This window comes from Dendropsophus ebraccatus, chromosome 5, assembly GCF_027789765.1.
Source record: "Dendropsophus ebraccatus isolate aDenEbr1 chromosome 5, aDenEbr1.pat, whole genome shotgun sequence".
NCBI classification, from domain to species: Eukaryota; Metazoa; Chordata; class Amphibia; order Anura; family Hylidae; genus Dendropsophus; species Dendropsophus ebraccatus.
The window spans coordinates 16,073,962-16,303,067 of NC_091458.1; the positions used below are offsets into that span (position 1 = coordinate 16,073,962).

Below are 229,106 nucleotides of genomic sequence, written 5' to 3' on the forward strand. Positions count from 1 at the left end.
ATTCATCATGTTCTGAGTTCAGAGGCAAAAGTAAGTGAACCCCATATTAACACTAACAGTCATCTAGAATCATGTAACCAATACCAATATATTAATTGTAGATGACTGGTCTATAACATGGAAAAAGACCTGTAACAGAAGCCCCTACTATGTGCCATGTATAATACTGAAATAATGAGGTGACTGCTGACCCCGCCCTCTAATGATAATGAGATGACTCTGCTGACCCCGCCTTCTAATGATAATGAGATGACTCTGCTGACCCAGCCCTCTAATGATAATGAGATGACTCTGCTGACCCAGCCCTCTAATGATAATGAGATGACTCTGCTGACCCCGCCTTCTAATGATAATGAGATGACTCTAGTGATCCCGCCTTCTAATGATGAGATTACTCTGCTAACCCCTCCAACTAATGATGAGATGACTCTGCACAGCCAGTCCCAGGTTACACAGTAAAGCTGACAAGTGAGCTGCAGTAACCAGGAAGCACAACCCTCCTGTCTGTGCTCTAGTAGCAGTGTAATGGATAGCTAGATTTGCATTTCCAGGGAAATACATAGTGCTTGAAAAGAGCGCCCCTTTACCAGTGACTTCCATTTAACTTTAATCCTGGGTGCCGTCCCTTTAAGAGCGACTTGGGTCCCATCCCTTTAAGAGCAACTTGGCTCCCGTCCCTTTAAGAGCGACATGGGTCCCTTTAGGAGCGACCTGGGTCACTTTAAGAGCGACGTGGGTCCCTTCGCTCTTGAAGGGACCCAGGTTACTCTTAACGGAACCCAGGTCGCTCTTAAAGGTACCTAGGTCACTCTTAAAGGGTCCCAGGTCGCTCTTAATGGAACCCATTTCGCTCTTAAAGGGACCCAGATCACTCTTAAAAGGACCAATTTCACTCTAAAAGGGCCCCAGGTCGCTCTTAAAGGGCCCCCGTTGCACTTAAAGGGACCCAAATGGCTTTTAAAGGGACCCAGGTCGCTCTTAAAGGGACCCATTTCGCTCTTAAAGGGACCCAGATCGCTCTTAAAGGGACCAATTTCACGCTTAAAGGGACCCATTTCACTCTTAAAGGGACCAATTTCACTCTTAAAGGGACATATTTTGCTCTAAAAGGGACATATTTCGCTCTTAAAGGGACCCAGGTCGCTCTTAAAGCGACATATTTCGCTCTTAAAGGGACCCAGGTTGCTCTTAAAGGGACATATTTCGCTCTTAAAGGGACATATTTCACTCTTAAAGGGACCCAGATCGCTCTTAAAGGGACCAATTTCACGCTTAAAGGGACCCATTTCACTCTTAAAGGGACCCATTTTGCTCTTAAAGGGACATATTTCGCTCTTGAAGGGACATATTTCGCTCTTGAAGGGACATATTTCGCTCTTAAAGGGACCCAGGTCGCTCTTAAAGGGACCAATTTCGCTCTTAAAGGGACCAATTTTGCTCTTAAAGGGACATATTTCGCTCTTAAAGGGACATATTTCTCTCTTAAAGGGACATATTTCGCTCTTAAAGGGACATATTTCGCTCTTAAAGGGACATATTTTGCTCTTAAAGGGACCCAGGTCGCTCTTAGAGGGACATATTTTGCTCTAGAAGGGACCCAGGTTGCTCTTAAAGGGACCAATTTCGCTCCTAAAGGGACCTTGGTCGCTCTTGAAGGGACATATTTCGCTCTTAAAAGGACCCAGGTCGCTCTTAAAAGGGACCCGGGCCGCTCTTAAAGGGACCTTGGTCGCTCTTGAAGGGACATATTTCGCTCTTAAAGGACCCGGGCCGCTCTTAAAGGGACCCAAGTCGCTCTAGCGACATGGGTCTCTTTAAGAGCGACATGGGTCCCATACCTTTTGGAGTGTCCCGTCCGTTTAAGAGCAACTTGGGTCCCGTCCCTTTAAGAGCGACTTGGATCTCTTTAAGAGCTACATGGGACCCTTTAAGAGCGACTTGGGTCCCGTCCCTTTAAAAGCGACTTGGGTACCTTAAACATAGAAACATAGAAACATAGAAGATTGTCGGCAGAAAAAGACCACTGGGTCCATCTAGTCCGCCCTTTTAGTATTTTCTTCCTTATTATCTTAGGATAGATATATGTCTATCCCAGGCGTGTTTAAATTCTGTTATTGTAGATTTACCAACCACCTCTGCTGGAAGTTTGTTCCAGGTATCTACCACTCTTTCAGTAAAATAATATTTTCTTACATTGCTTCTGATCTTTCCCCCAACTAACCTCTCACTGTGTCCTCTTGTTCTTGAGCTCAGTTTTTTACTAAAAACACTCCCCTCTTGAACCTTATTTAGTCCCTTAACATACTTAAAGGTTTCAATCATGTCCCCCCTTTCCCGTCTTTCCTCCAGACCTTTAAGAACGACTTGGGTCCCTTTAAGAGCGACATTGCTCCCGTCCCTTTAAGAGCAACTTGGGTCCCTTTAAGAGCAACATGGCTCCAGTCCCTTTAAGAGCGACTTGCGTTCCTTTAAGGGTGACCTGGGTCCCTTTAAGAGCGATCTGAGTACTTATAATGGTAAAGATCATTGCTCGGTTACCATGACAATCTTACTCATGTTGGGGAGACAAAATCGTTAAGGACCTTCCATATATTACATCTTCTATTGGCCAATAGTGGACATGTGACTGTGGATGGTGTGATACATTGCATGACGAGACCTTAGAGTTCCTATTGGCTGCTATATTTCAGCTATTTGCATATGTGCTGTGATTGGCTGTCAGCGGTTAGAGTGTGGCCATTATTTGCAATGGGCCATTATTTTCTATGGGAAATTTGGGGTTGTTTAACGTAAATTTCTTAAAAACGACAAATCCGATCGAAACGAAAAATAGATAGCACACCACACACCGCCGAGGGCTTCGAAACGCAGTTTGAACGGAGTGTGTGCACAAAGCGGTTCGGGCTGTATTACGCGCAGAAAAATGGGTGGAAGAAGAAACGGAAGAAGAAGAAGAATACGGATTACAATATAGTGCTTTTCAAGCACTATAATAACAGGATACCCCAAATAACCGTCTGACCCGTCGTCTCCGGTTATGCTACAACCAGGTGCGTAGCTAGGATTCATGGGGCCCCATAGCAAAAAAACTGTACGGGGCCTCATGAATCCTGTTCACACTACACTACAGTAAGGGGGCTGAACAGTGCAGTGGCGGGTCCCTCTTCCTCTCTGGACCCCTGGGGGAGCGGGGTACAGTGGTCGGCTGTCAGTGGTATACAGTACCTACCATGAAGGCAGGGCAGGCTTCCTCGGGCCCCCTTCCTGCAGGGGCCCCATAGCAGTCGCCTTCGCTGCCTTCATGGTAGCTACGCCACTGGCTACAACCAAGTAGATGATTCCTCAAAATCTTTATTTGCTCATTTTCTAAAACCTCAGCTAAATTTCATTACTTTTTGTTGTAAATATAACATGTAAAATGAACCGTAATAACACCGCCATAAAGCGAGATGTTGTTCAGCTGTGGAGCGCCGGCACCAGGAGAAGATGCAGAGATGCGGGCCGGGGGGGGGGGGGGGGGGGCGGTGACGTCCTCCTCTGTTTACATGGCTGTCCCCACCACCTCCTCTACACGTCTTGGCTTCTAGTAAAGCTGGAAACTTGGAGCAGTAGTAAATCTCTCATCTTCTGGTCCTGGCCCGGGCTCTATGGACGCCATCTGGTTTGGAGTACGTGTTCTTATCGTTGTATACAAGATGTTTACAAGCCGGAATCACGGAGCAAAACCACGAGCGAGTGGGGATCCACACCAAGCCTGGAAAAAGCATCGGCTGATGACCGCAGACGACCTCACGGGAGAAGACGTATGAATTACATGGGATTTACGGGGCTGGTGCTGGATCCTTTCCATCTTCATTACACACAATGCTAAAGTATACTCAAATGTTATGGAAATAATCTGGTGTGGAGCTAAAACCCCAACTGTAAGAATGAGGGAGGGTCCAGGGGCACAAATAGGGGGAGTAGCTAGTACCCATCTGAGAAAATAAGTGCCGCCACTCCTTCTCCCACCTCTATTTCTAAGGGTAGCTTCACAGGTACCGGATTCGCAGCGGATTTCATGCTGCAAGTTTGCAGCAAAATCCGCTAAGGATCCTGGAAGTGTGAAGGTCTATGGGGTTACATATCCACAGCGGAATTTTCATTCCACTGCAGATATGTAAGCCGGCCCCTTTAACCCCCCGCAGCCCACAGCCTCCGGCCCGGAGCATTAATTACCTCCTTGGCGCCGCGCCTGTGTGTGAGGCTCCCGGCTCCCCTCGCTCCCCATCCGCCAATCAGTGCTGCCGTGCTGCTCTTCTAACCTATTATCTTTCTCCTGCGCACACTCATCCCCACCACTCACAGGTAGGTATACAGAGGCCCCTGTAGGAGAAAATACACGGTGGAGGAACTGCAGTCCAGTTCTTACCAGATTCTTAGCGAGGGAAGATGCAAAAACAGCTGTTCCTGCAGTAGTTAAGCCGGGGCCTGGCTGATGCCAGGACCCCTATCAGGAACAAGCAAGTCAGTCTAGTCTAGACAGCAGAGTACATAGATGCAGCAAGAGACAACCAGTTCTTTCACAACTTCTACTATGTCTACTATGCAGTTCTAAGCACTTTAAAGGGTGAGGTCATTAAGGAACACCCTAACCAATGCCGAAAACATGTCTAAAAAGGAGCAAAGCAGTATCCTTAGTACAAGGGGAACTAGCTTCAATAGGACAAAGCAGCCAGTACTGAAGGTCTACATATCCTATCTTGCAGTGCAGGTAACTGGGACACCCCCGGACACTTAGCTACACCCAGATAACCATGATTGGGGCTTGTAGTACCCCGACAGGACAGGTAGGTCGACACTGTAGGGCAGAAGGTGGTCAGACCAAAGGCTAAACACAACTAGAAGTATACACTTCACTACAAAGTTTATCTCCAGGTTCCGTCAGAGTACACAGCTACATTGGGTTGGGGCCCCTCTGAAAAACTCCTCTCCTCTTCTCAATTCTCCAAGCACTGCTACAACTACCTCTTCTTTAGCACCTCCCTAAGCACAACGAATTCAAGCACTAAAATCTGTGTCAAATATTTATCTATTCTGCAAAAGTGTATTGTTATATTAAAGAACTTGACAGCAACCCTGTTCTATTTTTATATCACTGGGACTCAGTCATGCTTTCCTCCGCACCAGCACCTATACACACACAAGCAGCACACCTTGGGTTATTTTTTCTCCTTTCTGTGGGTGGTGGTACCGCTTGTCCAGGTGGGTCAGTTGCCACTTAGGACCACCATGACAAGAGCCCAAGGGACCCATTACAATTGTCAGGTTACTGACTATTTGGGGAACACAGCCAGCCTCTATACAAAGCAGGTACCAACATCACACCTGTGTGCTGGACAAGCACTGGCATCATGACACTAACACCTTTGGCTGAGCTGACGCATCCACCATTACTAACATCATCCGGTGGATCACCACATATACACCTAGGCAAATGTGTCTTTGTCAGGTGTCCTACTCCAACCACTAGGTGTCACACTCCCCCAGAGCACAGCTACAGTCACAAAGAAAGGTTTAGCTACACACACACACACACACACACCTCTCTGTTCTACACGCCACTTCCTCTGGTTAGGGAGTTGGTGCCTGGCTTTAGGCCAGGCAGGACGTGTGGAAACTGTCTCCAGAGCTAGTAACACCAATAGTTATGCGTTGCTAGACTCAACCACAGGGTAACCGGAGATAAGGGAGCAACCCCCTTGCCTACACTGTGACAGTCACCCCCTAAAGCAGGAGAGGAAAGTTAGACTGGTCCCCAGTAGAGAACAGTGCAATATAGCCGCTCTCTACTGAACTTCGCTCGGCTGAATAGAAAGGAAACTACTAGCTAGCTCCACCCAGAGACAGAGACCTGGGACTCGTTCTACAGGACAGAAACCCAACACTGAGAGGCAGAAGGCGGTTAGCGAGATAACAGACTCATCTATACATGAGTACAAGGACTTTCTTCAAGTCACCATACACACTTCACCTTCATGGTTGTTACCACTCCTGGCTACCATGACAAGTAGCCCACAAAACACCAGAGCCCACCAGCAGGTTCATTATCAGTCCCAGTGACCCGGGCCTCGGCAAAAGTTACTGCTAGTAACTTGTAAAGAAAGTCTTAGCAGGTGTGGGCACCTGGTCACGAAGGCCAGGCCGTGAGGTAAGCTCTTTCTAGAACAGCAGTAATTGAGTGAGCAGGAACTAACCCTCCACCCCCCCAGAACTGAACACTACCTGTACTTAAGGGCTAGGCTGGACCAATCCCCTATTAGCCGGAAGAAGTGAGGTAACCCCATTGGATAGAACTTTCTAGAAAGGGTCCCTGATGGGCTAAGGCAGTGGGACTTGGCTGGCTATTAATTCCTGGCAGCATAATAATATACAGCATATGAATAATATTAACCCCCATAGACTTCAATGTGCTGAAAATAATACTAGATGATAAACAGTGGCAGCATCTTGTGGCCAAAAAGTAATAGTGCAGTTTAGACTGAGGAGAACATAGGAACCCTTTGTAAAGTCACTTTAGTACCGACCGGACTAAGAGAAGAACCCATCAGTGGTAAATGGGTTGTGGGACACTACAGTTAGTAAGGAGTAAGACATCAATGTGTAAGTTATAGAAAAGCCCTTTAAGGTAATATTATAAGCCTATCTTGGCCTCTGGTATTGCTAGAGCTTTATGTAAAGTAAGGTGGGAGAAGAAGATTTGGCTTCCCAGGCTACCCCTACCCCTTCGACCTGTTCTGATGTGACTGCCATGGGCAGAACATAAACTGAGTTTCATGACTTTCCTCCTTTGTTGTGGGAACTGGTTTGGCCTCATTAGTTCCAGCACATTTGCAGGGAACGCCAGGTATGCATACACTAGCCGGCGGTATCGTGGCGCTCTGTAATCAGACTCAGTTTCTGCTGATTAGTAAGAAACCGTACACCAGGAATGAGGAGAGAAGGAATTTCAGACTTACAGGTGGAGAATCACAAGCGGCAGCATGAGACATGACAAAGCAAAAATACCAAAACACAGCTCGCAGGCAGAACACTGACATTGGGCGTTTACAGGAGTCATGGTCATAGCGTCCAACAGTGCAGATTGTGGCCTAACAAAAGAGGGCTTTCCAACCTTCCTTCATGTGATGTCTATAGGATTCCAAACATATTTGTACTTCACATCATTAATAGTAATGAGCGAGTACTAAAATGCTTGGGTGATCGTTACTCGAGAAGAGTATTTCCCGATACTCGAGTGCTCGTTTCGCTTAACGAACCCAATTGAAGTCAATGGGAAACTCAAGCTTTTTTTCAGAAAACTCAAATTCGGCAGAGAGAAGGTCGTGTGAAAACTTGTCAACCTCAGAAATTGATGGAAACACAATGGAAATGGGCAGGAAACAGCAGAAGCAGCACGTATGCATGCCTCTGAGGATGCCTAATGGCACCATTATGCCTAATTCTGTGCAACAGCCTGGTTAAAACAGAGGCACAGGGACCACCCAAAAACTCAGCCTGACACAGCATGGCAGTGAGAACACAGGGAACCATTAAAACAGAGGTAGCATATGAAGAAACACCCCAAAATTTAGCCTGACACAGCATGTAGGTAAGGACAGAGTAAACAAGGTAGAAGCGGTAGCCAGTGAGCCTTCCAAAAATTATACCAGACACAGCATGGCATTGAGCACACAGAGAACCATTAAAAGTGAGTGAGGTAGCAAGTGAGCCTCCCAAAAATTAGGCCAGACACAGCATGGCATTGAGCACACAGAGAACCATTAAAAGTGAGTGAGGAAGCAAGTGAGCCTCCCAAAAATTAGGCCAGACACAGCATGGCATTGAGCACAGAGAACCATTAAAAGTGAGTGAGGAAGCTAGTGAGCCTCCCAAAAATTAGGCCAGACACTGCATGGCATAGAGCACACATAGAACCATTAAAAGTAAATGAGGAAACAAGTGAGCCTCCCAAAAATTAGGCCAGACAGCATGGAATTGAGCACACATAGAACCATTAAAAGTGAGTGAGGAAGCAAGTGAGCCCACCTAAAAATTGGAGTGAGTCCAGGGGCTGGGATATTTAGTAGACATGAACCCGGGTGCTGACAGCTAACTGGCTAGGCCAGCTGTCAGTCACCAATCAAGGGTACACCTGATGCCTCTCGACCGGGAGTGGTGAGGCCACGGCCATGGCTAGACCAAAAAAAAATAAATAAATAAAACAGCTGGCTGGTTGGCGGGGGCGCAATCAGCGGGCCCCCGGCAACCAGTGCCGCTCCTTCGCAGACATAGTGTGACGTCACAGCATGGCAGTGAGGACACAGAGAACCATTAGAAGTGAGTGAGGAAACAATTGAGCCTCCCAATAATTAGGCCAGACACAGCATGGTGGAAGAGGACTTGGCAGTTGGCTAAGAATTGAAGGAAGAGAAGGAACAGGAGGAGGAGAGGAGATACAAAGAATCTTTATGTTCAGCTGCTTTCCCCGGGTGGACAGTTGAATTCAGGTGAAATCCAGGCTTTGTTCATTTTTATAAACGTCAGCCTGTCAGCGCTGTCAGTTGACAGGCGGGTGTGCTTATCAGTGATGATGGCACCAGCTGCACTGAAGACCCGCTCTGACAACACGCTAGCAGCAGGGCAGGCCAGCACCTCCAAGGCGTAAAGCGCCAGTTCGGGCCACGTATCCAGCTTTGAAACCCAGTAGTTGTAGGTAGCAGAGTGATCGGGAAGGACGCTGGTATGGTCAGCAAGGTACTCCCTCACCATCTTCCTGAAGGCTTCCCCCCTTACTCTGTCTAGACTGGGGACGGTTGACAGTCTTGCTGGGGTGCCATGAAACTGTCAAAGGCCTTGGAGAGTGTTCCTCTGCCCCTTGACAAGCTGCCTGCTCCACTGCTCCTCTTCCCCGCTCTTTGGCCCACAGAACTACCTCCTCTGGCGCTAGTGATGTCAGATGGGAAGTACATTTTCAGCTTCTGCACCAGGGCCTGTTGATATTGATTCACTCTCATACTGCGTTCCTCGGCAGGAATGAGAGTGGACAAGTTCTGTTTGTACCGAGGGTCCAGGAGGGTGAACACCCAGTAATCTGTGGTGTCAAAAAAAAAAAATTTAACCCGAGGGTCACGGAAAAGACAGCCTAACAAAGTCAGCCATGTGCGCCAGGGTCCTAACACGCAAGAACTCCCTCCCCTGACTAGCCTCAATTTCCTCCTCCTCCTCCTCCTCCTCCTCCACCAATTCATCCTCTTCAGGCCATACACGCTCAACAACCAAGGATTGAGCATGGGTACCCTCTTTAGTGGCGGCACCAGTCTGCTCCTCTTCCTCCTCTTCTTCATCCTCCTCATCCTCTACTCCGTGGTGAGAAACTGACGTCAGGGTGGTCTGGCTATCTAGCGGCGGCTGTTCTTCACCCCGTCTCCTGAGACGAAGGCAAAGTCTCAGACTTCAGGCTGAGCAGGGAGGTTTGAAGCAGACACAGCAGCGGGATGGTGATGCTGATGATGGCAGCATCTCCGCTGACCATCTGTGTTGACTCCTCAAAGAGACCCAGTACCTGACAGATAGCAGACATCCACTCCTCATTGTAGATTTGAGGTAGCTGACTGACCTGACTACCGCTTCGCATTACACAGTGGCTCTGCGTTGCTGGTAAACCCTGGCTACCATCTGGAAGGTGGAATTCCACCTTGTGGGCACGTCACACAGCAGTCTGTGAGCCGGCAGTTGCAAGCGCCTTTGCACTGCCCTAAGGGTGGCAGCATCCGTGGTTGACTTGCGGAAATGTGCACAGATGCGCCGCACCTTGGTGAGCAAGTCAGCCAAATTGGGGTAGGTCTTAAGAAACCGCTGCACCACTAGGTTGAACACGTGGGCCACGGCGGCCGAGTTGCAGAGCCGCCACCAGGTTTCGCCCATTGTCACACACAACCATGCCTAGTTTGAGGCTCCGTCGCGCAAGCCAAAAATCTCACTGCGCCGTGATGCCCTGCAACAGCTCCTGTCGCCTAAGCTCAGCAGTTTCAACACCGCCTGTTGGCGCCTACCCACCGCACTGCTGATGCTACGAGATGAGGGGACGTGCTCGTGGAGGGTAATAGAGAGGAGGAGGAAGAAGAGGAGGAGAAAGGTGTACAACTCATGAGAGACCGCAACCGAGGTAGGCCCCGCAATCCTCGGGGTGGGAGACTCTGTCCCTGCCTCCACCAAGTTGACCCAAGGTTTGGCCATGAGGTTCCTAAAAGCCTCTGTCTCTACCATCCAATAGCGCAGCATCTCCAAGCTCAGCAGTTTGCCTATGTGCACATTTAGGGCTTGTGCATGTAGGTGAGTGGCAATGTATTTGCGTTTCCGTTCAAAGGTCTGCTGCAGCGACAGTTGAACGCTGCACTTGGACACCTTGCTGGAGGGTGTGGAGCAGAGTGGAGGTGAAGGGGTGCGTGTAGGGTGGGAGGCACTTGTGCCTGGGGCCTGGGCGGGGGGACTGACAGATCTAGCACGTGACACAGGGGAAGGAACAGGGGTGCGACTTGCACTCACTAAACGGCCTTGGTTCCGCTGAGTGGGGTGTTTAGCACTCATATGTCTGCGCATGCTGGTAGTGGTTAGGCTGGTAGTGGTGGCTCCCCTGCTGATCCTGGCATGGCACACGTTACACACTACAGTCCGTAGGTCATCCGCAGTTTCTTTAAAAAACCTCCAGACTTGGGAACATCTAGGCCTAGCCATGGGAGTTTGACTCCTTGAAACAGTTGCTGCTTGAAATCTACTCGCTCTGCCCCTGCCTCTCCCTCTGCCCACCCCTCTTCCTCTTCCAACCGGTCTTGCGGGTGAACTTGCCTCCCCCTCAGAAGCACGGTCTTCACTAGGCTTATCCACCCCGCGCGGGTTAGTCACCTCATCCTCATCCACCAGCTCCTCACTCTCCTCCTCACTTTGAGTTACATCCATGACAACAACCTGACTGTCTGACAACCGGGTCTCATCGTCATCATCAGACACCTCTTCCAACCCCGCTTGCAAGTCCCCACTCTCATCACCCACTGACCGCATGAGCTGCATAGTTTGGGCATCAGGACAGATCGACTGCTCCGGTTGCTCTGACTCATGGAAGGGTCCAGAAAAGAGTTCCTGGAAGCATGGTGGTGGATCTGAATCCCTTCTTTCCCTGGAGGGGCCAGGCTGTGGGGAAGGAGGCTGAGCTAATGGAGCAAGAGTTCCACTCCCTTGGGTAGCGTGGGCGGACTGCGTTGAAGACTGGGTGGTGGAGAAGTTACATTATCCGCTATCCACGTCATCACCTGTTCACACTGCTGCGGTTTTAATAACGGTCTACCTTGAGACCCCGTAAGTTGGTCAAAGAAGCTAGGGAGCGGACGTCTGCGGTGTGCCACTGCTACCTCCTCAACAGGTGCTGCTGTGTCACCCTGCCCTGAACCACGGCCTCTGGCAACCACATGACTTGGAAACCCACGGCCACGACCCTTACCCCTGGGGTTCACCATTTTATGGACACTGCACAGTATGGAACTGAGATAGGACTTGCGTATGAAATACAGAAATCTGGAAAAATACTTGCAGTTCCCACTGGTTTGGTGGGGCTGTACAGTACAATCTGGTACTGGCTGGACCTAGATACACACTGTGATACCCCCTTACAATGAGCAGTGAAGTTCTATGCAGGATGCACTACAAATCCCAGCAATACAGTGTAGTACACCAGGACCACCAGCCCCAAAATCGAAAAGGAGTACACTGAGCACTTCTGTACTTCTTAGGGGTCAGTATGCAACACCTAATGCCCCCTTTCTGCCAGCAGCCGGTCACCACAGTGTGCTGGTTAAATCGCGGTAGCAGCACTGCAACTCCCAGCCAGCAGTCTGTAGTAATAGTATTAATAAAAGCTTTGAAGCCCTGAAAAGGTCTGTTTGTTTATATTGCTAATATATACCCTGCCTACTGGAACGCTAAATCCTACACTGACACTCTCCCTGACCAGCAGCAGCTCTGCCCCTGATCTCTCACAGCATGCGTCTGAAGCGAGTACTGCCGGCGCCGAGTTTTATATGGCAGGGTCATCTGATCTGGCCAACCAATCGCTGCTATCTACATGTATGGGTCCCACATGATCTCAAGATGTACCAAAGAGTCTCCTGCATGTTTATTGGCTAAGAAATAGCGCCCAAACTTACAGGAAACGGATGATGAGATTTCCTCGAGTATCGTGAGATGCTCGTCCGAGTAACGAGTACCATCGAGTACCCTAATACTCAATCGAGTACCAAGCTCGGACGAGCATGCTCGCTCATCACTAATCATTAACCATACAATGTCTCCCATGCCAAGAAATACAGCTTTACCATATTGGCCACTAGGTGTCTCCCTTTCCAGAATCTGTTGTCCACTGCTTGGTGTCAGGTGAAATCTGTCTCTAGTAATAGCTAGATCAAGACAAATTGTGTAAATGAGAGAGTACGTACTGCTGTATGTCTACAGTGCTGCAGTGTAATCTCTGTACCCTTTAGCGCATCAGTAGTAACAGTAGCAGCTCAGTGCTTAGTGTAATCCCTTCCTTACTGTGCTGCTGCTATTTCTTTCCTTACTGCTAACATCTTGTAAACAGTGCATCAATTCTCCTTCCCCCTCCACATGCTATCTAGTATTTTACTGTGTGAATCAGCAGCCCTGCAAAGTTTCATCTTGTTTAGTACAGTCACACTTTATGACATGGCACAGCAGAGCAGAGTATGTGCTGTGCTGTGATTGGCCAGAGAAGTAAGGGGAAGGAAGTACCTGTGTGTACTGCTGGCAAACAGCCCAGTTATGGTCCTGAAATGAAGAGAATAAGGGATAGCTGTGCATCATCGAGGGGATCTCGAGTTGGGATTCAGTCAGAATGTGAGAGTTTTGAGTTTGCTGTCACTGTGATCAGGGCCGTTTCTAGCACCGTGCAGGCCAAGCCACAGCAGGGGGCGCTGACAGCTAGGGGGCGCCCTCCCTACCTCACTCAGCAGCAGTGACGTTCTGCACAGGGCAGCGCAGGCTGGGACTTCAGAGCGCCCCCACACACAGCACCTGGCTCCTGAGGGCTCCTTTGTGGCCTGTGTAAAGGGAAGAGGAGGATAGAGGAGGCAGCAGGGACTTCCCTAGGTTCCCTCTCGGCTCTCAGTAAGTGCTGCTGCTGTCTGCAGGGGGAGGGGGGGGGGTTGGAGAGGGGGGTCACTGTGGGGGATCAGCAGTGTAGTGTTGGGGTTGTTTGTGATTGCGGGGTGGGGGGTGATGGGAAGCTTCATATCCCACAATCTGTACTATATTAACTTCCCATCATCCTTTCCCCTTAGCTCACAAGGCTCTGCAGCTTCAGGGAGGAAGAGGTTGGAAGAGGGTTAATAGCATAGGACCTCTGCCTGATAATTTAACCCTTCCTGAACCCAGCTACAAAAAGTTACTCCACTATATTTGTGTGGAAAGAGTTCAATGTGAAAGGTGTGTGTGATGTCCTATGGTATGTATAGTGTGCTGCTATGCTCTATGTATGTGTGATGTCCTATGGTATGTATAGTGTGCTGCTATGCTCTATGTATGTGTGATGTGTTGCTATGCTCTATGTATGTGTGATGTCCTATGGTATGTATAGTGTGCTGCTATGCTCTATGTATGTGCGATGTCCTATGGTATGTATAGTGTGCTGCTATGTTCTATGTATGTGTGATGTGCTGCTATGCTCTATGTATGTGTGATGTCCTATGGTATGTATAGTGTGCTGCTATGCTCTATGTATGTGTGATGTCCTATGGTATGTATAGTGTGCAGTTTGTGTTCTATGCATGTGTGATGCCCATACTGCCCGCAGCATACATTACCTTGGTCAGTCCCGCTCAGCCAATCAGTGCACGGCCCCACTGCAGTCATTGATTGGCTGAGCAGGACCGATGGGAACCTCCAATGCAGCCGCTGCACTGAGCAGGTAATGTATGCTGCGGGGGGTTAAAGGGGCCGGATTACATACTTGCAGCGGGATGTAAATTCTGCTGTGGGTATGTAACCCCATTGAAAATCATGCTACCAGGATTCGCCGCAGATTTCGCTGCAAACTCACAGTGTGAAATCCACTGTGAATGCGGTAAGTGTGAAGCTACTGTTACAGTAAGTTCCAGAACCAGACCCGGATGGTTCAGCTGCTGATAACGCAGCCTGGTGAAAAAAAAAGATACAGCTACAAGTTACAACATCCGGCTCTGGTTCAAACTTACCATGGGTTTATAAGGGTACATACACACACACACCACATGTGCAGTAGATTTCACACTGCAAGTTTCACAGTGAAATATGCTGCAATACTGATTTCTAGAGATGAGCCAACCGGGTTCGGGTTTGAGTCCATCCGAACCCGAACGTTCGGCATTTGATTAGCTGGGGCTGCTGAACTTGGATAAAGCTCTAAGGTTGTCTGGAAAACATGTATACAGCCAATGACTATATCCATGTTTTCCACATAGCCTTAGGGCTTTATCCAACTTCAGCAGCCACCGCTAATCAAATGCCGAAAGTTCGGGTGCGGATGGACTCGGGCATGCTCCAGGTTCGCTCATCTCTACTGATTTCTAGTACAGTGTATGGCGCTCCATTCTTGAGGCGGATTTTCATTCTGCTGGAAGAATGTATAGTGCCATAGACTTGTAAAAGATAAAGCAAACCACTAACTTAGATTGTCCCGGTAGCGCTACTAGCGGTGCCCGGAAGATGCCAAAACGCTTCCTTACCATGTGTTCTGTGTCGTCTGCAGATTGTTTAGCTGCTGAAATGAAGTCTATTATTTTGGCGCATGAAACAAGCAGAGAGCCTGGAACTAGTCATCTGGGCTGTGACTAGTCATCTGGGCTGTGACTAGTCATCTGGGCTGTGACTAGTCATCTGGGCTGTGACTAGTCCATCTGGGCTGTGACTAGTCATCTGGGCTGTGACTAGTCATCTGGGCTGTGACTAGTCACTGCTCTCTGCCTGTCAGGGAGCTCTGCAGGATGACTGACAGAAAAAGAGGTCACTTAGAAGCCTCTTTTCCTGTCAATCATCTCAGAACACATCCTTTTTTTTTTAACGTACACAAAAATTCAGTCTACCACGTTTTTGTGTACGTTAAAAAAGCAGAAAAATGAATCAAAATGAATGCACATAAGTGCATCTGTTTTTCCATACATTTTTTTATTTGGAAAAATAGATTGCAAAAATGTAGCGTGAACCCGACCTTAGTAAATTCAGTGGGACCTGCGTCTGCAATGGCTAGGCAGGCGAGGTGAGAACTTCATTCATTGCAGGATCAAAGTGTCCCTATCCTTGGAAACGGCCGGGACCTAGTATTCCTTCAAAAAAAAAAAAAAAAAAAAAAAAGTTTATCAGTTTTTCCTGTATCCCCTCCAGACCTACTAAAGGCCTTTGATCAGTATAGAGCGCAGGCATTCTCATGTGCCACTAGATGGCAGTGCTTTCCTATAGATATGTGAATACAGGCTGTGCAGTCTATACTGTATCTACATTATCCACACTCTGTATCCTCTGTACATGATTATGGGGATAGCTATCTTACCTATCTCATCTTACCAGGGGCTGTGAACAGATGTTACAGGGAGTTCATTGACTTTTACAGTACACACCTGGACTCTTCAGAAATCTTACTCAGAAAATGACTCATTGTCCCCCATGGGAGTGAGTATGCTCTGCGTACAGTGAGAGGGGGAAGGGGCTGACATGTCTCCATCATGTACTATCAAGGTCATCACTGAGCTACAAATCCCAGCATGCAGCATGCTTACCAGGTAATTCAATAGAAAACATACATCAGTGACATAATATATTATATGTGGGGAGGTTTTACATCAGTTATATTCTTTTACATAGGAAGCAGTACTATAGTAGTTATATTCTTGTATATAGGAGCAGTATTATAGTAGTTATATTCTTGTATATAGGGAGCAGTATTATAGTAGTTATATTCTTGTATATAGGAGGCAGTATTATAGTAGTTATATCCCTGTATATATGAGCAGTATTATAGTAGTTATATTCTTGTATATAGGAGGCAGTATTATAGTAGTTATATTCTTGTATATAGGAGCAGTATTATAGTGGAATTTTATACTCACCGTAAATTCTCTTTCCTGTAGTCCGAAGCAGCAGCACATAATGGGGAAGATTCTATCTTCCTGCAATGATAGGACAGATGGTAACAAGCAATAAAGAGTTAATTGGCCCGCCTATAAGGCCCTATGCTGACCCAGCCTCCTTGTGTACTTCTAACGATCTAGGAAAACATAACCCAAAACACTCAAGGTATGATGCATAAACTTTTATAGGAAGGGTTAGTTTGTGCTGCTGCTTCGGACTACAGGAAAAAGAATTTACGGTGAGTATAAAATTCCACTTTCCCTTACGTCCTAAGCAGCAGCACATAATGGGGATATAGCAAGATCACATAAAGGGTGGGAGAATCATACAGCAGTCATGAGAACCGGTTTACCAAGATTGGTTGCCCAGAGGTTCTAATGTCCAAAAGTATAAGAAGACCACAATGCAGTTCTGTATATCTGATCAATGAGAATGTACATCTCCTCCACCCAGGATGTAGACATTGCCCTTGTGGTAAGGGCCTTAATGGATTCAGGTACTTGGGCTCTCACCTCTTGGTAACACACAGAGTCTGCCGTATCCATCTGGATAAAGTGGCTTTTGAGGACTTCCAATCACTGTTCCTTCCTGAAAAAGATACAGATAAAATCTTCTGACTTCTCTGGTTCTCACTAAATAAACTCTAAAGGCTCCGCCCACAACCAGAGAGTGCAGGCCCAAGGCTCCGCCCACAACCAGAGAGTGCGGTTGTAACGCTTCCTTATTGGAGGAATTTAGGCAAAAACAGGTAACTCAATCTGCGGAGTAATGTTGGATAAGGAAGGAACCTTAAGGGTAAAAGACAAAGTCCTGAAGGATAACAAGATATGGTTCAGTGTCTCCTAATATCTGAACATACTCTTGCGTTTAGCAGATGTAATAGCTACTAGGAAGCACCTTGAGGGTCAGGTATTTTAACTCAAATAAAGATAAGAACTCAAAACGGAGCCGTGCAAGGTGATGAAGGACGAGTCCCGGATCCCACCTGGGAGTTGGATCCATTACAGTTGCTTTAATCCTTTGCGTAGCTTTAATAAATCTCTGTATTAGGGATTTATGGGACAGTCAGCTGTCTGGAAGAGCATAAAGAGCAGAGACATGCACTTTGACGGTCGCAGCTTCAGCCCATTCTCAAACCCATCCTGGAGAAATCGAAGGATCGCCTTGATAGACAGTGATATGGGAGAAGTCCGATTCTTCACACCAGGATAGACAATGTCCTTCACCCTCAGGGAGGTTCTCTTTGTGGGTTCTGCTCTTAATAGCAGAATCATGTTTACCACCAATTCTAAAAGCCTCAGCTCATCAGACCTGTCAATCTTCAGGCCGTCAATCATAGGTGATCCAGACCCAGACACAATCTGCCCTTCTGTGACAGTAAGTGAGGATTCTGGGAAAGTCTCCAAAATGTCCTTTTGGACACATGCATCAGGAGAGAACAACCATGCCTTCCTGAGCTATTAGGAGTATTGAGGCATGATTCAGTCTTGTCCTGTCTTGTCCTTACAAGACTACTACGGGTTGTCGTCCCTAGCAGTTTTAGGGAGTAAAAACCACGTATTCTGGCGTTATCCGAAATGGCCATTAGGTCCACGTAAGGGTCGCCATAATATCTGGTGATTGGCCAGACATAATCCGTCCTCATGGGGCAGTAGGTGAGGAATCTGGGGAAGTCTCCAAAATGTCCTTTTGGACATATTCATCAGGAGAGAACAACAATTACCACAATGACCTCTTGGGCCAATCTGTGGCTATCAGGATTAAAGAGACTGATCCTGTATTGTTTTTTACAAGACTTCTACTGATTGTAGTCCACAGTAGTTTTTAGGGAGTTAAAACCATGCATCCTGGTTTTACCCGAAATGGCCATGGGACCAATGGGTCGCTGTAATATCTGGCGATTCACTAGAACATCTCCTGGTCCAGAGACCATTCTTCTGTCAGGGTAATATAATGGCTTTAGCCTTTTACATTAAGGCATTGTGACTTCCCTTGTTGCTGGATAGATCTCTTGGTCCATGCAAAAACAGCTTCGGCTTTTAACAGTAATGCTACTGATCACATGCAGCTCTGAAAATCGATATGCACCACTGTAGATGTGTTCTCGATCTTACTCCGATAGTTTCCCCATAGATTGATGTGCTGAAGTGGACTGGAGCTCACTTACCGCACTCATCTCTCACATGTTGGATGACAGCCACTTCTGTTAGGAACAAAGTCTTCTTCGCCTGTCTCACCCTTTGTTAGATGGATCGGTGGTTTCCTCCACCCACTTTAAGGGCGAGATTGGTCTGCCACTGACTGAAGAAAATGTTGAGGCCCTTTTATCTGTGGGTGTAAACCATAACCCAATGTAGGCTGTTTATTCTTTGGTCCCATACTGACAGCATCTGCTGCAAGGGGATACATATGCCAACCTTCCTATTCAATTCATTGCTTGCAGACGTCATGAGACCTGACAATCATCATTGGGTGAAGGGACACCAATTGGGGAGTTCTAGGAATCCTGACCCAGGAATGGTTACGGGTAGGTGAAAATATAGTACTGTAAGTTTTTGACAATTAACAATCACTCGTGCAGGAAGGAGACAATGGTGATCTTGGATTCTCTCCAGATGGTTACTACAGCCGACATAACATAGAAGAGTGTCCCATCTACTTCCCTTCTTATCTTAGGATAGATATATGTCATCCCAGGCCCGGCAGGTAACCTTAGTGAATGTAAAGGGAGCGGAGGTGATTTCAGAAAGATGCAAAAGGAATATGCAGTCTTCTCTGTAGCCAGGTACATGTAGATATGGGTCTCTCACAACTAGCATGGTTAGTCTCCTTTAGGAGGGGGAGCACAGAGCATATGTTCTCCATATAGAACCTTCTTTGCTTAGAACTGTAGATGGACGTTCACCAACAACTTACCTTCTTTGGATCGGAAACTGTCGAGAATATGGCATCATAAGGTAAACCCACGGTTGCTGCCAGAGGAGCTTTAGTCACAAGCTTCTTTGTCCCCATCCACAAGACCTCTGAGATGGATGATCCCTTTTAGTGACAGATCCATCATTTTTTCCAGTACCTTCCATGCTGGAAACTTCTATAGAATGGGGAACAAGGGAGGATTTCCTTCTCCTTCTTCAGACTGGGGCAGAGATTGTACCTTTCTGTAAGGAAGAGTCCTTCCTCAGAGTGTCCCCAATCCATTCAGGCGGATTCTCATGGTACATAAGAGTTTTATTAGAAAGAACATCCATCTCTGGCAAAGTCTAATGCTCCTCTCCAAACGTGGAGGGGCCACGGACCAGGCAGCCAACTGTGGAGGGGCCATGGATGGGGAAGCCAAATGTGGAGTGACAAGCATACTCAGAAGTAAGCACTATAGCATCTTCTGTAATGGGTTACAATGAAGATACAATCTACAAACAAAAATAAATTCCACTGCCATCTGGATGTAGAATCTTGCAGGATACACATAAGTGACTGAGCTTTCCCAAAGGTTTCCTCACCCTGAAACTTTGGACATTAGATTCCTGCATTAATTGAGATAAAATGATAATAAACCTGTACCAGGTAAAGAGGCAACAGACTGCTGTGTAGTGCAAGAAAACCAGATACCTCAGAGCAGCTGATACACAACTAGCACTTCTAAGGCTGTGTTCACACAATGCAGCCTCCTTGCTTCAATGGATCATTGTTTCAATAGCAGAACTAATGTAAGACAGCCACCAGGTATACTCGGTACACAACTAGAAACTCTAAAGTTGTGATCATACCCTGCAATATCTTCCTTTTACTATTTTAAAAATAGCAGTACTATACAACTCTAGGCGTGTGTACACACAATGCTGTTTCATGGCTTCAATGCAACATTAAATATCAGTAACCGTGCTAGAAAAGACCCCAGATGCACTCAATACACAACCAGGAACTTTAGGGTTGTGTTCATACAATGCAGTCTCATAACTGCACTGCATCAAACAAAAAGCAGAGCTATAGCTGACATGTAAGGTGCAATCAATACACCACTAGCAATCCTAGGGTTGTGTTCACACAACGAAGTTTCATAACTTTACTGCCTCTTTCAATAGCAGTACTGAATAAAAGATTAGGTGTAATAGAAAAATCTAGGCTTGTGTTCACACAATGCATCTTTCCACAGCAGAGCTAGAGCAAGGAATCAGACATTAGGTGCAATAAATAGCAACTCTAGGCTTGTGTTCACACAATGCATCTTTCCACAGCAGTGTTAGAGCAAGGAATCAGAGGTCAGGTGCAATAACAGCAACTCTAGGTTTGTGTTCACACAATGCATCCTTCCACAGCAGAACTGGAGCAAGGAATCAATATTCATCTAGCAACTCTGGGCTTGTGTTCACACACTGCAGTCTCACAGCTTCACTGCATCCTTCAATCGCAGTACTAGAGCCAGGAATCACACTCAGGTGTAATGAATCACGCATCAGGTGTCACCAATACACACCTAGCAAATCTAGGGTTGTGTACACACAATGCAGTTTCAGAGCTTCAATGCAACAAGAAAAAGCAGTGCCAGTGTAAGAAAGATACCAGGTGCAATCAATACACAACCAGCAACTAGTGCAAGAAATCAGCAACCAGGTGCACAAACAGCTCAGTGACCGCACAACTAACAGCTCTTATCTAAGGCAGCATTCACATATAGCAGATCCATAGTTTTTACTGTATTATTACATAGCAGGACCCATACCGCATGATCACATAGCGGAACTGTCTCACAGAGCTCGCATAGGCAAAAAAAAATAAAAATGATAAACTATTATAAATCTCATGAAATTTATATCCATTAGCCTGCACACAGGCCTCCTGCAATACAGGTCAGGCTTCCAGGCAGAGAGCCTGCACAGGCACCATACAATTCCTCACGAAAAAGGCCGTCTGACTATGACTTACCTCTCTGAAGAGTGAGGACAGACACCAGGTGAGCAGCGTCTTGTCTGAGCAGCGCCATGGTTAGCAGCCACGTGCAGCCCGGCAGCGGATGGCGCCATAATACTTACTGACCAGAGCATAGAAGCTGAGCGATCACTGAGATGGCGGCTGCTTCCATAAGAAAAATATAATCTTTGCTCTGTACACAACAAAGCAGGATAAAAAACAAAATACATATACAAAAAAACTCTCCCTCTCCACACGACCATGTGGAAAAGAATAATTATTGGAAGGAGAGCAGAGAAACACACATAGGCCTGCTTCCTGCTCTCCTCCTACCACCTGTCCCACAGAAGGACAGAAAAAAACACAAGGAGGCTGGGTCAGCATAGGGCCTTATAAGGCGGGGCAATTAACTCTTTATTGCTTGTTACCATCTGTCCTATCATTGCAGGAAGATAGAATCTTCCCCATTATGTGCTGCTGCTTAGGACGTAAGGGAAAGTAGTTATATTCTTGTATATAGGGGCAGTATTATAGTAGTTATATTCCTGTATATAGGAGCAGTATTATAGTAGTTATATTCTTGTATATAGGGAGCAGTATTATAGTAGTTATATCCCCGTATATAGGAGCAGTATTATAGTAGTTATATTCCTGTATATAGGGGGCAGTATTAGAGTAGTTATATTCTTGTATATAGGAGCAGTATTATAGTAGTTATATTCTTGTATATAGGGGGCAGTATTATAGTAGTTATATTCTTGTATATAGGGGCAGTATTATAGTAGTTATATTCTTGTATATAGGGGCAGTATTATAGTAGTTATATTCCTGTATATAGGGGCAGTATTATAGTAGTTATATTCTTGTATATAGGGGCAGTATTATAGTAGTTATATTCCTGTATATAGGGGCAGTATTATAGTAGTTATATTCCTGTATATAGGAGCAGTATTATAGTAGTTATACGAACTGGAGAGAGTGGAACGGCTGCACATCCCATCTATGGCTGACACTATTGCCGCTAGGCCTATATTAAAAATCAACACCAGAGTGTCTGTATATGAATTGATCAAGCCATATTGCCCCGTGTACCACCGCGCAGGTCCTCTGGTCCACACGGGTCCCTACGCTAACTCCACACCGTGTCGGTCAGCGACCGCCAACCCCGCAAAGCGTGCACGTGCAGGGAAGGGAGGCCATGGAACGGCCCTGCAACCCCAATGTCACAGGACCAGACCCAAAAAGCCCCACCAAAACCCAGCCAGCACCACCGGCGGGGAAGGCTGCCCCCAAACGACACAAGTATGGATATGGTATTACACTTACCATTGCTGCTCTCACAGAATGGGGAAGACATAGGGTCCAGACATGTGAGCACAGACATATCCTGCTAATTTTGGTCATGTGGGTCTTATAAAGGAGTGCTAGCTGTTCAGAGAGGGAGAATTGTGAAACACGAACTGGAGAGAGTGGAACGGCTGCACATCCCATCTATGGCTGACACTATTGCCGCTAGGCCTATATTAAAAATCAACACCAGAGTGTCTGTATATGAATTGATCAAGCCATATTGCCCCGTGTACCACCGCGCAGGTCCTCTGGTCCACACGGGTCCCTACGCTAACTCCACACCGTGTCGGTCAGCGACCGCCAACCCCGCAAAGCGTGCACGTGCAGGGAAGGGAGGCCATGGAACGGCCCTGCAACCCCAATGTCACAGGACCAGACCCAAAAAGCCCCACCAAAACCCAGCCAGCACCACCGGCGGGGAAGGCTGCCCCCAAACGACACAAGTATGGATATGGTATTACACTTACCATTGCTGCTCTCACAGAATGGGGAAGACATAGGGTCCAGACATGTGAGCACAGACATATCCTGCTAATTTTGGTCATGTGGGTCTTATAAAGGAGTGCTAGCTGTTCAGAGAGGGAGAATTGTGAAACACGAACTGGAGAGAGTGGAACGGCTGCACATCCCATCTATGGCTGACACTATTGCCGCTAGGCCTATATTAAAAATCAACACCAGAGTGTCTGTATATGAATTGATCAAGCCATATTGCCCCGTGTACCACCGCGCAGGTCCTCTGGTCCACACGGGTCCCTACGCTAACTCCACACCGTGTCGGTCAGCGACCGCCAACCCCGCAAAGCGTGCACGTGCAGGGAAGGGAGGCCATGGAACGGCCCTGCAACCCCAATGTCACAGGACCAGACCCAAAAAGCCCCACCAAAACCCAGCCAGCACCACCGGCGGGGAAGGCTGCCCCCAAACGACACAAGTATGGATATGGTATTACACTTACCATTGCTGCTCTCACAGAATGGGGAAGACATAGGGTCCAGACATGTGAGCACAGACATATCCTGCTAATTTTGGTCATGTGGGTCTTATAAAGGAGTGCTAGCTGTTCAGAGAGGGAGAATTGTGAAACACGAACTGGAGAGAGTGGAACGGCTGCACATCCCATCTATGGCTGACACTATTGCCGCTAGGCCTATATTAAAAATCAACACCAGAGTGTCTGTATATGAATTGATCAAGCCATATTGCCCCGTGTACCACCGCGCAGGTCCTCTGGTCCACACGGGTCCCTACGCTAACTCCACACCGTGTCGGTCAGCCATAGGTGTGAGGTGCAGCACTCTTTTTCTTCCCTGAACCGTATTTTGTTTCTCTCTTTTCTCCGTGTTTTGCACTCCTCCTGGTGAGACCCACATGACCGCAATTAGCAGGAGACACCTGAGTGCTCATGGTTTTAATCCCTCCTGTCTGTCCCATTCTATCTTTGATAGCTATGGTGAGTGCAATACCTTATCCAGACTTGTGCTGTTTGGGGGCAGCTTCCTCCGCCGGTGGTGCTGGCTGGGTTTTGGTGTGGCATTTTTGGGTCTGGTCCTGTGGCATGGGGGTTGCAGGGCCGTTCCATGGCCTCCCTTCCCTGACTGTGCACGCCTGCGGGGGTGGTGGTCGCTGACCGGCACAGTGTGGACTTAGTGTAGGGACCCATGTGTATCAGATACCTGCACGCGGTACATGGGGCAGTGTGGCTTGATCAATTCACATACAGAATTCTGATGTTGTTAATGCAGCCGAGAGGTACAAGTATCAGCCATAGGTGTGAGGTGCAGCACTCTTTTTCTTCCCTGAACCGTATTTTGTTTCTCTCTTTTCTCCGTGTTTTGCACTCCTCCTGGTGAGACCCACATGACCGCAATTAGCAGGAGACACCTGAGTGCTCATGGTTTTAATCCCTCCTGTCTGTCCCATTCTATCTTTGATAGCTATGGTGAGTGCAATACCTTATCCAGACTTGTGCTGTTTGGGGGCAGCTTCCTCCGCCGGTGGTGCTGGCTGGGTTTTGGTGTGGCATTTTTGGGTCTGGTCCTGTGGCATGGGGGTTGCAGGGCCGTTCCATGGCCTCCCTTCCCTGACTGTGCACGCCTGCGGGGGTGGTGGTCGCTGACCGGCACAGTGTGGACTTAGTGTAGGGACCCATGTGTATCAGATACCTGCACGCGGTACATGGGGCAGTGTGGCTTGATCAATTCACATACAGAATTCTGATGTTGTTAATGCAGCCGAGAGGTACAAGTATCAGCCATAGGTGTGAGGTGCAGCACTCTTTTTCTTCCCTGAACCGTATTTTGTTTCTCTCTTTTCTCCGTGTTTTGCACTCCTCCTGGTGAGACCCACATGACCGCAATTAGCAGGAGACACCTGAGTGCTCATGGTTTTAATCCCTCCTGTCTGTCCCATTCTATCTTTGATAGCTATGGTGAGTGCAATACCTTATCCAGACTTGTGCTGTTTGGGGGCAGCTTCCTCCGCCGGTGGTGCTGGCTGGGTTTTGGTGTGGCATTTTTGGGTCTGGTCCTGTGGCATGGGGGTTGCAGGGCCGTTCCATGGCCTCCCTTCCCTGACTGTGCACGCCTGCGGGGGTGGTGGTCGCTGACCGGCACAGTGTGGACTTAGTGTAGGGACCCATGTGTATCAGATACCTGCACGCGGTACATGGGGCAGTGTGGCTTGATCAATTCACATACAGAATTCTGATGTTGTTAATGCAGCCGAGAGGTACAAGTATCAGCCATAGGTGTGAGGTGCAGCACTCTTTTTCTTCCCTGAACCGTATTTTGTTTCTCTCTTTTCTCCGTGTTTTGCACTCCTCCTGGTGAGACCCACATGACCGCAATTAGCAGGAGACACCTGAGTGCTCATGGTTTTAATCCCTCCTGTCTGTCCCATTCTATCTTTGATAGCTATGGTGAGTGCAATACCTTATCCAGACTTGTGCTGTTTGGGGGCAGCTTCCTCCGCCGGTGGTGCTGGCTGGGTTTTGGTGTGGCATTTTTGGGTCTGGTCCTGTGGCATGGGGGTTGCAGGGCCGTTCCATGGCCTCCCTTCCCTGACTGTGCACGCCTGCGGGGGTGGTGGTCGCTGACCGGCACAGTGTGGACTTAGTGTAGGGACCCATGTGTATCAGATACCTGCACGCGGTACATGGGGCAGTGTGGCTTGATCAATTCACATACAGAATTCTGATGTTGTTAATGCAGCCGAGAGGTACAAGTATCAGCCATAGGTGTGAGGTGCAGCACTCTTTTTCTTCCCTGAACCGTATTATAGTAGTTATATTCTTGTATATAGGGGGCAGTATTATAGTAGTTATATTCTTGTATATAGAAGCAGTATTATAGTAGTTATATTCTTGTATATAGGAGCAGTATTATAGTAGTTATATTCCTGTATATAGGGGCAGTATTATAGTAGTTATATTCCTGTATATAGGAGCAGTATTATAGTAGTTATATTCTTGTACATAGGAGCAGTATTGTAGTAGTTATATCCCTGTATATAGGGGCAGTATTATAGTAGTTATATTCTTGTATATAGGGGGCAGTATTATAGAAATAGAAGCTTGCCTAGATGTAATGATTTTCTAATATGTACAACCAGGCATTATGGAAGGAATTTTAGAGTAAACATGTGGATTATAAACCTACTTTATTATGTCTCTTCACCCTATAGCTTTGAGTGATTACTGTACCAGTGATGAAGATTCATTGCTCGGTCTTACAGTCCTCAGACCCACTCACATTCCATCCTATAACTATGTCTTTCATATTTCTCAGGGAGACAGATATTTTTGCTTTGGACAGAGGTTGTGATGGAATGAAGACTATTTTAATGGTCATATTTTCATTTTATTTTATTTTTTTTATTTTTTTTTTACACGTTACACAACTTTCTAGGTTTCTTCATTTCCAAGTTTTATCCATTAGATTTAAATCCGTATATATATAGGTGGTGAGTTGTGAAGCGTCATCGGGAGGATCCTTTCCATCCTCCATCCTCTGTAGTCATCATCCACGTCTGCTCCTTGCAGGTTAACACAGATAACTGGACTTAATTATCTCCCGGCCATTTGTCGCTGTGAGATCCGGATGTCGCAACAGGCATATTTCTTTTACAAGGTCATAATTCAGAGTCCTGCTCAATGGTAACAAGCTGCTTTCCGGGAAGTGCCGGGCTGGAGATCATCATAGATTTAGAGAGAGAGAAATTCCTGCTAAATTTTGTTCCTTTTTCATGTTTCTTTTTTATGGTTGTGTTTTTCCCAAACTTCCCATGGACCGCTGTCATAGGCAGGGCAGGCTTCACATTGGCAGAGTTTCAGTGGTCTACCCTCTGTCAGCACTGCTATTATAGCTATACTATGCATTGCCTATATTACCGCCATACAGTATGTTCTCCAACATAACAGTAAAAAAATGAAAGAGCATCAAAGTGGAATCCAAATGAAACGAAAGACTTCACTGAGTCACGTGACAAGCCGGCCGCGTTCTTTGTATGTTAATTTGGAGACAATAAAGTCTGAAGTTTTATTTGGATTCCTCTTTGATGCTAGGCCTTTTTCTTCTTTTTTATGCTAGTGGAACTTTACCTCCGGACTTGTCTGTGTCTATGTGGGAATGATTCAGCCAAAACTAAGCAACTTGCTGACTATATAACAATGATATATAATGCTGTAGTTTAGTGCCACACAATGGCGTTGTAACTACCACCATAGAGTGTTTAGATAATATCACCGTATAGGGATGAAATAAAACCACCAGACATTGTTTAAATGTTATCACTCAACAATGATCAAATTACACCATTATACAGTGTTCAAATAATACCATCAGGCAGTGCTGAAATAGTACCGCCACTATGTAGTGTTCAAATAAAACCAACATAATGATCAAATGATGCTGTCATATAGTGCTCAGATAATACCAACAGTCTCAATGCATACAGTACATAGAGTTGTCAAATAATAAAAGATAAAATCACCATACAGAGCTAAAGTAATAGAACTATGCAGTGCCGAAATATTACCAACATGCAAAAATCAAATAATGCCACCATACAGTGTTCAAATAATACCACCATACACAGAAGAAATAATACCACAATACATGGTAGAAATCATATAACCATACAGAGCAGAAATAATACCACTATACAGGTTAGATATAATGCCATCATACAGAGCAGAAATAATACCACTATAAAGGTTAGAAATAATACCACCATACAGAGCAGAAATAATACCACTATATACGTTAGAAATATTACCACCATACAGAGCAGAAATAATACCACCATACAGCAGAAATAATGCCACTATACAGGGTATAAATCATACCACCATACAGAGCAGAAATAATACCATTATACCCACTATACAGAGCAGAAATAATACCACTATACAGGGTAGAAAAATTACCACCTTACAGAGCAGAAAAATTACCTCTATACAGGGTATAAATAATACCACCATACAGACAGGGGCGGTCTTGGCATTTCTGGGGCCCCAAGCAAAGTTATGTCTGGGGCCCCCCCTCGACACGCGTTCCTAAACAATAGACCACTCTGTGTTGCCCCCAGTAGTATATACCGCTTGTGCGCTACCGCCAGTAATATATACTCCTTCTGTGCTGCCCCCAATAGTATATAACCCTTGTGTCCTGCCCCCAGTAGTATATACCCCTTGTTTGCTTCCCCCAGTAGTATATAGACCCCTGTGTGTTCCCCCAGTTATATATAGCCCCTCGTGTGCTCCCCCAGAAGTATATAGACCTCCTGTGTGCTGCCCCAGTTGTATATAGACCCCCTGTGTGCTGCCCCCAGTTGTATATAGACCCCCTGTGTGCTGCCCCAGTTGTATATAGACCCCCTGTGTGCTGCCCCCAGTTGTATATAGACCCCCTGTGTGCTGCCCCAGTTGTATATACCCCTTGTTTGCTCCCCAACTAGTATATAGCCCCCCTGTGTGCTCCCTCAGTGGTATTTGGCCCCCCTGTGTGCTCCCCCACTTGGATAAAGACCTCCTGTGTGCTCCCCCACTTGGATATAGACCCCTGTGTGCTCCTCCAGTAGTATATAAACCCCCTGTGTGGTTCCCCCAGTAGTATATAGACCCCCTGTGTGCCCCACCAGTATTATATAGACCCCTTGTGTGCTGCCCCAGTAGTATACAGACCCCTGTGTGCTCCCCCAGTTATATATAGACCACCTGTGTGCCTCACAAGTAGTATATAGACCCCCTGTATGTTCCCCCAGTAGTATATAGACCCCCTGTGTGCCCCACCAGTAGTATATAGACCCCTGTGTGCTCCCCCAGTAGTATATAGACCCCCTGTGTGCTCCCCCATTTGGATATAGACCTCCTGTGTGCTCTCCAAGTTGTATATAGACCCCATTCTGCTGCCCCAAGTAGTATATAGGCCCCCTGTGTGCTGCCCCCAGTAGTATATAGACCCCTCTGTGAAGCCCCAGTAGTCTATAGCCCCCCTGTGTGCTCCCCCTGTTATATAGCCCCCCTATGTGCTCGCCCATTTATATAGACCCCCGATGTGCGCTCCCCCAGTTTAACAGACCCCTGTGTGCTCCCCCTCCCATATAGCATATAACACAATAAAACAAACACTTATACTCACCTGGGTCCGGGCGTCTCCTCTTCTCTTCACTCTTGTGGCCGCAGGAAGGGTTTTCCCTGTGATAACAACAGGAGGCCGCACTCCCCTTGTCCTGGCGCCGATGCTGCAGTGATGTCACTGGAGCGCCAACACCACAAGGACAAAGCTGCCACTTGTGACCGCAGGGTCACCCTTCCTGCGACCACAAGAGTGACTGACAGGAAGGGAGCCAATATCTCCCGCCCTGTCAGTGCTGCTACATGTAACTATGAGCGCTCATTACGAGTGCTCATAGTTACAGTTCAGATGGCAGCAGCGAGCTGGAGCCTGTCCAGCGGTCTTGAGCACGAGAGCGGGGCGTGGGGGCCCCCCTGGATGTTGGGGGCCCCAAGCGATCGCTTGGGGTGCTTGGTGCCAAAGACCGCCACTGCATACAGAGCAGAAATAATACCACTATACAGGGTATAAATAATACCACTATACAGAGCAGAAATAATGCCACTATATAAGGTAGAAATAATACCACTATACAGAGCAGAAATAATACCACTATACAGGGTAGAACTAATACCATACAGAGCAGAAATAATACCAGTATACAAGGTAGAAATAATACCACCATACAGAGCAGAAATAAGAGTAGTAGAGTAGAAATACCACCAAACTGTTTAAATAATACAACCAGAAAATAGTAGAAATAATACTACCATACAGTTCTAAAGTAAAACCATCATATAGAGCAGAAATAATGCCACTATATGGTGTTCAAATAATACCAACATACAGTGCTGAAATAAACCAACATATAGAGGAGAAATAATACCACCATACAGGGCATAAGTAGCAACATCCAGGGGCAGCTGCATCAAGCTCTGTGCTCACCTTGTGCAAAAATTGTACATTTTGCCAGTTTGAAACCTGTTCACCATATGGGCAGGGAAGGGGGTATGGCATTGCAAAATATATTAACATTTGTACCTTTATTAGGAAATACAGTATTTGGCTAAAAATCTACAGTAGAATTTTAGCCAGCTGCGCAGCAGCCTCCGATGTACTAGATTTATCAAGCAGTATGTGTCTCTTGATAAATCCAGCGGCACGAACCTGTGGAAGTTTAAAAGAAGGGGGGCACCAAAAAATGTGCATATTGATGCATCAGCCATTCAATATACAAATTATACCAATAGTGATGTGATAATACCGCCATACAGTTTTCTAATAATACCATCATACACGACTGAAATGATACCACCATACACTGTTAAAATGATACCACCATACAGTGATTAAATAATATAGCACCATACAGTTTTCTAATAATACAGCCATACAGTTTTCTAATAATACCACTATACAGTTTTCTAATTATACCGCCATACAGTTTTCTAATACCACCATACAGTTTCTAATAATACCATCATACACTGCTGAAATGGCTGAAATGATACCACCATAAAGTTTTCTAAAAATACCGCCATACAGTTCTCTGATAATACCACCATACAGTTTTCTAATAATACCACTATACACTGCTGAAATGATACCAAAATAAAGTTTTCTAAAAATACACCATACAGTTTTCTAATACCACCATACGTTTTTCTAATAATACCACCATACAGTTTTCTAATAATACCACCATACAGTTTTCTAATAATACATCCATACAGTTTTCTAATAATACCACTATACAGTTTTCTAATAATGCCTCATACAGTTTTCTACCACCATACGTTTTTCTAATATTACCACCATACAGTTTTCTAATAATACCTCCATACAGTTATCTAATAATACCACTATACAGTTTTCTAATAATACCTCCATACAGTTTTCTAATAATACCTCCATACAGTTTTCTAATAATACCACCATACAGTTTTTAGATAAGACCAAATCACACAGCAGAAATAATAATATAATTAAGTAAAGAAAAGAATCACCACCAGACATTGATGAAATAATACCAACATACAGTGATGAACACCACAATATAGTGACAAAATTGTGCTCTCATATAAGTGCTATACGATGGCCACAGTCACCTCTGTACCGGACCTATATTGGACCTGTCTTTATTTGTATCGGCAAATTTGACAAAACAAGACAAACCTTTTGTGTCCTCCAGGTCACACACATACTGAACAATGCCTGCATTTAAAGGGACAGGCACACTTTCAGCTCTCACACAATTGCCTTTATTTTGTAGTATTGGGCCGGTCAGTGCTGACCCCATAGACAATGGAGGCTCCGGGACACAGGATTGTCAGCAATGTCTTTCTCTTGTACTTTCAGACACAAAAGATTTTCATTTGGATTAACCCTTCAATAAACATGGCCGTGACAATAGCCCGGGACATAAAGGAGGCATTGTAAAGTCTGGCCTCAACCTCATAAACAAGCGGAGGGATGTAGTCCTTTACGCCCTGAACAATTCCTTACTGTCCGCAGCCGCTGACCGGAGGCCTCGGGCCTTTCATCGGGAATTTTATTTGTGGATTTTTTTACTTGACTTTTGAACTTTTCTTTACCACTTTTTTTTTTTAGATGTGAAAGTTCTGCGTATCATGTGACCAGTCTGGTCAGGTGGTGCAGTGTTGTCATGGAGACCGTGCGTGTGTGAATCCAAATCATTATCCACTATATCGATATCCTAATACATATACATTGCACTGTAGGTTATATGTAGATAATGATGGGAATTGGGTTCCACAAAAGATCTCCATGGCAACAAGACTCAGGCTCAGGCTTTGGGCCTATTACGTCTATAGATATTGGCAGAGATGTAAGGGGCTGAAAGCAACCACAGAAATGCCAATACTGACTCATAAGCCTATTCTCAGAGTGGCTTCCTTAATATGTGGTTGGGTTACCGTACTAAGGTTGCAAAATGGTATGAAGGTGCCCAAGACGCGACTGTGAGCTCATGTACTCTATCACACAAGGAAATGTGTGCTGAGCGCCTGCCAATACCCTGCCGAACAATCCACTGTGTGTACTCTGCCAATGAGATATGGCTGTGTATATTAAAGCCACAGCATTCCTTATATACACTATATACACTATACACACTGCAACCTGTACCTGTAATCAAATGCCACACGCAGGTCAGATGAACCACGCACATGCTCAGGGTTCGCTAATCTCTAGTAGTCAGGTTATATACTGTCTACATACAATACTGATCCTGTATTATACTCCAGAGCTGCACTCACTATTCTGCTGGTGGGGTCACTGTGTACATACATTACATTACTGATCCTGAGTTACATCCTGTATTATACAGTCTCGAAAAAAGGTGCAGACACCGGCACTACTACCTCTATGCGGTTGGGACTCAATACTGGATGGGGGGAGTATTCCACTGCACGATCATACGTGGTACTCACTTGCTGAAATTGTAGATATACAGGGGGAGATTTATGAAAGGGTGTAAATATACACCTGGTGTAAACTGCCCACAGCAACCAATCACAGCTCCTCTTTTATCCTACCAGAGCTGAAAGCTGAACTGTGATTGGTTGCTGTGGGCAGTATATTTACACCCTTTCATAAATCTCCTCCACAGTCTTTAAATCACCAGCATGAAGAAAAATGCAAGGTCACTCACCGATCTTTGCTTGTACTTTATTGTTTCATCTTCATAAGCAGCCAGCGAGAACACCGAACACCCTCAGCAGACAGCTGTTTCGCGTTTCCACGCTTCGTCTGATGAAGCATGGAAACGCAAAACAGCTGTCTGCTAAGGGTGTTCGGCGTCCTCGCTGGCTGCTAATCTATGTTTTAACAAGAGTAAACAATAAGGTACAAGCACGGATCGGTGAGTGCCCTTGCATTTTTCTTCATGCTGATGATCCTGTATTATACTGCAGAGCTGCACTCACTATTCTACTGACTTTTGAACTTAAATCGTGGCTGCTTGTTCAGTTTTTGCTCTGATATCTGCATCCAGTCATCTCTACAGCAGGTTTTGTACAGTCCTCTGATGTAATACATATTGCCCCCTGCAGTATAAGAGCTCAGTTGTTGGGGGTGTTTGATAACAAGCTTGCTGACTTTTTCCAATAACAACCCGCAGACTACTGAGCGCAGATCAGGTTCAGGTCCTGCCCCCACTGGGCCATTTCTCAGGAAGATATATTCCTATCTATTCTTATGGAGCACACAAGGAAGTAACCTGCTACGGTTCATAGAAGCCATAGAAGAGACCTGTGCACTTCAGGTCTTTGTCTGTTCTCTGTCTCTAAAACAGTGCACCATAAACAGCAAGTCTGTAATATTCTCTCAATGTGGTGGTACATGTCTTAGAGTCCTGCACAGTCCTGGATCTGACATTAAAATCTCAGTTCTAATATTAATATAGGGGTCTGATCTGGGTTGTAATATAGGAGATCCTAATAAGGTTGTCTGGGAATTTTTCACTAACAGCTCCTTGGGCTTCTGGGAACATGTGACTTATGTATACTTACCTGTCCCGTTCCCCTGCAGTTGTCGGATCTCCGGCCACCCGTTCCCCACTGCCGACTGTCCTATACTGTCTATTCTGACCAGCGTTTTCTAGATGGTGCTGGACATCACCAGATCCTTACAAAACACTGTCATTCTCAGGGTATGGGTGGCCCAAGATCCAGCAACTGCAGGGAATGGGACAGGTAAGTATACATTACACACGTGTAAGAGTTATACGAAAAAGTTCCTGGACAACCTCTTTAATATACTTAAGGAGTCTGATCTGGGATCTGGTGTAAGGTCTGATATTAATGTAGGTGTTTGGGCTTAATCTATTTTAGGGGTCTGGTCATAGACATAAAATAATATAGGGGACCGATCTGGAGTCTGCGGCTAGATTTTAATATAGAAGTCTGGTCTAGTGTCTGATATTATTAAAGTAGTCTGCTCTCTGAACGGGCTGGGGTCTGACATTGATTTAGGGATCTGGTCTAAGGTCTGAGGTCCAGTATAGGATATCTCAATATGTTTAGGGGGCGGGTGTAAAGTTAATTTAGAGATCTGGTCTGAGGTCAGATATTACTATAAAGGCCTAACATATAAGATCAGAATAGATCTAAAGGATTTGGGATCTGAAGTTAATTTAGGTCGGTGGTTGGATGTTATTATAGGTCTGGTCTGGTGTCCTGTAATAATGAAGTGGTCTGGTCTGAATATTGGTAAGGAGTCTGGTCTGGGGTCTGAAATTGTTTTAGGTGAAATGGTCTGAGGTAGGATACGGAATATATTTAAGGAGTCTGGAGTCTGATAGAATTATAAGGATCTGGTCTGGGTTGGATGTTAATATGGGGGTCTGGTCTGGTGTCTCATAGTAATAAAGTGGTCTGCTCTCTTTAAGGAGTCTGGCCTGGGGTCTGAAAATCTTTTAGGGATCTGGTGTGTGGTTGGACATTATTATAGGGGTCTAGTCTGGGCGCGTTGGATATAACTAATGGGTCTGGTGTCTAATATTATTTCAGGTTTTCAATATATTTAAGAGTCTGGGGTCTGAAATTTATTTAGGGGTCTGAAATTTATTTAGGGGTCTGGTCTAAGGTCTGATGCAGTAGATACAGGGGTCCAAATATTTTTAGGTCAATAATATAGTAATCTGGTCTGGGGTCTCATATTGATGGGGGAGGGGGGGGTTAGTATACATAGCCATCTCCTTTTGTAGAAGCCACACCCCCTAACTAGGCCACTCCCATTTTTGGAGGGTTCTCTGAGGTTGGCCTTCCTAACAACACCATAGGGGGCATTTATGATTATTTTTGTGGTGTTTTTGTTCTGATTTTTGTGCTATGATTAATTTTTACAGTCATTTTTGCATCTGGAGGGGCGTGGCTTACTATCATTCTATCTATAATAGTATTTTACACTCTCTAGGTGGCATAGGATGTGTGAAGTTTGTTGCTCATTATTATGTTGTGTTTTTACGTTAGACACAGAAACCCTGCAGTTAAAAAAGGCGCAAACGACAATAAAAATTGTTAAAAATTTATATGCAAAAGAGAATAAATCACTCACACTGGCTCCAAAGATCCTAACTCCAGGCGGACGGTAATTCTGAGCCTCATCTCCTGGAAGTAACGTGATCCGCAGAACATTGCGGCCTGGGCTGTAACAATAGAGCAGAGTTACTCTTAGCTCCAGGCGCACCACAGGAGAACCGAGCTCGGGGTCTATGGATGCACTGGAGGCAGTGAAAGGGTTACAGCTATTCAACTGTGCTGTGTAGGAGAAGAGACTGGCACATTCCATTGGAGTGCACAAATAGGGGAGGAGGGGCACTTCCTGTATCCAAGCCGCACAGGAGTCTCCACAACTAGTGTACCTGGCACTAGCCTGCGATACACTGCATCCCGAGGACCCAGGAGGGGTGTAAGCGCACCCCAGGGCTGACTTTATTAAGGGGAGCTGGAAGTTTTGCAATGCATTGACCCCCCCTGAGCGCAGAGAATGGTGCATACAAATTCCTGGACTCTCTGTAGCCTCTGAAATTTAGACTGGAGGAAAGATTTGAAGGGTAAGGAGCAGGGCGCTCTCTCCTCTGTTCTTTGTATTTTCTTCACAGGGGACAATGCAAACTTTGAACCTGAGCAGGAGAAGTCGAGTCGTGGCTGCTTTTTGCTTTTACACTTTACGTTTTTGAACTGAATTTGCACACAAAAAAAACCATTAGAGGATTTGTGTCGATTTCGATCAATTTTGTAAAAAATGTTTGTTTTGTTCGGGAAACCCGGATTTTAATCTGCCTTATGGAGCCGATCATCAAGTCTCGACCTATTGACCCCCTTTACAGTAAGGAGAACGTTTTTGGTTCTTTTTCAGGAGTTTATCGGTCTTTTATTTTTTTAAGAGATGGGAACGTAAAAGAAAGAGGCCCTTTTAATTCATTCTTCTACGACCCCCCCCCCCCCCCTCCTCCTCTTCCCCTCTTTGCCTTATGTCAGGAGTTTGAGGCAGGCTCCAGGTTGCTTAATATTTTGCAATCTGCAGTCTCCCACAGTGATGCAGGTCGCCCTCGGATGGGAGGTGGTTGTGACATCATGGGGTTATCTGCATGGGAAAGTTTTTGAAACTTGCAATTTGGACCAATATTAAGGTACAAATCACTGTAATTTTTTTTTCTAGAAATTATTTTCATTAGGAATGCAAATTTGCAATTGTAAATTTTTGCATAAAAAAATGATTTTCCCCATACTTTAATAGTTAATGACCTGGAGGTAAACGGAGAGATGATCCGTGAGCAGTTTATTTTGACAGTTGTGGTGATGTCATCGCCTACAGTACTATGACATCAACAGCCCCGGGGGTGCTATACAATGAGGTAGACCATTATCTAAGCAAACAACTCTAGACTTTGGAGCTTACAATCTGTTCAATCACAGATCAGGGAAGTAATGTAAATCCATATGCTATATTGTGTACATTTCACATATATGCATAAAGGTATCTCTTGATGATATCACAAATCTCTATTACTTATAGCCCATTGAACACATGGCCATTAGGATAAGTGTTAACTGATCTTTCATGTATCAAAGTTGTTCAAACTAATTTTTAAGAATTTTCCTTAAACATTTTTTCAAAATACTTTTCCATTCGGATGAAAAATTGAGCACGGATTACAAGGAGGAAATAGCAAAGCAGCTCTATTCCAATAGGGGGAGCTAAAACGCAACTTTTTCTAAAAAAGAAAAAAAAATGGATTGTGTAAATTCTGTTTTTTTTTCTGCAAAAATTAAAAGTTAGCCTCATACCGTTCCGATCCGATCAGAGAAGGTTTGCTTTGCTTATAAGGGGGGTGGCCACATAGCACTATATGGGGAAGGGGGGGTTGACAATTTCCATGTATTATTTGTAACACAATTCTATCTTTTTTTTTTCCAGGGACACATTAGAAAGAAAAATGTTCCCATACTCTCCCCTCCAACCTCGCCTCTTTTAACCTACGCTGAGCTGGCTGCAACGGGTTTTTTCTCCCACGTGAAATCAACACACAAGAGACTGGAAAGACCCAAGGATTATTTTACAATTACAAATTTTTTTTCTTTTTTTCTTTTGGAGATGTGCATGTCTGGGATACAACAACAACAGGGGCATGTCACAACAATGCAACGCCACACGGAATGTACATTATTCTAGCTGAACAGCGGGTGATGGCTACATCTGAAAGCTGGGGCTGAGCCAATCGTGGGTTAAACAGTTGTCAAGGAAACTTTACGTAAACTTTTTTCTTTCCCCTCCCTCTTGTGATTTTTATCTTACTGCTGGAAAGCCAACAGGAACTAAAGTGGGAATAATTGCTGCAATTGCTAAAAGATGAAGATTTATCACGGGTCTGCTGAGGGCTTTTCGGCTCAATCTTTTCCAAACTTACATGGGATTCTATAGGCGTGGAGACGCTGGATTCCCTCTCTATGGATTACACATTTGAATGTATTTTAATTTATTTCTTGAAGACTTTTTGAATTTCTTGGTGGAAATTTATACTAAAAGAGAACCCCCACCTTCCGCGTGTTTGTTGTAAACAATGGCTGAGAGAGATGCCGAGAGAAAAGTTCGGATATACAGGAGCGTGTCTTTTAAAAAAATAGGAAACTGGAATGCAAAAGCTTTTAGTGAAGAGGGAGGCACAGAACTGCCCGGGAAAGGAGATGTCACCCAACCCACATGTCAAAAAACACATCGTCCCCCTGCCAGATCCCTCAGCTTAACTAGGAAGGTGTCCAAGATCTCTTCAGCCGGCAAAGACCAGAATATCCCTTCAGTCCGGCAGCTTTCTCAACGGTTTTCACCCCACCAGAAGGACGATGGGGCTGTGAGCGACGATGAAAACTTAAGACGTGTGGATCATCGCCTTCAGGCCGGATCTTGGGAGGGCAACAGTATAGCGGAGCCTTCTCAAGGCAGTCAACAAGACTTTATAAACCCGACCGGGAGCGATGGCCTCTCCCTGGCGCTGCCAGGTAAGTCGCATGATTTCCATAGTCCAAGCCCAAGGGAATCTCCGAGCTCAGGGATCTCAGTAGATGAAGTTAACACCTTCTGTAGTTTCCTGCAACAGCCAGATAACCGGGAACTGTTGGTGACGGAAGGGACTAACTGGCCTAGTGTTACTGAAATGAGAAAACTTTTTGGTGATAGCACTAGGAAAGCACCATCTAGGGCATCTTCCTTGCCCGACTGTGAAGATCAAAAGCTCTCGGGCCAATCAGGGTCACATGTAAGGGAGTCAGGGATGGAGCCACAAAGACATTGCCCTGTAGAAACTGCCAAAAGCTTTAACCAGTACACCAAAGAGCAGCCATCGGGCCCTGCACACTGGCCCAAAAACCCATCATCAAAGGTGGAAAGCAACTATTGCCAAGTACTGTCAGAGAGTAAAATAGAACATTATGCATGTTTGGATACAAGAGAAAACCGAATTAGTAACACTGGTCCCAAACCCCAGCCTCCTCCCCCTCCTCCGAGAAGCTGTATCCCGTTTGGCCTGAAAGCGCACACACTTTCATCTGGTCTACCTAAACAAGAGGCAAGGCAGCAATCACTTAGTTTACATTCCTGGCATAGTTCAGGCAAACCACAGACAGCCCCTAATAATGTCAGACTCAAAGACAGCTACAGCACGGATGAGCTGGAGAGGAACACCTTAGAGTCCACCTTGGCTAATAAGAACAGTTCTAAGAACAGGTCCCAGGAAACCTCCTCAGGAAGTGAAGAGGAAAGTGAACTTGATGTCCTCAGGGAAAGTCTCAGGAAACACTCTACTAGGAAGGAAAAGGACTCTTTCGTATGTGATAATAAAGACTCTGATGGGGACAGTCACAGTATAATAGTTAATGCAGCAAGTGATTTAGGCCAAGGTACGGACTTGTCGGTACAAAAACATGATGCAAATTCTATATCATTGCCGAGCGGCCTAGTTCATTCAGTCAGGTCCGATGCTTCTTCCCGAGAACCAAGTCCTTCTGCTAATGTCTCAACCACTACTCCTAATGAAATGCCCAAGCAACACTCCCGAAACACTTCCGAAGCGGTAACTGCAGGCCAGCTGGCCTCCATGTCTCCTATGCCCACTGTGTCTCGAGTTGCAAAAGTTAACATTCCACCCTTTATGCCAAGTCCCTGTGGCTCTAGAAGCAGCAGCAGATATTCAAGCACTGAAACCCTTAAAGATGATGACCACTTCAATGCTTATTGCGCTGGACAGGCCCGCACCTTCCCGGGTGGCTTTAATGTTCACAGATCCCCAAGTTTCGGCCAACATGAAAGCATGTTACGATCAATAGCCCGTCCTAGGTCAAAAACACCATCTGCTGCAGTCAAGCTGAAAAATGAAAGTGATAGTGTACATTGTGACATTGAAAGTGATGACTCTAAACAAATTAAATCCATGTCAAACCCAGATATAACATCGGATACCCTTAGCTTACTGACTTACTTAAAATCAGACATTTCAGACTTAAAACTAAAAAACAGAGGGCAAGGGACCAGTGATAAGGAAGGAGCCTGCTCCAGACTTGAGACCTGCCAGGAATCTTCTAGGCAGCAAAGCCGGGGTAGGCCTACAGGGCAGAACCAAATGCAACAAGGGATCCGTCCAACATTAAAAGATTTAACTGCTACATTACGACGCACAAAATCCTTCACGTATTCAGACAAACTGGGATCCCGACGCGTCAGCACATACAGTTCCATGAAGCAGAGTTCATCGGAACTAATGCTTGCCACCTCATCCAATAGTGATGGAATATTTTCATATACAGAAGCTGCTAATACTGTAGAGGAAAACTATAATGAACCAGGGACAATGCATGACCAATACATCCAAGAAGCCAGACAAGTATTTGAGAAAATTAAACAGATAGGGTCTCAGGATGACTATAATTTCGATCAGGAAGTCATGGAACATCTCAAAAGTGAAAAAAGACCCTCCATGTCTCACGTAAGTGTCCAGGAAGATGGGGATAGCAAATGTGTGAATGAGGGTGCATCCAATGAAACTGTGTCCAATAGAAAAATCTCTGACGTATCTGGGCATGAATCTAGCATGACTGATGAAGGCATTGTTACCGAGGTAGACCCTACACCTTGCACTTCATATCGAGACCTCGGTCAGAAACTTAAAGTGTGGAAATCAACAGGAACTTCCAAGGAAGAAACTGAATTTTTGCATTCCCATAATGGAAACTATAACACAGTTCAGTCCCATGCTGGTAGTTCAGAAAGTACTCTGTGCTCTGACAGTGCTCATACGGCAAATACTTCAGGACCTATGGATGCTCCACCAACACCTGGAACAGTTAGACGCAGACGGAAATTTCCTTCTCTTGGTAACAGTGGGACAGATTCTAGTAGTGGCAGCAATGGTGAGTCGGGGAGCGAGGCCTATAGGTCCCTGAGTGATCCAATGCCTCACCGGAGATACTCTATCACTGAAGATGCTAAAAAGTTCTCTATGGATAGTAACCTCCTGGGGTCTTTGAATTCGAAGTCTGGAATCTCGGATTCTTCAGCCATGGCCCTATCTGAATGTACTGGTAGTGCTGCAAGTGTACTTTCTTTCAGTAGTGATGGCGTTAAGGATTACAACACAGTCATCCAGAATATAGTTAGTCAACCTGGAGCTTTGGATAAGGTCATTGATGAAAAGGGCAATGGGAAAACAATTAAGAAAAAGTCATTTAGCGATCCAAGTCGTCGTGGAGAATTGTCTCCTGCCGGCCTAGAAGACTCCAATGAGCCTTCCAAAGAGTTAGAACAATCTATCCTGGCATCTACCAGTGAACCTATACTATCGGATCAAAGAGATGAGCTGGAAGAACTGGACGAGATAGAAGAGGAGGCAAAGTTTCACACTCAACCAGAGCAAGTGGATTTAGAAGAAAATGGTTTGGAAGGAAATCAAAATTTAAGTTTTGACCCAAACCTTGTAAATGTGTTATCACCCAGAGTGGTTAGACGCAGTTTTAAAAAACGGTCAAATAGGATCGGTAGCCATGATGGCAACAAAGATGGTGAGGAACCTAAGGATGCATTGGTAAAAATCAGGCAAGGAAGTAAACACGTACGACACACAAGTGAACCGGCAACATTTATTCCAATCTCCCCTCCTGAATGCAAAGTGTTAGGCCACGGTGGTGCCCATTTGACCAATGTGGAGTCTACAAGGCCTCTTGTCAAGCAGTATCCAGTTTTAAGCCCCTTAGTGGATGTTTCTAAGCAAGTTTCCGCTAATTCTAGTAACTCCAATACCTTTAACCCCATGGATTTGCCTAGAACAGCACCAAGTACTCCAACCACAGCCGAGCCGAAACTGTTGAGAGTGTCCAAGCCTGTCGAAGAGACTGGTAACAGGAACAAGCCCTATGTGGTGAGTACAAGAAATTGTTAACTTTTACTCAAAAGTACTGTTTATTGTAGCGTTTTGTTGCTCTCCCCTATTGGGAACAGTTGGGAGGCCCCTATACACACTAGATGGTTGGCAGATCCCACAAAAATCAGCAGGTTTGGTCAACGCATATGTAATGTGTATGGAGGCCTGAAGGCCCAGACATTTTGGCTGTTAATGTAGGTGCAGATAACAGACTGTCTTAAAGACTTTGAAAAACATTTGCGTGTAGCAGTGTATAAAGGTCCTGGGTTTCTTTCCAAGTATTGCTTTACGAGTCTGTACTAGAAGAACAGGGTGTATTCATGTAATGGGTACCAAGTTATACATTTGGAAAAGTCTTGTGGGTTTTTTTTTCCCCTTTTTTGCATAAATTTTTGTAAGATGTTTTTGCATGTAGTATTCATTAGTGTTTAGTTACATCTATGTTGACTTGTTGTTTTGGTTGTTTTGGTGCTTTCCCGTGAAAGAAGGGAAATTGGAAATTTGGTGCATTTGGTAAAACTTTTTTTTTTAAGCCAAGGTATTGTTTATGCAGATGTTTCAAAGCAACAAACTTAATTTATTGATAGTGCCTATACCATGAAGTTTACACCTCATAACTTACTTGGTTACTGCCGATCATTCATCTAAATGATTGTCAAAATGTCAGTATAACACTGTCAAGGTCATATAACGTAAAACCAAAAAATCGAGTGAGCGTGTCTAAAGTATTAGCGGTTTTTCTTTTTCTTTTCTTTTTTTTTTTATAGAACTTTTGAGTATTTTAAGGACTAGTAGACAATGAACCTTGAAATATTTTCTTCTTTAATGACCTTGTTTGGGGAGGGAAGTCTTTCACTTTTCGAGATAAGTGCTTGTTTCCTGCTGAGAGGAGTTGGCAGATTAATAAGTGAACGTTGAGTCTTTGCGGGGGACATTTCTGAGTGTGTTGTTGAATAACTTGTGTCATTTATTGATAGTTTTTTTTTTCTTTTCTATTTTTTTCTTGTTTAATGTTCGTTCCACAAGTCGTATTATTTTTTGCTGAGCAATAGCTCTACGAATCCCAGGAGTTCACAGCCGTATAAACAATTTCTATGTCCTAACAATGGGCCATGTTCTGTATGGAACAGTAGAGTTCCTAAATGCAAAATACATAAAAGGAATAGGAAAAGCTGGGTTGATAGATGCAGTTAGAGCCACCATTTAACATACTTAGACATTTGAAGCATTACCCACTTGGGTCTAGAGGCCATACTAAAAACAAATAGTAGATCACGTTGGCAGAGGTTTGTTTTGGCGTGTTGTCCAACTTTTTTCACCCATATTTGTCAAGGTTCGTGACAATCGCTTATCGCTCAAAAGGTGTCTGTCATCTTTCTAGGGCCTACAACCATGAATGAGGCAGATAATATAAGCTTCTAGTGGTTGAGGCCCCCAGGTTCTCCAAAATTTTGGATAATTTTAATATATCATCTCCACCGGTCCTAGTTTCTAAGTCAGAGAAAGTTGGCCAATGGTGTACATATCACATTTTTATACCTGGTTGGGCATATAATCGGCCCATGTAATAAGGTCTTTAGAAGTGGGTCAGATAGATGTTATTTCACTCTAGCTTCGATCTAGTGATGATCTCCCACTTGTGACCATGGTTTCCTTGTCCCCCTGACCTGTTTTCATATAACATCCCGATTGTCCTCCTCGTGATCTCTGGCTTAGTTCCTGACTAGGGATGGTCTGAATCTGCCGAGGTTCGGGTTCGTACGAACCTGAACTCTCGGCAATGATTCACGCTGCCTGCCCGCTCCGTGCAGCGGGTGGATACAGCCGGAGGACCGCCTGGAAAACTGGGATACAGCCATAGCCATAGGCTGTATCCCAGTTGTCCAGGTGGCCCCCCGGCTGTATCCACCCTTTCCATGGAGGTGGAAGACAGCGGGAATCATTGACGAGAGTTCTGGTTCGTACGAACCCGAACCTCGGCAGGTTCGGACCATCCCTATTCCTGACCATGACCACTGGGAATGTCCACATTTCTTTGTAGGTGTTGAGAGTAAAGAACTTTCCATCAGTGTTGAATCAATGGTGGCTCAAGGTCATAAGTCTTCGGTGTCTTTGTGCCCATCGCTGTGGGTGAGATATCTTACACTTCAGGCATATGACATATAAGTGAAAAATAAAAATCACAATAGAAGGTTTCCTTGTTTGCTCCCTTTGCATTTCTCCACATTTACTAGACTTTTATTGTTGAACTCTGTTCTATCCATTATGCGGTAAATATATTTTCTCTGTTCCTAGCTTGTGCAACCTTGTTTGTTTCCATGGTTACATTCATTGGGGGGCGTCAAATACCAGATGGTACTAGCAGCCATGGCCAAGCCTTCCTACTGCTTATTTTGGATTGTTATCAAGCTCCGTCAAGTTGATGAGACTTCCCATAGGACCAATGTTTCCCAGAAGGTCCTGAGTTGTGTTTGGTCTTCAGGCTTCTCAGCATTTCTGTGATGGCTTCCACCTGTCTTGTTGCTGCTCATCCTCCTCGTCTACCTTTTTTATTCTATGCCTTGGGAGAGATGGGTCTGATCTTTTTAAGAACAGCAATTAATGTCCCTAAACGTAGCTTTTTGGTACTAATTGAATTTAAAGTGAACTACCCCTTTAAAGCATTCCTATCGTCATCCTTGTATTGCACAACTATCCTTGTATTGCTCATGAGGCCATGGAAAATGCCAGCACATAAATATATAAAGGAGTGCATACATACCTTCTGCGCTGCTGTGTGATCCGGCATCCGCTCAACTGCTCATTTTCTTTGGCAGCTATTAGCGCCATTTCTCTACTCACCCTTTCTGCATTTCTCCTAAAGTCTGTGGGTGTGTTCAGGAAGTGATGTCATCTGCCCTCACAGCCTGCCAAGTAAGGGCAGTACAAGTGGAAGTGATGTAATCTGCCCTCACAGCCTGCCAAGTAAGGGCAGTATAGGAGGAAGTGATGTCATCTGCCCTCACAGCCTGCCAAGTAAGGGCAGTATAGGAAGAAGTGATGTAATCTGCCCTCACAGCCTGCCAAGTATGGGCAGTACAGGAGGAAGTGATGTCATCTGCCCTCACAGCCTGCCTAGTAGGGGCATTATAGGAGGAAGTGATGTCATCTGCCCTCACAGCCTGCCAAGTAAGGGCAGTATAGGAGGAAGTGATGTCATCTGCCCTCACAGCCTGCCAAGTAAGGGCAGTATAGGAGGAAGTGATGTAATCTGCCCTCACAGCCTGCCAAGTATGGGCAGTACAGGAGGAAGTGATGTCATCTGCCCTCACAGCCTGCCTAGTAGGGGCATTATAGGAGGAAGTGATGTCATCTGCCCTCACAGCCTGCCAAGTAAGGGCATTATAGGAGGAAGTGATGTCATCTGCCCTCACAGCCTGCAAAGTAAGGGCATTATAGAAGGAAGTGATGTCATCTGCCCTCACAGCCTGACAAGTAAGGGCAGGAGTGCAGCAAGGAAAGCTCCATAGAGACTGCAGCTCACATGGTACAGTTTTATGTCAATCCCATATCATTTTATAAGCATATAATTATATATTCACTGTATATATTAGTTGCCTAATCATCCTTAATGATCTAGTTCTAACTCAGTAAAGCAAATTACCATCTAAAACAATAAAACAGCAGCCCTATCGCCAGGGATGTACCATAACCACCGATGTAATGCTTAGCATGACTACTACTCCTGTAATGATAAACATATCAGGGCATGATAGGCGTTGCAGTTGTTAAATAGCTATAACCTGCAATACGCTAATGTACATATAACCATTGTGCATTTTCTTGTTTTTTCAAACTACTACTTTATGTGGTCACTGGAGTACCCCTTTAAGTCCTAAGGGCCCTATTACATGGAGGGATAATCAGCCGAATCAGGGCTAATAGAGACAGCAATCAGCGGTTTATTTAGGTCCAGACCTAAAATCATCGGGTGTCAGGCACATGTAATAGCGATGCACAGCTGACGGCTGATGATTGTAGTATAAAATAATAAAATATTTACCTTACCACGTTTCCCAGTGTCCTTGGGCCTTCTCCGGTGTCCTCCGGCCTTCCCCGGTCTTAGCTCTGCCTTCTGCTCCCTTCTGTTCAGGTCTCTGCACTGACAGACCGCTCAGCCAATCACTGGCCAAGTTAGGACCGCAGCCAGTGATTGGCTGAGCGGCCTGTCAGTGCAGAGATGGGAACAGAAGGCTGCAGCTGCAGATACCGGGGAAGACCCGAGGACACCGGGGGAGGCCCAAGGACACTGGGGAAGGCCCGAGGACACGGGGAACGTGGTAAGGTAAGTAAATACTTTATTATTTTACAGTAAAGACAAGGGCTGCATAGACATCGCTAATGATCGTTCAAGTGATTGTTCTGAGCTGAGCGAACCTCGAGCGCGCTTGTATTGGTCTGAACTCGAGCGTGCAGCATTTGATTACCATTGACTGAAGTTGGATACAGCCCTAATGAATCATGGAAAACATGGATACAGACTTCCCCCGTTTTCCCCGTACTGTTGGTAACATTAGCGATCAGGAGGAGTTGCTTATCGTCTCCTAGTTCTCGTGTTCGGCTTCTCAGCACTATGAGTAGCATATTAAAAAACTGTAAAAACATGAAAAAAGATTTCAGGTTAATAATCGTCTGCTTGCTTGTTTTTGGCTCGTTGAGGGCTCTCGAGATGAAAGCGGCGTGGAGGTTTTGGTCTGCAACATAATCCCTTCACTTATTTTTGTCTGGACTCTTTCCACAGAGTCGTCAGTAAAGAAGTCTAGAATTTTGGTAACGAACGGTCTCCTCAGTCTGGGGGGGGGGGAGGGACTGAGGGTAGGCGGCCTATATATCTTTTTTCAGGTTGACCAGACAAGGTTTTCGGCCTTCTCTCTTGGTAAACCACTGCTCCTTAGGGTCCCATAATTTAGACAGGACTGAGAAATGTTGGATGGTTATGGAGCCATAGAAGAGTAAGAACTGTAAGGAGCTTTACCCTGTAACTTGACACTAGGACCTGTGTGTGTTTGTTGTTGTTTTTTTTGGGGGGAGGGGGGTGTTGAATTTGCTCTGTAATTTACAGGCCTTCTCCTGGGTTTTGGGACTTGCAGCCTGAGGATTAAAGCACATAGCAGAATTTGCCCTTTTGCAACTTGAACTTGTATAAAACTCTTTACAGAAGACGGACACATACTTTCAATAACTGTAGGCCAAAAGATATCCCTCCCGTTCTCCCTATACTCACAAATGGTCGGCATAGCCAAGCGTTCATGTGTTCTCTAGGGAGAGAGGAGGAGTAACTGCTGCCAGACAGTTCTGGTGGTGGCTTATCTCCCTGAGAATAAAAGGATCAGTAGAAATCCAAGAAGGATGACACATCACCAGTTGGGAGGCTGCTTTATATTTTTCGCCTCCAGTTAGTTATATTAGGACCTTTACTTTTGTAAGGGATAGGAATGGTTAATCATTGAATGCTTGGACTCTCCTAATGTTGTACACAATGATATCCTCAACTGCATTCAGGCTACAAATCTAGAAAATGGTGTGCTGACACACCTTCCACTTCCTGCTGTGCTGACAGACACTCCTCCTTCCTCCTGCAGTACTGACAGGCACACCTCACTCCTGCGGTCCTGGCAGCAGGGGCGTAACTAGAAATGGCAGGGCCCCATAGCAAACTTTCACATTTCCACCCCCCGCCCCCCCATCATCATCATTCCCCCCCAACATCATCATCATTCCCCCCCTGCCCCCCCATCATCATCATCATTCCAACCCCCGCCCCCCATCATCATCATCATTCCAACCCCCGCCCCCCATCATCATCATCATTCCAACCCCCGCCCCCCCCATCATCATCATCATTCCCCCCGCCCCATCATCATCATCATTCCAACCCCCACCCCATCATCATCATCATCATTTCCCCCCCGCCCCATCATCATCATCATTCCAACCCCCACCCCCCCATCATCATCATCATTCCCCCCCCCCCCCCGCTGCCCCATCATCATCATCATTCCAACCCCCACCTCCCCCCATCATCATCATCATCTTTCCACCCCCCCCCCCCCCCGCCCCCCCTCCAGCCCCCAGTGACAGGCAGCTATTTAGCAGCTGCAGCAGCAGGGATACCTCTGGGGCGCACAAGTCACTTGCTCTCCGTCAGTCCGCCTCCTCCTCAATAATGGCGCCTGTGACTGTGACTCCGCCCCCCTCCCCACGGTACGGCACAGCAGAGAGGACCTGCGTGCGTGCGTGCACTTACATGGGGGAGGAGACGGCTCAGCAGTGACTTCGGAGGCGGCCCGCCCAGGAACTAAGCAACGTGAAAGGCCGCCGCAGGGACAGAGGCGGGGACAGATGCCGGGGCGGGCCCCGTACGTACGGGTAGGTGCGGGCCTGTTCAAATACAGAGTCCAGACAGTTTCTCCCCGGGTGGCCTAACCGGGGAGAAACTGAACTCACACACACTCAGGACACAAGGACTAGCTGGCCGGGCCCCTTGATGCGGTGGGCCCTGTAGCAACCGCTACCGCTGCTACGGCGGTAGTTCCGCCACTGCCTGGCAGGTATACCTTACTTCTCCTGCTGTGCTGACAGACAAACTGCCCTTTTCCTGCAGTACTGACAGGCCTACCTTCTCCTGCTGCACGGACAGGCCTACCTTCTCCTGCTGCACGGACAGGCCTACCTTCTCCTCCTGTACTGAAAGTCCTACCTTCTCCTGCTATGCTGACAGGTCTACCTTCTCCTGCTGTACTGACAGGCATACCTTCTCCTGCTGTACTGACAGGCATACCTTCTCCTGCTGTACTGCCAGGCATTCCTTCTCCTGCTGTACTGACAGGACTACCTTCTCCTGCTGTACTGACAGGCATACCTTCTCCTGCTGTACTGACAGACAAACCTCCCTTCTCCTCCTGTACTGACAGGCCTACCTTCTCCTGCTGTGCTGACAGGCCTACCCTCTCCTGCTGTATTGACAGGCCTACCTTCTCCTGCTGTGCTGACAGACAAACCTCCCTTTTCCGGCAATACTGACAGGCCTACCTTCTCCTGCTGTGCTGACAGGCCTACCTTCTCCTGCTGCACTGACAGGCATACCTTCCCCTGCTGTACTGACAGACAAACCTCCCTTCTCCTCCTGTACTGACAGGCCTACCTTCTCCTGCTGTGCTGACAGGCCTACCTTCTCCTGCTGTACTGATAGGCCTACCATCTCCTGCTGCACTGCCAGGCATTCCTTCTCCTCCTGTACTGACAGGCCTACCTTCTCCTGCTGTACTGACAGGCCTACCTTCTCCTGCTGTACTGACAGGCCTACCTTCTCCTCCTGTACTGACAGGCCTACCTTCTCCTGCTGTACTGACAGGCCTACCTTCTCCTGCTGTACTGACAGGCCTACCATCTCCTGCTGCACTGCCAGGCATTCCTTCTCCTGCTGTACTGACAGGCCTACCTTCTCCTGCTGTACTTACAGGCATACCTTCTCCTGCTGTACTGACAGGCCTACCTTTTTCTGCTGTACTGACAGGCATTCTTTCTCCTGCTGTGCTGACAGGCCTACCTTCTCCTGCTGTGCTGACAGACATACCTTCTCCTGCTGTGCTGAGAGACACTCCTCCCTCCTCCTACAGTACTGACAGTCACACCTCACTCCTGTGGTCCTGGCAGGTATACCTTACTTCTCCTGCTGTGCTGACAGACAAACCTCCCGTCTCCTGTTGTACTGACAGGCCTACCTTCTGCTGTACTGACAGGCCTACCTTCTCCTGCTGTACTGACAGGCATACCTTCTCCTGCTGTACTGACAGGCCTACCTTCCCCTGCTGTACTGACAGGCATACCTTCTCCTGCTGTACTGACAGACAAACCTCCCTTATCCTGCTGTATTGACAGGAATACCTTCTCCTGCTGTACTGACAGACAAACCTCCCTTATCCTGCTGTACTGACAGGCCTATCTTCTCCTGCTGTACTGACAGGCCTACCTTCTCCTGCTGTACTGACAGGCCTACCTTCTCCTGCTGTGCTGACAGGCATACCTTCTCCTGCTGTGCTGACAGGCCTTCCCTCTCCTCCTGCTGTACTGACAGGCATACCTTCTCCTGCTGTACTGACAGGCCTACCTTCTCCTGCTGTACTTACAGGCCTACCTTCTCCTGCTGTACTGACAGGCATACCTTCTCCTGCTGTACTTACAGGCCTACCTTCTCCTGCTGTACTGACAGGCATACCTTCTCCTGCTGTGCTGACAGGCCTTCCCTCTCCTCCTTCTGTACTGACAGGCACACATACATCCTCCTGCTGTGCTGACAGGCCTACCTCCCCCATCCCCTGCTGTGCTGCCAAGCATGCTCCCTTTCTCCTGTGGTGCCTTGCAAACCATCTTCTTGCTCTTCCACCCGCCATTCACCCTTCCTGCAGCAATGCTGTATGCTGTCTTCCACTGAGCCACATATCAGGAGTGGCTCCCCTCCATTGTGATTACAGGATTGCCTTTTACTGTACTTGTGAGCATGCCCACTACTCTGCTGACAGTCACTCCCCAAACTACTAACAGAACTGGCTTCAAAATGCTTTTCTTCCTTTTATTTATTTATTTATTTATTTTTGTAACAAACCACTCTACCCTGCTCCAGAACCTTAGAGTTTCCAAGTTCCAAGAATTAACAGGAAGCCAGCAGAATTGTGATTGCAGCTCTGGAGCAGGCTGGAGTTTCAAATATTATGTAACTGGAGAGCATTGCAAAACATGAAGAACCAAGTTATGTCGACTCCTTAGTGTGAACAATAACCGCGCTAGGTGCCACCGATACGTGTCCTGTCCACATCTGCTACAAATTCGTAAGATGAGCACAAAAAAATATATTTTTTTTCAGCCAAATTTCCTTACTGGTTCTTAAAAATAAAAAAATTCCTGTGTGATTGTTTTTAGTTTGGGGGAATAGTCCAGCTGGCAGCTGTCACGTTGCTGCCAAGTGTCTAAGCGTCTTATAAAGACCAGATCTCTGCAATCAGAACCAATTAAATAAAGTATAACAAAAAAAAAATTAAAAAAAATCAACCTTGGAGCTGTAACACGTCCGGGCCTCCCGCGTGATATCAATCCCCTGCTGGCGTCTCCTGGGGAATCAATGTGAAAAACTAGTTATGGCGTCTATAAATAGTCGCTTTCCCGTAAGCTCAGTGTATAGCCAGTCAGCGGCCCCCACACTCCGGGAATATGCAGGTTATTACAGTACAGTCTTGCCAGATAAACCCCAAATCTAAAACAATTTTAAACCACACCCCCTTTGCAAGAAATCTGCATAAAGCCCACCCCTTTCGACTTGATTTGGGCTCATAGCAACTGTCTGTTCCATTGGTTATAATGGGACTGGGCACTATATGGCGGTATATCATCAGAATACTATATGGTGGTATTATTTAGGTAATACATTTATAGTTTTTGTTATAATAGACTTATTTTGCACCATATGGCAGTAAGTAATGGAAGTAAGGAAAATTATGTGAAAATCAAAACTCGCATGTAAAAATCGCACCAAACACGCAGCGATAAAAACGCAGCGTTAAATACGCAGCGATACGGTACGTGTGAAGGCACCCTAACACTGTATGACATAGTCCTTTTACTACTTTTTGATTGGATTATGGGGACACTGTAGACATGTGTTGTTATGTGTAGACATGTTTTGTTATAATGGGCTTAGTATGCACTATATGGTGGTATAATATTGGCATGGTATGGCACAGCTATTTAACCCTTATATGATGGTAGGTAACCTTAGCACTGACATATTGTGCGCTATATGGTGGTATAATATTTACACTGCTATTCGACTACTATAAGGTGGTATAATTTAGGGCGGTATTATTTTGGTATTATACCATACGATTTCTCCACTTACAATAAACCGCTCCCATTGTGCCACCATAAGGGTGGGAAGGGGGTTTACCCTTTTCTCTTGGCCACAACCACTGACTATCGCTGAGGATACTGGGATAATGAGGGTCTTTCCTAGTGGAATAATCCATAGAATTTATTGTCTTGCGTGCGGGGTTGGATGGGGCCACAGGAGTAGCTGGGTATTCTCAGTATAATGGGGTCCTGCAGAGGACAAACCAATATGGCGGCTGGTGACTTTGCAACCAATGACGTGGGGCTCAGGCCCGTTTTTCAATGTGTCTAGTGTATGAGCGGGATGATTCCCTCACCTAAGGGGTTAAGCTGAACTTTTGTCCAGGTAAAGTTCTGAACGGAGGGGCCAATTATGGGCTGCACCTGGTGAGAGACGGCACATTCCTGGCAGGCACAGAATAATTCTAGAAGGAGGGTTAGGGACTCCTGGATGGGCGGCTCTCCTGGGCACGCACGTGCAGGTGAAAACTGTGCATTACCTGGCGCCACGCCATCAGTGTCATAGAGACTGCGGAGCACGGAGGAGTCACTCATGTTACCCAGTCATAGCCGACACAGTCCAGGATAACGGCACTGTATCTACTGAAAACTAAGCAGATGGGACACTGTATCTAATCCTACCATGTGTGATACCATGCTCCTGAGCCATGTGTCTAGGCCTACCTGTGTGATACTGTGCTCCTCAACCATGTATCTAATCCTACCTGTGTGATACTGTGCTCCTCAACCATGTATCTAATCCTACCATGTGTGATACTGTGCTTCTGAGCTATGTATCTAATCCTACCATGTGTGATTCTGTGCTACTGAACCATGTATCTAATCCTACCATGTGTGATATCATGCTCCTGAGCCATGTGTCTAGGCCTACCTGTGTAAAACTGTGCTCCTGAACCATGTATCTAAGCCTACCATGTCAAATACTGTGCACTTGATACATGTATCTAATACTACTGTCTGCCAAGATGCTGTATCTAAGCCTTTGATTTGTCTCAATGTCTGCTGAGCCACTGTATCTAAGCCTACCATGTGTGATCCGGTTCGATCAGCTTTGGCTGTCTTTGGCTGATGAGCTGCTGTAGCCAGTCCTGTCATATGTGATACTATATGCCGAGCTGCTGTATCTAAGCTTATCATCAGTGATACTTTCTGATCGTTGTCATGTATAATACTGTCTGCTGAGCTGCTGTATCTAAGTCTGTTACTGTCTATGTGGTCAGTGTTTCTAACCCTGTCATGTGTGATACTGCCTCTTGAGGTTCTGTATCTAAGCCTCCCATGTGGGATACGGTCTCAGAGTCCCTCCCATCACATACAGCTGATAATCATGGCATCGTTCCCGTGTATTAACCTTTCGTTGCCCCTCCGTCGTTCAGCTCCACATCAATCGCATTCCTGGCAGATTATATAATGGTTTACATTTCTTTATAACTTGTTTATCGTCGTCTTATGAAGTCATTTTTCCCGCAGACAAAGGGCTTAAGACGCTTCGTATTCTTCATGTTATTCTAAAATTTTTCTTTCTTTCCAAATCAGGTATTTCCAAAAACAAACATGTTGTTAGACTGGAGAAGCCGGAGATTACAGTGTACCGGGGAGATGTGCTCCAAGTGCTCAGGGTTGTGAGGAGGATTTAAAGGGGAACTCCACCTGGATGGGGTCTAGGAGGTGGAGGCTTTTAGGGGGTGTGGCTAAAGGCTCATGGGCCCTGCTGCAAAAGTTTAACCTGTCGCCTATCCAGGTGACTACTGTGTCACTGGTTACTTCTATACCTTTATATATAGAGTACACAGCCACACAGTTCTCTCCATGATCATAGAGATCACAGAGTTCACGGAGGGGATAGAGAGGACTGTGCAGCTGTTTATATATAGTCACACAGCTCTCTCTATGATTAAAGAGATGAGTGCAGGAATGGGATACAGAGGATTGTGCAGCTGTAACTGTATGACTGAACAGTTCTCTCTATGATCATAGAGGTAAGTGCAGGGAGGGGATAGAGAGGACTGTGCAGCTATATATATATATATATATAGAGAGAGAGAGAGAGAGAGAGAGATTCAAACAGTTCTCTATGATCATAGTGATGAGTGCAGGGAGGAAATAGAGAGGACTGTGCAGCTGTAACTGTATGGCCACACAGCTCTCTCTATGATCAGACATACTACTATAGATCTTGTGTAACAGTATTAAGAACAATGATGGTAAATCACCACATGCCCTTTGAGGATTTTCTTTCCAGGATAAAACATATACAGTGGTACCTTGGTTTAAGAGCGTTTTGCAAGAAGAGCTCACAGTTTTTCAAAATTGTGACTTGGTTTAAGAGCATTGCTTTGGTTTAAGAGCTCCTGGTATTGGGTGGGAGCGTGAGTGGGGGAGGGGCATGGCCTGCATAGCGGGGTCTGCAGCACAGTACTCTGACCCAGGAAGTCTCTCTCACCTTCCAATTTATAGCAGATCCACTTCAGACTGGGGCTTGCATCAGGGGACAGGACTGTGGGGGTAATCTCTTTATAGCTTTAACCCCTCTCTCCCCGGACAGAGAGTGCTGCTATACTGTGCCCACATCTGCCCTGCTCATTCCTTCATGCTCCCTGCAGTCTCTATCAGTCCTTGTGTTTCCCATCCTCTCCATTCCTGCTATAATGTGCTTGCACTCACACTCAGCTATACACACTGCTGCTATAATGTGCTTGCACTCACACTCAGCTATACACACTGCTGCTATAATGTGCTTGCACTCACACTCAGCTATACACACTGCTGCTATAATGTGCTTGCACTCACACTCAGCTATACACACTGCTGCTATAATGATTATAAAATGATTTTTGGGGTGTGGAACCAATTGTCTACATTTCAATGATTTCTTATGGGAAAATTTGCTTTGGATTACAAGCACGGTCCCGGACGAATTATGCTTGTAATCCAAGGCACCACTGTATTTGGATTTGAGCCATTTACTATGAGGCCATGTTCACATTTAGTATAATACTGGCTGTTCTGTGACCCAGTCGGATCACAAAACGGCCGTTGTTACTGTAGATCATCCCGGCCAGTATTGCAGATGAGCTTAACTTCTGCTGAATTCAGATGCAGGCGCACCTGTGTGCACCCGCATCCCAATACACCGCTGCACACAATGGAGCATGCGTCCGGAGCCACACGCTCCATTGTTCTCTGCAGCCACTAATGAATAGCGGACACAGAAAACTGACACGTCAGTTTTTTGCGTGGCCGCCCGTGATTCCATAGACGGCAGCACAATGTAAGTTTCATATTAATCATGGCCGTTGTTGCAAATCGGCAACAACGACCGTGATTAATATGAAACTTACATAGAGTGAACATAGCCTCAGGCAGTATTATAGAAACTATATGGCGGTAACATGGTTGTGTAACTTTTTGGCAGTATTGGTAGATTATTATATCATGAGTAATATGATATATATGGTGATGTGGCACTGTATGGCGGTGCGTTTTTCAATCACTCCACAGCAATGTTTGGCCATTTCTTTTTGGGGCTAACAGATATATGGGGCAGGGATCTAATAAGGCATCTATCCCAGTATTGGTATCGTCCTAGTGGGTTACAGTTTGTAGAATAATCCAGTGCACAAAGTTTCTGTATAAAATATAATAGTGTTTTTTCAGCTCCTTCTGAACACAGAACAGCTGTGTCATTCTATTTTAGGCTCACGGCCTCCTCTGTTTTCTCTAGATTGTAACATTATTCCAAAGCAGTGAGCAGGGAAAGCTGAATATTATTCTTGTTACTGAGGTGCTGTGATAGTTATGTAAACCCCATGGAAGATAGATGCCCAATTCTCAGCAAGATCAGGATTAGATTACAAAGTGAAGGTTACAAAGACAAATAATCCCTTCATGGGCCTAGTATATACAGGAATGGCTGCTTCACTGATGCCGTATACCACCGGGATACAGCAGAGACAAGCCCAAGTGATAAAGGCAAGAAGAAGATAAGTTTGCAAAGAATATACTCACTATAATACTGCCCACTATATAGAGGAAAATAACTACTATAATACTGATCCTATATACAAAAATCTAACTACTATAATACTGCTCTGATATACAAGAATATAACTACTATAATACTGCTCCTATATACAAGAATATAACTACTATAATACTGCCTCCTATATACAGGAATATAACTACTATAATACTGCTCCTATATACAGGAATATAACTACTATAATACTGCTCCTATATACAGGAATATAACTACTATAATACTGCCCCTATATACAGGAATATAACTACTATAATACTGCTCCCTATATACAGGAATATAACTACTATAATACTGCCCCTATATACAGGAATATAACTACTATAATACTACTCCTATATACAAGAATATAACTACTATAATACTGTTCCTATACACAGGGATATAACTACTATAATACTACTCCTATATACAAGAATGTAACTACTATAATACTGCTCCCTATATACAGGAATATAACTACTATAATACTGCCCCTATATACAGGAATATAACTACTATAATACTACTCCTATATACAAGAATGTAACTACTATAATACTGCCCCCTATATACAGGGATATAACTACTATAATACTGCTCCTATATACAAGAATATAACTACTATAATACTGCTCCTATATACAAGAATATAACTACTATAATACTGCCCCTATATACAGGAATATACCTACTATAATACTGCTCCTATATATAACAATATAATTGTTATGGTGCACATCTTGGTACGTGCAGAGGTCTCCTCTTTGTTTGCAGTGGTCTCACTGTCTTCCCCTCGGTAGATGTAGGGGCCGTGTGCCTCCCCTGCCTCGCTCCCCTGGCCTCCGGATGAGCAGCGCTGGATCGGTGCCCTGTTTACCATGCCATATAAAGGCACCCGGCTGCCATAGACAGAACAAGGGAAGAATTTCAGAAAAACAGCTATATTAAGACTCTGCTCTAATATTAAAAATAAACTTTTCAGTGAATCACTTCTGGGTGTTTTTAAGCAGTTGAAACGCGTCCTAAATCTTTAAGATCCAATGGAATATACCAGCAACACTCAGTGCCAGGCGGCTGCTGCTAAAGCAAAGGCTATTTTAGTATTCAGAAAATGATCCAAATCTACTATTTCCCTTCAATTCCTTCTATGGTCTCCTCTTTAAAGGGGTACTCTGGCAAAAATAGTTTTCTTTCAGATTTACTTCTATTTTAAAATCTCCAGTCTTCAAGTACTTATCAGCTGCTGTATATCCTGCAGGAAGTGGTGTATTCTTTCCAGTCTGACACAGTGCTCTCTGCTGCCACCTCTGTCCATGTCAGGAACTGTCCAGAGCAGGAGAGTTTTTCTAGGATTTGCTGCTGGACAGTTCCTGACATGGTCAGAGGTGGCAGCAGAGAGCACTGTGTCAGACTGGAAAGAATACACCACTTCCTGCAGAACATACAGCAGCTGATAAGTAGATACAAGTAGATTTAGATACAGAAGTTTCAAAACACAATTGGCTTAGATACAGTAGTTCAGCTGAAAGAATTATGCATGAAAGGCTTAATAAATATGGAATCGTATCGTATCACAAATGACAGGCTTAGATACTCTGACTTTTCAGATAGTATCACAAATGACAGGTTTAAAGACTCTGGTTCAATAAAAAGTATTACATTAGGCGTAGTAGATAGTATCACATGTGATAGGCTTAGATACAATGGTTTGATAGGCAGGATCACACATAATGGGTACAGTGGCTCAGCTGATGGTACCCCACATGATAGGCTTGGATACAGTGTTTTAACTGACAGCATCACACTTGATAGGCTTGGATACAATTGCTCTATAGATGGAATCACATAATAGGCTTAGATACAGTGGCTGAACAAACTGTTACACATAATATGCTTGAATACAATGGCTCAACAGATGGTATCACACATGAAAGGCTTAGATACAGTGACACCCCACACATTATCAGTTTAGATACAGCAGCTCGGCAGACAGCATTGTACATATGATGCTTAGATACATATACTCACATAGCATCAAACATGGTAGGCTTAGATACAGCAGACACTAGGCCAAGAGTCAGCAGATAGTATTGCACACAAAAGGCTTAGATACACTCTTGGGCTACCTAGCATAAGCATATCATGTGAGATGTTTCCTTGCTATATATAAGCTTCGGGGGATTGTTGGGCAGTGTGTTGGGGCGTCCGGAGGTGACCCTGCGTCACATGACTTTCCATTTCTCTTTTTTTAGCGGTTGTTGCTAAAAATGTCCATTACTGCGTCTCCTCTAAGAACAAGTTTCTGCCTTATCTTGAGTCTAATTTTATTCCCTGGCATTCCTTCCTGCGTTTGGTATGGCCGCTCGGCTGACACTTCATACATGCCAGGCATCTTCTATACAATGTGAAGTGCTGGCGGAACTTCTGCCTGTGAACCTTCGCTATAAATGGACATTATTACAGGAAAACAATGTATACCATTACCCCCCATAAGTTCCAGCATTACATCTCCATGCCGTCTCCTATGTGTGCGTGCCCGTCTTCACCGCCGCTCTGGCACTATATATTTAAAGGGGATGTGTCACCTAGATTTTCTGTTACTGATTAGAGTCAGATACTAAAACTTGTTCTTTTACTCTAATCTGTTTCTATTTTCTGACTGTAATTTTTTTTATTTCACTTTTTGTACATTGTTATGGGGGCGGCCATCTTGCCTGGGTTGTTCTTAACAGCATTTAGTAACATGCTTTACAGCAAGACCCATAGACATAGATGACAATAGACAGTCTCTGTCCCCTTGAGATGAATGTGAGACATTACTGAGCGCACTCTGTGACCTGTGAAGAGGTCATTCCACAGGGAGCTGCTATTGTCTCCTCTATCTACTGGTGTCACATGACGCTGCAATGCTGTACAGATCACTTTACAGCAGCCTCCTCTTATCACCACAAACACAACCGGAAGTCTCAGCTTAGTTTTACCCCCAGTGGTGAAAATGAAAACTGCAAGATTTCAGGTTTATTTGATAATATAGATATAAAAATTGTTTCTTTAAATATGTTTAACATTAAATCTTTATTTAAACAGTAAGTCATTTTTGATGACACATTCCCTTTAAGCTGGGAATGTGATCCAGTTTGCTCTGTTGTCTAATATCTACGCGGCTCTAACTAGTGCTATTCTAATGGGGTCATACAGTCTTGTGTAATTACTGTCTGCAATAAAAGATAGTCGCCAGTGCCACTCTGGTCCTCAGGTTGTATGCGGTACTGCAACTCGATTGCATTGAAGTTAATAAAGCAGAGTTGTAATACCACACTCAACCTGAGGACAGGTGTGGCGCTGGAAGGAAGTAGCCATGTTTTTCTGTTCCTGAATAACCCCTTCAAAACGCTTGTATTGTTTTTCTACACATTTCCTTAAGCTATATACACGCCAAGACCCCGCAAAGCGATCCCCCATAGATGCTGCAGTGCTAGGGGAGGCTTTCCCGACAGAATCTCACGCTTTCTTGGGTGGAATATTTTGGCCGAAAATAGACTGAAAAACAGATTTTGAGTTGCAATTTCCAGGAACAGTGTCAGTAAAGGACAATGTCATCACGGGAGGAGAATTAGTGGGAGTTGCTGCTTCATTGACTCGTTCCTCACTGCCAAGTACTGAGACCTCTACGGCCATAAGCAATGGATAATGGCTGGATGAGGGCGGGAAGGAGGCAGAGAGTTTAGGGACTAGCATGTCGTCTATTGACCCTGGGATTATGTAATCTGCTGACGGCCTACCGGGGCCCATCAGTGCCAATTCAGATAAGGAAAGTAGCAGCCTATATTCTTAGGCACTTTGCTGATATTTCCTCAATGGAGACATTGTGTGTTGTAGGTAGATGGGTTGTCACCTTATTCCAGGTGGCTATATGGTGAAAATATATGAGTAGTAACCCCCTTCAGGAAGTTGCCCACTAACCCAAAAAAAATCCTTAATGGTGGAGAGTCCTCAGTGGTGATTAACTGTAAATTCACTATATAGATAGTCCTTAGGTTACCAAGGAATCTCCACCAGGGAAGACTCACCACCGCTAAGAACCCAGGAGTTACATCCACTGAGGACTTTCCACCTTTTAGAATTCTCTCCCACTGAGAATTTTCCACCAATGAGGACTCTCCGTTATTAAAGAATAACCTACAGCATGGGTCCCCAAACTGTGACCCTCCAGCTGTTGCGAAACCACAACTCCCATCATGCCTGGACAGCTAAAGTTTTGGATTTGGCTGTCCAGGCATGATGGGAAATGTAGTTTTGCAACAGCTGGAGGGCCGCAGTTCGGAGACCCATGACCTACAATGAAGACCCACAACCTCTAAGAACCTACGCCTAGTGAGGACTTTCCGCTAGTGAAGAATTACCACTAGAGATAAGTAAACTTTTCAAAAGTTTGTTTCAGCAGGTTTGCCGAACTTTGATATAAAGTCTGTTTTTTTTCCAACTGAACCTTAAACAAAGGGCACTAAACCAGCTAAACAATTGCAGGCTCATCTATACTTACCTGTCCACGCTCCCCCGTGTCTTCCTTCTCTGGTCTCCAGTGTCCATATATCCCCTGCAGCCATCAAAGTCTCCCTTAGCCAATCACTGGACCACTGTCATGTCTGGAGGTAGCTGGAGACGCTAGAGACCTGGAGGAGGACACTGGGGAAAGAGCAACCAGTTAAGCACATCATCGTTACAATCTAAACTTGTACTGAACCAAACTTTTTGCAAAGTTCGGAACAAATCTAATTTCGGAGAGTTTTACTGATGACTTAGAAGATTGTCGACAGAAAAAATGCACTGGGTTCATCTAGTCTGCCCTATTAGTATTTCCCTTCTTATTATCTTAGGATAGATATATGGGTATCTCAGGCAGGTTTATGACTCTTTACCACTGAGGATTCTCCACCACTGAGGAATTTTCATCATTGAAAACTTTCCTTCTCTGAGGGTTCTGTACCGCTGAGGACTCTACACCATTGAGGACCCAGGTACACTGAACACTCACCAACACTAAGAACCTAAGACCAATGAGGACTTTCCACCAGTAAGGACTCACCACTACCAAGGAGTTAGGGGAATATTCCACGGGAGCGATAATCGGCCCGATTCGGCCGATTATTGCTCGGTGGAATAGAGAAAACGATCAGCCGATGATTAGGGCCAGACCTAAAATCATCGGTCCTCTGACCCGCATCGCTACGGTGAAATAGCGGTGCACGGCGGGCGACCGACTATTTGAGAAGCACCATACATTACCTGGCAGGACTTCTCCTCCGCTCCGTCTTCCTCCCCGTGTCCCGCGGAACAGCATCAGCAGCTCCGGAGCGGCCTGACTGAGCTGTCAGACCGCTCAGCCAATCACAGGCCAGGACTGCTGCGGAGTCAGGCCGCACCGGAGTTGATGCTGCTCAGCGGGACCCCGGGAGGAAGACGGAGCGGAGGAGAAGTCCTGCCAGGTAATGTATGCTGCAAGGGCATCGGTAACGATGTCCCTGCAGCCCTCGCTCAACAATCATCGGGCCATGAAATAGGCCCAGTAAACGAGCGCTGATCTAGCAGATTGGCGCTCGTTTACATAGTTGATCGAGACCCTTACATTCATGAAGGACTCTCCACCAATGAAGATGATCTACCATTGAGGACCTGGACTCTTCATCCCCAATGACTCTCCACCACTAAAGACTTACTATTGCTCCTTACCTTAGGTCCCAAAATCTGAAACCCACCACAAATCCTCAAACTTGTCGGCAAGACCTTTGCTTACAAAGTGGACTATCCTTTAAAGAAACTGATCTATATCTGTGATCTCCACCTTGTGGCTCTTGAGCAATGACGTCTCTGCAGCTCGTATCCTCCAGCTCCACATTGGAGAACACTGTTCTAGATTATACTATTGGTGTTGAAGACCTCCAGGTCTCCTCCATCCAGTGTTTTTATAGGTCCCATGACAACTTGAGAAGTTGCTCTTCCACATAGGTCCGAAACAGTTTTGGAAATGCCAAAGTCAAGTTCTTTTGGACTGTTCCATGTTCACTGTTGAATTGAAAGATTACAAAAGCCCAATGCAATTTTGATCTTGATGGTGGAGTTCTCCTTTAAGTGCTGGTGAACTGCTTCTCATGACAGAAGATCTTCTCTCAGGTTTTTGGCATGGAAGGCGTTAAGTGTCCCTTTTCCTAGCAGATGTCCAGACCCCCCAGTTGTTCCTCCTCCTTCTAATTATAATTCTCTTGGCAGAGTCGGTGTCTCAGACATTCAGCGATAGCGCGTTATCTAATGAAACTTCCGCAGGATTATAAACTTCCTCGGCTCATGTTTATTACACCAGCAGTCGGTGTATACTGGAGAGCGGAGTGCTCATACTGCTGAGCTGTGCGGTGACTACAGGCCCAACCAGGTCCCCGTGCATGGGCCTCAGACAGCTTTAAATAGTGTCCACTAGACGGGCAAAGGTCAAATAATCCTCATAGACTTGACACATATATATATATATATATATATATATATATATATATATATATATATATATATATATAAAGTTAAAAGTTTTCTTTAATCTTGCAAGAAGAGATTCCATCACTCCTCCATTTGATAGCAAACCTGATTCCTAACATATTTTAAATTACTTCATTAACCAAAAATGATCCCTTACCCCAGATTATAAAAAAATACCTCTAACCCATCTTGCCCTCTAAATGTCTCACTTTTCTGCAATCTGCTGTCCACTCCCTGTTGTCAGGGGAGATCTGTCTCTGTCAATAGCTAGATCAGGACAAATTACAGGAAGTGGGGGTGGGGTTTAGCATGTGCTCTGTTCAGAGGAAATGAATAGACTGAACTGAGTACCTGCAAACTAAGCCAGTCTGTGATCTACCGGTGTCCTCAAAGGTAAATAAAGGCTTCTCTCTCGTCTCTCACCACCAATACTGCTCAGGGGAGCTGTCTGTTTGGTAACTACCAATGTACCTACTGGTCTTTGTCCACTGAGCTGCAGTGTGACACCCCCTACACCTTACTTTAAACTTTTCTTGCTGTGATCCTTGTCCTGTTTCTTTCCATTGTGCTCACATAACTTGCAACCTAGTGCGTCAGTAACCCCTTCTCATTCCATCTGTAGTAGAGTACAATGTATATCACCAAACCAGCACAGTGCCAGCCTGTTTATTCCAGCTCTCCAGGATTTGATATAGTAAATCAAAAATGGCTGACACTAGCTCTTCTCCCCAGGCAAAGCAGCTCCGGAGCACAAACTGGTGCTCTAACAAAGGAGAGAGAACGTGGGTAGAAGGGCATTTATCTATGTATCGATACTCTTATTTTTACATCTTTTACGTGGGCCTGACTGCAGCAGCTGCAGATATCCGACTTCCGTTCCTCTGTTTTTAATGGTGTTTATAGAGTAAGAAATCTATGACCCAGATTTCCTCTAAATCCTTCCTTCAGGGCAGAGGATTACAGGAGCGCCGTTCAGAACATCAACCGGGGATTTTTAAAAATTTCCCAAAAATTTGTATAACACTTAATAGCCTGTGTTTCTTTACATACAGGATGAGGGGGTGCTCTTTTTCCTGCCATATAATACTGCCCAAATCTTAAACTGACCCTACACAGCAACTGGTCCTTACTGCTGAATATAAGTAGTTGTATGGAAAAAGATTTGTCATAACTAGTAACTTATTCATTTATACCTCTGCTAATTATAGACCTAGTAGTCCAGTGGGCGGGTCTACATGAGCAAAGCTGAAGTAGGACCGCCCACTGGACATCTAAGCCCAGGATAAGCAGACGTTTAAATGAATAAATTACTAAACTCAACTGAATATTTTCAGCGACATTGTATATCAATCCACTTTCCAACATGACGGGTGCCCTGTAAGGCAAAATCTGTTTCCCAAATCAAATCCTATTAGACTCTGTGTGGAATATTTTAATAAATCTTTACTCTGGAAGTCGCCAACATCTAATAGGTGTTTTTAGGACCTTATATTTCTCTTTCATTGAAAGTGATGACAGTGTTATCATAAAATACTTCAGCGAAGCCCAGGGCTGAGACAACAATCTCACTTCCTCTCTCCTATCAGATGAACGCAGGAATGTCGGGATCAGGGTGACGTAACTAATCTACAGAGTTAGAAGGTCCAGAGGAGACACAATGTACTAATGGCTGCAATGTTCCCACAATATCATAGAAGATCATGAGATAGCAGTATAACCGATATATACTGTATGTCTATTCCATTGCATAATTGTATGTGATTGCCTACTATATACTGTCCTTATATACAAGAATATAACTACTATAATACTGCCCCTAGTTACAAGAATATAACTTCTATAATACTGCTCCTATATACAGGAATATAACTACTATAATACTGCTCCTATATACAAGAATATAACTACTATAATACTGCTCCTATATACAAGAATATAACTACTATAATACTGACTCCTATATACAGGAATATAACTACTATAATACTGCTCCTATATACAGGAATATAACTACTATAATACTGCTCCTATATACAGGAATATAACTACTATAATACTGCTCCCTATATACAAGAATATAACTACTATAATACTGCTCCCTATATACAAGAATATAACTACTATAATACTGCTCATATATACAGGAATATAACTACTATAATACTGCTCCTATATACAAGAATATAACTACTATAATACTGCTCATATATACAAGAATAGAACTACTATAATACTGCTTCCTATATACAAGAATATAACTACTATAATACGGTTCAGGGAAGAAAAAGAGTGCTGCACCTCACACCTATGGCTGATACTAGTACCTCTCGGCTGCATAAAAAACATCAGAATTCTGTATGTGAATTGATCAAGCCACACTGCCCCATGTACTGCGTGCAGGTATCTGATACACATGGGTCCCTACACTAAGTCCACACTGTGCCAGTCAGCGACCACCACCCCCGCAGGCGTGCACAGTCAGGGAAGGGAGGCCATGGAACGGCCCTGCAACCCCCATGCCACAGGACCAGACCCAAAAATGCCACACCAAAACCCAACCACCGGCGGAGGAAGCTTCCCCGAAACAGCACAAGTCTGGATAAGGTATTGCACTCACCATAACTATCAAAGAAAGAATGGGACAGACAGGAGGGATTAAAACCATGTGCACTCAGGTGTCTCCTGCTAATTGCGGTCATGTGGGTCTCACCAGGAGGAGTGCAAAACACGGAGAAAAGAGAGAAACAAAATACGGTTCAGGGAAGAAAAAGAGTGCTGCACCTCACACCTATGGCTGATACTAGTACCTCTCGGCTGCATAAAAAACATCAGAATTCTGTATGTGAATTGATCAAGCCACACTGCCCCATGTACCTCGTGCAGGTATCTGATACACATGGGTCCCTACACTAAGTCCACACTGTGCCAGTCAGCGACCACTTTTTGGGTCTGGTCCTGTGACATTGGGGTTGCAGGGCCGTTCCATGGCCTCCCTTCCCTGCACGTGCACGCTTTGCGGGGTTGGCGGTCGCTGACCGACACGATGTGGAGTTAGGGTAGGGACCCGTGTGGACCAGAGGACCTGTGCAGTGGTACACGGGGCAATATGGCTTGATCAATTCATATACAGACACTCTGGTGTTGATTTTTAATATAGGCCTAGCGGCATTAGTATCAGCCATAGATGGGATGTGCAGCCGTTCCATTCTCTCCAGTTCGTATAGCTACTATAATACTGCTCCTATATACAAGAATATAACTACTATAATACTGCCCTCTATATACAAGAATATAACTACTATAATACTGCCCCTATATACAGGAATATAACTACTATAATACTGCTCCTATATACAGGAATATAACTACCATAATACTGCTCCTATATACAAGAATATAACTACTATAATACTGCTCCTATATACAGGAATATAACTACTATAATACTGCTCCTATATACAGGAATATAACTACTATAATTCTGCTCCCTATATACAAGAATATAACTACTATAATACTGCTCCTATATACAAGAATATAACTACTATAATACTGCTCCTATATACAAGAATATAACTACTATAATACTGCCCCCTATATACAGGAATATAACTACTATAATACTGCCCCCTATGTATAATATGTAGTGAAGTAGCAGAGCTTCCACACGGTTAGTACAGAGCGGTTTGTGTGATCTCTGGCTCATCACCTCAGGTACTATTGGGGGTATGGAGGGGGGGTCTCTTCCTCTCTACCACTGTACTGAGAGCTTGTGAGTTGATCTATACTCGCAGGAAGGCATGAGCGGGATTTATTAGTGCCTGGAAGTAGCAGGGAGGGGGGTGTAAGACACAGGGTTTGTTACTCTTGTGACCTAACCATCTGGAAAGCAGAGACTGTTGGGCTGAATCCTGCAGGCAGAAAACTGAAGAGAAAACCATCCATATTTGGTGAAAGAGCTCTTGGCCTGGTTCAGTGCTCCCAGCCCAGTCCTATCTCGCCTCTGTCAGCCTCTTAACCCCCGCCATGCTGCACAGCCCGGCATCAAACTAGTTAACACCTAGTACTACAATCTATAACAGGTTTATGTATTTAGAGCTCTGATCCCTGAAAAGTGGAATAGACTTTCGTCTCAAGAGCTTACAATCAGTATTGATGAGATTACATAGAATTGGTGCACACAAAATGTCAACATTCTGAATTAGTTTATATTACTGTCCTCAATAATACTGTCAAGACCATAGTGCCTCAATAATAATACTGACACCACAGAACCTCAATAATAATACTGACACCACAGAACCTCAATAATAATACTGATACTACAGTGCCTCTATTATAATAATACTGATACTACAGTGCCTCAATAATAATACTGACACCACAGAACCTCAATAATAATACTGACACCACAGAACCTCAATAATAATACTGATACTACAGTGCCTCTATTATAATAATACTGATACTACAGTGCCTCAATAATAATACTGATACTACAGTGCCTCAATAATAATACTGTCAAGACCATAGTGCCTCAATAATAATACTGACACCACAGAACCTCAATAATAATACTGATACTACATTGCCTCAATAATAATACTGATACTACAGTGCCTCAATAATAATACTGATACTACAGTGCCTCAATAATAACACTGACACCACAGAACCTCAATAATAATACTGATACTACAGTGCCTCTATTATAATAATACTGATACTACAGTGCCTCAATAATAATACTGATACTACAGTGCCTCAATAATAATACTGTCAAGACCATAGTGCCTCAATAATAATACTGACACCACAGAACCTCAATAATAATACTGATACTACATTGCCTCAATAATAATACTGATACTACCGTGCCCCAATAATAATACTGACACTACAGTGCCTCAATAATAATACTGATACTACAGTGCCCCAATAATAATACTGATACTACAGTGCCCCAATAATAATACTGATACTACAGTGCCTCTATTATAATAATACTGATACTACAGAACCTCAATAATAATACTGATACTACAGTGCCTCTATTATAATAATACTGACACCACAGAACCTCAATAATAATACTGATACTACAGTGCCTCTATTATAATAATACTGATACTACAGTGCCTCAATAATAATACTGATACTACAGTGCCTCTATTATAATAATACTGATACTACAGTGCCCCAATAATAATACTGATACTACAGTGCCCCAATAATAATACTGATACTACCGTGCCCCAATAATAATACTGATACTACAGTGCCCCAATAATAATACTGATACTACAGTGCCCCAATAATAATACTGATACTACAGTGCCTCAATAATAATACTGATACTACAGTGCCCCAATAATAATACTGATACTACAGTGCCCCAATAATAATACTGATACTACAGTGCCTCAATAATAATACTGATACTACAGTGCCCCAATAATAATACTGATACTACAGTGCCCCAATAATAATACTGATACTACAGTGCCCCAATAATAATACTGATACTACAGTGCCCCAATAATAATACTAATACTACAGTGCCTCTATTATAATAATACTGACACCACAGAGCCCCAATAATAATACTGATACTATAGTGCCTCAATAATAATACTGACACTACAGTGCCCCAATAATAATACTGATACTACAGTGCCCCAATAATAATACTGACACTACAGTGCCCCAATAATAATACTGACACTACAGTGCCCCAATAATAATACTGACACCACAGTGCCCCAATAATAATACTGTACTGATACTACAGTGCCTCTATAATAATACTGATACTACAGTGCCTTAATAATAATACTGATACTACAGTGCCCCAATAATAATACTGACACTGCAGTGCCCCAATAATAATACTGACACCATAGTGCCCCAATAATAATACTGACACTACAGTGCCCCAATAATAATACTGACACTACAGTGCCCCAATAATAATACTGATACTACAGTGCCTCAATAATAATACTGACACTATAGTGCCTCAATAATAATACTGATACTACAGTGCCTCAATAATAATACTGACACCACAGTGCCTCTATTATAATAATACTGACACCACAGTGCCCCAATAATAATACTGACACCACAGTGCCTCAATAATAATACTGATACTATAGTGCCTCATTAATAATACTGACACTACAGGGCCTCTATTATAATAATACTGACACCACAGTGCCCCAATAAGAATACTGACACTACAGTGCCTCAATAATAATACTGACACCACAGAGCCTCGATAATAATACTGACACTATAGTGCCTCCATAATAATACTGATACTACAGTGCCTCAATAATAATACTGACACCACAGTGCCCCAATAACAATACTGACACTACAGTGCCTCAATAATAAGACTGACACCACAGAGCCTCGATAATAATACTGACACTACAGGGCCTCTATTATAATAATACTGACACCTCAGAGCCTCGATAATAATACTGACACCACAGTGCCCCAATAATAATACTGACACCACAGTGCCCCAATAATAATACTGACACTACAGTGCCCCAATAATAATACTGACACTACAGTGCCTCAATAATAATACTGATACTAGAGTGCCTCAATAATAATACTGACACCACAGGGCCTCTATTATAATAATACTGACACCACAGTGCCCCAATAATAATACTGACACCACAGTGCCCCAATAATAATACTGACACCACAGTGCCCCAATAATAATACTGACACCACAGTGCCCCAATAATAATACTGACACTACAGTGCCCCAATAATAATACTGACACCACAGAGCCTTGATAATTATACTGACACCACAGTGCCCCAATAATAATACTGACACCACAGTGCCCCAATAATAATACTGACACCACAGTGCCCCAATAATAATAGTGACACTACAGTGCCCCAATAATACTACTGGAACTACAGTGCCTCCATTTTAATACTGACACAACAGCTTCAATAATAATACTGACACTACAGTGCCCCAATAATAATACTGACACCACAGTGCCTCAATAATAATACTGACACTACACAGCCTTGATAATAATACTGACACCACAGTGCCCCAATAATAATACTGACACCACAGTGCCTCAATAATAATACTGACACCACAGTGCTTCAATAATATTACTAACACCACAGTGCCCCAATGATAATACAGATACCATGGTGTCTACATAGTAATACTGACACCACAGTGCCCCAATAATAATACTGACACCACAGTGCTGCTATAATAATACTGATAGCCATAGTCCCTCTATAATTACACTAACACCTGCAGTGCCTGTATGAGAATAGTGACCACCCACTGTGCCTCAGTAATAATACCAATCCCCCAGTGCCTTTATTATAATACCGCCTTTCACAAGCCCTCCCTGATAATACTTCTTAGTGTCTTCCTCAGGGCCTCTATAATAATACTGCCTGCCTGCGCCACACTGTTACCTAAACTTGCAGGACGAAAAGCTCCACCCCGTTCCGGATGAAGTATAAAACAAGCAACAAAGATGCCTAACCCCAACGCGTTTTGGGGGGATACTGCTCTTACTCATGTCAGCACTCTGTTTAGTCATGGTGGGCCCAACACAAGGAGATCCCCCGATATCAATAGAAGATGAAAGGGTCCGGCACTCACTTTTCTTGCAACAATGGAGCAGCTTATTTAGCACATATCTAAACAGATATGATGTGTTTCGGACAGCTGGGGAGTGGCCGAAACGCGTCACATCATCTTTTACTGTCTTTAGTCCTGGCATACTGATAGAGAAAGCTTAGGGGTTCACCATGGGATATACCTGCGCTCCCTTATAGGCCATTCCGAGCTTGTATCAGTCTATCAATAGTCTTCTGAATGACTGTGTATGGACTCTGCTGAATGACTCCTTCCAAGGCTGGTATGTTTTCTTGTCCCCTCCCCCCTCCTCAGTCCCCCAGCGCCCCTCCCCGGCCATCTGAAAGACTCGGGAAGTATGGGTTAAGACGTAGAGCCAGAAGTGCAGAGGGGACGATGAAAAAACAGTTTACTGCCCGAGAGCCTGGGAAAAAATTAGGGAGTATCTGTAGACAACTGGAAAATAAACACACGGCTCTGGGGCCGCGCATAAACACTCGGGTATTATTAGCAACTTAAATAGATTCAGAGATTTGGAGAATTTTTTTTTCTTTAAAAAAAAAGAGAGAAAAAAAATGTGCCTCTGCTCCATCCCTTTTACCCGTGGGAGAAAAGCTTTATCGATGAACATCTACAGATTTCCGGAGGAGGCGAGGCCAAGTGCCATCTAGAATGGGAAAGGAACACTGGGATTTAAAAATAAATAAATAAAAAAAGTAGTTTTTGACTTTTTTAAAAATTCCCTATAGAGTAAAATTCCTCTAGTGCAGATGTTTAGTGCGTCCATAGTGTCGCTGTTCCTGGAAGAAAGCGGCTGTGATCCTCTAATCCTGGAGAGAGGGGAGATCCTATAGGGGTTCCTCCATGCCCTTGTAGGATTCCCCACTTTTTGGCACAATGTAGAAAGGATCTGGCTACAAAATCAGTTTTTTTTTATGTTGTTTTTATGCAGTGTAATAACCTAACGGCGATGGTCGTGTGACTATTTACATCACGTGGCCATTTATTATAGGGGTAAAACCAGCGTTGTATGTCTCTGCTTGCTGACCGCTCCCCAGTGACCCGTCTTGACATTTCATGGGAAAATACAGTTCAGTAATTGAGATGTAACTTTGGCCTAGCACCATCCAACAGTTTTAACCTAGTGGTGTCTGCCAACTTTGTCCTTCTGGTCAGATTTGTCATTGTACACTCTGTTCACTTTGGCCCTGGAGCTTCTTCACTATCTGCCCCCTTAGCCCTGTAGCATCTGTCTACTTTGGTCCTATTGCTTCAGACCACTTTGGCCCCACATTATCTGACCTCTTTGGCTTTGCACTCTACAGGGATTCTCTTGGGCCCTGTGTCATCTGTCCACTTTGACCCTGCGTCGTCTGTCCACTTTGACCCTGCGTTGTCTGTCCACTTTGACCCTGCTGCATCTTTCCTCATGGGCCCTGTGACATTTGTCCACTTTGACCCTACGGCGTCTGTCGACTTTGACCCTGCATCGTCTGTCCACTTTGACCCTGCTGCATCTTTCCTCTTGGGCCCTGTGAAATTTGTTCACTTTGACCCTGTGTCATCTGTACACTTTGACCCTGCGGCATCTGTACACTTTGACCCTGTGTCATCTGTACACTTTGATCCTGCTTATCTGTACACTTTGATCCTGCTTATCTGTCCACTTTTACCCTGTGTCGTCTGTCCACTTTGACTCTGCTGCATCTTTCCTCTTGGGCCCTGTGACATTTGTCCACTTTAAGGCCATGTTCCCACTGCGTAAATTTCGTAATAATCATGGCCGTTGTAACAATGGTCGTGATTACTGCGGAACTTACGTAGTGCTGCCTTCTAAAGGAATCCCGGACGGAGTGTACACACAAAGTATACGCTCCGGCCGGGATCCCTAGCTGCGTCACAAGGACCTGACATGTCAGTTTTCTGCAGCCGATACTCATTGAATAGGGGCCGGAGAAGATCCTGTCAGTTCGTACAATTGTAAGCAGCGGGGAATTCGTTCCGGCATCTGTCCACTTTCACCCTGCGTCGTCTCTCCACTTGAGCTCTGCAACATCTTACAGTTGTGACCCTGACTCTTTGACCACATGGTGTCTCCATCTTGAAGAATCCTCTCGCAGGTGCATGAAACACAATGAGCTACCTGTCCGTGTCATTTATCACTGTCAGCAACTTTACAGCTTTTTACCGGCTGGAATCCAGTGTCAGACGCTCAAGTGGCCTGAAGGCACAAACATCTGCATCCTTCCTGAGGGGACACGTGATGATGTATAAAACCCCCGACTGCAACCACAACTGTGTGTATAGAGTCATCAGGCTGCATCAGCACCAGTTACTGTATCAGTCCATGTATCTGCCTCAGGACACCAGACTCTGGCCTGACTTGATGGTTTGTTACAATGTATCAGTCTGGAGTCCATGTTGATGTCTCCAGCTATGTAGCCATATATCTGCTTTAGTATCCATTGTAGCTGAGAGTTCAAGGACCTGTAACATACAAATCCGCTTTACAGACTGTATAATCTTTGAGTAATATGATGCACCAAATGCGCCATCTGACAACTTTAACCATGCAACATCTGACATCTTTGGCCATTTAGCATAGTACAACCGTAACAATTCATTTTAACTATGCTGCGTATAACACCTTTGACCCTGTGCCGTCTGTCTGCTCTGGCCCTCCGGCATCTGACAACTTTAATAGTTCACCACCTGAGCGCTTTTACTATGCGGCAACTTACAACTTTGACCATTCAGTATCTTTTTTTCAAATTCTAGGCAGATCCCTCGAGGTCATCAACCTGCTTTCTGAGAAACCTGTAGGGCACATACTTTGCAGTGCCTAGCAGCTATATAGAAGGTATAAGGGTATTTCCCAGTATAAAGACACTGTTTAACCATTTCCAACCCTTGGACAGCTGGGTGATCACCTTTTCAGGAGAAGTGGTGGCCATATTGGTTGTTACCCAACTTTCCCATGATAAGCGGACTGTACTATATATTTGCTGCTGGAGGTATTACACTCATATGGGTTATCCAGTCATATGGGTTATCCAGGATTAGAAACAGCGCCCCCCTGTTCTTTAAGGGGTACTCCGGCGAAAATCTTTTCTTTCAAATCAACTGGTGTTAGAAAGTTATATAGATTTGTAATTTACTTCTATTAAAAAATCTCCAGTCTTTCAGTACTTATCAGCTGCTGTATGCCCAGCAAATCCTCTTAGAAAACCTCTCCTGCTCTGGACAGTTCCTGACATGGACACAGGTGGCAGCAGAGAGCACTGTGTCAGACTAGACCAGGGGTAGGCAACTTTGTCTCTCCAGGTGTTACAAAACTAAAACTCTCATCATGCCTGGACAGCCAAAGCTTTAGCTGACCAGGCATGATGGGAGTTGTAGTTTTGCAACAGCTGGAGAAACAAGGTTTCCTACCCCTGGACTAGAAGGAATACACCACTTCCTGCAGGACATACAGCAGCCAATAAGTCCTGTAAGGCTTGAGGTTTTTATAAATAGAACTAAATTAAAAATCCACATAAGTCTCTGAAACCAGTTGATTTTAAAGAAAAAGATTTTCACTGGAGTACCCCTTGTAAGTTGTGTGTGATGTTACAACTTGGCTCCATTCACTTCAATGGAGCTGGGCTGCAATACCACACAAAACCTGAGGAAAAGAGTGGTGCTGTTTTTAGAATGCAGCTTAAGTTTTTTTTTCCCCCGGATAATCCCTTTTTAATGTCACTGTGCACCCTGCGCGACACCTGATACGTGTGCGGTCCTGTCTTCAGAGTCTCTTCTAGTCCTGGGGTCTGCAGCTTACAATTTCCTTTAGAAAGTTATCCGTAAACTCTTACCATTTCCTCTGTAAATAACGCCATTGTCGGAGCATGGGGGGGGGTATTTACCAAGCGCCTGCCGTGTTTGCCATTGATCGTGGATTCGACTCTGTTTACTTAGTAATTACAGAAAGAAATCCACTGCAAACAGTCCTTGAGACGTCCTCTATTGTAGTCTACCTGATCCTGGAAAGCTGGGGGATCGTAAATTATATGATTAGCAATATGGGATTATGGAATGTATGCATCCATTCTGGACTCTGGGAAAGCTGGGAAGTGGCGTCCATATTAGTTCTCACCAGGTTGGGTTAAATGTCTGTATATCAGAGCAAGACAAGAAGCTTTGCTGGATTCCTAAGTGGCAAATAAGTCTGGTGGTGATACGTCCCAGTTATCCTATTTCAGGATCTTGAAAAAGATTGGTGGTAAACATTACCTCCCACAGCTTCCTTCAAATCAACTGGTGTCAGAAAGTTATATAGATTTGTAATTTACTTCAATTTAAAAAATAATCTCCAGTCTCCCCATACTTATCAGCTGCTGTATGTCCTGCAGGAAGTGGTGTATTCTTTCCAGTCTGACACACTGCTCTCTGCTGCCTCCTCTGTCCATGTCAGGAACTGTCCAGAGCAGGAGAGGTTTTCTATGAGGATTTGCTAGTACTCAGGACAGTTCCTGACATGGACAGAGGTGGCAGCAGAGAGTACTGTGTCGGAGTGGAAAGAATACACCACTTCCTGCAGGACATACAGCAGCTGATAAGTACTGGAAGACTGGAGATTTTTAAATAAAAGTAAATTACAAATCTTTATAACTTTCCAGTTGATTGGAAATATTTTTATTGCCGGAGTACCCCTTTAAATGGGAGCTTACACGCCTCTCACATGAATCATCACCCAGCTTTCCCAGTCTCCTGAATCGTAAATCTGCTTAGATGGTAGAGGATATAACACTACATAGATCGGGGCAACAACACATATATAATAACCCAGCTTTCCCAGACACAGACTAATATAAGTTTTAGGGTGCAAACATCAAACTTGCAGTAATGTTATTATGGCTCTTGGGAAAGCTGGGAGACAACCAGCTGGGCGACTGTTATATTTCTAATGAGGGTTGTTGTCACCCAGCTTTCCCAGGAGCCGATATAGCAGCTCTAAAATGTCGCCGTTTCCCCCCTAAACGTTATCAGTTTAATGAGGTCGTGAAATTAGCGGCAGATTATTAATCTCTGTGAATATCCGTCACATAAAGATATAATTAATGATTTCATTATATCGTATTCCGCCGATCTTCCAAGTACTCCTAATCTCCAGGACGGCTGCCAGGCCGCACAGCTCCGTTCCCAGAAACCTCCCTATTTACCAAGACGTCTGCAAACCTTCGAGTATACCAGGATCACCCGCTTCTTGCCACTTTCAAGACCTCTGCTTGCTGCTAGTGGGTTGTAAACCTGTTGTGCTGCAGAGCTTGTTACGGTGTGTCAGCGCTCTCCTAATCCCTGGATGATAATAACAATGTTTACATTCACTTACAGCAGGAGGAGGTCTTGAAGGGGAAGATTAAAGGGAAAAACATTACAAGCTACTTTAAAAAAAAAAAAAAAAAAAAAAACAGTGCCACTCCTGTCTTCGGGTTGTGTGTGGTATTACAATTCAGCTCCATTCACTTTAATGGAACTGAGCTGCAAAACCTACACCCAAACTGAGGACAGGAGGGGTGCTGTTTCTGGATGTAAGCGGCCATGTTTTTCTAAGCCTGTTACCATACTGCGGTCACTGCATGCGGACAAAGCCACGTCCCCATGTAGTCATCAATAGCTGCGTGTTGTTGCCGAAATTGAGTCTGGCCACACACGGTGACCGCAAGGTAGAAATGCAACCTAAGGGGCCTATTCTACGTAGCGATAATTGGCCAAATCGGCCCGTTTATCGCTCCATGGAATAAAGAGAACGATCAGCCGATGATCGTGTCACCCGCTGATCGTTCAGTTAGGTTCAAACATAAAATCATCGGTCGCCACCCGCACATCGCTATGCTGAATAGCGGGCGCGGTGGGCGACCGACGCTCTCACAAGCACCATACATTACCTGTCCAGGCGCAGGTCTTCTCCTTCTCCTGGTCCCGCGCCGCAGCAGCTTCGGAGTGGCCTGTCTGAGCTGACAGACTGCTCAGCCAATCACTGGCCGGGACCGCCGCAGCCAGTGATTGGCTGAGCAGTCTGTCAGTTCAGACAGGCCGATCCGAAGCTAGTGCGGCGCGGGACCAGGAGAAGGAGAAGACCTGCAGCCCGGACAGGTAATTTATGAAACAAGGGCTGCAAGGACCTCTGTAACGATGTCCATGCAGCCCTCTCTAACGATTGTCGGGCCGTGGAATAGGCCCAGTAAACAAGCACCGATCAGTGCTCGTTTACATCGTTGATCGGGCCCTGCTCGGCCCGTGGAATAGGACCCAAACTGTGTACTAAGTACCGATAGCAACCAATCAGATTTCACCTTTCATTTTTCAGAGGCTTTTCTAAAAATGAAAGCTGGAATCTGATTGGTTGCTATGGGCAGCTGCTCCACTGTTCCACTGCACAAGGTTTCATAAATCCCCCATGTTGCCTATAGCAACCAATCAGAGCTCTGCTTTCATTTTCTACACTGCTCTGGTAAAAATAAAAGCTGCGCTGTGATTGGTTGCTATAGGCAACACAACCGTCCAAAAGAAATATGGACTTTGTTGCCCAGGGCAACGAGTCCTAAAATTTGCACTTGTCGGACATACTTTTGATTTTGAGGTAGGATTTTTGGAAAAGCCGTCATTGTTGCCCATAGCAACCAGTCATGCTCTGTTAAAATGAAAGCTGCGCTGTGATTGGTTGTTATGGGCGACAGGATTTTTTAAACCTTTAAATTTTCACCCCCCCCCCCCCCCCCCCCCCAAGTTTCAAAATGTATTCAGGCTGAAGCTTCACCACAGAGGGGGGGGGGCAGGTAATTATCCATTCTGTGGACACCATTTTGAATAGTTACAATAGGACATTCCATTTTTATGGAGCTTCCCTTTAAAAGGGTTAGCTATGATTTGAAAAATATAGCAGTTTTCTTCCAAAAACAGCACTACCCCTGTCCTCAGATTATATGTGGTGTTACTATAATAAAACGGAGCTGCAATAGCACATACAGACCAAGGTCTGAAGTGTGGCGCTGTTCCCGAAAGAAAGCAGTCGTTTCTCTGACAATGGATTAACCTATAAAGTGACTGTACCACCAGGCCCAGGCAGAAGCACTGGAGGTGGGCCGACCCACCCTTAGTGGGAGGAAACCCCCGCCCCTCTATGATAGGGTTCTATTGATTCTAATGGAGTCACGTCATGGAGGGGCTGGGGTTTCTTCCCACTGGGGGTGGGTCGGCCCGCCTCCAGTGCTTCTGCCTGGGCCTGGTGGTACAGTCACTTTAAAGGGCATCTGTCATGTCGCCCCGATTACAGATTTGGTTTCTCATACTAGCCCCCTGTTTCTCCACAATTGATCCTATTACTTTTGCTAAATGAATATATATATGCAAATATATTTACGTTGACTTAACCTACAAGTTGGAGTGGGAATACCCCTTTTAAACTATCCAGGTGGACATGCCCTTTAAATCTAGGCCCCACCTTCTGACCATACCCAACATTTTTACAGAATGTCACTCTATTCTTTACAAACCTAACTTCTCCATTCTTTAGACCAGGGATGGGGAACGTGCACCCTGGGATGGCGTCAGCACAGGGCTTACATGGGCAAGTGCCGGGGCCTACAGCGCCTCTAGGGGCCCCGAGAGGGATAGGGGCCCAGTGTTCTAATGTTCAGCCCGCTCACTGTAGTGCAGGGTGACGGTGAACATCAGAGAGAGAAAGCGTGAAGGACCTGATCACATGACCTAAAGCTCCTCAACCTTACAGTGTGCAGAGCAGCCTGACAGAGAGGAAGAAGACTGAGCTGTATGTGCTGTGGGTCAGTGTCAAAGTGTGTCAGTGTCAGTCAGTCAGTGTCATTTAGTGTCAATCCGTCAGTGTCAGTCCGTGTCAGTCAGTCAGTGTCAATAATGTGTGTTTGTGTATGTTAGTGGTGATTATGCATAGTGTGTGGATGAGGGGCCCACTGAGGCTCTGCAAAAACCTGAAACCAGCCCTGCATGTGCCCCCCAGCTGTTGCAAAACTACAATTCCCATCATGCCTGGACAGCCAAAGCTTTGATAAGGCATGATGGGAATTGTAGTTTTGCAACAGCTGGAGGGCTCCCGATCCTTGCTATAGGCACCGTAACTAATGGAAGTAACCGGACATCGGATGGTGCTAAGCTCGCGCTGCCGTCAGAGACGTGTGTCCAGTTGCAGATTCTGCACAAAGTTTCGCGTTACGTCTCCGATGGTGGACTGGCCCTTTAGGGGCAGAGTTTTTGGGCGCCTGTGTTTTTTCAGTTTAAAAATAATCACGTTGCTAGGAAATATTTTTCATGTTATCCATCAAACCTTTGACGGGAGGATGACAGCATCAGTTTGGCGCAGCGAAACGCGGGGAGTGTGCTGGATCACTGCAACAATTCCATGACTTTTTTTTTTTTGTGCATATTTTGAGCGTCTCCAATCACTCGCTTTATTTTTGGCCTTCAGTCTATTTTCTAATATTTTTTTTTTTTCCTCGTGAAATCTGCCTTGTCGGAGATGCTGTTTATAGCAGCAGAGCGTGAAAGGGCAGCGTTTATCCTGGCTTTGTGTGTTCAACCATGTTGCTAAGATACTAATAACAACGCATAATGATTCCGCAGACAATCAGCCATTAATTCACATGGAGAAAGAGGCGAGCTGGGGGCATCTATACCCACATGCTGACAAAAACTTGGTTATATAAAGATTTAAAAAAAAAAAATTGCAAAAGAAAAAAAATTATAAAAAAATTAGCTTTTCTGTTTTTTTTTTGTTTTGTTTTTTTTGCAGTATAGTTATTAGATGGTCTATTATGCTGCAATTATTACATAACCCTCAGAATAGACACAGATGTCAGGAAACATAGAGCCTCAGCTGTGTTCCCTTGCAGCACCAGAATTTTTTTTTAATATATATATATTTTTTTTATTTCCCTGTTAGACATAGCCCATCATTTGACACCTATAAGGGTCATATCAAAACCTCACCCTTCGGGCCAAAACAAGACAATAGAGATCCTTACAATCAGCCAACTTTTTGAAAAGTTTTGAAACTTTTACATAGTTTACATGACTTTTAGGTGATTTTTAGACTTTTTTTGTTGTTGTTGTTGTTATGTAGACAACGCAAAACCTAGGAGATAGTAATGTCTGCCCAAACCTAGCACCAGCATGTCTGCTTTCTTCCAAAAACAGCACCACTCTTCTTATTTTGGTTGTAGTTTTAAAGCGACTCTGTACCCACAATCTGACCCCCCCAAACCGCTTGTACCATCTGATAGCTGCTTTTATTCCAAGATCTGTCCTGGGGTCCGACCGGCAGGTGAGGCAGTTATTGTCCTAAAAAACAACCCTTAAACTTGCAGCCCCGTTCCCAACGGCCGTGGCTTAGAATACCTGTGCCCTAACTTTGCACCGCCCCTCCGTCCCTCCTCCCCACCTTCTTCATCATTAGGAATGCCACTAAAACATTTTTTGTTGTCTGAACATTGCACAGGTGTCTTAACGATCCAGCCCATGTGCCGTGCTGACACAGGTGGGGAATAGGAAACAATTTGCCTGGGGCATTCCTAATGATGAAGAGGGTGGGGAGGAGGGACAGAGAGGGCGTGCCAGCCTAATGCATAGTCACTCTAGGCCACGGCCGTTGGGCACGGGACTGCAAGTTTAAAAGTTGTTTTTTAGGACAATAACTGCATCACCTGCCGAACGGACCCCAGGACAGATCTTGGATTAAAAAGCAGCTATCCGAAGGTACAAGCGGTTTGGGGGGGTCAGATTGTGGGTACAGAGTCGCTTTAAAGCTGTTCTATTATAGTGAATAGAACTGAATTGTAATACCACAGACAACCTAAGGACAGGGGTGGCGCTGTTTTTACAAGGAAGTAGCTTTGCTTTTTTTTAAAAAAAATCCTAGGTAAACCCTTTAAAGGAGTACTCCAGCAGAAAAAAAGATGCCAGGAAGTGACACAGATTTGTAAATTACTTTATTTAACAATCTACAGTCTTCCTGTACTTATCAGCTGCTGTATGTCCTGCAGGAAGTGGTGTATTCTCTCCAATCTGACACAGTGCTCTCTGCTACCGCTGTCCATGTCAGGAACTGTCCAGAGCAGATGAGGTTTTCTAAGGGGACTTGCTGCTGGTCTGGACAGTTCCTGACATGGACAGAGGGGGCAGCAGAGAGCACTGCGTCAGACTGGAGAGAATACACCACTTCCTGCAGGACATACAGCAGCTAATAAGTACTGGAAGACTGGAGATATTTAAATCTGTGTAACTGTTTGACACCAGTTGATATAAAAATATTTTATAAACCCCTTTAAACCTTAGCTAATGATAACTTTCTGGTGGGCCACTAATATAACAGACCCACAACAACTAGGAACCAAGTACAGGTCCTCTCCACTTGTACTTTACCCAAAGTATCATAAATGAGTATGGGAAGAAGACATATTGAGGGCTTAATCAACAGGAATGAGGCACAAAGGGTTAAAACACAGATTCTCCACATTACATGCACAGCACATGTAGACAACTTAATGAAATCCATGTATTCTCTATGTAACACTGTTCAGGAGATGAGAGTTCCGGTCCAGGCATGTAATAACATTATATTACGGCACATCTGCTGCACACCGGCCCGTGATTTACATGGTAGAGCTGTCTTCTCTTCATCATCATTCCTGTCCTCAAGCCTCCTTCTGATTATGGATCACAGCAGGCTGTAAATGGAGATGCTGGAGTCTAATCTGTTGTACTGACCTCTAGAGGCCAATAGGACAACTGCAACATCCATATCAATGTCAACACCCATACAAAAATACCACCCTAGTTATTAATGCAAACCGTGACAAGTTATTACCAGTCAAGATCCCTATGACAACTTACGACTATGACTACAAGCAGGAAGTGTTGTCATAAGGACAACACTTCTTGTAATAGCCAATATTAAATAATTATTTTCTGAGACCTTTAATGGGGTACTGCGGTGAAATGTTTTTTTGTTGTTTTTTTTTTTTTTCAAATCAGAATGTTGTACACGTTTATAATTGACTTCCATTAAAAAAAAATCCCCAGTCTTCCAGTACTTATCATCTGCTGTATGTTCATCAGGAAGTGGTGTATTCTTTCCAGTCTGGCACAGTGCTCTCTGCTGCCACCTCTGTCCATGTCAGGAACTGTCCAGAACAGTAGCAAATCCCCATAGAAAACCGCTCCTGCCCTAGACAGTTCCTGACATGGACAGAGGTGGCAGCACAGAGCACTGTCAAAAAATGTATTAATACGGTGCAAATAGGCACTGTGCCAGAATGTAAAGAATACACCACTTCCTGCAGGACATAAAGTAGCTGATAAGTACTGGAAAGATTTTTTTAAATAGAAGTAAATTACAAATCTGTACAACTTTCTGACACCAGTTGATTTAAAAGGAAAAAACACTGGAGTTCCCCTTTAAGTCTAAGTATTTTATAGCAACTCACAGCAGGATTTTGTTTTATTTTGCAGAGACTCCACAGTTGAATGTTACTCTTAAAGGAAAAAATCTAAAATATACGAGATTTCCCAGTATAAAACTCATAAAGCTGAAGTCACCCCAAGGTGTCTGGGATTATACTTTATAACTGTCTTCCCCCCACACACACCTGGTGCCTCATCACAAACTATCATATATATATATATACAGGCCAACCTTTTTGCTCCCCAGGTGCTAGGGCCCTGGTACAGTATGTCTGCTACCCCTGCACCCCCTATAGTTACACCCCTAGCTGTGGTCCCTATGTCCTCAGGACTGTTGAGTCATGCTCTCATCCCACACTGCTGCCCCCTACAGGGCATTAAGGGGTGTGATTACTTTTGAAAGCACTTCCAGCCTGATCTGTCCATATAGTGTAGTCTGCGGGATGCTGTCAGTAAGGTTCCTGCGTGTCTCCGCTGCAGACATAATCCAGACCTCAAGCAGTGCATGCAGCACACCAGGCCAGAACGCATGGCTCCATTAAGTCATTTTCTTGTTAGGAGCAGTAATCGTATTAATACACGACTGTTCTGGAACCTGATGTCTGGCCCGGCCCCCGCTCATTTCATTACCCCACATAATAACATTCCCGCTAACACAATGAAATGTCCGACTTCCTACAGAAAACCCTGCAAGTTATTTCTAATGTATTGTATGGACTATTAATACAGCAGCAATTTATCATCATAGATAGACGGATGTAGAGGAAAGCCACCAGCAGAATAGTGAGTGCAGCTCTGGAGCATAATACAGGATTTACCCCAGGATAAGTAATGTAATGTATGTACACAGTGACCTCCCCAGCAGAATAGTGAGTGCAGCTCTGGAGTGTAATACAGCACATTACATGCCACTAATCATCATTTAGGGGTGGTATATTTTTTGGTGTTGCACATTATATAGTCTCTGTAATATTCTCTGATGGCCTCACTGCAACACCCAGCATGTGTGATGTCCTACCACTGGTGTTGTTATATGCACCCCAGTAAGTCGTGCACTCAGTTAACAGTGGATGAAGGTGGATGAAGTACCTTAGTTTCTCCACTAGGTGTCACTATTATTTATTTGTATTTCTATACACAGCTGAGGTAATGGGTTAAGTGTTTATGTCATGTGTTTCTATGCTGACCAATCACAGGTGCTTCTTCTAGCTATCCTATCCTCTTCTTCATCTCTCTTATGCATAATAGCCCCACCACTCACAGGAGGGTCTAGATATTACCCCTGTAGGAGGAGTTAAACTGGTGGAGGAAGTGAGTTCAATCATAGGGTGTTATTACATATATTTCGTTTAACAAGGGCTGCAGGGACATCGTTACCAATGTCCTTGCAGCCCTTGCTTAAACTTTAAGCCCAGTAGGACAAAGCTACCGGATTTAAAAGGTTTACGTATCTTACTGAGCAGTGCAGGGCAACTAGGAAGTCTCAGGAACCTGCTACACACAGATAACCGACAACTGGGGCTCATGCTACCCACCTAGGACGGGTTCTACAATACTAGGGGGCAGAAGGCGGTCAGACTTGGTCTAGTACACGTATCACTTATCTACCTATATATCTACAGTACAGTTCCGGCAGAGTACAGTATCTACATTGGGCAAGGGCTCCTCTAACACAATGAAATGTCCGACTTCCTACAGAAAACCCTGCAAGTTATTTCTAATGTATTGTATGGACTATTAATACAGCAGCAATTTATCATCATAGATAGACGGATGTAGAGGAAAGCCACCAGCAGAATAGTGAGTGCAGCTCTGGAGCATAATACAGGATTTACCCCAGGATAAGTAATGTAATGTATGTACACAGTGACCTCCCCAGCAGAATAGTGAGTGCAGCTCTGGAGTGTAATACAGCACATTACATGCCACTAATCATCATTTAGGGGTGGTATATTTTTTGGTGTTGCACATTATATAGTCTCTGTAATATTCTCTGATGGCCTCACTGCAACACCCAGCATGTGTGATGTCCTACCACTGGTGTTGTTATATGCACCCCAGTAAGTCGTGCACTCAGTTAACAGTGGATGAAGGTGGATGAAGTACCTTAGTTTCTCCACTAGGTGTCACTATTATTTATTTGTATTTCTATACACAGCTGAGGTAATGGGTTAAGTGTTTATGTCATGTGTTTCTATGCTGACCAATCACAGGTGCTTCTTCTAGCTATCCTATCCTCTTCTTCATCTCTCTTATGCATAATAGCCCCACCACTCACAGGAGGGTCTAGATATTACCCCTGTAGGAGGAGTTAAACTGGTGGAGGAAGTGAGTTCAATCATAGGGTGTTATTACATATATTTCGTTTAACAAGGGCTGCAGGGACATCGTTACCAATGTCCTTGCAGCCCTTGCTTAAACTTTAAGCCCAGTAGGACAAAGCTACCGGATTTAAAAGGTTTACGTATCTTACTGAGCAGTGCAGGGCAACTAGGAAGTCTCAGGAACCTGCTACACACAGATAACCGACAACTGGGGCTCATGCTACCCACCTAGGACGGGTTCTACAATACTAGGGGGCAGAAGGCGGTCAGACTTGGTCTAGTACACGTATCACTTATCTACCTATATATCTACAGTACAGTTCCGGCAGAGTACAGTATCTACATTGGGCAAGGGCTCCTCTAACACAATGAAATGTCCGACTTCCTACAGAAAACCCTGCAAGTTATTTCTAATGTATTGTATGGACTATTAATACAGCAGCAATTTATCATCATAGATAGACGGATGTAGAGGAAAGCCACCAGCAGAATAGTGAGTGCAGCTCTGGAGCATAATACAGGATTTACCCCAGGATAAGTAATGTAATGTATGTACACAGTGACCTCCCCAGCAGAATAGTGAGTGCAGCTCTGGAGTGTAATACAGCACATTACATGCCACTAATCATCATTTAGGGGTGGTATATTTTTTGGTGTTGCACATTATATAGTCTCTGTAATATTCTCTGATGGCCTCACTGCAACACCCAGCATGTGTGATGTCCTACCACTGGTGTTGTTATATGCACCCCAGTAAGTCGTGCACTCAGTTAACAGTGGATGAAGGTGGATGAAGTACCTTAGTTTCTCCACTAGGTGTCACTATTATTTATTTGTATTTCTATACACAGCTGAGGTAATGGGTTAAGTGTTTATGTCATGTGTTTCTATGCTGACCAATCACAGGTGCTTCTTCTAGCTATCCTATCCTCTTCTTCATCTCTCTTATGCATAATAGCCCCACCACTCACAGGAGGGTCTAGATATTACCCCTGTAGGAGGAGTTAAACTGGTGGAGGAAGTGAGTTCAATCATAGGGTGTTATTACATATATTTCGTTTAACAAGGGCTGCAGGGACATCGTTACCAATGTCCTTGCAGCCCTTGCTTAAACTTTAAGCCCAGTAGGACAAAGCTACCGGATTTAAAAGGTTTACGTATCTTACTGAGCAGTGCAGGGCAACTAGGAAGTCTCAGGAACCTGCTACACACAGATAACCGACAACTGGGGCTCATGCTACCCACCTAGGACGGGTTCTACAATACTAGGGGGCAGAAGGCGGTCAGACTTGGTCTAGTACACGTATCACTTATCTACCTATATATCTACAGTACAGTTCCGGCAGAGTACAGTATCTACATTGGGCAAGGGCTCCTCTGGCAACTCCTCTCCTCTTCTCTCTACCTCTACAAAGCACTACTACTTCTACCAAAGTTCTTCCAGCACCTATTCCTAAAAGACAGCACTCAAGTTTGTGTCAAGATCTGCATGGTGTGTCTGCATGCTCTGTCTTCCTCTCTCTGCACCTATACACACACCACTGTACACCTTGGGTTATTTTACCCCTATTCTGTGGGTGGCAGTACCGACATCCCGGGTGGGTCAACTACCACTTCTGGTTGGTGTGACAGGAGCCCAAGGGACCCACAACAAGCCCGGAGGTTACCAATCATTTGGGGATATAAACCGGCCATACAAAGCAGGTATCTGCTGGCGTGACAACACCAATCAGTAACATTAACACTACTGGCCGAGTACCACACATGCATTTAAATTGGGAGTAGTAGTTCATCGCATCTGGAGAAGCCACACAATGCAGCCCATCACCTCTCATAATAAATTGCTAAGTGTATTATGAAAGCGCCTCATGTGTCTCACAAGTCGATGAGCTCATTCCCCCCTCCTCCGCCCCACATCTTGTGTTTATACAAGGTAAAGCCTTCTACAATGAGCTGACATTGAGCTGTCACTGAGGTGGGGAGCAGCGCAGCTTATCCTCCCGCTGATCTCAGCACTGCTGTACTCAATGGCTGAATTAGTGGATCGGGCCTGAGGTGCCCTGACAGGGACTCATCTAGTCATCGCGTCTAGGAATGGCGCCTGTTGGTCGAGAGGGTTAAGGGGACAGTCCAGGAATTTTTAGGCCCCTGGGTGCTCATATATGGTCATGTCAGATCATCGGGCCCCCACCGGGATTGTATTAACAAGTGTGGCAGCTAAGAAAAGGCTCCTACTATAGATGGAGCGCCAAACATCAGATATCGACCTCGAAAACAAAGTGCGGTCACCCCAGGAGTCCTGCTGCACATATACTGCTCTGTGACTTTTTTCCATGATGCCCCCTAGCTGGTTGAAAATTCAAAGAACTGCTTTACAGGGATGTTTTGGGGGTCTGGGTTGTATATTTATATTAGTCCGTTTTTATGTTGATGTTGTGGAAGCAGGAAAAATGGGCAAGCAGGATTTGAGCGACTGTGATGAGAGACAAATAGTGATATGTATACGCCGCGGTCAGATTATCTCTAGAGTGGCTGGTCCTGTAGGGGTTATGTAGTGTTTAGTACCAACCAACACTGTCAAAGGAAGAACGGCCATGGACGTGGGAAACGATCAGAGCTGCCGTAAAGTAAACTGCTGAAAAACTTCCTTCTTTCTATGATAGAAAGGAGTCAGAACACACAGGATATGTAGGGGCCCTGCAGACCAGTCATGTGACCCCTGTCTACCTCTGAAAGTGTCTACAATGGTCATCAGAACTGGAGCATGGAGCGATGAAAGATGGCTCCTGGCCATCATGCGAACGGCTGGGTGCGAGTGCGTCACTTACCTAGGGAAGAGATGATACCAGAATGCACTATGGGAAGAAGACAAGATAGCAAGGGCAGTGTGATGGGCAATGTACTGCTGGAGACCTTGTTTCCTGACATCATGTGGATGATCCTGTGACACCGACCACCTACCTGACCATTGTACCACACCAAAAAGGCAGCGGATAGAACCCCGAGGGCCGCACTGCAGACATTATACAGCACAAAGAGGTTAAGGTGGTGACTCCACATACCCCAGTTCTCAATCCCATCAATCATCTGTAGGATGTGCTGGAGAAACATGGAGGCCGCACGGCACACATTACAGGATCTTCTGTGGTCCGGGCCTAGGGGGTCAAGGGTTCCGGACTTCTTACTAGTAAAGTTGACCACTCACCCCCTGACCAGACCCAGCAGTCACAGTAAATGTGGCCGTATATGGTGGAGTTTTACTGGAAAATCTACATTCTATACATATTTGTATATGAGAAGGGTCGTCCAGAAGGTCTGGGGTGGTGGGGTGGTCTCATGGTGGTGGGACCTCCTCACAGTCCTCCTGGTAACAGATTTTGGAGGAGGTCACTGTCACAGATGGGAAAGTTTATATCTCCGGGCAGTGGATTTCTTATGTCTCTCTCACAGACTTGTAGCGGTATGTGAGCGGAGTTCTCCATGTTTATGGGGGCGGTGGGTTTCCAGGCAACTATTATTTGTACAGTTATTTATGCGTCTCTATGTGCTGTAAATTGTGAGGTTGGTTCATTTATCCACAAAGCCGCCATGTACTCTTCCATATAAGAGAGACCACCAGGGGCAGGGTACTGCAATGTATCTAAGCCTAACGTGTGTGATACTGTCTGCTGAGCTGCTGAACTTATGTCTATCACTTGTGATACTGTCTGTTAGGCTGGTGTATCCAATCCAATCCGTTGTGATACTGTCTGCCGAGCCACTGTATCTAAGCAAATCATGTGTGATACAGTGTTCAACCACTGTATCTAATCTTATCTTGTGATATGCTATCTCAATGGCCACTCTGTCCAAGCCTATAATGTCTGTGGAGCCATTGTGTCTAAGGGCCCTATTCCACCAGACGATTATCGTTCAGATTGTCGTTAAATCGTTCGAATCTAAACGATAATCGTTCGGTTGAAATGCAGTTAACGATTAACAACCGAACGAGAAATCGTTGACCGCTTTATAAGACCTGGACCTATTTTTATCGTTGCTCCTTCGCAAAACGTTCGGTCGTTCGCAGTAGATGCAAACGCAATAGCGAAGAAAAAGCTATTGCAAATACAATCATAAGTAATGATTATCGTTCCATGGAAATCAGTGAACGTTTTAAGGTCTTTCGCAATAGCGGTCGTTTGAAATCGTTAATCGTTAACGATTATGCGAACGATAATCGTCCGGTGGAATAGGGCCCTAAGTGTCCATTTACACAGAAAGATTATCTGACAGAAGAAAAGAAAAGAAATCTTAGGCTTTCCTTTATGACCTGATCTTTGTTTATAGTCTGTTTCTGGCTTTGGCTTCAAATCTTTGGCAGATAATCTGTCAGATAGTCTGTCTTGTGTCATAATGTCTTCTCAGCCAGAGTATCTAAGCCAATTATGTGCGATACTATCTGCAGTGCTGTTTTATCTACACTTGCTATGTGTGATACTGACCACTAGGCTGCAGTATCTAAATTTATCATGTGTGATATCGATTGCTAAGCTACTGCATACAGTAAAAGCTTTTCATGTGTAATACTATCAGCTTGAATCTAAACTACTCAGCCAGTGTATCTAACCTTATGGGTAATACTGTCTGCATAGCCACAGTATCTAGGCCTATTATATATCATACTGTCTGCGGTGTCTAAGTTTTTATGTGTGAGAACCCAATGTATCTAAGCTCCCCATGCGTGATACAGTCTGCTACAACAGTATCTAAGCTTATCAAGTGTCCGCTGAGCTGCTGCATCTAGATCTGAGATCTATCAGTTCTATAGCTGAAATGTTTTTCATGGATGATATGGGGGGGATCTATATATCACGCCTGGTAACTGAAGGGTTAAGGGGCTGTACATATTGAGAACAATGTAGGAGCGGGCTACATGTGCTGTTTACATGTGGTGGGGCCCACTCTGGCGCTGGAGGAATAAGATTATCAAAAATATAATATATGACCATGTAAAGTCATAGAGCGTCTTCTTCAGGGCCTCCCTCCATGAGACCGCCGCTGCCGCTGTCCCCAGGGTGTAGCTGCCCGCTAAGAATGGGATTCTCACAGATCAAAGTCTTCAAGAGCGTTTCCTCCAAGGCTCGGAAAATTCTTACTATATATATAAATCCTACTCGGTTATATCTGACACCAGGAAAGCTGTGTAATAAACACGAAGGACCAGAGGCCTAGCTAACAGTGTACGGGCCCCGGTACAAGAGCCTGGGCCCCTCCCTCATCTTATAGATATGTGGTCTATATACCGCGTTTCTCGGAAAATAACAAAGGGTCATATTTTTTTTTTTTCTCCGAATAAAAGGATTAGGTGTTACTCTTTTACACATTATGCTGGATTCCTTTTTTGTACGCCATGAAGTAGTTTTTTCTTTTTAGAGTAGAGCTTATATTTAAGGCCTACTCCAAAACCCTGTAGCCCCACCCTATACGATAGATAGCCGCCATACTGTATATCCCACTGTTGTTAGGCTCCTATATTTTAAGTTCCTTTGTAGTTAGGTCTCCATACATCATCCCTCTGTATTGTTCCCCCATACTGAACACATACCCCCTGCAGTAAGGCCCCCCATACTGTATTCCTCTCCCCTACATTGTTGTTCCCCCATACTTTATACATCCTGCTTTTCAGCATACCCCCCATACTGTACATGGCCCCCTGCAGTAAGCCCCCCCTATACGTTATACATCCCCCTCTGCCGTATACCCCCCATACTGTATACCTCCCTCTCCTCTCTTTAGTTCTTCCCCTATATATCCTCCCTCTGCAGGTAGTGCCCATACTATATACATTCCCCCTTTGTACTGTAGTTGTCCCCCCATACTGTATACATTCCCCCTCTGCAGGTAGCCCCCATACTGTATACATCTCCCCTCTGCAGGTAGTCCCCATACGGTATACATTCCCCCTCTGTAGGTAGTTCCAGTACTGTATACATTCTCCCTCTGGAGGTAGTCCCCATACTGCATACATTCCCCCTGCAGGTAGTCCCCATACTGTATACATTCCTTCTGCAGGTAGTCCCCATACTGTACACCTCCCCCCCTGCAGGTAGTCCCCATACTGTATACATTCCTTCTGCAGGTAGTCCCCATACTGTATGCATTCCCCCTGCAGGTAGTCCCCATACTGTATACATTACCCCTCTGCAGGTAGTCTTCATACTGTATACATTCCCCCTCTTCAGGTAGCCCCCATACTGTATATATTTCCCCTCTGCAGGTAGTCTTCATATGGTATATATTTCCCCTCTACAGGTAGTCCCATACTGTATACCTCCCCCCTGCAGGTAGTGCCCATACTGTGTACATTCCCCCTGCAGGTAGTCCCCATACTGTATACATTCCCCCTGCAGGTAGTCCCCACACTGTATACATCCCCCTCTGCAGGTAGTCCCCATACTATATACATTCCCCCTCTGCAGGTAGTCCCCATACTGTATACATCCCCCGTCTGCAGGTAGCCTCAATTCTGTATACATCCCCCCTCTGCAGGTAGCCATAATTCTGTATACATCCCTCGTCTGCAGCAGGTAGTCTCCATACTGTATACAGCTCCCGTCTGCAGGTAGCCCCATACTATGAACACCCCCCCCCCCCCTCTGCAGGTAGTCCCCATACTGTATACCCCCCCCCCTTGCAGGTAGCCCCCATACTGTATATACCCCCCCCCCCCGCCCTCTGAAGGTAGTCCCCATACTATATACATTCCCCCTCTGCAGGTAGTCCCCATACTATATACATTCCCCCGTCTGCAGGTAGCCCCCATTCTGTATACATCCCCTCTCTGCAGGTAGCCCCAATTCTGTATGCATCCCCCATCTGCAGGTAGTCTCCATACTGTATACACCCCCCCCTGCAGGTAGCCCCCATACTGTATACCCCCTACCTGCAGGTAGCCCCCATACTGTATACACCCCCCCCCTCTGCAGGTAGTCCCCATACTGTATACACTCCCCTCTGCAGGTAGTCCCCATACTGTATACACCCCCCTCTGCAGGTAGTCCCCACACTGTATACACCCCCCTCCTGCAGGTAGCCCCCATACTGTATACACCCCCCCCCCCCCCCCGCCCTCTGCAGGTAGTCCCTATACTGTATACACCCCCCTCTGCTGGTAGCCACCATACATTCCTCCCTCCACATACTCTCCATCCCACCATATTCAGTGCCCCCTACTGTGCCTCCCCTGCAGCTTGTGTTGAGCAGGTGGGGGCGGAGCATAACAAGTTTGGGCCTGATTGGCTGATGCTCATCACCCAATGTCAGGGATCTGGTCAGCTGACTATAACTAGGGTTTATTTATGGGGTAGGGCTTATATTTCACACCTACTCCAAAAAGCCTGAAAAATTATGCTAGGTCCTATATTTTGGAGTAGGTCTTATCTATGGAGAACCAGCGTGTGTGTGTGTGTATATATCACAGTATATATCCTTTTGTTCTACCAGCTGTTCTCCTAATTTATAACAGCTATTTCCCTAATTTATAGGCCCGGTCACAACTTCTGCCACTGCGACCTCTATAGCCTCTAATAAGGCCCCAGTCTCGAATGTCATCCAGCTTTCTTGGAATCCTGAATAAAAATCTATAATACAAACACGAATTTATATTCTTTTCTCCCGCTGATCTGCTTGTGTGTCAGTCTTTACTGCAGTTCTGGCATTGTATTCTTGAACCAGGAAACCCAATGTAACCTGATATAAAGGCCCCATCTAGTTACAGCGTGGTAATACAGCGCCTGTCATCAGATTGGCAGCCTCCATGGTTGGCGGCAGGTAGGCTCCAGCTGTGTGACGACGGGCAGCGCCACAAGTCTCCGGTGAAAGGGTTACTAGCCAGAGGGGGGATTTTGCTTACAAATCCTTGTGCCGGAGCCAGATTTTGGTAACACAAGCCGTGCATGAAATAAGCCGTATGCTGAAAGAGAAACTGCTCTGTGAAATGTGTAACACCGCAGAGAGAGCGATTCCTGTGGTGAGGCTGCACATTACTAAGTTCACCCCGCTTATACTATAACCCAATGGCTTATAATGTCCAGGAGCTTTATATAGTTTCCTAACAGTCCCAAACACCATTATGGACAATAAAGAAGTTCCCTAAATAAATGGATATAATAAAAATTGCTAAAAAGGACGCATAACTTTGTTCTACTACAATGGTGCTCATAGAGAAAGTGTTAACAGACAACATTATTGCATTTTCTGTTAAAAAGCTCTGTACATCTTTTTAAATAAAGCTATACAGTTATTTCAGTAATGTAGATGAAGCCTACAGTATAAAGCAGGGAGGTTTTATTTAGGTTTTCATACTGTTCACCAGTATGAAATAGAACTACTATAAGGCCTTGCATGACCTCGCAACTTTTTTTTTTTTTTTTGCTGTTTGACGAGACGGTTTTTGGACAGCCGTCATTTCGCATGCAATTGACGGCCGTTGTTTTAAAATATATCCATTACTCCACAAGCAACCGCCGTCAAGCAACCAAAAGTAGATGTTGTTTGGTGGTGGCCTATTATGGTCCCTATGTACAAGAATATTACTGCTATACTACTGCTCCTATGTACAAGAATATAACTACTAAAATACTGCTCCTATATGCAAGAATATAACTACTATAATACTGCCTCCTATATACAAGAATATAACTACTATAATACTGCCCCTATATACAAGAATATAACTACTATAATACTGCTCCTATATACAGGAATATAACTACTATAATACTGCTCCTATATACAAGAATATAACTACTATAATACTGCTCCTATATACAGGAATATAACTACTATAATACTGCTCCTATATACAAGAATATAGCTATTATAATACTGCTCCTATATACAAGAATATAACTACTATAATACTGCCTCCTATATACAAGAATATAACTACTATAATACTGCTCCTATATACAAGAATATAACTACTATAATACTGCTCCTATATACAGGAATATACCTACTATAATACTGCTCCTATATACAGGAATATAACTACTATAATACTGCTCCTATATACAGAAATATAACTACTATAATACTGCTCCTATATACAAGAATATAACTGCTATAATACTGCCCTCTGTATACAAGAACATAACTACTATAATACTGCCCCCTATATACAAGACTATAACTACTATAATACTGCCCCCTATATACAAGACTATAACTACTATAATACTGCTCCTATATACAGGAATGTAACTGCTATAATACTGCTCCTATATACAGGAATATAACTACTATAATACTGTTCCTATATACAAGAATATAACTACTATAATACTTCCCCCTATATACAGGAATATAACTGCTATAATACTGCTCCTATATACAAGAATATAGCTGCTATAATACTGCCCTCTGTATACAAGAATATAACTACTATAATACTGTTCCTATATACAGGAATATAACTACTATAATATTGCTCCTATATATAAGAATATAACTACTATAATACTGCTCCTATATACAGGGATATACCTACTATAATACTGCCCCCTTATACAGGAATATAACTACTATAATACTGCTCCTATATACAAGAATATAACTACTATAATACTGCTCCTATATACAAGAATATAACTACTATAATACTGCTCCTATATACAAGAATATAACTACTATAATACTGCTCCTATATACAAGAATATAACTACTATAATACTGCTCCTATATACAAGAATATAACTACTATAATACTGCTCCTACATACAGGAATATACCTACTATAATACTGCCCTCTATATACAGGAATATAACTACTATAACACTGCTCCTATATACAGGAATATAACTACTATAATATTGCTCCTATATACAAGAATATAACTACTATAATACTGCTCCTATATACAGGAATATAACTACTATAATACTGCTCCTATATACAAGAATATAACTACTATAATACTGCTCCTATATACAGGAATATAACTACTATAATACTGCTCCTATGTACAGGAATATGATGAAGAAATAACCTTCACAAGCTACAGTATATAACTGGATGTTCCAGTGTTTGTAAATCAGTGCCGTCTCCTGATATAAATGAGTTATCGCCCCCTCCCTTCTCCCTGGTGTGACGCATATTATGTCCTTGGGTTTGGAACGAGATGGGCAAGATAATTTCGACGCCCTGAATGTCTGTGACAGAATTGTATTTGTTTTCTACTTGTTGTGTATATACCACATAAATCACATAAAGATCTATGTATACAAAAAGATTTTTAGCTCCAAATAGGTTTGGATACAATATCAAACCAGCATTGGTCTGCAGGGGGCAGCAGTGAGCATGCTAGACAAAGCTCCTCCCACTTTCAAAAGATCTGTGCTGCCTTCTGATGCATGATGGGAGTGATGTTCACAATAAAAGTAATGGATATGTGTTGTTTATTTTCAATTGATTCCTGTTACTTTCAGTGGAGTTGCCCTTTAATTCTGTCTGTTCCCACTGTAATGGCTCTAGACAAAGCGTTTTAATCTGAGTGAATATTAATTTTGCTAATAAGATCTAGTTATAACGGAATTGACCCGCTCGCCATCATCTGCTTAATCCGCGCGGTTACAAGATGCCGCCTAATCCTTTGATTGAATATTCTAAATCTCATAATCATCATTTTCCTGGAAAACGAGAGATTATAATGTAGCGGGAACGATGGGACAATTTGCTGACGAGCCTGGCAATTAAAGGGGGAGGGGCGGAGCGGGGGCTGGGGCGGGGGGCTGCTCCTCAGAAATGGGATTTATAATGTAGGAAAACGATGCAGAAAATGACCCCTGAAATAATGGAAGTAGGAGCAGTCATTTCAGTTGTAATTATAACATTGAGGTCGGATGTTGTCACAGCTGCCGGCCCGGTCTCATGAATGCGTGTGTGTGTGTGTGTATATATATATATTACATAGTGTATCCATACAATATGCTGCCATTAATGCTTAAATAATACCTCCATAATACCATCACACAATATCCAAGTACTCCCATAAAGTGTCTATATAATGCTGCCATATGTTTTCTACATGATTCAAGGCCTAATAATACCACCAAACACTATCCAGATAATACTACCATACTGTGCTTGTATGATACAACCATATAAAATCAAGAAAGTTCACTTGGCACTACTCCCCATCATATACACATATTTCCGTATATAATAAACTGCTTATGTGGCTCACCCTTATGGTCAATCTGCTCCAGCGTATAACTTGGCGTGGTGCTCTGCAATCCACAATGTAGAGTCCAATATGTAGCAAGTAGAAAATGATGACGTTGCGGCACTTCACTTGAAATTCATAAGAAGTTTATTTATCGCTGGACAAGATACAATGTAACCACAAGTGCTCAAAAAAGGTTACATGGCAGATGCAGGTGCATTCCACTTAAAGCGACGGCCGTTTCGCGGTCAAACGCATCAACGGGCTTAGTGGTACGTCATAACGTTCTTACGTACTCTATATATAGTCTGAGACGTAAGGCGTAACTGCCAAAATGTTGTAACCATTTAAAGTGACAAAACACCATTAAAATATTATAAAAATATAAATATAAAAACATATTAGCTGAATGAAGGAAGTAAATTATAGAAACACACTAAGATCGTTGCGGTCATTAAGACCCAACGGCCCAAGTGTGTCGGTCTGGATAATCCAGCGAGCTTCTCTTTGCAGTAGCATTCGCTGCCGATTCCCCCCTCTTCTGGGTGGCTCTACCTGTTCCAGACCTGCAAAGCGCAAGACATCCGCATTACCATTGTGGGCGCTGTTTATGTGCTCTATTAACCTTGGAGATCCTACTCCTGTTCGGATGGATCTACGATGTTCTCTGAATCTCACATATAAACATCTAATGGTTTTACCTATATAAAACATGCCACATGGGCACATAATCACATAGACTATGTATGAACTTCTACATGTCATAAACTGTTTTACTGTATGCTCATGCCCTCCTATGCGGATAAATTTGGAGCACATATTGTAACAACAAAAGTTGCAGTGTCCACATTTATGATTGCCATTTGGAGCAGCTCTTTTTAACCAATTAGAGGATGCGGACTGCACCGCACTACTTGTCAGATTATCTGCTAATGTTTTACCCCTACGGTAAGAAAGGAGGGGCTTCCGAATGGCAATATCTCTCAAATCATAATCTGACTCAATTAAATACCAATGTCTATTTATGGCAGTTTTTATTTTATTATCCATATTGGAATGTTTAAAAGAAAAATTAAATCTTTTTTCACTGTTTTTTACGGGCTTGTTCACATTAGAATCATTGGCTTTTTTTCTAGTATCCTTTAAAACATTCCAAGGATAACCTCTTTGTCTGAGTCTCCTATCTAGATCATCCACTTGTTTTATATACGTGTCATGGTGCTTATTAATTCTTTTTAAACGCATGTATTGGCCAAATGGAACTGCTCTTTTCACATGGTCGGGATGGAAACTCTGATAATGAAGCAAGGCATTGGTGGCCGTAGGTTTACGGTATCCCTCAGTAATAAGCACGTCATTCTCCACCAATACCTTGACATCAAGAAATTCCAGAGTTTGACCTCCCACCTTATAGGTAAAGTACATATTCATGGAATTAAATTCATTTAGATACTGTATAAAATCTCCAAATTCTGTCTCTGATCCCCCCCCATATAACAAATACATCGTCCACAAATCTGTGGTACGCTCGGATGTATTTGGTATATGGGTTAGTTGTGGAATATATGTACGTTTTTTCAAAATATGCAAGAAAAATATTAGCGTAAGTACATGATACAGGAGTGCCCATCGCCGTGCCCGTATTCTGGACATACCAGCGACCATCAAACGTGAATGCATTGTTCTTGAGGATAAGTTCGAGTGCATCACATATGAAGTCACGGTACATCTCAGACTTATCGGTAACAGCGAGGGCACTCCTGACTGCCTGGATACCTGCTTCATGGGGGATCCTAGTGAATAAACTCTCCACATCTATGGAGCAAAGTAAATCCCCTGCCTGCCATTCCTGATCATGGATAATTTTCAAAAATTCGTTGGTATCCTTTATGTGAGCTGGGGCGGTTTGTAACAATGGTCTCAAAGCCCAATCAACAAATTTAGAGAGAGGCTCTAAAGCCGATCCGATCCCCGCCACAATGGGGCGGCCGGGTGGTTGGCTCAGATTTTTGTGCACTTTTGGTAAAAAATGCCATATCGGCTTTATGGGAAATTCATTTTTAAGCCGCTTAGCTATTTTTTCAGAAATAACATTTCTCTCCATATTGCAAGTGAGTAGTGATGTAAGTTTACGATGAATTCTGTTTGTAGGATCTTCAATAAGCTTAGTGTATACTCGGCTATCACTAAGTTGTCTATTAGCCTCAGACATGTAATATTTGCGGGTCATCAGGACTATATTACCGCCTTTATCGGCTCTTTTTATAATCAGATCTCTCCTGGATCTCAGCCAATTCATTGCACGACGCTCTTTATCAGTGAGGTTAGCTGGAGGCTCTGGATACAGGAGAGATCTGATGTCCTGCATGACCGCTTTTGTGAACAAATCTAAGGTTCCACCTGTTGGTATTGGAGGAGAGAAAGTGGATTTTACACCCCCAGAAAAATATTCATAATTATTACATACAGTATGATCAGATGTATCGCCTGCTAATGCCCTCAATGTATCAACTATATCCCGATCCATCTGATCCATCTCAAGAAATGGGTTAACAGTGTCATCCTCTATCAAACATGGTGTATCCCCCTCTTTTTCAGTGGCCTCTGCTATCACATGTTGTTTATGGTACTTATGCAAATTCATCCTACGTACCGACTTATACAAGTCCACTTCAAAGTCCACAATATTAAAGTTCTCTGAAACACAGTAATTTAACCCCTTTTTTAGGAGATTAGTACAGTCATTATCCAAGATGATGTCGGTAAGATTAATGACATTGTTCACATTATTACCTGTTTCCATTACTGCCTCCACGACACCCTCTTTCTTTTCTGGTTTCGCCAGTAACCCCTTCCTCTTCTTACATCGTCCCCTCCTGGTGGATCTCCTAAAGGGGTTGGGCGGTTGATTGGGGCAGCTGCGGCTGGTTGTTGTGGTGGAAAACTGGGTCTATCCTCTGACCCTCTAGAGTCAGAATCGGTGGTCCAATAGTCAGTATAATTCTTCTTAACATTTCTACTTTTTTTGGTTTTCCTTTGGTTCCATGTGAAAATCCTTTTATTGTCGTAATCCATTTTGTCCCTTAAGAACTTGTCTCTTTTTTGATTTTTTATGTCTGTTTGAATGATCACAAGTCTCTTTTCCATGATGGTGAAAAACGCATTTGCTTGTTCACTTGTAAGACGCGTTTTTAGTTCCAATTTAGCCTTTGCAGGTCTGGAACAGGTAGAGCCACCCAGAAGAGGGGGGAATCGGCAGCGAATGCTACTGCAAAGAGAAGCTCGCTGGATTATCCAGACCGACGCACTTGGGCCGTTGGGTCTTAATGACCGCAACGATCTTAGTGTGTTTCTATAATTTACTTCCTTCATTCAGCTAATATGTTTTTATATTTATATTTTTATAATATTTTAATGGTGTTTTGTCACTTTAAATGGTTACAACATTTTGGCAGTTACGCCTTACGTCTCAGACTATATATAGAGTACGTAAGAACGTTATGACGTACCACTAAGCCCGTTGATGCGTTTGACCGCGAAACGGCCGTCGCTTTAAGTGGAATGCACCTGCATCTGCCATGTAACCTTTTTTGAGCACTTTTGGTTACATTGTATCTTGTCCAGCGATAAATAAACTTCTTATGAATTTCAAGTGAAGTGCCGCAACGTCATCATTTTCTACTTGCTACATGATACAACCATATAGTTTCCACACATTAAGGCCACCCATGCCGAAATATTTCATTGCCTTCACCAACACTACAGAATGTCTTTTTTTCTGCCTTACAAACTAAGTTTCTGAATTATACCACTATAGAATATAAAAATACTACCGCACAGTGCCTATATAGCACTGCCATATATTTTTACACAGTGCTGCCTCCTACACCGAAATAAAAGTGCCATTCTTTGTCAATTCTTTCTTCAATTCTTCAAAGTGCCATCACATATCTAAAATAGTACTATAGTACTACTGTGCATATGTAATAATTATATAATAATTTCTCACACAGTACTGTAACCAAAAAAAACTGCAATTCCTGTTTCAATAATACCATCATACAATGCTTAAAAAATACCATCACACAATATCTGAATACTACACTGCAGTACCTATATAAAATTACCGTATATTTCCCATATAATACTACCACTCCAATTTCTGAATAAAACTACCGTTCTGTGCTTATGTAATACTGCCAAACAATGCCTAGATAATACCATCACAAAATATCCAAATAACATTACCATACAGTGCCTATAAAATATTGCCATATACTCATATTCATAAAATACTGCCAAATAAAAGTGCCGTTCACTGAATAATACAATGCCTAAATAATGCCAGACAGTATTAACATAAATACTACCATTCTGTGCCTATATAATGCTTCTATATATTTCCTGCACAATGCTGCCACCATGTTAAAACAAAACTGCAGTTACTGTCTGTCTAAAAAATACCATCACACAATAGCCCAATAATAATATATAATAGCCCAATAATAAATATAATATTATAATACCGTAACACAATCACTCTTTCACAAATAATACTGCCAAATAGTGCATAGACCATCACACAATATCTAAATAATACTGTAATACAGTGCTTATATAATACTGCCATATATTTCCCACACTATACTACCAACAATCTTAAAGCGCAACTATAAAATATTTTGACCTTTCAGTTTTAGTTAGCTTAGGTCATGATAAGACTTTTTGCAATATGCATTAATAACCTAAAATGAACAGTTTTTTTAAATACATAAGGCTGATTATGCCCTTATAGCCCTCTCTGGCTCTGACTTATTTCTGCATTCCTGCTGGACACGCCCCCTCCCTGCAGATCCGTCCTGAGTGTACAGACTCTGACAGCAGCATCAGATAACAGCCCTGACACAGACATAAACAAACCCTCCTCCCCCCTCCTAGCAGCACGCTCTCCCCCCTCCCCTCACAGAGATCACATGGCAGAGCTGAGGGTGTTGTGTGTGAGGAGCAGCGCAGGGGAAGAGCTGGATGGAGGGACAAGTACTCAGTGCTTCAACAAAGAGGGACATCCCAGCCATGACTCCAATGTGCTGCATGAGGGAGAGTGGGTGAGTCACTGAGGGGAGGACTACAAGTCCCAGCACAACACAGCTGTAGTCCTTCCATAGTACATATAACATTCACTATCAGATGTCTGCAGCAGGTGCCCCCACCTCCATGGCTGGCATTATCCTACAGTGTAATGAGAGCAGATGACTGTATCTAATCCCACTGTGTGTGATACCATCTGCTGGGGCTCTGTATCTAATCTTACATTGTGATACTGTATGCTGGGGCGCTATCTGATCCTGCTATGTGATACATCTGCTAAGGTGCTGCTCAGTGAATGGAAGGACGCAGCCAGGGAGATGAGGGATAGGCCACGCCCACTTTCTGTCACCCAGGGAGATGAGGGATAGGCCACGCACACTTTCTCTCAGCCAGGAGAAAAATTCATTTATTCCTCTGAGCCAAACAACTGGGGATATCTCAGCGAGCGTACACGCTATCAACACAGTTTAGGGCTCTTTCTAAAAGGTAACACGTAACACTTTTTATTTGAGGAATTTCATTTTTTGGCTACTGAAATTATAGTTGCGCTTTAAATAAAACTGCAAATAAAACTGCAAAACTGCTAATATTATTATTATTATTATTAGTAGTAGTAGTAGTAGTAGTAGTAGTAGTAGTAGTAGTAATATTAAAGTATTTGAATATTGTGTGATGGTATTTTTCAGCATTGTTTGATGATATTATTTAGACAGTAACAGCAGATTTATTTGAGCATGGTGCCAGCATTGTGTAGGAAATATACGGAAGCATTAATATAGGCACTGTATGATAGTACTATTATATAGAGTATGGTATTATCAATGCATTGTTTGGCAGTACTATTTGGGAATGGGTGACCGTACTGTATTGGAAATATATCATAGTGTTATGTAGGTACTGTATATGATTGTATTTTTCAACATTGTATGATGGTATTATTGAGACAGCATTTGCAGTTTTATTTAAGATTGTTGGTAGTATAGTGTGGGAAATATATGGCAGTATTATATAAGCACTGTATGACAGTATTATTTAGATATTGTGTGATGGTCTATGCACTATTTGGCAGTATTATTTGTGAAAGAGTGATTGTGTTACGGTATTATAATATTATAGTATTATTATAGTTATTATTATTGGGCTATTGTGTGATGGTATGTTTTTACACTGTATGACAGTATTATTTAGACAGTACTTGCAGGTTTTTTGAGCATGGTGGTAGTATTAATGCATTATTTGGCATTATAAGTTGGGAAAAGGTGATTGTATTATGATACCGTATTATTATTATTATTATTATTATTATTATTATTATTATCATAATACATTCACCTTTTCCCAACTTATAATGCCAAATAATACATTAATACTACCACCATGCTCAAAAAAACCTGCAAGTACTGTCTAAATAATACTGTCATACAGTGTAAAAACATACCATCACACCATATCGAAATTATAATACACTATCCTGTACCCCAATACATTATTATAATAAAATATATATATTGCTGCCATTTTTCCTATCCAGTAGAGTCACCCTTTCCCAAAATAGTGCCAAATAGTGTATAGATAATACCACCACACTGTAGCTGAATAATACTGCCAAATAGTGTATAGATAATACCACCACACTCTTTTAAAATAATACTGCCAACTAGTATATAGATAATACCACCACCACACTCTATCTAAATAATACTACCAAATAGTGTATAGATAATACCATCACACTCTATCTAAATAATACTGCCAACTAGTGTATACAGTAGCTAATACCGACACACGCTATCTAAATAATACTGCCAACTAGTGTATAGATAATACCACCACACTCTATCTAAATAATACTGCCAACTAGTGTATAGATAATACCACCACACTCTATCTAAATAATACTGCCAACTAGTGTATAGATAATACCACCACACGCTATCTAAATAATACTGCCAACTAGTGTATACAGTAGCTAATACCGACACACGCTATCTAAATAATACTGCCAACTAGTGTATAGATAATACCACCACACTCTATCTAAATAATACTGCCAACTAGTGTATAGATAATACCACCACACTCTATCTAAATAATACTGCCAACTAGTGTATAGATAATACCACCACACGCTATCTAAATAATACTGCCAACTAGTGTATACAGTAGCTAATACCGACACACGCTATCTAAATAATACTGCCAACTAGTGTATAGATAATACCACCACACTCTATCTAAATAATACTGCCAACTAGTGTATAGATAATACCACCACACTCTATCTAAATAATACTGCCAACTAGTGTATAGATAATACCACCACACGCTATCTAAATAATACTGCCAACTAGTGTATAGATAATACCACCACACGCTATCTAAATAATACTGCCAAATAGTGTATAGATAATACCACCACTCTCTTTCTGAATAATACTGCCAAACAGTGCATAGATAATACCGCCACACGCTATCTAAATAATACTGCCAAATAGTGTATAGATAATACCACCACACTCTAAATAATACTGCCAACTAGTGTATAAATAATACCACCACACTCTATCTAAATAATACTGCCAAACAGTGTATAGATAATACCACCACTCTCTTTCTAAATAATACTGCCAAACAGTGCATAGATAATACCGCCACACGCTATCTAAATAATACTGCCAAATAGTGTATAGATAATACCACCACTCTCTTTCTGAATAATACTGCCAAATAGTGTATCGATAATACCACCACACTCTGTAAATATTACTATCATTCTGCCATATGTTTCCCACAGAATGCCGCCACCCGTCACACATAATACTACCATACAGCACCTAATTAGTGGAGGGGTGTGACCTGAGCGCACAGTGTGGTGTTATTGTCAGGCCCCCAGGTGCGGGGATGGCGGCAGTTTCCTCGGCTGCCCCCTCACCCATGTGCGGCTGAGTGTGACAGGCCGGCATCTCGCAGGCTGAGGAATGCATGAAAGGAATTAGATGCAGTGCGGTGGGCCGGAGATCTCTCGGGTACAGACCCCCAGCAAACTCAAATATGAAATCACTTCATCTCCATCTCCGGCCAAGAATGCGAGTGGCGCTGACACGGAATGTAATGGGCTGAAAGCAGCAGATTTTTTTTTTGTATTGAATCGAGGGGAGAGGTCATGAAAATAGAAGCGGTGGAACGGGGGGTAAAACCCAGAAGGGCAATGAGGTAATGGCCGGGGCCTGTATATACTATACGCCTGTGGTGGAAGGCTTTTCCGCCCCCTTTTTGGGGCCCTCGGTTACAGGCGATGTTACCCCCTCAACTGGAGACTCGCCAGGAAAGTTGCCAGTTGCCATGGAGACCCCTAAAGTGCAATCTGATCCGGCGGTCGGATGTAATGAGCGACGGGATGATGGATGTGTTCACACTAGCAGCATATGGAGGCGTTTTCATGTCCGTATGATGGCTGCAGGTCCCGTCATCACAGTCCGGTCCAGACTGGCAGCCATAATACGAATGAAGACAGATGCAACTATATTATGCTAGTGTGAACACAGCCTATATAATGTGTTAAGACGGTAAGGGAGAGGCGACCGTATTGTTAGACAGTGTTCACACACGGGGGTGAGCTGCAGAATCGGTGGCAGGTGATATGCCCGGATTCCTACCTGTGCACATACCCTAAGAATAAGTTCACACTGAGGAAAACAGGCAGAAATTTCAAAGCGGAATCCCGCCTCCGCTCTACGCGGCTCTCTTTGAGAGGAGAGCGGAGACGCCCTATACATAACATTAATACACTGAGTATGCGTCAGGGATTCCCTCAGAACTTCCGCCTGTTCTCCTCAGTGTGAACGTACCCTAAGTCTTTATACACCTACTGGTGATCTCCTTAAGGAGACACGTTGCCCCTTCAGTACCGGGGTGGTGCACTGCGTGTTCTCAGAGAGATGAGGCTGCGGCCGCCGGATCCTCCAGTCTGTACAATCCTAATATCTTCCCTTCCTTCCTGCTGATATGGGCTGAGCAGCCGTCTCCTTGGAGTTTCCTTGTGTTTGTGTATACAGAACACTTCTCACTCCATGTCACATATTAACAGGTTTATAGGCGCACGGCTTGGCCCCTGCAGACATAGTTACACCTCCCGGCGGCAGCATCCCCCAAAAAGAGACAACAATGAGGGGGAGGAGGGTCTGCTATCCTGTACCCCAAGTATCAGTGTCATTATCCTGTACCCCAAGTGTCAGTGTCATTATCCTGTACCCCAAGTGTCAGCGTGTTACTATCCTGTACCCCAAGTGTCATTATACTGTACCCCAAGTGTCAGTGTCATTATCCTGTACCCCAAGTGTCAGCGTGTCACTATCCTGTACCCAAAGTGTCAGCGTATTATCCTGTACCCCAAGTGTCATCATCCTGTACCCCAAGTGTCAGCGTGTCACTATCCTGTACCCCAAGTGTCTGCATGTCCTTATCCTGTACCCCAAGTGTCAGCATGTCACTATCCTGTACCCCAAGTGTCAGCGTGTCATTATCCTGTACCCCGAGTGTCAGCGTGTCACTATCCTGTACCCCAAGTGTCAGAGTATTATCCTGTTCCCCAAGTGTCATCATCCTGTACCCCAAGTGTCAGCATGTCACTATCCTGTACCCCGTGTCAGCATGTCACTATCCTGTACCCCGTGTCAGCATGTCATCCTGTACCCCAAGTGTCAGCGTGTCACTATCCAGTACCCCAAGTGTCAGCATGTCACTATCCTGTACCCCAAGTGTTAGCCTGTCCTTATCCTGTACCCCAAGTGTTAGCGTGTCCTTATCCTGTACCCCAAGTGTCCTTATCCTGTACCCCAAGTGTCATTGTGTCACTATCCTGTACCCCAAGTGTCAATGTCATTATCCTGTACCCCAAGTGTCCTTGTCCTGTATCCCAAGTGTCAGCGTGTCACTATCCTGTACCCCAAGTGTCAGGGTCATCATCCTGTACCCCGAGTGTCGTATAATACTGCCACCAGCGAGCAGGCCTTACAGCTGGTGTACGTCACGGAAAAGGCAACAATCTGCATCTTTTTTTGTAGCATACGCCTGGGGTGCACCTTTAATAAATGTCCCCCATTTTGTTGGCCGCCTATTTATGAGGCTGGAGAGGAGATTTACGCCCGGGGAGCTGAGGACTTTGGGTTCTGGCACACTATGAATCACTTCTCCATAGATCAGTGCATTCACGCCATTCCTCCTGCCCACATCTCACTCTACCTATCAATTACCAATTTAGCCCTGTGCAGTTGTGGTGGGAGATTAGTCTGAAGCTGCAGGGAAGGTTGTCTGTCCCTTCAAGAAGAGCCTAGAAAATACTAAAGATGGGCATGAAGAGTGGCGGCAGAGAGGTGACCTGGTCTGGAGCATCATCCGGAGTACTGCTCCTATCATCCTCAGAGGAGAAAGGAAGCCAGCTTCTCATATTATTCCTACAGTACCAGCTAGTATGAGAGTCACCCAGGCCTTGCAATAGCTTTACGTGCTAGATGGAATTTAAGATTTTAAGAAAAAAAATTCTAATTCAAATTGGATTATTCCAAATGTTCAACAGGGGGTGCCAACTCCAATAGAATACGTGAGTATATAGCTTATGAAGGATTTTTGAAAAATTTATTAAAACAATAAAAAATGATACAGCACAACGTGTTTCCAGGCTGGACTGACCTCTTCATAAGGTGTATAATTATGCACCTGATGAAGAGGCCAGTCGGCCTGGAAACACGTTGTGCTGTATAATTTTTTTATTGTTTTAATAAATTTTTCAAGAATCTTTTATAAGCAATATACTCGCATATTCTATTAGAGTTGGCCACAACTGTTGAACCTGTCTTTTTCGAGGGGTGGGGGGCTGCATCTGTCTATCTGCCCCGGCATGTGTATAAAGGAAAGGCTGCGCATCAGTGTGTCTCCCTCTTAACCCTTAGAGAGTTGTGCCTCAGTCTTGCACAACCAGATCAGGTGAGGGAATCCACTGTTAAAGGGGTTATCCAGCGCTATAAAAACATGGCCACTTTCTTTCAGAGACAACAAGACTCTTGTCTCCAGTGCAGGTGTGGTTTGCAATTAAGCTCCATTCACTTCAATGGAACTGAGCCGCAAAACCCGCCCAAGCTGGAGACAAGAGCGAGGCTGTCTCTGGAAGAAAGTGGCCATGTTTTTGTACCGCTGGATAACCCCTTTAAACTCCTGTGTTTTGATGATTCTGCACCATAAAGCGCTGTTTTCTCTGTGTTTTCCATATTCCAATTGTTGACACTTTGTGGGACCCTCAGGACAGCCATGACGGATTCCCCCCCCCCTCCCGTGTCTTCTCATACTGGACCATTTACATAGCAGACCACTGAGTAATTAAGGGTTTTCGGGCTCCCAGGGGGCGAATGATGATAAAAGCAGAAAAAAAGTTCTCACACAAACAGCTGTGTTTTTATTTTTACACATGTCCAGTTCGGAGTCCGGAGTCCTTCCACATAGTTCTCATAAAAGAACTCCCGTCAGTGGAATCTATGACGCGTCAAAGGTGTCCTATACTTAGGGGAAGTTAGAAGAGACCTCTTATACATTTTGGCCCCTTCACATTTTAATGCAACTCCAAAAAGGTGTCAGAGACAGAACAATACTTCTGGAAGACAGAAAAAAAGAAAGGAGACATGTAGGGCAGTGTTCCTAAGTCCTATCATCCATAGTTAAGGTCCAATAGCATCAATAGACACCATTTAATTAGCAAATTATTAGAGGTTTCTGTGCTGGTAGCTGCTCATGGGTGTGGTTAGCACTAGGACCACCCACAAGCAGCCAATTTAGAAGGTCATTTACATATTGCTATGGTTCTATGTATATATTGTATATGTTCTATGTTCTGGACTTCCTCGCTCCCTTGGTGGGAACCTACCACTTGTGGGTCTTTCTAACTCTGTGATTACTTGTTATTCCTCTAAAAATCCTCTTTTACATGGCTAGAATGTGTCCCCTCAGGAACCTACTATTTTAGGTATTGGGATTTTGTACCCCCTTCCTATTCTTTATGACATGGGAGGAGTAAACTGAGATAGCCTCTACTGTGTTCAATAGCATTGATAGTAATAGTAATTTATCAGTGATTCCTGGACTAAGCTGCTCATGGGTGTGCCCAACACTAGGACCACCCAAAAGCAGCCAATTAAATCAAGTAGGTAATGCTATGGTTCTTTTATCTAGACTCCCTTGCTGATGCAGGTCAAATCCATTAATTGTATTGTTATCAGGCCATGTAATTACTTATGTCCCCAAAAAGCCTCATTTACATGACTTGTATGTGTCCTCTCCAGTAACCTCCTATTTTAGGTAATGGAATTTCTATTTATTTCCTCTTTCTTTCTGTCATATGACACAAGATGGACTAACAGAGATGGGATCCACTGTGTTCAATAGCATCAATACACAAACTTTAGTCAATAATCAGTTATTTATGTGCTGATAGTTGCTCATGGGTGTGGCCAGCACTAGGACCACCCACAAGCAGCTAAATAAGTCAGGTAGGTATTTTAAAGTCTATGTACTGGACTCCCTTGCTGCTAATAGTTAACTGTATTACTGTCTGGGCTTGTGATGACTTGTTGTGATCCTAATGATCCGTACTGCTATAGCTAGTGTTAGTCCTCTGAAGGAATCCATACCTTTTCTCTTTTTTCTATGCTACAACAGAGGAAAAGCAGACAGAGGTGGCCGGGCTTCATTAATCACGTTATAGGAGATATTACATTTGGAGCCAGTGAAAACGTATTCTAAATATAAAAAAAATTCTAAACAAATTTTTTTTTTACCTCTCCTAAAAATAGGACACAGCGATGAAACACGCCAGGAATTTCCTGTAAGTCCTTAGTTGGGGAGTGAAGAAACCCTTTTTCTTGATGTTCCTTACAGCTGAATGATTTATGGCCGCTCTTCTCGGATATTATTCCCCATGCGCTTTGTCATCTTCTCTTTAGCCAGATGTTGAGCCGGGAATGTAACACTTCCCCCTGGGCTGGGATGCAGTCAAGACTCTTTGTAGAGCAAACTTTGCACGTTCCGGTGGTTACTGTACATAGGCCGCTTTTCCGAGCCGATGACGTGACCCTTGACTTGAACGTTGATCGATAAAACGTGTGTGGTATTTTCTTTAAGGAGAGAAAGATAGTAAATGACCACCTAAACAAACAAACAAATTTAAAAAGTTTTAGTAAAATTTTTTGGGGGAATACTAAATCGACCTTCTCGGCAGAGTTGGCCTTTGCGGTGCGGAACTAGTATGGTTAAAGTGATACTGTCACCCCTTTACTATGCGTGGTTCTGTATGGTGGACAGTGTCACCTAGATGCAGCTTCATGGCAGTTCGGCCCCTCTCCCCAGTGGACAGGGGGCCCAACTGCCCTGAATCCCCACCTAGGTGTGGTATACCAGGTATCTCATGTTGTATACCTGTATTATTTTGCATTGTTGTTGAGTTATTGAGCTGTGTTTGGCGGTATTATTTCTGCACTGTGGGATAGTACAGCACTGCGCGGTACTGCTAGTCAGGTATTGTATAGTATATTATTTTTGCACTGTATGATGGCAGCACTGTATTACGTTGGCAACTGGAAGTGTTATTTGGCCAATGTATATTTGGGCATCATATACTTATACTATATATATTTGTACAGTCTGTGACACAAAACTATTGGCATAGGCATGCTAAAAGAGTGTATAGCGAAGAGTTAGGCCGGCCCAAGTTCTTGGTGTAATTTTTGGTCGGGCCTCTGTGAAATCTTTTCTCGAATTGATGGTGGTCACAGCGCCTCCCCCTGGTCCTCAGACCCATAACATTTTACACGTCTTAGTTGGTCTTCTTGGCCCTTTGACAAGATCTCCTTCTCAACACAGGAGGATAGGGTGGCACTAACTATAATCATTCAGCGGTTCTATGACAACACTTCCAGTCATTCCTGGTTACCAGCAGTTACATTGTGGGGGGTAGATCCTTCCTGATACTCCGCTCATATTTTAGACATTCCATTACACCTTCTGTACATTCTGTTATAGAGAACATTGACTGTGACTCACCAACTACGGATGGTCTATGTATAAATAATGACGACACTATCAACAAAATGTACCCGTATAATGTGTACAGTAACTGATGCCCTATAAGTCCATCACTATACATTATGTTTCCATGACAGTGCAAAAAATGATGGCAACCTTTTAGAGAGGTACTGACCAAGTAACAAAAGCTGTTGTATACAGAGGGCAGTATTATAGTAGTTATATTCTTGTATATAGGAGCAGTATTATAGTAGTTATAGTCCTGTATATAGGAGCAGTATTATAGTAGTTATATTCCTGTATATAGGAGCAGTATTATAGTAGTTATATTCCTGTATATAGGAGCAGTATTATAGTAGTTATATTCCTGTATATAGGAGCAGTATTATAGTAGTTATATTCTTGTATATAGGAGCAGTATTATAGTAGTTATATTCCTGTATATAGGAGCAGTATTATAGTAGTTATATTCCTGTATATAGGAACAGTAGTATAGTAGTTATATTCCTGTATATAGGAGCAGTATTATAGTAGTTATATTCCTGTATATAGGAGCAGTATTATAGTAGTTATATTCCTGTATATAGGAGCAGTATTATAGTAGTTATATTCCTGTATATAGGAGCAGTATTATAGTAGTTATATTCCTGTATATAGGAGCAGTATTATAGTAGTTATAGTCCTGTATATAGGGACAGTATTATAGTAGTTATATTCTTGTATATAGGAGCAGTATTATAGTAGTTATAGTCCTGTATATAGGAGCAGTATTATAGTAGTTATATTCTTGTATATAGGAGCAGTATTATAGTAGTTATATTCTTGTATATAGGAGCAGTATTATAGTAGTTATATTCCTGTATATAGGGACAGTATTATAGTAGTTATAGTCCTGTATATAGGAGCAGTATTATAGTAGTTATATTCTTGTATATAGCAGTATTATAATAGTTATATTCTTGTATATAGGGGGCAGTATTATAGTAGGTATATTCCTGTATATAGGAGCAGTATTATAGTAGTTATATTCCTGTATATAGGAGCAGTATTATAGTAATTATATTCTTATACATAGAAGCAGTATTATAGGACTAAGTGCTTTCTGTTTCCTCTCTGATGTGATTGGGATTTGGCAACAGTTTCTGTTTAGTCGTCCTCTTTATCCTCAGTGAGGGAGATCTCTGAGAAATGTCTATAAAGCTGTGGAATATTCTGATAAATGATTGCAGCCCCTGTACAGTATATATAGTACATGAATGCTAATGTTTGACACAATTTACAGCGTTTAGAGGAGGAAGCTGAACAACCGGAATACGGCCTAATATATGGCATCCAAACTGAAGCAGTCGTTGCCTCTCATTGTGTGATCTCTTCTCCACCAGTCCCTGGTTTCTATTATGTAATGTTGTATCCTGGTGGATATGTGCGTGTGGGGCCCGGAGTGTACTGCCTGTTTAATATCTCTGTGATAGACCTGCCCCAAAGCAAAATCTATGGAAAATATTCAAAGAAGTTGAGCAGTGACCCTGTTTGTATACATACCCATGAGTGGTGTTCCTGCTCCTATACATTGCTATGAGTAGTGTCCCGGTTCCTATACTTTTCAATAAGTGGTGTCCCTGTTCCTATACATTACACTGAGAATTGTCCCTGCTCCAATGCATTACACTAAGTGGTGTCCCTTCTCCTATGCATTACACTGAGTATTGTATTTGCTCCTATGCATTACACTGAGCGGTGTCCCTGCTCCTATGCATTACACTGAGCGGTGTCCCTGCTCCTATGCATTACACTGAGCGGTTTCCCTGTTCCTATGCATTACACTGAGCGGTGTCCCTGTTCCTATGCATTACACTGAGCGGTGTCCCTGTTCCTATGCATTACACTGAGCGGTGTCCCTGTTCCTATGCATTACACTGAGCGGTGTCCCTGCTCCTATGCATTACACTGAGCGGTGTCCCTGTTCCTATGCATTACACTGAGCGGTTTCCCTGTTCCTATGCATTACAGTGAGCGGTGTCTCTGTTCCTATGCATTACACTGAGCGGTGTCCCTGTTCCTATGCATTACACTGAGCGGTGTCCCTGTTCCTATGCATTACACTGAGCGGTGTCCTGCTCCTATGCATTACACTAAGTGGTGTTCCTGCTCCTATGCGTTACACTGAGCGGTGTCCCTGCTCCTATGCATTACCAAGAGTGGTGTCCCTGCTCCTATGCATTACACTAAGTGGTGTCCCTGCTCCTATGCATTACACTAAGTGGTTTCCCTGCTCCTATGCATTACACTGAGTATTATATTTGCTCCTATGCATTACACTGAGTATTATATTTGCTCCTATGCATTACACTGAGCGGTGTCCTTGCTCCTATGCATTACACTGAGCGTTGTCCCTGCTCCTATGCATTACACTGAGCGGTGTCCCTGTTCCTATGCATTACACTGAGTGGTGTCCCTGTTCCTATGCATTACACTGAGCGGTGTCCCTGTTCCTATGCATTACACTGAGCGGTGTCCCTGTTCCTATGCATTACACTGAGCGGTGTCCCTGCTCCTATGCATTACACTAAGTGGTGTTCCTGCTCCTATGCGTTACACTGAGCGGTGTCCCTGCTCCTATGCATTACCAAGAGTGGTGTCCCTGCTCCTATACATTACACTGAGTGGTGTTCCTGCTCCTATGCATTACACTAAGTGGTGTCTCTGCTGCTATGCATTACACTGAGTATTGTATTTGCTCCTATACATTACACTAAGCGGTGTCCCTGTTCCTATGCATTACACTGAGCGGTGTCCCTGTTCCTATGCATTACACTGAGCGGTGTCCCTGTTCCTATGCATTACACTGAGCGGTGTCCCTGCTCCTATGCATTACACTAAGCGGTGTCCCTGCTCCTATACACTGGGTGGTGGCTCATGGTCATTGCTTTGTACAGGACTCCTGTCTCTCATATGGGAGAAATCACCCAAAATAAGTCACAATAAGTTTCTCACTAATCTAAACTTTTGGTGACATTTGGATGGAATCTGATTTGTAGCTAATCGATCGGCTGATCTCTCACCATCTGTGGGCCGATACAGCTCCACCATAATGTTACCAATATTGCAACATAGAAATAAACAAAGAATTGCTGGTTCTGCTTCTTTAAAAATAGTAGATCTATATATATATAGACAGCGTCAGATGATTTTTATGGCAACTCCGGGACATCTTGTCCTCTGCGGTTGATTATAAAGACCCTCCGGCTCCCAGATTGTGTGAGGATCTGTGGAAAGGGGCTGGGAAACTGCTCCCAGAGTCTCCATTAACCCCTTCACTATTCTATTCCCACCACTGGCTCGATCTCTTCAACCCCACCCAAAATCTTCCGATTCCCTGCACATTCATTGTCCATCAGGCTCCATTAATAAACTATAGATTCTTAAAGGGGGTTATCCAGGATTAGAAAAATTTAGCTGCTTTCTTCCTGAAACAGCACCACTGTAGTGCTCAGGTTGTGTGTGGTATTGCAGCTCAGTCCCATTGAAGTACATGGACAGGGGTGGTGCTGTTTTTCTAACTTTAAACCTCTTTAAAATTCAAAAATTCAGAAGTAAAACTATAAATGTTGACTTTCCCATTTTACAATCTCAAACTTCGGTTATAGATTATATATTGCTAGAGTTTTACATATCCCCAAACAGATCTAGCTATGTGTCAGTCTTCACTGTGGTTCTTGCATTCTATTCATGCACTAGGAAGCTCTGTAATAACAAGGATGTGATGAGGCTCTGGAGTTGCCCTTTAAGCAGCATGTATACAGTATCTTGCACAGACTATATACTCGGCGGGTCGTCATAATGTACAGTATAGGGAATTTCACATCCTATCACATCATTATTTAGTGTTCTGCTCTGATGGACAAAGGACTTTGATGAGTGCCGCGTATCTCACCACACTCCGCAGAATATGGACCCAACTTTTCGAAGCACCTGACAGGCAAATGTATCTAGCGTTATGGCCACTTTTCCCCTCTCTTGTCTCCATTTTGGGTGGGATTTGGAACTCAGTTCCATTGAAGTAAATGGAGCTTAATTGCAAACCACACCTGACCTGCAGACTAGAGATGAGCGGACAGTCGGACTTTTGGCGCTCTCTCATCATGCCTTTGATCCCGGCCGCATCCTTGCGCTCCCGCGAATATGGGCCAGGATATTCCAGGGAATTCAACAGGGATTCCCTGGAATATCCTGGCCGCATATTCCCGTGAGCGCAAGTGTACGGCCGGGATCAAAGGCATGATGAGAGAGTGAACTGCTTTCGGACCAAAAGTCCGACGGTCCGCTCATCTCTACTGCAGACAAGAGAAGAGGAAAAGTGGCCATGTTTTTGTAGACCTGGATAACCCCTTTAAGTGTGTAAAAAATATGTGTAAGAGAAAGAAAGAAAAATAATAAATAAAAGATGTATATATATATATATATATATATATATATATATATATTACGGTATTATTATTATCTGTCACAGCTTTGGTTTGGTGGTTCAGGAGTCAAGTGGAAGTTTTAGGCAAGTTATGGTGGACTAATTTTAAAGGGGTTTTTTCTTTCAAATCAACTAGTGTCAGAAAGCTATATAGATTTTTAATTTACTTCTATTAAAAAATCTCAAGTCTTCCAGTATTTATCAGCTGCTGTATGTCCTGCAGGAAGTGTTGTTTTATTTTCAGTCTGACACAGTGCTCTCTGCTGACATCTCTGGCCATCTCAGGAACTGTCCAGAGAAGGAGAGGTTTTCTATGGGGATATACTGTATATTTAAAACCGGGACAAAGTTCCTGTCTCGGCCAGAGATGTCAGCAGAGAGCACTTGTTACTGGTAGTGGTCGGCACTCCGACACGAGGTGGTGCCCGGGCCAAAGCACAGTAATCAACAAGAAATTCCCGACACTCACCAATCTTCTGCAGGGTGATTTATTCACATAAGTGCAAATACAGACAAACGGATAAAGGACGCGTTTCGGTGTGTAGCCTTTCTCAACAAGTCAGACTTGTTGAGAAAGGCTACACGCCGAAACGCGTTCTTTATCCGTTTGTCTGTATTTGCACTTATGTGAATAAATCACCCTGCAGAAGATTGGTGAGTGTCGGGAATTTCTTGTTGATTAGCAGAGAGCACTGTGTCAGACTAAAAATAAAACATTTCCTGTAGGACATACAGCAACTGATAAGTATGGGAAGATTTGAGATGTTTTAATAGAAGTAAATTACAAATCTATATAACTTTCTGACACTAGTTGATTTGAAAGAAAAAGCGTTTTGCTGGACAAGCCCTTTAAGGATGTCATAATAGTTATGTCATCCAGGGGCGGGCATGGTGGTTAAGCACAGGAGTATGGATCCTCAGTAGGGTCATTGGTGTCCTTAGAGTAGTCTGGCTCAGCTAGAATAGCAGCCAGAATGTGCCGCCCCATTATTGCTGTCTGGCCCGGTGTATGTCGCGCGGTATCCGTGAATCCCAGTAACCTAGCACTTCACCTGATTCCTGTGATTGTTTTAGTCCTGTGATTTAAAGGAGAACTCCGAGCTGTGATTTTTTGCAGAGTGCTGAGGAGGATGAAAGAAGTCACATGCTCTCTCCTTCCCGCTGCAGCAGTGATGCAGGTATCCCGCAGCTGCGGTTCCCTGGTCTTAGCCGCTTCTGGGTCTGAGTAGGGACCTGGGACGTGACGTGTGAGGTCAGCTCAGCTAGTCAGCAGCCGAGGTGGGACCCCGCTATGACCGATGATTGGCTGAGCAGGCTGAGGTGAGAGCATGTTAATTCCTTCATACTCCCCCCCCCCGCCAAAACCCCAGCCCGGAGTTCTTCTTAAAATAAAGTTGTGACCATCATAACACCAAAAAGTGTGTTCTGTGCCTTCATCCCACAGTCTGTGTTTATTGTTGTTGGAGTGGTTTCAAGGGGAAGCAAATGTCCATGGCATATCCAAAAGTCATGGCGACCATATTGCTTGTCACCCAGCTTTCCCAGAACCTGACAGAGTGACATACAGACCTCATTTAGACATCACTTCTTTACAATCCTCAAGATCCCTGCTTGCAGTCAGTAAATGGAGATCTATATAGTTTAATTCTTCTACAGCAGTATTTTCCAACCTGTTGACTCTCCAGTTGTTGCAAAACTACAGCTCCCATCATGCCCTGCCAGTCTTTAAGTGAAACTCTGATATACTTTAGCATCACTTCTTCAAATTCTTTAAGATCCCTGCTTGCTGTCAGTATAATGACCTATGTGGAGCAGCATTCCTAATGCCAGTTGTAGTTGTGAAACTACAACTCCCATCATGCCTGGGCAGCCAAAGCTTAGATGATGGGAATTGTAGTTTTGCACATAGAGCTATCTGGACGCCATCCTGTAAGTCAACTATGAAGGTTGGCATTTACTGACAGCAAGCAGACATCTTGAGAATGGTTAAAATTAAAGCACAAAGTGTATGAGAAAGCTGCAGAACGTTTCCCCGTGCAGGGATTACGCCTCATTTGCAGCGCCCTTGAAGGTCAGGGGCGAGTCGTTGGTGGTTCTGCTACGTGCTCGTCCTCTACGTGTCCGAGTTATAGCAGTGGGGGTCCTCATTTTCTGCGTCGATCGCCCCCCAGATTTGTTTACCTCTAACTTTAATCTGCAGGACATGAGCCTCCGGGGTCAGGGCTGTAATGAGAGGAGGTCACTGCTTGTAAGTACCATAAACAGTCCATGGTGGGGTATCCACAGCTGAGCTGCCACCTACAGGTACACCGAGGAAGTGCAAACGGATTGTCAGCTCTGGGGGTCAGATGATCTGGATGGATTTATGTAACTTAGGGCTCTAAGTTACACGAATCTACACTGTGTGCTGCCATTCCTCACTGTGTTCAAGATCATATCCACATTCATTGTTCTCAGAGACACTGGGGGAGATTTATCAAACATGGGGGGAGATTTATCAAACATGGTGTAAAGTGAAACTGGCTCTGTTGCCCCTAGCAACCAATCAGATTCCACCTTTCATTTTCCAAAGAGTCTGTGAGGAATGAAAGGTGGAATCTGATTGGTTGCTAGGGGCAACTGAGCCAGTTTCACTTTACACCATGTTTGATAAATCTCCCGCACTGTATCTAAGACTGGCTATGAATAAGAATGTTTTGATTCATTCACAGTCAGCAGAGATCCGGAAAATGGTGCAAAACTGAAAGGCAGAGTCATGATGTCGGTGTGAACAGAGCCTGAGACAGAGCTGAACCTCTGTGTGCTGTACCTCAACTTTCCACTAGATGTCACTCTTTATTATTGCAGTTCTCATTAGACCCTGGAACAGGACCCCATTCACACAATAGTCCAGGGGATGACCCTACAAAAGCTTAAAGGGAACCTGTCACCCCCCGTGCCGGGGTGACAGGCTCCCGACCCCCTGTTAGAGCCCCCTATACTCACCTAATCCTGCCGGGTCCCGCTTCTGGAGGTGGTCGGGTGACGGAGATCTCAGCCGCTGCAGCCCGGCGCGCGCACTGAAAGATGAGTCCAACGCCCATAGAGAATGACAGGAGAGTCCAGTGCTCCGTCATTCTCTATGGGTGTTGGACTCATCTCTCAGCGCGTGCGCCGGGCTGCAGCGGCTGAGATCTTCATCACCCGACCACCTCCAGAAGCGGGACCCGGCGGGATTAGGTGAGTATAGGGGGCTCTAACGGGGGGTCGGGAGCCTGTCACCCCGGCACGGGGGGTGACAGGTTCTCTTTAATTCATCATTATGAGTGGTCCCAGCAGTAGAACAACCTTTGCTATGTTATTATTAACATGTATGACAGAAACTCTGAAGTTTAAGCAGCAGGCCACGCTTGGGCTGGGTTCACATGACATGGTGCATTTTTTTTCCTGTTTTCTAGCAATTTAAAGGTAAAGGGGGGGGGGGGGAATGCAGTCGCATGTCAGTCATCAAAACCCACATCAGCGATTAGATGGCGGGGTTCACACAGTGCTTTTTTTTTTAATGTTTTTCTTTGTAATATAAAAGGTCAGGGAAAAGCCCCATCACCTTGAATCTTTCCCGCTATGTCACACGTATAATAACACAGTTTGAAATGGATAGCAGGGACACTAACTTATTATTATTACTATTATTATTATTATTGTCATTATTTTGGGGAAGACAATCAGACCTGTGGACAAGGCCTAAGGATGGGTTTTTGCAGTTTTTTTTCCAACCGTTTGTCATCCATTGCCATCATTTTGGTGCACAAATACAGGCGTAATTTGCATAATACAGACATGTTTTGGTGTCAAAATGACAAAGGCGCCCATAAAACGGCCAAAAAAGAGACATTGTGAGAACATAGCCAATAGCCAAGGGCAATCAGGGAGGTGAGAATGGCCGTCCTCGTGCCTCCATAGCTCCGCTCCTGGGTCCTAGTCACATCAGCCAGCTGTCATCTTCTGCTGGAAACCCGGTATGTCATGTACCGTCTCTTCCAGCAGCGTCATGGCCCCACCCCAGTCACTGATTGGCTGAGCGGGCAGTCACTCAGCAGGGGACGGGACATTGCACTCAGCAGAGCTGCAGGACCCCGGTTGCTGTAAATGGGACCTTGAATGAGGCACAAAATTGCGGCAAAAAAGTGTTACCACTACAAAAACATGTGCTCTTATCTGGAGAAGGGGTCCTCCGTCTCAGGGGGGCCATCCTGCATCCCTCCAGCTGTTGCAAACAAGGCCGGCGTCAGCACAGGGCTTACCCGGAGCCAACAGCGCCTCTAGGTGCCCAGAGAGGGAGAGGGGCCCGGTGCTCTAATGTTCAGCCTGATCACTGTAGTGCAGGGTGACGCTGAACAACAGAAGACACTGGAGACAGAGCAGGACCTGCACAGAGAGAGAAAGGGTGAAGGACCTGATCACATGACCCCAAGGTCCTCAACCTCACAGTGTGGAGAGCAGCCTGACAGAGAGGAAGAGGGAGAAGACTGAGCTGTAAGTGCAGTGTGTCAGAGTGTGTCAGTCAGTCAGTGTCTGTGTCAGTCAGCCAGTGTCTGTGTCAGTCAGCCTGTGTCAGTCAGTCAGTGTCTGCGTCAGTTAGTCAGTGTCTGTGTCAGTCAGCCAGTGTCTGTGTCAGTTAGTCAGTGTCTGTGTCAGTCAGCCAGGCAGTCGGTGTCAGTAATGTGTGTGTTAGGGCTCAGCCACACTAGCGTTTTTCTTTGTTTCTAACGGATCCGTCTATATTAATTAAACGGATGAGCATAAACTGATGAGCAGACAGATGCAAACTGATTGCAAAATGTTCATCTTTTTTTAATGGTCCGTTTGTATTTTGGCTTAAAAAAACTGACTTTTGTACATCAGTCAGCATCCGTTTTTCTAACAGTTTATTTTTCTTCTTTGGTTTCTTGCTGCTTCTGCGCATGCTCAGTGCATAAACGGATGTGAACGGAAATACCTTCCGTTTTAGATCCGTCCTCATTGACTACAATGTAAAAAAAAAACGGAAGTGCACTTTCTGTTCGTGATCCGTTTTTTTAAGCGGAAAGAAAAATACTGCAAACACTATTTTTTCCTCCGTTCAAAAAAACGGATCTTGAACGGATTGCATGCAAACGGAGCACACTAAAATATCATGGGAATCTATGGGGATTTTAACGGATCCGACAGTTTCGGTTTTGCTTACTCCAAAACGGAAACGGTAGACGGAATGGTGCCGGATGGTCAAACGCTGATGTGAACGTAGCCTTAGTGGTGTCTCAGGTGATTGTGTATAGTGTGTGGATGATGGTTGCATAGTGGATGGATGAGGGGCCCGCTGAGGCTCTGAGGGCTGGCAAACACCTGGAGCCGGCCCTGGTTGCAAAACTACAATCCCCTAGGCTGCCAAAGCTTTGGTTGTCCAGGCATGATGGGAGTTGTAGTTCTGCAACAGCTGGAGGGCCGCAAGTGTGACACCTGTGTCCTGATCCTGATCTGATCTGATTGCAGGGAGTTCTGATCCGTGCAGAACACAATCACACAAATCCCCATAGAAAACCTCTCCTGCTCTGGACAGTTCCTGACATGGGAGAGCAATGTGTCAAACTGGAGAGAATACACCACTTCCTGCAGGACATACAGCAGCTGATAAGTACTGGAAGACTGGAGATTTTTAAATAGATGTAAATTACAAATCTCTATAACTTTATGACACCATTTGATTGGAAAGAAAAAGATTTTCGCCGAAGTAACCCTTTAAGACACAAAAAAAAAGACCTTAAAGGGGTACCCAGATATGAAAAAACCACAATGATATTATGTTCTTTATGGAATGGTCTCACCTGCTTACCACTTCCCGGTTTAGCAGTTGCTCAGTACTACCCGTCCCAGAATGCATTGCTTTCCCACAGCAGAAGATTTCAGTACATAGGACATTCTCTGCCTGTGGCATTGGTCCTTAAAGGTATTGTTCAGGCTTATAAAAACATGTCTGCTTTCTTCTAGAAACAGCACCACTCCGGTCATCAGATTAGTTGTGGTTTTGCAGCTCCTTTCTATTGAAGTTGGGGTTGAAATTGTAATACCACACACAACCTGAGGACAAGGGTGGCGCTGTTTTTACAAGATAGTTGCTGTGATTTTTTTTTTTTTTTTTTTCAATCCTGGAAACCCCCTATCCAAGTAAATATATATATACAGGATGGACAGTGTGTGTAATAGGGTTATGAAGGGGGAGATTTATCAAACATTGTGTACAGTGAAACTGGCTCAGTTGCCCCTAGCAACCAATCAGATTCCACCTTTCATTCCTCACAGACTCTTTGGAAAATGAAAGGTGGAATCTGATTGGTTGCTATTCACTGATCCACCTACTTTCTGTCCACCTACTTTTAGACTGCCCTGTACATGTATCTGTATATGAGAGGTGGAGGGGCTGGCCAGAGGTGATGACATCACTCAGGGGGCGTGGCCTGAGCGCAGAGGCAACTTCCAGACAAGGCCCCTGAGGCGGCCGAGGATGATGCCTCACCTGGGGAGAGATGGAAGAGCTGAGGACAACACCACACTGAGAGTAACGGGACTACACAACATCCTGTCAGGGGTAACCACACAGCTATAAGTGATAGCACTGTACTAAGAGGTTATAATGTAGAGCTCACAGAGCATTGCTTACACTGGATACAGCTGAGAGCAAGACTAGCTATGTACAATGTATCAGTCTGGAGCTCACAGAGCATTGTCTACACTGGATACAGGAGAGAGCAGGACTAGATATGTACAATGTATCAGTCTGGGGTCCAGGCTGTAGAGCTCACAGAGCATTGTCTACACTGGATACAGCTGAGAGCAGGACTAGCTATGTACAATGTATCAGTCTGGAGCTCACAGAGCATTGTCTACACTGGATACAGGAGAGAGCAGGACTAGATATGTACAATGTATCAGTCTGGAGCTCACAGAGCATTGTCTACACTGGATACAGCTGAGAACAGGACTAGCTATGTAATATGTATCAGTCTGGAGTCCAGGCTGTAGAGCTCACAGAGCATTGTCTACACTGGATACAGGAGAGAGCAGGACTAGATATGTACAATGTATCAGTCTGGAGCTCACAGAGCATTGTCTACACTGGATACAGCTGAGAACAGGACTAGCTATGTAATATGTATCAGTCTGGAGTCCAGGCTGTAGAGCTCACAGAGCATTGTCTACACTGGATACAGCTGAGAGTAGGACTATCTATGTACAATGTATCAGTCTGGAGCTCACAGAGCATTGTCTACACTGGATACAGCTGAGAGCAGGACTAGCTATGTACAATGTATCAGTCTGGAGCTCACAGAGCATTGTCTACACTGGATACAGCTGAGAGCAGGACTAGCTATGTAATATGTATCAGTCTGGAGTCCAGGCTGTAGAGCTCACAGAGCATTGTCTACACTGGATACAGCTGAGAGTAGGACTATCTATGTACAATGTATCAGTCTGGAGCTCACAGAGCATTGTCTACACTGGATACAGCTGAGAGCAGGACTAGCTATGTACAATGTATCAGTCTGGAGCTCACAGAGCATTGTCTACACTGGATACAGGAGAGAGCAGGACTAGCTATGTACAATGTATCAGTCTGGAGCTCACAGAGCATTGTCTACACTGGATACAGCTGAGAGCAGGACTAGCTATGTACAATGTATCAGTCTGGAGCTCACAGAGCATTGTCTACACTGGATACAGCTGAGAGCAGGACTAGCTATGTACAATGTATCAGTCTGGAGCTCACAGAGCATTGTCTACACTGGATATTGTACATCCAAGTATGGAGGGAAGTTGCAGAAGTTCTCATTACACAGTGATGGCTCTCTCGTTACGTACAGTCGGAGCTCCCTCTTCCCAGCTGATCTCCCGTTACATTGTGTGACTATCTGAGGGCGGGCGGCACAATAGCGGTTGATTTGTTGACAATGGTGGAAGCTGAATATGTAATGGTTATATTTATGGATCCTGAGGAGAAGGTGGGCGGCTGAGCCGCTGGTGTTACACTCCACTGTACCCTGCATTGTGACGGTTTTCATGTTGCTGTATTCCAACCCGCTATCAAACATCCATACTTATGATGTATCCCCTGCAGCCATTATGGCAATAACACAGCAAACACTCAGTACGCAAAGTCATATACAGCAAGCATGGTATCCACTGTCATATTCTGTACATCTACTCCAGTCACACCCAGAGCTGAACTCACTGTTCTGCTTCCTTGTGGCACTTTGCTCATAGACTCTACTCTAAAAGTTTAGATCACTTATATAGAACATGGCACTGTAGTATGTGAGGTTACCATGTGGTTCCTGGTGTGAACACTACATCTCCCACAATGCAGAGCAGCGAGAAGGTGTTTTGCAGACACTGAACCAGCAGGGAGCTCTGATATCTTATGGTTTTGAGTTCAGATGAGCATAATATGGCCACCATTTCTCTATCACAGATTCCAAGCAGATTTATCATCGCTGTACTGTGACATCACTGTGTGTATTATCCCTGTACTGTGACATCACTGTGTGTATTATCCCTGTACTGTGACATCACTGTGTGTATTATCCCTATACTGTGACATCACTGTGTGTATTATCCCTGTACTGTGACATCGCTGTGTGTATTATCCCTGTACTGTGACATCATTGTGTGTATTATCCCTGTACTGTTACATCACTGTGTGTATTATCCCTGTACTGTGACATCACTGTGTATTATCCCTGTACTGTGACATCACTGTGTGTACTATCCCTGTACTGTGACATCACTGTGTATTATCCCTGTACTGTGACATTACTGTGTGTATTATCCCTCCAGGACTGTGACATCGCTGTGTGTATCATCCCTGGACTGTGACATCGCTGTGTGTATCATCCCTGGACTGTGACATCGCTGTGTGTATTATCCCTCCTGGACTGTGACGTCGCTGTGTGTATTATCCCTCCTGGACTGTGACGTCACTGTGTGTATTATCCCTCCTGGACTGTGACATCACTGTGTGTATTATCCCTGTACTGTGACATCACTGTGTGTATTATCCCTGTACTGTGACATCGCTGTGTGTATCATCCCTGTACTGTGACATCGCTGTGTGTATCATCCCTGTACTGTGACATCGCTGTGTGTATCATCCCTGTACTGTGACATCGCTGTGTGTATTATCCCTCCTGGACTGTGACATCGCTGTGTGTATTATCCCTCCTGGACTGTGACATCGCTGTGTGTATCATCCCTCCTGGACTGTGACGTCGCTGTGTGTATCATCCCTCCTGGACTGTGACATCGCTGTGTGTATTATCCCTCCTGGACTGTGACATCGCTGTGTGTATCATCCCTGTACTGTGACATCGCTGTGTGTATCATCCCTCCTGGACTGTGACATCGCTGTGTGTATTATCCCCCCTGGACTGTGACGTCACAGTCCTGGTTCAGCAGGGGCACCACTGCAAGTTTTTCCTCTGGTTACTTATTATTCCCTTTTATAGCAGGATAACCCCTTATAATAACCTGCTAGGCTCTCAGTACTACACAACACATCCAGCTTCCCAATAGTCTGCAGCAGTAGATGTGTCTTCCAGTGAAAGCGTTAACACGGTGGCGGCGCTCAGCCCCTGCTAATCCTCCCCTGCTCTGCCTGTGATTGCTTTTGTCTGCTTAGTGTCTCTTGGCTGCTATTAAGGAGAGTGGTAGACAGAAGCAGCACACCTGTCAGAGGAGCAGCAGCCGCCATGCAGAGGAGGAGGAGGAGGGAGCAGCAGCCAGGAGTCAGGGCTGCATCTTCCCTCCATTAACCACACAAGACGTCTCCATCCAATCAGCAAATATTTATAAATTTTCAATTTTTTTATTTAAAGGGGGGAGAGGGGGGGAATCACTGCGTCTTCTTTTTTTTCTTTTTTTTTTTATGGTTATAATTTTTATTCGTTGATCTTGGCCGCTCTGACTTATCGAGCGTCGGCGAAACCTAGAGGACCCCGCATGCTGCAGATGGTGAGGACGCTCGCCCAGTTCACCATCGCGCTGGAGGACATGAGAGAGATGGGAGACGGCGCGGAAGCCTCGCCGGGGGACAGCGCGGAGGAGATGCAGGAGAAGGAGTCAGCCGGTGGCGATGGCGCTGCGCAAAGCATCACCGAGGTGATGAATGGTGGAGGTGGGGGGTGAGCCATATAACAAGGACGCAACAGGTCTGGGAGGGGGGCTAGAGACCCAAAAGCAGAGGTTGCTGTAAGGGCTGTATATAAATCAGTATCCTCGGCTGTCAGGGAATGCTGGGAGTTGTAGTTTTGCAACAGTTGACTAATGTAAACAAACAACCCCCTGCCCCTTTAAGCCATCCCCTTCTATTACTCGATCTCTCCCAGTACCCATCCATACCTGGGAAAGCTGTGTGACCGATATGGCCGTCATAAAGCTGCCCCCAATGGCTAATTTGTCTAGCACTGCAGTGAGGACTATATGGCGGTATTATAAAGCAGCTCTGCCATTCAGGAGTCTGGGAAAGTTAGGTGAAATGAATGAGGAGCAAGATGAAACTTCACCGTATACTGTCAGCGAGCGGAGGCAATGGTGGTTACATCTATGTCCTATACAGCCGTATATAGAGTCCAAACTGATGCACTATAGCAAACTATCAGGGCAGGAGAGAGACGTGTTGGTAAAGTTTTTAACTCACAGAGCATTGCCTAGACTGGATACAGCTGAGAGCAGGACTAGCTATGTACAATGTATCAGTCTGGGGGTCCAGGCTGTAGAGCTCACAGAGCATTGTCTACACTGGATACAGCTGAGAGCAGGACTAGCTATGTACAATGTATCAGTCTGGAGCTCACAGAGCATTGTCTACACTGGATACAATTGTATCACTTCTCAGCTGAGAGCAGGACTAGCTAATAATAAATGATACTTGTTGGCCTGCTGGGACCCCCCTAACCCCATCTGCTGCCCCCCGCCGATCTGTGTTTCTGCCTAACAAGATTCCACCCCTCCTATATATTATGGAGACCCTGGTGAGGAGGGGCACATGGCAGGGGCTCCCATTCTAGTAATGGTTGGGGGGGGGGGGGACCAGTGGTCCATTATTTCTCATTACCCTGTGGACTGGTGGTAACTGTTCACAGCTGGAATAACTAACAGCCATGGTCCATGTATCCTGTGCTGTATACAGCCGAGACCCCCTCCCCTCACACACATAAACAATGCATGGAGCAGGACACGTGGTGGGATTCTCTGTGATGGTTTATATTGTCTGTGACTAATTGTCCCATAGGGAGTGGCACAGTATTACCACAGCCTGTCAGCACTGTGGGGGTCCTCTCTATATGTCACCATAATAAAACCCTGAACATCAGATTACTGAGAACCATAACCATAAAGCCTGATACCGGAACAGTGTCTAAGAGAGTCGCGGCAGGGTCCAGAGATAATACACAGCTATAGGGGGGGTTGTGTAGATGACACTGTGTTATGGGGGGATGTGTAGATGGCACTGTGTTATGGGGGGATGTGTAGATGTGTTATGGGGGGATGTGTAGATGGCACTGTGTTATGGGGGGATGTGTAGATGTGTTATGGGGGGATGTGTAGATGACACTGTGTTATGGGGGGATGTGTAGATGACACTGTGTTATGGGGGGATGTGTAGATGACACTGTGTTATGGGGGGATGTGTAGATGACACTGTGTTATGGGGGGATGAGTAGATGACACTGTGTTATGGGGGGATGAGTAGATGACACTGTTATGGGGGGATGTGTAGATGTGTTATGGGGGGATGTGTAGATGGCACTGTGTTATGGGGGGATGTGTAGATGTGTTATGGGGGGATGTGTAGATGACACTGTGTTATGGGGGGATGTGTAGATGACACTGTGTTATGGGGGGATGTGTAGATGACACTGTGTTATGGGGGGATGAGTAGATGACACTGTGTTATGGGGGGATGAGTAGATGACACTGTTATGGGGGGATGTGTAGATGTGTTATGGGGGGATGTGTAGATGACACTGTGTTATGGGGGGATGTGTAGATGTGTTATGGGGGGATGTGTAGATGTGTTATGGGGGGATGTGTAGATGACACTGTGTTATGGGGGGATGTGTAGATGACACTGTGTTATGGGGGGATGTGTAGATGACACTGTGTTATGGGGGGATGTGTAGATGACACTGTGTTATGGGGGGATGTGTAGATGACACTGTGTTATGGGGGGATGTGTAGATGACACTGTGTTATGGGGGGATGAGTAGATGACACTGTTATGGGGGGATGTGTAGATGTGTTATGGGGGGATGTGTAGATGACACTGTGTTATGGGGGGATGTGTAGATGACACTGTGTTATGGGGGGATGAGTAGATGACACTGTTATGGAGGGATGTGTAGATGACACTGTTATGGAGGGATGTGTAGATGTGTTATGGGGGGATGTGTAGATGACACTGTTTTATGGGGCATGTGTAGATCAGTCTTTTAACCTTTTTTGAGCACATTTTTTATACTTAAAAAATCCCGGGGCACACCACCAACCAAAATGGCACAAAATGACACTAAAACAGTACATATTATACATATAGTTAATAATATAGATTCTAAATGTATTTATGCTCAGTGTGAAACCTGGGCCTGTTTTCTTCTCCCCCCTGTGCTTCTCTCCTGTTCTTCTCTCCAGCATACTTCTCCCCCCTACTTCTCTCCTGTGCTTCTCTCCACCATACTTCTCCCGCCTGCTTCTCTCCTGTTTCTCTCCACCATACTTCTCTCCTGTTCTTCTCTCCAGCATACTTCTCCCCCCTACTTCTCTCCTGTGCTTCTCTCCACCATACTTCTCCCGCCTGCTTCTCTCCTGTTTCTCTCCCCCATGCTTCTCTCCTGTGCTTCTCTCCACCATACTTCTCTCCTGTGCTTCTCTCCCCCATGCTTCTCTCCTGTGCTTCTCTCCACCATACTTCTCTCCTGTGCTTCTCTCCACCATACTTCTCTCCTGTGCTTCTCTCCACCATACTTCTCTCCTGTGCTTCTCTCCACCATACTTCTCTCCTGTGCTTCTCTCCACCATACTTCTCTCCACCATACTTCTCTCCTGTGCTTCTCTTCCCCCCTGCTTCTCTCCTGTGCTTCTCTCCACCATACTTCTCTCCTGTGCTTCTCTCCACCATACTTCTCTCCTGTGCTTCTCTCCACCATACTTCTCTCCTGTGCTTCTCTCCACCATACTTCTCTCCACCATACTTCTCTCCTGTGCTTCTCTTCCCCCCTGCTTCTCTCCTGTGCTTCTCTCCCCCATGCTTCTCTCCTGTGCTTTTTTCCACCATACTTCTCCCCCCTGGAGATGGTCGCCGCTGCTGTCCGCCTCACCTACTGGCCGCCCGTAGGGCCCGGACGTGCTCCTCCAATCAGCGGAGACCGGGAGCGTGGTGCGCTGCGGTGGGCCGTAGCGCACACGTTGATTGGATGCGTGCATTATGGCCCGCCGCAGCGCACCACGCTCCCTGTCTCCGCTGAATGGATAGGAGGAGCACGTCCGGCCGCTACAGGCGGCCAGTAGGTGAGGCGAACAGCAGCAGCAGGGCGATCTGCAGGGGCAGCATAGTTTGGGGAACTTTCCCCGCGGCACACCTGACCATGTGTCGCGGCACACTGGTTGAAAATCACTGGTGTAGATGACACTGTGTTATGGGGGATGTGTAGATGTGTTATGGGGGGATGTGTAGATGACACTGTGTTATGGGGGATGTGTAGATGACACTGTGTTATGGGGGGATGTGTAGATGTGTTATGGGGGATGTGTAGCTGACACTGTCTTATGGGGGATGTGTAGATGACACTGTGTTATGGGGGGATGTGTAGATGTGTTATGGGGGGATGTGTAGATGACACTGTGTTATGGGGGATGTGTAGATGACACTGTTATGGGGGGATGTGTAGATGACACTGTGTTATGGGGGGGATGTGTAGATGACACTGTTATGGGGGGATGTGTAGATGTGTTATGGGGGGATGTGTAGATGACACTGTGTTATGGGGGGATGTGTAGCTGACACTGTCTTATGGGGGATGTGTAGCTGACACTGTGCTATGGGGGGATGTGTAGATGACACTGTGCTATGGGGGGCTTGTGTAGATGACACTGTGTTATGGGGGGATGTGTAGATGGCACTGTGTTATGGGGGGATGTGTAGATGTGTTATGGGGGGGATGTGTAGATGACACTGTGTTATGGGGGGATGTGTAGATGTGTTATGGGGGGATGTGTAGATGACACTGGGGGGATGTGTAGATGACACAATGTTATGGGGAATGTGTAGATGTGTTATGGGGGGATGTTTAGATGACACTGTGTTATGGGGGGATGTGTAGATGTGTTATGGGGGATGTGTAGATGTGTTATGGGGGGATGTGTAGATGACACAATGTTATGGGGAATGTGTAGATGTGTTATGGGGGGATGTGTAGATGACACTGTGTTATGGGGGGATGTGTAGATGACACTGTGTTATGGGGGGATGTGTAGATGACACTGTGTTATGGGGGGATGTGTAGATGACACTGTTATGGGGGATGTGTAGATGACACTGTGTTATGGGGGATGTGTAGATGGCACTGTGTTATGGGGGGGATGTGTAGATGTGTTATGGGGGGATGTGTAGATGACACTGTGTTATGGGGGGAGGTGTAGATGTGTTATGGGGGATGTGTAGATGACACTGTGTTATGGGGGGGATGTGTAGATGTGTTATGGGGGATGTGTAGATGACACTGTGTTATGGGGGGGATGTGTAGATGTGTTATGGGGGATGTGTAGATGACACTGTGTTATGGGGGGGATGTGTAGATGTGTTATGGGGGATGTGTAGATGACACTGTGTTATGGGGGGGATGTGTAGATGTGTTATGGGGGATGTGTAGATGACACTGTGTTATGGGGGGATGTGTAGATGACACAGTTATGGGGGGATGTGTAGATGACACTGTTATGGGGGGATGTGTAGATGACACTGTGTTATGGGGGATGTGTAGATGACACTGTGTTATGGGGGATGTGTAGATGACACTGTGTTATGGGGGATGTGTAGATGACACTGTGTTATGGGGGGATGTGTAGATGACACTGTGTTATGAGGCATGTGTAGATGTGTTATGGGGGGGGGGTGTAGATGACACTGTGTTATGGGGGATGTGTAGATGTGTTATGGGGGGATGTGTAGATGACACTGTGTTATGGGGGATGTGTAGATGTGTTATGGGGGGATGTGTAGATGACACTGTGTTATGGGGGATGTGTAGATGACACTGTGTTATGGGGGGGTGTGTAGATGACACTGTGTTATGGGGGGGATGTGTAGATGACACTGTGTTATGGGGGGATGTGTAGATGACACTGTGTTATGGGGGATGTGTAGATGACACTGTGTTATGGGGGGGATGTGTAGATGACACTGTGTTATGGGGGGATGTGTAGATGACACTGTGTTATGGGGGATGTGTAGATGTGTTATGGGGGATGTGTAGATGTGTTATGGGGGGATGTGTAGATGACACTGTGTTATGGGGGATGTGTAGATGACACTGTGTGATGGGGGGATGTGTAGATGTGTTATGGGGGGATGTGTAGATGACACTGTGTTATGCTTTCAGTTTTATACTGACATTCAAAGCCGCTTTCAGGCCTCCCCATTTACATCCACTCCTGGCGTCCCCTTTCTTTTGCCTGTGCTGACAGATCCCCACAATGCATTGCTCTCTGTTGCAGTAGTCAGATTGATGCTACTGCCTACCTGTGGATGCTGCTTTGGTTGCGACTAGAGAAGACCTGGTGGAATTTCTGGTAGTACTCACTGTGGTTTGTAGCAGTGAGCAGAGACATTGAGGGAAGGGGTATTCCAGAGATACCAGGTGGTTGGGTGCACTGTAATCACCTTATAATAGCCGGGCACACAAGGACACCATTGCAGAGATACCAGGTAGTTGGGTGCACTGTAATCACCTTATAATAGCTGGGCACACAAGGACACCATTGCAGAGATACCAGGTGGTTGGGTGCACTGTAATCACCTTATAATAGCCGGGCACACAAGGACACCATTGCAGAGATGCCATGCTGTATGGGCATTTTATGCTCTATATGTGTAATAAGTGCACAGTACTACTTCTTTATATATAGATACTGCTCAGTACTACTTCTTTATATATATAGATACTGCTCAGTACTACTTCTGTATATATATAGATACTGCTCAGTACTACTTCTTTATATATATAGATACTGCTCAGTACTACTTCTGTATATATAGTTACTGCTCAGTACTTCTTCTGTATACACTGCACAGTACTACTTCTTTATATATATAGATACTGCTCAGTACTACTTCTGTATATATAGTTACTGCTCAGTACTTCTGTACACACTGCACAGTACTACTTCTTTATATATATAGATACTGCTCAGTACTACTTCTGTATATATAGTTACTGCTCAGTACTTCTCCTGTATACACTGCACAGTACTACTTCTTTATATATATATATATATATATATATATATATATATATATATATATATATAGATACTGCTCAGTACTACTTCTGTATACACTGCACAGTACTAATTCTTTATATATATAGATACTGCTCAGTACTACTTCTGTATACACTGCACAGTACTACTTCCACTCTTTTTCCTAGATTGCGGCTGTGCATACAGACATTACATAGTGAAACTTTAGATACTGTTTTGATGTCTTTATTGACATCATCTTGTTGTTCTTTGATCTCCTTATTGGTGCCCAGTATCACCTCTGCACAGTATCACCTCTGCTGTACTATAGGCTTGAGGACACACACAGCTCAGTATTACTTCTGCAGGTGTGTCCGGAATAATGCACACTACCATTGATGTTCATGTTGCTGTGATGCTACTAGATCTGTCATCTGGCATTAGTATCGCACATGGTGGCTTAGATACAACAAATCCCCATAGAAAACCTCTCTGCTCTGGACAGTTCCTGACATGGACAGAGGAGGCAGCAGAGAGCACTGTGTCAGACTGGAAAGAATACACCACTTCCTGCAGGACATGCAGCAGCTGATAAGTACTGGAAGATTGGAGATTTTTAAACAGAAGTAAATTACAAATCTCTGGCACCAGTTGAGTTGAAAGAATTTATTTTTGTGAACTTTCCCTTTAAAGCTATTGCTCCCTGTTATCCGCCATTACAACCTATAGCAGAAGGGAATTCAATGTATTGTTTTCTGTTATCAGCCATTTCTCATTTCTCAGCCTGCTATTTCTCATATATACCTCTCATATCTAATATAATAACATTCAGGTTCACGGCAGGCTGTAAAGCGAGAAGCCTCATTAGGAGTGCACCTAGTGGTGCTGACATCTACAGGCCAATAGACAAATTGCACCCTTATTCAGAGTACAGCGTGTTCTGTGCTGTCTCCTTTCTCTGAGTTGCTGCTTGTCTGTACTGTATACCAGGCTCCTTTGTGCCATGCTGGTACAGCTTGCAGCTGCCGCCCCGTTGCTGGGTTTGGGGCCTAGCATCTTTCTTGCTACGTTTCGGCATTTACGTCAGTGAGGACATTACTTGCCTCTTCACTGCTACAGAGATGATTCAGGAACAGCTGGGAGAAGGTCATGAAGCTCCGGCGTAATTCTTCTTCTGATTCCTATCCTGTGACTGTGCTCAGTCTCTGCCAGTGCTGTTAGTCCCATACTGTGCACATACTAAGTGCTGCTATATACGTCTGCTGGTGTGGAGCAATAACCTCCACCCATAACACGTCTGCATGGAGGTTATCAACATGGTAACTTTGGAAATACTTTGCATTACTTGGATCTCACTTTATTATAGCACCCCCTACTGGTCCAGTAACTGTAGAACTGTAGTACAGACAATGCCAGCACCCCCTGCTGGTTCAGTAACTGTAGTACAGGCAATACCAGCACCCCCTACTGGTTCAGTAACTATATTTCAGGCAATGCCAGCACCCCCTGCTGGTTCAGTAACTATAGTGCAGGCAATGCCAGCACCCCCTACTGGTTCAGTAACTATATTTCAGGCAATGCCAGCACCCCCTACTGGTTCAGTAACTATATTGCAGACAATGCCAGCACCCCCTACTGGTTCAGTAACTATATTGCAGGCAATGGCAGCACCCCCTACTGGTTCATTAACTATATTGCAGGCAATGCCAGCACCCCCTACTGGTTCAGTAACTATATTGCAGGCAATGCCAGCACCCCCTACTTGTTCAGTAACTATATTGCAGGCAATGCCAGCACCCCCTGCTGGTTCAGTGACTGTAGTGCAAGCAATGCCAGCACCCCCTACTGGTCACGGAATCCTATGTAAGCTGATAGGCGAAATGAAGAATTATGAATGCAGCTCTGGATGTGCTTATGCCACAATGAAAACTTGAGCTTTGTAAGGCCTAATTTTCTTCAACACACATAGCAGCACATGTTGGGGAAAGAAAGATCAGGTGCAACCAGTCCTTCTGTTCTCAAGAATATAAGCTGCCACCAGCTCCATAAGCTCCATTCAGAACACGTGAAAGCCTAGATGAGGTGAGCGTCCGTATGTATGAGGGATCTGGTAGGATGTCTGTGCTACCCTTACAATGATCTTTTGGCTCCGCCCTCATATCCACATCAGGCCACACCCACAGTCAGCCGCTCACACTCTTTTCCTGTGTTTTTTTTAGCTCTTTTTATTGACATTCATTTTATACCTCTTCCTCCCACGTTGCTGCTCCTCATTTTTCTGCCCTCGTCCTCCGGTAATTTGGACGTAATATCTTATAATGAAGGTGTTTGGGAGAATCGGCGGAGACAATTACCTCCTAAGCCGCAGCCAGGATAGGACTGCAGAGCGCGGCTCAGGAGGACGTGCCGAATCCTTGATTGAGGCCGCTGACTCCATAATCCTCTAACTCTTCGGCTATGTGCACACTATGAATCTTAGGCCTGTATTTTATGGCTGCATCCACATTTTAACGGCAGAAATTTTTTTTTAAATGTTCACAGCTACTTTCTTGCAAAGACAGCTCCACTCCTGTCGTCAGGTGGTGTGTGGTATTACAATTTGCTTCTATTTACTTCAATGAAACTGACCTGCACAACCCACACCCAAATTGAGGACAAGAGTGGTGCTGTTTCTGGAAGAAAGCGGCCATGTTTTTCTAAGACTGGACAGCTCATTATGAAGATACAGGTAGAGACTGACCTGAAAATGGACAAGCTATACCTTTTTTACTGTACAAGGGTTTCTAAAGCGCAAAAATGGCGAACCTGTGGCTAAAGCTTTGGCTGACCAGGCATGATGGGAATTGTAGTTTTGCAACAGCTGGAGGGTTCCCTCTCCCGCAATCATGGTTTATTAAAGGGATTGTCCAATGAAAAAAAATTTCTTACAAATCAACTGATGTCAGAAAGTTATATAGATTTGTAACTTCTAATAAAAGAATCTCAAGTCTTCCCATACTTATCAGCTGCTGTATGTCCTGCAGGAAATGTTGCTTTATTTCCAGTCTGACACAGTGCTCTCTGCTGACATCTCTGGACGAAACAGGAACTGTCCAGAGCATGAAATAATTTCTATGGGGATTCATAATAAACCAAGACAGAGTTCCTGTCTCGGCCAGAGATGGCAGCAGAGAGCACTGTGTCAGACTGGAAATAAAGCAACATTTCCTGCATGACATACAGCAGCTAATAAGTATGGGAAGACTGGAGATTTTTTTTAATAGAAGTAAATTACAAATCTATATAACTTTTTGATATCAGCTGATTTGAAAGAAAAAGATTTTCACTGGATAACCCCTTTAAGAAAATATGCACTATAGTAGTCTCCTATGTGGCTTGAACCTAGATTGCTGTTCATCCTGAGCCTGCTGGTGCATGTGCAGCATATAAGTACTGACACATAGGCATCTGAGCAGTGGGGCTTTGTGCAGCAGCTGTTCCATGACCCCCTCTGGGAGATGTGGCCGGTATATATATATCAGGAGCTATACACATATATACATATACAGATTAGGAGAGGCCAGAGACTGTGCCCTGTACAGTAACAAACAATGAGCAAACCCCTCCCACTGGGAATGGCAGGAGATGATTGGCTGTCAGTAGCCTTACAGGTAACATCTTAAAGGAGTATTATTAGTTGTCACACATTCTATCTGATAACCCAGCAGTGATATCCTGACTGCGGGGAGAGCTCACAGGATGGAGATCCCCTTTAAACCTTATTTGTACAATATCCGCTGATTCCTCCTGACTATATAGTTATCCCGGTGACATTATGGAGGATGAAACATACATGAGGTCTGCGGCGTGTCACCCGACAGAGCTGACTGATCCTGACAGCTATTCAGCCTGTCAGAATCTCAATGAGTTCCCTGCGGTCTGTTACTCATGCTGTGTGTGAGGGATAGCGGAAAGTTACAGCAGCATTTACAGGGTTGTGTTCTTATGTTTTTGTCATCTGGTTTTATGCAAATACAGTTGAATCAACTTCTGATAGACTCACAGGTATGATTCAACTTCCAGAGATTGACACTGATATTATCCTAATTTACATGCTGTATTATACCCCTGAGCTGCACTTATGGTGTCCCACCACCATGGTTGCTATATGTTACACCCTTCGTAAAAGCCTGTACTTATTGTTAGTCAGTGGTGATGAAGGTAATGATAAAGTTTCGCCACTAGATGTCGCTGTATTTGGTATGTGTACTCAGATGCTGCACGGCTGAAGTATGTAAAGGGTTATTGTTGGTTTGTGTGTCACACAGATCTGTGAACCTATGGGAATCTTTCTTCTTCTGTCCTATCCCCTCTCTCTTTACTTCTTCTGTTGCACTCTTCACTCACTCACGGCGCACTTTAGATATGCTGATGAAGAAAGTCACATGGGTAGAGGAAGTATGGGTGTCTTTTGAGCTGGACATTGTAGAGGAAGGACGCAAGCTAGACAGCTCTTTACCTCTGTCTCTGCCAGGTCCACTACTCCCAAGCGAGTCAGTCTTAGTCAGAACCCCATATGGGTAAAAAGCAGGACAAGACACAGCTAACAGTTTCTTCTCATTTTTCAATATACAACAATATGCAGTGTTAAAGCCCTTACAGGAGAGGACAAGTCAGAGACCACCTCAACCCATGCCGTGGACGAGGAGAGTCACAGAGCAGGACAGTATCCACAGACAGCAGTAAGCTAGGAACTGATCCGGATAGAGCAAAGTTGCTATGGCCTATGAACTCTATCTCGCAGCGCGTTTGTCAGCAAGGAACCCTCAGCATTTCGCTCATCCCAGGTAACAGGGTCTGGAGCTTGTCACCCTCATAGGACTTGTCACCCGAAACTGGTGGGCATTTAGTGGTGTGAAGACCCAAAGGTCAATACACGGGCACAAGTATTCTCTTCTAAGTATTTTTCTACCTCATCCTCCGACATCCCAGCAGAGCACATTACTACTTGGGTTGAGACTCTCACGACATCCTTCTCTCTGCTACTCTGATTCTTTGTATCTCTCAACATGCTACTCAGTCAGCACGACTGTACTTCTCACTACATTCCTATCGCAGATTCAGTTGCGATAGGAATCTGATATTATCAAGTGCTTTATCAAGAGAAACCTCTTCTGTCAAGGCACAACTGTATAACCTGCTGCACACATGTACTTTTCCAGTAAAAATACGCTTATTTAAGATAAAGAGACTCTGTGATTCTTTTGTCTCACACCGACACAGCACACACCGCAACCTTGGGACATTTCCCCTTTCTGTGGGTGGCAATTCCGATAGTCCAGGAGGGTCACTACACCACTCCGGCCATCTGTGACTACACTAACCCAAGGGACCCCGTAACAGCCGGGGAGGACACTGACCACAGGGAAAAAACGTACAACCAGCCTTATAAAATAAAAGCAGGCGTGTCATCACACCTGTGTGCCAAACCGGCACTGGCGTCACAGAGTAACATTTTACGGTCCAGCTGTATCTCAGCCAACCACCACCGGAGTGGTGTCACACCTCACCACCTAGCAAGTGACCGGCCAATCCTCCGACATAAAACCACCGGGGGTACACCACACATTCACTATTCTGCTGGTGGGGTCACTGTGTACATACATTACATTACTGATCCTGTACTGATCCTGAGTTACATCCTGTATTATACTCCAGAGCTGCACTCACTATTCTGCTGGTGGGGTCACTGTGTACATACATTACATTACTGATCCTGAGTTACATCCTGTATTATACCCCAGAGCTGCACTCACTATTCTGCTGGTGGGGTCACTGTGATTGCAGCTCTGGAGTATAATACAGCATGTATCTCAGGATCAGTAATGTAATGTATGTACACAGTGATCCCACCAGCAGAATAGTGAGTGCAGCTCTGGAGTATAATACAGGATGTAACTCAGGATCAGTAATGTATGTACACAGTGACCTCACCAGCAGAATAGTGAGTGCAGCTCTGGAGTATAATACAGGATGTAACTCAGGATCTGTAGTACCACATGGCATAATACTACATACGGCTGTTATCTCGGTGAGACATGAAACATGGTTCCATAAAGCTTAGCCATTATACAGATATAGAGATAGATAGATGTGTGTCACAGTTTGGGCATAAACCTTCCAGTATGTTGTGTCCCCTGGTGGGTACAATGCTGGTGGTACCATAAATCCCAGCATGCCTCCCACCCATGTTTTGTTATGTGTTTGTGTCTTTCTTTTGCCCTCTGATTATTGGCAGGTGACGTGCAGGTTCTTCATCTGAGGTGGGCGCCTGCGGCTCTGTAGCTGTAGATTCTGGTTGTCATTGGATACCAGGCCCCTCCCCCGGGACAGGGTCAATGCCAGCAAATTATTAATGTCTGCGTGTGTGACGGTGAGCATCACATCAGAGACAGACGCCTCTCAGGATGAGCTGCTCGTTGTATTGAGTGTGTGTATACAATGCCGCGTTACAGCAGGTACCTGCTAAGGACTGAAATGAATATGGACTCGGTATATAGGGCTTCCCTTTAAGAACCACAAAGAAATATAGCAACCGGCCAACTAATATGTCCGCTTCAAGGGAAAGTGACGTGATGGAAGAGATCGTTAGCGTCACCATATAAATTTCTGTCAGCTGCTCCTTAAAGTGTCACTGTCGTTTTTGTTTTGTTTTTTCAGAAATCAATAGTCCAGGCAAATTTAAGAAATTTTTTTATTGGGTTTATTAGACAAATCTGCCATTATCTGCATACAATAATCCCCCCCCCCCTCCTCCTCTCTCTCATTCACTGCTCATTATCAGGAAATCTCAACTCTTTTACATCACTCGAGCTCTGTGTAACCTATGGAGAGGGGAGGGGGGAGGAGGGAGATTAGTCAACAGCAGAGAACAAAGGATTACACAGTGGGAGCTGTGTGAAAGCCTCTATTCAGAGGTCAGAGAGGTCAGTGCTGACTTCAGAGGAAATAGCCCAGTGATGTAGCTGTAAATTAACTCTTTGTCCTGTTTTGGTGCCTTATCTCCCCCCACCCCTCCCCTCTTCATATAGAACAATGAAGAAGGGGGAGAGCTTAAAACTGCTTTTTCATGATAAAATGCATTTTTCAGCTAATAAACCCAATTACAAAGTTTCTTAAAATCGCCTGTACTATTGATTTCTGCAAAAAAAGTTAAATGACAGTGACACTTTAACAATTTGCAAACTGTCCCTTTTAGACCACTCACAAGGTGCCGTCTTATTATTCAAGTAGTTAAAGGGATTACACAGCTATTTCTGCAAAAACAGCACCACCCTTGTACTCAGGTTGTTTGGTGTGGTATTGCAGTTTCGCTCTATTCACTTCAATGGTACTGAGCTGCAAAACCAGAACCAAACTGAGGACAGGATAGGCGCTGTTTAAAAGCCATGTTTTTGTTATCCTGGACAACCCCTTTAAGGACCCGTTCACTCTGAGCAAAACAGGCAGAAATTCAGTGAGGAGGCGCTCAAGACATCACATTAAGACAGTCAGTCAGGCAGGCAGAGTCTGCGCAGTTTGTTCTTCTTGGAATATCTGCCTGTTAAGCTCAGTGTAAATGAGCTCTAATGGTAGATTGTATTCCCTTCTCAACAAATGAGTTATATCTCCAATCCAGTCTTTGACCACCTAGATGCCACAGTCAGTATGGTCCTCAGCATCTAAATGAATTGCAGCAGGGTGTTAGAGTCTTGGGCTGTATGGAGCAGGCTCAGAAGCTTAGCATGCTCTATACATGGGTTGCCCTGCAGCTGAAGTTGACAACCAACACCAACAGTTTGAGTCGATGGTATCTGTAATACAGTCTATTTGACCACCTAGATGACCTATGGTGGTTGGCCGACATATAGCTTTGCCCAATGGTATTGTGTCGTGATGCTAGTGCCGGTTGGGCGCACAGGTATGGTGTCACACCTGCTTTTATTTTAATTGTCCGGCTATACCTTGTTCCCCTGTGGTCAGTGACCTGCCAGGCTGTTGCGGGGTCCCTTGGGTACTTATCACGGTGGTCCGGAGTGGAGTAGTGACCCACCGAGACTATTGGTACTGCCACCCACAGAAAGGGGAGATGACCCAAAGAAGGTGTGTGTGCTGTGTTGGTGCTTAACAAGAAGTCACAGAGTCTCTTAAGCATAAATATAATCCTGTTTACTCAGAAGATACTTGAGGTAGGCAGCAGATAGTACAACTTTGCCTTGATACAATACTTTACACTCGATAAGTTCCTAATACTTTAGAGTTCAGATCTGCACTGAGAATAGAAGGAGTGGTGCAGTCGTGCTGACTAAGTTGCGTGCTGAGAGGTAGAAGAGAGAATCAGAAGAGTAGAGAGGAGGACGTTGAGAGAGTCCCAACCCAAGTAGTACTATGCTCTGTCGGATCTTCGGCGGTAGAAATAGAGTACTTGGGAAGAGAGAGATTACTTGTGCTTGTGTTTTGACTCTTTGGTCTTTGCACCATCTATTGCCCACCAGTGTCTAGTGATCCGTCCTAGTGGGTGACACAAGCCCCAGACCATGTTACCTGGGATGAGTGGAATACTGAGGATTCCCTGCTGACACCCGCGCTGTGAGATAGATTTCATAGGCTTCTTTGCTCTATCCGGTTCAGTTCCTTACTTTTTATGGATACTGTCCTGCACTGTGTTCCTCCTTGTCCAAGTCATTGGTTTAGGATGATGCCTGACTTGTTGTCTCTTGTGGAAGCTAAACACTACATGGTCTACGTCTAGACTGCACAACTTAGACTGGGGACCCGGCAGGAGCCAGGGCCCAACTTGACTGCTGTAGAGAGCATTCTAGCTTGCGTCCTTTCTCTAAAGAACCCAAAGAAAAAAAGACCCTACACTTCCTCCACCCATGTGACTTCCTTCCTACAGCGCCTGTAAGGTGTGCTGTGAGTGGGTAACGAGTGCGTGTGTGAAAGAAAAGAGAGAGATGATAGGTGAAAGGAAGAAAGAACTCTCATTGGTGTGCAGATCCATGTGGTACACTAACAAACAATAACCCTCTGGGTACTACAGCTGTGCAATATCTAGGTATACGACATCTTGTGGCAAAACTCTGATACTACTACATCACCACTTACACCACAGAAGTGCACAGGCAGTCAAGCAATCACATATTCAAGTCCCATAGAAAGACTTAAAATATAAGTAAAAAAATAAAAAAGCATAAGAAAATACTAATATAATTTACAGTGAACAGCATAAAGAAACCATAGCAAAACACAAGGGATAGAAATAAAAGCAATATAAATGTCCCAGGCATTAAAGGGGTACTCCAACGAAAATGTTTTTTTGTTTGTTTTAAAAAATTAACTGATCTCAAAAAGTTCTATTTACAAATCTCCAGTCTTCCAGTACTTATCAGCTGCTATATGTCCTACAGGAGGTGGTGTATTCTTTTGTCTGACACTGTGGTCTCTACTGCCACCTCTGTCTATGTCAGGAACTGTCCAGAGCAGCAGCAAATCCCCATAGAAAACCTCTCCTGCTCTGGACAGTTCCTGACATGGACAGAGGTGGCAGCAGAGAGCACTGTGTCAAACTGGAAAGAATACACCACTTCCTGCAGGACATACAGCAGCTGATAAGTACCAGATGAGCATTTCCCGTAAGACCTCCTGATCTGTGGCGGTAGCAGGATTACAATGTAAGGCTGTTTTGGGGTGTGTCACTCCTACAATTGGTTGGTGGAGTTTCTTACATACTTCTAGGAGTTTTCTATATTGCTGTGATCGCTCTCGGTGATATCGCCATGGTGAACCCGACGTCACATGACTGGGTGAGGATAGGTGCGCTGAGGTCTCCATCCATGTGACAAGTTCTCGGCTACATGTATGTGGGGGTGAATCATGCCTGTTTCTATAGCGATTGCTTCTCGCCACGATGATGATGATGGCTCCTTCACGCTTTATGCTGCGTGCAGTCTATTCATAGTCCTGCTTCACCTCTGTGTTAGTGTCATTGAATAGAACAGCGCCTCCGCCTCCCGGGATTGTACGTGGCGTCACTCCCTGGTGTATGTTATACACCACCAGAGATGTGGCACACCGCTCTGACTGTCTGCGCCCATTGACCTACCTAGGAAAAGAAAAATCAATACTTCAATATATATATATATATAAAAAAAAAATAATACTCTTTATCTGTCAATATGGAAGATATTGGAGCAGGTTGTAATACCAGACACAACCAGAGGATAGGTGTGGCGCTGTGTTCTAGTCCTCCTCATCTCTTTACAGGGGTTGTATACAAGCCTCTTTCTGGTGATTATCTGTCACTGTTGTCTAGTTCGCCATTTGACTTCTCTTACAGTGACCTCTATAGGGGAAGTGAGGTATTACACTGCTTGTATTGTCACGTGTGGACATCTTGGGTCCTCCAGAGAAAGAGAAGCTACTCGTATCTGCTCTCTATTATACAGGAGGCTCCTGGATAGCAGATATAAATTAAAGGGGAACTATCAGCAGGTCACTTGCCAGATGGTGCTGTGTGACGCCACTACTGTGGTGGTTGGTCGGAATGTAGCTCATCCAGATGTTGTACTGTTGTGACGCCAGTGCCAGGTGGGCACACAGGTATGGAGGCACATCTGCTTTTATTTTAGAGTGGCGTGCTATACCCTTTCACCTGTGGTCGGTGACCTGCCAAGCTGTGAGGGGGTCCTTTTGGTACTTATCACGGTGGTCCAGACTGGAGTTGAGACCCACCCACAGAAAGGGGGGAGATGACCCAAGGATGTGGTATCTACCGTGTAGGTGCCTGAATAATAATCACTGAGTCCCGTTATCATAAATAAATCTTCTTTACTTTAGCGGATTGTAGATTTCACAGAACAGAATCTGTGCTGAGAACCTTTAGGGTAGTAGAGAGGAGTTTGTACTGAGAGTCCAGAGTAGTGGAGAGGAGTTTGTACTGAGAGTCCAGAGTAGTGGAGAGGAGTTTGTACTGAGAGTCCAGAGTAGTGGAGAGGAGTTTGTACTGAGAGTCCAGAGTAGTGGAGAGGAGTTTGTACTGAGAGTCCAGAGTAGTTGAGAGGAGTTTGTGCTTCAAGTCCAGAGTAGTGGAGAGGAGTTTGTACTGCAGGTTCAGAGTAGTAGAGAGGAGTAGGTCGTGAGAGTCCCAACCCAAGTAGTAATGTGCTCTGCCGGAACTTTAGAAGAAGAAGAAGTAGTAGAATACTGAAGACTTAAAAATAGAAGTTTATTTGCGCCTGTGTTTCAACCTTTGTTGCTATACCTCCTGGGACTGACTGATATACTTAATTTAGTACATAGAGCATACATTATTCATCTATTTTTTTGCCCTGTAAGCCATCCAATGTATGTTCTGTATAATTTTATGCTCCTCCCCCCCTTTTTAGTATGGTTTTAAAACATGTTTTTTGTATGTAACAATAAAGCTTTGATTTGATTTAATAATTTAACCCATAGCTGCACCAGGACGTTACTGAACCTCCTCGTGCCGCTATGGGAGTTCAGAGGGGGGTCGCGCGGCGCGCCGCGATCCCGAGTGCCGCATGTAGCCCGGGATCGCGGCTATTAGCGGGCACGGTCCGATCGCCGTGCCCACTAATTAAGTACTTAGAAGCAGCTGTCAAAGTTGACAGCTGCTTCTAAATACTTGCTCATATCCATCCCTGGTGGTCTAGTGGGGGGATCGCCCCCCTGCGGCGCGATTGCGGGGGGGCGATCCCCGCATCCATCCCGGGCCGGGGTCTGCGCCGTAATGGCCTGTACTTCCACTTTAATTTATATCTGTACTCGAAAATATTTTTTGTTCAAATCGACTGGTTTTAGAAAGTTATAGAGATTTGTAATTTTACAACTCTTTAAAAATCAGAGAGCGCTGTGTCGGACTGAAAAGAAAAAAACACCACTTCCTGTAGGACATACAGCAGCTGATAAGTACTGGAAAGAATACACCACTTCCTGCTGGAAGACTAGAGATTTTTAACTAGAAGTAAATTACAAACCTATGAAACTTTCTGAAACTGGTTGTTTTAAAAGATAAATATTTTTGCCAGAGTACCCCTAGAGTTTTCGTTTTTATCTGGAGAGTTCTTAAAAAAAAAAAAAAAAAAAAAAAAGGCCTCCTCTATGACATGACATGGCTTTATTATAGGACCTTTTATTCTCCAGGTTTCTGCTGGCTTCCTGGTCGCAGTGCACTCTGGGAGCTCAGCTGATGGGTCACATGACTCATTGGATTTAAACTGAATTTAGATTCAAAAAGAGAACCAGTAGAATGTTTGTGTTTGCTGTACAGGGAAGTATGGCCGATGCGGTGTCCATAGAAAAGAAGTGGACTTGCCCCTCCCCAGGTCATCCTTTAGTAAAGACGTCATATTGTTAGTATTCCTCGCATTATGGTCATGTGATCCTATGATTGATCCCGTCATGCGCTTGTCTTATAAGCCGTTTTCTTTTTCTTTCAGGATATGAGGAAACATGTCTTTCTGACCCTCCAGGACACGGAGCAGTCATATGTGGAGTCGTTGCGTACGCTCATGGAGGTAAGTCACTGCAGGTGAAATCCAGCACGCCTAATCCTTCTCTTCCCCTACCTTATCTATGGTGAGGTCGTATGGGATTGTTGGATGTTGTTGTAGAGCTCAGCCAAGGTTCGTATTGGCGTGACGCCAATACTAGTCCAGAACACAGGTGTAATGTTGGTTCCTGCTTTATGTTGTGGCTGGCTGTACTCCCCAGAAATGGTCAGTGACCTGCTGGGTTGTGAATGGTCCCTTGGGCTCTTGTCATGGTAGTCTCTAGTGGCAATTGACCCACCCGGACTATTGGTACCGCCATCCACAGAAAGAGGTAAAATGACTCAAGGTGTGCGGCGAGTTTTAGACTAGACTCGACCAGACTGAGCTGAACTTTTTGTCCTGGACGAGGGTCCTGGCAGGAGCCGGGCCCTGGTTTGGCTACAGCAGGCATGTTTGCTCTGTGTGTCCTTCTCCCATGAGACTTTGGATAAAACTGAAGCTACACTTACCCCACCAAGTAACTACTTTTTACAGGGGCTAGGTAATCTACCCTATGAGTGGTGGAAAGAAGTGTGTGCAAGGGAAAGAAGAAAGATAATAGGCTGAGAGTAGAGAGCACCTCCTATAGGCCAATAGGAACAGATGGTAAAAAAACATTAACCCATAAAAACCTTTAGCTGTGCTTACATAAAAAAAAAATAATACTGACATCTAGTGGTGAAACTCTAGAAACACCTTCATCACCACTTAACCTAGAGTGAAAAGCTTTTTGAGGGGTGCACATGAGAGACAAAGAACACCCGTGGTGGGACACCACATATCCCTCCAGGGAGTATAGAAACCCTCATTCACATGAAACAGCCAGTCCCACTGAATTTGTCAGGTTCGGACACTTTTTTTCCAATCTTGTCTTCGAGGAAAGTCCATTGATCATCAGGGTTGAATTGGTCAACAGAAGGCATCACATTCCTGTTTAACATGGTATTTCTTGGAGTCCATAGTGCCCAGTACATGATCAAGATTACCAGTTCTTGCCGCAGAAAAACAGCCCTTCATCATTAAAGGAGAACTCTGGGCTGGGATAATGAAAGAAGTAACATGCTCTCACTTTCCCCGCTTAAGCACCGGTGCCGGTATCCCGCAGCTCCAGTCTCCCGGTGACAGCAGCATCTGGGTAAGCCTGCCCAGCCAGTCAGCAGCTAAGGCAGAACCCCGCTACGGCTGCTGATTGGCTGAACGGGCTTGGCACGTCGTGTCCCAGGTCCCCAATCAGACCCAGAAGCAAGCGGAGCTGCAGGATACCAACACCAGCGCAGGAGCTGAGGTGGTGAGAGTATGTTACTTCTTACAGCTCAATTAATGTGTGGCAAGGGCCATGTGTGTGTATGTATATATGTATTTATATATAGTAATAAACTAATACTTACCTGACAAGGCTTCCCCGGTTTCCTACTGCCTTTTCCTGCTCACAGTAGCTGCCACTGAAGCAGTCTCTGAAGTGACAGGCCTCTCAGCCAATCACCAGCTAAGACGGGACATCACCAGTGATTGGCTGAGTTGCCTGTCACTTTAGAGACTGCTTCAGCAGCAGCTGTGGTGAGCGGGAACAGGCTACAGGGCATCGGGGGAGCCTGGACAGGTAAGTATACATTTTTACTATTTTCTTTACACTGTCATCAGCCCTCTGCTCTGCCTTTTTTAATAAAAGTAAATTACAAATCTCTAGCACTTTCTGGAACCAGTTGACTTGAAAGATAAAAAAAAATTGGTGAACAATCCCTTTAAAATGTTTGGAGGGTTAAATATTGATTGCAGCCGTAGATATTGTGCAGTTACAGCTTAGGGACTGGTCATAGCCCATGTTCTCTCCATTGTGAGTGGAGTCTCCTGGACTGGCGGTGGAGTCACTTTGTATAAAATCTTCGGTTACAGTAATCTCAGCGGGAGAATATAGTACAATGCAGCGTAAGATTTAATATAAAGGTGAGGGCGGCCGTGGAGACATCTGGGGAGGGGGTGAGTGTTACAGGCAGATAAGCGGGGTGTCTCATTAATTTTTCTGGACTGGGTGTGCAAGTGAAGGGAAGAAAAGGCGAGATGATTTACCGACAGATCAAAAAACCAGTGAGTCACAGAGGTGTTTACACCCTGTAGCTGCACTATGAAAGACTTCTGAACAATCTTGTAAGAGCCAGAACAAAAAGCAACACTCTGCGGCTTAAAAGAAAGTTCTATAAATCTGTCTACAATGGATTATAAGCAACATCCTGAGCACAGTGCGACTGATCCCTCCAATTCATGTAGGTGTTAAAGGGATCCAGAGGGCTTCTGTCACCTGGTGGAGGCCAAAGAAGCATCCCTAGACTTTACCAGGGTGGTGTATGTCACTATTATTCTCTACCATGTGAAATTATAGTAAGCAGTATTATAGTAGTTATATTCTTGTATATAGGAAGCAGTATTATAGTAGTTATATTCTTGTATATAGGGGGCAGTATTATAGTAGTTATATTCTTGTATATAGGAGCAGTATTATAGTAGTTATATTCCTGTATATAGGAGCAGTATTATAGTAGTTATATTCTTGTATATAGGGGGCAGTATTATAGTAGTTATATTCTTGTATATAGGAGCAGTATTATAGTAGTTATATTCTTGTATATAGGGGCAGTATTATAGTAGTTATATTCTTGTATGTAGGAGGCAGTATTATAGTAGTTATATTCCTGTATATAGGAGGCAGTATTATAGTAGTTATATTCCTGTATATAGGAGCAGTATTATAGTAGTTATATTCCTGTATATAGGAGCAGTATTATAGTAGTTATATTCTTGTATATAGGAGCAGTATTATAGTAGTTATATTCTTGTATATAGGAGCAGTATTATAGTAGTTATATTCCTGTATATGGGAGCAGTATTATAGTAGTTATATTCCTGTATATAGGAGCAGTATTATAGTAGTTATATTCTTGTGTATAGGGGGCAGTATTATAGTAGTTATATTCTTGTGTATAGGGGGCAGTATTATAGTAGTTATATTCCTGTATATAGGAGCAGTATTATAGTAGTTATATTCTTGTATATAGGAGCAGTATTATAGTAGTTATATCCCTGTATATAGGAGCAGTATTATAGTAGTTATATTCTTGTATATAGGAGCAGTATTATAGTAGTTATATTCTTGTATATAGGGGCAGTATTATAGTAGTTATATTCTTGTATATAGGGGCAGTATTATAGTAGTTATATTCCTGTATATAGGAGCAGTATTATAGTAGTTATATTCTTGTATATAGGAGCAGTATTATAGTAGTTATGAACTGGAGAGAATGGAACGGCTGCACATCCCATCTTTGGCTGATGTGGGTCTTATAAAGGAGTGCTAGCTGTTCAGAGAGGGAGAACTGTAAAACACGATCTGGAGAGAATGGAACCGCTGCACATCCCATCTATGGCTGATACTAATGCCGCTTATAGTAGTTATATTCCTGTATATAGGAGCAGTATTATAGTAGGTATATTCTTGTATATAGGAGCAGTATTATAGTAGTTATATTCCTGTATATAGGGGGCAGTATTATAGTAGTTTTACGAACTGGAGAGAATGGAACGGCTGCACATCCCATCTATGGCTGATACTAATGCCGCTAGGCCTATATTAAAAATCAACACCAGAGTGTCTGTATATGAATTGATCAAGCCATATTGCCCTGTGTACCACCGCGCAGGTCCTCTGGTCCACACGGGTCCCTACGCTAACTCCACACTGTGTCGGTCAGCGACCGCCAACCCCGCAAAGCGTGCACGTGCAGGGAAGGGAGGCCATGGTACGGCCCTGCAACCCCAATGTCGCAGGACTAGACCCACATGACCGCAATTAGCAGGAGACACCTGAGTGCACATGGTTTTAATCCCTCCTGTTTTTTCCCATTCTGTCTGCTGCAGCTATGGTGAGCGCAATACCTCATCCAGACTTGTGCTGTTTGGGGGCGACCTTCTCCGCCGGCGGTGCTGGTCGGGTTCTGGTGTGGTGTTTGTGGGTCTGGTCCTGTGGCATGGGGGTCGCAGGGCCGTCCCATGGCCCCCGTTCCCTGACTGTGCGTGCCTGCGGGGTTGGTGGCCACTGACTGGCACGGTGTGGACTTAGTGTAGGGACCCATGTGTATGAGATACCGGCACGAGGTACATGGGGCAGTATGGCTTGATCAATTCATACACAGAATTCTGATGTTTTTTATGCAGCCGAGAGGTACTAGTATCAGCCATAGGTGTGAGGTGCAGCACTCTTTTTCTTCCCTGAACCGTATTATAGTAGTTATATTTCTGTATATAGTAGCAGTATTATAGTAGTTATATTTTTGTATATAGGGGGGCAGTATTATAGTAGTTATATTCTTGTATATAGGGGGGCAGTATTATAGTAGTTATATTCCTGTATATAAGAGCAGTATTATAGTAGTTATATCCTTGTATATAGTGGGGCAGTATTATAGTAGTTATATTCCTGCATATAGGAGCAGTATTATAGTAGATATATCATTGTATATAGGAGTAGTATTATAGTAGTTATATTCTTGTATGTAGGAGGCAGTATTATGGTAGTTATATTCTTGTATATAGGAAGCAGTATTATAGTAGTTATATTCCTGTATATAGGAGCAGTATTATAGTAGTTATATTCTTGTATATAGGAGGCAGTATTATAGTAGTTATATTCCTGTATATAGGAGCAGTATTATAGTAATTATATTCCTGTATATAGGAGCAGTATTATAGTAGTTATATTCCTGTATATAGGAGCAGTATTATAGTAGTTATATTCTTGTATATAGGAGGCAGTATTATAGTAGTTATATTCCTGTATATAGGAGCAGTATTATAGTAATTATATTCCTGTATATAGGATCAGTATTATAGTAGTTATATTCCTGTATATAGGGGGCAGTATTATAGTAGTTAGATTCCGGTATATAGGAGCAGTATTATAGTAGTTATATTCCTGTATATAGGGGGCAGTATTATAGTAGTTATATTCTTGTATATAGGAGCAGTATTATAGTAGTTATATTCCTGTATATAGGGGGCAGTATTATACTAGTTATATTCTTGTATATAGGAGCAGTATTATAGTAGTTATATTCCTGTAAATAGGGGGCAGTATTATAGTAGTTATATTCTTGTATATAGGTGCAGTATTATAGTAGTTATATTCTTGTATATAGGAGCAGTATTATAGTAGTTATATCCCTGTATATAGGGGGCAGTATTATAGTAGTTATATTCTTGTATATAGGAGCAGTATTATAGTAGTTATATTCCTGTATATAGGGGGCAGTATTATAGTAGTTATATTCCTGTATATAGGGGGCAGTATTATACTAGTTATATTCTTGTATATAGGAGCAGTATTATAGTAGTTGTAGCCCCCTCAACCACAAGAATAGAAGCCTCTGCTCATCCTATAGCAATGGTAACACTTGTACTACCTCCTATATGATATCTCACCTGGTACTCCTTCTTACTGTTACGTAAAGTTGTGCTACTCCGTAAGGATTGTTAGCATAGTGTAAGAATAGTATAATTGGTGGGATGCCACCCAGTCTGCCAGATGATGTTGTTCATTCGTTAATCATGTTTTCTCTAGTCAAGTAATCATTCCCTATCTATGAGCATGCAACACCAATTTTTTATTTTTTTTTAGGTGGCTTTCGCTTTAAGTCAGAGAGCAGCTTCGCATATCAATCTTCCCAGAATTCCTAGTAGAACATGAATGACCTATAAGTCTCCTCATATCTTTATGATGCTCTCCTCAAGGAGAAACCTCACCCCCTTGGTGCCTTTAGCAGACATATAATGTCCCTTCTTACAAACCTTACCTAAAAGGGCCCTCCAGCTGTTACCAGTAATAGCCATGGGTTCATGTTTAATAGGATCCTGATCCGGAGAGCCCCCACAACCATGTCGACATACATAGTCTCTTACTGCAGTATGTGAGTCAGCATAGTCTTTGTGTGTACAGCTGTACACACAGCACTTTATACTGGTGGTGTTGGAGGAAAGGGCCTGTATGTTCTATGGATCTGTCAGTTAGTAATCTATCTATAGTGGTTAGTCTGTTAGTGGTCTGTCTGTTAGTAATCGGGTTCTGACTTCCACCTGGGATGTCTATAGGCTCGATACTGATAGCAGAGCAGCCGCAGGTCTCCAGGGAGGTCTTTCCCTTACTTGTCCTCTGATAGTGGAAAATTACCAGTACATTTCCTGCTGCCCAACTCCGTCTCACAGAAACATGAATAATGGAGAAAGTAGTGGCTGAGTATCAGAACTGGACTCCCCTGTGTTGTACTGATATGAATGGACCCCACCACCTATTATAAGACCCCCTGAAACTTCTAACACTAAATGTGTCCGCTTATTAAAGTGTTGCTTATGAACAAGAGAGATGCTTTACTGTAGAGTCCAAGGAGTTTGGGTGCAGGCGAGAATGATGTGGTACTCTGCCAGTAGTTGAGCTACCTGTGACGCCAATTCTGTGGTGTACGGCTAGGGATGGTGGTTGTCACGACACCAGTGCTAGTCCAGCACACAGGTGTGATGTTGGTACCTGTTTTGTAGATGGCCGGTTTGTGTCCCCAAGACGGTCGGTGACCTGCCGGTTTGTAGTGGGTCCCTTGGGCTCTTGTCACAGTAGTCCTGAGTGGTAACTGACCCACCCGGACTATCCGTAACGCCACCCACAGAAAGGGGTACAATAACCCAAGATGTGCGATTGGCGTGTATAGGTGCTGGTGCGTACAAAGTATGACAGAGTCCCAGTGTTGTAAAAATAGAACAGCTTTACTGTAAAGTCTTTCAGCAGCACAATAAACTTTTGCAGAATAGATAAATCTTTGACTCACTCTTAATACTGAAACTCATTGTGCTTAAAAAGGGGCTTGGAGAAGTAGAGTAGAAGAGAGAAAATTGTAGCGGTGCTTGAAAAGTAGAGTAGAGGAGAAGAGTTTGTCTAAGGATCCCCAACCCAGTATGACTGTGTACTCGGCCGGAATTTGAAGAGATATACTTTATAGTGAGATACTTGTAGTTGTGTTTAGGCTGTCTCTGACCACCTTCTGCCCTACAGTGTCGAGTGATCCGTCCTGTCAGGGTACTACAAGCCCCAGCCGTGGTTATCTGGGCTTAGCTAAATGTCCAGGGTTGTCCCTGTTACCTGCTCTATGAGATAGGATACGTAGACCTTGTTTACGGTAGCTTTGTCCTATCCAGGCTAGTTCCTTTTGTGTTCAGGATACTGCCCTGCGCTTTTTGAGTATTTGCAAAAGAAAGAAGAAAAGAGATTGGTTAGAAGTAGAGAGCACCTTCTATTGGTCAATAATAACACATCGTACACATAAAACATTAACCTATGACTTTCCTCAGCTGTGCAATACATAGAAATACAAACGACTGACAACTGGTGGTGAAACTGCAGACTTCTTCATCACCACCTTTAACCTGAAAAGAGGAATCTTTTTGAGAGGTGCAAAGGAAAGACAAAACCACCTGTGGTGGGACACCACAGTGACATCATAACCCTCCTTGGATAACTCCACCCACCTAATTCACTCTGCTCACAATGACATAATCAGGTCTGACCAGACACTCTGTTATCTATACTCTTTGTGGGTGTCTTACCAATGGCACTACAATAAACCTGCCATTTTTTTCTCTGCTGATGAATTTAGAAGGCCGTGTTAGAGTAGTTCTATTCTTGTATATAGAGGGCAGTATTATAGTTGTTATATTCTTGTATATAGGGGGCAGTATTATAGTAGTTATATTCCTGTATATAGGAGCAGTATTATAGTAGTTATATTCTTGTATATAGGAGCAGTATTATAGTTGTTATATTCTTGTATATAGGAGGAGTATTATAGTTGTTATATTCTTGTATATAGGAGCAGTATTATAGTTGTTATATTCTTGTATATAGGAGCAGTATTATAGTGGTTATATTCCTGTATATAGGAGCAATATTATAGTAGTTATATTCTTGTATATAGGGGCATTATTATAGTAGTTATATTCCTATATATAGGAGCAGTATTATAGTAGTTATATTCTTGTATATAGGAGCAGTATTATAGTTGTTATATTCTTGTATATAGGAGGAGTATTATAGTATTTATATTCCTGTATATAGGAGCAGTATTATAGTAGTTATATTCCTGTATATAGGAGTGGTATTATAGTAGTTATATTCTTGTATATAGGGGCAGTATTATAGTAGTTATATTCTTGTATACAGGAGCAGTATTATAGGAGTTATATTGTATATAGGGGCAGTATTATAGTAGTTATATTCTTGTATATAGGGGGCAGTATTATAGTAGTTATATTCTTGTATATAGGGAGCAGTATTATGGTAGTTATATTCTTGAATATAGGAGCAGTATTATAGGCGTTATATTGTATATAGGGGGCAGTATTATAGTAGCTATATTCTTGTATATAAGAGCAATATTATAGTAGTTATATTGTTATTTATAGGGGGCAGTATTATAGTAGTTATATTCTTGTATATAGGGGGCAGTATTATAGAAGTTATATTCTTGTATATAGGGGGCAGTATTATAGGTATTACCTGTACGCCTTATTGCTTCCTTTAAACACTTGTTTGTCCTCGTAGAGAAGGATTACAGTAATTCTTTATTCTTCGCAGCCCGGAACTTGTGGATGTTATAATGCAGTTGATGTGTAATACTCTTTTTGCAGCATCTATAAAAGGTTTTCAGTAGAATTTTCACACCTTAATCTCTGATTTCTTCTTCCTAAGAAAATAGTCGGCCTCATTACTGGATCTAGAGATTGATCCATGTGCCGGGAACACGCTGTCCACAGGATATTGTATGCCAGAAAGCCAATGCTGATTGTCTTGTCTTCTGATACCGGCATAGTCTGTGTGTGACTCAGAAATCAGAACATCCTGAAATTCTGCCATGACCTAAATGTAACACATACAGTATTACACCATCTATAAAAACATGTACTTCAGAATTTCTTTTAATACTTTTGGCCAAATTTAGAAAAAATATTTTCATAGGAAGTCAAAGAATAATACATTGGCCGATTTGTGGAATCGGTTTTTGGAATCGGGCCGATTTTTTTTGGTTTGATGTTACTCATTTTAAAAAGAATGTATCGCCAATATTTTGGGGGTATTTTTAACTAATCACAGCCCGATACTGAAACCTGTTTTTAATTTTATTTATTTTTTGTATTTTGTTATGGGGGCTGCCATCTTGCCTTAGTTATTTTTTAGTATTTAGAGATCTGCTTTACAGCGAGTCCCATGGACATAGACAACAATAGACAGGAGCTGTCCCACTGAAATGGATGGAAAACCTTACTGAGCATACTGTGCAACCTTTTCAATAGCTATTTCACAGAGAGGGGAGGCTGATCTGTGACCTCTATCTATTGTCTTCTCTATTTACTGGTGATACCTTTAGGCTATGTTCACACAACGTCAAAAATAAAGAAAAGGCGGATGATTTTGATATTTAAAAAAAGTCAGTTTTTGCCGAAATTTAACTGACTGCAATGGCAATGCATTAAAGTCAAGGGGAGGCCAGGCTGCTAAATGATGTCCGTTATTTTAGACTCAAAATGACGGACGTCATTTTAAACGGAGCTGAAAAAAGTTGTGTGAACATAGCCTTACTGTAATGCTGTGCAGATCACTTTCTAGCAGCCTCCTCCCTATCAGACAAAACAGGAAGTCTCAACCTAGTAGTTAAAAAAATAATCCTGAAATCTTGGGAGTATTTATTCTAAGTTTGGTTTAGTAGGATAGGAAATTAGAAGAAAAACACTAATAAATTATTTTGATATAAACAAAAACTGGCTGACTTCTAGCATTGACCACACCTTCAATGATCAAGGTGGATGAAGTCACCATGACTTACCTATTATGTACTATCCTTTCCCTCCTCCTGTGACTTTTGTTTATTGTGGCTTAGCTGACAATCTGTTTCTATAAGGCTTTTTCCCAATTAAATAAAAAAAGAATCAGAAAATAACCTTGAATATTTCTTGCCTTATGCAGCCAGTTGTTTTAAGGTTTTTATTTGTGGTTCTTCAAGGCTTCCTTGCTGTTCTTATTCTGGATTACACTGGGTTTGTGTTTGGTCCTGGATGAAAAATTTCCAAAAAGAGTTTTGAAAATGTTACCGCTTTGATTTTTACTATGAAAGAGAATGAATATAATAAAAATACCCAGAGACTATTTCTTTTGACCAGCGTGTGACTATTATAGACCATAGAAAAAAAAAGGCGGTGGAACTGGGGTGGCGAACCCGGGAGGCGGTGGAACTGGGGTGGCGAACCCGGGAGGCGGTGGAACTGGGTTGGTGAACCGGAAGGCGGTGGAACTGGGGTGGTGAACCCAGGAAGGAATGGCCATAAAGAAGAAATTGGATGTTGTAGAACAGAGATGTAGAACAGAGATGGAGACTTTTTGATGGTACATGATGAAGAATACTTAAAAGTTTGGAAAGCCCTTATTGGGCTATGGTGAAGAAGAAAGGAGCCCACAAAAGTAAGACATAATTTAAGGAGGTATATGAATGATGTGAGTGAAGTTAAAAATACTAGAATGATGGTAGCATGAGTGGAGAAAATAACATTTAGAATGGAGGATACAGAAGGACTGTAGGTTCTGTGGAGGAAATTGGAGAATTTTTGTTTTTATGTTTTAGCTAGAAAAGGAACTGTGTTCGAAATTGGTTCCTTCTCCCACTTGGTGTGGAGAAGGCTGAAGGTAATAGGAATGTGGCAAAGTACATTTAAAGGGATTATCCAGCATTAGAAAAACATGGCCACTTTCTTCCACAGACAGCACCACTCGTCTACAGTTTGGGTGCAGGTTTTGCAAATTTGTTCCATTGAAGTGAATAAAGTTTAACAGTAAACTCCACCTGACCTGGAGACCAGAGTAGTGGTGTCTCTGAAAGAAAGTGGCCATGTTTTGTAACGCTGAATAACCCTGGTCACAGACTATGGAATTGACTTGGAAAAGGTTGGAGGCTACATGATTAGGAAAGAGAATGATGGTGTAATCACGAGTAAGGTGAAGAAGGTTAAATGCCATAGAATTCCGGAGGAAGAAGTGGAATTGTAAAGAATTGAGATGGTGGATAATCCATTTAGTTGTGTTCTGTTTTTGGTTCTATTTTGGTTTGTAATACATCTGGTGTGTTTGTGTTTAGAATAGCGTCAGTCTTTGGTGGCCAACTAGATAGACAGCAGCTTGACAGCCACCGTGCAGGATTACGACTGACGCAGCATGATGCTCTTTCTTGGAGAGGGTCGTTCCTCTCCTGTTTGACGTCTCGCCTGAAGAGTGCGAACACACACAATCTGTATCATCCTGTCGTCTGCCAAGTCTCTCTTCTGAAATGAGGCTTCACGCTACATTTGATTTGTATGTCATTTCTTACATGGCAGGGAATTCTGCTGGTATTGGCAGGGTGTTGGTGAAATGGTTTTTCCTCCATGGTTAGGACTTCTGGGATTACATAGGTCTATGAGTTGTTTGTGATTTCCTTGGTTGTACAGCTAAAAACATTACGGTGCATAATAATGTAAGGTCGCTGGATATCTAAGAGGTTTTCCTATGTAGATAAAGAATAAACAATGAGTGATAATAAAGGGTCCTACAAAACTGTTAGTAGATGACTATAATACATTCCTATCACCCTTGTTGACCAAGCCAGATGACATTGCCACATGGTGCAAATGAAGTTCAAAGGCATAGGGACCTGCTATATGTGTCAGACTCTTCCACCTTTGGGATCTATCGTTTAACCTGATAGTCAGACATTACATCACACACAAAAGAGGCAGAGAAGTTTCTGGCTTAGATGTGTCCATAAGGCCCATAGACTTCCCTGTCCTGTATGTGCAATGGAGAATCAGGTCAGGTCCAGGCCTCAGGAGTAGGACACCTGGGCTTTCACAGTCTTAACTTTGCAGCAACATCATCAGCACTTACTATTAAGAGAAGACTTCTGGACCCATTAGACCAAGCCATGTTTCTTCACAGATCTCTGGATCTATCTGACCGGCCATGTTTCTTCACAGAGATCTGGATCCATCTGACCGGCCATGTTTCTCTATAGACATCTGGAGCCATCTCACCAGTCATGTTTCTTCAGAGATCTGGAGCCCTCTCACCAGCCATATTTCTTCAAAGAGATTTGGATCCCTCTGATTGAAGCATGTTTGTCTATATAGATCTGGATCCCTCTGACCCGGTCATGTTTCTCCATAGAGATTTGGATCCATCTGATCAGTCATGTTTGTGCAATGCTCAGTGATAAAGTTTTCTTTGTTTTCTGGGGTCACACCCATATTTTCCATTCCAATATGGATTTACACTAAAACTGATTCACAGAATGTAACATAGTTACATGGTTAATAAGGTTGAAAGAAGACAAGAGTCCATCAAGCTCAACCTATATTCCAGAAGAAGGCAAAAACCTTTATGATGCAGATGACAATTGCCCCATCACAGGGAGAAAAATTTCTTCCCGAATGGCAATCAGAATAATCCCTGGATCAATGTGGAATGGGTGAGTGGTTGTGCCAGTATTAAAGTGACTCTGTGCCCGCAATCTGACCCACCAAAACCACTTGTAGTGTCAGATAGCTGCTTTATATCCAAGATCTGTCCTGGGGTCCATTCGGCAGGTGATACAGTCATTGTCCTAAAAAATAACTTTTAAAGTTGTGTCAAATTGGTGTGGCCTAGAGTGTGTGTCTCCTAGGATTGTGACGCCTCTCCGTCCCTTCTCCCCAGCCTCTTATTGCCTTTATGATCAAGCAAATGTGCAGTGTTTACACAGGTGATGAATAGGAGAAATTGTTCTAGGGGCATTCCTAATGGTGAAGAGGGCGGGGAGGAAAGACGGAGGGACACTCTAGGCCACTCCAATTTGACTCAGGTCTGCAAGTTTAAAAATAGTTTTTTAGGACAATAACTGCATCACCTGCTGAACAGATTGAAGTTGGTAAACAAGTCGAGAAATAGTCGCGGGGTTTGGGTCAGACCCTTCAGGGGGAAAAAAACTGTACGTAGAAGTGGGTATGTTTTAGTGATATAAGTTTGATGGACATGGGAAATAGGCTGCTGGATGTAATCCTTTGTTGCTTAGTAAGGGTAGGTGCACACTACGGATAACGTGCCACGGATTCTGTGCACACTTCCACTTGACTCTCTGCCCGTCCCATAGACTCCATTCTATGCTCGGGCACAGTGTCGGACTGGGGTATCTGGGGCCCACCAATTAAAAAAACAGTGAGAAACGACATGTCAGTCAGTGTTAGTGCTGGTTCTAAAGCTGAGGGCCAACTAGAGGATTCTCCGGTCCTCTGGTTGGCCGGTCCGGCACTACTCGGATTGAATTCCGCCATCCGCCCAAAGAATTGACATGTCAATTCTTTGGGTGGACGACTGAATCCGCCCGAGCATAGAATTGAGCCTATGTCATGGGCAGAACTTCAAGTGGTAGTGTGTGTGTGTGTGGGGGGGGCAGCGGAATCTCGCGTGATTTCCGCAGTGTGCACATACCATAGTGGTGTAATCCAGTTTTGTATTTTTTAATAAGTGAATGGAAACAAAATAAAGAAAGTAATCACTCAGAAAACTCATCCCTGTATCTTACACCAGCCTCCGGGGCCGCCGTTCTCCATACAGGGAAGCGTTCTCTAATAATGGGGCTAGTCTCTGTGTATGGTTAGACTGGGTGGACGCCATGTGGATGTTCAGGCATACTATGTATTATGATGACTAATTGTTTTCCTGACATTGTCCCTTGTGTATAATGGACGTGAGGCCTTGTCACTGAGTGGTCATGGGAGATTCATGTCTCGGGCCTCAGTCACATTATGAATGTTTTCATTTGGGCAGGAAATCTGGGTGCACAGTAGCCTCATATAATGACTTCCTGAGGCCTGAAGCCTGGCACGCTGCCCATACATTATCTTCACTCAAGATTCTCCGCAAAATACAGAAATTGATTTTCTACGGCCACTCGGCCTAATTAATAAGAATTATGACTGCGGGAGATTCATTAGAAGCCATGATGTTACTTGTTTGTGGATTTATTCAGTATGGATGTGAAATGCAGCAAAAGAGCAGGCAGCCTATATATGAGGGAACGTAATACAGCAGCCCACCAGCAGGTGTAACCTGAAACTCATGGGCCCCTGTGCCAAATCTGTAACCCCCACCCCCTGCTATGAGCTAGGTGTAACTCCGGCACCTTATGTGGTGAACAGGGGTCAGCCTCTGCACCCCTTATAGCTACAACATTGAGCCCACCCGTTCATCCAAAGCATTGAGATGGAGAAGGGTGTTGAATATATTGGAAGCACCGCCTGCTGCCCAAAATCTCATATTTTGCATGCACTATCCCTTAAATCCTGCATTCCCAAATCAACAGGTGTCACAAAGTTATATAGATTTGTAATTTACTTCTGTTTAAAAATCTACAGTCTTATGGCACTTATAAGCTGCTGTATGTTCTGCAGGAAGTGGTGTATTCTCTCCAGTCTGACACAGTGCTCTCTTCCACCACCTCTGTCCATGTCAGGAACTGTCCAGAGCAGGAGAGGTTTTCTATGGGGATTTGCTGCTGCTCTGGACAGTTCCTGACATGGACAAAGGTGGCAGCAGAGAGCACTGTGTCACACTGGAAAAAATACACCACTTCCTGCAGGGCTGATAAGTCCTAGAAGACCTGAAATTTTTAAAAATTACAAATCTGTATAACCTTCTTACACCAGTTGATTTGAAAGAAAAACATTTCACCGGAGTACCCCATTAAAGTACCCCAGTATCCCAGAAATGCCTATTTATTATTGGCTATTACAAGAATTGGTGTCCTTTATGACAACACTTCCTGCCTGTAGTCATAGTCGTAAGTTGTCATAGGGATCTTGACTGGTAATAACTTGTCACGGTTTGCATTAATAACTAGGGTGGTATTTTTGTATGGGTGTTGACATTGATATGGATGTTGCAGTTGTCCTATTGGCCTCTAGAGGTCAGTACAACAGATTAGACTCCAGCATCTCCATTTACAGCCTGCTGTGATCCATAATCTGAAGGAGGCTTGAGGACAGGAATGATGATGAAGAGAAGACAGCTCTACCATGTAAATCACGGGCCGGTGTGCAGCAGATGTGCCGTAATATAATGTTATTACATGCCTGGACCGGAACTCTCATCTCCTGAACAGTGTTACATAGAGAATACATGGATTTCATTAAGTTGTCTACATGTGCTGTGCATGTAATGTGGAGAATCTGTGTTTTAACCCTTTGTGCCTTATTCCTGTTGATTAAGCCCTCAATATGTCTTCTTCCCATACTCATTTATGATACTTTGGGTGAAGTTTCTGGCGAAAATCATTTTATGTCAATTCAGCTGGTGCCAGAAAGTCCAGTCTTCGAGTGTATGTCCTGCAGGAAGTGGTGTAATCTCTCCAGTATGACACAGTGCTCTCTGCTGCCACCTCTGTCCATGTCAGGAACTGTCCAGAGCAGGAGAGGTTTTCTATGGGGATTTGCTGCTGCTCTAGACAGTTCCTGACATAGACAGAGGTGGCAGCAGAGAGCACTGTGTCAGGCTGGAAAGAATACACCACTTCCTGCAGGACATACAGCAGCTGATAAGTACTGGAAGACTGGAGATTTTTAAATAGAAGTAAATAAAAAATCTACATAATTTTCTGAAACTAGTTGATTTGAAAGGAAAAGATTTTCGCCAGATAACCCCTTCAATTGTACAGCTATTATTGTTCCGGCTGCAAAACAAAGTGTTGGAGCTTTATCCTGGCTGTTCACAGATACAACTGTACAACGGATCAAACTCTTAACTGAAAATGGTGATTTTCGGTACTCTAGTTTTTATTAGAGCTACAAAAAATTTTTATGAGCATATAGTCCTTGGATGTTCCAGGTTTGGTGTTGAATAGTGTTGAGTGGACTTGCCGAACTATTTGGGTACAGCAACGTTCTCTGAACATGTATGCTTGGCATTTGACTCCTGGCGACTGGAGGCTGCCAGGTAAACATGGATACATAGAGTGGCTTCCAACTTCAGGGGTTCAGGTTCAGAGAACATTGCTGAACCCAAACAGTTTGACAGGTTCCCTCAACGCAAGCGTTGAACTGACTTGGTTAGTGGTCTACTGGAGTTCTTTAGGGTGTGGGGTTGGGTTAAGACTATGGAAATCTAGGAGAATGGAGGAATGGTCACCAAAGGATAGGGGCTCCGGAGTGGTGCAAGGCTCGTTGACCACCTCTGAGATGTGTAGGCAGAAACCATTAGAACAAGTGGTAGGTCGTCTGATTACATCTTGGATGGTTGTTAGTATTGAAGAAAACTTTTTGTACATTCTAAAGTGCCAGGTGGATGAAGAACCAATAAATTCCCCCACAATCTACTACATCTCTTGTAACCAGCCCCACCGCTCTTCCCGTCTCTTGCCCTCTCTCTTCACTCATGTTCTTCTGCTCTTTTAGTGTTCCAGAATAGTCTCGGACTATTTTCTTCAAGATCCAGACTCTGAGTAATCCAAAGTATCTGGTGTCACTCAGCGAGTTGAGTGATGTTTTTGGAACAGTGTCCCGAGCAGGTGGTACCTCATGTTTCCGGTGGTCGTGCTCTCTATGTAGTGGTCAGCCTTATCTGCATCAGAAATCGAATGTTCTCATCAGGACTACGACATTCTGAACGTGTAATGTAACAATCACGCTGCGTTCCTGCCAGATCAACTGCGTCTGTGCTCTTTTTTTTTTTCTTTTTTGAGGTCTGCCCTCATAAATTCCTTAAATTATACATGGTTTCCTTTTGTGGTGTGATTTTTCACTTGGCGCGTTCCGATCGTTGCCTGTTTTACGTGGCTTTGATTGTAGGTTGGTTCTGGAGATCATTGGTCATTCACATTTTTCACATTTTTTTGTAGTAATGAACCCAACAAGAGCGATAATAACCAAAACAAGACAAAAATACTCTTTTATGTAGACGACACCGCCTTAAAGAGCGTTTCCTCGAAAACGGTATCTGACTGGGGTGCTGAGGGTCGTCCGCCAGTGGTATTGATCCTGGATATTATGTGATCACTACTGGATCTCATGCACATAACACGTTCGTACTGTCATCGATCGAATGGGATGACCACTTTAAAAACATGGTGCATGTAATATCCCTTGTTGACTGGGGGGGGTTGTATAATATTACATACAGCAGATAATGGACTGATTCTTTTTTTTTTATATTCTTCTAGGGATATATGAAACCACTGAAGCAGCCGGAGAATTCCTTCCTCTGTGACCCGTCTCTGGTGGACGAGATCTTTGACCAGATCCCGGAGCTGTTGGAGCACCATGAGCAGTTCCTGGAGCAGGTCAACCACTGTGTGCAGAACTGGCCAGACATCCAGACTGTGGGGGACATGTTGGGCCAGTCGGTAAGTAATACGTGGCATGCAAAATTATCTCGGCTTGCAAAGTCCTGTTAACATACAGCGTTCTCTTAGCATTTGGAAACCCCTTAGCATACAGAACTCCTCACGTCCAGAACCCTCTAGGCTTACAGAACCACCTTGGCTTACAAAACTCTCCAAGCATATGGTACCCTCTCGGTGCACAGATCCTAATTGGCATACAAAAGCCTCATGGGGAACCATTTCCTCTAAGCTTACAGAACCCTCTTGGCATTCAGACTTCTCTCAGCTTGCAGAACCTTCTTACCTTAGGGCCCTATTACACGTGACGATTATCGTGTGAAAAATCGTTATATCGTTCAAATTTAAATGATTATCGTTCCGTGTAATTGCAGTCAACGATCGAAAAATCGTTACGATTAGTTACGATTCTTACTACGATCGTTTACTCCTTCTGTTCCCAGCAAAACAATGAACAATGTGCAATTACACAGAGCGATTAGTGAACAAATGTGGAACTTGAGCAAACGAATGAGGAAATACAGCGAACGATTAACGATAATTTTAGGTTCTGATCTAAATCAACGATCAACAACATACAAACGTTTTTTTTTAACGTTGCCTGCAATTACACAGAACGATTATCGTTTAAATTTTCGCACAATAATCGTCCCGTGTAATAGCGCCCTTAGAGAAACTGCTCAGTGTACAGACACTTGAAAGCTTGCAGGACCCTCTAAGTGAAAAGGGATGTCTATATCCACCATTTTTAGGGTCCTCCTAAAGACGTTAGAGTCAGTGCAAACCTATGGCAGTCTCAATTTTCTCTTTATCGGTCACCCCGATAACGCTGACAACATGTAAAAGTCTGAGATCTAGGCCACTGCATAGTAAATATAGTGACTAATGAGGTGTCGGAGGAGGCCTCAAGGACCCAGAAGACCCCCACCCATCTATTTTTATGTATCCTCTTTGATCCATTACTTAACCCTTCCATTCCTGGAATACGTTTTTCCACCCTGCAAATAATAATTGTCTATTTGGCGCATGGTAATAGAAACCGAACGCCCACATGACAGCCCACATGTACAAAGATAGCTTTCTCGGGTTTCCATTCATTATTATACCACGTTCACCATTACCAAAGCCGTCGCTGCTCGGTGGTGTGACTTGCTCTGCATTTGTCCTATGACCACCCCCACCCTCACCCCAATTCATTATTTTGTGTCGTCTCTATGGAAAATCATCTCATAATAAATTCTGCGCTGCTGTAAAAGAGGCGCGATACATCCTGAAGGCGTCTTGTTCATTATCTGACCCCAATTAAAGCTTTTGATGTCGTATTCTACAAGATCAAAACCCAACGCGAATCCCGTGATATCTCCTAATGTAATATTGTGTAATACAGAGCGAAATGCTCACTCTTATAATAAGTGGACTATGGGCATGCTGGAGGTTATGGTGTGCCAGGTATACAGTATAATAGCCTTGTCTTATGGTCATGCTGGAGGTTATGGTGTGCCATGTATACAGTATAATAGCCTTGTCTTATGGTCATGCTGGAGGTTATGGTGTGCTATGTATACAGTATAATAGCATTGTGTTATGGTCATGCTGGAGGTTATGGTGTGCTGTGTATACAGTATAATAGCCTTGTCTTATGGTCATGCTGGAGGTTATGGTGTGCTGTGTATACAGTATAATAGCCTTGTCTTATGGTCATGCTGGAGGTTATTGTGTGCCATGTATACAGTATAATAGCATTGTGTTATGGGCATGCTGGAGGTTATGGTGTGCCGTGTATACAGTATAATAGCATTGGGTTATGGCCATGCTGGAGGTTATGGTGTGCTGTGTATACAGTATAATAGCATTGTGTTATGGGCATGCTGGAGGTTTCGGTGTGCCATGTATACAGTATAATAGCATTGTGTTATGGTCATGCTGGAGGTTATGGTGTGCTGTGTACTGTATATTAGCATTGTATTATGGTCATGCTGGAGGTTATGGTGTGCTGTGTATACAGTATAATAGCATTGTGTTATGGGCATGCTGGAGGTTATGGTGTGCTGTGTGTACAGTATAATAGCATTGTGTTATGGTCATGCTGGAGGTTATGGTGTGCTGTGTACAGTATAATAGCATTGTGTTATGGGCATGCTGTAGGTTATGGTGTGCTGTGTACTGTATATTAGCATTGTATTATGGTCATGCTGGAGGTTATGGTGTGCTGTGTGTACAGTATAATAGCATTGTGTTATGGTCATGCTGGAGGTTATGGTGTGCTGTGTACAGTATAATAGCATTGTCTTATGGTCATGCTGGAGGTTATGGTGTGCTGTGTACAGTATAATAGCATTGTGTTATGGTCATGCTGGAGGTTATGGTGTGCTGTGTATACAGTATAATAGCATTGTGTTATGGGCATGCTGGAGGTTATGGTGTGCCATGTATACAGTATAATAGCATTGTATTATGGTGTGCTGTGTATACAGTATAATAGCATTGTGTTATGGTCATGCTGGAGGTTATGGTGTGCTGTGTACAGTATAATAGCATTGTGTTATGGCCACGTTGGGGGTTATAGTGTGCTATGTGTAGAGAATAATGGAATTGTATTATGGTCACGGTCAGTAATGGGGGCATGTTGGAGGTTGTAGTAATGTGTGTGTGTGTGTGTGTGTGTGTATGTATATCATGTTCAATAGAATTATATTATGGATAAAGACCGCCAAAAAAAAAAGAATCAGAACTCTCCACTTCTGAAGATTGGCGCAAACTTAACTCGTCAATCCAAAATGGTGCAAGAAGGGAATAGTATAGGATGCAGGACGCGTCTCCTGAGGCCTACACCCTATACTATGTCCTTCTTGCACTATGTTGGATTGACAAATAAAGTTCAGAAGCGGTTAATTTATTTCTTTTTGGCTGTCTACATACGTGAATCCTGCTAAGGCCACTTAGTATGGGAGAGTCCGGAGATAGTTGTAATCTCCCAAGATACAGCACACATATTGAGGGCCGGTCCACTGTCACTGTGCCTGTTGGTACTGTATTATGGATATGTTGGGGGTTGCAGTACTGTGTGTTATAGAAAATATAATAGAAATGTATTAAGGTCATGTCCAGTTATCAGGTTACGTTAGCCGGTTGTAGTGTTCTCATACTACATCTCATCTACGTCTTTTGGGGATTATAGTGCTGAGTGTGTGTATATATAGGGTATATATTCTAGTCCTGTATAATGGAATTGTATTATGGTACTGCCCATGGGTCCGGTATGTTGGAGAATGTAGTGCTACATTTATAGAGACTATATAAGAATTTGTATTCTGGTCATGCTGGGGGTTATCCATGTTGTCCAATATAGAGAGTATAACAGAGCTGTATTATAGTCAGGTTAGGAGTTGTTGGTAGCAGACACTAATTCCCCTTGAACATCCTTCATATTGTCTTTTGCATCTTGCAGTAATTTAATATTTCAGTCCACACCTTAATATTCTGCAGCATCCCCGTCCTCTTAGGTTTAGGCCTCTGCGTCACACAATTTGTAATGATTCCCCTCTAAAAATTTCTTTGCAAGCTCAAGTATAATCACCCTGAAAGCTCGGAGCCTGATCACGTACAGTATAGAGCAAGGACCAGAGAACTCGGAGAACCATTACGTGTTACCAGAAAACATTGTTCCTGTTTCATTCTATACAAAAAGTGTAGAGAGCCAACAGGGTGTGATGTCCGCCATGTACGATGTCACATGATGGCGATTGTAGGGTTAATGTTTTGTTTACCGTTGCAGTTTTCTAAGGAAATCCTGGTCAGCATCTACTCGGCTTACATCGATAATTTCCTCAATGCCAAGGATGCGGTCCGGATAGCAAAGGAAGCCCGTCCAGCTTTCATCAAGTTCCTGGAGGTATGAGACATCTGTGATACGTGTAATGTAATGTCTGGCTGCTGCTGCTCCATTTACATATCAGGCTGCAAAACTGGTATATATTGGGATGGATACTATCGATATGACCTTTTATACAGCACACAAACTGTGTCTCCAAGTATAAAGGGGTTGGGCGGTGATTTTCCAACACCCCCAACCACTATCTCCACCAACATCATCTGTCGGGAGAGCCCTAAAAAATGTATACTGACAGACAAACTCGGAGAGTGCATGGGGACCTTCAGACTGAATTTGTACTCAAGACCTTTACTGACAGCCAACACAGAGTGTCAACTCCAGACCTTATACCCAATACAGAGCGTCATCTCCAGACCTTGTACCCAACACAGAGCGTCATCTCCAGACCTTATACCCAACACAGAGCGTCATCTCCAGACCTTATACCCAACACAGAGCGTCATCTCCAGACCTTATACCCAACACAGAGCGTCATCTCTAGACTTTATACCCAACACAGAGCGTCATCTCAAGACCTTATACCCAACACAGAGCGTCATCTCTAGACCTTGTACCCAACACAGAGCGTCATCTCTAGACCTTGTACCCAACACAGAGCGTCATCTCTAGACCTTGTACCCAACACAGAGCGTCATCTCTAGACTTTATACCCAACACAGAGCGTCATCTCAAGACCTTGTACCCAACACAGAGCGTCATCTCCAGACCTTATACTCAACACAGAGCGTAATTTCCAGACCTTATACCCAACACAGAGCGTCATCTCTAGACTTTATACCCAACACAGAGCGTCATCTCAAGACCTTATACCCAACACAGAGCGTCATCTCCAGACCTTGTACCCAACACAGAGCGTCATCTCCAGACCTTATACCCAACACAGAGCGTCATCTCCAGACCTTATACCCAACACAGAGCGTCATCTCCAGACCTTATACCCAACACAGAGCGTCATCTCCAGACCTTATACCCAACACAGAGCGTCATCTCCAGACCTTGTAACCAACACAGAGCGTCATCTCCAGACCTTGTAACCAACACAGAGCGTCATCTCCAGACCTTATACCCAACACAGAGCGTCATCTCCAGACCTTATACCCAACACAGAGCGTCATCTCCAGACCTTATACCCAACACAGAGCGTCATCTCCAGACCTTGTACCCAACACAGAGCGTCATCTCCAGACCTTGTACCCAACACAGAGCGTCATCTCCAGACCTTATACTCAACACAGAGCGTAATTTCCAGACCTTATACCCAACACAGAGCGTCATCTCTAGACTTTATACCCAACACAGAGCGTCATCTCAAGACCTTATACCCAACACAGAGCGTCATCTCCAGACCTTGTAACCAACACAGAGCGTCATCTCCAGACCTTGTAACCAACACAGAGCGTCATCTCCAGACCTTATACCCAACACAGAGCGTCATCTCCAGACCTTATACCCAACACAGAGCGTCATCTCCAGACCTTATACCCAACACAGAGCGTCATCTCCAGACCTTGTAACAAACACGGAGCATCTTCTCCAGACCTTGTAACAAACATGGAGCATCTTCTCCAGAGCTTGTACTGGACACAGACCTTCCTCCCCTTGTATCCATACTCATAACAGAGCTTCCCCTCCAGACATTCATATCCAATCCAAAACTTTAATGCCAGACTTTATACCCAATCAACCCACATAGCTATCTCTCCTTCAGCCCTTGGAGCCATACTTAACACAGAGCTTCATCTTCAGAATATATACCCGACACAGAGTTTGTACCCTTACCCAACATAGAATCGTATCTCTAGACCTTGGTCCCTTGTCCAACAAATTTCAGACTTTGTATCTATGCCCAACATATTATTTGCTCTCTAGATTTCATACTCTCATACAAGACTGTGCTTAATCTTAAGAATCACTGAGATTCTTCTCTAGGCCAGATCCAACATAGAACTTCCATTTCAGTCCATACTTAAAAATTTAATCTCCAAACTTTGCAACGATACCCTACATAACTATACCCAGTGTAGAGCCTCGTCTCTGTCAACACTACTCAAGACCTTGTATCTGACTTTGGAAAGTTTTAGTCTTGTTCATGGCTCCTCAATCGGCTGAAAGGTCTTTTTCGATAGTGATGGTTTTGGATATGTTGCCAGCAAAAGTGCTAGACCCAGCTAATCTTTCACTTTAGATGGATCTTTACCCCCCTTACTTTGCCGTTTTAAGGGGCCAGTGGTTCCTTCAGCAGCGGAGCCATCTCCATACCTCTCATATAGGGAATATATACATTTAGACTCTATAGAAGATGCCTCTCTTCTATCTATGTCTATCTTGGTAATTTGTTTGCCAAAAAGAGTGCAGCGTCTGAATTCCCCTCTGCTGACATCAGCCCGTAGATGTCCGCCACGCCGCCTCCTTATTGTTACACTTATTTACTCTGATTCATCCGCATGTCGTCTGGTTGGTATTATTAAACCTAATTGTATTGTTGGCAATATTATTTTTATTGCATCTGGAATGAATTGCCTCTAGACTTCTCCATCGCTCCGCGGCGCAATAAAATGATTTAATTTAGTTTCCCCGGCTCTGTAACGCCATTCAGCAAAGGAAGAAAATAGATGCGTGACACGGACTGTGAAGCAGAACCTGTTTCATACCGAGCCAGCTACGAGTTTGCTGTGTTTCTTGGTCTTTGCAGACATAACAAAGGGCATACAATGGCTTCTAGGTGGAGATCGGTAGGGAGGAGGGTGTCTGGTGCCCTGGGGGAGGGTATGTGCCGAGGAGACGCCGGGGGCCATAATATGTACAGATGGTCAATTCAGTGTCTGGTAGGGAGGAGAGCGCATGGGTGTGGCTAGCTGGTAGTGGTGGTACAACTGGCGACTGTTGTCATGTGTAGCCTGTGCCCCATGACTGGCCCCAAAATACAAGCCTGTAGATACCCTATGGTGGTCCCGAGCCCCTGGCCTCATCATGGTCCTTGTTGTCCCTTACTCCTCTTAGTATTTTGTTTTTCGCCCCATTACAGCAATGCACTCGTGAGAACAAGGAGAAACAGGCGCTGTCAGACCTCCTGATCAAACCCGTCCAGAGGATCCCACGCTACGAGCTCATAGTCAAGGTAAGAGACTGGCAGACACCTAAACCAGGGCCATCTGGGCAGCTGATGTTCTCAAGTGGTGCTGTTGGGTTTTGTTTGCTAAATTCTGTATATAGCTTACAATACATTCACACCTATCAGATTAATATTTTATGCTGTGTACAGGGGTTTATACAGCAACAAATCCGCAGCATTCACAGTAGGTGTAAATATTCCTGGGAATATCCTGGGATGACACAGTGCCTCTGCTGCCACCTGTGGCTGTGTCGGGAACTGCAGGATTTCATAAGCCCTGGTCCCGACACAGTTACATATGCATGCACCACTAGTGATACTGAGCCTCCATTGATCTGTATATACTGTATTATATATCATGTTATGATACCATAAGAATAGGCATTACACTGGGGGGAGCTGTCTTTGTCACTAGTGCTGCAGTCTCCCCTGATGCCTATATAATACATGTTACCATTAGAATAGACATTACACTGGTGGGGGGGGGGCTGTCTGGGTCACTAGTGCTGCAGCTTTCCCTGATGCCTATACATTTTACCATTAGAATAGATATTACACTGGGGGAGCTGTCTGTGTCACTAGTGCTTCCCCAGGGTAATGTCTGTTCTAATGATAACATTATATAGACATCAGGGAAGGTTGCAGCACTAGTAACACAGACAGCTTCCCCAGTGTAATGTCTATTCTAATAGTAACATGTATTGTATTATATAGACATCAGGGGAGGCTGCAGCACTAGTGACACAGACAGCTCCCCTAGTGTAATGTCTATTCTTATGGTAACATGTATTATATAGACATCAGGGGAGGCTACAGCACTAGTGACACAGACAGCTTCCCCAGTGTAATGTCTATTCTAATGGTAACATGTATTATATAGACATCAGGGAGGCTGCAGCACTAGTGACACAGACAGCTTTCCCCAGTGTAATGTCTATTCTAATGGTAACATGTATTATATAGACATCAGGGGGGCTGCAACACTAATGACACAGACAGATGCCCCAGTGTAATGTCTATTCTAATGGTAACATGTATTATATAGACATCAGGGGAGTCTGCAGCACTAGTGACACAGACAGCTTTCCCCAGTGTAATGTCTATTCTAATGGCAACATGTCTACCATGGGCCTCTAAAATGGAGTTTTATTGCATGTGGTATTCAAAATCCAATATTATTATTATATTGTGTTGTTGGTTTTTTTTTTAGTTTTACATTTTCTTTATTTTTTTTCCCTTCTTTTTTTGAGTCACGCAGCTCTGTAGACAATATGCGCTCGTGATATGTGGTTCTCTGAAAGAGGATGTCTGCAGTGGTGGATGTCAAAGCGCCGGCAGGAGGCCACTTTGCAGAGCTGTGTGTACCTGCTGCACTTGTGACCATCTGTAAAGAATTGTGCGACTGGAGCAGAGATGACAATTTAATTGAGAACAGAGACAATGGCCGAAGAGAATGGACCATTGTGTGACAGACAATAGGGGGCTGGCCCAGGATGAACCAAACTGAAACTCTTCCATACACCATAAGAATCTCTCGTGAGAAAATACCTTAAACAATGCTGATTTACATGGCGTGAATATGATAAACTGCTGAGGCATGAGGCACTGAGTGCCTCACTTAAAGGGGAACCTGTCACACTAAAAGCGTAGACAGCATGTTATAGAGCAGGAAGAGCCGAGAAGAATGATATATAGGTTTGTGGGACCTAAACTAGGAGGACTTGTAATTTACTGATTCAAACCTCTTTATTCTGGGCTTAGGAGTCCAGTGGGCAGTGAGTGAGAATACAAAGATGTCAATCACTCAATAGGCCCTCCCACTGGACTCCTAAGCTTAGAATGATCAAATAAGTTACAATGTTTTAAATTAATAAATTGATTGTTGACCACAAACCTGTATATCAATCTGCTCAGTTTCCCTGCTCTGTCACATGATGCTTCTCTTTAAGTGATGCACCAAGTACCTCATGCCTCAACGAGGTTTATCATATTCAGGCAAAACAAATCAGCAGTTTATGGTATTTTTGTCATGATTTTTGTCATATGGTCTATGGAGAAGTCAACTTGTTTCATACTGGACTGTATTTTCAACATGACTGATTTCCTATAAATACAGAGGCGTGAATTGGCACGGTTCATAAATATTGGGTCCTTTCCGCCCTTTCTATACCTTGGTACAAACCGATGTGGGTAGAGTGTATAATTTCCATGAAAGAAAGCCCATTTAATGTAAATCCAAACCGTGAAAACCCCTTTAAAATATCTTGCTCCCAGGCAGAGATCTGATCCCTTGACGTTGCAGGCCGAAAGCCTGAGGCTGCACCACTGAGAGATGGGAGTTCAGTTAGGTGCACTATGGCTCTGGAGTTTAGCTTTGAGTTTTTACACCGTTTTCTTGACATGAAGGTCTACATAGATCACATAACTTGAAGTTACATGGGATAATGATGATTTTGGGATGATTTGGATCTGATGCTTGTTTCCATGAGAATCTCTCAGTAGTGCAGCCCCAGGCGTTCGGCCTGTACCTGTATCTGCTCATATCTCAGGTTAGCAGCAAGATATTTTAAAACTGTTTTCAGATTCTTAATGTACACAAAGGGAACTTTATTCTGATAGTTCTCCTTTAAATGTTACATTACCATACTGACAGATCCCTAGGGCACTTCGCCGCTGACAAACAGAATGTTCCAGAATGCCTAGGAGGCTCTCACAATGACACTTGATGTTTCGGCTTCATTACATTTTGTGCGGAGAAGTCAATTAACCCAATTTGTTTATCAAATGTTTGTATCACTCACCCGCAGTCAGGAACTCGCCAGTCTCAGAGCGCTCGTACATACGGCGAGGGCATTTCTGTTTTCTGGGGTTAATTTTACAGCTTTTTCGATGTTTCCTCTTGTAATTTCGGATTTCTCCGAGGCTTTGAAGCCCAATTCTGCGGTTTTGTTTTCTCTGAGGGGCAATTAATAAGCAATAAACACTGAGAGATAAAGCAGATTGAGCCGGGGAGGTTATTTTTTTCTTTCTTTTGATGTTTTCCCAGATCTTTTTTACATTTGCAGACTTTACGTGCTCTGTGCAGCTTCTTGACGCTGATGTTAGTCCCTTGTCTGGTTCTGTTGCTGCCAACCACATCTCCCATCATTCTAAATTCTGGCCGCCACTCTACGCAGCATCTGTCAGACAAACTTCTTAGGTTCTGCATTTTTATAATACCACCTACTTAACTCTATACAAGCTGCCCATCCATAGTGCCAGCACACAGTAGTTATCCCTAATAGTGCCAGCACACAGTAGTTATCCCTAATAGTGCCACCACACAGTAGTTATCCCTAATAGTGCCACCACACAGTAGTTATCCCTAATAGTGCCACCACACAGTAGTTGTCCCTAATAGTGCCACCACACAGTAGTTATCCCTAATAGTGCCACCACACAGTAGTTATCCCTAATAGTGCCACCACACAGTAGTTGTCCCTAATAGTGCCACCACACAGTAGTTGTCCCTAATAGTGCCACCACACAGTAGTTATCCCTAATAGTGCCACCACACAGTAGTTATCCCTAATAGTGCCACCACACAGTTGTTATCCCTAATAGTGCCACCACACAGTAGTTATCCCTAATAGTGCCACCACACAGTAGTTGTCCCTAATAGTGCCACCACACAGTAGTTATCCCTAATAGTGCCACCACACAGTAGTTATCCCTAATAGTGCCACCACACAGTAGTTGTCTCTAACAATAGTGCCACCACACAGTAGTTGTCCCTAACAGGGCCACCACGCAGTAGCCGCCCCATTATTTTCTCCATGTCCCAATACTGTTACATATACTAGTTAATTCCCCCAATTGTGCCCCATATAGTAGTTATCCCCCAATAGTTCACCGTATAGTTTTTAATTCCCCCCCCCCCAATAGTGCTCCATATAGTAGCCAATCCCTCCCAATACTGCCCCATATACTAGTTACTCTCATTTTAGTGCCCCACGTGAGTTTAGATTCTCAAAAGTAACCTCCTCCCCTATTCTCTGAAAATAACAGTGGCATTATGAGAAAAATTAAAGTAGCCCTTTAGTTTTATCATGCTAGAATGTGACATAGATTTGCACTTTTGATTTTTCATTTACTATTTTTATTGACCCAAAAACGACTATTGCCCTCTAATAGTGTGTTCCAGCACCCAATAGCGGAAGTGATGAGACCACCCAGGACTGGTCCCACAGCATTTATATGGTCGGCCTGTATCATCCATACGTCAGCAAATAGACATGGATAGACGTACACAGATAGATTGTACATATACACTATACAGGAAACTGGGCCTCAAATCTAATGACTTGATCATAAAATAACTCTTTTCAATGAAGAATCGCCATGAACTGACGCCTCGCGCTGCAGATTTGTGTGAGAACATTTCTCATCACACAGAGAAGACACCAATGACCTTCCTGCAAATGAACAGTACAAAGCTGTAATTATGAGAAAAGATGGAGCGCCATCTGTTGGCCAGATCTAGAAGTGCAGCCTGGTTTTCTCTGGAATGTTCCTGTATAAGGACATATATGAAGAAGATATACGATGCGCGGTTGTGCAGCAGGGTATAGTGATGTGTACCTGTGTATATAACATGCACACACCTGTCCCTTTTATCTGTATACACCTGGTCTGTACACAGGACAGATGAAGCCGAGGATGGGAAGGCAGGAATTCCTGGAGGGGATCCGATGTGTGAAGGATGGTGCTGGCTGAGTGGGAGGTGAACAGACGGCTGAGTGGGTGCCCACTGACTACTGTTCTTGCTCTTCTTGCAGGATCTGCTGAAGCACACGCCTGAGGACCACCCAGACCACCTGTGCCTTATGGATGCCCAGAGAAACATCAAGCAGCTGGCAGAGAGGATAAACAAGGGAATGAGAAGCGCAGAGGAGGCCGAGAGAGACACCCGGATCCTGCAAGAGATAGAGGCTCACATCGAGGGCATGGAGGACGTATGTGATCAGCACCCAACTCTACCAGCATTCTGCCCCTCTCCACCACTCTCTTCTCATGCACTCTCCACCACTCGCTCCTCATGCACTCTCCACCACTCGCTTCTCATGCACTCTCCACCACTCGCTCCTCATGCACTCTCCACCACTCTCTTCTCATGCACTCTCCACCACTCGCTCCTCATGCACTCTCCACCACTCGCTCCTCATGCACTCTCCACCACTCGCTCCTCATGCACTCTCCACCACTCGCTCCTCATGCACTCTCCACCACTCGCTCCTCATGCACCTTCCACCACTCGCTTCTCATGCACTCTCCACCACTCGCTCCTCATGCACTCTCCACCACTCGCTCCTCATGCACCTTCCACCACTCGCTCCTCATGCACTCTCCACCACTCGCTCCTCATGCACTCTCCACCACTCGCTCCTCATGCACTCTCCACCACTCGCTCCTCATGCACTCTCCACCACTCGCTCCTCATGCACTCTCCACCACTCGCTCCTCATGCACTCTCCACCACTCGCTCCTCATGCACTCTCCACCACTCGCTCCTCATGCACTCTCCACCACTCGCTCCTCATGCACTCTCCACCACTCGCTCCTCATGCACTCTCCACCACTCGCTCCTCATGCACTCTCCACCACTCGCTCCTCATGCACTCTCCACCACTCGCTCCTCATGCACTCTCCACCACTCGCTCCTCATGCACTCTCCACCACTCGCTCCTCATGCACTCTCCACCACTCGCTCCTCATGCACTCTCCACCACTCGCTTCTCATGCACTCTCCACCACTCGCTCTTCATGCACTCTCCACCACTCGCTCCTCATGCACTCTCCACCACTCGCTCCTCATGCACCTTCCACCACTCGCTCCTCATGCACCTTCCACCACTCGCTCCTCATGCACCTTCCACCACTCGCTCCTCATGCACTCTCCACCACTCGCTCCTCATGCACTCTCCACCACTCACACATTTTCAACCAGTTTCACCTAGAGCGTCCTCCTCTCTTATCCTCTCCTCCACCCACTACTCTACTTTCCACCCCTCACTACTTTTATACTCGTCACAAGTCATATACTCTCTACCACTCGTTTTTTTGTACACTTTCCACCAGTTACTACTTGTGTGCTTTCCACCACTCTCGTCTTATACCGTCTTTACCACTTGTCTCTTCTCCGCCATTTGGTTGTCATCCATCCTTCACTTCTTTTATAGTCTCCTGCCACAGTCTTCTCACCTCTCACTTCCCTTATACTCCCCACCGTGGACTTCTCACATCTTTCCCACCACACTCATACTCTCCACCATTCACCTCTCTTTTATGATCTTTGTCCTTTTTATTCACATTGTGATGTTTTCTTTCTCCTGCAGCTTCAGGTTCCTTTCCGGAGATTTGTGCGGCAGGAGATGGTGGTGGAAGTGGTAAGATCTGGTTCCTTTAATATTCTCGGGGATCTCCTGGGCTCCAATGCTTATACATCCCCTTCCCACCCGGGCATGCTGGGAGCCAGGCTCTGACTTGCCCGCAGGGGATCAGGGGAATCCCCCAGTGGGCCCATCCCTGTGTTTTTTATATCCGCTAAAGAAATGTATGTTGAAGTTTTTCTGCATTATGACTGAATGCTTTGAGTGCTCTCTTACTTCTACCACTCTGTGAAAATAGAAAAGTGGTTCCCTTTAAGTAGTATGGTGGAGATTCCTTTTAAGAACAGCTTTATGGCCCTTGCATGTCTCTGGAACCTGTAATAGAAACAGTCGGCATTGCACCGTCTTGACATTGAGCTGACTGGTGTTTCACTGTCCCACAGAAAGCTGTTGGGGGTAAGAAGGACCGATCCCTCTTCCTCTTCACGGACCTGCTCATCTGCACCACCCTGAAAAGAAAGTCGGGATCCCTGCGCCGCAGCTCCATGAACCTGTAAGTGTATTTCTCATAAGAAGGTGTCCGAAACAAGTCCATAATATAGACCTGAAATACTGAGTGCCCCTGCAACTACATGGTTACTTTCCTTACACCATGTCTTATACTCCAGTCACATCCAAAGCAGCATTCAAAGTTCTGCTGACACAACGCTTCGTGTGAGATGCTATAAAACACAGCATCCTATCCAGTGACCTTGGTTGCTCCCTAGGAGCTGAGGTTTGTTGCTCGCTCTGTTTCCAGGTCACATGACTCAAAACAAGAATTTTTGTTGCAAAATACTCTAAACACAACAGTGAATGGAGATGTAGGTTAACCCTTTCTATACTGCTGGGATGCACAGATCCTGCGTCTGCAGTAGAATAGTGAGTGCAGCTCCAGGAGTTTAATACAGGATATAACTCAGGATCAGTAATGTATGTACACAGTGACCCCACCAGCAGAATAGTGAGTGCAGCTCCAGGAGCATAATACAGGATGTAACTCAGGATCAGTACACTATAAGTAATGTATATACACAGTGACCCCACCAGCAGAATAGTGAGTGCAGCTCTGGGGTATAATACAGGATGTAACTCAGGATCAGTAATGTAACGTATGTACACAGTGACCCCACCAGCAGAATAGTGAGTGCAGCTCTGGTGTATAATGCAGGATCAGTAATGTAATGTAATGTATGTACACAGTGACCCCACCAGCAGAATAGTGAGTGCAGCTCCGAAGTATAATATAGGATGTTACTCAGGATCAGTAAACTATAAGTAATGTATATACACAGTGACCCTTCCAGCAGAATAGTAATTGCAGCTCCGGAGTATAATACAGGATGGAACTCAGGATCAGTACACTATAAGTAATATATATACACAGTGACCCTTCCAGCAGAATAGTAATTGCAGCTCCGGAGTATAATACAGGATGGAACTTAGAATTAGTACAGGATACATAATTCTAGTGAAGAAGAATATATGGCGTTGTTTGCAGAGCACCTAGTGTTGTGCAGTGGTGACTCCTCTGTGTGTTGCAGGTACACCGCAGCCAGTGTGATTGACATTGCCAGTAAATATAAGCTGCTCTGGAAGCTTCCCCTGGAGGATGTGGATGTTGTCAAAGGTTGGTCACCTGCTCATCTTTCTTATGTGATTCCTGTCGGGAACCTCCGATCCTTACAATTCTTCATTCTGGTCTCCATTGTTTCTAATCTTAAATCTAAGTATAGGAACCATTGAGGTTACACATGTACCCATAATGTTTCCACATTCATTGCCACAGTATACGACTGTGCCATAGGGAGACCACTTTTTGGCTCTCATCTGTAGGGGGCTCTGATCACCTTGTGTCTTTGGCGATAAGATATGTACCTGTGCCTGCAGCTATAAAGATCTGCCTAATGCTGTCCGCGGGCACCAAATGACAAGAATCCAGGGACAAGGCCCCACTTCCTGGGTAAAGCTAGCCATCAGGGTGACCCCCTAAGAAAACCTAACACATTGCAGCAGAGTTCTCGGCTTTACTTGCTCTTACGTAACTGCTGTTTTGCTCCTTTCTCAATTATCAGGGCCCTTGAAGAAGAGAAAGACAATAGCCCCTCAGCGTCAATATGAATTACTTCCACCCCAGCCTATAGTAGCCTCACCGCAGGTGTTACTAGCCTCGCATATCTAGTCCTGGAACTCTTATGAAGGAAAATACTAACACACTGGAAACTTTCTAAACTGGCCTCCAGCTAATCCAGTCAGGGTGCATGGCCAGTTTCCCCACTGTATAAAATCCTCAGGGAGCTAGCTGATTGGAGGAAGGAACACAAGAAACACTAGCTCTGTAAGGGGAATAGAGGAGGGACAGCTGTGAGATACCCTCCACAGAGATTGGTCTCACTCAGCTTAAAGATGGTGGCATAACACAGAACAAATACAGGCAGCAAGTCACATAGGTAGTTAACTCATTAATAACCCTCCCTTCACCTGTCCCATAGTATATAAGGAGACATCTAGTGGTTGGAGTGCAGAATGCAACCTTCAGTCCAGAGCATATACACATAATATCGACCTACACATGGTAAACAGCAGGACCGCAGACTGCTGGGGCTGCTAGCACATGGAGGACAATGCTACCTGACTGTCTCTAAATCATAAAGGGGGTAATCAGGGAAAAATCCTCCATTCGTGTGGATGTTCCGAAAGACCCAGCAGTGTGCTTGCTTAGTCTTTTCCCTAAAAACTTAGGGAAGAAACACCAGGAGTTGGAAACAGACTCACCCCTACCCCGGCCCTGGTCTGTCTTAAAGCTAGGATCCAAGAATTGCGATCTTTGGAGTGACTGACAGCCTCTCTAAATAATACCATGGAAATGTTTGAGTCTGTATGGTCCCCGTGGGATTCTTACAATGCCTCCCTCATTTCTGCTGGTGAACAACCCTAGAATTCTGTCTCCTTTACTATTCCCTTCCTCCCGTTTTCTCCCTGTCTTTTATGTATTGGTTCGTATTGTCTGTGTAATGTGTCATAGTGGACTGCTGTGTAGGTCCTGTATTTTGTTGATGGTTACTGATTTCTGTTCTTTCTTACCGTTATGGTCATGGTTTGTAAAGATGACTTGCCAGAGGTTTGCCTACCTTTTTGCTGTTCTACTCTCTCAATTTAGCTGATCCATGACCGTCATGTTCAGATCTACTACAGTACATGTGTATATGTGTGCATCTTTCCCTTTTTTTATGGTGTTTTCGTTTATTTGTGTTTTTGTTAAAAATATATATATTTTTAATAAAAAAAAAATTACAGTGAAAAAAAAAAAATCCTCCGTAACCCCCTGTCCTCAGGTTATGTGTGGTATTACAACTGAGCTCCATTCACTTTAGTGAACACCCAACCTGAGGACGAGAGTGGCGCTGTTTCTGTTAAAACGGCCAAATCCTGGATAACTTGTTTAAGAAGGTTGTTGCGTCACATGACCTATGTAACCGCTCTTATGCTGGTTTCTACCCGCACAGATGTAGCTGAGCTGTAGTAGGTCATACCTGAAGTCCTATGGACATTACAGCACATCCTTAGAAAAACAACAACTCTGCTCTGCTACATCTGTAGGATAATGGTTGTAGTGTCCAGCAGAATATAATGTATCTCTAGTGTAATACACAGGTTTTCCTCTGTTCGTACAGGAACGTCCCAAACCTCGAACAGGGACAGCATCCAGAAGGCCATCTGCAGGCTGGACGAGGATCTCAGCACTATGGGGCAGATCAGCAAACTCTCGGAGACCCTCAGCTTCCCCCACCAGGTCAGAAAACAGAACAGTAGGAACTTCCACCGATTTTACTAATAAATTAAAGGGGCTATGGGGGGGATTCTCACCCAAATGGACGGACGCGCATGTTTTTACTGGATTTAGTGGGGACAGATGTATTGTAAAGGTGCGGGGTGTGATGTCATGTATTGTCCTTATTCTCACCGCTGATGTAAACAACTTAATTATGGTGGTTTGTAGCCAATATAATTAGGATTTCTTAGTGACGCGGACCTCTGCCATGTCTAGACACGACGATAAAAACACAGGGCAGAGGGGAGACTGTATCACAGCGGGGCGCTCCCTGCTAGGAATATTCAGTAGCATTAGAATATATGACATCCTTGTCTTATACTCCAAACGCTACCAAAGCTGCACCCACAACGTAATCTTTTAGACTCAACCAGATGTTGTAATGCAATTGCATTGTGATGTGTTGCATTGTGGGTGATGTAGTTATGCAGTAGTGTCTTCTATAAAAACATCTCCCACAATGCATCACAGATCTAGCATGCTGACTAATGTACTAGCAAGGTTTATTAGTGAGATTCGGCACGGTCTGAGCACTAGCAGGTCATATCCAGAGCTGCATTTACAACTCTGCTAATATGCTGTCAAGCATTTTGCACTTAGCAAAGCTGTAGAGTTGTGAATACAGCTCTGGATATGACCTAAGAGCAAAATGCTTGACAACATACTAGCAAAGCCTACCAGTGAGGTCCTGTACAGCCTAAGAGTTAAAGGGGTATTCCACTCAAACATAACTTTTAATATGTTGCTGCTCATTGTGTGAACAACAATTCCTTCCATACTTGTTTTATTTATTCAGTCTCCTTCCCTCGGTTCTGAGCTGCTGCTTTCTGCTGCGGACACAAAAATCTGTGTGTGAGCCTTTCTCTCTGTCTCCCTCTCCTCCCCCCTCCCTTCTGAGACAACTGATGTAAACAAGTCCCTGGCAGGCTTTATCTGCAACGCTGTAGCTTCTTTGTAATTCTGGGAGGGATTATCACAGTGAGTTCATCAGCAACTGGACCTCGAATTAACCCTCTCAGCTTTACAAAGAAGCTATAAAGTTGCAGATAAAGCCTGCAGGGACTTGTTTATATCAGCTGTCTCAGAAGGGAGGGGGGAGGAGGAGACAGAGGGAAAAGCTCACACACAGATGTTTGTCTTCAGCAGAAAGCAGCAGCTCAGAACTTGGGGAAGGAGACTGAATAGATAATAACAAGTAGAGTGCAGCTCTGGATGTGACCAAAGTGTGAAACCTAATACATGTTGCTTGTGTTGTCATGTATCTCTTGTAGCATAACAATGTGTTTATGGTTCCAGCCCCTGTGGTGGGGTCAGATATTATCGGCCGCATATTTAGACTGTTTAGCACAATTTATAACACTTGGCAGCGGCCTCGATGGAAACACATCGTTTTGTCACTGACTTCAGGGCGTTTGGCAGCGTCTGGTTTTATCTCCTGCATTATGGCTGCTGTTCGATGTGGATAAAGCCGCATTGTTCATGTGCAGAAACTGGAAGGGTATTAGAGGGGCGATAGACGGCACTGGCTACAATGTTAACTATAGGGATCCCAGAGATTGTTTTCCTGCTCATTGCCGCCCTCTGCTGGCCATCGTACTGTATGAGCTGAGGGGTGGAGCTCTGACTACTCTCATTAGTTGTCACCATAAACTGAATGATACGTGTATGATTATATATGTTATGTTTTTGCCAACAGACTCTTGATGATGTCATTAAAGACATGATGGCGTCCGTCCATCGAGAACTGGCCGAGAAGCAGTCCCTCTCTTTCTCCATGTCATTCCCACCAAATAAGATGGAGCTAACCACGACCAAGGCAGATGGCACGGAAAGCTACATATTCGAGTTCAGTAACCCGGATGCCAGGCTCCATTTTGAGCAAGCCTTCGAGGATGCCAAAAAGAAGCTGGGTAATGGATCCAATAGAGTGGCCTGTCCTGAGGAGAGGAGGCCATCAGTTCTATAAGGCTGGATGACCCCTTTAACCAGGCTATGGGGGAAAAAGAATAAAATATAAACGTTAGACCAGAAATAAATGATACAACAAAGTAAACCGCCACACAGTTTATAACGAATAAATATTACCGCCCTAGTGTAGTGGTCAAGGTATATCGGCTCTGGGAGGTTCATAAAGCTTATATTGTGGCCATATCACGTGTACTGGGGTTGGATCTATTTCTATATCTATAGCTAACCATATAATTGCCTTCTCCTCAGCCACCAGCAAGAATCGCTTGGATCCAGAATTTCTGAAGGCCATCCCCATCATGAAGACCCGCAGTGGAATGCAGGTGAGGGGGAAGAGAATTTTCTGTTCACCGTTCCTGAACACTCTTGTGTGTTCAGAGTTCAAAATGGTGGATGGTTATGGGGTATGAAAGGAAAGGGAGAACTTGGTGAAAGTGAGCACCCACAACCTCCATGTAGATGGTGCCCTAAGTTGGTTTTATACTCCTTATCTGGAGAAATGGAAGTGCTAAAGGAGCCCTCTGAACCACCTTCTGATCCATATCAGTCTATGGTGGAGCCAACTACAGGACCTTCTGATTCATATCAGTCTATGGTGGAGCCAACTACAGGACCTTCTGATCCATATCAGTCTATGGTGGGGCCAAGTACAGGACCTTCTGATCCGTATCAGTCTATGGTGGAGCCAAATACAGGTCCTTCTGATCCATATCAGTCTATGGTGGGGCCAACTACATGACCCTCTGTGTCATACAGGTCTATGGTGGGATCAATTATAGAACCACCTTCTTCATACAGGTCTATGGTAGAGCTAACTACAGAACCTTTTGCTCCATACAGATCTATGGTGGAACCAACTACAAGACCTTCTGCTCCATGTTCTTCCCAGTTATTGCTCTAACAATATCCGACTCTTTAAACCTTGTTTTGATTGTTTCTTTGATCCCTCACTGTAATATTTCAAGTACTGTGCTTACAGCCATGGTAGTACAAACTTCTAGCATGGACTTCCTGTCATGTGATCTCCACTCATCATATCACAGGAAGTCCTTGCAAAGAACAGTTTTAGGAGGATGAGAAAAAAGGGGGGGGGGATTAAACTGTTATAATGGACATAATCTACTGAACTTTGGTTCTGAAAGGCAAAGGCCCCCCCTTTGATTTAAAGGGATAATAACCTCACCCTCCGCTCTGTTGCTTTGCAGCTGTTTTATATCTACAATTTCTATTATGCCCTGACTGCCATGATTAAGTTTTCTCTTTTCTTCTTGCCTTCCAGTTCTCCTGTGCTTCTCCCAGTCAGAGCAGCCCTGACAACATGTACGAGGTTTGGGTGTGCAACAGCGATGGTTACGTGGGGCAGGTCTGTCTACTGAGCATCAGGAACGAGCCGACGGTGGAGGCGTGTATCGCCGTCTGTTCTGCCCGCATCCTCTGCATCGCCTCTGTGCCTGGACTCAAGAAGACTTACAGGTAGGTCATCACTCATCATCAAGGCCTTTCCTCGCCCCCTTGACCACTTTTGGGCGGGATTTATATTAGCACCACCCCCTTTTTGGTCTGATTCTCTGGATTGTCTAGACTGTTGGCAAGTATGCAAGACCAACACAGTCATTTACAACTTAAGGCTATGTTCACACAACGTAAGAAACCAGCCGTTCCGTGACCCGGCCGGGTCACGGAACGGCCGATCTCTGAAAAAATCATCCTGTCTGATCTTTAACGCAGCTGAGTTCTGATGCGAGCGAATCCGTGCGTGCACGCATCAGAACTCCCCACAACACGCTCGCTCCATAGTGTGCACTGACAGGGTTTTCTGCGGCCACTATTCAATGAATAGCGGCCGCAGAAAACTGATGTGTCCGTTTTCTACAGCGCCGCTAGGGATCCTGGCCGGAGTGTATACTATAGGGGAGATTTATGAAAGGGTGTAAATATACACCTGGTGTAAATTTTCCACAGCAACCAATCACAGTTCAGCTTTCAGCTCTGGTAGAAAAAAAGAGGAGCTGTGATTGGTTGCTGTGGGCAATTTACACCAGGTGTATATTTACACCCTTTCATTAATCTTCCCCCACGGAACTTACGTTGTGTGAACATAGCCCAAACGTTTTGGGTGATTTTGGTAAATTTTAAGATGACAAACAATATCTTATACCTGTCCTCAAGTTGTATTAAGTATTACAGACATGCTCCATTAAAGTAAATAGCCCTGAGCTTCAATACCTTACACATCCTGTGGACAGGAGTGGTGCTGATTTCGAAAAAAAAATGTTTTTGAACTAGCCAAGTTTTTCTTATCCTGGACAATCCCATTTGAGGCCAGTTCCTGTGTAATGGAAATGGCGGCAGCTTCCTGTGTGCAATGGTGACGGCAGCATGGAGCGGGGTCAGTGAACTCCCCAGAGAGCGGCAGCTGGACACCATGGAATGTAACTTTTATAAAGTTTGGGAAAAATACAAACATGAAATGGCGCTGACGCCAAGTTTCCTCTCATGTGGAAACATCTGTCCCTGTGACAGAGAGACTGTGGAACCAGTCTTCATGTTGCTTTGCCCATTGCTTAAAGGGGAACTCTACCAACCGAGGGGTTACAGTAAGGCTTTGGTTGGAATGAACAGCAGAGAGTAACGGTCAAGTTGTCTTGTCTTATGCTGTAACTAATTCCTCTTCACCTGTTTCATCGATATCCTATTGATATCTGTTCTGTGACAACCAATATGGCCGCAGTGATCGTCTCATCAGCTTTTCCTGAGAAGACCTGCGTTGTGTGTTAAGGGGGGATATTGAGCCAATCAGGCTCCCAGGCCACTGTTTAAATATTAACCAGATCCATCAACAGCAGCTTGTTGATGGTTTCCAGAATGCTGCTTTTTGATGGTTTCCAGAATGCTGCTTGTTAATGGTTTCCACAATGCAGCTTGTGTATAGTTTCCACAATGCTGCTTGTTGATGGTTTCCAGAATGCTGCTTGTGGATGGTTTTCAGAATGCTGCTTGTGGATGGTTTCCAGAATGCTGCTTGTTGATGGTTTCCAGAATGCTGCTTGTTGATGGTTTCCAGAATGCTGCTTGTGGTTGGTTTCCAGAATGCTGCTTGTGGATGGTTTCTAGAATGCTGCTTGTTCATGGTGTCCCTGAATACCACAGTGTTTTTTTTCCAATACTCTCAATGACTTGTTCATGAATATGGAATTATATATGGTATATGGAAGGATTCTAAGATCAGGTTTTTGTGTCCTGTAGCAGAGAACGGCCCCCAGCCCTGATGAACCGGCCATCGGAGCAGCTCCAGCAGCATCTGGATGAGCCCTCATCCCAGCAGTGCCTCCATATCTCCATCTCTGGATCGTCCCTGGAGCTCTCCGAACACACAGACAGTGCCAGCCGGGACTTGGTGCCCTTCGACAGCGACGATACTGATGACGAATCCTCTCCCAGCCCTTCCGGGACCCTCCAGAGCCAAGCCAGCCGTTCCACCATCTCCTCCAGTTTTGGAAGTGAGTAACAATGTGCTGAAATCCTCAGGGTACATAGAGGCTAAATATATAAAGATCTGGTCTGGGCCGGGACTCACCATACCTAGAGTTGAGCAGACTTGCTGAACTGTTTGGGTTGGGCAACGTACTCCAAGACTGAGCACTTGGCATTTGACTCCCGGAGGCTGGAATAGTTGGATGCTGCCCAAGAGAGTCCTGGAAAACATGGAGACAGCCATAGGCCCTAGGGTGGCCTCCAACTTCCTCAGTTTCGGGAGTCGATTGCCAAGTGTTCAGAGTCCAGCATGGACCAATAATGATGGTGAGGTGTGCACCATGACAATGTTATGAATTGTCCAAATACTTCTAATATAACATTTTTCTTAGTTTTTTAGTCACCGGCTAAAGCTCATAACACAAAGCACCACTGAATTTTTTTTATAGTGTTTCTTACAATCTTTGACCCATTAGATGAAGAAATGGCAAGTGCCAAGGACACAACGGCAGAGACCACCAGCTCCGAAGAAGAACAGGAGCCTGGATTCCTGCCCATTCCCACCAATTTCAACCAGAATCGGCACAGCGAGAGTCCCACCGATGGTCCTGCCGTGAGGAGATCCAGCCGAGGATCCTTTACACGGGGCAGCTTAGAAGATCTTCTAAGTATTGACCCCGAGGCTTACCAGAGCTCCATGTGGCTGGGAACAGAGGACGGCTGGTATGTAATGGCCTAAAGTGGGGATGAGATGCAGCAGATCTTAATATTGGGATGGACAACCTCTTATGCCTTGACTCCTTAAAGGGAACCAGTCACTTTCGCCATAAAGTACAATCTACAGGCAGCATGTTATAGAGCAGAAAGATCTCAGCAACTTGATATACATTTTGTGGGAAAAGGTTCACCATAACTTAAGTACTGAGCTAAATTTCTGATCATTCTGGACTTAGGATTCCAGTGGGCGGGCTTACTCAATGCTTTTATGTACAGAGCTTGACTTAAAAAAAAAAATTTCCAGCAAATCTATATATCAATCTGTTCATGTTCTCCTGCTCTACAATATGCTGCCTGCAGAGTGATCTGAAATATTAACATGACCAGTCCCTTTAAGACCCAGGACCATTACCTATGTAGTAATCATTTATGAGCTTGGCCAATATTACCCTATAACCACAGCCTAAGATGGTGTCAGCGCCGATATATGACCTTATATTGACCAGTAAGATGTACTCAGATTCTGGTCCTTACTTCTTAGCATCCACGTCTATCAATCGTCAGACAACATCCGAAATCGTAAGAACAGCATGAAGATGCAGCACGCGGCAGCGGTCATGTGTATTCTGTGAGTATCACAAATTGAAACACGTTCTCATTAAAGAAAGTCTCCTGGATTTTTTTATATTATTATACAGCTAGTCAGAAAATTATATATATACACACACATACACGCACACACACACACACACACACACACACACACACACACGTATATGATATATGCTAGTATTACCTCATTTAGTTTATTTTGATCTGAAAATTCCTTGGATCCCTTCCTTTAGTTTAATCATGTGATTGTAACCCCTTGGAAAATACATGTGTCTCTGTGCTCTCAAAGGGATCACCATCTCAGCCAGCCAAACCTTCTGTATGGACTGTTCCACACGCGCTCTCCACAGGGGGGGAGACAGACACTCCCATTAGAGTTACTGATGATGATTATGTGGCTCCTGTCACACAGCTGTTATGGATTTTATGACCGTTCAGCCTCCCTGACTATATACTCAATCTTTCACCTTATATATAGATATGAATTATTACATTGTCCTCCCCGCAGACAGAGATGTTGCTGACTCTAGCCGGCCATGTGATGCTGTTCAGATGCATAATGGGATTAATAGCAAAGGTTTATATGGGGGAAAAAAAAATAGGCGCTTCTTTAATATTGCTTATGTTGCGTCATAGATGTGTCTTTTCAATAGACCTCAATGGAGCACTAGGAAAGCTGCAAGAATCTTCGTAGTCAGTAGATATTGGGGTGACCGGGATAACAAATACAAGTGGGACCCTTAACTCCTTTAGAAGCTTGTGCCAGGGCCCGGGGTTGCTAGGTGGTTACAGCGGGTGGGCTTGTGGGTATTTGGGCACTTGCCACGGTTGCCAGGAGTGGTGATACCCACCCCCGCGCACTCTGGCACTGGGCTTTGTAATGGCAGCACTAATGTGTGGGTGCAGGTGCAGAGGACGATAACTATCGAATTCGAACGATAATCGTACGTGTAAACGCTGCGAACGATCAAACGACAAACGAGGAATCGTTCATTTTGATCTTACAACATGTTCTAAAATCGTCGCTCGTCGTTCGCAAAAAATTTGCAGATCGTTCCGTGTAAACAGTCATTCGCCGATTTAACCAATGTGCGAGATAGGCTTAAGCGATCGCAAAACTAATTTCCGTACGATATATTGTACAGTCTAAACGCTGATCGTTATGAAAAAAAATCGTTACTCTGATATTGTTAATCTTACGATGGGGCCAATTATCGTTTCGTGTAAACGCAGCATTAATCAGTGCAATACAAACGGGTGAATTGCAAAAAATAGGCTAAGCAACATCCAATGGAGTACTTCAGCTTATGCTATTTGCTCCACTGCCCACTAATCCTGGCTTTGGATTGTCCTGACTAGTTTCTGATCCCAGGCGTAGGCTAGGTTGAACCCAGGTGACGGGTAGCCAACATCTGGATTTAGCACTGCATAGTAGTTTACTCAAAGTCACATAAGTTCTGTCTCTCTCCAACTCCAACTAACAACTGTCTCGCAACCGGAACGAACTCTCCTAAATAGGGGTGACTGGGACAAACCTCCTATTGGGGAAAGTGCTAGAAGAGGTGAGGAGGTGTGAGGCATCCAAGCCAGTGATTGGGCAGGACAACAGTTTACCCTTTTTCCTCCTTCAGTTGTGCACACTGGGATGGGAAGAGTGAGACACCAAGTGGTGATGGTGCAAATTGACACCCATCATCCCAGCATGTAAAACCTGACAGTTACCTTTTTACAGGAGGAATAAAGCTTAGTTGCACACCTGTACTGGGACACTACACTCGTAGCTAATGAATAATGAGAAAGTAGAACTCTGAGCACTACAGCATCTCTTTAATATATCATGAAGTATTATACTGACATAAGAAACCTCTTGTTTTCTTTGCAGGTATCTGGATAACCAGGTGTTTGTGTCCATAGCAAATGGAGATCTTCTTGTTTATCAGAGAGAAGCAGGTAGGAGGCTGAGCAGGCACTCTCCAGAAGGGGTCACATAATATGCCACACACGCTTTTCAGGCTGAGTCTAAGGGTTAGTGCTCCCCGAACATGACAGTGGTTGCTTCCTAATACAAAGCCGCCATATCAGGATTTGTTCTTCTAAGATCCCGCTATACTGAAATGGTGATGGGGGAGCAATAATAAGTAGACAGGCAAAGCCCCGTCCCTCTGTCTAACCACCTAGATGCTGCAGTTGCTATCAACCATGGCATCAAAGAGGTAAACAGCTGGGATCTGAGTCTTTTGGTCCCAGACGCTATTAGATAGATCTTCTCTGACCAAGAGGTTAATGACAGATACAAAACAGGTTATGGTCACCATGCACTATATATACAGTATGGAGTGGGACATTACCTGATTTCATGTGACATCATTGACAAGTTGGTTCTGGCACGTTTTGTAGACCCCAACATCGTCAAGCTGTGTCTTATGTCTTATCCTTATTTTTTTTTTTCTCTAGGGAGTTTTTGGGACCCTCAGAATTCGAAAACTTTGCCCCTGGGTTCTCCTGGCAGCCCGATCACTAAGATGGTGTCCATCTCTGGGAAGCTGTGGTGCGGCTGTCAGAACAGGGTCATGATCCTGAACACGTCGTCTTTGCTTCAGGAGGTAAACGGCAATGTCTGGGCTCAGATCTGCAGTGTGATACTATGGGAAGAACATGTCTCTTATGTGGTTATGTGGCGGTCTCTTTCGGATAAGACAGTTATGTGGACATCTCTTTCTGATGAATGTCTTGCAATGCCCTTAGGAAGAATGCATCTGGGGCAGCACAAATGTAGTAATTTTTGGACCCCGGGGTACACTTGGGTAAGGTGTTTTGAAGGTTGTACCTGTGATGGTGTCTGAAATAGACCAAAGTGTATTGTGCACACCCAGGCGATAAATTCTGCTCACAGCACAGGGTACCAAACTTAGACTTTAGGATAGATGCTTGGAATTTGACACAGCCCCCATGTTGTTTCTTTAGGAGCAGTAATGATGACAGAAAGTCTCTGAATATGGAAATGTATGCACATTCCAAATAGAGAAGACTTTACTCAGGGTTGGGTGGATTATTTTCCCCTATAGCAGGGTGTATCACAAAAGTAGTCATGATTTATAAGGCGTCCACCACCAACTATGGCTGGAAACCCACAAAGAGCTGAGTGTCTGCAAGAGAGTCCTTGCACAGCTAATTCCCTCTTCTGGTTAGATGATTCTCCCTCTCAGAGCAGGAACAAGATTTTAGGCTTTGTTACCCTCTCGGCATGGAAGCAAACTTTAGTGAAAACTGAAGCGCCACCCATTGCCATGATCACTGGGACTGACTTAGAGTTGAGCAACTAAAACTAGGATTTAGATTCACCGGCAAAGCCAGGGCTTGGTTGCTTCTCGGCAAGATTTTTTTATGTGTTCTGATTTCTCTTCTCTTGTCTACCCTCAGCACACTTTCCATATTGGACAGGACCAGAACCGCTGTGTCACGTGTATGGTCACAAGTAACGTAGGGATGTGGATCGCTCTGCAGGGCAGCGCCCAGGTTCGCCTCTATCACGCCACCACCTTTGAGCAGTTGGCGGAGGTGGATATCGCTCCACCCGTGCATAAGATGTTAGCAGGTACCAGCAGTCACAATCTGGGTATTTTCTGTAAGAATTAATGTATTTGAGCTAAATGCGACGATGTACAGAGAACTGTAGTGAGGTTGTCTGCTCTTCTTCTTCTCAAGGCTCCGATGCGATCATCCGTCAGCACAAGTCAGCATGTCTGCGGATCACTGCCTTGCTGGCCTGCAAGGATCTGCTGTGGATTGGGACCAGTGCTGGAGTGGTTCTTACCCTCACCATCACCTCCAGCACTAGCTCTCTGAAGGGCCCTCTCTGCCCGATGGGGCTTTCTCAAGGACACACGGGCCATGTCCGGTTCCTCACATCTGTGGAGCTACCAGATGGATTTGATGTGCACTTTCCTCTGCCTGGAGACCAAGGTGAGTATTTAGGTCTTTAATAGACAGGTTGCACTAGAAAACATACCGGACCCCACTGGTGTGTTACTGGGCTACTCTCCATTGTGGTGTAACTTCAGTAGTCAGTAGGCCATTGTTACAACAAAACGAAAGGGGAAGGCCTGTCATATGTACTCACTGGCACACCAAACAAATAAAGAAGAAAATATGTATCTTTATTGGCAAAAATATCACCAAATTGTCAGAAGGTCCATGTCGGGGTCCACTGGTCCATGTCGGGGTCCACTGCTCCCCGCGCGTTCCGAGTCCTCACTGGGAACTTCCTTAGGGATTAATCAAATGGAACGCGTGGGGAGCAGTGGACCCCGACATGGACCTTCTGATAATTTGGTGATATTTTTGCCATTTTTTGGTTATACCTGCCCTTGCTTGTTTTGCACATCTTTTGGTAGTTTTCTACCTCATCATCATTGTTTGCAGTAGTGGGGCATAGTTATCACACCAGATTTATTGGTTAGATATGGTCCTTTTTTTTTTTTTTGGTGTGCCAGTAAGTACATAAGACAGGCCTTCCCTTTTCGTTTTGTTGGTACTATTTATATTCCTGTCATCTTCTGAGCACCCTGTAATTTTGGCGGTGCATAGTCCACAATTTATGTCACAGTAGGCCATTGTTTTCACCCTACCTTCTAACAGGCCAGTGCTGTGTTCAATTATCAGCTGACATTGTCGTGATCTTATTTATGGTGGGGCCATTGTTGTCACCGCAATCTCCATTGCCGTTGTTGTCCATGAGCAACTACTACTTTTCCACAATTGTCTGTGGGTCATTGTTGTATGGTCATTAACCATTGTTTAACCATTGCAGTAGCCAGAGGCCATTGTTGTCAGGCTGAGGGTCACTTGATCACTTCTGGGTCACCTCAGTTATCTGTAGGCCAGGGTTTACTCTTTCTTCTTTTACCTCCTTCTGTTCTTCCCGTCAGGCAACGAACAAACAAGCGACGCGGAAAAGAGAGATTCCACCCGACACCGACCGAAATCCAAACTCCTGGTCATCAGTGGTGGAGACGGCTACGAGGACTTCAGGCTCACCAACAGCAGCGAGACTGTGGGCAGAGATGACAGCACCAACCACTTGCTGCTATGGAGGGTGTGATGAGCCCAACACCCAGTACTCTCCGCTAGACCCTCTTCTAATGTCGCTGCTGCCCATAACTTCGTCTTTGGCTTGTCTTTTGACGTATTACATGCTCACACCTCCATCGCCCATCCAACATCTCCATGATGCAGCTTCCAGGAGCCAACTCTAGAGAGGTCTATGATGTGCCCAACGGGCCCTCAGTCCAAAGAGTCGATGAACAATGAACCAAGCATGGAAGTTTAGGGTGGTACGGAAGGGTACGATTGCCAAAGTTTTCCCAGCAATGGTGATACTTCTATCTTGGTACCCATGTGCCTATAGTGGTAGGAACTGTAGATGTGGTCGGTGGGATAATCACTGGCTCTCTGCACCTTCTAAGTCTACAAAAGGTATTAACCACTGGTGAGTGAGCGGTGACTCCGGCGACTCGTCTGTCTGCTGTCTGTCAGTGCTTTGGATTCTGTTTTCTGTCCGCGTTTCATAAAGACACCGTAACAGTCAATCGGGAACAACCACGTTCAGACCCAACTTGACCGAGCGTTCGGAGGGTCCGACTGTTCACTCCAATTCTGTGGCTATAAATGAACTGTGTATAGGTGTTGCTGGCCCGGCCGGCCATTTTTTTTTTTTTTTTTTTTTTTTTATTCTTATTTATTGTCAAGTGAAAAACTTGTGTTCTGAAAGTTTTAATATTTTTTAGTGTGGTACAAAGCGATCACATGTATTCCTGATCTCTACGTCTCTACGTGATGGTAGAGAAGATGGGGAGGGGGGAGGCTATGGGCAACTCAAGACAACGGTACTAACCGCGGATTTAGCCAGACCAAATTCAGTCCATTAGGAGCAAGCAGTGGCCCTTTAGTTGCCAGGGCATGCTGAGATCTGTAGTCCCAAAGAGCTACCAGTTGATGTGACGTGCTATGAATCTCCACGTATAGCGGATCTGTCCAGTCTCCGGACGTGTCTCATGAATTACTCTGCCTTGTGCAGTCCTCTGTTATTCCTCTTGGAAATGCATGAACAATGGGGTGTTACCAGTTTGACCCTGAGAAAGGGATAAGCCCCTTTGACAAAAGGGATGGTACTGACCGGTTGTCACTTTTATTCCTACATTTCCAGGAGGAATAACAGAGGGACAGGAGAACTCAGGAGACCAGACAGATCAGAGACGATCAGACAGCTATCATAATGGCTGCTGCATCTTAGATGTGATAGGTTGGAAGACTTTAAACATTGTGCCTTGTGTAAGTACAACCTGGATTGTTATTATAGAGATGACACTGATTATGTCACCAATGTACAGCATTTCCCCAGTGATGACATCACAGCCTCGGCAGATACAGGGTATATAAACATATTCCGCCTTCTTTATTGACAGTGGGTCCAGCCTGGGAGGCGGTTAGGGAAGGAATCGCCTGATTTGGACCAGACACAATGACTTGTCACACATTCTTGATTTTACTCCTGCCTTAGTGATACATAGAAGCTTCTGGGATCACCTCGAGATCATTCCCCAGCACATGTTTACCTTCTAACACATATGGGCGGTTTTAGTTCAGCGTGGACATTCCCTTTTTATTTTTTTTATTTTTTTTTCCTTTTAATGAGCTCTTCCTCCAATTGCAGTACCTGAGCCTGAACACTAGGTGGAGCTGCTACGGCAACATTTTATGATTTTAGTGCAAATGTTTGCATTTTCCTGTGCTCTATTAAAATCTGGGTATACAGTGGGAAAGTGGAGACTGCTGGGAGTATAAAGTATGGACTTAAGGGGTGTCATTGACCGGACCTTCATGACTATACTGCTATAAAAGTCTAGATTTTTAACGTTCTAGATCAGGGATGGGGAACCTTCGGCCCTCCAGCTGTTGCAAAACTACAATTCCCATCATGCCTAAAGCTTCGGCTGCCCGGGCATGATGGGAATTGTAGTTTTGCAACAGCTGGAGGGCCGAAGGTTCCCCACCCCTGTTCTAGATCAGGTGGCCCCATTGAGTGCCCAATAGCAGAATCCTGGACTCTGTCTATAGATCTCCAGTCGTACAGAAATTAGATCTATAAAACTGTGATCCCTGTATGCGGCCACCATCAGATTTACCATAAATGTATAGGATCCCTTTCATGGCACTTCCATTACACTCTCACTGTTAACTTGTATCATATGAATAAAATGGAGCCTTTGTTTATAAAACGCGCCTGGCCTCATGTATCGGCACGTTACTGCGATGGGAACAATACTCACCGCCATGAAGAGGATCAGTGCGTATAGCCGTGAGGTTTTCTATTGACTCCGATCACTCCGTACCCTCCAGTCCCAACCAAAGCTGCATTCACAATTACGCTGCTTTTCTGTTCTCTCTCAGGTTTGCATCTTCCTAGTTCAATGTCTGCTCCTCTAACTCGGAAATGAAGGGGACTTGGTCCTTATTCTGGGTTAAAGGGGTACTCCGATCTGGCATCTGACACATTTGCTTTCCTGTGGATAAGGCAGTCATTTAATTCAATATGGAATGCCCCTTTAAAGGGTGTCCACATATGCAGATAAAGCAAACTGATCCCCTATGTTATGGACTCCTCTCCACCAAAAGTGGGGACCAGGACCCACCCCTTCATTTTTAAAATTAGGGGCGGGGGATGACTATTATTCATCAAAGTAGCTATTATAGGGTCTAAATATAAAAGGGTCCCTACCCAATCCCACATGGCCAAAGCTGAGCATGCAGGGTATGGGTACAGTATGTTGGGGGACAGAGAGAAGAGATTGAGTATGGAAAAGTTGCTTCTAGGTGTATGAAGGCAATCGTGAAGCTGCATGAAGAAAGTGGTCCGTCCCTTTAATATTGTGGGTGGGGCTAGTCATTTAAAGGTGATCAATAATATGGAAGGTGAATAAGAAGAGGGACAATAGACTATGTGGGTAGTGAGGCCCACTGTATATTCTGGAGGTATAGCTCACCACTGCAAGCTTTTACAGCCGCTCTTGTATTTATTACAGCAAACCACTGCAGTAACAAAATCTTGTCATTTACTTCCAGCAGCATAGGAAATTTCCCATATTGCCATTTACCTCCAGCAGCATAGGAAACTTCCAATATTCTCATTTACCTCCAGCAGTATAGGAAATTTCCCATATTGTCATTTACTTCCAGCAGCATAGGAAATTTCCCATATTGTCATTTACTTCCAGCAGCATAGGAAACATTCACATATTGTTGTCCTTTACTTCCAGCAGCACGGGCCACCCATTATTACACCCCATTACTTAGTTCATAGAGTATTTCAGTAAAATATTTCAGTATTTATACTTTTTATTTTTATTAAAGCCGCCCATCGGCGCCATTCGTGGCTGTTTTACCACAAAGGTAATCACATGTTTCATGGCTGATCCGCCTAGCATTGCTCTCTAGTGCTGCAGGCATTGATGTTCCCAGTAAAACTCTGCCAGTGCTGCTATGTCTTGCACTGTACTAAACCCCCTCCAGCACTTATGGGGTTACAGAACATAATTTTTGGGGGGTTAGAGGGGGAGTAAAACTATGGACTATCCCTTGTGTATTGTACATAGGAGCGGACAGTATGTTGCCTTTCTTGTAAATAATATTTTAAGCGTCTGATTGTCCAAATCAATTTGATGGCATATTTTTATATATATATAAATCTAAAATGTCGGAAGTCCCCCACCCCCCCACATGGAAGTTGTAACCACTCCGGCGCCTTCGGGGGATGGGTAATATCCTCTTGGTGTATTGTTTGAGTCGCTATGACTGCCATATTATATTGTCTTATTTTGTCACTGTGGATTCTTTGTAAATAAAGTTCACAAGTGTTGAATCCCATCTGTTTCTTGTGTGTTATTTAAAAAAAAAAAAAACATACATGGCGGTAAATAGCGTTTTTTACCCAAGGGAGATTTCCCTATTTACCTGAATCCAAGGGGGTATCAAGCTGGACAATTGCCCATGGTCCACACCCCCAGGAGCAACCTAAAGGTACGACCTGTATATAGTCACTGCCATGGACCATCAGGACAATGTACAGCAGTTTTATTTGGGCAAAGATGTCAGCACTGAAATTCTATCAGGTAATATATAGCAGTGTTATATGAGCACTTCATGGTAGTAACATAAGAATACTGTATGGCTGTATTATTTATTCAGATATCATGTAACGATATAACTAAGGCAGGGCAGGGAACCTTGGCTCTCCAACTGTTGCAAAACTACAACTCCCATCATGCCTGGACAGCCAGGCTGTCCAGGCATAATGGGAGTTGTAGTTTTGCAACATCTGGAAGCCAAGATTCCCTACCCGTGAACTAGGGCATTGTGTGGCGGTATTACATGGGAATAAATGGCAGTTTTCTTCAGGCATGGTAGGAGTATTGTGTAAGAATGATATGGCAATGTTATGTGAGTACTGTATGGTAGTATTATTTATTTAGCTATTGCAATGTATGGTGGTGTTCTTTGGGCAATGAATGGCACTCTTATTTGGGCATGTGTGGCAGTACTGTGTGAAAAATGAAAATGTTATCTAGGGTAGTATGGTTGGTACTTGACCAATGAATGGAAGTGTGAGTATTTAAGCATATAGCAGTGTCATGTAAGCACTATGGTAGTATTTGGATACTGTATGTTACAAATATTTTGATACTGTAATGATGTTACTGTGAGTGCATGGGGATATTTGGACGGTTTTATAATTTGGTCATGGGTGGCAGTATTGTGTTGTAGTTATGCATAGCACTGTATGGTAGTATTATTTGGATACTGCATGGTACAGTTATTTGGATACTGTGAGATATTTGGACAGTAAATGGCAGTTTTATTATTTGGTCATGGATGACAGTATTGTATTGTAGTTATATGTAGTATTGTATGGTAGTATTATTTATTTGGATATGGTGTGATGGTATACTGGCATCATGTGGCAGTGTTTGGACAGCAAATGGCTATTTTATTAGGGCATGGTTGGGAGTATTGTATGAGACACACTTTTTATATGTAAGCACTTTATGGTAGAACTTTCATACATTGTATGGCAGCACTATTTGCCCAGTGGAGGGCGGTATTTTTGTGCATCATTTATACTGCCATACAGCGCTAAATAAAAGTCCAGTAACAAGTGCAAATGTGTGTTTCTATTGAGGAGAAGCGGAGATTAATGTGCAATGGAGTCATGAAATCTGGTCTGTGTCTGGTTTCTGTGGGTAACAATTTGTCCCTTTTAAAATACTAACAGTTGCTCCTCAGCATTGGTCTGTGGCTGTATGACAATGGCCATCTTAATGGAAGCATTCTCCAGATAAGAGAGTTGCCACAGCAATCAAATGTACATGAACCTACCTCCAACAGCGCCACCCCTGTTCACAGGTTGTGTGTGGTATTGCACATAAAATAATTTTCTAACCTAAGGGCTAACTCTAATGATGCAGGGAAAGTGATGGGAAAAGGGAAACTGCTAAATTATATATCATCCCAGGTATAATAGGTGTTAAAATGCTTTTACTATGCAGGTATCCACATACCCAGCACTTTACTGTACAGTACATGCTGAGATGGAAAATACATAGGAGCACAAATACTACTTAGAGCTTTGTGTCTGCACAGTTACACAGCGCAGGTTCTATGTAGTAGGTTCTTAGCACCGTCTCTTAGGCAGGCGAGGCCCAAGTGGCTGAGATATCCCATACTGGCCTACAGGGATCTGTCTACAGTCACGATGTTCCCTATAAAAGTTTAGGAACAGGATCGGTGTATGAAATCTTAAGCAGAGACTCTGGATATATAATTAATATATTGTACTGTACTAGTCAGGTAGGGGAGAAAGTAGAGGATTCCAGGTAGGATATCCTGTATAGGACTGTGCAGACTAGATGTCGGATACAGTGCTGGGTGGTAACTATAAGGGTCCCCTACATGCTGCCCTCTCCCTACATTTATTTATATGATCTCTGTTCTCATCTCTAGAACTGTGTGGTCATACAGATACAGCTGCACAGTCATCTCTATCTCCTTCCTGCACTTATCCCTATGATCATAGAGAAAACTTTGTGGCCATACAGTTACAACTGCACAGTCCTCTCTATCCCCTCCCCGCACTCATCTCTATTATTATATAGAGAACTGTGTGGCCATACACATACAGCGCACAGTGCTCTCTATCTCCTCTCTATGATCATAGAGATGAGTGCAGGGAGAACTGTGTGGCCATACAGTTACAGCTGCACAGTCCTCTCTATCCCCTCCCTGCACTCATTTCTATGATTATAGAGAGAACTGTGTGGCCATACACTTACAGCTGCACAGTCCTCTCCATCCCCTCCCTGCACTTGTCTCCATGATCATAGAGAGAACTGTGTCATACAGTCACAGCTGAACAGTCCTCTCCATCCCCTCCCTGCACTCGTCTCCATGATCATAGCAATTAAAGGGGTTATCCAGCGCTACAAAAACATGGCCACTTTTCCCCTACTGTTGTCTCCAGTTCAGGTGCGGTTTGCAATTAAGCTCCATTTACTTCAATGGAACTTAGTTTCAAAACCTGCACCCAAACTGGAGACAACAGTAGGGGAAAAAGTGGCCATGTTTTTGTAGCGCTGGATAACCCCTTTAAATGAAATCCTATCTCTTCTAGGGTCTTGTACTGTACACAGTCCCTCTGTAGGAATAACACAGGACACCACTAAGCAGTGCACAGACCAGTCAGCGCTGTGGGAGCCCTGTGCAGACAGTAGGACACTATGGCGGCACATGCAGCTGTAAACACTACTTGTCTGGCTCCTCTGGAATAGCAGAGTTGTTGCTGCTAATTGTATATATACAGTAGGAACAGGGCTGGGGAGAGAAATACAGTACAGTAATAACACGTACTATAAAATACTGGTTAGGCGGCCGCCTGAGGGGGCGGGGCATGACTCAGGGACTCTCGATTCAGCTCTCTCTGTTTCCTGGACTATTCCTTTAAGCAGTCATAGTAAACACTATAATAATTCTCTGATATGTGAAAAATATAAATGGAATAAAAACAATAACCGGAGGCGTTTAGCCAGAAGCCGACCGCAGATAATTGTAGATAATAGACACCACAGGCCTGGAGGTAAACACCGTATAGAAGGATGTGCTCTGCCCCATAATACCGAGTCATGTTTACCTGCCAGAGACACCGCCATATACCCATCTACTTCTTTATTGGGGTGAAACAACCTGTAGACATTTGGGGGAGTTTTATCAAACTGGTGTAAAGTAGGATTGGCCTAGTTGCCGCTAGCAACCAATCAGATTCCACCTTTCATTTTTAAAAGACTCTTTAGAAAATGAAAGGTGGAATCTGATTGGTTGCTAGGGGCAACTCAGCCAGTTTTACTTTACACCATGTTTGATAAATCTCCCCCATTGATTTTATTCCCTTAAAGCGGTGCAGAGTATTTCAGGAGAGTAGTCCTGCTAAATATCTGCTATTACACGTAACGATTATCGTTCAAATCTGAACGATCTAGCGATTTTTTTTTTTTACCTATAATCGTCCCGTGTAATAGGGCCCTAACCCTGCAGGTATGATAAGGTGGGCCTCAGTATCTAAGTCTCTTATTTGTGATACTGTCTACTGAGCCTGTGTATCTAAGCCTGTCATGTGTGATACAATTTGCCGATCTGTGTCTAAACTTTTTTGTGTGTTATACTGTATGCTGAGTGCTGTACCTGGGTGAGTCACATGTTATACTGTTTACTGAGCTTCTGTATCTAAGCCCTTCATGTGTGATACTGTCTAATGACTCTTATTATGCATGTGTGATACAGTTTGCTGACCTCTGTACCTAAGCCTATCTGATGTTATACTGTCTGCTGAGCTACTGTATCTAAGGCAGTCAGGTGTGATACTGTCTCCTGAGCCTCTGTATGCTATGAAATATAATACTGTCTGCTGTATCTAAGTCAGTCATGTATGATGCTGTCTGCTGAACCTCTGTCTAAGCTCATCATGTGTAATATTGCCTGCTGAGCCTGTGTATCTGATCCTATTATGTGAGATACTACTTGTTAAGCTGCTGTATCTAAGCTTCTCATCTGTGATGTTTGCTAAGCTGCTGTATCTAATCTGACCATTTGTGTGATACTCCTTCCCGAGCTGCTGTATCTAAGCCTATCTGTGTGTACCGCGGTCACCCAGTTGTTTTGCAGCGTCTGCTCACTTGTGTGAATAACATGTAGAGACGGTCGGATCTTCCTGACATCAGCATTATGGCCTCTGATCTCTCTGGAGGTAAACATGTGGGCAGCGGGAGACACAACATTTTCTGGGGGGATTACCTTGTGGTCGGCGGGTCTGCGGGTGAAGTGTTTGTCATGATGGACATTTCCTGGTAATTGATAATCCAGATAGAAAACAATAAAACATAAAAAATATCCCAATTATGGTAACAAACACCGGGAGACTTAAAGGGGTACTCCTGCAAAATTATATGTATATAATTTATTTATTTTCAAATTAATTGTTACTAGATTTGTAAATTACTTGTATTTAAAAAATCTCCAGTCTTCCACTTATCAGCTGCTGTATGTCCTGCAGGAAGTGGTGTATTCTTTCCAGTCTGACAGAGCTCTCTGCTGCCACCTCTGTCCATGTCAGGAACTGTCCAGAGCAGCAGCAAATCCTCATAGGAAACCTCTCCTGTTCTGGACAGTTCCTGACATGGACAGAGGTGGCAGCAGAGAGCACTGCGTCAGACTGGAGAGAATACACCACTTCCTGCGGGGCATACAGCAGCAGATAAGTACTGGAAGACTGGAGAATTTTTCAATAAAAATAATTTACAAATCTGTATAACTTACAGACACCAGTTGATTTGGAAAAACAAACAAACAAACAAATGCCCCTTTAAAGAAGCACTCCAGGGCATTTTTTACTTACTCAATAGGACCCATGCCAGTATGTGTGTGCAATGTGTTGGTATTCCATTCTGATAGGATGCTAACATATAGGTGAGGCAGAAAGGTCAAGCCCTATTGGTAAAGATTCACAAGTGTCTGCGTTACCAGTAATGTCCTCGACCCTTGACCTTAGATTAGATTTGAATTTCCTCCTGTGTTAAATTCAAACCAAGTCTAAGGCCATCACCGACCTCAATGACCTTACTGATGCCTGTTGTGACCTAGGCTTTGAATTTGTACAGTGGATGAAATTCAAGGTCATATACAAACTAGGGTCAAGGTCACCACAGGAAGCAATGAGGTCATCGTCAGTGCCTGTAAGCCGGTGCTCCCCAACTTGTGGCCATCCAGCTGTTGCAAAACTACAATACCCAGCATGCCTGGATGGCCATGGTGCTGCTTTACCAAGTTTTGGGAAAGTCATGGCAAAACCACAACATGACTGTGACCTATCACTATGAATGGGTCAGTTCAATTGCGGGGGGCTACGGATGTGTGAATGTGGGAGCCGCTCGCATTGAATTGAAGGGGTTGTCCCACCAGAATAAGTAATGCCCGATCCTCTCTATAATGGAGATTCCTGGGTCGTCCTTCACCCAAATTCTCTTCCTCATTCAGGTAATCCTGGAAATGATGGGTCATCCATTATCCAAACTCCATGAGATGATGTCACCTGAGATTTCACACAATGTCATAATCAGGAAGGACAATGTGAAATGATTTCAATGTAAATCCATATAGTGGCCCCTGGTTCCCATATCCCCCCTTCCCCTATTCTCAGCAGGTCTATGGGGCCCTCACTGCTTGATAAGAAAGACCTACTGAATTTGAAACTCTTGGGTCTCAATACTATGAATATAACAGGGCCCCTAACGATGATGCATCAATTTCTAGTACTGCTGTCCTCATATGGGGCCTTGGTGTAATCCCAGGTCACAGGTCAGCACTAAGGTCCTTATTCTACACTGATGATAAATCCTACACACCATGTTATGGCGCCAATCATGTACCCATGGAGGTGTCTATTAGTTTGCGCAAAGTGACGTGTAATTCCTATAAGCGGCCGCTGGGTGTCCTCGGAGAGCGCTGTGCTTTGGTGTAAAGGGGCGGGTGTGACGTCACGGGGAGTTTCGGCTGATAAGCGGCTGATTGACCCTGAGCTCTCAGAGCGGCGTGCAGAGTGCCGGCTGCCGGGAGGAGCTGTATACCGGACTGTATACCGGGACTGTGACCGATCCATACCGAGACACCATCACAACGGAATCGGTGAGTTCTGGCTGGAGATCACACTGCCTGATGGTCGGGACGGATGAGGAGTGATGCAGGAGCTCCGGGACAATGCTCAGTGCTGGAGCCGCAGCCAAAGGGTTAATATTGCAGCTTTACAAGAAGTTAGAAGTGATGGTCTGCAGGGCAAGAGGGATAGAGAGTGATGGTCTGCAGGGCAAGAGGGATAGAGAGTGATGGTCTGCAGGGCAAGAGGGATAGAGAGTGATGGTCTGCAGGGCAGGAGGGATAGAGAGTGATGGTCTGCAGGGCAGGAGGGATAGAGAGTGATGGTCTGCAGGGCAGGAGGGATAGAGAGTGATGGTCTGCAGGGCAGGAGGGATAGAGAGTGATGGTCTGCAGGGCAGGAGGGATAGAGAGTGATGGTCTGCAGGGCAGGAGGGATAGAGAGTGATGGTCTGCAGGGCAGGAGGGATAGAGAGTGATGGTCTGCAGGGCAGGAGGGATAGAGAGTGATGGTCTGCAGGGCAGGAGGGATAGAGAGTGATGGTCTGCAGGGCAGGAGGGATAGAGAGTGATGGTCTGCAGGGCAGGAGGGATAGAGAGTGATGGTCTGCAGGGCAGGAGGGATAGAGAGTGATGGTCTGCAGGGCAAGAGATAGGAGGGACAGAGGGTGATGGTCTGCAGTGTATGGGGGCGAGAAGGGCAGTAAGAGACAAGGTGAAAGACTAAGTAAGTGAGGGTCTTAAGAATAATGGACAAGGGGGAAACTCCATGAGTGATAGTCTGCAGGACAATGGGGGACTCAGTAAGTGATTCTCTCCTTATCAACCTGCAGATGATTACTCAATGAGTCTCCCCTCTTATCCTACAGACCATCACTCACTGACTCTCCTCTTGACCCCTACTCCTGCAGTGATGATCTACAGACAGTGATTAAGTAGAGATGACTCAGGGAGTGTGAAGGGGGAGGGGGGTGCAGAGTAATAGTCTGCAGAGCAGGAGACTGTAGGTGATGCTCTGCAGGGAGAAGAGGGCACAGGACAGAGGGCAGGGGAGTTGTGCTCTGCAGAGCTGTATGCTGCTAGGTTAGGATGCCCTGGCTGACATTGGAGACTGCAGCACTTGCTGGTTCTGTCTCTGGATGTTATGTAATGGATGGTCCTGTACCCGGTATATACATATCCTGTCCTGTATACATGTAATGGATGGTCCTGTACCCGGCATATACATATCCTGCCCTGTATACATGTAATGGATGGTCCTGTACCCGGCATATACATATCCTGCCCTGTATACATGTAATAGATGAGATGCAGCTGCTCCTGTCCTGTATACATGTAATGGATGGTCCTGTACCCGGCATATACATATACTGCCCTGTATACATGTAATAGATGAGATGCAGCTGCTCCTGTCCTGTATACATGTAATGGATGGTCCTGTACCCGGCATATACATATCCTGCCCTGTATACATGTAATAGATGAGATGCAGCTGCTCCTGTCCTGTATACATGTAATGGATGGTCCTGTACCCGGCATATACATATCCTGCCCTGTATACATGTAATGGATGAGATGACTGCTCCTGTCCTGTATACATGTAATAGATGAGATGCAGCTGCTCCTGTCCTGTATACATGTAATGGATGGTCCTGTACCCAGCATATACATATCCTGCCCTGTATACATGTAATGGATAAGATGCAGCTGCCCCTGTCCTGTATACATGTAATGGATGATATGTATCTGCTCCTGTCCTGTATACATGTAATGAATGAGATGCAGCTGCTCCTGTCCTGTATACATGTAATGGTTGATATGCAGCTGCTCCTGCCCTATATACATGTATAGTACAGCGCTGTGGATACGGACTCTGTAGACAGACTCTGGATATGTTGTAATACAACGACTTCCAGACTCTTTCTCCCCTATATGTTACAGCCATGTAGCGGGGGATACAATGTATCCGTCCATCACTGACTTCCTGGATTAGTTGTGTCGTGAGATATAGAGTATATATCCCCTGATGGTGTCAGCTGGGAGTAGTAGTTCCACAGCCATAGGGGCCTCACAAGACTTTTTGTCCTACTTCTGGCTGCACGGGGGAGGGTAACCCCCCCCATCCCCCCACCCCCTGCTAAATCCTGCTCACCCCTCTGTATGGGAAATACTGTAACCTGAGATGTGGCAGATTCCTCCAAAATGAGATTCTCACGTGGACTGTGGGAGCGGAGATCACTGCCGCCGCCTCTCATTAACCCTAAAGATCCACTCATTCCACTTGTTTATATATATATATATATTCTATTCTTTGCCCTTCCTGGAGCAGAGGGAAGCCCCTGGTAATGCAGGTCACTGGGCACCGGCTGGCACCCCCTGCTGCCGGATGCTGCTGTGCGGTTGGTGACAGTCGGCGTCTATTAACCGTCACTAATAGGTTCTACCCGTCCAGTGTACACAGCGTCCCTGCTCATCTGCAGCCTGTGCCGCAGGATGGACACTCTGTAATCTGGACTTATTATATGGTCATGATTATTTTTTAAATTCTTTTTTGGTAAAATTTGACTCTTTTCCAAAGGCTTCGCTCACCCCGCACAACTTTGTGCTGCTTTGGATGTAGCACTAGGGTGGTCTGTCCACAGGGGCCAGAGTGGGCCGCAACCTGTCAGTCTGTGACACCAAGCAGATATTGTTTGATGGATTTTGGGTTCTCTTGGGTCATTAGTCTCTGTTACCATAATGAATGCAGATCAGATCGATCGCCTGATGGGATTGATTGTTGTGTCCGCGGCCATCTCCAGCTTGCAGATCCCTCTGCGGTTTATGCTTTATCTTGTTTCTTGTCTACCTAATTACCCAGAATGCCCACTGCTTCATACAATCCCTATACCCTGTCACTGTGGCCCGCTCTTGGATCAGCGACGGGATCCTCTGTTAGTTTGGATCTCCGTGGATATAGAGATGCAATGAGACCATGATGCATGCGACCTATCTATAAGACATGGCGGCCTCCATACACATTAGATGGTTGGCTGGTTGAATGGTGGTTGGGTTCCATATGTGTGGCCAGGAATACTGTGAAGGTGACCATATAAAAGAGCCAATGTGGCCATCCCCAGTTTGGATGTGACCAAATCTTCCTGTAATAGATTCCATCATAGGGGGTGTAAATGATCAGCCATCTTGAATTTTAGGGATTGTTCCCACAGGAGGGCAGCCAATGGCAGAGGTCATTGGCACTAGGGGGGGGGGGGGCTTGCTTGACTCTCCCTGACAGTTGTCAGAGGGGAAGGATTGGGCACTCTGAATTTTAGTGCCTGATCCTCTTGTTCCGCAGGATATGAGCCACCTTCTTGTTCCTGAAGGTGTTAGGGCCGTATTACACGGGATAAAAATCGTACGAAAAATCGTTAGATCACTCATATTTTAACAATATTCGTTTCGTGTAATAGCAGACAACGATTAAACGACCAACGATTTCTCGTTTGATAGAATTTGGACCTATTCTTATCGTTTGATTGTTCGCAAATTGTTTGTACATCATTCGGTGTAATAAGAAGTTATAGCTGAAACGTATGCGACAGCGACAACGAAACGACCGCAAGAACGATCATAAGTATGATCATCATTCCGTGTAATTGGACGAACGATTTCGGGTCGTTTGAGATCGTTTATCGTTAGTTGTGTAATAGCCCCCTTAGTGTGGGATATACATGTATTCAAAAAGAATGGGCCAAACAGTATGTGCACAGTATCTGGGATACTCCGGATCAGCGCTGCCCTCACCCTGGATATGAACCTTTGATGACTTGACGTGGCTTGCAGTGCTGAGCTGCTGTATCTAGGCCGCTCGTGATACGCCGCACTCTGGTTTCCCGTCTGCTTCTTTCTGTGGTAACAATAACTCTGAGATCTTCTCTCGTCGTGATCTACGGAAGCTGCAGAGGAAATAAGGAGAAAAGCAATGTGTCCGCCTCGTGCTTGGCTGGTTTCATTGTGGCAGTGTAATGTGCCGCCAGATCACATGATCTACGATCATATAGTAATAGTCCCTCTATTAAAAAGAGGGATAGCAGGGACCAAGGTTATGCTGGCCGTGCACAATAAAGTTGGCATCCAGGCACACATTATAGCGGGATTAGTCAATAATGTATGGGGGGCCTCCGACTCTCCCCCTGGTATATGATGAGGAGGAGGGAAAGGTCTGGTATGCTGGGTTTCATTGTGCCCATATGGGTGCCTATAAGGAAGCTGCCCCCATCTCTGGCCTCACTGTATGAATGTTTGAGGCCGTGTATGAGCTCTGATTCATGTCGGGGGATGAGGCCCAGGAGGGTGGGGGTCCTGCAGATCCTCCATTTGTGGTGGTAATGAAGTAGAAGCTCCACTCCCAGGCCGCATATTAACAATGCAGAGAACTGGGGAGGGGGCGGCACCATGACAATTACAATGAATGTCCTCTGTCCCAAGGATGTGAATCACCTCCATTACTCCAGACTGGGAGATGTCATTAACCCTTACTGGTCAGACTAGGTCCTCATTGCAATGAATGGGCTTATCCTTTGCCTTAGGCCCTGCGCCTGCCACAGGTGTCCTAAACCGAGCCACGTCCAATGGGGGGGGGGGGGGGGGCTTGTAAATTATATATGGTTTGAATCCAGTTACAGTGGGGCCTTGGATTACGAGCATAATTCGTTCCGGGACTGCGCTTGTAATCCAAATCACTCTTACACCAAAGCAAATTTTCCCATAAGAAATCATAGAAATACAGACAATTGGTTCCACCCAAAAAATAATGATTTATAATTCTGAATAACATGTAAAACTGACAAACATTCAGAAACAGCAGAATCTGTGATATTATAAGTTACTGTACAGTAATGGAGAGGATGGGAAACACAAGGGCGGACAGAGACTGCAGGGAGCATGAAGGAATGAGCAGGACAGATGTGGGCACATACATGCAGCACTCTCTGTCCAGGGAGAGAGGGGTTACAGCTATGGAGAGATTACCCCCCACAGTCCTGTCCCCATATGTAAGCCCCAGCCTGAAGTGGATCTGCTATGATTTGGAAGGTGAGGGAGACTTCCTGGGTCAGAGTACAGGGCTGTAGACCCCGCTATGCAGACCATGCCCCTCCTCCACTCGCTCCCACCCAGTACAGGGAGCTCTTACGCCAAAGCAATGCTCTTACACCAAGATACAATTTTGAAAAACTGTGAGCTCTTAAACCAAGGTACCACTGTACTTTTAATATGCTTAGTTGGAGTTAGTGTAGACAATGCTCTGTGAGCTCTACAGCCTGGACCCCAGACTGATACATAGTACATAGCTAGTCCTGCTCTCAGCTGTATCCAGTGTAGACAATGCTCTGTGAGCTCTTCAGCCTGGACCCCAGACTGATACATTGTACATAGCTAGTCCTGCCCTCAGCTGTATCCAGTGTAGAGAATGCTCTGTGATCTCTACAGCCTGGACTCTAGACCAGTGATTTTCAACCAGTGTGCCGTGGGGAAAGTTCCCCAAATTATGGTGCCCCTGTGAAACAGGAGAAAACAAAGGGGGAGAGAAACCTGGGGATGGGGGAGAAACAGGGGAGAGAAACATGGGAATGGGGGAGAGAAGCATGGGGGAGAGAAGCATGGGGGAGAGAAGCATGGGGGAGAGAAGCATGGGGGAGAGAAGCATGGGGGAGAGAAGCATGGGGGAGAAGTATGGTGGAGAGAAGCACAGGAGAGAAGCACAGGGGGGAGAAGAAAACAGGCCCAGGTTTCACACTGAGTGAGTATAAATACATTTAGAATCTATATTCTTAACTATATGTATAATATGTACTGTTTTAGTGTCATTTTGTGCCATTTTGGTTGGTGGTGTGCCCCGGGATTTTTTAAGTATAAAAAGTGTGCCACGGCTCAAAAAAGGTTGAAAATCACTGCTCTAGACTGATACATTGTACATAGCTAGTCCCGCTCTCAGCTGTATCCAGTGTAGACAATGCTCTGTGAGCTCTATAGCCTGATACATTGTACATAGCTAGTCCTGCTCTCAGCTGTATCCAGTGTAGACAATGCTCTGTGAGCTCTATAGCCTGATACATTGTACATAGCTAGTCCTGCTCTCAGCTGTATCCAGTGTAGACAATGCTCTGTGAGCTCCAGACTGATACATTGTACATAGCTAGTCCTGCTCTCAGCTGTATCCAGTGTAGACAATGCTCTGTGAGCTCCAGACTGATACATTGTACATAGCTAGGTAACGTTCGCTGCCCTGTTATCTTTTGGTGCACATCTTGCCTTGGGCCCCAGACACGGACACGTTCTTAGACGGCACATGTGAGGGAAGTAGATAACTGGGAGCGTGTTTACCCAGAGATTTGTGGTTGAACGCGCCCAGATGGACATGTATTGCCTGTACCTCTCCTACTGAGGACACAGAAATCTCCCCATCAGGGTGGTAACCATCTTTGCATGTTGATGTTTTGATGGTTACATCATATACCACAGGAAATCACACCGGCTGCTCAAATCTGAACTACAGGTGCCAGCGTGGCCGGGTATCTTATGGGCACAGTGTGACGACTGTTACAGAAGCAAATGTAGCGAGTAGTCCGCTCCCCAGTCCTAATCTCCCTTGTTGGTGCACGGTAAAGCCGGGAACCAGGCAGCATGGAATTCGGAGAAAAAGTCCTGCACCCCAAGGAGATACAATGACTGTTACAGAAGGCAATTCAGATATTTCAACGCAACATTCGGAGAAACCCAAGAATACATAGAACTAAGAAACTTGAAAGAAGATGATGACGCAAGGATTTGTTCACCTGTAAAAGTCCCCATTAACACTTAGTAACAAACATGGCTGCCGATTCCTGGTGATGTCGCCCAACGTTTCTAACCCCCTAAGTTCAAATCTCTCCATACCCATCATGGCAGAGTGATTGTGACTGTATTGGTTATCACCCAGCTTTTCCAGATACTGATATTGATAAGTAGGAGAAGGGGTCTTAGAAGAAATCTCGTCAGTGCTTGAAATATTAGGGGGTCCTAAAACTGCTGGGATCTGAATGAGAAAGGCATTGTAAACTTTAAAGGAGAAGTCCAGAGAAAATTTTTATTAAAGTATTGTGTTGCCCCCCAAAAGTTATACAAATCACCCATATACACTTATTAAAGGAAATGCACATAAAGTGCCTTTTTCCCTGCACTTACTACTGCATCAAGGCTTTACTTCCTGGATAACATGGTGACATCACTTCCTGGATAACATGGTGATGTCACTTCCTGGATAAAATGATGTCACAACCCGACTCCCAGAGCTGTGCGGGTTGTGGCTGCTGGAGAGAATGATAGCAGGGGGACACTGAGGGACACAGGGCACTGGAGGGACACTAAGCATCCCCCGGCCATCATCCTCTCCAGCAGCCACAGCCCGCACAGCTCTGGGAGTCGGGTTGTGACATCATCATTTTATCCAGGAAGTGACATCACCATATTATCCAGGAAGTGATGTCACCATGTTATCCAGGAAGTGAAGCCTTGATGCAGTAGTAAGTGCAGGGAAAAAATCACTTTATAAGCATTTCCCATAATAAGTGTATATTGGTGATTTGTGTAACTTTTGGGGGGCAATACAATACTTTAATAAAAAATGTTGCCGGACTTCTCCTTTAAGGACCACTTTCCACTCTTTAGCAGAGATCGGTTTTAAGATGACGACATAGAATCCCTGGTTACCTACAGGGATCTCTGCATCCTGCTGGCTGGTGAAGGTCACCCCACTCTTTATAAATGGCTCTGGGGTCACCTGATCTGCGTCCAGGAGCTCTCTCTCTCTGTATTAGTCACTCTCTTTATTGTCTTTGACAATAGGAACTCAAGAGGCTGCGTTATACCGCCAGCTGCCGCCTCCTACATAATGCAGAGCCCAGGCTGTTAGAGGAGATTGTGTTGTGTCCCCCCCCCCCCCACACACACACACACGGAGGCCCTGTCTGGAGGGGGGTGCGAGCAGACGTAACTCTACTGGGTCACAATGAGCACATTGAGGTATGATGGGCCTCGTGCCTCACTGAGATGTAAAATAATGTGGCATTTTTAATAACTGTCCCTAAGCGCCACCACGTCATGCTCCCCAGGGCAGTACTGCCAGTATTACACAAGTGCGGAGGTGACAGGGACACTGGTTGGGTCACGAGGCTGAGGTGTCACTGGATCATTGATCGTCTCCACCCATGTGACACCCAATAATTACAGGATTATTGTTTATATAACTGCATAAACTAATAATGTTCCTGTCTTGTTCTTCATCTGTTACACTGTTTGGGAAAGAACCTAGAACCGGTGTGCATCCAGCTTTTCCAGAAACTGGTGAATGCAGTAATGCTCTATTGCTTTAATTATTTAATGAGCAGTGCTAAACCCTGTAAATCTTCACTTGTTGCTAGACTACAACTCCCAGCATCCCCTCACAGCATTCTACATTCTAGAGCATTGTTCCCCAACCTGTTTCTGTTCGGGCATGCTGAGAGTTGTAGTTTTGTACCACTTGTCGAGCCACAGGTTAGGGAACCCTGTCTTACTTTCTGACTATGGAATGTGGTGGTTCTGGTGGTTTCCGGGTCCTTCCTGGAGGGATATCTGGCTAGTCCTGTGTTTTGAGATTCTTAAAGAGTCACTTCCGTGTTTTTTTTTTTGTTTTTTTTTTGCAGAAATCAATAGTCCAAGCGATTTTAAGAAACTTTGTGATTGGGTTTATTAGCCAAATATGCCATTATCTGCATTTAAAAAGCCTTTCCCAGTTCCCCCCTCCCTCCTCTTTTCCATCCACTGCAAAAAAACAGGAAATTGTGACTTGTTGCATCAGACGTACCCAGTCTGTTCTATAGAGAGGGGAGGGGGAGGAGGGAGTTAGCCGACAGCAGAAAGCAGATAACAGAGGATTACAGGCACTGAGCTGGGTGACAGCTGTAATCAGAGCTCAGAGAGGTCAGTGGTGACTGTCAGAGGAGATAAAGGGGATGTATTTGTAGAATAACTCTTTGTTGTCCGGTTTTGGTCTTTTATTTAGCTCTCTCCATAGGAGAACAATGAAGACAGGGGGGAGAGCTTTATTTTTCGGCTAATAAACCCAATTACAAAGTTTCTTAAAATCGCCTGGACTATTGATTTCTGCAAAAAAATTTCACGACAGTGACACTTTTTAAATGAGGCTCCACAGCTCTTCTTTTGCATATTTATGTTTCCCAGGGGGCAATGCACCTAGGACTTCACTGCTTTGAGCGCTTTCACTAGCAGCCGGCAGTGTTATTGTTTGGCTGGTCTCCCTGAGACCAGTAATCTGTTTCTCTTATGGCTCTACTAGGCATTGCTCCCACCTAGCCAGAATCCTGCTCCACACTGATGAGGGGCAACACCTGAAACAGCTGTATGTGGATGGATACTTGGCCTTGGTTTTTCCCTTGTCATTACATTGATTTATAGGGCCACTTAATATGATGATTTTGGGGGTTTCCCTACAGGAACCACCAATTGGCTGGGTCCTTGCCAGAGGGATATCTGACTAGTCCTGTGTTTTGAGACTCCTAATTGAGGCTACATGGGTTCTTCTTTTGCATGTAATTTTCCGACTGTCCTCTATCTCCAGACTGGCATCTTCCTGGGTGCTGGGCACAGATCTGCTAGTGTTACTTTTGGCAACACCCGTCTCAGTACTGGATGTACTTCCAAGTTCTGCCTAGATGAGCCATAAAATTTACACTTCACGTGTGTCAGCCCTTCCTCGAAAAATGTCCTGAAATCTCACCAATTCAGCTTTTATTGTGCAGTTACTGTCCCCATAGACGTCCCCTATAATTCTTGCTTCTCTTCTTGTTAACCTTTCCACTTGTGTCAGTCTTTACTGCATTTCTTCCATTTTATTCATGCACCAGGAAGCCCTGTATGAGCAGCATTATAGTGTATAATAAGAGGTAAGCGTTGTGCTATTCTTGTAGTAGTATTTTCGGTTATTATTTTATGACCTAAGCTTCCTAAAGATCCCATCCTCTTCCTCCCTCCGTGCACATCCTTAGTCAACAGGAACCCGGTAGCTATACGTTGTGTATTTTTATGGGAATCCCCCGCATCCAGGGTGACGTCGCCAGAATCGGGGCTGAGCCAGGATTTCCGACACCGCTCTCAGACAAAACCTGTTGGGCTTGTTGCAGAGATTTGTATAACCAGAGTCTTATTATGACTTCATAGCGAACATCACATCCGGCTGCTCTTCCTCCTATCTCCCGGCTGCGGATTATTTTATTTTTTTATTACACACTTTGGCAGCTGTTTGGTTGCTGTTCTTGTTATCGGAAATAACAGAATTTCACTGTAAAAGTATATAAAGCCTGACCTGACATTATGGCTACCAGCCCAATATAGGAGCTGAATTTGCGGCCATATTGGTTGTCACACAGCTTTCCCAGCCTCTTGTTCATATCCCATATCCCCATGCTTCTGTTAAGGAAACCTCCATACCAACCCCATAGAAGCTACAGTATATTGTCACTCAGCTTTCCCAGTGTCCTGTATGGTGATATATGCCATCCTTATGCTTCTATTTAGGATATCTCCGTACTAACCCTATGAGAGCTAAAATAGTAGCCATATTGGTTGTCACCCAGCTTTCCAAACTCCTGTACAGTCACATATCCCATCTCCTGTGCTTCTGTTAAGGAAATCCGCCCCATGGGAGCTATATTGGTGGTCACCCAGCTTTCCTAGTTTCTTGTACAGTAACGTATCCCACCTCAAATGCTTCTTTTTAGGGAACCTAAATACTAACTGCATGGGCGCTATCATAGTCGCCATATTGGTTATCACAGTGCCTCCCATGCTTCAGGAAATCTGGATACCAGCCCCATGGGAGCTATATAATTTGTCACCCAGCTTTCCTAGTTTCCTGTACAGTGAGGTATCCCACCCTTAATGCTTCTATATAGGGAACCTGAATACCAACCCCATGGGCGTTATGATAGCCGCCATATTGTCGCTGTAGAGTGATGTATCCCACCTTCCATGCTTCAGGAAATCTGGATACCAGCCCCATGGGAGCTATAATAGCCGCCATGTTGGTTATTGCAGCTTTCTCATGGACAGATGATAGGGAATGACTCTAGATCTATGATTTTTCCCAGTCACATCCTGTGTGTGATTTGCAGGGTCTGATGAGTCTGAACAGTGTCCTGTCCTTGGGGTGATCCTTGCTGTGGTGCCGCTGCTCGTACAGGAGGTGCTGAGCGTTGGTGCAGAGTCAGCAGCGCTGCAGGTGATGGCCGCTGCCCGGGCTCGCTCTCCTCCAGGTGATGAGACAGCAGAAAGCTACGCAGGAGCAGCGGCGACGTGCTCTATAAATAGCTCAACGCTGCTTATTATAGTGTGATGGGAATAGATCCCTGCGGACGACGTCTATAGGCGAATACAAAGGATGACGTACACGCTCCTCCTACAATAAGGAGGCCAGTAAGGCCAGTAAGGGTGGACTGTGCTACCCATTCAGTATCGGAGAAGGGCTGAGTTATCAAAGCCGTTAATAAAAGTGACCGTTTTCATACATCGTATTACCCATAGCAACCACAGGTGAGGAAATGAAATCTGGTTCCTATGGGCAACAAAGACATTGTTTCCCATAGCAACCAGTCAGTGCAAAGCTTTAACTATACCACATCAGGTTAGAAAAAGAAATGAAAGCTCAGATCTGATTGGTTGCTATAGGCAAGAGAAACGTTGTTGCCCATAGCAACCGATCAGAGCCCACCCTTCATTATGTAACCTGCTATAGTATAATAAAAGCAGTGACTGGTTGCTATAGGCTACAGTGGTTTTCTTTGGTTGCTATGGACAACAAAGACATCCAAACTACTTGTTGCCCACAGCAACAGTTCAAATTAGAGATGAAGTGAAAACTGTGCTCCGGTTGCAATAGGCAACAAAGTTTTTCTTGTTGATTAATGAGGCCTATATCTTCTGCTTTTGTGGATGACCCCCTATTGTTCCCTGTTATCAGCCATTTCATATTTTATATGCATATGTGTGGCTGATATGCTGTTATAATGCTTTAGGGTGACTGGCCCTTTAAGGACAGGTATGGCAGTATTTTTGGGTGTTGTAGTAGCCGCTGTTTATTGTCGCATTGTCCTCTTAGAATTTTAATGACCTGAAGGGAGGTGACAAACGTGATGGCTCTATAAATAGTCTGCCGAGTGTCAGAGCGGTGACGGCGGCCATTCCCCAGGGCAATGAAGGCGGAGGAGGGGTGCGTCACCCGGCTGTAAGGCTGAGTCACTAGAAGTTGGGGGTCAGACATATTGTGTGAATATCTGGTTGTCACTGAATTCTTCCTCCTCCCTTATTGTAACTTTCCATTCTTGCAGGTTCGCTCCATCAAAGCCACCACATTACAGCGACAATGCGGAGTCATTGCGGCGTCCTCATCTCCTGCTTGTTCATGGTAAGTTTATCATTAACCTTTATCACTGCACCAGTATCATCTGTTCTTCATCTTATATACACACAAGGGTGGATGAAGGTCCTCTGCGTTCTCGAGTCACATGACTTACTGTTTAGTAAATAGGAGAATCCGTACCTGACGCATAGACTGCTCCCACCCTGTAAGTGTATAGTGTCAACACTGCAATAACCAGGCTGCCCGAAGCAAGACGTCTTCATGACAGGGACTTTATAATCTGCATACGGAATTGGCGGATAAGGGACCGTTTAGTAAACTTTTTCGGAAAGCACCGGCTATGTGGAGGGTTAAAGGGCCCCGCCTGATGTCTTCCTAACAGTCCTTACTGTAATGTAAATAAATGGGAACCATGGTGGTCTGGAATTTCTCCTTGGAAAAATAATTTCCAGGAAAAGAAACGGTGTGAAACACGGGTGACGCCTCCGCAACTATGTGACTTGTGGGGATCTGACCCAGGAATAACCTGAACCATGTCTCAGGCATTCAGCCATTACTGTACTGTAATGTACTCAGCCATTAATGGGTCTATATTAGGAGCTGTAGTGCCGATCACTTTCTACAATTGATAACCTGAACCATGTCTGCAGACCTGACACAATCGTGGCGCCTGGGTAAATGCAACTTTTCTCCTTAAAGGGAAACTGAAAACCTCAAAGGTCTGCAGCGAACCTGGAGCATGCTCGAGTCCATGTGAACCAGATTGTTCGGCATTTGATTAGCGGTGGCTGTTGAAGTTGGATAAAGCCCTAAGGCTATCTGGAAAACATGGATATAGTCATTGGCTGTATCCATGTTTTCTACATAGCCTTAGGGATTTATCCAACTTCAGCAGCCCCAGCTAATCAAATGCCGAACAATCGGGTTCGGATGGACTCGAGCATGCTCCATGTTCGCTCATCTCTAGTCTGCAGTGCTGTTGGTCATAATTGTATGACGGTCCCCAACCATCTGAGATATATTCCCAGTTTTAGTTGGGACTTGTTAACCTGTGTGGCTAGTCTGGCCTCCATTGCTGTGAATGGATTTTGTTACAGTTAAGCACCGCCCCTCATTGTTTCTTAGAGATGAAGGCAGTAGGTTGGATACACCATTACTGCCTGCCTATAATAAGATGTCTAAATAAAGACAAAATCTCCTACAGAATCTGATTTTAGTACATTTTCCATTCTGTGAAAGGCCAGGCAGTAGAGGGCAGACGCTCATTCTGGTGGAAACAGATGGTGTCTGTCTGTACCATCATACAAACAGATGGTGCTGCGTCCCTCACTCTTCTCAACTGTGTCCTCTCCAGTTAACATCTCCTTGTGACATTCACTAATGTGTGTAAAAGGTTCTGAGTCGGAAACTGTTGCAGATACTTCATGGGTATATGTGACTGAGGATTCAAAGGGAACAGGAAGTCTATAGGACCAGCGTTATAGTAGTTATATACTTGTATACAGGGTTCAGTATTATAGTAGTTATATTCTTGTATACAGAGTGCAGTATTATAGTAGTTATATCCCTGTATATAGGAGCAGTAGTATAGTAGTTATATTCTTGTATATAGGGGCAGTATTATAGTAGTTATATTCCTGTATATAGGGGCAGTATTATAGTAGTTATATTCTTGTATATAGGGGGCAGTATTATAGTAGTTATATTCCTGTATATAGGGGGCAGTATTATAGTAGTTATATTTTTGTATATAGGAGCAGTATTATAGTAGTTATATTCTTGTATATAGGAGGAGGCAGTATTATAGTAGTTATATTCTTGTATATAGGGGGCAGTATTATAGTAGTTATATTCCTGTATATAGGAGCAGTATTATAGTAGTTATATTCTTGTATATAGGGGCAGTATTATAGTAGTTATATTCCTGTATATAGGGGCAGTATTATAGTAGTTATATACTTGTATATAGGGACAGTATTATAGTAGTTATATTCTTGTATATAGGAGCAGTATTATAGTAGTTATATTTTTGTATATAGGAGCAGTATTATAGTAGTTATATTCTTGTATATAGGGGGCAGTATTATAGTACTTATATTCTTGTATATAGGGGGCAGTATTATAGTACTTATATTCTTGTACATATTAGGCAGTATTATAGTAAAGACTTAACCCCTATCATGTATGCTGTAACCTTACGGCAGCAGCACTGTATTTGCTATTTTTTCCTCTTCTCCCTTTACACTACTTGGGGTCTGAGTGTTTCTAAATCCGTCCAGTAAAGTAGCATGTGTCTGGCCGGCCAATCATCCATCTCCATTTATACATCGCATTCACCATATCCTCGGCCCTGGAGGTTACTCTGTAGCCGCAGTCGACTGTATAATGTAGAAATAAAATGGGTATTGGGTTTCATGACTGTTTGGCATCACTAATGTCCTGTGTTCAGACGACTGCAGAAAGTAATCTGCCCTGCGGCTGCAGTGATGAACATGACGGCAGAGAACGCAAGAAATGTTTTTCTTCTATGCCGATAGCTGCAGGTGTGCACCGATTTTATGGCTGATCTGTCGCAGGTGTTCATTCCAGGCCTAGTGTGGTGTTTACATTGCCCTTAGTGTAAAATTATGTTAAGTGAACGATTTTGCTGTGATAGAATTACTGATAGTTTGGTAAATGGTGTCACTTATGTATGTGGCTATCACAGGCCAGAATGGAAAGGGGTCTCCTGCTAAGGAGAACCTAATCTTAAATTCTAAGATTCCTTAATTCTAAAAAAAAATAAAAAAAATAAAAATTAAAAAAAAATTATTTTATACTTTTTTTTTAGTTTTTGCTTTATTCGGACCATATTGGTGATTTTGATGCATGTATAGCACCTGTTTATTGGGCCTTACTTACAGATAACATTGGCCTTATATAAACTCTTAGCAACGTGATGTCTCCCGCATCTTTGCCTGAAGGGCTTGACTGTTGGCACGACGTGTGGCCGTACTGGAATGTAAACCACGGGTTGCACATCAGGATGAGCCTGTATGTGGCCAATCTGGTGTTTATCTTGTGGTGTTTTTATAACCTTCTTTTGGAATTAAAGATTAAAGTCGTCTCATTTTCTATATATATATATATATATATATATATTTATTATTTTTTAATGTATCCCTTTGACTTCTCGGATTTGTATCTAGAGATCAGATCTGCATGTTATTTGGATTATCCTAAAATACATGGCTTTGATTATAGGTAACTATGGGTGTTTAACTCTTTACTAAGAAGAGGTTCTCCTTTGAGGGATGGGGAACCTTCGGCCCTCCAGCTTTTGCAAAACTACAATTCCCATCATGCCTGGACAGCCAAAGCTTTAGCTTCGGCTGTCCAGGCATGATGGGAATTGTAGTTTTTTGCAACAGCTTGAGGGCCTAAGGTTCCCCATCCCTGCTTTAAGCAATCCCGTTGGGCTATCATCAGGTCTTCTAGTAATCTCCATATCTAAAGCTTATCTTAACTGAACACATATACAAGGAACCATCTATGTCCACCATGTTTTTAATATGATGCATCTCCGCCCTTGATGTGCGATTTATTCCTCATTTTGAAATTCAATTATATAGCTTTTGGCACCATGTAAAAACGTATACCTCTAGCATGAATTCACACTTGGCAGAAATAAAACTTTAAAAATTTTCAAACTTGGGGACAAATGTCCGGCATGTGAACTGGCCTTTATAAAGTGTTTCTGGTTAGATTTTAATTTTTTTTTCCTGTCTTTTATACAGATCCAAATCTGGGGAGGAACCTGTCAGGATTGTGGCATAGCTGAGTACCTTGATGCCAATGCGACCTGTGTGCCTTGCACAAAATGCCCACGAGGGCAGGAGCCAGATGGGGTAAGACTGATACCCGTTTATACTCTATTTAGTGGGTTTGTGACCACATAACTATTTCAGTAATGCATATATCCATGAAAGTAATGTAGAAGGACGTATGACAACACCCACTGGTGCATTGTGTATATTGGATGATGGCTGGTGTAGTTTTGTGTGGTTTTCATTGGTATCCTGAGTTTAAGTTTCCTCTTCCCTTCCAGGTGTGTGGCTTTGGGACAGGTGGTGAGGTTGGCTGCCGGGTATGTGCCCCTGGTACCTTCTCCAGCCGTCACAGTATGTCGCCCTGCACCATGCACACCAAATGCGATAAGAAGAAAAGGATCCAGCTGAGCGCAGGAACCGCCAGTGCTGACACAGTGTGTGGAGCCTGCCTGCCTGGGTATGTATTCATTTTAGATATGATGTAGTGTATATAGCAGCATGGCAACAGGCGCTAAGTTTCTTGTATTTGTATTATGTTAGGTATTTTCCACTGGTGACAAATAGTGCAAACACATGTATCGCATGCTGGCTGGCACCCCCAGACACTGTAGGATGTGAAGGTGGGTTGATAATCTGTGTTCAGGTCATATATCGTGCAAAGAATAAAAAACAAAAACTTTTTTCCTCCACCTCTGTCCTCGGGCTACAGTGGAGGCTGAGAAATGTTAAAGAATACCAACAACAATCCACCTAGAAATGTGCATATCCTAATATAGAATAGAAATGGTGGGTGCTCTCGTATACTCCGGTCCTTTCAGTATAACACAGATTAGAGGTAAACTTAAAGTGGACCTGTCGGCAGAAACACTGGAGCATACGTAAGCCTATGGCTTAGAGAGGGCTTCACATCAGGATTTGGACCAAACCATTTTTGTCCCCATTGTCCTCTTACCTGGGCCCTTGTAGTGCTGGGGAACGCCCCCTGAACTTTTAAGCCTCATTTACATATACACAAAAAGGCTTAACTCCTGATTGAAAAGGTCTATAGAGATGATAACAAAAGTATGCCTGGAATCCTGATGAGAACCCCTGGATAGCCATGGGCTTATTTATACTCCTAGTCTCCTGCTGACAAGTCTGATCTAAAGTGTCCTTCCAGTGCTTTTTTTGTTTTTCTTTCCTCATACTGTATCTAAAGATCAGACAGAAGCTTGTGAGCTGGTGGGTAAATGCTGCTGTGATCACAGGACTTCTACCTCTTTTTCCAAGCATTTAGTCTCTACAATGGAAAAGTGTGTGTGTGGGGTGGGGGATGGGGGGGTGGGGGAGTGGGATGTAAAATAAGGGGTTATCCAGGATTATAAAAGGCACAGGTACTTTCTTGCAAATACAGCACCAGCACTGTCCTCAGGTTGTGTTTGGTATTGCAATTCAACTCCATTCACTTCAATAAAACTGAGCTGCAAAACCTACATAAAAAATGAGGACAGGAGAGGTGGTGCTTTTTGTTTTTGTTTGTTTAACCCCTTTAACAAACTTGTAGAGCTACTGGCCATGTAAAAACCTCAAAACACTAGGCCTGCAGCCCCAGTGGATCTGTAACATGGCTGACAGTGATCAAATTGTGCTAGGAAATGTCTGTATTGCGCATGTCTGAGCTTAAAGTGTCACTGTCGTGAAATTTTTTTTGCAGAAATCAATAGTCCAGGCGATTTTAAAAAAACTTTGTAATTGGGTTTATTATCCGAAAAATGCATTTTTATCATGAAAAAGCAGTTTGAAGCTCTCCCCCCTGTCTTCATTGTTCTCCTATGGAGAGAGCTAAAGAAAAGACCAAAACAGGACAACAAAGAGTTAATCTACAAATCCCTCACCCGTTATCTGTTCTGACCATCACCAGTGACCTGTCTGAGCTCTGATTACAGCTGTCACCCAGCTCCGTGGCTGTAATCCTCTGTTATCTGCTTTCTGCTGCCGGCTAACTCCCTCCTTCCTCCTCCCCCCTCCCCTCTCCCTAGAGCAGACAGGGTACGTCTCCTGCAACAAGTCACAATTTTCTGATTTTTCAGAGTGGATGAAAAAGAGGAAGGGGGGGGGGACCTGGGAAAAGGCTTTTTACATGCAGATAATGGCAGATTTGGCTAATAAACCCAATTACAAAGTTTCTTAAAATCGCCTGGACTATTGATTTCTGCAAAAAAAAAAAAAAATACGACAGTGACTCTTTAAAAGGTAGAGGCTCCTGTTAGGATATAATAAGGTATATGTGGATGAACCAGATGTTCAGACATTGAAGGTCTCCCTGTTACTATTTTAGCATTACTGTTACTGTTTGCTGTTTTTTTTTTTTGTTTCCTACATATAGCCATTAAAAAATTCAGTTTATTAAACTTTCATTTCCAAACTATTTTCCTCCAGGTCAAAGAACATTAAGAAACCGTTCTCCGAGAACATTGGAGGGTGCCAATAAACCAGATCATAAAGCCTCCCAAAACAGTACACGTAAAGGGGGCCATGAGGACTCCAGGACTGAGTACGCAGTGTTGGCCATTGTCCCCGTCTTCTGCATGATGGGTCTAGCCGGGATATTATTGTGCAACATCCTAAAAAAGAAGGGATATCGCTGCACATCTCAGAAGGTGGATGAAGAGGCTCCAGAAGTTCCAGAGAAAGATGGTGAGTTCCGGAGAGCCTACAACTACCATGCATCCAGCCGCTCCCATTGAACTTGTGGATGTGACCTTAACTTTTGTGAATGTTGTATCAGAGGCTTGGTGTCCGTACCTTGCTGGGTACACACATGACGTCAAGGCGGGAATTACAGCGTGTAACAAACCACAAACATGCGTTCCCTTGATAGGGCGATGGCTCTCTGAGGAGCTAAGAGCAATCTAGGCCGATTCTAATTATCCTCTCGTCTACAATGGCTTAGTCTCCTCCAAGTTCACATTGTTTCCAGCTTATGACTGCATAAAAAAATGTGGATATGAAGGGGAAAAAAACTCCTCACGGGAATATCTGAGACATGTTGTACTCTGGGTTCAATCAGTATTTGCATGCACAGTAATAATTCACTTAATATGGAGTCTGGTTGTCCGGAACATCAGGAAACCATGAGCACAGAAGTTTATTAAATTGGAGGTGTTCCTTTGTGTGACTCCATATTTAATGAGCAGATCATAGAAGTACTGTACGGGCCAATGACTTCTTTTATGGACCTATTATAGGGTTATACATGAGAACAGAAGTTTGGTGGAATGGAAGGAAAAAAGCCCAGCATTGCGTCACGGTTACCTTTATAGAAGGTATTGGCATGAATCCCATGGACCCGGCTACAATTTGGACTATTTGTATAATTCCGACCATTGTCGTAAAATACTTCCTCATTTTTAGCTGCCATCTTTCTATAATGTAATTTGCTTTTATATGACACAACCAATTGGGGGAAGGAGGATAGACTGCAGGATTCCTGTCCCTTTAAGTTGCTGCTGCAGACTTTGCCGTCCATCCTGACACAATCTCAGAACATCTGATTGACCACTGTGACCGCTTCATCCAGTTACGTCCATTCTTCATCTGCATTAATGTTTTTGCCGACATGCGGGTCTCCGATTAGTTGTTGCTATAGAGACTAAATGGGTTTTTGTCTTCCAATCATCACTCACTATAATTAAGATGTCTCTGTCCGCTCCACATCAGAAACACCGGATGGCGGTGGTGCACACGTCCTTTATAGACTGCACGTTTGATATGAGAGTGTGACGCTCCATAAGACACAGAAATTCATTAAGTCTCCTTGTCCTCAGGTAACATCCTGTTAGAAGAGAACGGGAATGAAGACACCATCGGGGTCCTTGTGCGTCTCATCACTGAGAAGAAAGGTCGGTAGCACCGGACTTGTGTGTTTTATGCTTATGCAAAACAATTTAAAGGGGTTGTTCAGGCATAGGAGAACATGGCCGCTTTCTTCCACAAACACCATGCTCGTTTGGGTGTGGTTTTAAAGCTTGGTTCCATTGATGTGAATAAAGCTGGATTGCAATACCACACACAACCTGAGGACAGAGGTGGCTCTGTTTTGGCAGGAAAGTAGCTGTGTTTTTTTCTAATCCAGGATAACTTCATTAATGATGGGCACCATATTTTTGACCCAGCCATGAGGTGGTGTAAAGGGTGAAATATATATAATATCACTTGCAGCTCGTTCACTAGCCCCTGTATTTTCCGATCAATCTAGATTACTCTCCCCTAAGGTCATGTGTGGCGTAAGTCTGGCTTTTAGTGTAATGAGAGACCAATTCTGCCCTTAGTGCATCACCTCCCACCGCTGGAAATAGCAGACCGCTGGTTACCAGTCAGTGCATGAAGAACAGACATGTTATGCAGTGTATGGTATGATGCTGTATAGGGCCATGTTAAAATATAGTCATGTAAATTGAGAACCATAGGCAACTAGGGATGCATGGTGTCACATGCTAATTGCGGTGAAATCTTAGAACTGTTGTAACCGCAATGGCAAGCTTAAATTACATGGTCGCAGTTCTTGCTGCTGCTCCTCTTTCCCAGTGCAGAAACTTAGTTCCCACAACCATCCATTGTAAAAGAAAGGCTAGGCTGTGGTTCTCAGTGACCTTTAATCTCTTTCGGGCCGAGCCCATGCTGCAAATTTTAAATAAAATCATTGAATTAGAATGTATTATGTACGTCGTCAATGCTGCGCAGCTTTTTTTTTTTTTTTTAATGTGAAATCGTACCAATCCTATTTACAGATCGGTCGCTATCATAAAAATTTCTGACATATAATCATGTTTTAAAAGTTCAACAATAATGCCTCTCTCATACTGTAATGTACTAGGGGTTTACAGTACATCTATGAATTTACATCCTTATGGGACCTGGCCTTGTAGATCTGTGGTTTATTCATTTTTTTATTTTATCCCCTCAGAAAATGCTGTTGCTTTGGAAGAACTCCTGAAGGAATATCAGACCAAACAGACCTCCGCAATGGGAAACAAGTCTCCTCAGAAGTGAGTCCCTTTATTTTTACCATTGCTAGCTGCACATTCCCAATTTACATAGGAGATTGTGTTAATATCCCAGCAGTTATTGGCTGATAAATGACTTTCATTGATGATTGGATCTATGGGGGACATAGCAGCAAGTGTGCATCTGCAATACTACCACAGGATAATGAACCATTTTCATTGGAATCAATGGAGGTCTCCTGTACTACGGGGACAATTGGAGCAATATGTTCTGTTGTCACTTTCTGTTCCGCCCGGCTAAGGCTACAGTGATTCTGAAAATAGAAACAATTGTAAGCAAGGAAATATTCTGATGTCACTTCATGTCCACCCCTGGCAGCAGATTATTGGAAAGTGAGGCCTTATGGAATGACCACCACCCAGCCCATGTCATTGAGACTCGGCAATAATTTCACACACCCCCTCTGAAATCTGACACTAAGCACAATACAAGCAGATGGAAGCATCTGTGCCTCAATGAGTCCTCTAAGTATCTATATTCTGTAACAGTGGCCATGTTGCACCAAGCTTTCTGCTAACACAATTTTTACCAAAACTTGTCTAAATGAGGTTTATCTCTGGGTATTTGATGTTTAAAATCAGTCATTTCCTTCCCTTTGTTAGCAAGCCTTACCTCCTGCCCCAGATGCCAAACCTCTGCAAACACCAACATCACCTGCACACCATCCAGGGCCCGGCCTCCCGCTCCAGCACCTGCTGCACTCGCTGCAGCCAGAAGAAGTGGCCTGACATAATCTCCCCTCCACGGTCTGTGGTGGTGCCCGCCAACAATGGCAAGGGTGGTAGAACATCGGCTAAGGCTGCTTTAGGAGAGATCACCATCCTCTCAGTGGGCAGGTGAGGGTCTCTTTATTGTACATCCTCTAAACTTCATATGTTTTGACCTCAATAACTCTCCCATCGGCTAACTATACACTGATCTGCTTTGTAAATTCTTTATGTATACTAGGACTGGATGTTTCATGCATAATACTCCAGTCACTTCCAGAGCGCCATTTAAAGTTCTGCTGTTCTAAGTGCTTTGGGGTCCATCTTCACCTGATACCCTCTTAAAGCTAGGGCTACATGGCAATTTCTGCTTGCATGGCGAAGATCCAAGATGGATTTTTTGCAACTGTGGGGGATCAAGTCCACTTGTGGATCGCAACGTGACCAATTTGCTTGAATGAGTGATAAAGTTGTCACATAGTGGTTCCTGGTCACATAACCTGGGTAGCTCTCATCTCTCCTCCCGCAATACACTTTATACTTGCTGCGGGACCTCACATGTACTTTTTAATGCGTCATGATTTATAAAGGGCAGATATATGCCAACACCCAAGTTATCAGATCACTGTTAATGTGATTCTGATTAAATTATCCTATATTGATTCCCCAGGTTCCGTGTTGCTCGTATACCAGAGCAGAAGCCTAATCCCCCGGAAATGAAAGCCCTTTCTGACTTTAATGTCAAGGAGGCCCCGAGCCTTCCTCAGAGTGATGTCTCTGAACAGAGAGTGCTGCTGTCCAATACTGTGAGGGCCAAGAATCGAAGTCTAGAAGATACCAGCAAGTTGGAGGTAAGCACATTGCATGCAAACCTTTTGTATGTTCTCCTTTAAGAAGACCCATTGTTTTCTCCGGTTGTTGCGCTGTCTTGTGTGTGATTTCCTGTGTACCATTCATCCTATCCCCGGTCTCTTTCTCCAGCCGTTATTAATGATATCCCATGGGGATGTCACTCTTCTTTACCAGATGCATTTTGCCAATTAAATGTGGCTTCCTCCTGCGCTAAGTGTTTGAGATTAATATAACTTTTCTATGTACACAAAGAAATGATGGCTGCTGGCATAACCTGTGCACTGTGCCAGAAGACAGGATAGCATACATGTTAACATGGCAGCTGGGTAAATGATATCTGGTTTCTTTTCATCCACTTGAGGCTGCCTGTTCTGCTCTCCTAGGAGACAAGTGACGAGAGATGCGGAAATCTACAAAGTTAAGGTATACGCACACGGATTAGTTCTCGCGGAAAGCTCAGTGTGCAATCCGCTGCCTTGTCTCAGTGCGCTCCCGTTTTCCTCTCTGACGGCTCCATAGACTCCATTCTATGTTCGGAATGATTCCGCTGTCCGCCCAAAGAATCGACATGTCATTTCTTTGGGCTGATAACGGAAGCTGCCAGAGCATATAATGGAGCCTATGTGATGGATAAAACTTCAAGTGGGAGCGCAGGGGAGCGAGCGGCGGATTCCGCACAACGTTTTCCATGAGAATTATTCTGTGTGCATATGCCCTAGGAGGGTCTGTCAGCTCTACTATGTCTAGTATAAAGGATGTGTAGTATATAGAGGAGGTGTCGGCTCTCCTCTGTGGAGTACACACTTAGGGTTGGTTCAGAATCCCCATTTAATTTTTATATGGGTGTCCCTCTTGGTTTCATGTATAATTTAATACTTATCTAAATCTTGGTATGTGACCTGTAACTCTGCGTTGGGTTTCATACATACATATTTAACAAGTATATGATGAATCCTGTGATTCGAATGAGTAAGTAATGTATAATGACGGGTGCATCCAATGACGCCGCTCTGACACCTGTTTGGAAAATGCTTCAGGCAGGTTAAAACACCTGAGCTGCCTAAAACCGGTTCCCCCGCAGACTGGATTATGATTATTATGCCTTTTGTATGTGCTTGTGATAGAACAGGTAATTAACGCGCATCTACCCCTTAGAATATCAACACAGTACCTGTCCTGGAATCGCTGTCATTGACCCCCCCCCCCCCAGGAGAAGTCATATTAAAAATGTTGTGCCCACAATTACATTTGCCTAAAGTACTCTACCTGTTTCTTGTAACTCATTTTTTTTTCTTTTTCCAGGATGTTATCTGACTCCGCCTCCCTGCCAGCCCAGCCATTCACCTGCAACAATCCAAGCTGTGGTGGGAGGGTCCTCCTGCTGGTCCCACGGGGGCCCACAAGGCAGCAAAGTGTGGAATATGGCAGAGACCCATCGCACCTCCATTGCACTGCATATTACACCTATTGTTTTTCAATACCCTAATAGGAAATCAACACGATTCAAGGATTTCTGCAAGACGAATGCAGTGGAAGGTGTTTCGAAGGTCGTGCTACAGTTTCTCATGGTCCATTTAGTAATATAGACTATTTTTTTAATAACAAGACTTGTCGCTGAGCTGTTATCAAAGACTCTTTTGATTCAGGGAATACGGAAATTGAAGTCTTCAGAGCTGGAGAGGCCTCGGCCCGTGCTGACGCCTTTCCTACATCTGTATACGCTACAGACTTGTGTTGCTGCTACTTTCCCTTTTTTAACCTAGATTCATATTTTTTTAGTGCTTATGTAGAGGAAACAAGTTCTGCGCCATAGCTACCAAAAGAACTGGGGAGGGGGCAGTGTAATAAATTTAGCAAAATTTGTTTACACTGAAGGGGTAGTGAACACGTTGGCGGAGTATACTGCAGTGTTAATCATCCTGTAAGCCGTCTGCAGCATAAGGGTCTCGGGTTTCTTTGCTCTTAGGCTTTATAAAAGACACAATATGAGATATTAAGATCATGACGGAAGATTCTGGGAATTTGCAGTGTTACTTTAAGTTGGCACATATTGGACCAGTATTTAGTATTCCAATATATTTTTTTTTTTTTACTTTTTATTTTTTTTTTTTATTACCAGGAAACTAAAATTTATCATTTGGGTAGGAACATCAGGAGACCAGTATTGATTTAGAGTAAGCGTAATAGTCAATGTCTAACATGTGCAGATTTTATGTCCTAATTTATATCTGTGATGGTCCGAGTCCTTGTGTTTTTCCCCTGCTACAAAGCTTGTTTCCTGCATAGAAATTAATCAAAAATTGTCTGCCTGAAGCCACCACTAGGGGGAAGCCTACTGTATACTGTTGCATTGTCAAAACTGAATGCAGTAAGCTTCCTCTAGTGATGGTTATAAGCAGTTTTATTAAACTTCTAGAAGTGCCCTATACCACCTGCATTATTACGGTTTGCCTGCAGGCACCACTACAGATGGCTGAGTGCATACTGTCTATTGAACTCCATGATAAGACAGTACCCGAAGCCACCTCTAGGGGCAGCTTACTGCATCTACTGATTTTATTTACTTCCTGTTCAAGCAGGCGCTATAGAACACTTCTATCCATCTCTAATTCAGATTCTGTTCTATCTTGCTTTTTGTCACATGACGACTGGGCCCCTCCATAGTGATACATTGAGGAGGACTGATCAATTATTAATCACACGTGCAGATTTGATGCACTTTTTAGTAATGGAAGATGTCATTTCAGCGAGGTCATGCTTTGTTTGTGTTAATATATCAACCAATGTTGGTGCTGCACTCATGCACTCATAATTCGTTGACATCCTTTTGGCTTGTGTATCGTGAGTTAATCCTCCGACTTGGCCGTCCTTCTTCCTAAACTCCTTGTATGAACTGAAGGCGATTAAAGCTGCTGGGACAAAATGTCTGGTATGGAGAGTCCAGAATAGGCCTGGACAGGGGAGTGTAAAACGACCCCATACATTATCTGGTGTTAATGATTGAAAGATGGACGTTGTCCTGACCTTCTGCTCTGTTCCAGGAATATGTTGGGCTTCTAGTTCATCTGTATCCCAGCACAGTCACACAGGACAGAGGTTGTTTTGTTTTGCAAACGATCCACAGACTGGACAGTAAAAGCTCCATACGTTTCGCAAGAAAAGTTCTACCAAGATTAGGTCTGATGCCAGAAATTTAAGAAGTACCGAGATCTTATCTGATGCATATCTGACTTTCTTTCCATCCACAAGTAGTGAAAAAGCTTGCTTATGGTGTGAAAACTTTTTTTTTTTTTTTCCGATGTCATGTTGATAACTGGTAAATGGAACAGGAATGGTGAAAGTAGAAAAAAAAAAATTGCCAATGTCAAGGATGAATGGTGCTTTTAGCTTTGAAAACTTCATTCACCATGTACTTGTTTGTTTTTATTTATTTAACATATTAAACACCATTTTTTTTGTAATAGTTTGTTTTTAATGTTTTAAAAATGGGGCCCTGAATTCAGAATAACGTCCCCTCCCCGCTACCAGATAAAACTACTGGACTCGGTTAACTTCCCAGATGACTAAGACAGATGAGATGTAGCGGATAATAAACTGGGAAGGCTCTGGTCACGAGGTGATGCTCCCAGTATAGAGAATGGCAGAGGAATTAATCACTGCATCAGATATAGCACCAGGCTATCGCTTCATAAGTGCAGCTTTGTTTCATTCACCACGTGGGAATTCATTTATATCTTTCTTCTATTACTTCTCTTCATTTATATCTTACTCCTATACCACATCAATCACATAGTTTACATGCAAGATAATTTTACAAACATCTTACAGTTTTTATATATAGAATCTACATCAGAAATTGTCACTTTTAATTACATTACTTATCCTGTACTGATACCAAGTTACAGTCTGTATGATACTCCAGAGCTGCACTCACTATTCTGCTGGTGGGGTCATTGTGTACATACATTTAGAGATGAGCGAACCTCGAGTCGATCCGAACCCGAACGTTCGGCATTTGATTAGCGGTGGCTGCTGAAGTAGGATAAAGCCCTAAGGCTATGTGGAAAATATGGCTACAGTCATTGGCTGCACTCACTATTCTGGTCCTGATGGGGGGAGGGGGTATTTGGAATCGCAACACCTGAAAGATGGTATTTCTTTGATACTAAACACACATCACAAATATATGTGCTTTATTATGGCCTTTTACACATGGGGGAGATTTATCAAACTGGTGTATAGTGAAACTGGCTCAGTTGCCCCTAGCAACCAATCAGATTCCACCTTTCATTTTTCAAAGAAGCTAAGGGGAATGAAAGGTGGAATCTGATTGGTTGCTAGGGGCAACTGAGCCAGTCTCACTTTATACCATGTTTGATAAATCTTCCCCACAGTCCGTATATATGGAAACTCTGCAACAGAACTGGGTTCCCAGCTTCATGTATCATTATGATGCCAGGAGCTCTGAAAATGTTTCAATCTTCGCGGTACTGTACAGGATGCCAGGATTTCTCTTTTTTTCAAATCCATTACTGGCTTTGGCTTCAAAAATGTGTCAGATCTCTGTGTAAACGCTCCATTACTCTCATCCACTCCATTCCTTATACAAGCAGTAACTTGGAATCCATACAATGGAGAATGGGAAGGATCATTCTCTGCCCCAATGGAGAGTGAAAAAATTGTGTAAAATCTTTGTGCAAACTTCGTTTCCGCATAAACGAAGGTGTTAACACAACTTTTTTTTTTTCCCCACTGTGCTGCAATAAATTCTCCCATTGTAGTTTAAAATTTCAGCTGTCTGAATGATTCTGTATGAGTAAAATGATGCTCGAGGTTGGATATGGTTTTGTGAACGCATGATCCCGCTATGCATTCCTAGTCTATAGATGACTAACAATTACTTGAGCCTAACATGGAGGGATGGTGGCATTTTGTTACATCCACAATACCAAGCCAAGACAATGACACAAAACAATTCAATGCAATAAAATAGACGTCTGTAAATGTGTATTTTGTTACAAAGGGTACAGCTACGTGATTTGTTTTTTTTTTTTTTTTACATAGTTCATCTAACTTTTACTTTAGTGTTTTAAAAATGTGTTATTTATAATTAAATAAATTCATTCACGTTTACATCCTCTTAATTTATTCAGCTTCTACAGTAAAGCGAATTCCTCGCTCCAAGCAACAACATAGGGAGGAAATTCCAGGGTTAACATGTACGTGTCGTCATTGACCGCATTGTTTAGTTTTGTTAATTTTGAACTTATTTAAATAAAGCTTAATTTAAAAGTGGAAAATGATGTTTTGTGTTTTTTTTGTTTTTTTTTATATCTGCCATTTGCCGAAGGGGTTTTGAATACTTTTATTTTACAGAATTAAGTGGCCTAAGAGGGCTCCTTGTCTGGCATTGACTGCGATCTAACCCTGTGACTAGTCGTCAGCTGCCTGTCACCCACCTATGACACATCTTTTGAAAGGGAACTTATTGTCATAAAACAACTTCCTTTTGTTTTCCATTCTACTATATGGAATAGTGTATTTTTTATACTGGACACTGCATGTCATGTTTCAGCTTGTCCTGTGACCACTGAGGGCAGGGTCCGCAGTCATCTCATTTCAGAGGGTAGGATTTCAGTGTACTGCTAAAATAAAGCTGAAGGCAGATGACATGTTCAAAATAGGTGATGCTCATGGCTCTCTTCCTTGGACAGGTCACAGAGCATGCCCACTACACTCCCTTAAATACTGGATAGGGTGTTTTCTTGGGTCTAGGTAAAGTAAATATCTGGATGTTTTTCATAACGTTTGCGTTACAAATTACGACTTCAAGGCAAAATAGGGCCTAGCGGAGGGACAGGTAAAGTCTATTGCTCTCTGTTATCGGCCACTTTAGTCTCGGTAGAAAATAACTGTAGTCAGAAAGTACAGTAACCTCCCTGACCCCATGATCATGAAGTTCAGTGGCCCGTGAAAACTTCCTCCTTTTGAGCTCTACTTCTTGTAAACTTCCTCATCTGATGAGTGTGCAAATCTGCTGGGAATTCTCACACCAGGAACTCGGTCATATTCACACCCGCTTTTTCCTTCCAACAGATGAAATTCCTCATATGTGTGATTCATTCACTTCTGGTTTTCGCCAACAACATGAATTCCCCACTGTAATTACTTTGTAAAACAAACTTCACTCACTATAGTGTGAAGCAAAAGAAGCTCAAGGTCGGTAATGGCAGATCTTGGCAATGCATAATAATCTTAAGAAAATAAGCGTTATACACCCAGTATGGCACTGTTTCAATGTGTTCACATGGTTTATTGTCTTGACACATAGAAAGCCATTAAACCCACCATTCACTGGACTGTGGTCAGAATGTCGTCGGTGTGGTATCTATAAAATTATATATATAATTATTTTTCTGCTTGTCTAAACAAGAGCATAGCCTGTGCATTTCTACACTGTAGGTCTCTCTGGGAATATACCCAAACAAGTATAGTGTTGGGTATATCTTTCTTGGCCAATAAGTAACATATGTATTGCCATACAGTGCCATATCTTAATACTCCCCATGTTGCATGGTGTGAACCGACTACTTTATATAGTCATCTTAAGATTCTGCCACTTTAATTGTTCCTTCAATAGTTTTCAACACTAAAGGTGTACTCATGTCAAGAAGAAGGGTTGGGTCAGTATTTGTGCACTACCACTCTATCAGGTGTCATGTCAAGCAAATATTTTTCTCTTGAATTTATACATATGGGGGAAAAAGTGCCTCTTTAGTGCCCCCTATAGGTATATTTTGCAGGGGCTGCATAGAAAATAATATTGAACCCATACTCACTAGAGATGAGCGAACCTCGAGCATGCTGGAATCCATCCGAACCCGATCGTTCGGCATTTGATTAGCGGTGGCTGCTAAAGTTGGATAAAGCCCTAAGGCTATGTGGAAAACATGGATATAGTCATTGGCTGTATCCATGTTTTCCAGACAACGTTAGAGCTTTATCCAAGTTCAGCAGCCACCGCTAATCAAATACTGAACGTTCGGGTTCGGAAGGACTCGAGTATGCTCGAGGTTCGTTCATCTCTAATACTCACTTTACACACTGCCCCAGGATCCTCCTGTGATGCCTTTGGGTCACTTGCTGAAGGCTCCAGCTGCTACTTCACAGATAGACTCATCTCAGCAGTGACAGCCAATCACAGGCCGCAGTGTTGTCCTGTT

The 229,106-nt window shown here is 44.2% G+C and overlaps 2 protein-coding genes and 1 long non-coding RNA gene across 4 annotated transcripts; 2 read left to right on the top strand and 1 right to left on the bottom strand.

The window, feature by feature from the left end:
- The first annotated feature begins 35,722 nt into the window (after window positions 1-35,722).
- On the top strand, window positions 35,723-190,736 carry ARHGEF17 (Rho guanine nucleotide exchange factor 17). 2 transcript variants are annotated; one of them, XM_069969574.1, is made up of 22 exons: window positions 35,723-35,855; window positions 36,948-41,433; window positions 142,198-142,275; window positions 159,591-159,773; window positions 163,546-163,662; window positions 166,688-166,780; window positions 171,592-171,768; window positions 173,149-173,199; window positions 173,586-173,695; window positions 174,726-174,811; window positions 176,856-176,974; window positions 178,710-178,923; window positions 179,231-179,304; window positions 180,261-180,454; window positions 182,228-182,481; window positions 182,932-183,178; window positions 183,714-183,800; window positions 185,667-185,734; window positions 186,239-186,387; window positions 187,205-187,379; window positions 187,490-187,747; window positions 188,713-190,736. In XM_069969574.1, exons 2-22 carry the CDS (start codon window positions 37,591-37,593, stop codon window positions 188,883-188,885), a joined length of 6,750 nt encoding a protein of 2,249 aa, XP_069825675.1. In that variant the 5' UTR covers window positions 35,723-35,855; window positions 36,948-37,590; the 3' UTR covers window positions 188,886-190,736. The 2 variants fall into 2 exon arrangements, with proteins under 2 accessions (XP_069825675.1, XP_069825676.1); XM_069969575.1 differs by lacking the exon at window positions 35,723-35,855 and adding an exon at window positions 36,819-36,839.
- On the bottom strand, window positions 106,128-115,674 carry LOC138792305 (uncharacterized). The gene is made up of 3 exons (XR_011363116.1): window positions 115,373-115,674; window positions 107,484-107,850; window positions 106,128-106,303 (listed from the first exon to the last, which is right to left on the bottom strand). It is a non-coding gene; the product is annotated as an uncharacterized lncRNA (long non-coding RNA).
- An 8,247-nt stretch (window positions 190,737-198,983) lies between the features above and the next one.
- RELT (RELT TNF receptor) lies at window positions 198,984-225,854 on the top strand. Its single transcript, XM_069969577.1, has 11 exons — window positions 198,984-199,066; window positions 211,438-211,514; window positions 215,246-215,356; window positions 215,557-215,735; window positions 215,819-215,898; window positions 217,697-217,954; window positions 219,085-219,159; window positions 220,224-220,305; window positions 220,927-221,160; window positions 221,702-221,882; window positions 223,186-225,854. Exons 2-11 carry the CDS (start codon window positions 211,473-211,475, stop codon window positions 223,195-223,197), a joined length of 1,254 nt encoding a protein of 417 aa, XP_069825678.1. The 5' UTR covers window positions 198,984-199,066; window positions 211,438-211,472; the 3' UTR covers window positions 223,198-225,854.
- Window positions 225,855-229,106: the final 3,252 nt, after the last annotated feature.

Excerpts from the sequence above, each read along its gene's own strand:
- RELT (XM_069969577.1), top strand. The coding sequence starts at position 211,473 with ATGCGGAGTCATTGCGGCGTCCTCATCTCCTGCTTGTTCATG. Across the intron at positions 215,357-215,556 it reads GAGGGCAGGAGCCAGATGGG|GTGTGTGGCTTTGGGACAGG; the intron begins GTAAGACTGATA and ends CTTCCCTTCCAG. Across the intron at positions 215,736-215,818 it reads TGTGGAGCCTGCCTGCCTGG|GTATTTTCCACTGGTGACAA; the intron begins GTATGTATTCAT and ends GTATTATGTTAG.
- ARHGEF17 (XM_069969574.1), top strand. The coding sequence starts at position 37,591 with ATGGCTGAGAGAGATGCCGAGAGAAAAGTTCGGATATACAGGAGCGTG. Across the intron at positions 171,769-173,148 it reads ACATCGAGGGCATGGAGGAC|CTTCAGGTTCCTTTCCGGAG; the intron begins GTATGTGATCAG and ends TTTCTCCTGCAG. Across the intron at positions 180,455-182,227 it reads GGACTCAAGAAGACTTACAG|CAGAGAACGGCCCCCAGCCC; the intron begins GTAGGTCATCAC and ends TGTGTCCTGTAG.